The sequence below is a fragment of the Emys orbicularis genome, chromosome 18, assembly GCF_028017835.1.
Source record: "Emys orbicularis isolate rEmyOrb1 chromosome 18, rEmyOrb1.hap1, whole genome shotgun sequence".
NCBI lineage: Eukaryota > Metazoa > Chordata > Testudines > Emydidae > Emys > Emys orbicularis.
In genome coordinates, this window is record NC_088700.1 from 24,204,413 (window position 1) to 24,491,634 (window position 287,222).

Genomic DNA, 287,222 nt, shown 5'->3' on the forward strand with positions numbered 1-287,222 from the left:
GTATGCAAAAGCTAATCTGCTTGTACTATCTAACTGGGTGAGACACTGCTGGAGTCATTTGTGGGGGGAGGGATAGCTCAGTGGTTTGAGCATTGGCCTGCTAAACCCAGGGTTGTGAGTTCAGTTCTTCAGGGGGCCATTTGGGGCATAAAAGTTTGTCAGGGCAGGATGGAACAGCTCTGGGGTCCTGAGCTGGGGGGTATTTGGGCTGTAGCCTCTATTGTGGGTTCCTGAGTAGCTGGCCAGAGCCTGCATGTAACTGCAGCTGGGTGTGGTTCCTGCCTGGGGGAAGGAGCACTTGGGAATTCCTCCCTGTGGGGTTCCCTCAAGCCCTTTCACCCCCCTCCAGGGAAGAGCTGAGAAGAAAACAAAGGAAATTAGCTGTGGCTACCAGCTAATCAAACAACATGCACAACCCTCTTAGGACACCAAAAATCCAATCCTGTTCTTAAAAAAGGTAACTTTTATTACAAACAAAAAGGGAAAAAATACATCTGGAACATAGGCTTTTTGCTAGATCTTAAAAGAAACCATTACAAAATTTAAGCACCCAAAACAGCTTTCTTGGGGGTTCAGCTTAAAGGTTACAAGCAAACAAAAGCATCAGGGGTTAGCACAGAGGAGTCCACAAGACTTAAAAAATAAACAGAAATAAACCTGATCACGTCTAGCTAAACATTCTGATCTACTTACACATGTGGAGTTCAGACAAGTAGTTCTAGGCATGATCTGATGATTTATGATCCTACCTGGCTTAGCTGCTTATAGCATGGCTGCTCTGTCCCTCCAGCCCAGAGAACAACCGACAAAGGGAAAGTTTCTTTCCCCATTTAAAAAAGTTCTACCTTCCCATTGGCTCTTTTGGTCAGGTGCCCACTTTTATTTCTTTACCTGGGGGACTTTTTAACCCTTTACAGGTAAAGCAAGTAAAGAACGGCTACCAAGAGGGATTTTACAGCTAACTGGCTGGCTGGGTGTCCATCAAAGGGAGCTATCCCCCCACTTTATTTATCACAGGACCAGAGTGCCTTCTTCACAGCCTGATATTACACTGCTCTGATATCATTTAAATGGAATGTGAGGATGTGACTTTCTGCTTCTTGGATCATGGGCAAAACGCCTTCTTCCCCAGGTGGCAGGTTAACATGGGCGGCACGTGAACTGCTGGCTGGGGCAGGCTAGCCCTCAGCCCCTCCCCTTCCACCCGAGGCCCCGCCCCTTCCACATGCCCTGGAACCCAGAGCCCCCCAGCCATGGCCGCTGGCCCCCACCCCAGGCTGGCTAGTGCCTGCAGCCCTTCCAGCCCCAGAGTGCCGGGAGGGAGAGCGTGCAGCGCCGCCTCTGCAGCCCTTCCAGCCCCAGAGTGATGGGAGGGAGAGCGTGCAGCGCCGCCTCTGCAGCCCTTCCAGCCCCAGAGTGCCGGGAGGGAGAGCGTGCAGCGCCGCCTCTGCAGCCCTTCCAGCCCCAGAGTGCCGGGAGGGAGAGCGTGCAGCGCCGCCTCTGCAGCCCTTCCAGCCCCAGAGTGCCGGGAGGGAGAGCGTGCAGCGCCGCCTCTGCAGCCCTTCCAGCCCCAGAGTTCCGGGAGGGAGAGCGTGCAGCGCCGCCTCTGCAGCCCTTCCAGCCCCAGAGTGCCGGGAGGGAGAGCGTGCAGCGCCGCCTCTGCAGCCCTTCCAGCCCCAGAGTGCCGGGAGGGAGAGCGTGCAGCGCCGCCTCTGCAGCCCTTCCAGCCCCAGAGTGCCGGGAGGGAGAGCGTGCAGCGCCGCCTCTGCAGCCCTTCCAGCCCCAGAGTGCCGGGAGGGAGAGCGTGCAGTGCCGCCTCTGCAGCCTCCCCCCCCCAGCCCTGGAGCACCAGGAGGGAGAGTGCGTGGTGCTGCTGTGGCCTCCCAGCTCCGCGAAGGTGGGCAGTGTGGTCCCAGCCCCTGAAGCCCAGCCGCACCACCGAAGCGGGGCCCTGGGGGTGGAATGGGGGGTCACAGCCTCCCCCAGCCTCCCCTACCCGCTGCCCATGGAGATGAACTCACAGAGATGCGCCTCTGAACCCTGGGTCCACACTGACCAAGGACAAGCTCTGTGCGTGGGGTGGGGTGGGGTGAGGGAGCAGCAAGCGGTACGGTGTTGGGTGTAGAACTCAAGCACATGAGGCAGAAGACACTGCCCCATGCACTCTGGGGTGGGTGTCCTGTTCACAGGTTTATGTTTCTGAATCATGCTTGTGATATTTTCCCTAATTAATGTCAGGTGACTTCCCTCCTCTCATTAAGTTTCCTTTCTACACTCAGACTCTGCTTGCGAGTGGGGAAGTATTGCCTCTCAGAGGTGCCCAGGGGTGGGGGCTCGAGCCAGTTCTGTGTTGTATTGTTGAAAGGAACCACTAGATATTGAACCTGGCCCTGGTTGCTGCCGACTACACCTGGCAGAAGGGTTACATGGGCAAATCCTACTCCAAGGAGTCAAGGCGGGGAAGTCCTAGCACCATATCCCTCTAACCCCTGAGGCTCCTCCTGCCAGCGCTCAGCACCCAGGAGGAATCTGGGGAGCGGCGTTTGCCACACTGAGATCCCAGGGACTGGGGTCAGTTCAGCTGCTCACTGCTAGCTATCCGATTGGGCCAAAGCCTCAGCCCTGACCAGGGGTGAAAGTAAGTTACCGGTACGCCGGAGTCCTGGGCAGGGGCGGGGCCTCAACCGGAAGAGGCAGGGCCTTTAAATCACCCCCGGAACTCCCACCTGCAGAGGCAGCTGGGAGCCCCGGGACTCAGGAGAGATTTAAAGGGCCCGGGGCTCTGGCTGCCGCTACCGCGGCAGAGCTCCGGGCCCTTTAAATCTCCAACGGAGCCCTGCCGCCACTACCCTAGGGCTCCAGCAGCCGGGCTCGGGCGGTGATTTAAAGGGCCCTGGACTCCAGCCGCTGCAGGGAGCCCCGGGCCCTTTAAATCGCCAGCCTGGGGAAGCTGGTTCTGTTCGGCATGACATACTGGCTTACTTTCACCTCTGGCCCTGTCTCAAAGGCAGTGCTGTGGGACTCTGCTGGCTCGGGGTCTGCCCTGATCAGCACATACAGCAGGTGTAGAATGTGCCCTCGCCATTTGGTGGCACTTACCTCCACTCTGCCTCCCTTGGATGTGGGTAAATGACGGCAAAGGCTGCAGATCATTAGAGCCTCAGGCCCATTCTGCCTCTGTCTTCCCCTGGGGTTTTACGTCCTGTCGGAAATGATTGTGTGGCACTGCTGAGCACTTTGAACAGCTGCAGTGGGAAGGACTCGGTATGTATGGAATCCAGAACAGAAAATATTTACTGCAAACCACTTTTTGCAACATTCCCTGATTTACAACCTGTTGAACATTCATTTGAATGACCCAATCACTGTTTTATTTCTAGTGCAGGGCAGCATTGAGCAGCGGCCCCAGGAGCATTCCAGAGGGCTTCGTACCCAACCTGCAGCTGGCCAAAGTACCAAAAGACTTGTCAACATTTCTCTGGACATTTTGGCAGAACCGTGGCCATTTTTGAAAGTGTCTAACTGGTAGCAGCAAAAAGGAACCATCTGGCCGGGCGTTTGCAGAGGGGCTTGGGGTTTTTCAGGAGGAGCTAAACAGCCTCGTAAACCACTACCATGGCCACATCAACCAACCCCCAAGTTCCAGTCTCCTCAGCCCCTCTTCCTGGGGTCCCTCAGACCCTCAGTCCCCCCACTTCACCACAGCCCACGCAAAGGGAGCGCATCACTTCTAGCCCTGCTCACCTCCCAGCCCTTTACCACCTCTGTCTGGGGCTCGCTGTGGGGCGGCTCCTTGTCCCAGCTGCCGTGGTTCTGCCTGGCTCTCGGCGCTGACTGGACCCTCTTTTGGGGGCACTGCAGTGCGGCCCAGCAGCTCCTGCAGCCTTCCCCTTTTACCAGGGATTTCCCTGCCTCAAGCACCTTCCCCCCCCACCCTGAATGCCCCAGGCCTCCTTCCTCAGGGCCCCCTGCTGGGGCTCAGCCTCATGCCCACAGAGGGTGTTTCTGTTTGTAATTCAGAGTGCTCTCCCCCCTCCCTAGGGCTCCCCAGGAGCCTTGTCCACCCTCCGCAGCCCCCCCCCCCCCCGGCTTTCCCAGTCCTGCCTTTTGGGCACGCTGCCCCAGCCTCTCCACCTGCCTCCTGGCTCAGGATCCTCTGGGGCTGGCTCAGGTTTTCTCAGCTGTTCGCTCTAGAGCGGGACCTCCCAGCACCTGCTCACTGGGTCTCCTGTCTCTGCCCCTCCGCAGCTGGCTTTGACACCCTGCCAGGTGCCACCCACTGGGCCAGGTGGGCTCAGGTGCCTCCTCACCCTGGTGAGCCAGTGCAGGGTTCAAACCACCCATCACAGCCTGTTAAAGGGAACTCACAAGCGCATCAAGGCCCCAGGCATTGGGCCCCCGTGGTCTTGCCTTTGGGGCCCTCTCTGCCATTTGATCTCCCAGCCCCCATTGCTGGACCCCATGGCGAGCACCAGCCTCTTTGGCTGGGATCTCACCCGCTGCTGCGAGATGCTGGCCAAGGCATGATGGGGCGCAGCAGAGGGTGACCCTAGGGCTGGGCTGGCTTAGGGCACTGTGGGGTGAGGCGATGGGGGGCTGTCTCTGGGTCAGAGGCAGGAATGTTTTTCTCTGAAGCCTGTTGGTTGGTGCCAGGAGCAGCCTGAGGCCAACAGCTCCACGAGGGCAGTGAGAGGTGGCAAAGGAGCAGCTCCCTTCAGACCATCACCAGCAGGTATGCCAGGGCCTCTGCGGGCTGGAGGGGGGGGGGGGGGCTGAGGAGAAGTGACCTGGGCATGGGGGTGAAGGGGAGAGATGGGAGAGGAGGGGCTGGACATGGCTTTGGCTGGGCTGAGGGGGAGCAGGGGGAGGGGCTGGAGAGGCAGTGGCTGCTGGAGTCCAGAGGCCAGCTGGGCCAAGGGGGGGAGGTCCCTTTGAAGGTCTCAGTGTAGCTACAGCACAGGCACTCAGATATCTCAGGGACGGGCACCATGGGAGCAGCATAGCTTGGCAAATTGGTTTTAGGAGAAGCTCCAGGGCTGAAAAAAATGTGGGTTGGGATTAAGGCGCAGCAGCAAAGTTGCCTGGGCGTGTGGGGCGACAGGGTGGGATGGGGTGGGGGGGATCCTGGGAGTCAGGACTGAGGGGCACCAGCAGAGCTGGGAGTGTGGGGAGCCCAGGGCTGGGATAGTGACAAAGAGTCCTGTGGCACCTTATAGACTAACAGACGTATTGGAGCATGAGCTTTCATGGGTGAATACCCACTTCGTCAGATGTGAGGTTGATGGATTTCCACTCCATACAGCTAAATGCAGTGCCTTGCATGGTGTCAAGTATGAGAGGGGTAGCCGTGTTAGTCTGGAAGGGCTGGGATAGTGGGGGCTGTGGGTCGGGACCGAGGGGCACCAACAGAGCTGAGGGAAGCTCAGGGCTGGGATAGTGGGGGCTGGGGTCGGGACCAAGGGGCACCAACAGAGCTGAGGGAAGCTCAGGGCTGGGATAGTGGGGGCTGGGGTCGGGACTGAGGGGCACCAGCAGAGCTGGGAGGGGGGAGCCCAGGGCTGGGATAGTGGGGCTGCGGGTTGGGACGGAGGGGCACCGACAGAGCTGGGGGGAGCCCAGGGCTGGGATAGTGGGGGCTGTGGGTCAGGACTGAGGGGCACCGGCAGAGCTGGGAGTGTGGGGAGCCCAGGGCTGGGATAGTGGGGGCTGTGGGTCAGGACTGAGGGGCACCGACAGAGCTGAGGGACGCTCAGGGCTGGGATAGTGGGGGCTGTGGGTCAGGACTGAGGGGCACCGGCAGAGCTGGGAGTGTGGGGAGCCCAGGGCTGGGATAGTGGGGGCTGTGGGTCGGGACCGAGGGGCACCGACAGAGCTGAGGGATGCTCAGGGCTGGGATAGTGGGGGCTGCGGGTTGGGACGGAGGGGCACCGTCAGAGCTGGGAGTGTGGGGAGCTCAGGGCTGGGATAGTGGGGGCCGTGGGTCAGGACTGAGTGGCACCGGCAGAGCTGGGAGAGTGGGGAGCTCAGGGCTGGGATAGTGGGGCTGCGGGTCGGGACTGAGGGGCACTGGCAGAGCTGGGAGTGTGGGGAGCTCAGGGCTGGGATAGTGGGGCTGTGGGTCGGGACCGAGGGGCACCGACAGAGCTGAGGGACGCTCAGGGCTGGGATAGTGGGGGCTGCGGGTCAGGACTGAGGGGCACCGGCAGAGCTGGGAGTGTGGGGAGCTCAGGGCTGGGATAGTGGGGGCCGTGGGTCAGGACTGAGGGGCACCGGCAGAGCTGGGAGTGTGGGGAGCTCAGGGCTGGGATAGTGGGGCTGCAGGTCGGGACTGAGGGGCACTGGCAGAGCTGGGAGTTGTTTTGCTGCAGAAGGCTCAGAAATGAATCTCTCCCATGCCATGTTACCCCCCTCCCCAGCTCAGACTCCGCAGGAGCTCCTGGCAGGGGTTTCAGTTGCGCCAAGGCCTCGTCACACAGGCTGTGCCATCTCCCCACAGGACGTCGTGTGGGGGCGGGGGAGGCCGTGGGGCAGAGCCGCTCCCACCAGCCTCATCTGCTTTGATCTCCAACCAAACAGCACGCGTCTCATTTTCCTGGGGGATGACTCAGCCTGGTTGCCATGGTGAGCACTCGGGGGCTGCAGTGATAATGCTGGGGCTCTGGAGCACGGCCACCCCAATGGGCTCTCACCACCCCACATTGGCCAGGGCCATGGATGGGGGGACCCCCAGGCCATGCCCCAGCCGAGCAAGGGCGGACATGGGCAGAGAGCCAGGGTGCCAGCCGCTCGCTGGGTGCAGGAAACAACCCCATCAGTATCGCAGCATCCCCGGAGGGCCCGGAGCCTCTCAGCAACTCAGGGGGCTCCAACCGGCCACCTGGGTCAGCTCCTGCATTGAGATAGGGACGCCTTGTTTCAAGGCTGGCCCCAGGCAGGAGGCAGAGCCGGGAACGCTCCTGGGGCAGAGGGCAATGCAAGCAGCACCTGTCGCCCAGGGGAAGGGAGCACTAAAGGGAGCAAGGCTCAGGCAGCCCCAAGGCGGCGATGCTGGGGCCCTGGAGATCTGGTGCAGGGCATCTCTGCAGGGCAGTGCTCTTGCCACTGGCCCGGCTGCCTTGCCGTGAGCCACAGCCCCGTCTAATAGCAGCGCTCTGCTGACACCCATGCTGCCCACTCTGCCTGGCACTCACCACTCTGCCCCCTCCCTGAGCAGCAGGTGGGCTGGTCTGTCTGTCCAGGATCTCTCAGGGTGACAGCTTTCATCCAGCTAGCGCCAAAGCTGCTCTGCCTGCTATCGCGGGTACCTCTGCCGTGCTGCAGTCCCTTGGGGCAGTCGCGTGGTGCTGATTACTGTGGCATTCACCCACACTGACCCTGGCACTGGCTCCCTTCGTCCCACTGTTGTCTCCAAACCAGCTGGGTTCTAGTGTTCCTGGGTCAGGCTGGGCTCGGGCCTGGGGACTCAGGAGAGAGACCTGGAGAAGGGGCAGCTCTAGAGAGAGTGAGGTGTTCCCAGGCAGCGATGTGCTGGGGAGGCCAGGCAGACAGTGCCAAGGGGGCGAGGCCCAGTGCGGGGCGGCTGAGGTCCTGCAGGAGCAGGTCAGCAGCCATCGGGGGGGATTTTGCAGCGAATCGCCAAGGCACTTGCTTCCCCCTGCAGAAGAGAGGGGCCAAGATGCTGCAGGACGGAGCTCTGAGCCCCCTTGGGGCCCTACACAGGGCTGAGGGTGCAGGCTTGGCTCGTTCACTGCCAAGACTTCTTGCAGGAGTCCCATCTGAGCTGATTGTGTGTCAGGGAGCATGGCCTAGTAGTTAAAGCACAGGATCTGCAGACTCTGCCAGGGACTTGGGGGTGACCCGGGGTGCTGGAATAGAGTCCCAGCAGGGGGCGCTAGGGTAGGGTTACATCTAGGTAGTGTTTGGTGAGAAAACAGCATGTGTGTGTGTGTGTGGGGGGGGGGGGGCTGGGAGGACAAGACCCTGGGTGGCGCACTGTCTGGGCTCTCACTCCTTTCATACTGACCTGGGCCAAGTCATGTTGTGCTCTGTTCCTCAGTTCCCCAGCAGTGACAATGGGGCTAATGCTATTCACAGCGCTGCTGAAGGCAGGGGTACGACCTAGGCACCACGTGCTGGGTGTGAGCTCTGGCACCAAGCTGGTGCGGCGTTCTGAGATTCCAGCCCCTAAGGCTCATAGGTTACAAAACTCCCAGCACACCGAGGGGAGCCCTTATTTGTCTGGTTAACGTTTCCTGTTGTGTTGGTGACACGAGCTTACATCTGGTCCCTGCCTCCCCCCAGCCTCGTGGGGGACTGGAGAACATGAGAACCAGGGGTCACCCAATGATATAGGCAGCAGGTTTAAAACAAAGAAAAGGCAGTATTTCGTCACACAAAGCTCAGTCAACCTGTGGAACTCATTGCCAGGGGATGTTGTGAAGGCCAAAAGTATAACTGGGTTCAAAAAAGAACTAGGTAAGTTAATGGAGGAGAGGTCCATCAGTGGCTATTAGCCAGATGGGCAGGAATGCAACCCCATGCCTGAGTGACCCAGGCCTCTGATTGCCAGATGCTGGGACTGGACGACAGGGGTTGGATCACTCGATAATTACCCTGTTTTCTTCATCCAGCATTGGTCACTGTCGGAAGAAGACAGCACACTGGGCTAGATGGACCATTGGTCTGACCCAGTCTGGCCGTTCTTATGTTCTCATGTCCTGTTTGCAATTTTCCTGGTGTCTCTTTAAAAACCCTTCTGTACCAGGCAGGGTTAACCCTGCAACGGCTTCCTCTGCCCAGTGTGGGGCTGCACGTTAACTAACAGCTGAGGGCTCAAGCAGCATATTCTTATCGCCCCTGGAGAGACAGAGGTTTAAGGCCAAATCATCTGGTCTGGTGATTCCTGGATCACTTTAGTATCGAATCAACAAATGCCAAACTGAGGCCCCTCCTTGACTGTGAGAACTTCACCAGCAGCCAAGCCTCGGCAGCTCCGTTTATTACCCAGGAATCAGGGGATTTACATAGGCATTGTTGGCGGCAAAGTGCCTAAAGGGGACAAGGACACTGTCAGGTTGATTTCAATTCCCAAAGGGAAGGGTTTGTAATAACTAGGAGCTTGAGTGTCCTCTGATCTCGGTGTAAATCAGGAGTGACTCCACTGGTGTCCCAGGAGTTGAACCAGTGTAAATCTGGGGTGAGGGAGAATCAGGATCTCCCTCACCAAAGGCTCTTACGTAAATTAAGTTGTCATGGGATAAGAGGGAAGATCCTTTCATGGATTGGTAACTGGTTAAAAGACAGGGAACAAAGGGTAGGAATAAATGGTAAATTTTCAGAATGCAGAGGGGTAACTAGTGGTGTTCCCCAAGGATCAGTCCTAGGACCAATCCTATTCAATTTACCAGTATTCATAAATGATCTGGAGAAAGGGGTAAACAGTGAAGTGGCAAAGTTTGCAGATGATACTAAACTGCTCAAGATAGTTAAGACCAAAGCAGACTGTGAAGAACTTCAAAAAGATCTCACAAAACTAAGTGACTGGGCACCCCTCATCCCCTCCTGCACCCCAACCCCCTACCCCAGCCCTGAGCTCCCTCCTGCACCCCAACTCCCTACCCTAGGCTCAGCCTGGAGCCCCTCCTGCACCCCAACCCCCTGCCCCAGCCTGGTGAAAGAAAGTGACTGAGGGAGGGGGGGGGGGCTTCAGAGAAGGGGCGGGGCCCTGGGGAAGGGGCGGGGCAGTGGTTCGGGGAAAGGGTGTTTGGGTTTGTGTGATTAGACAGTTGGCTCAGGCCAGGCTGTGCAAGAGGCAGATCCCAGCTTTGGCTAACTGCTCAGGGGCAGCAGGTCGGGGGGCTGACTCCCCCCCACAGCCCATCCCCTATGTGTGTAGGCCAGGCCCCAGCACCATGTGGGGCTGGCAGGTACATGAGCCCAGGGCACCCCTGCTGCCCAGTCCCAGCGTCTCCCTGCCAGATCCAGCACAGGCAGCTCCAGGCTTCCCCAGGGCCGCTCCAGCTCCACTGCAGGCAGCGCTGGGCTCCCCCAGTACATGCTGGGGAGGAGACGTCTGGGGGCCACATCCCCCTCCCAAGAGTTCACACGCTGCCTTGTTCTCTCCTCTTCTCAGCACTTGCGCCTGGGACACTCCCTCCCCTTCCCGCTAGGGACTGGGCCCAGCACGTCTCTGCAAGGCCAGGGCCCCACAGCTAGCGGCGTCTCCGTCTCTGGCTCACGGGCTCCGGGGCTGTTTCACTGCTGTGTAGACGTTCGGGCTTGGGCATGGGGGAGAGCCAGTGTCAGGCTGCTGCCACAATGCAGAACTGGGGTCCAGGGAAGCTCGAAGGGCCCAGCACCATGTGGCTGTGGCACCAGGGCCGGCCAAGCTCCGGTTCCCCTGAGAAGGGAGCAGGGCTGGTGTGGGGCTGGCAGGTGAAAGGAGGTTAACAGGGGCTGGGGAGGAGCCACAGGTAGGTGGGGGAGGGGGCTGGACAGACCCAGTTCCATTCCCCAGCCAGGGCATTGGGTTTGGGGAGCCCCATCGAGGCCAGGCCTGGCCCAAGCCCCCAGCGTTCCTGCCCCCTCCAGCAACGCAGACCCCCAAGAGCCAGCCAAAAATCCATCTTTTTCCAAGGTAACGGCTGGAGTGGGGGAGCCAGCCACATGGAGCAGCGCGGGGGGAGCACACAGCTGGCTGCTCAGCCTGCTTCCACAGCCCACCCCCCGAGTCCCTCACCTCTCTGCCATGGCTTCCCCTGCTCCTCCCTCGCACTGACAGCCAGGGAGTCACCCAGTGTGCAAGCTATTGCCCAGCGCCCCCCTCCCCCCCGGCTCTGACGTCAGCCATTTGTACAGCTCTCCTCGCTGGACGGGGCTGGGCTCCTGAGAACGGGCAGTGGGGCCACTGGCACCATTCACTGACACTAACAGCCGCTTCCACATCTCTGTGCGTGTGCGGGGGGGCTCCTGGCAGAGCTGTCGGGGTTGAAGGTCAGGCCCTGAGGAGCTTGCGCTAAGTTTGCAGAGCTGAGCTAGACACATTTGGAACAGACTCGCTCCTCCTCTTCCCTGGCCCCTGCATGTTCACACCTACCAGCGGTTCCTGCCGTACCAGCTGGTAACAATAACTCCTGCCCCTCAACGGCACTTTTCATCCAGAGATTTCAAGGTGCAGCACAGGGATGGGTTGGTATCATCATCCTCATTGTACAGGTGGGGAAACGGAAGTGCAGAGAGGGGACAGGCCTCCCCCTGGCTCTCACACGACTTTCGAGGCCAAGCACAGTGAAGAAATCAGACCTTCTGCCACCCTCCCTGCTGCTGCGGCCATTGGGGGGGGGCGTAGTTGCTATCCAGGCCTTCCTAAACACCGTACCACTGTACATGTCCTGCCCTCGGGTGTGACCTCACCACCCTGCCCACCTCACTTCACCCCTCAGACATCTGCAGGGGAGCATGTAGGACAGCACCTGCCAGGCACCCTGCAGGACAGGCACTGAGGGTGCTGCAGAATCAGAAGGTGGGATGACAGGAGCTGTCCCAGACACATAGGCATGCGCATGGGGTGTGCTGGGTGTGCCCAGGCACACCCTAATGCAGGGGTGGGCAAATGGCTCCACTTCCCAGCGCAGCAAGCCGCCGGCCCCTCCCCCACCTTCCTCCCTTCCCTGGAGCCATGCTGCCGCGTGCGCAGCACTCTGGGGGCCGGGGCTGTGCACTCCTACGGGGCAGTTTTTGGCTCCACGGGGAGGCAGACATGCTCCCCCCTCCCCTGGAGCCATGCCGCCGCATGCAGCGCTCTGGGGGCTGGGGCTGCGCGCTCCTGCGAGGCAGTGTTTGGCTCCGCAGGGAGGCTAGGAGCCTCATCTCATGGTAAGGGATCCGGGGCCAGGGGGGTTGGATAAAGGGTGGGGGCAGTCAGGGGACAGGGTGGGTTGAATAGGGGGTGGGATCCTGGGGGCTGGTGGTGGTTAGGGGTGGGGGGTCTCTGGAGGGGGCAGTCAGGGAGCAGGGGGGATTGGATGGGGCATGGGAGTCCCGGGGTCTCTCAGGGGGCAGGGGGTGGATAGGGGGCAGGGCAGTCAGGGGACAGGGAGCAAGGAGGGTCCTGGGGGGCAGTTAGTGGGGGGGGGTGTTTGGAGGGGGTGGTCAGGGGACAAGGAGCTGGGGGGGGGTTGGATGAGTCAGTTAGGGGGGTGGGGTAGCTCAGTAGTTTGAGCATTGGCCTGCTAAACCCAGGATTGTGAGTTCAATCCTTGAGTGGGCCACTTGGGGATCTGGGGCAAAATCAGTACTTGGTCCTGCTAGTGAAGGCAGGGGCCTGGACTCGATGACCTTTCAGGGTCCCTTCCAGTTCTAGGAGATAGGTATATCTCCATTTATTATATAAAAGGAGTTCGGGGGGGGGGCTGTCAGGAGGCAGGGGTGTGGAGAGGGGTTGGGGCAGGCAGGGAGCGGGGGGGTTGTATGGGTCAGGAGTTCTGGGGGTCCTGTCAGGGGGTGGGGAGCAGTTGAATAGGCGTGGGAGTCCCGGGGGTCTGTCTGGGGGCGGGGGTGTGGATAAGGGTCGGGGCAGTCAGGGGACAGGGCGCGGGGTGGGAGGGGGTCGTCTCTGGAGGGTGCAGTCACGGAGCAGAGCGGGTTGGATGGGGCATGGGAGTCCCGGGGTCTCTCAGGGGGCAGGGGGTGGATAGGGGTCAGGGCAGTCAGGGGACAGGGAGCAAGGAGGGTCTTGGGGGGGCAGTTAGGGTGGGGAGTCTCTGGAGGGGGGGTCAGGGGACAAGGAGCTGGGGGGGTTGGATGAGTCAGGAGTTCTGGGGGGGCTGTCAGGAGGCAGGGGTGTGGAGAGGGGTTGGGGGAGGCAGGGAGCGGGGGGGTTGTATGGGTCAGGAGTTCTGGGGGGTCCTGTCAGGGGGTGGGGAGCGGTTGTATAGGCATGGGAGTCCCGGGGGCCTGTCAGGGGGCGGGGGTGTGGATAAGGGTCGGGGCAGTCAGGGGACAGGTAGGGGGTAGAGTCTTAGGGGGGCAGTCAGGGGACAAGGAGCAGGGAGGCTTAGGTAGGGGGTGGAGTCCTGGGGGGCAGTTAGGGGCAGGGGTCCCAGGAGGGGGTAGTCGGGGGGACAAGGAGCAGAGGGGGATGGGGGGAAGTCAGAGGGCGGGAAGTAGGAGGGAGTGGATGGGGGCGGGGCTAGGGCGGGGCTCCCTGGGTGCACACCCTAATGAAATGGGCTGCACAGCCTATGCAGACACCAGAGCTGCGTGGAAGTGGGGCAGGCTCCCACACGGACAATCTCTTTCCCAGTCTGGGGGACTTTGGCTGGGACCCTTTGTTTGTCCTTCTGCAGGCTCAGGTACTGTCCAGCCACGGCTCCACAGCTCCATGCGCAGCAGTGAATGCAAAAAGAACACGGCCAATGCAAGTCAGTACAGTGTCATTCAAATCAGCCAGGAAGGGGGCTCAAAATCCATGGAAAGGGGAGTCTTGGCTGATTTGAATGACGCTGTACTGGGGCAGAAGTCACCAGTATGGGCTGATGGACAGGGAACCAGACTGGAGAGCCAGAGATCTCATCTGTCTTCCTAGCTTCACTAGCGCCTCCCCTCACTGAGGCTTGTTTGCCACCTGTAAATGGGATAATGAAAGTGACCTGCCTTTGTAGGCTGCTCGGAGACGAGGGAGGCAGAGAAGCTCCGTGAGAAGCAGCGCTCTCACTTCAGCCTCTATGGTACATCAGGAAAAGACAAAACACCTTGAGCCCCACACCCAGCCTGCGCTCTGCTCCCATCGCGCGCCCGCCCATGGAAGCGTTTGCATTTGCCAAGAATAGAACAGCTGAGGTTTGCCTGCACACTGCCAGCCCCTACCTCCCCCCTGCCCTTCCAGGCACTGCCTAGGAAAGCCAGAGTCCATTGTCTGCACCCAGGGGTGAGCTTTGGCCCGGATGTTAGGCAAAGCACCCTGCCTGTGCTCTTGTATCTCCCAGAACACACACATGTCAGTTAGTGATAGCTGCTTGGCAGCGGAAGATAGAGGTGAGCAGCCAGGAGCTAGGGCCTCGCTGATCCATTGGAAGCTCTAGCTGGAACTTTGACACTGCTGTTGTGTGGTCAGAGACAGGGTGGGGGTGAGAGATGTGAAGGGTCCAAACAACTTCCAGCCTCCCAGAGAGTCGTCAGTTACAGCTTTGGGCAAAGGTTCAGCGGGATCTTATTCCATCTCAAGCAGTTCTCTGCCCTACTGGGCAAGAGCTGCTGGAGTGTGAGACCTCCCAACCTCCTCTCCACCCCAAAACTCTCACACCCTGACAGAGATCAAACCACTCAGCTAGGGTCCAGGTTGAGTTACATGTAAATCAATGTCCTGTGCTGAACAGTTCCTGAGGCTGGAGGGTAAATTCCTTTTAATAGCCAGCAGGCTCCCTCTGGTGGCTTAGAGAAATTTCACATTGCAGCAGATGTGTGAACAGAGCCTCTAATCATCTCTAGGCTCCATTTCTGTACCAGGCATAATCAACGTGAGGCAAATCTGCAGAGCCCGGGAGAGCCACCATGATATAAATGCTTTTCTGGCCTCTAATGCGCTGCTCCTGCCATCTGGAATAGCTTTCCCTGCATCTCCACAGAATGAAACGGAGGCTCTTGCTGTCTCCGCGGGACTAGCCTTATGCCAGAATGGTTTGTTTTTCACACAATGGTTCCATAACGTACACCATACTGCCTGCTCTTTGATATTTCAGTCAATAAACTGTGGATTGTAGCTTTTATAAGCAGACTATAAGACAAAGTCAGTGTGACAGACTATACCTGTATGTTCATCAATTTTACAAAACTATGATAAATTTGTACAAATTATGCCTTGTGAGATATCATTTGAAAACATAATTAACTGATCATTATTGTCCTGGTAAAATATGTATGGCAACACTGTCTGTAAAGTTATAAGATTCTACTGTATGATGTTACTAAGGCATATTCCAAATCTGGGAAAATATCCCAAACCAGTTCCTCAGAGACAAAAGGCAAACAGACACCTCAGCCAGGTGTCACAAACTCAACTGGACAATCACCTGGGTAAGTGGCCATTATTTGGCAGGAAGAGGGGTGTGGATGAGAAATTTACATCTTGGCAAACAGACTTGGTGTTGCCTAACCCCAGCTGGAGAGGATTCTCAAAGAAGAGAAATGCTATAAGAAGGGAGAACAAAGGTCACAAATCACCTCTCCCCCCTCATCTCTACTCACGGCCTCAACAACGTTTGAAAGACAAAGACAGTATAACTGAACTGGGGGAGGGGTCCTGGCTGAAAGACCCAGCCAGACTGCTGAGGTATGTGGTGAGAGAAACCTTTGCTTTGAATTCACTTAGCTTGTTAAGTTAGGTATTAATTTGCATTTTACCTTTTATTTCTTCATAACCAAGTCTGACTTTTATGCCTCATTACTTGTAATCACTTAAAATCTATCTTTCTGTAGTAAATAAAGTTCTGTTATTGTTTTATCTAGACCAGTGTGTGTTCGGAAAACTTCATTTGGGATAACAGGGTTTGTGCAGGTCATTTTCTATTAATGAAATGATGGACTTTCTATGAGCTTGTGCTGCACAGAAGGAAAGAGCTGGGCAGTACAAGATGCACATTTCTAGGGACAGGTCTGGGCCTGGGAATTTGCTGGTATCCCTCTGCAATACAATTCAGGAGTGGCTGGCTAAAAGCACTCGTATCATTCAGCGGGGAGTGATTTTGCACGCTAGAGGCTGTCTGAGAACAGGGCAGGAGTGGCTGTTCTCACAGCCAGGCAGTGCAAAAGGCCCCCCAGGTTGGAGGGTTGAGAGGACACAGCTATTCAACCATCCAGATTGTACCCTGGGGAGTGTAAGCCAGGTTTCATTGTAACCCATGTGGGTGACCAATTGTGAATGCTTTGGGCAAGGCCAGGCTCCCATATGGCACCAAGCACTCTGCATCTAAGTGAAAGTAGGGCCGTGATGCCACTTTCCCAGGTTAGCCAAGACCCCAGAAGCCCTTGCTTGTAGCTAGAGCTGGGGGAAGTTTTTCAGACAAATAGTTTATTCAGTGAAAAATGCAGTTTTGATCAACCTGAAACTGTTCCCTAATAGGACACAAGTAGTTTTGGCCCTTTACAAACTGGGGGGAGATGGAGGAGGGGCTGCTGCCCCTTTTATAACTTCAGCCTAGTGGTCAGGGCTCTCATGCGGCACGTGGGAGACCCACCCTGGCTGCCCTGCTCTACAACAGACGCAAAAGGGACTTTTTTAATTCACAAAAAATTCCCACACCCATTTCCCCCCCCAAAACTGCTGCCAGACTGAAAACCCAACGAATGCCCAGCACTGGTCAGCGCTTGGCAGCTCCCCGCCCTAGAGCCCAGGCAGTACCAGTAGCCTAAGCTTTAAACAACCGAACAGGGAGTGAAGCACCTGAAATTAACCCAGTATTACCCCCTACAGTCACCCCTCCCCCCCCACAACAGATCTCCCACTTGAAAGATGAATCGTTTGAAATGGCAGCCAAGCGCATTTGAGCTTTCCTGTCATTTGACATCAGTCTGGATTAGTGGTTCTTGGTCTGTGGGCCACTTGGGGCCCAATCAACACACAGCTGCAGCCCATGTGACATCCTCAAGGCCATGCGGGTAGTATAGATATTGTGTGGATAAGGCCCACATAACACAGAGAGCTGCATCTGCAGCCCATGATGGTAAACAGGTTGAGAACCACTGGTCTGGACCATGAAGTGATGGAGTTGCTATGACTGTTTAAAGGCATTAGCAGTTCGGCTGTAAGAAGGGGTTATTCCTCTTTGCTCAAGAGCCTCCATGGAGGCTGGCTGAAATGGATGCATTAAACATAGATTAAGCATCTACTGTGTCACATACATAGGGCCCTTCATTTTCAGTTTTTATTTTAACTGTTCCCAGGAATTTATCAGTGTTTATTACCACAACAACAAAAACAGGTGAAAATCAGGGCAAAAATATGAATATTTTTTCTGGGTAAATATTGTAGTTTATTTTGGTGGACAGAAAGACAGGGGGGAAAGTATTCAGGAGCTTAATGCTTTGAATTCTGTTAATCAATGAGATTTGCTGAAGAACTAAAACAGAACTCAAAACACAATGCTGCCACCTCTGAGTTTAAGAAAACAATACATCTCTAATCCCCAAATAAAACTTTTCATTTGAATGAACACTTTACTGTTGTAGACTTAGAACTATTAGCCTATAAATAGTTACATTTAATAATTGGGTCACACCATTTGCAGTGCATACACTCAACTTCATCTTTTTCTCATGTTTTTGTTTTTTTTAAACTTTTGTTCTGAAATGTATTCTGATACAGGTTTTCGTTTTCTTCCCATCTTAGTGTATCATCATTAAACCATTATCTAACAGTTTGAAATGTGTACGTGGTGGGCGTGAGATTCATCAGTACGTTCAGATGTGCACACACTTCAGAGCTTGTGTGCGTGCCGGTTTGTTTAGTGTATGTAGCTTCTAGATTAATACAGAGCCTTACAGCTTTGCATATCCACATAGACGAGCTGGCATCAGATCAGAAAAGTCACTTCTGAAATGCTGCTGCCAGCTTACAAAGGCTTGGCTACTGCAGAATTTCTCCATGTTCCCAGTGAGTGGTCAGTTTCAGGCTCCAATGGGCACTCTGGCATCACAATACAGTAAGAGAAGGTTACTCACCTTGTGCAGTAACTGAGGCTCTTCGAGATGTGCCCCTGTGGGTGCTGCACTTTAGGTGTCTGTGCGGTATGGTAGCAGTGTCTGCATGAGTCACAAATGTGCAGCAGGCGTCTCACGGTGCCATTGGTACCGCTTCTAATGTGCGCACGACCTGAGCCCACCAGTTCCTTCTCTACCGCAGAGGCCCCACTGCGAGCTCCAAAGTAGAGGGGAGGAGGGTGGGGAGTGGAGCACCCACAGGGACACCCATCTTGAAGAACCTCAGTTACTGCACAAAGTGAGTAACCTTCTCTTCTTCTTCAAGTGATGTCCCTGTGGGTGCTCTTTAGGTGACTGTAGAGCAGTGCCCCTCAGAAGGCAGGAGGGACTTTGGATTCGCTTGAGTCATTGAGGTGAGTCCAGTTAGGCCCACTATGGCATCGGCCCTGGAGTTGTGAGCAATTGCATAGTGCTTAGTGAATGTGTGGACAGAGGCCCAAGTGGCGCCTTACAAATCTCTAGTATTGGAACATTATATGTTCCTCACTATCGAGGTTGAAACAGATTGAGTAGAATGCGCTCTGATGTGCGCAGGACGGTCTGTACTCCAAATGCAAGAGCAATTCTGAATGTATGTGGAGATCCATTTAGATAATCTCTGAGTGGATATTGCGTCTCCTTTCGAACGCTCGGTAGTAGAGACAAAAAGTCTAGGGGATTTCCGGAAAGGTTTGGTCCTTTCAAGGTAAAACACTAGCACACGCCTAACGTCCAACGTGTGCAGGACAGCTTTTGTTGGAGTACTGTGAGACTTAGGATAGAATGTAGGAAGATGGATTGTTTGGTTCATGTAAAAGGCTGATGTTACTTCGGTAGGAATTTTGGGTATGGAAGTAGCGTGACCTTGTCTTTAAGGAATATTGTGTAGAGAAGATCAGCCAGGAGTGCCCCTATCTCACTCACCTGTCTGGCAGAAGTAATAGTGACCAGAAAGGATAAATGTAGCAGGGAGCAGGTGGCTAAGGGTTTGAATGGAAATGCCTCACCAGATCACACCACCAGATTGAGGTCCCAGGCAGGGGTAGGTTGGCGAACTTCTGGGTAGATGTTCTGGAGACCGGTGAGGAAGCGTTTAGTGATTGGGTGTGCAAAGATCGAGGTCCCATCGATTTCATGATGGAAGGCAGTAATGGCCACCAGATGGACTTTGACTGAGCTCGTTGCTAAACCCGAACGTTTCTACTCCAGCAGGTATTCCAGCACTAATGGTCGTGGTGCTGTAGGGGCTGTCAAGTGTTTTTCTTGACACCAGGAGGAGAACTCCTTCCATTTTTGGAGGTAAGTATTATGCGTGGTCACCTTTATGCTGTTTAGTAACACGTTTAACTTGTTCTAAGCAGGCTAGTTCATCATAATGGAACCATGTAGGAGCCACGCTTGTAGGTGGAGTCAGCGGCGGCTCCAGGCACCAGCGCACCAAGCGCGTGCCTGGGGCGGCAAGCCGCGGGGGGCGCCCTGCCGGTCCCTGCGAGGGCGACAGTCAGGCAGCCTTCGGCGGCATGCCTGCGGGAGGTCTGCCGGTCCCGCGGATTCGGCGGCGGGTATGCCAAAACCACAGGAGCGGCAGACCTCCCGCAGGCGCGCCACCGAAGGCAGCCTGCCTGCCGTGCTTGGGGTGGCAAAAAAGCTAGAGCCGCCCCTGGGTGGAGTAGCTCCAGATTTGGGTGAAGGGTTTGACCGTTGTGCTGCGACAGTAGGTCCGGACAATGAGGGAGAGCTTGAGGGGCACATGTCACCATGCGCATCAGGTAAGGGTACCATGCTTGTCTGGGCCATGTCAGGACTATGGGGATAACCTTGGCCATGTCTGTTCGTATCTTGTGTATCACATGTGATATCAGTGGAATCAGTGGGAATGCATACATGAGTTGTGCATCCCATTTGATGAGAAAGGCGTTCCCCAGTGATCGGGGTCCCATTGCCACTCTCAAGCAGAACATTGCACATTTGCGGGTTGTTGGTGATACAAACAAGTCAATGAGGGGAGTGCCCCACTGGTGTAAAATGGATCTCAAAACTCCCCCCTTCATCTCGCATTCGTGGTCTTGGGAGAAGTACCCACTGAGCGTGTCCGCCATTGCATTCGGACAGCAGGGCATATAGGAGGTCGAAATGTATATGGTGTGTTGTATGCACTGTGACAGTCTGTACCTTGGGGGAGCGCCCTGGAACCCCCATATTCCTCATTTATACACAATTGTGATCTTGCATAGAAAGCAGGCCATGTAAGGCATCAGGGAAAAGGTTATGATCTGCTGAAAGTCATTTCTCTATCCAAACATGTGTATCATTAATGCATATGAAGTTATGAGAATTGTGTAGTATGATTGTCACTAAGGCATGCTGTAAATTAGGGAATCAGCCAGATATTAGCTCCCTAGAAACAACAGCAAGGAAAGTAACCAATGCCCAGGCGGGGTGTGAAACAACCATCAACAGCCATTGTCCAGCAAGGGAGCTACAATGCAATGACTCACCTGCGTGAGGCCACACCAGGGGAATTGCTCAACCTTGTCTGGGGACTCAGCAATGCCCCCCAGACATGCCTAGACTTGTATTCTCCAAGCACATGGGCTAAGGGTATAAAGCAGAACACAGGGGGGGCCAGGATTGGCCTTTCTCCTGACCCCACCTATGCTGCAAGCAACAAGGACACTGAGAAGCAGGCCCGGGCAGAACAGTCAGTTCCCCAGGGCAGAACAGTCACTGGGCCCCCTAGAAAGGGATGGCTGAGGTTTGAGTCTTGCAGGGCAGGCTGGAGCTGGACCACGTGCGGTGGCTGGTGAACACATGCACCAGCCACGGCCGTGGTACCCCTGACATTCGGGCGGTGCTGTGCCTGCGCTGGCTGGTGCCCAGCGAGCTGCCGGCTACACTGCTGGACACATTCTGCCAGCATGGCCAGGGCTTCCACATGCCCACCCGGCTGCCTTCGCTGCTGCCAGTACCACCCCGCATAGGCGCTAACTCCATGGGTGCTCTGGGGCTGGAGTGCCCAGAGGAAAAAAATTGTGCTGAGCACCCACCAGCAGCCCCCCTACCAGAACCTCCCCCTCCCCCCAGTGCCTCCTGCTCACTGTCTGGCCCTTCCGATCAGTATCTCCCCCTCCCTCCCAGCATCTACCGCCTGCTGTAGTTCAGCTGTTTCATGACGTCTGGAGGTACTGGCGGGGAGCGGGAGAGGAGCGAGGACGCAGTGTGCTTGGGGGAGGGGGCAGAACTGGGCGGGGACGGAGAGGGAAGAGGCTGAGCAGGGCCTTGGGGGAAGGGGTGGAGTGGGGACGGGGCCTGGGCAAAGCCAGGGGGGGAGCATTCCCCGGCAGATTAGAAACTCAGCACTGACCCCGTGCATGCCCCGGGCGAGTTAAAAGGGCCCGGGGCTCCTGGCCGCAGCCACCACTCCCGCTTAATCCCTTAAAATCTCTTTTGTAGTCAATACATTTGTTTAACTGTTTATCTTTACCAAACACTTCAGGCAAACTCACAGGTAATCTGCTCAGGTTTACGAAGGCTGGTGTACGTCCACTTTCCATTGATGAAGTAGTGAACCAATTAATAAATCTGCACTGCTCATCTCAAGCAGTGCAAGACGGTATATTCCTGAGGTACAAGGCTGGGAGCTGGGGGGATTTGGCTGGTGCCTTTCTCTGTGTGATTCATAAGTGACTCTGGGAGCATTCATGCAATCTAGGTGGGTGTGGGTCTCCACCTGCAGTTGTGCTGAGAGATAACAGCACCTGGAGGGGTTTGCTGCTGGTCACTAGCAAGACATTGTGAGAGACAGCCCAGGCTGGAAAGATTTAAGGCGGCACAGCGGTCCCACAGTCCCAGGCTGCACACTGGGGATCTCCTCACATGCACCAGTTCTCCATAGCTTCATGGCTTCGGTACATAGCGAGTGTGAACGAGCGCCTCCTTGGTGGTTGATGTAAAACATGCATGCAATGTTGTCAATCATAATGCGAATGGATTTGTTCTTTGTATGAGATAGGAAATGCCTGCAGGCATTGCGGACTGCACGTAGCTCTAGTAGACTGATGTGTAACTGAGTCTCCACAGGAGACCATTTGACTTGAACCGTGTTGATGCATATGGGCACCCCATCCTATCAGCGAGGCATCTGTGGTGATCACAATTGATGGGGCTTCCTGTTGGAATGGGATGCCCATACAAACATTTTCAGGTCTTGTTCACCAGTGTAGAGTCCAGGACAATGGGTGGTACTTGAGTCATTTGTGTAGGCTGTGCTTGCTGGGTATGTATACTCGTGCTTAACCAGCCCTGGTGGTAGCACATACATATTCTTGCGTGTCACACCACGAACATTGTGGCTGCCATGTGCCTAACAGTACAAGCCAGTATTTGAGGGCTGACTCAGACCTCTGAGATAAGTTTTGTCAGAGTTGTGAATCTGGTCGAGATGTGCCCCAATGAAGACCAGCCGTTGGACTGGGATTAAAGTGATAGTGGTTTGGACTGTGTCCATTGTTTCTTGTTGAGTTGGTCCTTTGAGAAGGCAATTGTCTAGGTAAGGGAAGATCATTATTCCCTGTTTGCGTAAATGTGCTACAACTACCGCTAGGATTTTGGAGAAAACTCTTGGAACAGTAGCTAGGCCGAATGGTAGGACTCTGTACTGAAAGTGTTCGTGTCCTACTGTGAATCGCAGGTGTTTTCTGTGAGCAGGATGAATGGTGAGATGGAAAAAAGCATCTTGGAGGTCGAGGGCTGGAAGTATCGTGCCCAGTGTGACCATTTTGAACTTTTGGAAGCGTACAAACTTGTTGAGTTTCCTGAGGTCCAAGATAGGTCTCCATCCCCTATTCTTCTTCTGGGTCAAGAAATAATGGGAGTAAAATCCCTTCCTCCTGTATTGTGAAGGCACTTGTTCCATGGCACCTACTTGTAGATGATCAATTTTTTGCCGTAACAGGTGCTCATGAGAAGGGCCTCTGTAAAGGGACGGGGAGGAGGGTAGGGTAGGTGGTCAGAAGGTGAAGGGGATGATATATCCCGAACAGATTATTTCTAAAACCCATTGGTCCAATGTAATTGAGGCCCAGATGTGATAGAATGGGTGAAGGCGATGACCAAAACATGGGAATGGATTGGGAATAGGCACTGCCTGGTGGGCAGAGGCGTAGCGAGCGCCCTCCGTACCCTCCGACCGGAGGGGGCCCCGCAAGGAAGGGGGCCCCTAAAAGTGGCAAAATAAATACCGCATTCCAGTTTCTGCATTGTAAGGGGCCCCGCCCAGACATATGTTCGGAGGGGGCCACCGTTCGGAGGGGGCCACGTTCTTTGTTGCTATGGCCCTGCTGGTGGGGGAGGCAATTTATATTGCCTCTATATAAATCCATGGTACATCGTGAATACTGCATACAGATGTGGTCGCCCCATCTCAAAAAAGATATATTGGAATTGGAAAAGGTTCAGAAAAGGGCAACAAAAATGATTAGGGGGATGGAACAACTTCCATATGAGGACAAAAACAACAAGGAGTCTGGTGGCACCTTAAAGACTAACAGATTTATTTGGGCATAAGCTTTCGTGGGTAAAAACCTCACTTCTTCAGATGTGAGGAGAGATTAATAAGACTGGGACTTTTCAGCCTGGAAAAGAGAAGACTAAAGGGGGGATATGATAGAGGTCCATAAAATCATGACTGGTGTGGAGAAAGAAAATAAGTAGGTGCTATTTACTCCTCCTCATAACACAAGAACTAGGGGGTCACCAAATGAAATTAATAGGAAGCAGGTTTAAAATAAACAACAGGAAGTATTTCTTCACACAACGCACAGTCAACCTGTGGAACTCATTGCCAGAGGATGTTGTGAAGGCCAAGAGACTATAAGAGGGTTCAAAAATGAACTAGATAAATTCATGGAGGATAGGTCCATCAACGGCTATTATCCAGGATGGTCAGGGATGGTGTCCCTAACCTCTGTTTGCCAGAAGCTGGGAATGAACGACAGGGATTGGATCACTTGATGATTACCTGTTCATTCACTCTGGGGCGCTTGGCATTGGCCACTGTCGGAAGACAGGATATTGGGCTAGATGGACCTTTGGTCTGACCCAGTATGGCTGTTCTTATGAGGTCATTCAGACCCTCAACCAAATCTTCAAAATTGTGGTTTAGGAGAAGCCGATTGGGAAGTTGGTGCTTGGGATTGGGGTGCTCTCCGACGCTGTGAGTGTTGCAGTTGATTATCGTAAGACCATTGTTGCTGTCGATTGTTGGAGGAGTCTCTGGGTCTCTGATAAGGTTGGTACCTTCTTCTCTTTGTAGGCAGGGGTATAAATCCCCAGAATGCGCAGAGTGGCCTGAGAGTCCTTCATTAAGTGGAGCACCTCGTCAATTTTATTCAAAAACAACTTTTCTCGATCAAAAGGTAGGTCTTCTACTTTCGTTTGTAGTTCTCTAGGGATGCCCGAGGCCTGCAACCAGGATGCCCGGGGCATCCCTACAGCTGTGGTTCTGGCTGCCATGTCCGCAATGTCTAGGGACACTTGGAGGGCTGCTCTGGCTATGAGTTGACCCTCATTTTCTCCTTGGGGAGCTCTGCTGTGAACGAACTAAGTTTCCCATAGTTATCGTAATCGTATTTTGCCAACAAGGTGGAATAGTTGGCAACTCTGAATAAACTTTGTGCCTGAACAGGTTGAACCTCTTGTGTTCTTTATCCTGTGGTGTCAATCTATACTGGGTTTGCTTGCTGCATTGGTTAGCGGCATCGACTACCAAGGAGCTGGGAGGCGGATGGGCAAAGAGGAAGCCTGCCCTTTTTGCAGGGACATAATACTTTCTTTCTGCCCTTTTGCACATTGGGGGAATTGAGGCCGGTGTCTGCCAGACTGTTTCCGCTGGTTCCAAGAGGGCATCATTGACGGGAAGAGTTATCTTGGAGGCAGATGATGATTGTAATATCTGTACCAACGTGTGCTGGTTCATCTGCGCTTCCTTCAACGGGATATCTTGGCTTTGGGCAACCCGTTCAAACAGTTCCTGGAACTGTTTGAAATTGTCTGCCGAAGTAGGCAGTGGTGGCATAATCGCCTCATCTGGGGAAGAGGAAGAATTGTGTGCAGGAGACGTAGCCTCCTGGTCTGTGCCAATTTCCATGTCATCCCCAACTTCCTGAGCCTCTGTGGGCTGCGGGGTGAGAGACGCTGGATGGGACCGTAGTTTGCCTCTATGAGCTGTGGTGGCCTGAAGTGTGGACCGCAGTAAGTTGCCCAGCGTTCCCAGTGTGCCCATTGTATGGGGAAGGCCACTGGAGGGTACATCCATGGGGGTCCGCACCACGGTTGAGCTGTCTGGTGGTATCATGGCCCCATATGGCTCCAAGGTGGTCGGTGTGCTTTCAGTGAGGAATGGTGCCGTGAGAAGGTGCTTTGTTCCTGCATCTCATCACTGTCTTTGCTAGAAAAATGTGCCATATCACGAGAGCTGTTGGGATCTCCTCCATAACCTGTAGGGGAGCCCTCGGTACCGAGTACCAGGGAGTGCGGTGCCAACGATATCATCAAGTCTCTGTTGCAGCAGAGACTGTGTCGGTGCCGATGCCTGGACCGTCAGTGCCGTGGGGTCTGCTCTCGCCGGCGCCGACTGATGCTGTGAATGTTTGGTGGGTGTGGTCTTGGTTTTCTCCCCTGGTGCCGACTGCACTGTTGGTGCCGGGGGCAGAGGCATGATACCGGAGGAGAAACTTGGTGGCAAGTCCCTTATGGGTGAACTCGGTGCCATGGAGGAGGCATGTCTTTGTCTGTGCCGCGACTCCGTCTCCTTTGCTCAGGCCTTGGCGATGCTGGAGGTCCCCGGAGCATCGTAGCTGCTCACCTGAGCATATGTCGGCATCGGGGGTAGCGACCTAGCAGGAGACTGCTGATGTTTTTGCAGTGCTCTCTGGGGAGAACTCTAAGCCCTCTTTGGTCTTTTAGAAGGTACGTCTCCTTTTTCAGTTGGAGGAGTGCCCGGAGAGGCAGTCTACTTGCCCAATTCGGGTTGTAGGGATTTTTCCATTAAATCATTTTTAGCCAGAGAACCTGGTCATGTCAGGCTCTGGCTTTCAAATTGCTACAATGGGCACATTTTGGGGGGATATGCGCCTCCCCCAGACAGCGTACGCACAATGAGCGTCAGTCTGAAACAGGCAGAGCTTTGCGGCAGGAGCAGCAGCATTTGAAGCCTAGGGAGCCAGGCACCGTAACAGCTAACCGTCCCTGCGGGAGGTAGCTAAAGAAACTAAACCATTCCCCCCCCAATAAAACTAACACTAACTATAACTTTCGAACTAACAAGCTATTTAAAATATTTTTCTAACTGTTTTAGGGAAGAGTGCCAACACTGCCTCAGAGGTCCGTCTTCAGCCAAGGATGGTTAAGAAGGAACTGGAGGGCTCGGGTTGTGTGCGCACTAGAAGTGGCACCAATTGCACTGCAAGACGCCTACTGTGCACGCGTGACCCGTGCAGACACTAATACCGTAAATCGCCAATCGATGGCACCGGGACACACCCACACCTAAAGTGGAGCACCCACAGGGGCAGCACTCGAAGATCTTTGGGTGGCAAGAGGAAGGAGCCCATTATAACAGGCTACCACTGCATCGTCTCCCCCAGACTGGGATCCCTGGTGGCTTTGGTGGGAGGTGTGTCCATTAGAAACTGCACCCAACAAAGCGTTATTTTTCAGAGGGGCTGCATGGATCTACCTTCTGCTTCCTCAGATCCTTCCTGTGAACTCCTTCTGCCACAAACCTTTTCTACACGAATGTTCACATTGATCTCTCCATACCCTCCTGTGCTTGACTTGTCCTGCCTGTGTTGAGTTCTTCAGCAAGACCTCATCATGTTATATACAGTGCCACATCAATTTAAGATGCTCCCCCACTACTAGTGCAGTTGCTTGGTAACTAGCATTGCATAATGATAACTAAGCACTACTCACGGGTTTTGGCATAACCCTCTAGTCTTTCATCCTCCCACCAGGGACAGCTAAGGACATGCAGCATTACAGCTCCCCTCTACCAGGGAACAAGAGGAAAAAAGGAACCATGGCACAGTCCACCCCTTCTCTTCCGCCAGAGAAGACGGCAAAGAGCATTGAAATGGGAGAAGGAAGTGCCACGCTGGATGGCAGCACCTCTCCTTCAGGGGGAGGAGGGCAGAATGGGAGAAGAGAATTACTAGGGAGGGTGTGATAAATAAACCCTCTTGGTAGCTGTTCTTTACTTGCTTTACCTGTAAAGGGTTAAAAAGTCCCCCAGGTAAAGAAATAAAAGTGGGCACCTGACCAAAAGAGCCAATGGGAAGGTAGAACTTTTTAAAATTGGGAAAGAAACTTTCCCTTTGTGGGTTGTTCTCTGGGCTGGAGGGACAGAGCAGCCATGCTATAAGCAGCTAAGCCAGGTAGGATCATAAATCATCAGATCATGCCTAGAACTACTTGTCTGAACTCCACATGTGTAAGTAGATCAGAATGTTTAGCTAGACGTGATCAGGGTTATTTCTTTTATTTCTTATTGGCTTGTGGACTCCTCTGTGCTAAACCCAGATGCTTTTGTTTGCTTGTAACCTGTAAGCTGAACCCCTAAGAAAGCTATTTTGGGTGCTTGATTTTTGGAGTTGCTCTTTTAAAATCTAGCAAAAGCCTAAGTTCCAGATGTATTTTCTTTCTTTTTTGTTTGTAATAAAATTTACCTTTTTTAAGAACAGGATTGGATTTTTGGTGTCCTAAGAGGGTTGTGCATGTTGTTTGATTAGCTGGTAGCCACAGCTAATTTCCTTTGTTTTCTTTCTCATCTCCTCCCTGGAGGTGGGGGTGTGTGTGTGAAAGAGCTGGAGGGTACCCACAGGGAGGAATTCCCAAGTGCTCCTTCCTGGGTTCCAAGGGTGGTGGTTATTATTTTTTGGCTGCATTTGGGTGGTGGCAGCGTTTACCAAGCCAAGGTCAGAGAGAAGCTGTGACCTTGGGAGTTTAATACAATCCTGGAGTGGCCAGTATTAATTTTTAAAATCCTTGCAGGCCCCACTTCTGCACTCGGAGTGGCAGAGTGGGGAATCAGCCTTGACAGAGGGGCTTGCCTCTCTCACTTTCTCCCACCTATCAGCAGATGGAGGATGCAGCTTTACCTGGCGACCCTAGGAGGGAAGGAGGCATTCTTGGATGAGAAAAGATCTAGAACTTTATGAGCAAGTATGGAGAGCACCATGATTGTTGCTTTCTGCTCCTCAGGAATGGAAATCTGATCCCCCACTCCCAGGACTCTCAGCGCAGAGAAACTTGTCCTGCTTGGGACGCTGGTACTTGGTTCACCCATAAGCAAGGAAGCAGAGTGATGTACCCTCTTGCAACAGCAGATGATTACCAAACCTTCCTGAGAAGATACATAGAACTTCAGCACCCTTAGCGCCCAGAGGCCATCACCCCAGCCCACGGGGGAAAAAAAGGGCATGGGACAGGATGGTGGATATGGAATTGGGTGTTCACCTTCTGGATGACTGCTGATGAGAGATGGAATGTCATCTCTGGGAAGAGCTGAAGACAGAGACAGAGTCGGGGCCTGGGAGATAAAGTGAGAACAATTCTTACATCTGTCTGGCAGATGTCACTGCAGCTAAAATTGCCACCTTAAACAAAGACATCTTGAAGGCTCAAAGGGGGTGTAGGAATGTGAGTGTATGGACAGAATTAGAGACTGTTCTATACAACTGAGAAAAGGATTTGGCCCATGGTCAGCCTGACTCAGTTACGATGCTCTCCCTGGGACTGTGGAAGGATGCAGTGATGGCCGTGCATGTGGAAAGACCCTGTGAAATCAGCAGAGATTACGGTTTTAATCTCCTCTCAACAGAGTTAAATGCAAAAATCTTGTCAACATGATCACATCAAGTCAGAAGTCAGGCACTGAAATTAAGGTTTCCATGGTAACCTTGGCTCCCCCCAGGCTGGACATATGGAGTATTCTGATTTAGTAGTTATGCTGAGAAATTTACACCTTAACCTACCCAGAGCCAGAATCTGCACTCTGGCTGCACTATTCCAGTTTGGTTTTGATGCGAGGTGCACAGAGGTAAGTGGGCAAAATTGGGTCCTGTATGTACAGTGCAGGCAAGAGTTCAGTCTTTGAGAACATTTTCTGTTTTTCTTAGCTTTGAGTTTTACAATTGTAACCGTCATTACAATGACCTGGGGAGCCCAGGCTCTCTGGTGGAGAGATTCAGTTCAGGTGGAGGAGGATACAAGGTACAGGAAAACTGGATTTATCTTGGTAAAGAAAGAAAATTAAAGCAAGTCACTAAAAATGTTTTCCTGGCACCCTCCCCTTCCCCTTTTACCTTAAACGCTTAAGGGTTGTATCTACTCACATAGCTTTAACCCCTGTGCTGAAGACTCATTGATCTACCTCTCCACTTCTGACCTATCTCCCTCCATCTAGGCATGTCTCTCTGATATACCACATTGGGTAACTTGCCATCAACTTCAACTAACATGATCCAAACTGAGCTCCATGTCTAACCTCTTCAGAGCAGGGACTATTTTAGAGTGTGTTTGTAAGGCCAGCAGCACAATGGGCCCTCAATCCCGACTGGGCTTTTGGGGGCTAGTGTAATACAAACAACAAACATCACTTGAATGGAGACCTCGTGAAAACAACTCAAAGATGAAACCTTATTGCAAGTTCAAGAAAATTAGCATCCCAGTGGTACAGTCCAACCTTCAGCTGCTAATAGGATTCCATGTCTGACCATGCTTTAGAGTGCACGTTTGCTCTCCTATTTTATCTATCACCATTCATTCCAGAGTGCTTTATAAGTTCCACAGGAATCACTTCCTCTCCTATGGAGCAAAGAGAAGAGTGAGGGGGGATTTGATCGCAGCCTTCAAATACCTGCAGGGGAGTTCCAAAGAGGATGGAACTAGGCTGTTCTCAGTGGTGGCAGATGACAAAACAAGGAGCAATGTTCTCAAGTTGCAGTGGTGGAGGTCTAGGTTGGATATTAGGAAAAACTATTTCACTAGGAGGGTGGTGAAGCACTGGAATGGGTTCCCTAGGGAGGTGGTGGAATCTCCATCCTTAGAGGTTATTAAGGCCCAGCTTGACAAAGTCCTGGCTGAGATGATTTAGTTGGGGTTGTGTGTCAGTGTGTGGGAGAGTCAGGGCCCTGCAACCCCACTTCCTGCTTTTCACCGTGACTCTCAGCCAGTAAAGCAGAAGGTTTATTAGACAACAGGAACACAGTCCCAAACAGAGCTTGTAGGTACAACCAGGACCCCTCACTCAAGTCCCCAGGGGGGTAAGGAGCTTATCCCTCAGCTTTGGGGTTCCCTCTGTTTCCCTAGCCAGCTCAAAACTAAAACCCCTCCAGCAGTCTCCTCCAGCCACCGCCCCCGGCTCCTCCCCCAGCCTTTGTCCAGTTTCCCAGGCAAAAGGTGTGACCTGGCCCCAACCCCCCTCCTGGGCTCAGAGGTTACATGCTCAGATATCCTCACTCTGGTTTCCCATCAACAATGTAGACAGTCTCAATAAAACTCCCATGCAACATTCCCAGGTCAATCTGCCCCACTCCCTACTCCGTCACAGGTTGGTCCTGCTTTGAACTGGGGGTTAGATTAGATGACCTCCTGAGGTCTCTTCCAACCCTAACCTTCTATGATTCTATGAAATGCAGCAATCTTCTCAGAAGACGCTCATGTAGCGAAAGAACAAATGGTTCTAGTGGATTTTTTGATTAGGAAGCTATGGCAGGTGGGAACAAAGCACCTCAGCTCTTGCTTATATAGGACTTTATGACCAGATGCCATAATATCTATTCTGTACTATTTGATGGTATGCCTATGCAGTAATGCAAGTTACTCAGTGGAGACCAAGGTCTGATCTTAGTGTGTCAAACTCCACGCGGTTTCCGAATGGTAACAGGGAGGGCGGGGGAAGTGTTGAGTGAGGTTTTATGATGCGCGAGTCCATCAGCAGCAAGTAACAGGTGGATAATGCCTCCAGAATGCCCGCTGTTCTGCTTGGAAAATTTGCCTTTTAAATTGACACACTACAAAACTATAGTGCTACCATATATCTTAACAACAAATAGATCTACAGCTCCTAGAAGTAGCTGCTTCTACCAGCCATGATTTGGCTGGTTGTGTTACCAGCCATCCAAAAACCAAGCGGATTGCCACCGCCTGAAACACAAAAACAAAGCTAGAGTAAATGAGCTTCTGCAGAAGCTTCCGCACTAACACGAACGGCTTCTTCAGGCTTCGTCTAATCCAAAGGCTGCATACTGGAGGTGCTGCCTATAAACCTGCAGAGACGAATGTTCAAAGAGAAAGCCAAGTCCACAGATTAACTGCTTCCGACAGGGATAACCCTGTACGTCCAGGGCTGCTAGCTGGGGCAGGTCCTAGGTGCATACTCAAAGAACTGGGGGCGGAGGATTTAATTCAGTCACAGGCTAGCGAGTGTCGTCCGGACAACATGGGCCACTGCACCTTGTTAGAGTGGAACAATCCTGTCAGCAATACAGCTTCTCGGTGGGGGTTCCCCAGCTGGCCTCCCAACACAGGCGCCTGGCGCACTAGACTGCAGCGGGGAGGGCCACGTTCACGCTACTCCTGAGGCTGAATTCACCATAACAGAAGGTGCTCAGCATTGATCCTCATCTTCCCCGTGAGAGAGAACGAGCATCCCCTCCCTACAGGGGGAGAACTGAGACAAGAACTGAACCCCAATCTCAGATCCCAGCCCAGTTCATTAACCACAAGGCCAGCTTTCCTCAAAGCTGCTTCAAAGGGGTGTGTGCACATATGAGAGAGAGTGCGAGTGTGTGTGTGTGTGTGTGGTTGCAGGGGCTGGGGGGAGTCTCTATAGCCCCTTTGCTCTTTAGAGGAATGTTTAGGAAAGCAATGACTACCACTATTGTTCCGTGTTCCAGCCATTCCAGTGCTGACTGTGTTTTGGGCTGAGAAATCCACGCCCTCAGGAACATACAAGGGACCATGTCAGTCAAATTTGGGCCAATGATTGGGTTTGGGAAAATCTCAAAAATCCCCCCCCAAAATAAAATAAAAATAAAATTTGACAGAGCCCAGTAGAATGTTTTGATGAGATTTACAGAGATGGTGCAGCCTTGTGCTAGCTGGAAAGTGAAACCATCTAGGAAGTAACTGTTCTCAGTGGTGACAGATGACAGAACAAGGAGCAATGGTCTCAAGTTGCAGTGGGGGAGGTCTAGGTTGGATATTAGGAAACACTATTTCACTAGGAGGGTGGTGAAGCACTGGAATGCGTTACCTAGGGAGGTGGTGGAATCTCCTTCCTTGGAGGTTTTTAAGGCCCGGCTTGACAAAGCCCTGGCTGGGATGATTTAGTTGGGAATTGGTCCTGCTTTGAGCAGGGGGTTGGACTAGATGACCTCCTGAGGTCCCTTCCAACCCTGATATTCTATGATTCTATAAACAGGAACAAAACCAATGACTATTGTTACTGGCCCAGGTGACACAAATGTAATACTTGAACAAACCATAGAAGGGAGAACAATTCAGATTATTTAAAGTTTTCAACTTGAACAATCTTCTTCCGGTGTTTACTAAACACACAAGGAATTTTTTTTTTTAAGCTGTGGTTTGTCCCTGACAGGGTCCCTTTAAGGAAACAGCTGCTAAGTCATCAGGCAGGTTTGAGAGCACTCGCCTCTTGTGCACCTGTCCTGGACGGTCATGCAGTCTCCTGAGTTCAAGCAAGTGTTGCAATGGTTAAGCTGTGTACATAAGAAAGGTGCCGAGGCAGTTGTGTACAATAGAGAGCTTTATAGTCAGAATGGAGTGCACTAGGTTTTCCAATGCAAAATGGAACATGATCCAAAATCTTTACAGAGCAGAAGCACTTTCAAAAACACTTGGCCAGCTGTAGCACAAATGTCTTGTTTCCTTTTTGGAGCAGAGGCTGCAAACTGGTTTGCAATCTGGTATTCCTCCCTAGTGTGTGAAGTTTGAAATGTCCCATGCAAATTCTCCAAAGTGTCACATGAAACAAAACGCTTTGACCAGGCAACTGCTAATGGAAAATGTACCTGAAATGATACTCCGCTCATGCAGCAAGACCCCAGTTTGTTGTATATAGAAAGTTACAAGTGCATTTCTCAGGGAAAAAATGGAGCAACGGTCTATAGTTCAAGGCAACTCTGAAGTGGAGGATGGATCCGAAGCAGTATCCCACTGATTGGGGAAGTGGAAGGAAACCCGAGTTTGAATTTCATCTAGTTTCCTTCAGACAGTCCACCTTTCACAACTAAAAAGATAAAAACAACCCACACGCAATAGGGTATTTAATAAATGCACAAAAATGTGAATGGGTTTCCCAGGGCTGAGCCTCAGAGGGAATACAACACAATAGGGTACTGAGTATTAACAAGTATCAGAGGGGTAGCGGTGTTAGTCTGCATCCACAAAAACAACGAGGAGTCCAGTGGCACCTTAAAGACTAACAGATTTATTTGGGCATAAGCTTTCGTAGGTAAAAAACCCACTTCTTCAAATGCAACTGAACAAGTGGGATTTTTACCCACGAAAGCTTATGCCCAATAGATCTGTTAGTCTTTAAGGTGCCACCAGACTCCTCATTGTTTTTGAATATTAACAGACCCTTTAAAGATGTGTGTGTGGGGGGGAGAGGGGGCACTCACCAAGACAGTGGAAGGCATGAATGGCAGGGCAAAGGTGTCAATAGCCATCCATGACCTATGCTGCTGAGCATACACTGATCCATGGTTCTTTGATATCAGAGCCAAAATTAAAAGGCTTCCAAAGCTCATGTGACAAGAGGAGGTTCTGCACTCTACTCTGGGCAAGGAAGTGCCCTGCACTAACTGCTAGGTGGCTTAGTAAACCTGGCTTTCAGTGTCTGCAGAAGTTCAGGGACACTCTCCCCTGTCCAAGTGGTTTCCCCATTCGGTGCAGAGGCAGCCTTTGTTTTACAGCATGCCCTGAGAAGCGAACGCCTTGCCATGCTAACGCATTGCTGTAAATTCTCTTGAAATTCTGTTATCTCCATTTCCATTCGGCAGTCATGTCCCTGAGAGGTGGCTGTAGGGCTGAATTGCTAGTGTATTCAAATTCAAGGCCGGGGTGTCAAGGGGTGTTTAAGGGAAAGTGTCAATTTAGTTTCTTTTCTAAAAGATAACTTTGCATTGTCTTCCCAACTGCACAGCGGCTTACATGTAGTGCTAGAGACAATGGGGCCATGGGAATCAATGAGGCTACATGGATTCCAAAAACAGCACCCCTGAGAGTTAATTATGCTGCTGTGCAGAAATATCCCCAAATTATACTCACTCTTATTTCAGGCCCTGCAGCTGCTTCATTAAGAGCTGTACAAGACGATATTTTGCTAATTTAAAGCCTGTCGATTGCCTTATGGGGCAAAGGCCAATAACACCTTTCTCATTAAAAAAATAGGAAGGATAAAAAGTTAAAGACTTGATTATTCACAAGGTGACAGCACGATGCATTCAGATGGCATGTTTTGCTGCATTCATTTATTTATTAAAACAGGAATTTCAGGGGTGCAGCAGTGGAATATGGTGGGGGTGGGAGCAGGTCCACTCACCTTTCCCTCCCCACACCATGCCAACTACCAGATTGGAACTCTCTGGAAAAAGGAAAGAGGGCTAGACATTGGTAGGGGGAAATGATAACTCATTGCCACGATACCATACCGTGACCTTTAACCTTTAAACCTTCCTCAAGTATACCACGGCTGTGTTTTCCTTCCACACAATGACTGCACCAGAACAGCACACACAGATATAAAGCTTTTTTGTTCCACCATCTCTGTTTCGATAGTACTTATGGCAGACAGCCAAAGCTTTACACATCTGTACCCGTCCTGGTGTGGCTCGTATGGAGAGTTGGTGGCAGCCACCAATGGAGTCCGCTGATTGTACACATAGCAGGCCTACAGCTCCTCGTAGTCCCCGCCCCCTTGCTGCTTGCTGGCGCTGGCTCCTCCTCCCAGAAAGGCCTCCAGTTCATCTATCTCATTGTTTTTCTCCTTGCTTCTTTTTTTCTTTTTCTTCTTCTCATCTTTGCTCTCCTCCTTCTCCTTGCACTTCTTGTGTTTGCTTTTCTTCTTCATAGACTTCTCTTCTTCCTGCAAGATGAGAAGGCAATTAAGAAAGCTTTTTTCTAATGGCACCAGTAACCCATCATGCATCATCCCAAAAGTGGGACCCTAGGGAGGAAGCCTACCTATTGTGGGAATTTTATATGGAAGGAATAAAGTCCAATATCTAGGAGGGATGGGTTAGTGATGTCGGAACCATCTGCTATTATAGACTGGGAGCATGTGAAGCAATGTTTGGTTTACACTAGCCGTCCTGTCAGATAAGGATGGCTAGTCAGAATGCCAACAAGTTTAGCGAGAGAAAGTGGGTGTGGTAATATCTTTTATTAGACCAACTTCCATTGGTGAGAGAGACAAGCTTTTGAGCTACACAGAGCTGGGAAAGTTTAGAACTGATGCACCTCGTTGAAGAACAAATCTGCTGATGATCTCTGGTTAGCTCTTAAGATTTATTCTTTCTTGGACACTGCTGAATTGAGAGAGAATGGTGTTGCTAGATAGCACATATGCTGTCTGTTCTATATGCATGCTCTGTACGATCAAATCCTGTACTACATTACATCTCTGATTTTAACTTCTAAACTTACATTTTATAAGTTTCCTTGTTAGCTGGAAAGTGGCTAATAGCCTGGAGACTTGGGGACTGCAGATCTCCTTACCTCTCCGGGGTTGGAATATGGAAGAGAAACCAGTCACTAACAGAGCCAGCCACAATTCCCTGTAGCATGCCAGCCCCCCTCTGGCTGACGGGCAGAGAACATATGCTGGTGGAGTCTACACTGGGGAATGAAGCTGTACCTCACCTCTTTGCTCTTCTTTTTCATCTTCTTTTTCTCCTTGGAAGGATGTTTCTCTTTATCTGTTCAAACAAAAAACCCAAAAAGTTGTTTTCTCTAGCAAAATTAAATGGCTAATGATGCATTTTCCACAAAAAAGCCCTGCTCTCCTGCTGCTAAGGAGGACACTGTATATGGTGCATTAGAGCTGAATGGAGGGGAGATCCTGATTCACAACACCAAACTGCATGGCACTGAGAAACTAGGTTCTTGCCCAGGAATCATGCTTTAGCATGATGTTAGCTACAAATGTGGGGCTGTTCTTTACAATTATAAAGCTATGTCCATTACTAATTCAAATATCATTGACATGTACTTGTTGACTGGGGTCACCTAAATGGAACCTCAACAGATCCGATCACTACATTCCTCCTGGAAAAGCCTGAGCAAACAGATAAACCCTACCCACCTGGCCTACAGGTCAGAAACTCACAGTTAAATTCCCTAGTAATAGGGCAGCTGCTGAGAACATACTGCCTCCAGCCCTTCAGTTCAACTCTAGGGTCTGTTGACAGAAGCATCCCAGCTGATCTTGACTACCACAATAGGGCACAAGAAGATGAAGGCAGCTAGCCAGCTGAGTTCACCAGTGAAGGAAGGCAGGTGCAACACTCGGAGTCTAGACACCCAGGGGGAAAACAGGGGGTTTGAACCCCCAAAGAATAAGCAACTGAATCAACTGACTTATAGAAAATAATACTGTATATCTGGGTGGCCAAACTTACTGACCTGCCGAGCAGCATACAACAATCTTCAGAAGTTTGAGAGCCAGGGGACACCTCGGGAGGTGCCTGCCAGGCCTCGGGGTTTCAGCCCTGCTCCTGCTGAAGCCCCAAGCCCTGGCAGGAGCGCCCTGTGGGGCTAAAGCCTTGAGTCCTCCCTTCCCACTACGCAGAAGCTCCTATCCCACCACCTTGCTGAAAGGTAGCGGTCCCAAGCTCCCACCACCAAGTCTGATAGGTGGAGAATGGAGGGGGGGGGGGGCGGGCTCCACAAGCCGCACTTTAACTGTAAGAGCCAGTTTGGCCACCCCTGCTGTATACAAAGTGTATTGAGTAAGATCTTATGAAAGCTGATGACACACTGATCAATATCACTGTGAAATGTCAATATTAACACGATATGAGGCATTATGGATAATATGCTTTAAAGTCTGCGACCAAACCAAGGGAGAAACAGCTTCTCTTCCTGACAGGTGGGAAGGCAGCTGTCTCCCTGTCTCTAATGTAAATTAAGCATTGTGGAACCAAAACAATGGAAACCCTATTTACATACAAGTCAACAGGGGGATGGAAAGTCAGTAAGATGAGAAAAACAGCAGAGGCCATCCCAACTCCTGGGGACAAATCAATGCGTTTTGGGAAATAGAAGGAAAGGCAAAATGCCATTTTGTTATCCATCACTTGGAGGACAAAGTGGACAGCACCCTCTAGTTCTGTGAACACTCAGGGGCTGGAGATGCTGGTGGTGTGATGTAAGTAAGAAAGCTGCTTAGGCAAAGATTGTAGCTTGCTAAAGTTACGTCTTAGGGTACATCTTCACTACCCACCGTATCGGCGGGTAGCAATCGATTTATCCGGGATCGATATATTGCGTCTCGTTAAGACGCGATATATCGATCCCCGAACGCGCTCACTGTCGACTCCGGAACTCCACCAAAGCGAGCGGCGGTAGCGCAGGCGACGGGGGAGCCGCGGCCATCAATCCCGCGCCGTCTGGACCCCAGGTAATTCGATCCAAGATACTTCGACTTCAGCTACGCTATTCACGTATCTTCCACTGCGTATCTTGGATCGATCCCCCCCCCGCTAGTGTAGACCAGCCCAAAGACACTAGAAAGTGGGTTATTTTTGTTTTGTTTGTATCCAGACCTGTCTCTTCCCTTGCTTAGTATCACTTCAATCTCTGTTCTTTATTATTAAACTTATTCTGAGTTTTACTATAAACCATCTCAGTGCTCTGTATTAAAGTGAGGAGTGGGTCCTCAGCTAGTCTCTTTACAAGCAGCAGACTTGGTAATTTCTGGAAGTGTCCAGTAACAGACTGGACACTGCAGGGAGACGTCTCTGGGGAACTCGGGTTTCACTGAATGTTACCTGCAACGCAAAGGTTAGGTTGGCGGGATCTCAAAGAATTTGCTGGTGAGGCAGACAGTGGTGTGGCAGGGAGCAGACACACAGTTCAAGCTCCAGCATAGCTCTCTCTTGCTCAGGCAGAGAGGTAACAGTGGCTTATGTTTCCGGGCTCCCTGAGGAGAGTCACAGTAGGGCTGTGTGATTCTCTCCCCACACTTTCCTTAACTTACAAATACTCTACAAGGCAGAACCCACAATGGGAGGAAAACTGTGCATTGCCAACGCCACTGCTAGCTCTTCCTCTGCCTGCCCTTGGGGTCCTCTCCCACCAGACTGGCATCCTGAACCTGGAGACTTCCACCCAGGCCCTGGTCTTGACTTGCTTGGAATGCAGCCTGCAAGCCCCTGCTGACGAAAGCCAGGCAGCAGGAACCAGCTGGTGTTAGGCGTGTCTGGCGGTGAAATCTATCAGGAAGCAGGGAAGAGACCTGAAGGAGGTAGCGGCTCATCTGCATAGCATCAGGGAGCACCAGGACTTCATCGACAGGATACTCATGGAAACATCTGGGATAGAGGATGCTCGCCAACTACCAACGACAACAGTGGCACCAAAGGAGGACTGTCTGCTCGCCCCCTTGGGCAGTAGGTTGTGTTCCACCCCTCCCATCCATTAAGAGCAAGAACTAGTATACTGTACTTGCAATAGGAGGTGAGGAGCAGACCCCAATGGCTGAAGAGGACCCACCTGCTCCCAAGACTGGGAGGTTCATGGCCACTGCACCTAATAGGAGGATGTGTAGGGTGCTGGTGGTCAGAGACTTCCTTCTGAGGGGGATAAAGGCATCCACCTGTCAACCTGACGATGTCCCCGCATGCATGTTGCCTGAGGTGTTATGGAAAGGTTGCCGAGGTGCATCCATCCCTCTGGATACTAATGAAACTGCCAGGTGTGACCCTGAGCAGATCAGCAGTGACTACAGGTCTCTTGGAGCAAGGGTGAAGCGGTTGGGGGAGAGGGGGCATAGGTTGTATTCTCATCCATCCTCCCAATTGAGGGTAAGGACATGTCCATCCTGCAGATGGATATATGGCTGCACAGATGGTGTTGACAGTAAAGCTTCAACCTCCTTGATTATGGGATGCTGTTCCAGGAAGGAGGTATTCTGGGAAGACATGGGGTCTATCTGACGAAGAAGGGAAAGAGCATCTCTGGGGGGGCGGGGGCGCAGGGAAAGAGACATTAAAAATTACAATAGGGTCATAGAAGCAACAAGAGGAAATTAGTGGGAGAATACACTCAACATCTTGGATGTCTATACACAAGTGCAAGGAGTATGGTGAATACACAGGAAGAACTGCAAGTATTAGTACATAATTAAGTCATAATTTAGCACCATAGAGACTTGGTGGGATAAAGCTCGTGACTGGAATATTGGTATAGAGGAGTACACTTGTTCAGGAAAGACAGGCAGGATAAAAAGGGAAGAGGTGAATCAAGAATACACACACTTGTTCTGAGGTCCGGAAGGTGGTGATAGGCAGATCAGTTAAAAGTCTCAGGGTAAAGATAAAAGGGTGAAAAAATAGGGTTGATGTCATGGCAAGGATTGTTATAGACCACCAACTCAGGAAGAGGCATTTCTAGAACAAATATTGGAAATATGCAAAACACAAGACCTGGTAGTAATGACGGACTTTAACTACCTTGCATATCTGTTGGAAAAGTAATACAGCAATAGGTAAAATATGAAGTAAGTTATTGAAATGTGTTGGGAACAGTTTTTTTGTTTCAGAGAGTGGAGGAAATAAACATGGGGTTTTATTCTGACAAACAGGAAGGAATTGGTTGTGAATCTGAAAGCTGAAGGCTTTTTTTGTTTTGGGTGAAAGTGATCACGAAATGATGATTTCACAAGTCTAAGGAAAGGAAGGAGTGAGAGCAGCAGAATAATAAAGGACAATGGATTTCAAAAAAAGAGAAGGTTACGCACCTTGTGCAGTAACTGAGGTTCTTCGAGATGTGCCCCTTGGTGGGTGCTCCTCTTCAGGTGTCGGTGGGTCCCGGCGCTGCTGATCGGAGATTTTCGGTAGCAGTGCCTGGTTGGGATGCGCGTGTGCGGTAGCTGTCTTGCAGTGCCGTTGGCACTTCATCTAGTGCTTCCGTGTCCCGACCTCCTCAGTTCCATCTTTACCATAGAGTCCTTATTGCGAACTCCAAAGTAGAGGGGAGGAGGGTGGGGAGTGGAGCACCCACAGGGACACACATCTTGAAGAACCTCAGTTACTGCACAAAATGAGTAACCTTCTCTTCTTCTGCAAGTGATGTCCCTGTGGGTGCTCCACTTCAGGTGAATGTAGGGCAGTGCCCTCATGAGGATGGAAGGGACTTTGGAGTGGAGTTCGTTGCTGAGGCTAGTACAGTGAGGCCTAGTGGTGTGTCTGAGCTTGAACCGAGAGTAATTGCATAGTGGTTCATGAATGTGTGTTCAGAAGCCCAGGTGGCCGCTGTGCAGATGTCTAGAATGGGAACATTATCCACCTCCATAGCATTCCTGCACAAAGCTCTTGTTGCATGGGTTCCGATGCCTGGAGGGGCTTCAGTGTGTAGTGAATAGCACATATGATACAGCTGGATATCCATTTAGATAATCTTTGCGTCGATATGGCAGAGCCCTTCAATTGTTCTGTGGTTGACATAAAGAGTTGAGGTGATTTTGAAAAGGGCTTCGTCCTGTCCAGATAAAACACCAAGGCAAGGTGCACATCCAATTTGTTCAGGACCGCCTCTTGAGCGTTGGTGTGTGGTTTTTAATGGAATGTAGGTAAATCATCCCAGCCAGGGCTTTGTCAAGCCTAACTGTAAAAACGTCTAAGGAAGGAGATTCCACCACCTCCCTAGGGAACCCATTCCAGTGCTTCACCACCCTCCTAGTGAAAAAGTTTTTCCTAATATCCAACCTAAACCTCCCCCACTGCAACTTAAGACCTTACTCCTTGTTCTGTCATCTGCTACCACTGAGAACAGTCTAGATTCATCCTCTTTGGAACCCCCTTTCAGGTAGTTGAAAGCAGCTATCAAATCCCCCCTCATTCTTCTCTTCTGCAGACTAAACAAGCCCAGTTCCCTCAGCTTCTCCTCATAAGTCATGTGCTCCAGACCCCTAATAATTTCTGTTGCCCTCCGCTGGACTCTTTCCAATCCAGATGAGGCCTCACCAATGTCGAATAGAGGGGAATGATCATGTCCCTCGATCTGCTGGCAATACCCCTACTTATACAGCCCAAAATGCCGTTAGCCTTCTTGGCAACAAGGGCACACTGTTGACTCATATCCAGCTTCTCGTCCACTGTAACCCCTAGGTCCTTTTCTGCAGAACTGCTGCCTAGCCATTCAGTCCCTAGTCTGTAGCAGTGCATGGGATTCTTCCGTCCTAAGTACAGGACTCTGCACTTATCCTTGTTGAATCTCATCAGATTTCTTTTGGCCCAATCCTCTAATTTGTCTAGGTCCCTCTGTATCCTATCTACCACTTCTCCCAGTTTAGTGCCATCTGCAAACTTGCTGAGGGTGCAATCCATGCCATCCTCCAGATCATTAATGAAGGTTGAACAAAACCAGCCCCAGGACCGACCCTTGGGGCACTCCGCTTGATACCGGCTGCCAACTAGACACGGAGCCATTGATCACTACCCCTTGAGCCTGACGATTTGGCCAGCTTTCTATCCACCTTATAGTCCATTCATCCAGCCCATACTTCTTTAACTTGCTGGCAAGAATATTGTGGGAGACCGTATCAAAAGCTTTGCTAAAGTCAAGGAATAACATGTCCACTGCTTTCCCCTCATCCACAGACCCAGTTATCTCATCATAGAAGGCAATTAGGTTAGTCAGGCATGACTTGCCCTTGGTGAATCCATGCTGACTGTTCCTGATCACTTTCTTCTCCTTTAAGTGCTTCAGAATGGATTCCTTGAGGACCTGCTCCATGATTTTTCCAGGGACTGAGGTGAGGCTGACTGGCCTGTAGTTCCCCGGTACCTCCTTCTTCCCTTTTTTAAAGATGGGCACTACATTAGCTTTTTTCCAGTCATCCGGGACCTCCCCCGATTGCCATTAGTTTTCAAAGGTAATGGCCAATGGTCCGTCAAGACCCGTATCGTTTTGCCTCGTATAATAGGGACGAAATGTAGGCACATGTTGCGGACTGCAGGTAATTCAAGCAGGTTGATGTGTAAGTGTGTTTCCACGGGGGACTACTTGCCTTGGATTGTATATTGGTTTAGGTGAGCTTCCCATCCAATCAGTGAGACATCTGTTGTGATTTGCATGGATGGCAGGTCCTGTTGAAACGGGATGCCTGAGCAAACTTTTATTGGGTTTGTCCACCCTCGTAGTGAATGTGGAGCCTTTTGTGTAGGCTGTGCTTTTGTGGAATATCTACCAAGTTCAGCCATCCTTGAAGGCAGCGCAGGTGTAGTCTGGCGTGTTTTACAATGAAACGGTGGCCGCCATATATCCCAGGAATTGTAGGCAGGGGCGTGCAAACATCCACGGGCTATCTGAGGCCACCGATATGAAGGAGGTCATCGCTGTGAATCAAAGCATCAGCAGCGATACTTTGGCCTCCACTGAGTCCAGGTGCGCTCCTATGAAGTCCAATTGTTGTACTGGAGTTAGGGTAGATTTCTTTTTGTTGATTTGTGGCCCTAGGGAGTGAAAAAGAGATGGTCTGTCGAGTGATGTATAATGTTTCAGTCTGGGTAGAGCCTTTGAATAGGCAATCATCTAAGTATGGGAATATCGGTATTCCCCAGCTGCGCAAGTGAGTAGCTACCATCACTAGGGTTTTGGTAAAGACTCGTGGGGCCCTCGACAGTCCGAATGGTAGTACTCTGTATTGGAAGTCATCTTATCCCACTGTGAATCGTAGGAATCGTCTGTGAGCAGGATAGATGGTAATGTGAAAATAAACACCTTGCTGATTAAGGGCTGAGAACCAGTCCCCCTCTTCCAGCGCAGGGATGGTAGAATTCAGTGTGACCATTTTGAATCTGTGGGTACGCACAAATGTATTGAGTTTTTCCTTTTGAGTCAGGAAATAATGGGAATAAAATCCCTTCCCTCTGTGTTGTGTTGGAACTTTTTCCACGGCCCTTAACTGTAGAAGGTGATATACTTTTTGTCTCAACAGGTGCTCGTGAGAAGGATCCCTGAATGAGGAGCACAGGGAAGGGGGATGGGTAGGTGGGATGGCGGTAAAGGGGATGGTATAACCCCTTCGGATGATCTCCAAAACCCAGTGGTCCATGGTGACAGTGGACACGTATGGTAAAATGGTCGAAGCCGATGACCAACGATTTGGGTTGCTTGTTCTTGTGGCGCCGGTCATCACGGGAGGTCGGTCAGACCCTTGACCAACGCTTCAAAATTGTATCTTGTTTGGTGATAACTATTGTTTAAAAAGTTGACTGGTTAACCAATTAAAGGGAGAGGGGCTGGGGCTGCTCCCGTCAGCGGGCACAAGGCCTGGGGCTGCTCCTGGGGTCGACCCGCCGGCATGGCCTGGGGCTCTGGTCAATAGGGGCTGTGGGCCGGGGTCGGCTGGTGCGACCCATGGCTCCGGCCAGGACTGCGACTGGGGTGGGTTGGCTGGCCGGCTGCCGTGGCCCGCGGGGCTGCGGTCGGTTGGCCGGCGCAGCTGGGGCTGTGCTGACTCACTCGGCCTCAGGGTTAATGGTTAAGCTGGGTTAACCGGTAAGACTAATACTATTTTACATCCCTACTGGCTAGGCAGTAATACCGCTGAAAAGGAACTGGGAGTTCTAATGGATAGCAAATTGAATGAGTCAACAATGTGATGCAGTTGTGAAAAAGGCTAATATTCTGGAGTGTATTAACAGCAGTATTGTATGTAAGACACAGGAGGTAACTGAGCTGCACTTGGCACTGGCACGGCCTTATCTGTAGTACAGTGTCCCATTCTGGGTGCCACACCTTAGGAAAGATGTTGATAAATTGGAAAGAGTCCAGAGGAGAGCAACAGATACTGACCTATTAGGAAAGGTTAAAAAACATGGGCACTTTTAGTGTTGAGAAAAGACGACTCGGGGTGACCTGATAATCTTCAAATACGTTAAGGGCTGTTTTAAAGCGGATGGTGATTTATTTGTTCTCCATGTCCACTGAAGGTAGGTAGGACAAGAAGTAATGGGCTTAATCTACAACCAGGGAGATTTAGGTTAGATATTAGGAAAAAAGCTTTCTGACTATAAGTGTAGTTAAACTCTGGAACAGGTTTCCAAGGGAGGCTGTGGAATCCCATCACTGGAGGTTTTTAAGAAAAGGTTGAACAAACTCCTGTCAGGGATGGTCTGATCCCATCTCAATGCAGGGGGCTGGACTTGATGACTTTGAGGTTTCTTCTAGCCCTACATTTCTATGATAAGTAGTAAAGCAGTCTCTAAGCTAGCCAGGACCCAAAACACTTATGGTTTTAGTTAGCGAAAGCTACACCTTGAATTGCACCTGGAAATGACTTGGAAACCAGCGCAGACTTCAAAAATTAACAAGTCTTCTGCATCTATCACTGCCAAGGAGGCCAATCCTGCATTAGCTGAAGCTCCTGAGTGGTTGTCAAGGGCAGTTCATGTAAAGTGTATCTGTGGTAATCTGGCCAACACAAAGGTCTGGATAATAGCGTCAAGACCTGCATTAAGGAGGGAAGGGAAGATCACAACCTTCTGCTAAATACTCTTTGCTTAGGAAAACTAACGCCAGGAGGACCCATACATTTCGAGCTTACTCTCTAACAACAAGGACTGACACCAATCCTGCTGCACCTTCTAGCTCTTCCGCCATACTTGCCAACATCCCTCCCATCTGCTCTGTGCAAAGCTTCAGCTAACTTACTCTTATCCACCAGTTCAAGGACTAGACACTGGGGAAGCAGCTAAACTGCACAGTTTGGGTCTGACTGAAAAGACATGCCTGTCTATTGATGGCACCACAGTCCAAACCATTTCATTCTCTGCCCTTCTGGCATCATGGATTCATTGAGCAGAAGGGCTGACAGAATGGATCCCATGTGAACACCCTTGGGACAGATAAGCAATTACCTAACCCCACTATTTGGGGTGGGGTTTCAGAGGAGAGAACAGAGTCACTGAAGTGCAATTCTGCCCACTCAAGTCACTTACACCTCAGTTCAATACTGAAAGTTGCTGACACCTGGCCTCTTCCATCATTATCAGTAACCTATCAGACCCAACACAACAGGGCAGCGTAGGTTATGGGAAATCAAACAGTTAAAAGCAAGGCAAAATTACATGTGAGTTATTGATAGAGCTTGGATAGGCTTTGACATCTTAGTCATAATTTTAGAACAACTAATCAATGTCAAATCCCTTCTACACCTCTTACAGCTCCCCCGCACCCCTCAATCATGAAGAGTCTTTAACGTCCCATAATTCCAGGTTACTTCCCAGGCAGATGAATAGGAAGCAGTCATGTGGTAACGCCAATCCATCCATAGAAACCTCTCTGCATAAGCTATGGTTGGCTCTTGGGATGGGGAGGACCCACAATAATAGACTCAGATTCTTAAGCATGCAAAGCTGGACAGGAAATCTCAAGAAAAGGCTCTCAAGAAGTGCCCCTACTTCTAGCAGGGCAGGAAAAAGCACAGTAGTCTCTCCCAAGGCATCAGCAAGTGCTCTCCCAGCTGAGGTTAGTCAGGGCAGGCATGGGAGAAAGTGAAAGAAAGTTAATTATGCTTTGGCAGAGCTCATTAAATGCTCACACAGGGCATTAGGTGAAGTTGGGAGTGTTTTACTTAATGCAAAATTGATTTGCTTAACGTTGGACCTATTCAGTGCAGTGAAAAACCCAGCAGGACAATCACAGTCAGGAGTGGCTCAGACATATGACCTACTTTTACCTTCTTCACTGCTCTCTTTGGGGCCTGTTTCTTCCAAACCCAAGCCAAAGAGATCAGAGTCATTTTTCAGCTTGAAGGAGTGGACTGTAGGCTTCATGGGCTGTGGAGGCTTTGCTAACGAGGTGTCTTCATCGGAGATGTCAGAGGGGTCTTCTCGGACTGGGAATTCACCCTAGAGAATGAAAGTAGACACATCATGGACCCAATCTCAGCTACCAAGGAGTCTAAACTGATTGCTCAAGCAAAAGCCCCATCTCCCCTCTACTTAGGATACATTTCTGCTCTCTAAAGGGGAGCTGGGGGGTGCTATTTTCAAGAAACTGCCACAGTTTTATCCAAAAGGCAGTTCTACCTATTTTATGCCACGATGGAAGTGCCTAGACAGCACTGGAACTGTAGCTCTGGTGTGAAATGCCCTGTGGTGCTTAACATTTGTACTCAAAAGGCCAGCCTCTTGGCGCTGTGGAGTTAAACATGAGCCCCAGATGCATCAGGCTTACCAACTGCACTAACGGGCACTGCCATCCTGGAAAACCTTCAAATACAATGAACTCAAACCTATATTGTGCCCTGGCAGAGTCACAGAGGGGAATCCATGCCATCCTGGGGTCAAAAGGCAGTACGCACCTAGGGGAATCATTTCATGGGGCTGGAGCAAACTCCTCTGTTCAAGGAAAGAGGGAGCTGCATCTCCCATGATACAGAGGCTAAAAGCTGGGAAATTGCAGGGGGCAGGTAAAGCCTCAGAAGGCTCCTCTCACCCTGCAAGAGGGGAAAAGGAGACAGCTGTGCCCCGATCCTGGAGCACAGACATCTCACCATGTTTGCCACTTGACACTTAAGGAATTAACTTCGTTCCTTTACAATATTCTTAGCACTAGTCCAAACGTGATCTGCCTCTTTTGCTGAGCTGCCTTTCCGGCTCTGTATGCAGCCCTCCCCGTTAGTGGAGGGGGCACAGCTTCCTTCACTGCTCAACCTGGCCAACACATTGTGCACTGAAGAAGAGTTTTTCTATGGAGGGATATCTCCCTGACGCTGCTACAACGCAGCACTTCCCAGCAAATCCTGCTGTTTAATCAGGTACAAGGAGTCATAACCTTGCTCAGAAAGCCACTGTTTTTACAGTGAAATGCTTGGAACGGCGAGCATTGGCCACGCTAAGAGAACGGAGTGTTACTGAATGAGGCCAGTATGATACATGGCCAAGGTCTGGACAAACTAGGACAGTGACTCTCCCCACACAACCATGGCGCAAGGTGAACACATCAAACCAACTCTACAGGAGCCCTCTACAGTTACTGGCTCAGTATACAGTCCTTTGTCGGCAAGCATAGGGGCTTCTTTACACAGTCAATCATGGCTAGTTGTTTCTGTACAGATGGGCCTAATGGTTCTACTGTGGACTATCTAAGGCAGGAACATCCAGAATTTGCTCAGGTAAAGGCCACAACAGCGAACTGTAGGATCTCAAAGAATTCACTGAATTCCCTCATCTTTAATATGGAGGAAGGCCCGGAGGAGAAGCCAGGTCCTCTCTGATCTAGGCAGCCTTTTGCAGGTTGCATCTATATTAAAGTTGAGCAGCTGCAGCCTATCTTGTGAATGTCGTGGATATGCTATGGATACCCCAACTTCAGCTATATGTTGGACTGCCCCTCTATAAAGGCATTTGGGGCTTCAATAGGCTTTGCCAAGCAAAGGAAGGTTTCAACACAACTTCACCATGGCTTTTCAATTCTTGGGTTGAAGACAGGGAACTGTGCACACACATTCACTCTCCCTCCCTCCCCTTTCCCCATTCTCTCCCCGTCAAGCTTTAGTACACTAAGCTCCAGATGAAAAATCCTCAGCATTTGGGTTTCATACATTCCAAGCGGCTGCTTGAGCTCAGAGGTTATCTGCAGTTACTGAGAATAATCTAAATTAGGGCTGTCAATTAATCACAGTTAACTCTCACGATTAACCCCAAAAAATTAACTGCAATTAAAAAAATTAATCGCGATTAATCGCACTGTTAAACAATAGATTTAAATTTAAATTTATTACATATTTTGGATGTTTTTCTACATTTTCAAATATATTGATTTCTATTACAAACACAGAATACAAAGTGTACACTGCTCACTTTATATTATAATTTTTATTACAAATATTTGCACTGTAAAAATGATAAATAAAAAATAGTATTTTTCAATTCACCTCATACAAGTACTGTAGTGCAATCTCTATCGTGAAAGTGTAACTTACAAATGTAGATTTTTTTGTTTTGTTACATAACTGCATTCAAAAACAAAACAATGTAAAACTTTAGAGTCTACAAGTCCACTCAGTCCTACTTCTTGTTCATCCAATTGCTAAGACAAACAAGTTTGTTTGCATTTACAGTAGATACTGCTGACTGCTTCTTATTTACAATGTCACCTGAAAGTGAGAATAGGCATTTGCATGGCACTTTTGTACCTGACATTGCAAGGTATTTACGTGTCAGATATGCTAAACATTCATATGCCCCTTCATGCTTTGGCCACCATTCCAGAGGACATGCTTCCATGCTGACGATGCTCGTTAAAAAAATAATGTGTTAATTAAATTTGTGACTGAACTCCTTGGGGGAGAACTGTATGTCTCCTGTTCGGTTTTACCTGCATTCCGCCATATACTTCATGTTATAGCAGTCTCGGATGATGACCCAGCACATGTTGTTCATTTTAAGAACACTTTCACAGCAGATTTGACAAAATGCAAAGAAGGTACCAATGTGAGATTTCTAAAGATAGCTACAGCACTCAACCCAAGGTTTAAGAATCTAAAGTGCCTTCCAAAATCTGAGAGGGACGAGGTGTGGAGAATGCTTTCAGATGTCTTAAAAGAGCAACACTCCAATACAGAAACTATAGAACCCGAACCACCAAAAAAGAAAAATCAACCTTCTGCTGGTGGCATCTGACTCAGATGATGAAAATGAACATATGTCGATCCGCACTGCTTTGGATCGTTATCGAGCAGAACCCATCATCAGCATGGACGCATATATTCTGGAATGGTGGTTGAAGCATGAAGGGACATATGAATCTTTTGCGCATCTGGCACGTAAATACCTTGCGATGCCTGCTACAACACTGCCATGCAAATGCCTATTCTCACTTTCAGGTGACATTGTAAACAAGATGTGGGCAGCGTTATCTCCTGCAAATTGTAACAAACTTGTTTATCTGAGAGATTGGCTGAAGTAGGACTGAGTGGACTTGTAGATTCTAAAGTTTTACATTGTTTTATTTTTGAATGCAGTTATTTTTTGTACACAAATCTACATTTGTAAGTTCAACTTTCATTATAAAGAGACTGCACTACAGTACTTGTATGAGGAACTGAAATATACTCTATTTCTTTTGTTTTTTACATTGCTACTATTTGTAATCGAAAATATGAAGTGAGCACTGTAAACTTTGTATTCTGTATTGTAATTGAAATAAAAATATTTGAAAATATAGAAAACATCCAAAAATATTTAAATAAATGGTGTTCTATTATTGTTTAACGGTGTGATTAATCGCGATTAATTTTTTTACTTGCTTGACAGCCCTAATCTGTATACTTAAAAATGCAACGGAGACGTGCTACCGTTCAGCTTCAACAAGGAGAAGCAGCTTAGTGGCCTGTGTTTGAACAATAATGCTCTTCAGATTGTTTAACTCTTATCTTGCAGCTGCTGCTCTTGGGATACTGGAAGATCAGACAAGAGTTCTCATCACTCCATTGCTGCTTCTAGGCTGAGCTAGAAAGCAGTGACACATGCATGTTATTTACCACTTTCTTCCTTTGGCTATCAGACTCCTCGCTTTCAAAGTCCGGGTCATCCATCACAAATGAGAGCAGCTGGGTGGCTATCGGTCCCTCCTGATCACTGTCAGACTCCTCAGGCATTTCTTCTTTGCTCCCCTTCAGTTTGGAAGCTGAGCCCTTGTTCTGGGAAGTGGTCCTTTGTGCCTGGACTGATGCTGTATCTGTAGGAGCAGCAGCTCCAGTGGCTGGCAGATCTGTGGGGAGCTTTGTGCTGCTGTGTTTCTCAAATCCAGAATGCGGAGGCAAGCTGCCTTGAGGCTTCTGGTCAGGTGCTTTGGTGGAAGCTGCTTCCTTTTGTGGTTTCATTGAATTTTTGGAAGACCTTTAAAAAAGGAAAAGTTGTCAGCTACAACTCTAACAACAATGAAAGGGTGAGCTTGGAGCCCTCCCATCACATCCCAGCTGTGCAGGGGCTGTGGGCCCACTCAGTCGCAAGGAGCCGGGTGTGGGGGAAACAGAGGGAACTGTCTGCCTTGTATCCATCAGGAGGGGTCCCACCACACAATTAAGCTGCCCCAATGGGCTGTTTCAGAGGGTTGGACCGTTGGAGTAAGGAAGATGTTGGAATCTGCCAGACTCCAGCAGGGGCCCTGGAAAGTTAATGTCTGACTAACATTTTTCTCCATTACAATTGAGGCCTCCCTGATCATACAGAAAGGGGGAAGCAAAACTAGTTGATCTTGTTAGAAACCGTGTTCATATAGACGAATATTTCCTTGTTCAGATCCTCTAAAGAGGCAGCACTGGCCAGGAGAGAGGAACGTGGATTAAAAGCAGGGGATTTATACAGTCACAGTCTTAGCAAGTTGGAACCCATGGCTTTGGTCCTATGAGCTCATTCCAAACCACTTCTCCTGCATGCTCTTTCACCAGGACTAACTGTGAGCCCTTGGGAGATTGGAGGTATCTTAACACACATGCGTTATCTTTCTTATGACACTCAGATAGTGACAGTGTTCAAGGAAAACCAAGAGGCTCCACCTCTTTCCTATACTCTTCCATGTCTACTCTCCTCATCTCTCACATTGCACAAGTGAAGCAAAATGACTAATGGTAACTAACCAGTTAGGTGAACCTATTCTAGGGGATTTCTCTAATCTACACCTACGCAGTGATGAGGCTCTATAGGTTTTATACATAGCACTCAGACCCTGGAAATCTTTCTGGCAGTAAGCCAAATGCTGAAAGATAGCCCAGACGTCCCTGAGGACACAAATACTTGAGATCAATGCATTTGCTTGTGGGCCAAGCCCTGTTGCATTATTTATGACGGCACACCTCACATTCCATGCAATTTACACCATATTCTGTAGGCTCCATTCTCCAGCAAGAGCAGCAATGCCATTCCCCCTATGCCAAAGTGCTGCTTGTTTTGGTGCGCAGAGAGGGCATCACAAGCACCCTCCATGCCCTACGCAGTGAGGCTTGAGACCCACCCACACCCACTATGAAAAAGTGCTCAACGGCTTACCCAACTCCTCTTGTTCAAATTTGGGAAGAAGGCTGGGCCGCTCCCTCATCAAGAGGGGCTCACACTCTGTGGAGTGTGATATGACAAATCAAGTTAGCCCTTTGGCTGCATTTGTGTGTTACAATTTCATCCAAACTGAAAAATCTGGATGGGGATTAATAATACTACTATGCACTTCCATAGCACCTTCCATCAGAGAATCTGTAGTTTGTGAACAGTTGCAAAGTTGGTGAGGACAGATAACCCCATTTTACAGCTAGGAAAACAGGCTCAGTGAGATTAAGTGAGCTGCTTAAGGTCACAGCGAGACAGTGGCAGGACTGAAAAAAGCCCTACATCTCCCAACTCCCAGTTCCATACTTTAGCTAGTAGACTATACTCCTTCATACCATTGTGTCTCGTAGTCCATGTCAATGTCTTCATCAGCCACGATGGTGACCACAGCATCCTCCATTTCCGCCTCCTCCTCACTTGACAAAGTGATATTTTTGCTTGGTACAAGTTCTGCTGCCAATGAGGGTTTGCTGGGCACTTTGTCATCTAGATCCAGATCATCTTGGAAACCGGCTACCATAGGATTCCCTCCGAGAGCCTCTCCATCACTGCAAGATACAGAAGTGTTAAACAGAGCCCCTCAGGGCGCATTCAGATGCGAACACTCCTACTTCTAGAATGCAAATGCAGCACTGGTGTTCCAGACTAATGCAACTTGAGTTCTAGGATCTCTTCCCTATCTTAATGAGGGCCATCTGTGGTTAATCCGGGTCAGCTGAAGTTACCAGTGTCCTATTTGACTGTGCACTCCCTGACCTGCCATGGAGCTCAGGCAGTGCCTGATCACCAGAGCCAAGGGCCTGGCACAGTCCAAGTTCCACAATGGATTATAACCCCGGAGAGGAGGGGCATCAAGTAGTGGTTAGTACATCCAAGATCTGAGGCGAGGCCTCACAGCTGCAGAGCATCTTTCTGCCTCAGTGAGGACTTTATGGGAACATTTCCAGTACACTGTGCACGGTATTAGTCAATTAAAAACCAATAGGAATTGCATGCCTTAATCCCCATGTCCTGGGATTCAAAAATATCCCATATTGACACAGTGGCAGGAAGATAACACAGAGGAGCCAAGTGCTGAAGGTATTTCTTTTCTATAGTGCTCCCTGAAGTAGGCAGCTACCCAGACACCATAACAATGCTTAACATTCCCCAAATTAACCTAACCTAAGGACACATTTTAGAGTGTGAGAGCCCTTAAGGCTCCCTCGACTGAGCAGGATTATGCCTTCTGAGACATCTTGATCGGGAGTTTCACTGCAGAATTATAACCTGGGAATTCTTGGCTTGATTTCCCAAGGACCTGCCATATTAATGCTTTCCTTGAGATTTGCTCACGTCAGGAATATAGATTGTTTTCACAATTCAGACTCAGGAGGCTTTGCACTACCTTTCCTTATCCTGCCTGCTTTCTCTATTAAGTACTTTTTATTCAGAGAAGATCATTTGCTTCTTGATAAATGGATGTATTATGTTGGTGTCCAACACACACAGAGCATTCACCTTCCTTTTAATGACCTGTTAAGGATTACACAAACTCATCTCATTTACTTCCAAATACACAAAATGACATTCATGGCACGTGATGTTAACACTTTAGAGGGTTAAAGGAAGGAGCTGGGACTGACTAATCGCCCCTCAAGCTTCAGACCTGGTTTTCTAGTAGGTGTCTATCATCACTCTGACTCCCTCCGGCCAATGCCCAGCATGACGCTGACCAGCTGTGGATGGTGGAAGCTGCCACACGTTTGCTAAAGGAACAGGATGGTCAAAGGACTTTAATTGATTCCATGTCAACTCGCCCAGCCATTTTTGACAGGCTATCGTTCCCAAGTGGATGTTCTAAGGAATTTGTATCTTTACCAACCGAGTGTATGTGATGGAGAGAGCTCATTTCAAATTTGACACTGCAGTAAGTGTTGATTTCAACTGAACATTTGCGTAGATCATCATGCCACGTTCAGGTTTTACATGCAATCCCCTTGGGGATTCCTCTGCCTCCCTTCTGGAGTGCTAAAGAGACCCTCTGCTTTCAAAACACTGCAGCCACCAATGCTCCAGCTGAGGCAGCCTGCCCAGGACTCCCTTTAGAGCTCAACACTGCTGCTGCCACAATGAACCAAAAAGGTGTTGGCTGCTGAGCATTAGGGACATGCTATCCCCCCAGGCTGAGTGGGTTGCCACTGCAGCCCTCACCAGACTCATGAACGAGAGACTGGAATTGGCTCCTAAACCCTCATCTCCCATATAACAGGGCACAGCCTCACCCCAGGCTAGCCCCATAAAAAACTAACTAAAACATGGCACTGGGGTTGGGGGGAGGGGGATTTAAAAAGAGGTTTCTGGGGATTAAAAAGAATGTGAGTGGACTTCCCCTTGAAATGTATCAAAAAGAAAATGGAAATGTCCTCAAAATGATGCTGCGGGTGGCTTTATTTTAAAATGCTATTGGTGGTGTGACATGCTCTAGAAACCTCACTCTAGATTACAGTACTGTCTTGAATATATAGCAGTAGCTTAATTAATGCAACTCTAGCTATTACCTGCTGTTAGTGCAATTATCCTCCCACCAATCAGCACACACACTAGACTTAGGCACGGCTCTTTAAAATGTCCTCAGTCTGGATAGAAAGAAGGTGTACGTACACACAGATGAACGAAGTGGCTCATCTCCACATGCAGCGTATATGTAAAGACACTGACTGCCTCCATCCCTAGCTTCTACACAAATCACCTAGCTGCAGCTTAACAGCAAGACACCAGGAAAAACACGGCTGCAATACAAACAAGGTCTGACAATGCCAAATTAGTATCCCCTTGGGCACTGACTCTCCAGTTGGAAGGAACTCACAGAGAATGCAAAAATAAGCACACTGCACCAGTCTCAACAGCCCGCCAAACCTGCATTAATCCTGAGCTACTGGGCACCTAGCACCAAAGAGGTAAGTGATTGAAGGTAAACCCTGCTGACATTACGCCAAAGAACATGCTAGGCGAGGTCCCTCATACTGAGGCTCGTGGCGTATAGGGGCAAACTCCATTTCAAATCCTGAGTGTACTGCTTTCAGTTCAGAAGAAACGGCTCAGCCTTAGCTCGTTCTCTAATGTACCTTCCCCTACAGAGAGTGAACACACTCCTCCTGCCACTTTCATTTAGGAGCTAGAGAAACAGAGGGGAAGGAACTAAAATCAAGTTCAGCAAGGAAGCTGGAGGGAATTTGTGCTGTGGGAGAGGGGTGGTGTGAGCACGCGCCAGGGGAGCCCCAGAGTGTGAAGGAAACCCTGTCCTCAATTCCCCGCACTTGCACTCTCAGCACAGCTGGGTGACACTACTGAAGCATCTGTCCATGAAGGTGTATGTATGTATGTGTGTGGAGGGGAGGGGGCAGTGAGGGGACAACAGACAAGTTCAGAGTTATGCAGATTTAAGGATATGGAAAGATAACTAGATGGTTAGTAAAGATAAAAGTCTAGTGAGGTGGTGAAAACAGATCCACAGGTTCACACAGAACTCACCTTTCTAATCCTGTATCCTATCCATAGGCATAACCTAGCTACTTCCGGCAAGGCCAGGAACAGAGAAGAAATGGGGACGTCTATTCTGAGTCTGATAAGCTTCTTTAATACCCTTCAAATACACCTTAGCATAGTGCATCAGACTAAGGGTAAGCCAGGCAAGCCCTGTGGCCAGGAAATAGGAAATATAACTATCTCAATGAGCTGCTCAAGGAACATATATTTCAAGAGTTCTCCTTGTACACTGCAGGACAGAAACAGGCCTTAAAAAACCACCACCAACAAAAATGGAGCTTGGGACACACAACCCCATAAATCTTCAAAGACTTGTGCTGGTTGTTAGCCATGTGATGCCAATTGACTTTAAATAGGAATTACATAGCTCAGAGGTTCTCAGCCTGTGGTCTGTGAACCACCCATGGGCATCCCATGGTGCTGTCTCACTTCCAGCAGCTAGGCCACATTTCAAGACTGATAAAGTACACACATATATTGCTCAATATTACTTTCCACGTCAGAAATTGGTGCAGGAGCCAAAGGGATATTATGGGATCACAAGTGGGTGGAAGGGGGTCCACAAAGCATAATCAAGATATGGTCAACACTGAAATCATTGGAGAATCCCTGATAGCAAAAACCATGTAGCATCCTAATGCCAGTTTGATGTTGCTGCTATAGCGCAGAAAGAAAACAGGTCAAGGCAAAGCAAGAGTGTTCTTCTGAATGAAGTCACCACACTAGTAAGTCTCATGAAGGGCACAATTACAAGAGATTCTACTCCACTGTATCTAGGATGGGCATCTAAAGCTATGTCTACACTAGCACTTTTGTCAGTAAAAAAATGGTTACCTACCTCCTTGTAACTGTTGTTCTTTGAGATGTCCATTCCAAATAGGTGTATGCACGCTGTGTGCAGAGTCACCGGAAGGTTTTTCCCCTAGTGGTACCCATCAGGTTGGCCTGAGCGCCCCCTGGAGTTGCGCCTTCAAGGCGCCGCATATAGGGCCCTGCCGATCCACTGCCTCTGCAGTTCCTTCTTGCTGGAGGCTCCATTCGAGGGGAAGGTGGATGGGTCTTGGAATGGATATGAGCAACACATCTCAAAGAACAATAGTTATGAGAAGCTAGGTAACCGTTTTTGCTTCTTCTAGTGCTTGCTCATGTCAATCCCAAGTAGGTGACTCCCAAGCAGACCATTGCAGGAGGGGTCAGAGCTCACGGGTCAGGGTTCACTGACTGAAGCACTGCTCTGCCCAAAACTGCGTCGTCCCTGGCATGCTGGATGATGGCATAATGCGAAGTGAACGTGTGGATCGACAACCAGGTCGCTGCCCTGCAAATCTCCTGTATAGGGACTTGTGCCAGGAATTTGGCCAAGGAGGCCTGCACCCTTGTAGAATGTGCTGTTAGCGTCAGGGCTGGCACTTTCGCCAGGTCATAACAAGTCTGAATGCAGGACATCATCCACAATGAAATTCTTTGGGACGATACTGGGAGGCCCTTCATCCTGTTTGCTATAGCGAATAGCTGGTTAGACTTCCAGAATGGTTTTGTCCTTTCAATATAGAAGGCCAGAGCCTGCCTCACGTCCAGGGAATGGAGTCTTTGTTCCCTGCTGTTGGCATATGGCTTAGGGCAAAACGCTGGGAGGAAGATGTCCTGACCTGTGTGAAACTGAGATATCACCTTTGGCAGGAAGGCTGGATGAGGCTGCGACTGGACCTTGTCCTTATAGAAGACTGGGTATGGAGGTTCAGATGTCAAGGCTTTGATCCCAGACACCCTCCTGGCTGAAGTTATTGCCACCAAGAATGCTACTTTCCACGAGAGGTAGAGGGCTCAAAGGGAGGTCCCATTAACCTGGAGAGCACCAGGTTAAGATCCCATGCTGGTATTGGATGGCTGACTGTAGGGTATAACCTGTCTAGGCCCTTGAGAAAACGACCTACCATTGGGCTAGCGAAGACCAAATCGACCATCCACCCCCTTGGGTAGAATGCCAAGATAGCTGCTAGGTGAAGCTTTACAGATGACACCGTCAGATCTGACTGCTTCAAGTGCAGTAGATAGTCTAAGATGAAGGGTATTAATGCTTGAGTCGGAGACGTGCCCCTTTGCGTCATCCAGATCGAAAATCTCTTCCACTTAGCTAAGTAAGTAGCTCTAGTGGATGGCTTCTGGCTGCCAAGGAGGACCTCTCTGACAGGTTCAGAGCATGCGAACGACTCCATGGGGTTTAGTCATGAAGCTTCCACGCTGTGAGGTGGAGAGACTTGAGGTTGAGGTGCTGGAGGTGACCATGGTCTTGGGTGATTGGAGTGGCTGACAGTTCCAAGAGTGATGTGTACCAGTGTTGGCGAGGTCAGGCAGGTGCTATTAGAATGACGGACGCCCTGTACCTTCTGAACTTGAGCAGGGCCTTCTGAACGAGCGGAAAGGGTGGGAACGCATAGAACAGACGGTCCTTCCCAAGGAGGAGAAACACATCCGTGGTCAAGCCCGGGCTGTGATTCAGGAAGGAGCAAAACTGCTGATATTTCCTGTTCATTTTCGTCATGAACAGGTCCACCTGGGGAACTCCCCATCGTTGGAAGATGCTGTTCATGATGTCCGGGCAGATGGACCACTCGTGGCCATGGAATGATCTGCTGAGATGGTCCGTCAGCTCGTTCTGGGATCCCGGAAGATAAGACGCCCCTAGATGTATTGAGAGAGCTATGCAGAGTTCTGTTTGGGACCAGAGGCCTTGCGTCCTGAGCTAAGTTCCCTCTAAGCCGCGCAGCAGCCTTGCAAGGGCTGTGCAGGTGCTCAGGGCTATGGCAGGGAGAGGCGCCTCCAGGGCCGCCCAGAGGATGCAGGGGGCCTGGGGCAAAGCAATTTCGGGAGCCCCTTCCATAAAAAAAAGTTGCAATACTATAGAATACTATATTCTTGTGGGGGGCCCTGCGAGGCCCGGGGCAAATTGCCCCACTTGCCCCCCGACTCTGGGCGCCTCACCCGCAGCCCCAACCTGCCGCAGCAACTCCGGGGCTGGGGCCGCAGGAGAGGTGCCTCTCCCCGCCGCAGCAACTCCGGGGCTGGGGCCGCAGGAGAGGTGCCTCTCCCCGCCGCAGCAACTCCGGGGCTGGGGCCGCAGGAGAGGTGCCTCTCCCCGCCGCGGCGGCTTTGGGGCTGGGGCCGCAGGAGAGGAGCCTCTCCCCGCCGCGGCGGCTTTGGGGCTGGGGCCGCAGGAGAGGAGCCTCTCCCCACCGCGGCGGCTTTGGGGCTGGGGCCGCAGGAGAGGAGCCTCTCCCCACCGCGGCGGCTTTGGGGCTGGGGCCGCAGGAGAGGAGCCTCTCCCCACCGCGGCGGCTTTGGGGCTGGGGCCGCAGGAGAGGAGCCTCTCCCCACCGCGGCGGCTTTGGGGCTGGGGCCGCAGGAGAGGAGCCTCTCCCCACCGCGGCGGCTTTGGGGCTGGGGCCGCAGGAGAGGAGCCTCTCCCCACCGCGGCGGCTTTGGGGCTGGGGCCGCAGGAGAGGAGCCTCTCCCCACCGCGGCGGCTTTGGGGCTGGGGCCGCAGGAGAGGAGCCTCTCCCCACCGCGGCGGCTTTGGGGCTGGGGCCGCAGGAGAGGAGCCTCTCCCCACCGCGGCAGTTGCGGGGCTGGGGCCGCAGGAGAGGAGCCTCTCCCCACCGCGGCAGTTGCGGGGCTGGGGCCGCAGGAGAGGAGCCTCTCCCCACCGCGGCAGTTGCGGGGCTGGGGCCGCAGGAGAGGAGCCTCTCCCCACCGCGGCAGTTGCGGGGCTGGGGCCGCAGGAGAGGAGCCTCTCCCCACCGCGGCAGTTGCGGGGCTGGGGCCGCAGGAGAGGAGCCTCTCCCCACCGCGGCAGTTGCGGGGCTGGGGCCGCAGGAGAGGAGCCTCTCCCCACCGCGGCAGTTGCGGGGCTGGGGCCGCAGGAGAGGAGCCTCTCCCCACCGCGGCAGTTGCGGGGCTGGGGCCGCAGGAGAGGAGCCTCTCCCCGCTGCTGTGGCTTTGGGGCTGGGGCCGCAGGAGAGGAGCCTCTCCCCACCGCGGCAGTTCCGGGGCTGGGGCCGCAGGAGAGGTGCCTCTCCCCGCTGCTGTGGCTTTGGGGCTGGGTTTGTATTTTGCATTGCAGCCCTTCACTCTCTCTAGCAACTCAAAGCAAAGCTCAGCTGCAGCCAGAGTTCCTACTGTTCCCATTTCACTGAGTTTTGAATGGACAGTTTCCTCACAGAACCCAGCAAGCAGCCCCAGGTTCACACAAAAGGGTCACAACAAACCCTTTCAGCCAAGCTGGCCTGAGCTTGAGGTTTGTAACAAAACTTAGATCCAGGTGAGTCGTGTGCAGTTTGGCCTTTGCTGTGAATTTCCTCCCCCAGCACATCAGTTTTGTGGTCTCATGTTATTTACCAGTGTCAAAATGGTATTATGGGCACTGACACTTCTTATAGCTGATGAAAATTTTAACAGCTTTCTTACCTAGGGAGTGAAATCTTGCTGAAATTTCACTGGCATAAATCCAGTGTAACTCCATTAATATCCATGGTGTAACTGAATGCTGAATTTGGCCCATAGTCTGTTATTCAGCTATTGTCCCTGCCCAGTGCCTTATTGCCCGGTGCCAGGCCGGTCCCGGTGCCAGCCATGCTGTTGGTATCTAGACGGGGCTCTGCGCCGGGCTCTGAAACCGTCTCGGTGCCTCGTGGTGGGAGACAGTTCAGGGGTGGAGGAGGGGCATGCTCTTCTGAAATTACCGACTGTGAGCCCGTGGAATAGGTACCCTGGGCCTGATGGTATGCCCATGGCATGGGCCCCTGCCACTGCGCCAGCCCCGGTACCAAAGGGGAGGCACAATCTGTCTCCTGTCTACAGCAGCGCTGTTCCAGCCGGTACCGGCTGTGTCTTGAGTAATAGGACTCTGCCTCTGAGTCCGATGACTGTGACGCCGAGCAGTGTCAGTCCCAGCTGCTCTCACTGTGGGCGAGCGCCCTCTATTGTTCTTCTTCTTTGGCACCGATGAGTGTGAGCAGTGCCGAGTTGCTGCCACGGGACTTCGGCGCCGGGAAATGATGGTGCCGAGGGTCTCTAGGCATAAAGTCCTTCCTCAGTGCCACAGCTTCTCTACCGGAGGCCGGCGTGCTCCGCACGGAGGTGCTGGATGCCATGTCCTGCTGGCCCAGAGCCAGTTGGGGATGGAGAACTGCCTCCATGAGGAGCTGCTTGAGCCTGAAGTCCCTTCCCTTTTTAGTTCTAGGGCAGAACCCTTTGCAGATCCTGCAATGATATGTTTGATGTGCTTCCCCAGGCACTTTAGGCAGGAGTCATGGGGATTGCCCTTTGGCACCCTTGGGATCAAGGCATGCCCCGAACGCCAAGAGGGGAACGAACTGGATTTGGGGGAACCCCTACACACTAACTAGCTAACTACAACTAATACTATTTAAATATTTACAGGTTGAAGATACAGAAATCACTAGAGGAAACGCTTGCTGAAGCAAGAGACACTCAGCTCCAACAACCATCACTGGTGGTAAGATAGAACTGAGGAGGCAGTGGGTCAGCAAGGACCTATATGCAGTGACTCGAAGGCGTGTCTCCAGGGTGCACCCAGGCCGACCCGATGGTTACCGCTAGGGGAAAAACCTTCTGATGACTGTGCACGTGGCGCGCACACACCTACTTGGAATTGACATGAGCAAGCACTTGAAGAAGAACTTATGTGAAAAAAACGCCCTCCTGACCGACGTAAGTTACACCAACAGAAGCACTGGTGTGGACAGCGCTATGTCGGTGGGAGATGCTCTCCCGCCAACATAGCTACCACTGCTTGTTGGGGATGGTTTAATTATGTCGATGGGAGAGCTCTCTCGTGTCAGCATAAAGTGGCTACATGGGAGATCTTACAGCAATGCAACTGCATCGGTACAGCTGTGCCACTGTAAGGTCTCTAGAGTAGACATGGAATGGTGGCCGAAGCATGAAGGGGCATACAAATGTTTAGCATATCTGGCACATAAGTACCTTGCAGTGCCAGCTACAGAAGTGCCATGTGAATGCCTGTTCTCACTTTCAGGTGACATTGTAAATAAGAAGCGGGCAGCATTATCTCCTGTAAATGTAAACAAACTTGTTTGTCTGAGGAATTGGCTGAACAAGAAGTAGGACTGAGTGGACTTGTCGGCTCTAAAGTTTTACATTGTTTTGGAGTGCAGTTACGTTACCAAAAAAAAAAAAAAAAAATCGACATCTGTAAGTTGCACTTTCAGGATAAAGAGAATGCACTACAGCACTTGCATGAGGTGAATTGAAAAATACTATTTCTTTTATCATTCTACAGTGCAAACATTTATAATAAAAAATAATATAAAGTGAGAACTGTACACTTTGTATTCTATGTTATAATTAAAATCAATATATTTGAAAATGTAGAAAAACATCCAAAAATATTTAATACATTTCAATTGGTATTCTATTGTTTACCAGTGCGATTAAAGCTGTGATTAATCACGATTACTTTTTTTGAGTTAATTGCGTGAGTTAACTGCGATCAATCAACAGCCCTATTTGCAATACACACTGTCAAGCGAGAATCTCAGTTGAAGTCGTACAGTGATGCAGCCTTTCAGTTTTGGAAGCACGATCAAAGCCAGAAAAAAAAAAAAAAGGCTAAACTGGTGGCACCACAGCTTTCTGGCATTCAAAGGGTATCAGGAAGAACAATGCTTTGGCAATGACAAACTCATCCTGCTAATGCAGTAAATGGGATTCTTCAAGCATCTGCTGCCAGGGCAATTTACAGAAGAGCAGCAGCCAGAGCCAACAGAGGACAATAGTAGGAGAGGCTAGAAAGCAATCAGGGAGAAGTGGGGGGAGGGGATTTGGAAATTATATAATTCACTCTCAGCCACTGCTTCCATCATCTGCTCTGGACGACAGTAAACTCCTGTGTGAAGTTCAAGGTAGTGGTTCTAAGTGGCTTTGGGCCTAGCTAATGGGAGAGAGACCCACCCTCTCTTCCTGTGAGCGATACTATAATTCTGGCTAGCAGACGTGCTCGAGTTGGCAGCCTCTCCAATTTAACAGGGATAGTGTTGCTAGCAGGGCATGCCGCAAGCCGTTTGATTTCTTGGGTGTTCAGGAAAGGAAGAGAAAGCATCACCTCAGACACTACCATTACTGGGATACATACACACCCTTGGGGGTTGCACTGTGTAGCACACTGTGTGTATTAAGTCCATAAGGGCCTAGAGCTAAAGGAAAATGCTGAGGAGTCACACAAGTTCCCTCAGTCACCCAGACTGCACTTCCAAATGCTATTTCTATCCCGCGCCTCTTCCCCCACCCCCAGTTCCTTTCCTCCTTACCTGTCACTTTCATTGTGGTCCTTAGTCCTAGTTATCCCCTTGTCTCTCTGAGAGATCGTATCTTCCAGAAAGCTGTGGTCCAGGCTGTCATCGGGAATAAAGTCCTCCACACTCTGCACTTTTGCAGGGACTTCACTGGGGGGAATAGTAGCAGCATCTGTAGATGGAACAGTGATCAGGTAACACACAACAGAACAGTTTGGCATAAATGATGCCCAGCTGGTGTGGCAGAGAATTTACTCCCCTAAGCATCTCAAACCCAATGCTTCTCTAGCATGCGGAGGGCCACTTGTGTGTGCAGACATGTAGCTAACAGCCACAACAGTCTTGGACATTTGCTGTGTAGCAGAAGGAATGCAACAGGCCATTCAGATCAAACCACTGCTTCGCAAGAAGGTAGCCGTGAGTTGCCTTTTGCCTACTGCTGGTTTAGCATGTACCAAGCTCAACTTATCTTTTCCTCTGTAAAACTCACCTATGCCACTAGAACCTACAGAGTGCTGCCAGCTAATAACAGGGGTTGTGATTACAGCCAGGACTGGCTTTTTACACCTATGAACGGTGCACAAAGCTAGTCCACCTTAAAACTTCCTGTTACTATTCCCTTGTCTTTCACCTGGCTTTTTCACACACATGTGATCGTGTCATATAAACTGTAAACCTTTCGGGGCAAGGACTGTCACTTACTCTAGCTTTGAGGCCTCCAACAGGTCAATGCCCCTAGGTGTTACATAAAATAAAAGTTGCTTTAATAGGTCTTATTTGTAGAGCAATCTTTACTCTTCTCCTAGGTTAATCTTCATCCCAGATTCTTAAGAAACACAAAGAAAAGCAGTTCTCAAACAGACTTAGGAAAACATGAAAAGTGTGACTATTTGCACTTTTGTTTGCAGCATCCTTTAAGATGAACAATGACTTTTCCCTGATTGCCCTAGTGCAAGTTTTCCTAACAGAGCAGCACCTAACATGGCTTTTTGTTCACTTCCTTGCTTGGGTAACAGCATCATCAACATCAGGGAATAACTTTTTTTTTTTTTTTTTTTTTTTTTTAATTACTGCTGCAGAATTTGTATGTGTAGCTCAAACTTTCTTTTGCAGATCTTATAAAAACACACTGGCTTTCTGAAAGTTACTCTGACAAAGCAATGGATAGAAGAAAGGTTATCGCACTGGGGTTGGACTGTGTCCATTTTTCTTAGTGAAGCCATTGCCTCTCTGCATTCAGTTCTACGTGATTTTGTTTCCAGTGTAAACTGTGAAACAGACTGGCCACATCTTGACGTCCATTTGCATTTTCACTTTTTTGTTTCTTTGGACAAAGCATAAAGAGACCTGCAGATCAGGAGTTTCCAACTTTCCTCCCTTTTCCCTATGTCCTGCTTCCAGGGAACTGGCCCAGGTAAGAAGAGTTATAAAACTGCAATTGGTGGGTTTTGTCACAACTGATCATAGATCCAGGAGCTAGGACATCATGTAGAGAAGAGGTGGGCAAACTACGGCCCGCGGGACCGTCCTGCCCAGCCCCTGAGCTCCCATCCGGGGAGGCTAGCCCCCGGCCTCTCCCCTGCTGTCCCATCCCCCCGCAGCAACGTGGCTGGCTCCGCCCGGGCGGCGGGGCTGTGAGCTTCTGCCACTCTGAGCGGCATGGTAAGGGGGCAGGAGTGGGGGGTCGCGAGGGGCAGTTAGGGGACAGGGAGCAGTTGGATGGGGTGGAGGTTCGGGAGGAGGGGGCAGTCAGGGGATGGAGACCAGGGGGGTTGGATAGGTGTGGGAGTCCCGGGGAATCTGTCAGGAGCCGGGGGTGTGGATAGGGGGCGGGGCAGTCAGGGGACAGGGAGCAGGGGGAGTTGAATAGGGGGTGGGGTTCCAGGGGGGCGGTTGGGGCGGGGACCCTGGGAGGGGGCGGTCCGGGGACAAGGAGCAGGGGGGTTTGATGGGTCGGGAGTTCTGAGGGGGGTAGTCAGGGGGCGGGAAGTGGGAGGGGGCGGATAGGGGGCAGGGGCCAGGCTGTCTGGGGAGGCACAGTCTTCCCTACCCGGCCCTCCATACAGTTTTGCAACCCCGATGTGGCCCTCAGGCCAAAAAGTTTGCCCACCCCTGATGTGGAGAATTAAAACTGAACTTGAGAGTGCATTTTGAGCACCTCCCCTTTCTGTGGGTGTCTTGATAGCTTTCTGAACTCCTTAGAGTGACAGTTTGAAGGAGGAGGTTATTTAGCAAAGGGTGACTCATACCCGTCATGCTAATAATCGCTAGGCGGGGCAGCTCCAGTCAGCTTTGTAAGTGAAGTGAATGTGATGGGCAAATTAAGGTCTAGCTCAGTAGATGAAAGTAATGAACAGCCCTGGATGCCTCTGCACTGGTTCCCCATTCCCGGCCAATGGGAGCTGCTGGGGGCGGTGCCTGAAGTAACAGCCACACACCCCTGCGCCCCTCCTCCCCCAGGTTCCATCCGCTTCCCGGAGTGGCGGGGCGTGGCGGGGCGTGGCGGGGCGGGGAGCCTGCCCTGCCCCCAGTGCACGTCGAGCCAGAGCCCACCCCCCGAACCTCTCCTGCAGCCGAACCCCCTGCCCTGAGCTCCCTGCCGCACCCTTCCTGCACCCCGACCTGCTGCCGCACCCCACACCCCTCCTGCACCCTGACCCCCTGCCCTCAGCCCCCTGCTGCACCCTGCACCCCAACCCCCTGCCCTGAACCCCCCGCCGCACCCCGACCCCCTGCCCTGAGCCCCCTGCCCTGAATCCCCCCTGCACCTCAACCCCCTGCCCTGAATCCCCCGCCGCACCCCTCCTGCACCCCGACCCCCTGTACCCTGAGCCCCCTGCTGCACCCTGACCCCCTGCCCTTAATCCCCCGCCGCATCCCGCACCCCTCCTGCACCCCAACCCCCCTGCTGCACCCTGACCCCCTGCCCTGAACCCCCCGCTGCATCCCACACCCCTCCTGCACCCCAACCCCCTTCCCTGAGCCCCCTGCTGCACCCTGACCCCCTGCCGCACCCCTCACCCCTCCTGCACCCCACACCCCAACTCCCTGCCCTGAGCCCCTGCCACACCCCACACCCCTCCTGCACCCCCTGGGGGCAGGGAGGGGGCGGAGTTGGGGTGGGGATTTCAGGGAAGGGGTGGAGTGGGGGCGGGGCCAAGGGAGGCGGGGGGAGGTGTCAGTAAATGCGGCCCTCGGGCCAATGTCCTAGTCCTCATGTGACCCTCGTGGTCATTTGAGTTTGAGACCCCCGGGCTAGCATGAGCACTGCTGGAGGTACAAGGCAAATCAAGCAAGGCAGCTGGAAGAAAAGAACGAAGCAACGGCACTACTCTTTGGATTTATACTGAACAAATATACGCCTTGCACTGCTAAGACACGAGGGCTGCCTGCTCTGCCTCCAACAGGGAACAGGAGGGGTACAGCAAAGAAATAGGGACAGCAGGGAAGTGCAATATTGTAAGTATGCCCATGCACCCACTACCAGACAGCAAAATCCAGATTCTCTCTGCATCAGCACCTACCTGGCGGGGGAGGAGACGTCTCTGGTGCCGGAGAAGTTCCAAAGAGGCGGGAGATAATGCTGCGCTTTTGCAGTGGGACTACAACAGGCATTGTTGGGGAGGCTGTAGCTGGGGACGATGTGTGTGGTAGCTGAGCCTCTAGTGGAGGCACTGGTGACAAGGAGGATGGAGGCTCAGGGGACGTTGCGTTGGCAGGCGGCTGCTGAGGTGGTGGTGGTGGCTGGGGGGTACCAGGACTGGAACTATCTGACGTGCAGCTGGGAGGTACGATAGGTGACTGGGAGCCAGAGGAAGGACTCTGTCCATTAGTTGCCATTGGGGACGCGTGTCCTCGACTTCGGGCTTCCATCATTTCAAGGAAGCTGCAGGAAAGAATGGATTGCAGACATAAGGACTGGAACAGCACACTCCAGGGAACCTCTCATTAACAACACTGTTTCTCTGGCTGCAGCCCAGGACTAGGAGCCAGGAGAACAGGGTTCCAGGCCCAGTGCTGCCAATGACTTCCTGGGCAACCTTAGACAAGTCACTTCACCTCTCTGAGCCTAGCTCACCCCAAATGCAAACCTAGCACACAATGGGGACCGAAGGTTAATCAGTGTTTGAGAAAGTGCAATGAGCTCCTTGGACGGAAGGCACCAAGATACGCAAAGGGTTAGTATCTACAGGTCATCATTCCATGTTTGTACAGTAAGTTCTCTGGCACACGTTTCCGGGAGGAAGCCCTACACAGCAACTCAACAGTCACGTCACTCTCAGACAGTGGTTCCCAACCTTTTCTCTGCTGCAGCGCACCTTGATACCTTTAATTATTTGAGGCACACCCCATATTATCTTCAGATGAGCTCAGGAATATTCCAATCCAAAACAAGGCTAGTAGGGTTAAAATCAAAACAACCATGGTGGCTAACATTAGATCGCAATCTGTCTTTTGTGCCAGAATTGTCAACAGTGGAAACTAACATTAAAGCTAAATCTAAGAACTCTGGACAAAAGCATGCTCAGTGGAGAAAGTGACACGCACTTGAGATTATTATTTTGGGATGACGAGCAATTAATAATTAATCATTTCTTCTCAGTCCCAAAATAGTCTTCCCAAGGGTGTGTAACTTTCTTTGCTGTTTTTAAATGCAATATAATTAAGTTCCACTCACAGTATCGCCAAACTCAAGAGATCAAAAAATAAATGAGTCAGACCCCAACACATCTGGAGATTGTAAATAACCACATGTTTTGGGGGCCAAAGAGATATTGTTTTTTCAGTCTGTCTAACAATTGGTGAACTGCTCCTGCCCCTCCCCAGAGAGAGTGTTAGTGCTGCCCATGTTCCCAAATATATTGGGTACAAGGATTTTGGCCCCTGCTGCAGAAGTTCTCACCCCCACATCTACCCATCCCCCACCCAGCAATGAATCCTGCCCCCCAACTTCCAAATCAATCCTGTGCCTCTAGTATCCAAATCAGTTCTCCAGCCCCCATCAGTTCTGTACTCACTTTCCTCCAGTCCAGCCCCCATCTCACCCCAATTCTGCCCCACCCCCAGTTCTGCCTCCCCAGCTCCCCCACCTCACAAATAGCTCCCTAGCCCCCAGTTCAGCTCCTCCAACCTCACCTCTGCTTCTCCTGAAGGAGAAGAGGAAGGTGACCAGGAACAGTCAACATAGATTCACCAAGGGCAAGTTATGCCTGACCAACCTGATTGCCTTCTATGATGAGATAACTGGCTCGGTGGATATGGGGAAAGCAGGGAGCCCTGGCCAGAGGCACCATTTATGGAGAACAAGGGGGGCACCTCCCTCCCCCAACTTTCACACTGGAGGTCTGCTTGCGGCGCACACCCCAGCCCCAGACAGAGCTCTTACCTGCAGCGCCAAACAGGCAGGTCCCCTCCTCCAGGAGCAGGGTTTCTACAGCTGTGACTCCCATGGTCAATTTCCTCCGCTGTGCTAGGGCCTTTCGGGGTGGGGCAGTCCAGGAAGGGGTCAGTCAGGCAGGGAGGGGGAAGTACAGGGTCCCCAGTGATGGTGGTGGGGAAACAGAGGGAGCACAGGGCCCCCCAGTGGCGGGGGGAGGGGGGGAAGGTTGTTGGAGCCTGAGGGTCCAGTGGGGTGGGAAAGGGAAGTCAGTCTCCAGGGGAAAGGAGAGGTGAGGGCATAAGGCTGTGCCCTCAGGGAGGGGGAACAGTCCCTGTGGCAAGGGTAGTGAAGGAGGGGGAGCTGAAGAAGAGTGGGAAGCTAGAAGCAGCTAAGTGGGTCTTGTGGTCTCTTTGTCCTGAGAGAAGCTGGGAGCACCTTCACCTCCCCCTGGGAAGAGACTGGGGACAGAGTCCACTAAGCTAATGTAGTCTCTGAACTGACAATCGGCTCTGTATCTTCCTCCCCATCTCTCCTACTAGTGTAATTTATACCTTGATCCTGCAATGAGAATCCATGTGGGCACAGGGGTCTGCCCACCTACAGTTCACGCCTTCAGCAGGTCTGTAATGTGAAAAGTGCACTGACATGCTTTGTGTGCATCATCTTTTGTAGGAAGAACTAAGAATTTTAACTACAGTTTTGTTTGATAGTAATTAAAATAAGCAATTTAAAATGACATTCTACTTTACTTTTATTTTGCTGTTTGGTCTTTTATAATGTAATTTTAATGAAAATCCAGGATTATAACTGAAATGCAGGGTATTGGTTACCAACTATTTGTAATTTAACTTTCATGTGTTTCGGAAATGCTGAATAATTATTGTGACTTTTTTCTGTACTGTAGTTTAAATGAATTATTACTCAAAGTTCTGTATCAATATGCCTAGTACGGAATCTGTCAAAAAACATTTCTTGAATCTTTGTTGTTGTCTGTATTGTTACAGACATACTTGCTGACAGGTATTTTGAAATAAATTATCAAAATAATTGAAACTGGCATGATCATATTGTGTTATTTTGACAAAAATATACAGAATTTTAAAATACTGTGAGCAGAATTTTTCATTTTTTGGCACGGAATTCCCCCAGGAGTAAAGATCAGTGATTCTGGGGATAGCTTGAAGACTAGTGTTGGGGCTGCGTCAGAGGCAAAGGCTGGGATAATGCCAGCTCTACACTCTTTTACAGCCTCGGACAATGAGAGTCTCTGGAATGGTTAAGCAGCGCACATCTGGTCTGCAAAAGCACCTGGAACACCAACAAAGCACTATGAGCAACAGCAATGAAAACATCTGAGAGCCAACAGGTGACTGGCTGCACACACCTCAGGAAAGTTGGAAGCTTCCATGAAACACTTAGACTACTGTTGTACTACTGGAGGATCTAAGATGTTACAAGCATCATATAGAGCAGGGGTTCTCACAACAAAATTTTTGGCGGCCTCAGAGTGCGGCCACCAACTCTTGCTGGGGGTTGCTCTCACCATTTTTCCTAAAATACGTAATTAACTTCAGGAAAAACAAAAATATGCACATATACGTGCCCAAATCATTGTAATTTATTTATGTAGGATTTTTTTTGCAGACTCAATATTAAAAATAATGTACAGTTGTCTATTTTTTACTGGACCTAAACAGAATAGAAACACAAATAAGGTGCTTTGCATGTTCTTGTCTTTTCTTCTTTTTGTTTCTTTTGCTTTTTTTTAAGACTTGCTAGAGAGTACGTCTGTTGTGAAAAGTGATATTAACAAACATACAAATATCACTTTTCACAGCAGACTTACTCAGTCCTGGCAAGCCTGGGGACAAATTAAGCCCTGGATGGGGAGGTGGGTACAGAGACAATGGGGGCACTGGGGGAGGCAGCGAGGGCCATGGTGATGGAGGAAGGGGGTGAGATTGGGGCCAGAGCCCGCCACCGCGCGGCCAGGGAACGGAGGCTGAAGCCTGCCGCCCACCACCCAAGGGCTGAACCCCGACCCCACCGACCCCGGGAAGGTGAGGAACTCACTGGCTGCTTGCTCCTCCAGCTTGTGTGTCTCCAGAGGGGGGCAGGGCCCAACCAAGACTGAAAGCTCCCCCTCCCCCTCATCACAGCCCAGGCAGCTGTGGCCACAAGAAAAGCCTCTTGTGGCCACATGCAGCCACGCTGGCCGCATTTGAGAAACGCTGAAGAGAAACTAGAGAGTCATTTCAGGATCCAGAAGATTAGAATCAATTAGAACTTTAAAAAGATGAGATGCCAGAGGAAGAATAGGACACTGTTTATGTTACTTGGGTATTTGAAGCCCTATTTGTATTTTGTACGGTCAAAGCTGCCCATCTTGGAATTAGTCGGCTTCATTCTGGGCAGGAGGCCAACTACAGAGGGACACCAGAGAGGAGGGATTGAAATTACCATCTGTTTCTGTTGCATGAACACAAGAATTTTAAAAGCAGCAGAGAAAGTGAGATGGCATTAAATATAATGAGACTCACTTTTGTTGGTACCCTAACTATAAAGGGGATCGACTCAAGTGCAAGGTTATGTTTCATATATACATATATGTTCATATATATAGGCTGAAGTCTTTCCACTGTACAAAGGGTATATGCATAAGAAGATACGGTCAGTTATTTTCAGCGCACAGATGTGAAACACACTGTATGAACAAAGTTAATGGGACTTGTCCTCCTCGCTCACTTAGGTGCTACTGAATATCCCACCCTATGAACTTAAGCTTATGAACTGAATGGTGCCTGGTCCTCCCCAGTCCTACTTGGCACAGGTGCTCCCATTCAAAAGCAAGTGTGAAGCTGAGATCCATGCAGTGCTTGAAAGCTGGGCAGGGTCCCACATTAGTCTTACAAGCACTGCACAGACTGGTTGTGCTGAGCTTTCAAGTTGTGTCATCAGCCCCCAGGATCTGAGACGTGCAGTATATCCTTGGGACAATGACATGGATTTGTCTGGGGAGAAGAGTGGCAACAGGAAGGTCAATATGCGCAGAAGGTGTTTCCTGTCATCATGCTGGTCAGAAAAAGCTCTCCATGCCAGAGTTCTGATGTTGACAACTTTCCATACCAGAGTGTAGCACTAGACTGTCAACACCAGCTTCCAGAGTGGAGACACCCAACAAGGCATTTCTTTTCCTTACTTTTAAGAAACTACACTATGAACGATTGTGTCTCTACAGCTTTATACGTGCTCTTTGTAGATGTGTAAACCTGTCTGTTTCAGAGCTACAGGGAGCCAAAAAACCCATCACTCCTCTTTTGTTTTGCTTGCAACATCACCACAACACTCTTGCCTCTCTTCTCACTCATGAGTAAAGCAGCCATCCTGAAATTATGCTCATAAAACCCTAATATCAAACTATCCAAAACTGAAGTAAAGACAAGACATCTTAGAGGGAATACAAACTAGGATTTGAAGTACATTTGCTCTATTTGAGATTTGACTTTGGCAGGGGAGAGCTGCTCTCTAGTACATATCATCCTTGTGCTCCTTCCTGTGTTCCTCTTCTGTATTTCAATCCTTCCATTCTGGCCTGGATAAAAATGTCCATACTGTCCAACAAAAAGCTGGCCCTGACTAATTCACTGTGAGTTAGACCTGATCAAAAGAGGGGGCTTTTCTGCAACTTTAAAGAGGAATGGGCTCTGCAGGGAACAGAAATGCAACAGGAGTCGCCAACAGAGCAAGCAACAAGTGGAAAAGAAAGGCCTATTAACAGCCTGCTCCTAAACCTCCAGGATTTGTGTTTATTTACAACTGAATAGGAGAACACAGTCTGAGGTCTTTCTGCTCTTTGGCTCTAACATAGTGTGATCTGTTTTTCAAACAGATTTTTCATGTGAGAAGTGCTTTTTTTAATTGTTAAAAAGGAGAATCATATTAATATGCAATGTAGCATGAATCCTATGACAACACTCTACAGTCCCATCATTTAGCTTATTTGCATTAAGATTCTTTACTTTAAATTGAATGCAGGGCTGCTGAAAGGCACTGGATTGAGATCTCAGAGACCCCTCCACTCCAGGCACCCAATTCCTATTGACTGCAAGTTAGCTGGGAGTTTGGTGCCTGTCTTTGACGATATCCCCCAAGTGTCTGAAGTTCTCCAGTTTATCCATAGAACAGGTACAGCAAAGGCAATGGCCCCTCCTATATACATCAACCCTGACTGACAGTATCAGCATCAAGGTATTGGAGGGGAGTTCAGCCACCAGGTCAGTTGTGATTTTTTTTTTTAAATGCAGATCTGTCCACCACTAGGAATTGGACTGAGACCCCTCACTCCTCTGCCCCCCAAGTTTCACACATGCCACCAATAATCTCATGGTAATAACTTTTGATTCATACCAACCTGGATCAAGAAATACGAAGATTTATTTTTGGGGCGAGGGCAGAGGGAGTTACATTGCTTTCCCAATGGGCAACAGCCAACTTAATCAGCTTATGTAGTTTAGAGAATTTATTTTGGGTTGCTGTTAAAGATGATCTAGGAATGGACAAACGTTTCCCTACAGAACTTTGAGACTGGCACTCAGCAGCATACTCTTAGCAAAATTCTGAGCTACAGTCTATGCATAAGGAAAGGAAAGGACAGGACTCCCTCAATCACGAGCAGAGCTACTAGCACTGAGAGTTTGTGTCTATGAAAATAAAATGAGAATGCCTCATTAAGAGATTGCTGGGGCCTTATCTACAGGCTTCACTTCATCTTGTGCCCTCTACGGAAGACAGCCCTTGGCTGAATGGGTTAACCCAAGTGTATGGATCACAGCTACATAGCAGTTTTGATACGTACGCAGAGGGATAACTCCATCTAATGGGAGCCTTGGAAACAGGTCCTTAATTGTAGAAGTCTTTGCAATAATTTTAGGAAATTTTAATCTGAAGTTCAACTGCTGAGGATACATTCTGAAATAAAGTCTTTTTTTCAAAGCCTGGTTAACAGACTGCTCAAGAACTCTTAAACACTAGAAGTATGCAGGGTGTGTATGTAGGTGTGTGTTCACTCCCTGTCAGCTATCTTTCCCCCAAAAGAGCTGACTATGGTTTGTCAAAGGGGGACATGTTAAGACCAAGCAATGGTTTTTTTGTTTTTTTGTTTGTTTTTTGCAAAACACTGAGATCTGATCTTTTTCTTGTGGCCTTTCACTACAAACATAGCTTTTTCCAGTGTTGGGCACGTGATATGGCCCGGTCTGTAGCCCTAACAAGATCTTTCATGGTTCTTGGTTCCTCCAGAGGCCAGCAGAATAACAGACGTTCCATGGTTTGTGTTTCACTGCAGTCTTGTGTATGGGTCATTGGAATAGCCCGCACTTCCACATATTGACTTTTGACCTGCCAACTCTTGTTCGAAGGTGATTTAAACACCTCCACCTTGACCAATCCTTTTCTGTGCTTGCGGGAAGGCATTCAGCAACATCGATGTACTCTGATGTCCTTCTCGAGTATTTCCAGCCATGTGCGTCACACTTCCAGTCATGTACCTGTCAGTGATTTTCTAAGTGGTTCTGATGTAGCTAGGAAACTTTTTCTCAATTTCAGGCAGCTAACTCCTGCAGTGTGATCATGTAGCAGATGTTTGGTATCTTTGATCCATCACAATTGTTCATTTTGCTCGTGACCGCTCTCCTAATACCTAGTGGAGCAATTCCAGCAAACACAAAGGCTGTTCAGGTTTGTTGGTTTTAGGACATCCAGTGATGTAGCAGCAGCTGTCATTCAGCACAGAGTTCAGCTTCTTTGCATGACCTAATCTGTCCCACAGCAGATGTGTATTTGGCTGTCAAATAACAAAATGAAAGTGCGGTGCCTGTCAGTGTTGCTGACTTGTTGAATTTGCAAGCTTCTTGAGTATGTTGTTCTAGGTGCTAATTTTGCCTTTTCTCTTCTCCATGTATGCCTTGAAAGAAAATGCGGCACGCGAGCTGATTTTCAGTGGCACTCACACTGCCCCTGGCCACCAGTCCGGGGGGCACTGCATTTTAATTTAATTTTAAAATGAAGCTTCTTAAACATTTAAAAAACCTTATTTACTTTACGTACAAAAATAATTTAGTTGTATATTATAGACTTTAGAAAGAGACCTTCTAAAAACATTAAAATGTATTACTGGCACGTGAAACCTTAAATTAGAGTGAATAAATGAAGACTCGGCACACCACTTCTGAAAGGTTGCCGACCCCTGGTCTAGCATCACTCCAAGGTAGACAGGATTCTAGCAGTGGGCAAGCAATACCCCATTCCAGATGAGTTGTCTTCATGATTCGAATGATAGAAAAAGACTCACTTGCATTTTGGCTGGGTTGGGGAACAATTAGTTCTTGCTGTAATAGACTGAGAGCCCCCGAGAGTGCCAATGTTAACATAGCTTCGATTTTTTATTTTCTTTTATTTTAAGAATATCAGGGTTGGAAAGGACCTCAGGAGATCATCTAGTCCAGGCCTACACAACTCGTAAAGCGGCGAGGGCCATATTACTCCAAAGAAAATAGCCGAGGGCCGAAACCCCCCGGCCGTACTGAAACGCCCCCCCCCCCCCCGCCACCCAGCCCCGCCGAACCCCATCTCCCCCCCCCCCCCAGCGCCGCCCAGCCCCCGTGTAAGCAAGCAGGACTCACCCCGGCGGCGCCTCCTGCTGGTCTTCTCGGGAATTAGCTCATCCAGCCGTTGGAGGGTCCGGGGGCATTAGCTGCCTTCCCCGCGGAGCCTCTGGCTCCCCGGCCCGCTGGAGCGCAGCCGAGCGGGAGAGGTGCGGGGCTCCCCGGCAGCGGCGGGGAAGTTTATCGGTTTGGGGGACCCTGACCGGCTCCTCGCCCCTGTACGCCGGCCGCCCCGCCTGGGACAAGTCTCTCCCCGGCAGCCCCTCTCCGCCGCGTGTCTCTGATGGGTGGCCCACACCCCCGGGCCGCGCCGCCCACCCGGGCCCTGCCCACTCCGCGCTGCCCCCGGACGCACCGTGCTGCCCCGTGGGCTGCAGGGCTGGAGCAGCCGCCGCGCTGCACTGCAGCGCTCCCGGCCCCGGCCGGCCATGGCCCGTGTGCCCAGGCTGCTGCACAGGGGCATCTCCTCCCCAGGCCCGGCTCGGGATCCAATGGGGCAGTGAGGGGGCGGGGCGGGGCGGGGCGGGGCTGGGGGCAGGGATTTGGGGAGAGATCCAATGGGGGAAGGAGGAGGCGGAGTGGGGCGGGGGGGGGGGGTGAGAGCCCCTCCGGGCTCCGCCTGTGCGCCGGAGCAGAGGGCAAAATTGTTTGTTTGTCCAGTGTCCCGACTGAACATCGTTCAGGACGCGGGACAAACAAGCAAATATCAGGACAGTCCCGATAATATCAGGACGTCTGGTCATCCTAGCGCCGCGTCCAGGAGCAGCCCTGGACAGCGCTGCAGCGGCGCTGCTCCAGAGAGGCCTGAGCTCCTCCCGCTCAGAGCCGTGTGGTAAGAGGGCGGGGCTGCGAGCTGCAGCCGAGCAGCGGGAGCTCACGTCCCGCTGGAGCCAGGCCGCTGCAGCGCTGTCCAGGGCCGCTCCTGGACGCGGCGCGCTGAGGCTCTGGGAGGCGGGGGTTAGCAGCATGGTAAGGCTCTCTGAGCTGGGCATCCCCCCCCAGCCCTGACCCCCAGCTCCGAGCACAGCCCCTGTGAGCTGAGCAGCCCCCGACCCCATCCCCCAGCAGCCCTGACCCCCAGCTCCGAGCACAGCCCCTCTGAGCCGGACACCCCCTGACCCCAGCCCCCCCCCAGCCCTGACCCCTAGCTCCGAGCCCAGCCCCTCTGAGCTAAGCACCCCCCGACCCCATCCCCCAGCAGCTCTGACCCCCAGCTCCGAGCACAGCCCCTCTGAGCCGGACACCCCCTGAACCCAGCCCCCCCCCCGGCCCTGACCCCTAGCTCCGAGCCCAGCCCCTCTGAGCTAAGCACCCCCCGACCCCATCCCCCAGCAGCCCTGACCCCCAGCTCCGAGCACAGCCCCTCTGAGCCAGACAGCCCCCCCCAACCCCATCCCCCCGCAGCCCTGACCCCTAGCTCTGAGCCCAGCCCCTCTGAGCTGGACATCCCCCTGACCCGGACATCCCCCTGACCCCAGCCCCCGTGAGCTGCGGCTAGAGCCCAGGCCGGATGCCTCCCCCCTCGCTCGGACTTACCAGGTCTGCCTCGTGCCCAGCCAGCGCTTCCCGCCTCAGCAGCCCCGGAAGTGACGCTGGACGCCAGGCAGGAGGCGCGGGAGATGGCCACGCGCAGGGCCGGCTCTGGCTTTTTTGCCGCCCCAGGCAAAAAAGCCTCCAGCGGCCCCCCCCCATGGGGGGGGCGGAGCCCGGGGGGGAAGGGCGGCCGGAGCCCGGGGGGGAGGGTGGCCGGAGCCCCGGCGGGGGCTCCGCTCTCCCCCCGGCGGCCGGGGGCAGGGCGGCCGGAGCCCTGGGAGGAGGGCGGCGAGCCCCGGCGGGGGCTCGGCTCTCCCCCCGCCCCCCCCTGGCGGCCAGAGCGCCGGGGGCAGGGCGGCGAGCCCCGGCTGGGGCTCGGCTCTCCCCCCGGCGGCCAGAGCGCCGGGGGCAGGGCGGCGAGCCCCGGCTGGGGCTCGGCTCTCCCCCCGGCGGCCAGAGCGCCGGGGGCAGGGCGGCGAGCCCCGGCTGGGGCTCGGCTCTCCCCCCGGCGGCCAGAGCGCCGGGGGCAGGGCGGCGAGAGGGCGGCGAGCCCCGGCCGGGGCTCGGCTCTCCCCCCCCCCCCCGCGGCCAGAGCGCCGGGGGCAGGGCGGCGAGAGGGCGGCGAGCCCCGGCGAGCCCCCCGGCGGCCAGAGCGCCGGGGGCAGGGCGGCGAGCCCCGGCTGGGGCTCGGCTCTCCCCCCGGCGGCCAGAGCGCCGGGGGCAGGGCGGCGAGAGGGCGGCGAGCCCCGGCCGGGGCTCGGCTCTCCCCCCCCCCCGCGGCCAGAGCGCCGGGGGCAGGGCGGCGGGAGGGCAGCGAGCCCCGGCCGGGGCTCGGCTCTCCCCCCCCCCCGCGGCCAGAGCGCCGGGGGCAGGGCGGCGAGAGGGCGGCGAGCCCCGGCGAGCCCCCCGGCGGCCAGAGCGCAGGGCGGCGAGCCCCAGCAGGGGCTCGCCGCTCTCCCCCCGGCAGCCGGGGGGAGGGCGCGGGGGGAGGGCGGCCAGAGCGCCGGGGGGAGGGCGGTGAGCCCGGCTGTGGTCCCGCTCTCCCCGGCGGCCCGAGCGCCGCGCCGCCCCCCTCCAGGTGCCGCCCCAAGCACCAGCTTGGTTGCCTGGTGCCTGGAGCCGGCCCTGGCGACGCGTGTGCAGGGGGGGGGCTGACCTCACAGCCCGCGGTGGGGGGCAGTTTCCGAGTTCACCCCCTGCCCGGGGGGCCGACCTCACAGCCCCGCGCACCGCGCTCTGACTGCCCTGACAGTCAGAAGCGCGGCTACCGGGTTCGCCCCCTGCCGGCGGGGGGGGAGGGGGGGCGACCTCAGCCCCGCGCGCCGCGCTCTGACTGCCCTGACAGTCAGAAGCGCGGGGCAGGGGGCGAACCCGGCAGCCGCGCTTCTGACTGTCAGGGCAGTCACAGCGCGGCGCGCGGGGCTGAGGTCGCCCCCCCCCCCCGCGCGCCGCGCTCTGACTACCCTGACAGTCAGAAGCGCGGCTGCCGGGTTCGCCCCCTGCCGGGGGGGGGGGGGGGGGGGGGGGTCAGAGCGTGGCGCGCGGGGCTGTGAGGTCGGGCCCCCCGGGCAGGGGGTGAACCCGGAAACCGCCCCCCACCGCTTGCCCGCGGGCCGCATGTTGTGCAGGCCTGATCTAGTCCAACCCCCTGCTCAAAGCAAGACTAATCCCCAGACAGATTTTTACCCCAGTTCCCTAAATGGCCCCCTCAAGGATTGAACTCACAACCCTGGGTTTAGCAGGCCAATGCTCAAACCACTGAGCTATCCCTGAGAGGGATCTTTGGCTTGGGCAGCGATGCATAGCAAAAATGGGGGGGGGGGGGGGGGGGGAAGAATGTAAATACATCAGGAGCAGGAAGCCTGCTAAACAACCAGTGCGGCCACTGGACGATCGAGATGCTAAAGGAGCACTCAAGGATGATCAGGCCATTGCAGAGAAACTAAATGAATTCTTTGCATCAGTCTTCACGACTGAGGATGTGAGGGAGATTCCCAAACCTGAGCCATTCTTTTTATGTGACAGATCTGAGGAATTGTCCCAGATTGAGGTGTCAGAGGAGGTTTTGGAACAAACTGATAAATTAAACAGTAGTAAGTCACCAGTACCAGATGGTATTCACCCAAGAATTCTGAAGGAACTCAAATGTGAAATTGCAGAACTACTACCTGGGGTTTGTAATCTATCATTTAAATCAGCCTCTGTACCAAATGACTGGAGGATAGCTAATGTGACGCCAATTTTTAAAAAGGGCTCCAGAGGTGATCCTGACTTCAGTACCGGGCAAACTGGTTGAAACTATAGTAAAGAACAAAATTGTCAGACACATAGAGGAACATAATTTGTTGTGGAAGAGTCAACACATCTTTTGTATAGGGAAATCATGCCTCACCAATCTACTAGAATTCTTTGAGGTGGTCAACAAGCATATGGACAAGGAGGATCCAGTGGATATAGTGTACTTTTATTTTCAGAAAGCCTTTGACAAGGTCCCTCACCAAACGCTCTTAAACAAAATAATCTGTTATGGGATAAGAGGGAAGATCCTCTCATAGATCAGTAACTGATTAAAAGATAAGAAACAAAGGGTATGAATAAATGGTCAGTTTTCAGAATGGAGAGAGGTAAATAGTAGTGTTCCCCATGGGTCTGTACTAGGACCAGTACTATTCAACATATTCAAACGATCTGAAAAAAAGGGGTAAACAGTGAGGTGGCAAAATTTGCAGATGATACAAAACTACTCAAGATAGTTAAGTCCAAAGCAGACTGCGAAGAGCTACAAAGTGATCTCACAAAACTGGGTGACTAGGCAACAAAATGGCAGATGAAATTCAATGTTGATAAATACAAAGTAATGCACATTGGAAAACCAAATCCCAACTATATGTATAAAATGATGGGGTGTAATTTACCTGTTACCACTCAAGAAAGATCATGGAGTCATTGTGGATAGGTCTCTGAAAACATCCACTCAATGTGCAGCAGCAGTAAAGTGAACAGAATGTTGGGAATCATTAAGAAAGGGACAGCTAAGACATAAAATATCATATTGCCTTTATATAAATCCATGGTACACCCACACCTTGAATACTGCGTGCAGATGTGGTTGCCCCATCTCAAAAAAAGATGTATTGGAATCAGAAAAGGCACAGAAAAGGGCAAAAAAATTGATTAGGGGGATGGAACCACTTCTGCATAAGGAGAGATTAGTAAGATTGGGACTTTTCAGCTGGACTAAAGGGGGGAAAATGATAGATGTCTATAAAATCAGTCCCTGGAAAAATCATGGAGCAGGTCCTCAAGGAATCAATTCTGAAGCACTTAGAGGAGAGGAAAGTGATCAGGAACAGTCAGCATGGATTCACCAAGGGCAAGTCATGCCTGACTAACATAATTGCCTTCTATGAGGAGATAACGGTCTGTGGATGACGGGAAAGCAGTGGATGTGTTATTCCTTGACTTTAGCAAAGCTTTTGATACAGTCTCCCACAGTATTCTTGCCAGCAAGTTAAAGTATGGGCTGGATGAATGGACTATAAGGTGGATAGAAAGCTGGCTAGATCGTCAGGCTCAACGGGTAGTGATCAATGGCTGCATGTCTAGTTGGCAGACGGTTTCAAACGGAGTGCCCCAAGGGTCGGTCCTGGGGCCGGTTTCGTTCAATATCTTCATTAATGATCTGGAGGATGGCGTGGACTGCACTCTCAGCAAGTTTGCAGATGACACTAAACTGGGAGGAGTGGTAGATACGCTGGAGGGTAGGGATAGGATACAGAGGGACCTAGATAAATTAGAAGATTGAACCTCATCAGGTTTCTTTTGGCCCAACAAGGACAAGTGCAGAGTCCTACACTTAGGATGGAAGAATCCCATTCATTGTTACAGACTAGGGACCGAATGGCTAGGAAGCAGTTCTGCAGAAAAGGACCTAGGGGTACAGTGGACGAGAAGCTGGATATGAGTCAACAGTGTGCCCTTGTTACCAAGAAGGCTAACGGCATTTTGGGCTGTGTAAGTAGGGGCATTGCCAGCAGATCGAGGGACATGATCATTCCCCTCTATTCGACATTGGTGAGGGCTAATCTGGAGTACTGTGTCCAGTTTTGAGCCCCACACTACAAGAAGGATATGGAAAAATTGGAAAGAGTCCAGCGGAGGGCAACAAAAATGATTAGGGGGCTGGAGCACATGTCTTATGAGGAGAGGCTGAGGAAACTGGGATTGTTTAGTCTGCAGAAGAGAAGAATGAGGGGGAATTTGATAGCTGCTTTCAACTACCTGAAAGGGGGTTCCAAAGAGGATGGATCTAGACTCTTCTCAGTGGTACCAGATGACAGAACAAGGAGTAATGGTCTCAAGTTTCAGTGGGGGAGGTTTAGGTTGGATATTAGGAAAAACTTTTTCACTAGTGAAGCACTGGAATGGGTTACCTAGGGAGGTGGTGGAATCTCCTTCCTTAGAGGTTTTTAAGGTCAGGCTTGACAAAGCCCTGGCTGGGATGATTTAGTTGGGAATTGGTCCTGCTTTGAGCAGGGGGTTGGACTAGATGACCTCCTGAGGTCCCTTCCAACCCTGATATTCTACGAATCATGATGGGTGTGGAAAAAGTAAATAAGGAAGTGTTATTTACTCCTTCTCTTAACACAAGAACTAGGGGTCACCAAATGAAATTAATAGGCAACAGGTTTAAAACAAATGCACAGTCAACCTGTGGAACTCTTTTCCAGAGGATGTTGTGAAGGCCAAGATCATAACAGGGTGCAAAAAAGAACTAGATAAATTCATGGAGGATAGGTCCATCAATGGCTATTAGCCAGGATGGGCAGGGATGGTGTCCCTAGCCTCTGTTTGCCAGAAGCTGGGAATGGGGGACAGGGATGGATCACTTGATTTCCTGTTCTGTTCATTCTCTGGGGCACCTGGCATTGGCCACTGTCGGAAGACAGGATACTGGAGTAGATGGACCTTTGGTCTGACCCAGTATGGCCATTCTTCTGTTGACATAGAGAAAACCTCTTATGCTGAAATCGATCATTGATCATTCGTGTGGATACTGAATGGTATTGGCAAGAGTGCACTCCCTTGCAGTTGGCCATTTCTCTGTTGCCACCATCAGATCTACCTCCTGCATAGTTGGATGTAAAAACATCAGTTCTCTAATAGTGATTGTATCAGCTCTATGGGGTGGTGATCTTTTATCATGTTGAATATTTTAGTGAGAAGCCTTCAGTGATTCACTGTGTCATGCAACTGATAGAGCGACAAACACTGTACCCGTTACCGTACCCTTTTCAAATCCATCTTTGATGTATTGAATGATGTTCAGCAGCACTTGACTGGTGCCTGACATGCCAAGGCAGAATCCATCTTGCTCTGGGATTAGGTGCTTTTCAATGCGTGGTGATAGGTGGTTTAAGATAAAATGTTCACACAGTTTGTAGAGGTGACATAGTGGAAATATAGGCCTGAATTTCTTTGGCTTCACTGAGTCCTTCGCCAGCTTCCAAAGTGCCATAACACGTTTGTTGCCAGATCTTGGGTACTTTGTGGCTGAGCACGTGTTAAATAACTTCAGTAACCAGGTCTTTGTTGCTGGTATGCAGTGTTTGATTTGCCCAGTGAGAATGTCATCAAGTCTGGTGGCTGTGTCATTTTTGAGGGTGTTAATTCTGGAGGTTAATTCAGTCACTGTGTACTGTGCCCCAAAATTATGAATCTCCTGGTCTCCATCTACTGATGAAAAGTGCTATATAAAAGAGCTAGGAATTATTATTATAGTCCCCATAACTTTGTGTTGGGAGGAGAAGGGGGTTACCACAAAAATCATTCTAAGAATTCCATAGATGGAGTATTTGTATTTATCACCAGAGAAGCTAACTCTATACAGGCCTAATTCAAGCCATTTGGATTTTCCCCTCTCTTTTAAAATTAAATTCTGTCCCCTGTGAGAACAGCTGGGTGAATGCAGCATAAAAGTAGTCAAGCATTACTTTAATGCCAACATCAGATTTGATGGGATGGTGTTTGCAACCCCTCTTTGCTTTCTGCAAATGCTCATATGAGCAAACTCTTCACGGAAAGAGAAATGGGATGTGAAATTTCTTCCGAATATGTTTCTGATTGCCATCTTGAAAGTTTTTGATGTTTGAGTCATCCAATGAGGAAGCAGACATTCCATGTTTCTTAGCTGGCTAAATCACAATGCAAATAGCAAATTCTCAATGTCTCAGAAAATAGTCCACAAGCACCCCATAGGCTGAAATATGGGCAGATAAATTGAATAATTCAAAATTAACAGATTCAGAATACAGGTTTCAGAGGGGTAGCTGTGTTAGTCTGTATCAGCAAAAACGAGGAGTCCTTGTGGCACCTTAGAGACTAACTAATTTATTTGGACATAAGCTTTCATGGGCTAAAACCCACTTCATCGGATGCATGGAGTGGAAAATACAGTAGGCAGGTATAAATACACAGCACATGAAAAGATGGGAGTAGCCTTACCAAGTGGGGGGTCAGTGCTAATGAGCCAATACAATTAAGGTGGAAGTGGCCTATTCTCAACAGTTGACAAGAAGGGGTGAATATCAAGGGAGGGAAAATAACTTTTGTAGTGCTAATGAGGCCAATGCAACCAAGGTGGCCCATTTCAAACAGTTGACAAGAAGATGTGAGTAGCAGCAGAGGGAAATTAGTTTTTGTAGTGACCCAGCCACTCCCAGTCTTTATTCAAACCTAATTTGATGGTGTCCAGTTTGCAAATTAATTCCAGTTCTGCAGTTTCGCGTTGGAGTCTGTTTTTGAAGTTTTTTTGTTGAAGAATTGCCACTTTTAAGTCTGTTATTGAGTGTCCGGGGAGATTGAAGTGTTCTCCTACTGGCTTTTGAATGTTATAATTCTTCATGTCTGATTTGTGTCCATTTATTCTTTCGCGTAGAGACTGTCCAGTCTGGCCAATAGGGGTATTGCTGGCACATGATGGCATATCGTCTTTTCAAGGATAATTTAGGAACAGAAAAAGTGGCCAGACCCAACCCTGATAGTACTGGGAAGTGTAAAGTCAGGACGCAATCAAGGGGTGGAGTGGTGGGGAGTAGGTGTAACAACAGACAGAAAAGAGACTAAGAACAGGACAGAAGGAGACATGCAAATCCATATTTATCAGGTAAGTCAAAGCCATTCGTTGTCTAGGGCAGTGGTTCTCAACCAGTGGTCCGGGGCCTCCTGGGGGGCCACAAGCAGGTTTCAGGGGGCCCACCAAGCAGGGCCAGCATTAGACTTGTTGGGACCCAGTGTAGAAAGCTGAAGACCCACCACCTGGGGCTGAAACCCAGGGCCCTGAGCCCTGTCACCCGGGGCTGAAGCCAAAGCCTAAGCAACTTAGCTTCGTGGGATCCCCTGTGGTGTGTGGCCCTGGGCAATTGCCCTGCTTGCTACCCCCAATGCTTTCCCTGGCTTTTATATGCAAAAAGACAATTGCTGTGGAAGAGGTGGGCCTCTTGAATTTTTATAGCATGTTAGGGGATGGCCTCAGAAAGAAAAAAGGTTGAGAACTCCTAGTCTAGGGGATAAACTACATAAGCTGAATATGTCTGTTGTATGCCACCTTGTGTTTTCTTTGCTAACTGCACTTTGGAGCAATAGCTACATCACTGTCATGAGCAGGGCTCATTTGTTTTGTCCCCAGTCACGTCAAGTACATCAATACAAACAGACAAAAATTGGTTACTTAGTGCTGTTTGGGCCCATGTGCACTTCAAAAGAGACACTTTCAGTTTTCTTGATCCCGTAGCTTTTACCCACCACATGGGGGATAAAAAAAATCAACTGGGATGTGGCCATTTATTGTGACCAAATACTGCTCCCCCTGCAGCTGATATGCTGATTGACTCTTTACAGACAATGACACCTATGCACCCACAGCATCTATACTGTGGAAGTAGAACAGTGAAAGGAAGTCAACTCAGTGCTATACAACTGCGCAGATACATTAACAGTAACATAACCCCTGCATCAATTTCAATATGTGGCAGCATCTCTCAAGGAACAGCGTTAGTCATGCCAAATTCAATAGCCAGCCAATTTTCACTGTCAGCTTTCAGCTTAAAGAACCTTGTAGAAATTCATGCACCTACTGCATTCAAGTTACCAGCATGATATGTCACCATCTGCCAAGGGTCAGCTGCACTGTGCCATCTCTGGTTATTTTAACAAGCCAGCCATGGACAATACACCAAGAGTCCACTTTTAACAAAACAGATTAGTGGAAATGTGCCAAACGTGATAATCCCACAGCAAGAGGAGATCTACTGAATGAGATTCTGTAAGGATCCCTAGGAGCCACATCATTGAGCAGTACTGACCAGTTCAGTTTTCCCGCCTTACAAATGCATGTGATCACATGCAGGGGAAGTTAGGAACTATACACAGCAAAAATTAGCTATTCTTGAAAGAATTTTATTATAAAATGGTTTAGAATGGAGCACAATCTGATTGGCCAAGAGTCCCTGCCATGCAAAACTGGTCATATTTATCTGATAGAGAACTCAGGATAAATTACTCCAGCTCCCGATACCATACAGAGAGTAAGCAGCTCCTGAGAGCATGTTAACAGAAATCAGCCTGTGGGGCTCCATGCAGTCGTTTTAGGAGAAGTTTATGTCCCTAGGTTTGAAGGTACTGGGGCTCTTCCTGTACCACCACCACATGGACCACTGATGCAACAAGAGATTTAGCACCAGGGCTCTCAGTGTCCCAGCTAAAGCACAGAGAAAGCCCAGACAAATCCGAAAATATTGCTGCACTTTTATTAGTGGGGAAGAAGCATTCAGGCAAGGGCTGCCATGTTGTTTGCACTTTGGGATCGGTGGCTCAGCATCTCTAACCAGCAGCAATCAGGGACATTTTCAAAACCCTGATTTAAAAGAAAGAGCATTTTCCCAAAGCAAAGGGTGCTGGGCTAAATCCTGCTTCCAGCACATAGGTGAAAATCTAGAGTACCTGAAGTCAAAGAATCATAGAAGATTAGGGTTGGAAGGGACCTCAGGAGGTCATCTAGTCCAACCCCCAGTTCAAAGCAGGACCAACCCCCAACTAAATCATCCCAGCCAGGGCTTTGTCAAGCCAGGCCTTAAAAACCTCTAAGGATGGAGATTCGACCACCTCCCTAGGGAACCAATTCCAGTGCTTCACCACCCTCCTAGTGAAATAGTGTTTCCTAATATCCAACCTAGACTTCTCCCACTGCAACTTGAGACCATTGCTCCTTGTTCTGTCATTTGCCACCACTGAGAACAGCCGAGCTCCATCCTCTTTGGAACCCCCCTTCAGGTAGTTGAAGGCTGCTATCAAATGACCCCTCACTTGTCTCTTCTGCAGACTAAACAAGCCCAGTTCCCTCAGCCTCTCCTCATAAGTCATGTGCCCCAGCCCCCTGATCATTTTCGTTGTCCTCCGCTGGACTCTCTCCAATTTGTCCACATCCCTTCTGTAGTGTGGGGCCCAAAACTGGACGCAATACTCCAGATGTGGCCCACCAATGCCGAATAGAGGGGAATAATCACTTCCCTTGATCTGCTGGCAATGCTCCTACTAATGCAGCTCAATATGCCGTTAGCCTTCTTAGCAACAAGGGCACACTGCTGACTCATATCCACTTCCCATCGCTTTTGCGAACAGGGGCTGCTAACAGGGAGTTTCGCAAGGGAGTTCTCCAGGTGAAGGAGGAGCAAATACAGGACCCTTGGGGTAAGTGACTATCTGTAGTGTGTGTTTGTTTGTGTTTGGGGGTTACTTGTTGTGTGCTGAGCTTGTGTTTGTCAGTCTGTTTGTTTGTTTGGTCGTTTGAAGGACAGTGTGCTGTGGCTGGCAGTTGGAAGCTGTGAGCTTCAAAGGAAGGTCTGAAGGCTAGAAGCCTCTGGTAATTGGCTGAGCCTTAATCAGTGGGCGGGGCATTCACCCAGGCCAGGGCTTTATAAAGCAGCGCACAAGCGACCAGGGAGCTTTTCCAAACAGGGGCTGCTAACAGGGAGTTTCGCAAGGGAGTTTGGAAGGGGAGCAGGAAGGGAGCGCGGGTCCCTTGCCGGTTCTATCTTATACCCTTTATTCCCCTTAAAACCTATAGCCCAAACTACATTCAAAACTTCTTGCTTTAAACAACCCCTTCATTAACTAGGAGACAATGCAGGCAGAAGCCCAGCTGCAGAGTGGGGGCTATCCAGTTTATTGTACTGAGTGTAGCATGTATGATTACCTGCCCCGTGGGCGGGTGGCATATGTGTGCATTCGGTGCAAGGAGCTCCTGGCCCTCAGAGACCACGTACGGACTCTGGAGGCCAGGGTGGCGGAACTGGAGGAGCTGAGAGAGGCAGAGAGGTATGTTGATGAGGCTTTCCGGGACACTGTAGAATTGTCCCACCTCCGGTCAGACAGCCCCTGCGCTGTTGAGGAGGATGAAAGGCCCAGGCAAGCAGAGCAGTCAACGGGAGCAGAGGGAAACCTTCCCATAGTTGGGACCCTCCTTCCAGATGGTGCTGGGGTTGCCTCTCGCACTGAGGTTACCTCTCCGGGGGAGGGAACTCCAGTTGCTAGGAAAAGGCAGGTATTAGTATTGGGGGATTCGATCATTAGAAAAGTAGATAGCTGGGTTTGTGATGACCGGGAGAACCGTATGGTGACTTGCCTGCCTGGTGCGAAGGTTGCGGATCTCTCGAGGCATCTAGGCAGACTTATGTGTAGTGCTGGGGAGGAGCTGGTGGTCATGGTACATGTAGGTACCAATGACATAGGGAAGGGTAGGAGAGATGTCCTGGAGGCCAAATTTAGGCTGCTAGGGAAGAGACTGAAATCCAGGACCTCTATGGTGGCATTCTCAGAAATGCTCCCAGTTCCACACGCAGGGCCAGGTAGGCAGGCAGAGCTTCAGAGTCTCAATGCGTGGATGAGACGATGGTGTAGAGAGGAGGGGTTTACATTCATTAGGAACTGGGGAAACTTCTGGAATGGGGGGAGCCTATACAGGAAGGATGGGCTCCACCTAAACCAAAGTGGCACCAGACTGCTGGCACTAAACATTAAAAAGGTTGTAGAGCAGTTTTTAAATTAGGAGATGAGGGAAAGCCGACTGCTGCAGAGGAGCATGTGGATCGGACAGAGACTTCTCTTAGGGGAGAGTCTATTGATAGAGAATCTCCAGGTTCTAGTCAGGAGCAGAGGAGGGAGGAGGATAATGTAAGGGCCAGATCAGACGAGAAACATTCACATAAAAAAGAATGACAGGTTTCAGAGTAGCAGCCGTGTTAGTCTGTATCCTCAAAAATAACAGGAGTACTTGTGGCACCTTAGAGACTAACAAATTTATTAGAGCATAAGCTTTCGTGGGCTACAACCCACTTCTTCGGATGCATATAGAGTGAAACATATATTGAGGAGATATATATACACACATACAGAGAGCATGAACAGGTGGGAGTTGTCTTGGTAAGACAACTCCCACCTGTTCATGCTCTCTGTATGTGTGTATATATATATATATATATATATCTCCTCAATATATGTTTCACTCTATATGCATCCGAAGAAGTGGGTTGTAGCCCACGAAAGCTTATGCTCTAATAAATTTGTTAGTCTCTAAGGTGCCACAAGTACTCCTGTTATTTATAAAAAAGAATCTGATACATCAGAAAAGGGCAGACAAATAAACAGTGACAAGTTTTTAAAGTGCTTGTACACAAATGCTAGAAGTCTAAATAATAAGATGGGTGAACTAGAGTGCCTTGTGATAAAGGAGGATATTGATATAATAGGCATCACAGAAACCTGGTGGACTCAGAGCAATCAATGGGACACAATCATTCCGGGGTACAAAATATATCGGAAGGACAGAACAGGTTGTGTGTGGGGGGGAGTGGCACTATATGTGAAAGAAAATGTACAATCAAATGAAGTAAAAATCTTAAGAAAATCCGCATGTTCCATAGAATCTCTATGGATAGAAATTTCATGCTCTAATAAGAATCTAACATTAGGGATCTATTATCAACCACCTGACCAGGACGGTGATAGTGATGATGAAATGCTAAGGGAAATTAGAGAGGCTATCAAAATTAAGAACTCAGTAATAGTGGGGGATTTCAATTATCCCCATATTGACTGGGAACATTTCACTTCAGGACGAAATGCAGAGATAAAATGTCTCGATACTTTAAATGACTGCTTCATGGAGCAGCTGGTACGGGAACCCACAAGGGGAGAGGCAACTCTAGATTTAGTCCTGAGTGGAGCGCAGGAGCTGGTCCAAGAGGTAACTATAGCAGGACCGCTTGGAAATAGTGACCATAATACAATACCATTCAACATCCCTGTGGTGGGAAGAACATCTCAACAGCCCAACACTGTGGCATTTAATTTCAAAAGGGGGAACTATGCAAAAATGAGGGGGTTAGTTAAACAGAAGTTAAAAGGTACAGTGACTAAAGTGAAATCCCTGCAAGCTGCATGGGTGCTTTTTAAATACACCATAATAGAGGCCCAACTTCAATGTATACCCCAAATTAAGAAACACAGTAAAAGAACTAAAAAAGAGCCACTGTGGCTTAACAACCATGTAAAAGAAGCAGTGAGAGATAAAAAGACTTCCTTTAAAAAGTGGAAGTCAAATCCTAGTGAGGCAAATAGAAAGGAGCATAAACGCTGCCAAATTAAGTGCAACAATGTAATAAGAAAAGCCAAAGAGGAGTTTGAAGAACGGCTAGCCAAAAACTCCAAAGGTAATAACAAAATGTTTTTTAAGTACATCAGAAGCAGGAAGCCTGCTAAACAACCAGTGGGGCCCCTTGATGATCGAGATACAAAAGGAGCGCTTAAAGACGATAAAGTCATTGCGGAGAAACTAAATGGATTCTTTGCTTCAGTCTTCACGGCTGAGGATGTTAGGGAGATTCCCAAACCTGAGCTGGCTTTTGTAGGTGACAAATCTGAGGAACTGTCACGGATTGAAGTGTCACGAGAGGAGATTTTGGAATTAATTGATAAACTTAACATTAACAAGTCACCGGGACCAGATGGCATTCACCCAAGAGTTCTGAAAGAACTCAAATGTGAAGTTGCGGAACTGTTAACGAAGATTTGTAACCTGTCCTTTAAATCAGCTTCTGTACCCAATGACTGGAAGTTAGCTAATGTAACGCCAATATTTAAAAAGGGCTCTAGAGGTGATCCCAGCAATTACAGACCGGTAAGTCTAACGTCTGTACCGGGCAAATTAGTCGAAACAATAGTTAAGAATAAAATTGTCCGACACATAGAAAAACAAACTGTTGAGCAATAGTCAACATGGTTTCTGTAAAGGGAAATCGTGTCTTACTAATCTATTAGAATTCTTTGAAGGGGTCAACAAACATGTGGACAAGAGGGATCCAGTGGACATAGTGTACTTAGATTTCCAGAAAGCCTTTGACAAGGTCCCTCACCAAAGGCTCTTATGTAAATTAAGCTGCCATGGGATAAAAGGGAAGGTCCTTTCATGGATTGAGAACTGGTTAAAAGACAGGGAACAAAGGGTAGGAATTAATGGTAAATTCTCAGAATGGAGAGGGGTAACTAGTGGTGTTCCCCAAGGGTCAGTCCTCGGACCGATCCTATTCAACTTATTCATAAATGATCTGGAGAAAGGGGTAAACAGTGAGGTGGCAAAGTTTGCAGATGATACTAAACTGCTCAAGATAGTTAAGACCAAAGCAGACTGTGAAGAACTTCAAAAAGATCTCACAAAACTAAGTGATTGGGCAACAAAATGGCAAATGAAATTTAATGTGGAGAAATGTAAAGTAATGCACATTGGAAAAAATAACCCCAACTATACATACAATATGATGGGGGCTAATTTAGCTACAACAAGTCAGGAAAAAGATCTTGGAGTCATCGTGGATAGTTCTCTGAAAATGTCCACGCAGTGTGCAGAGGCGGTCAAAAAAGCAAACCGGATGTTAGGAATCATTAAAAAGGGGATCGAGAATAAGACGGAGAATATATTATTGCCCTTATATAAATCGATGGTACGCCCTCATCGCCAATACTGCGTACAGATGTGGTCTCCTCATCTCAAAAAAGATATACTGGCACTAGAAAAGGTTCAGAAAAGGGCAACTAAAATGATTAAGGGTTTGGAACGGGTCCCATATGAGGAGAGATTAAAGAGGCTAGGACTTTTCAGCTTGGAAAAGAGGAGACTAAGGGGGGATATGATAGAGGTATATAAAATCATGAGTGATGTGAAGAAAGTGGATAAGGAAAAGTTATTTACTTATTCCCATAATACAAGAACTAGGGGTCATCAAATGAAATTAATAAGCAGCAGGTTTAAAACAAAAGGAAGTTCTTCTTCACGCAGCGCACAGTCAACTTGTGGAACTCCTTACCTGAGGAGGTTGTGAAGGCTAGGACTATAACAGAGTTTAAAAGAGAACTGGATAAATTCATGGTGGTTAAGTCCATTAATGGCTATTAGCCAGGACGGGTAAGGAATGGTGTCCCTAGCCTCTGTCTGTCAGAGGGTGGAGATGGATGGCAGGAGAGAGATCACTTGATCATTGCCTGTTAGGTTCACTCCCTCTGGGGCACCTGGCATTGGCCACTGTCGGTAGACAGGATACTGGGCTAGATGGACCTTTGGTCTGACACAGTACGGCCTTTCTTATGTTCTTATGTAATCTCCAGGTCCTTTTCTGCAGAACTGCTGCTTAGCCAGTCGGTTCCCAGCCTGTAGCGGTGCATGGGATTCTTTCGTCCTAAGTGCAGGACTCGGCACTTGTCCTTGTTGAACCTCATCAGATTTCTTTTGGCCCAATCCTCCAGTTTGTCTAGGTCACTCCGGACCCTATCCCTACCCTCCAGTGTCTCTTCCTCTCCCCCCACCTTAGTGTCATCTGCAAACTTGCTGAGGGTGCAATCCATCCCATCATCCAAATCTTTAATAAAGATGCTGAACAAAACTGGCCCCAGGACCAACCCCTGGGATACTCCGTTTGATACCAGCTGCCAACTAGACATTGAGCCGTTGATCACCACCCATTGATCCCGACAATCTAGCCAGCTTTCTCTCCACCTTATAGTCCATTCATCCAATCCATACTTTTTTAACTTGTTAGCAAGAATACTGTGGGAGACCATATCAAAAGCTTTGCTAAAGTCAAGATCTATCACGTCCACTGCTTTCCCCATATCCACAGAGCCAGTTATCTCCTCATAGAAGGCAATCAGGTTGGTCCAGGCATTACTTGCCCTTGGTGAATCCATGTTGACTGTTCCCGAGCACCTCCAAGTGCTTCAAAATGGTTTCCTTGAGAACCTGCTCCTTGATTTTTCCAGGGACTGAGGTGAGGCTGTAGTTCCCCGGGTTCTCCTTCTTTCCTTTTTTAAAGATGGGCACTATATTTGCCCTTTTCCAATTGTCCGGTACCTCTCCGGATCGCCACGAGTTTTCAAAGATAATGGCCAATGGCTCTGCAATCACATCAGCCAATTCCCTCAGCATCTTTGGATGCATTAGATCTGGACCCATGGACTTGTGCATGCCCAGCTTTTCTAAATAGTCCTTAACCTGTTCTTTCACCACTGAGGGCTGCTCACCTCCTCCCCATACTGCGCTGACTAGGACAGCAGTGTGGGAACTGACCTTCTCTGTGAAGACCGAGGCAAAAAAAAAAAAAAAAAGCTTTGAATACTTAAGCTTTTTCCACATCATCTGTCGCTAGGTTGCCTCCCCCATTCATTAAGGCTCCTACACTTTCCCTGACCTTTTTCTTGTTGCTAACATACCTGTAGAAACCCTTCTTGTTACCCTTCACTGGGTAACTGGGGTTACTCTGGATTTATACCCATATCAATGAGGGCAGAGTTTGGCTAGCTACATATAAAATTTGATTACTTGCTAATCCAGAATCATAGTAAGAGCTGAGGGGTGAAAATATTATCTGCTATCTGTTTTTATTCACATAAGGAACTACCAAAAAAACCCTGCTGAGCAGTCCCAATTATTGGTTAAAACATTTCAAAGTCACGTTAAGTATAATTACACAGGCAAGGGTAGTCAGTCAGTCACCTGCAGCGTGGGCCCTTCTTGGCTGTTGAGAGGCAGCACTGTCTCATCAGCACGGCACCCCATACCACCCGAGTGCAGTTATTCTACCTGGCCAGGCAGCATTACTGATTACAAACGTTCAGGATACCGAGCAAAGAAAGAACCTCTATTTTCAGTGGCTGCCAACTGTTTGGAAAAGGGAATGGTAAAGCTGTTGATACACAGACTGAGTGGTTGTCTAGATTCATGGAGTTTCTGCAAGTGTCTGTGGCTTCTACTGAAGTGTTTTTTCAACTTCCTACCACAAGAGATTAGAAGATTGTAAACAAAACTGGCAGCTCTTTGGGGCAAGGATCATCTTTTTCTTCTGTCTGTACAGCACCCAATACAATGGGAACCTGGTCTGTGGCCAAGGCTTTTAGGTGCTACCACAACACAAATAATTAATAATAATCTTCAGTGAAAGGCAATATCCCTACAGCTCCTGTTGCCATGACACCAGAGTACTCTCTCTAGCCCTGGAAGCACACCAGTTCTAAAATACAGCAGGATGCTTGCTCCCTCTAGACGGACACCAGGCATGGACAGAGTACACAGACCCAAAAAAATCACAGGGAAGGAACTGGTAGCGCAGACACCACAAATGAGTCCTTTGAGCATGGACAATACTATAGCTTCTGCCCAGAAGAAAACAATATTTGTGGTGGCTAAGTGGGTCTCATTCAGCATCACTGGTTTTTCCTACAGCGATAGGAATGCAGTATTTGGGAAATAATACTGTTTTATATGTATATGGTTGCCTTTTAGTTAAGTGACTCAAGGTGCTTTACAAACAAAAACAAAAACCACTGACCAAGGTTATGGAACTTAAAGCTTGATTCTATTTTGAAAAGCAACTGTAAAATGGCATGGTGGAGGGTAGTTATGGTTTCCATGATTACCAAATAAATCTGCTTGTTTTACAAGAGATTTTTTCTGACTACCAGTGCTTCAAATTCATTCCAGAACCTGAAAGCCAAGCTGTGTTCTGTCTGGCTTGCACATTACCACAATAAATACCCTGCAATTGGAAGTTTTGAACACAACTGTTGATACATCCAAGTTTGAACAGAATCCAACTCATTCCCCAGAGCTGTACTGGCTCTACAAGGCTAACAAGAGTAGAAACTCACTCCAAGCAGGGAATTAAGTGGATATGACACTGAATACACAGGACGCACACTCTGAAATAGGATCACATTTTAATAAGCTTCTAGAACTTCTGAAGAGATCAACAAAAAATATCCTAGTGTCTCAAAGACTAAATGAGAGCAAAAGTGATTAGCCAGAAGACACGTACAACAAGACTACAGCCAAAAGAATGTGACCCTGTTTCCCTGCTGAAGCACTAGAGTGCACTAGAGAGCATTCCCTTCCACCATTAGAGGCTGTGACATACTCCTCTATAATCCTTGTAGCATGTGCCTCATTAGCGCTCTGCCATTTCATTGTACCCAGCTCCACCTCCATTTCTCTCCCCTCCCATAAGTCACATGTCTGAAGGGAATCCAAAGAACAAACTTTGCATTGGAGAATCTCCTATTTTACATGAGAAATGAAATATCCAAACAAATACTAAATGATATCCATTGGACCTCCCATGGTTGATGTAAAGTGTAGTGCTGCCCAACAGACAAGAGTTACATAGATTCCAGCAAAAAGGTTAGAAAGGAGGGCTCAATGACATACATTTCGTAGTTTTGGTCCTCTGTCTCCTGCTGCACTGAGAGCTCTTCCAACGTTGCGTCAATATCTAGCTGATTCGTCTCCAGCTGCCGTAGCAATGTCTCCCTCTGAAGAAAGGAAAATGAAAGAGAAGTCTGAGCAGAAAAGGTCACTGTAGGAGTTATCTGGGAGCTTGCCAGTACAGCGAGATCTTGTATCAGCACTAATGTCATCACTCTACCCACCATAATGAATTAAACAGCAGCTCGGGCCCCCGGCAAGGTGTTCAACTTAAATAAAGGAATACAATGGAAAGCAGAGGGGCAGAAACAAGGTGTTCATTCTGGAAGTCAGCATCCTCTGTTGCAAGGATGAGTGTGTGGCACGAACAGCGCAGTGCGTAGGAAAGTGCTGTTCACAAAGAAGCACTGGAATAGGCTACAGAGCAATAATATAAGAATTTCAAATCAAGGATTGCTTATAAGTCCCTTTGTGAAAGAATATACAAAATGATGCACCTCCGTGCTATCACTACTTTGCACCAACACTGTTTGTAGCTTCTCTGGATACAGGAACGCTCCATTATCACCATGAGGCAGTGTTCAGCTGGTGCAGTGAGTGAGTCACACATTTCCTTTCTAATGGGACTTAAGTTAGTCATCCAGCTGGATGAATATAAAAGAACGATGCTCCTATTAGTGTACAGATGCACTGTACTGACACCAAGGAATTCATTTGCCTTTACAGCAGACATAATGGCTGCTTAAGAGAAGGCTCATTTCTAAGCCATCCCAGCACCTATCTACCTGGCCTTTCTTCTTTATAGTCAGGGCCCTATGTATTCTGCAGCCAAGCAATTTGCCACAGAACTGTGATTTAGAATCAAACCTCGGATTTTAGAAAGCTATGTTTCTAGTCAACATGGTTGTGAAAATAACCCTGTAGGCACAAACTGAATGTAAACCAGTGTGGCCAACTCTTGAAATTTTAATTAGGAGAGTCACAATATTTGATGTTTTATTTACAGTCGTACCCCTCTCCCCCTCCCAGAATCAAATTATTTAAGAATTTCAGCTTTCATTAAAAAAAAAATAAAAAAATTAAAAAAAAAAAAAAGTGTCTAGCCCTCAGGGTTGCAGAGGAGAGATTGAAACTATGACCTCAAGAACCAGAGGGCAAAGAAAAAAGAACCCAACATTTATGTATGTAAAATTCTTATGATTTTTAAGCCAGTCATGAATTTCGAAACCTGGTTCATGTGTTCCCAACATTTGGGGGTGGCAATATGAGATAAACCAATGCAGTGTTGTCTTCCTGAATGCGGACAGCCTGAGGCCATGTCTAAACTAGCAAGCTTACAGCAGCACAGCTGAATGGATGCAGCTGCGCTACCGTGAGATTGCTCGTGCAGCCGCTCGGTGCCAGCAGGAGAGAGCTCTCCCGTCGACATAAGAAAACCACCTCCACGAGCAGCGGTAGCTATGTTGGCGGGAGAAGCTCTCCCGGGGACACAGCCTATGCACGCTACCACTTATGCCGGCGAAACTTATGTTGCTCAGGGGGATGTTTTTTCACACCCCTGAGCGACATAAGTTATACCAACAAAAGTGGTCGTGTAGCTATGGCCTGAGACAATGGCTCGGAGGGGTGAACAGCCCTACTTAACCCAGTGGTTTCTTAACTCTGAAACAGAAAGACAACGCTTTAAAATGTCACATTAACTATTTCACTGCTGATTTCTTAGAAGAAACATCTCGCTAATGTACTTGGTGAACAATCCCAGACTGCCGCTGCAGAGGTTAAGTCTCAACTGTCCCATACTCAGATGCTAAAACCTTCAGCTTCTGACTCCATACCATACCACACCACCAGCAGCCTGCTTGCCTTGCCTCACAAACAAAATCAACCAAAAGCACACTACACTGGGCTAGGTTTTGATAGTGACTGTTCAAACGTGGGCTTCATCCATAGCTTTCTGATGTAGTCAGGCCTCTTGGGGAGGCTCATGCAACAACTACACAGATTTATGATGACATAGTAAGAACCAGGAAATTCAATGTCTGGAGTGGCACCATCCACATCTCCCATAGGCTAGGGACCAAGAGATGCAGGAAGTGGCCATCTGTGCCTGAGCACAAACATGTCCTGATTATTATTTGTATCATGGCAGTGCCCCTTTTGATGAGGGCCCACATGTGCCAGGGACTATAGGTATACAATTCCTACCCCAACGAGCTTACAGTCAATTTGAAACATGAGAAAAGGGGGAGAGGGAGAAAGATGTCCCAAGTTTGACCCTGAACTGTGAAGTCTTGTTTTAATAATTCCCTAACCTTCAACATTCCTTCAAGTCGTCTGCTATGAGAACGAACTTGAGGTTTATTTTTTTAATAATCCATGGGTTATTTTTACTTCACATATTAGAACAGGGGTGGGGAATGTTGCATCTCTAATAGCCTAAAATGCAAGCGAGTGTAGTCTACAGACCAAAATCCTAGTGAGAAGGCAAACATTTTGTGAACAGAATGAAATTTGGTCAGCCAGCACACATGCTGTTGTTGCACACAGACACACACACACTAAACCATGATGTTGGTTTTTGGAGCGAACAGTCAGTCATGTGTAGACTTAAAAACCAAACTCAGTGTTCTACAGAACAAGCCAAGCAACTAGTCCATCCTAGAATTTTTCAGTCTAAACCTCAAACTTATTTTAAGACTAAATTACTCATTAGAACTGAAATGAGTTGCATCTGAAGAAGTGAGGTTTTTACCCACGAAAGCTTATGCCCAAATAAATCTGTTAGTCTTTAAGGTGCCACCAGACTCCTTGTTGTTTTTGTAGATACAGACTAACACGGCTACCCCTTGATACTCATTAGAACTGAGTTAACTGAGCTCTAGATAATGCTTTGACCGAATGCCACCTTCAGTGCTCCAGTGGAAAAGGCAATTAGATGAACTGTCTATGCACAGAATAGTCTCTTTACATGGACTGTTCTGGAGGGATGGCTGAACCTCCGACATTCACACACCAACAGTGCCTGTCAGGAATACTTGGGGGACTGAACTGCTTTCTGGAGTTAATCAGTCCAGCTCATGGCAGGCAGCTGATAAATAAGTGAGGAGGCTGCTGGAGGGGACTTGCTTTATATTCAGAGTATGAGTTTCATCCTCCGCTCTCTTGATACAAGATTCATGAGTAAGATGAAGACAGGGAAGCGCAATTTAAGACTAAGCCACACCACTACATACCAGACTGGAAGAACACTAGCCCTGTGAGAGAGAGAGCAACCTGGGATCTGAGCTACAATTAACTAATCCACCAAGAGCTGTGGGATGTTGTTTAGGTACATGAAGAAACTAGTCACTATCAGGCAGAATGGCTGACTAAACTGTATTTGCCTTTTGCACCTGAGAGATTTCCTCTCCTTTACCCTTACTTTGTAAGGCAGAGAAAGGGCAGTTAGGTTTTTTTTGGAGACTTTGAGTCTCTATGAAAGCAAGAACAGCATCACCGTGGGCTAGGTCTAGTGCACACTCATCACACACGGTTCTCCAACATGCTGCACTTCCTCTCTCTAGCGACCCCAAAGGGCCCACTCCTGCTCCCACTGAATCCAATAGCAAGATTCCCATTAGTACAGCAGGAGAAGACAGAGACTCGGAGTGACTGAGCCACATAATTTAGTGGTTTGTTTTGGAACGATTCCAACCTTTCCCAAGAGACCTGGTTACAAATACAGGTGACACAGGAAAAAACGGTTACTCACCTTCTCGTAACTGTTGTTCTTCGAGATGTGTTCTTCATGTCCATTCCAAGCAGGTGTGTGCGCGCCGCGTGCACGCCAGCCGGAAGATTTTACTATAGCAGCGTCCGTAGGGTTGGCTTCGGTGCCCCCTGGAGTGGCGCCCTCATGGCACTGTATATAGGGGCTGGCCAACCCTCCACCCCCTCAGTTCCTTCTTGCCGACACTCCGAGGGGTAGGAGGGCGGGTACTGGAATGGACATGAACAACACATCTCGAAGAACAACAGTTACGAGAAGGTGAGTAACAGTTTTTTCTTCGAGTGATTGTTCATGTCCATTCCAAGCAGGTGACTCACAAGCCTGAACCTACGCGGTGGGGTCGGAGGTCACTGCAGACTGGAGTACTGCGCGGCCAAAGGCAGCATCATCTCTGGCCTGGTGCGTGATGGCATAGTGCGCTGTAAAGGTGTGGATTGAGGACCAGGTGGCAGCTCTACAAATTTCCTGCATTGGGCCAGGAACGCAGCGGAAGAGGCCTGCGCTCTTGTGGAGTGGGCCGTGATAGGCGGGGCTAGTATACTGGCCCGACTGTAGCACTCCCGGACGCAGGTTCTGATCCAAGCCAAGATTCGCTGTGACGAGACCGGGAGCCCTTTCATCCTGTCGGCCAGGGTGACAAAAAGTTGGGTTGATTTCCTGAAGGATCTTGTCCTTTCGATATAGAACGCGAGAGCCCTGCGAACGTCCAGGGAATGCAGCCTACGCTCCTTCGCAGAGGAGTGCGGTTTCGGATAAAACACCGGGAGAAAAATGTCTTGACCCATGTGAAATGGGGAAAACCGCCTTAGGGAGGAACGCTGGGTGCGGCCTGAGTTGGACCGTGTCCTTGTGGAAGACGGTGTATGGAGGTTCAGATGTCAGAGCTCTGAGTTCCGACACTCTCCGGGCTGATGTGATAGCCACCAAGAACGCGACCTTATATGAAAGATATAACAGCGAGCACGAAGCCAGCGGCTTGAAGGGGGGGCCTGCGAGGACGGATAGGACTAAATTGAGGTCCCAAGCAGGGACGGGTTGACGAATGTGCGGGAACAACCTGTCAAGGCCCTTGAGGAACGACCAACGAGTGGGTTTGCAAACACTGAGGTACCCCCCGCTCCAGGGTGGAACGCCGAGATGGCAGCAAGGTGTACTCGAACCGAAGAGTCAGTCAGTCCCAGGTGTCAGATATAGTAAATAGTCCAGGATAAGAGGGATCGGGGCGAGCAAGGGAGCATGACCCCGTTGCGTGGCCCAAAGCGAGAAGCGCTTCCACTTGGCCAAGTACGTGGTCCTTGTTGAAGGCTTCCTGCTGCCAAGAAGGACCTGCCTGACCTGATGAGAGCCTTGCATCTCCACGGGGTTTAGCCATGGAGCATCCAGGCTGTAAGGTGGAGTGACTCCAGGTTCGGGTGAAGGAGGCGACCGCGATCCTGTGTGATCAAGTCCAGTAGTAGGGGCAACCTGAGGGGCACCCGCATAGACATGTGCAGGAGCAACGTGTACCAGTGCTGGCGCAGCCACGCCGGCGCTATCAGGATGAGCCGAGCGTGATCTCTGCAGGCCTTGAGGATTACTCTGTGAACCATGGGAATCGGGGGAAAGGCGTAAAATAGCCCGTCTGCCCAAGAGAAGAGAAAGGCGTCTGTTAGAGACCCCGGACTGCGTCCCATGAGGGAGCAGAATTGATGACACTTCCTGTTCTCGCTGGAGGCAAACAGGTCCACCTGGGGATGACCCCAGAGCCGGAAAATTGAGAGTACTATATCCCAGCGGATAGACCACTCGTGACCCTGGAACGAGCGGCTGAGGGCATCCGCAAGCCCATTGTGCGTCCCCGGGAGGTAGGACGCTGTCAGGTGAATTACGTTCTGTACACAAAAGTCCCATAATGCGAGGGCCTCCCGGCACAGGGGAGAGGAGCGAGCACCACCCTGCTTGTTGATATAGAACATCGTTGGAGTGTTGTCCGTGAGGACAGAAATGCAACTGCCTGCCAGCTGGGATTTGAAGGCTATGCATGCAAGGCGCACCACTCGTAATTCCCTGACATTGATGTGCAACGAAAGGTCCTCTCGTGACCAAAGGCCTTGGGTTCTGAGGCCACCCAGATGTGCACCCCATCCCAGAGCCGATGCGTCCGTTACCAGGGATAGGCAGGGCTCGGGGTCGAGGAAAGGCACACCCACGCAGACCTCCCGCAGGTCGAGCCACCATTGAAGGGAATCCAACACCGGCCGAGGTAACGTCACCACTGATTCTAGGGAGTCCCTGACCGGCCAACCAGGACTGGAGTGGGCGCAGTCTGAGTCTGGCGTGTCTCACCACGTAGGTACATGCCGCCATGTGCCATAGTAATTTGAGGCAGTTTCTTGCTGTGGTGGTCGGGTAACGTTGGAGGCCGAGAATAATGTTGGACATAGTCTGGAATCTGGCCTCTGGGAGATATGCTCTGGTGTGTGTCGAGTCCAGAACTGCCCCTATGAATTCTGGCGTGTGTCGAGTCTAGAACTGCCCCTATGAATTCGATTTTTTGGGTTGGAGATAGTGTGGACTTGGCCTCGTTGAGTAAGAGGCTGAGCTTGAGGAAGGTCTGCCTGGTGAAGACCACCTGAGCCTCCACCTGCGCCTTGGTCCTGCCCTTGATGAGCCAATCGTCCAGGTAGGGAAACACCTGAATCCCCTGCCTGCGCAGGAAGGCTGCCACGACTGCCATGCACTTCGTGAAGACCCTTGGGGCTGCTGACAGACCAAAGGGCAGAACCGTAAATTGTAGATGGGCATTGCCCACGACAAACCTGAGGTAACGCCTGTGCTGAGGGATTATCGCAATGTGAAAGTATGCGTCCTTTAAGTCGAGGGCGGCATACCAGTCTCCTGGATCCATGGAAGGAATGATGGAGGACAGGGAGACCATGTGGAACTTGAGCTTCTTTACAAACTTGTTGACACACCGCAAGTCCAGAATAGGTCTGAGGCCCCCTTTCGCTTTCGGTATTAGGAAATAGCGAGAATAGAAGCCCCTGCCCCATGGCTCCTGAGGAACCTCCTCTACTGCCTCTGTTGCGAGGAGGGACTGAACTTCTTGAAGTAGAAGTTGCTCATGAGAGGGGTCCCTGAAGAGGGACGGGGAGGGGGGCTGGTGGGGCGGGAGGGAGGAGAACTGGATAGAATATCCCCTCTCTACCGTGCAAAGCACCCAAGTGTCCGATGTGATCCGGGCCCACGCACGATAGAAGGGGGACAGACGTGACGAGAAGGTAAGGTTGGACGGATCCAGGGTTCTGACTGGGAGGTCGTCCTCGACCAAGCCATCAAAATGGTGGTCTAGGCCCCTGTGTAGGCCTTGCCGAAGGGCTGCTGTTGTTGCCTCCTTCTGCCCGTCCTTGCCCTTCTGCACAAGGCATCCCCTCGATTTTGAGGCTGGTACGGCCGTGGGGCCTGTGGTGGCCTGAACTGCCTATGCTGGGTGACCGGGGTGTGTAGGCCTAATGAACGGAGGGTGGTCCGTGAATCCTTTAGGCTATGAAGCCTCTTATCTGTCTTCTCCGAGAAGAGCGTGGGCCCTTCGAAGGGGAGGTCTTGGATCGTTTGTTGGACCTCATGTGGGAGGATGGAAACTTTAAGCCAGGCTCCGCGCCTCATGACCAGACCAGTCGCCAACGTGCGTGAGGCTGAATCGGCCGCGTCCAAGGCTGCCTGGAGGGAAGCCCGGGTAATCAATCTTCCCTCTTCAACCAGGGCTGAAAACTCAGTTCGCAACTCCTGTGGAAGGAGGTCCGCGAACCTAGACAAAGCCGAGCACGTGTTCTGTCCATACCGGCTCACTATGGCCTGCTGATTGGCAATGCGCAACTGCAGGCCCCCTGTCGAATATACCTTGCGCCCGAACAGGTCCAACTTTTTGGCCTCTCTATTTTTGTGGGTAGCTCCCTGGAACCCCTGGCGCTCCCTCTGGTTGGCCGCATCTACCACTAGGGAGTCTAGGGGAGGGTGTGTATAAAGATGTTCATAGCCCTTGGATGGAACAAAATATCGCCTCTCAGTCCTTTTAGCCGTAGGGGCCAATGAGGCTGGAGTTTGCCACAAGGTGCGGGTTGTGTCCGTAATGGTCTTTATGAGAGGTAGGGCTACCCTGGATGGGCCCGACGGGGTGAGGATGTCCTCCACCGGATTTGTATCCACCTCGATCTCCTCAGTCTGGATCGAGAGGCTCTGGGCTGCTCGAGTAAGCAGCTGTTGGAGGATCCTATTGTCCTCTAGGGCCGGTGCCGCTGAAGTTCCCGCTACTGCCTCATCCGGAGATGAGGAGGAAGAGATCCCCTGAAGAGGGCCTTCATCTACCCCCTCTCCCTCTATGAGGGCCTGCGGCACACGGTACTCAGGCTGCGCGGCCGGTGCGGACTCAGGATGCGGCACCGCGGCCGGTACCAGGGTCGATACCGAGCGACGAGGCGTGCTGGACGGTGCCTGCGGCGTTGGGAGCAAGGTCCCAGTCGGTGCCATTGTCTGGCTAGGCGGTGCCGTGTCCCTTTGTGGCACACTCCTGTCAGACGGCAGTGCCGGTGGTGGTGGTGGCGGCATTAGCGGTAGGACCGCCGACGTCGAAGAGACAGATGCGGCTCGTGAGTGGGGTCCATACGCCTGACCCACTGACTGGTGGTAGGCCCATGGCGTCCAGAACGGCCACTGGGGGGGGCGGTTGCCACTGCTGCTGCCACTGCGGCGGGTACGGTTGGGTACTCGTACGCGAGGACGAACGCCTGCTCCTCGATCTGTTAGAGTGGTACGAGTCCGCCTCCGAGTCCGAGGTCTCTGAGTACGAGGACATAGGAGGCGCGGTACCCACTGTCGCCGTGGACCGGTGCTGCCGGACCGGAGAAGGTGCTGTCTGCACCGGTGCCACTAGAGTGGCGCGGCGCGGGGAGCGCGGCGAGAGCATTGCCGGTTTGCCCCTAGATTGAAACTGGGGTCGAGCGGTAGCCGGAGGTTCTCTGCACCGGTGCGGCGACACCGGCACCGGGAGGCTCAAGAGGTCTGAGGCGGCCTCGAACGCCTCCAGTGTCTATGGGAGGCGCACTTCTTCCATAATATCCGGGGATCTAGGCCTGTCCGGACTCGACCGTACCCTCTCTGGGGCGGGAGTCAACGGGATGGCTGAATGGGTCTGCGGCGCAGACTGTCCCGTAGCACTTGTGGACGGCGCCAGCACCTTAGAGTCCCGGTGGGGGGAATGTTCCCTCACAGGCCTCTTCTTTTTAACCGGCACTAGCGATGGGGAACGGTGTCTCATCGAGGCTGATTTCTTGTGCGCCGATTCTCTCCGGTGCCGGGGTTTGGGGGCCTTGGCCTCACGACTTATCGCCGGTGCCGGGGCACTGCGCACCGAGGATGAAGTGCTGGGTGTCGTCTCGGTAGGCCCGGGATCTGATTGTGGCCGCAGAGCCGCCTCCATTAGGAGGACTTTAAGTCTCTGCTCTCTATCTTTGAGAATCCTGGGGCGAAAAGCCCTGCAGATACTGCACCTATCTCTTTGGTGGCTCTCCCCTAGGCACCTTAAGCACGAAGAGTGCGGGTCACTCTTCGGCATGAATTTCCCACAGTCCCTGCAGAGTTTGGACCCTGGGGACCCGGGCATGCCCCAGTGGGGCAACGAAAACTTGGGGAAAACCCCCCCAACTACTATCTAACTAAGCTAACACTAAACAACAACCTAACTATTTACAACGACGACGGAACACTGCCACAATTGCTGAAGAGCAAGCGAAGTTCCAGCTAGCCATCACCGGCGGTAAGAAGGAACTGAGGGGGTGGAGGGTCGGCTGGCCCCTATATACAGCGCCATGAGGGCGCCACTCCAGGGGGCGCCGAAGCCAACCCTACGGACGCTGCTATAGCAAAATCTTCCGGCTGGCATGCACGCGGCGCGCACACACATGCTTGGAATGGACATGAACAATCACTCGAAGAAGAAACACTCACTGTGTGGTCTCTGAGCTTTGGGACAGGAAGTGCTGCATTCAAAACCGTGGATATGTTTGTGAGAGGTAGCTGGAGCGCATGTCAGTGGCCTGACAGATTCTGACAAGCACTGAGAAACAAATTCAGGGCCGAAGGAAGTGAAATTCCAAGTACCTTCGTAACGTGGCATCAACTGGAGTCTGTCCATCTTAGCCTTTTAATGACAGGGAGAGGTCAAAGCTGATCAGCTGCAAGCTTTTAGTGCAGGATCCAAACATATCTGCATACATTTTTACCTAACAATGATGTAAGTGTGCATGCCAATCAAAGTCCTGCCTCTAGCCCTTGTGACAGAGCAGGATCCTGCTTGAATCCTCTCCCACCCTCAGTGTGAACCTAACAGCTCAGGCAAAGAGTCTAGAATAGCTGGTAAAACATTAACTTGTTTCACCTCTTCATACATAACTCTGGATTTGTGTCTCAGGTATTGCTGCAGCCAACTGCACCCAGCACCACGCTCAGTGAACTGTACTGGATGACTTCTCTAGTGAACAGAGGAGACTGGGAATGCAAGTAGGTCATCTCAAGCACATCACCCATCTGAGCAATGGCCACTCAATCTTAGCCCCACAGGGACTCTGACTAAATCACATTCTTTGAGCTTTCATATAATCAGACATTAATTGCCTCTTGGGTCGGTTCAGTTATTTTATTACACTGGATTGTTTAAAGATTGTTATTAAGGAGCCATATTTGCTTTAATTCTCAGTTACATAAATCATGAACATCAAGTTTGTTTTTTCTCAGCATATGTAAATGAAAGGTCCCTTAAGATCCCCTCTCACTAAAGCAGCTGTTAAGCACAGACAAAGCTATGAAAAACTTGAGCACTTTCTGGTAATGCCTCCATTTAAGACAATCATTCCACATATAGACAGGGAAGAGTATCGTTATGAACTGTGATCAGAAGCCCAGTGAGGCTGGCAGAAAGCCCGTGCTGGTGTTCCAGATCTACCTGAGGAGAAAGGGGAGACCTGTAAGAGTGCATCTCCAGCAGTAACGTTGGAACAGGTTATTCTGCGTGGTTTTTGGCAGGATGGCACTTTATTGTAGAAACTGAGGCTACAAACCCCAAATATCTGTACCACCAGACTGTAGCTTTAGGGATTTGGACATTCTCTGAGTGCAGAGATAAGTGCAAGTGTCAGATTTATACAGCTTCTCCTTGGAGAATTTACTATCTAGCTGGATTTCACTGTGTTTTTATACCAAGGTCTCTCTTTCTTTGCTGTGTTTGCTTTACAGACCACTGAATTGATGACAGACATTAACTGAGCTTTAGTCAGTCTGGACGAGCATTTGAGCTATGTTTGTTCTTCTAGATACACATATATGTACACAAAATGTGTTCTTTAAAGTGAATGTAGTGCTGATGAAAGATGCTAGAGTGTGATCTGAAGTCTTCTGACCATGGAGAGGGTACAGCAGATAATCAGGACACTTCATGCATCCCATAAGCCATTCAGTTCACTGGTGGATATTTTCTTAATTGAGTTTTAATTAATTGGCCACATTTAAGAAAAGTTTGTATATTAGCAAAAATACATGTGTGTGTGTGTGTAACAGTTTAGATACCATTTTGACTTGGTGGCCCATTAACACTGCAATGTACAGATTTATTCCTGCACATCCTGTTCATTGCATGGTACTGACCCTTGGAACCTTTATACATTGATAAGAGTATGCTTAGGTAAATAAGGAAGAGCATGCACTTCACCAGCAGTGACACGTTGCAATCATGGGAAACAAAATGCCCAGTCACTTTTGTTAACAACACTCTCCTGAAAGCAACAATCTGTCCAGGCTCCTTTAACAACTGAAAAGCAGAACATCACAGGAAAAGGATCCCCACATGAGTTCCTTGGAAAGGGTAGTTCTCCCCACCCACTCTGCACCATGTAAATCCCGGACTCTTACCTGCAGTTGCAAGAATGGGATGTTGAAGAATTTGTGCAGGTACTTGAGGCCAAAACTGTTCTTCATGGAAGATTCAGCATATCGAAAATAAGACGAGCCAGGAGGTCTGTTCCAAATCAGATGAGCAGAGAAAAGAAAATTACACCGAGACCGACTGACTACACACACAGCAGAGGCACGTGCTGACTTCTATCCCATAAGCAATCCTCATCTCCCAGGCAAATCTTCAACCCCAAGACTTAGGCTGACAGTTCATCCTGCTAGGGGGCTCATTATTTTGTTTACAGCTCATAAGGAGCCAAATTAACTCTTTCCCCCTTTAGAAGGCTGGTGGGGAAAGGCTTGCGTGCAGCTGTTGTTGTGCTATAGTGTCATGCAACTGACAGTCTGAACTGCTCTGCTGGGACACTAGGCCAATGGTTTACTGAACCGAGTATTTCACAGCTGTACAAGTGCATTTCTTACAGCACGTTATTTCTAATACTATAAACGGACCTAAATGAAGCCATTAAAAACCTCAGCACTGGGTATTAAAGTTACATTAGTTCACCTTGGATAATGGTGTGTAGAACATGAATAAACGTGGCTGTAAAAGAACTGGTGCGAAGCCATTCTTTGTGATGGATTCCATTTCTACATGTCTGATGTAGGCAGGAGTGAGTGAGTGAGAGACTTTGCAAGAAAACCTGTTACACACAAAAGCTTTTGTAAAATCCACTCTCAGAAGGAGAAAGGCAGGATGAGGTGGATTGATCGATTCCTGCCCAACAAGGGCAATAGCTATAATTAAAGCGAGAGCTCGTGGCCAGATTCAAAGAAATGCCAGAGTAGAGGCTTGGCAGGCAGTTGAGAGACACGGCCTGGAAGGGATCAGGATCTGTATGTAGTCTTGCAGTGGGGAGGCTCAATCTCGAGGGTGCGGGAGAGAGGGAGAAAAAGCTAGTGGCACTATGCTGGTTTCGGAGCATGGGTGCTCATGGAACAGTTGTGTGGGGGGAAGTAACATACAAAATCTTTCAGCAAGAAAAAAGACAGCCCCAAAGGAAGGGCTGAAGTACAATTCCATTTGGATAGAGCTGTTCTGAAAGGCCTGCACCACAGGGACTCTCACTGCTATTCACTGGCTCTGGGAACTGAGAATCCCCCCCCACCAGTGCAGGCCTTTTAGGTTCGGTAAGAACACCACAGAGTGAGAAAAAAGCCCAGTATAAAGCGACAATATACAGGGATATCAAACCCAACCGGATGAGAAGGGGTTTGGATGATCAGGGAAGGGAGCAATTCAATGGCACACGCATGTCTGGAAGATAACAGCAATGCTGTTAATGGGGGCTGGATTGCATGGAAAAGAAGGGGTGGGGTGCTGCTCTCCCAGAAAGCCAGTATGGTGCCAGCCCTGTTTACCTGTTCAGATTATCAATGAACGCCCGCATGTCATCTGGCAGGATGACCCTGTGCTCTCCCATATCGCGGTAATTCCCAAGCACACACACTGGAACATGGGTGGGCACTTTAGGAAGCTCCCTCAATATGTAGTTAAATGTCCTTTACCAAATAAAAGGTGAAACAAATAATTAGTGTGAACACACTTGATGGGTTAGTTGTACTCTACGCAATATTATTACATTTACAGCTTACATGCACACAATGGAAACTAGCATACATAGTCAGAAAAGTTGCAAAGCAAACAGAAAAATCCAAAATACAAATCTCACATGTGAGTTTCCTCTGAGGCCCACCTACAGACAACACTGAGACACATTCTGAGGTAATAAATATTGTTATTTCACAGAGATTCATTCAGAAGCAAACAGTCCAACTACCTCAGGCCTGTACCTTGAGCAGGGACCCATATAAAACATTATAGGAGAAGGTTACACTGCACTGTTGTGTGAGGATAGGGAGAATATTCTCCTCACCCCTGTTGGTGATTGGGATTATGCCCTTATTTTCATCAAAGCTAGTACAAGTTACTCCAGGGGGAATTCTGCACCACTGTGCACAGGAAGAAAACATGTCCCCACTGCCGATTTCTTTGCTTCCCTGCAGAAAGTGACAGGGAATCTGCGCTGGGATGGGGGTGGGTCTGGGAATGCCCATGGGTGTAGTTTGGAGGGGCATTGCCCCCAAAACAGAGGCGAGGTGCCACTGCCTGCCCCTGCCTTAATTTCTGCGAGCGCAGAGCTGCCTGGATGCTGCCTCCTGACTCCTAGTGCCGGTTGTGCTCGCCTTCTGAGTCTTGGGATCCATCCTGTTTTCTGTACAATAGTGAGTGCCCCTGGTGGGGAAGGTCAAGGGGGGGGGGGCATGGTGAGGCTGGAGGAAAGAGGCAGTGGGAAAGGAAGGGGGTTAAGATAGGGGAGAGGGTGGGGTAGGGGGCAGTTGAGAAGGGGGATAGGATGGGGAAGCAGGGTGGGGGGGAAGTGGGAGCCCAGTATGCGGCATCCCCTCAGCAGCAGCTGCAGTTGGGGCTCCCCTATTAAGTAGGTACATTGAACCCCCACCCAATAGTGTACACACTGCCCCTGGACTACCCTGATGAGCCCCCTAGACACCCACCCTACTGAGCCCTAACCAGCTGCACCCCAACCCCACCTCCCTCACATCCAGACCACCCCCTGCTGAGTCCCAACCTCCTTTCACCTGGACCGCCCTGCAAAGTCCCATTGCCCCTGCAGCTGGAACCCCCGTGAATTCAGATCCCCCCACTGAGCCACCCAAACCCAGACTCCCCACCACAGAACCCTCTTCCCCACACCTGGATCCCCCACACTAAGCCCCTCTACACTTGGATCCTGCTAGGCTGAGCCTGCCTGCCCACCAACACCTGGTGCGCCTGATGCAGAAAAGGCAGAACCCTGGGGTGTTTCTGGGGGCAGGCTTGGCCCTTGCACTGTGTCATAGTCAGGTGCAGCTTCACCGCCGAGTCCCTGTTTGGGGGTGGGGGGGGCTGCAGGATGATCTCCCACCTCAGTGCAACCAGAGGCCTGTGCTCCTCACTGCTAGGCTGGAGCCTCCACATTTATTTATTGACAAATAAAATTTGCAGAATTTTAAAATATTGTACTCAGAATTTTTAATTTTTTGGTGCAGAATACCCTCAGGAATAGGAAGTGCAATTCTTATACATAGAATCAGCAAGTTTTCTAAGCTATTTGCCTTGACAATTCTCTGTGGTAGTGAGTTCCACAGGTTATATGCTACATACAGAAATATTTCCTTTGATCCACTTCAGGTTTATCATTTTAACGGAGGGCCCCTCCTTGTCTTGTCCTACTAAGGAAATTGTGTTTAAGTATCCCTGTCTTGCAGACATACAAGCCAGTACACGCTGTACCAATACAGAGAGTCTAAAGTTGCATGATCTATATCACAGTGTCTAGACAGGCTGATCTATTATACTGATGAGTAAGATGGCTTTAGTGCCCGTCCTTCATTTATTTTGAAGTGCTGGAGTGCAGAAGTCTGCCAAGAGCTCTAATGAAATTAAAGAGCATACCAAACCACACTGCATCTGGAGGTGAGGCCTACAGAAGAGAGTTCCAGCAATGGGTAACCCTATCCCATTAGGGCTTCATGTATTACTGCCCGTAGGGGTTCATGGCACCTTTTCAGCCAAAGGACAGCAATTCTCCCTTGTAAGCTGAAGGCGCCAGTGGTAGTAGTTTGGGCCAATGTCCCTGACACACCAGGACTACTCTATTTGTTTTCCTCTTCCCCAGTTCCTGCCACCCCTGCACTCCTCACTTTCACCTTCCCTTCCCATCCCCGCTTCCATGTTTCCTCTCCCTTAGCAGAGGGGATAAAAAGAGCCCAACAAATGAAGCCCCAAGCTGTGTCCACAGAGCACTTACAAACACACATTTCCCTATTCCCTTTGGGCTCTCTTCCCTGTTCCCAGCTTGCACCTCTCCCATTAGATATTATGCCTACACTTGAGACTGGAAGCTCTTTGGAGCAGGCACTTTGTCATCTACCTTTGGAGGTGCTCAGCACCCTCTGGGTGCTGGATGAATAACATCTGCAAAAGGCATTTTCTAATTGTTTCCCTCAATCTGCTGCACAGTGGGGATTACAGATCAGTGGACATGGAGGGAGACAGCTAGTTTAGAACAGATCTGAATTGTGTTTTACAGGGGAATCGATTAAAAACAGGCCAGAAAATAAAGCAAAATTATTTTAGGTGCCAGGAACCTGTTTCAGCTCATTGGACTATTATGTGTATAGAAATCACAGGATCTAAAGATCATTTGTTTTGATTAAACAAGCAAGACTCAAGCTGCCTATATCACTGCTCCTCTCTTACCACTGCTTGGTGATGTCGAACATCATCACTACTCCATTGCAGTTTTTATACACATCAAGAAACTCCGCATCCAGAGCCATCTCTGACTCTGCCTGGAAACAAAGACACAAACCGTAAATTCTCCAGCTCTTACTGCTTCAGACTGTAAGAAAAACAATCAGTATAATGAAGAGTCCCAAAGTTTCCAACGGGAGCATTTCCACACAAAAGAGCACCACTGGATTTTACATCACTTGAACAAGGCTTCTCAAACAGTTCACTGCTTACACCGCCTGAGTGAGCAGGATCTGAGAGCTGCCAGCATTCTGTGAAAAGCCAAGTGTTTGATTAAAGAGAGCAGGAGTATTTTAGCACTTGCAGTCTCATTCTCCTCTTCAGCTCATCACCCAGGATCCCCTCTTGACAAGCTGATTCCATAGACAGCGACAGGTACAATAGGCAAAACATATCTAGAGTAAAGCAACTCCCTTTCTTTGTTCCTTTCCAAACCTGAATGTTTGCTGTGCTGTGCACTGCCGATCTGCATAGCCATAGAGTGTCTTCTGCTGCACCCAGGGCCGGCTCCAGCATTTCTGCTGCCCCAAGCAAAATAAAAAAATAATAATAATAAAAAAAAAAAAAAGCCGCGATCGCAATCGCGATCGGTGGCGGCAATTGAAAAAAGAAAAAAAAAAAAAAAAGCCGCGATTGGCGGCGGCAGTTCAGCGGCAGGTCCCTCACTCCTAGAGGGAGTGAGGGACCTGCCGCCCCCGAATTGCCGCAGGTGCCGCCCCCTCCCTTGTCCGCCCCAAGCACCTGCTTGTTAAGCTGGTGCCTGGAGCCGGCCCTGGCTGCACCTCCCTCCCCTCTGTAGTGATACTGGCATTTTCTAGCAGCAGTATGGATTTTTATCAATAGTACATTTTACCGCATTAAGACTGTTTTCAAAATTCAGTATTTGCAGTCCTAATTGCAAATGTGCAGGGTCCCATTACAGTCTTGTACCTACAGCATGGCTACATTTTAAGGTAAAATTACCCTCCATTCTAATTGCACAGCAGCTGTAGGATTTGCTTTCATACATAGCTTCACACTTGGAATGTGGGCTTAGAATTGATGACTGAGCATTTCATGGGAGAAACACCTGAATCAGAGGGAGTCTCTAGCTATGTGCTAGCAGGGAAGTCACTAGATTGGGAACGAATTAACCCCTTCTGTAGACCAACCATATTGGCCCACTGATTTCAACAGAATGGTTAAAGAGCACAAAGTGGGATACTTCTCATTCACTGGGCCCTGCAGGGCACCATCACATGACCAAGAACAACGAAGTACTTAAAGAATTACAAGAGAATAAGTGAGCAGAGACTTCAAACCACCCTTTCCTGAAAGGGGAACACAATGGGATTTTTGTTAAAGAAGCTCTGTAAGTGCACCTAGGGTCAAAATGCTGTCTGGGGAGGCAGGCATCACATGTTCTGTCTTCATGTGTATACATGTCGTGCACAACAGCAATGCTGCTGTGAAGAGGGCATACGCTCCCTTCAGTTTTCTCCCATTACAATATTTGACAGTAATACTTCCCTTTCCACCTGCAGATTTCAAAATGCTTAAAAAAGGTGAGTGATCGTTTTCCCCATTGTACAGTAACTCCTCACTTAACGTTGTAGTTATGTTCCTGAAAAATGCGACTTTAAGTGAAACGATGTTAAGCGAATCCAATTTCCCCATAAGAATTAATGTAAATGGGGGGGGGGGGGGTGGTGTTAGGTTCCAGGGCAGCTTCCCCTACTCTGCAAGCACCAGGGGTTGGGGGGCTCAACCCTCAGCCCGCCCACTCCACCCTTTCCCCCAAGCCCCCACCCTTGACCCGCCTCTTCTCCCCCCTCCCCTTCTTCCCCCTTTACTTCGCACACTGCACCCTGGCTCCTCCTCCCCCCTCCCTCCCCTCCTTTCTAAACGCCGCAAGCCAGATGATTGCCGCGTTCGGGAGGCAGGGGAGGGAGGGGGAAGGCGTGCCGAGTCCTCGCTCCTCCCCCCTCCCTTCTGCCCGGGGAAAATCAGCTGGCTTGCTGCGTTCGGGAGGCAGGGGGAGCCTGCGCACCGAGTCCTCGCTCCTCCCTCCTGCCTCCAAAACGCTGCAAGCCAGCTGATTGCCACGGGCAGGAGGCGGGGGGAGGAGGGGGAAGGCGTTGATCCACGGGGTCTGCCGGTGGGCAGGAGGCGCTGGGGGAAGGGGAAGGGGCGTAGGGAGGCTGCCAGCTGTGGAGAAAGCAGGCAGCCAAACAACGTAAGAGTGGAGCATTGCACAACTTTAAATGAGTATTGATCAGCAACAGAACAACGTTAAGCGGGACGACTTTAAGTGAGGAGTTACTGTACAGATGATCAGCTAAGGCATCACGTTAAGTGATTTGCCTCAGATCACACAGTGAGTCAATGACGAACCCTGGAAAGGAACCTTGGTCTCCCTGTGCTGGTTCTATCTCCCTTTTGTCATCATAACCCAACAGATACAATGCCACGCAGTGAACAATGGAGGAATTTCACCCCAAAGGGAGGGTGGAAACTGCCAGAATTGCTGCAGTGGGTCAGACTCTCAGTGCAATGCACTGGAAGAAAAAACATGCTGGGGCAGCCCAGCGCCTCAGACTGGGAGCACGTTGTGGCCGACAGGCCAGCTGGATCCCCCTGAATGCAGATACGAGTGCAAACTACATCCGAATTTTTACACAAGAGATTGACAGCTGACAACATGCAATCACTTAACAAGAACAACAGGGAGACATATTTGCATCTCAAAGGTGGCTCACCTCCTGAGGGTCGTTCTCCAGTTTCAAACCATCTCCACGTTTTTTGCATTTTCCTTAGAAAGGAGAGAGTTATGGAAGAAATACATTAAATTAGGTAGAGCATTCCCCAGTTGACACTTGACCTTGGTGTCACCAAGAGATCTGTGGATTTGCAGACTGAGCCAGATATGGGAACTGAACTCTACAATGCCTGGTAAGAAGCTATCAACTCTAGTCTCTCTGGCTGGGGCAATGGTCCTCAAGAGTTAGGTCAACCCAGCTACGTGGCTTGGGGGTGTGAAAAAATCCATCCCCAAGCAACATAGTTAAGGCAACCTAACCCCCAGTGTAGACAGCATTAAGTCAAGGGGAGAATTCTTCTGTTGACCTAGCTACCACCTCTTGGGGAGGTGACAGGAAAACCCTTCCCATCGGTGAAGTGAGTGTCTACACGGCGGCACTAAGCTGCACAGCTGCAGCACTTCTAGTGAAGACATAGCCTCAGTAGACTGTGTGTGTTTGATGGTGATTTCCCAGTGGCAGGTTTGTCCTTGGACAGGATACGGTGTTTTGCATCCTACGTTTAAAGCAGACCCACTTCTTTCTTTAAGCTTGGTACAGGGGGAGTCAGCCAGCCAGCCTTGAGGGGAAATACTATCAAGTCTGTTTAACATGAAGGTCAATAGAAGGAAAGCCTACTGCAGCCCTCCTGGCAAACAACCAAAAATGAGTATAAGAACAAAGTCTGGGGCCTGCTCTCTGTAAAGAAAGAAAAGAGGCTCTGACTGTTCCACCTTTTGTTCCTGCTAGCACTGGAGAAGCACAGTGCAACAATACCTGACAACTGAATTGCACAATATAGCCAACTTCAAAAAGGCAAAGATTTCAGCATGCAACCTTCCCAGGAAAGACTATGAGAGCTCAGTGCTGTTGCACAAACCTGAAGCAAACAGTATTATGAATGCTTTAAATGTGGTTTTAGAGAATCCATTAGGTGCTTTGGTTTGAACTGCTGTAAGTGAATTTAACAACCAAAATAATTAGGGGCAAATGAGACAGACTCCTGAGGAAAGACGAAAAAAGCTAAAACCATGCAACTTGCCTAAACCCTAAAGGAGGATTGTGGTGGGGAGAGGGAGAAGGAGAAACACCCCACAAGTATGTGAAGGGAAGGCCGGGAAGAGACTGCGCAAAGGGAATCTTATGGCAATTTATAAGATGCACCAATCCAAAGGTCTGAACACACACTAGAAGTATGCACAATAAATGTAAGTGATAGGGCAGGAAAAGCTTAACAATAAGGCCTGGTCTACACTACAGAATTAAGTTGACACAGGGACAGCCCATGGTGGCTGTGGGGTGGGAGGGTGGCTGCAGCGGTGAGCCCCATGGCAGCGGGTAGGGTGGGGGGTTCCAGTGATGAGCCCCACAGGGGGGAAAGGGCCTGCAGGGGTGAGCCCTGCGGCGGGGCTGACAGCCCCCACACTGCCCCACTTAAGTTGTTGCAACCATTCCTAGTGAGGACATGCATCACCTGCAGAAGGAGGGTACTGCAGACATGAAAAACCACAGTAATTACTGTGGTGGCTGTACGGCAACCTAACTTGGGTCGATATAATTCTGTAGTGTAGACAAAGCCTAAGATCCATTGGGCTGTGGAATCATTTCACAAGAGAAGGGAAGACACAGCACTCAACACATTTTAGAATTCGACTGGATTAAAAAAAAAAAAAAAAAAAAAAAAAAAAAAACACACTACAAAATGTACTACAGACGCCCCCCGGGTTACACAAACCTGACTTAAGCAAATCCGCACTTACAGAAAAAGTTCCGTAAGCTAGAAATAGGTTTTTTTGTTTTTGGTGTAATAGTCAGGTATACGTTTCCGACTTATGCAAATTTTGAGTTCCGCAAGGCATTCCGGAACGGAACGCTTGCGTAAGTCGGGGAGAGTCTGTACCAAAAACCAGTCCTCCAGTACATTGGCCAAAGGCTAATCTAGATGAGCCAAACAGTCTTCTTATTGAGGAAGGTCACAGAAGTTAGAGAGTACTGCTAAAATACAGTTTTTGTATAAAAAAAAAAAACCCTCAGCCTCTTTCTGTCTTAGATAATATACAAACATCCTTATAGGAATTCATCCCTTTTCACCCACTCAATATTCACGTTAAAAAAAAACCTGTTAAAACTGTTGCACGTATCCTGAGAGGAATGTGAACATTAGGGCTTGTCTACACATGGACACTATTGCAAAATTAGCCAGTGTGTGAATTTAAAACACAAAAGCTATTCTATACTGGCTCCTAGCATGGACACTTTTATTCTGCACTAAGACTGCTTTTGCGTGGTTGAGCTTAATCTAGCTATTCTAGGTATTTCCCCATGTAGAAAAGCTCTTACAGGAACTCTCAGAAACCAGGAAATGCTCAGTTAAGAAACTGCTTCATACACTTTAACTCTGCCCCATAGGGATGACAGCACCTTGCTGTATTCATAGAATCATAGAATATCAGGGTTGGAAGGGACCTCAGGAGGTCATCTAGTCCAACCCCCTGCTCAAAGCAGGACCAATTCCCAACTAAATCATCCCAGCCAGGGCTTTGTCAAGCCGGGCCTTAAAAACCTCCAAGGAAGAAGACTCCACCACCTCCCTAGGTAACGCATTCCAGTGCTTCACCACCCTCCTAGTGAAATAGTGTTTCCTAATATCCAACCTAGACCTCCCCCACTGCAACTTGAGACCATTGCTCCTTGTTCTGTCATCTGCCACCACTGAGAACAGCCGAGTTCCATCCTCTTTGGAACCCCCCTTCAGGTAGTTGAAGGCTGCTATCAAATCCCCCCTCATTCTTCTCTTCTGGAGATTAAACAATCCCAGGTCCCTCAGCCTCTCCTCATAAGTCATGCGCTCCAGACCCCTAATCATTTTTGTTGCCCTCCGCTGGACTCTTTCCAATTTTTCCACATCCTTCTTGTAGTGTGGGGCCCAAAACTGGACACAGTACTCCAGATGATGCCTCACCAATGTCGAATAAAGGGGAACGATCACGTCCCTCGATCTGCTGGCAATGCCCCTACTTATACAGCCCAAAATGCCGTTAGCCTTCTTGGCAACAAGAGCACACTGTTGACTCATATCCAGCTTCTCGTCCACTGTGACCCCTAGGTCCTTTTCTGCAGAACTGCTACCTAGCCATTCGGTCCCTAGTCTGTAGCTGTGCATGGGATTCTTCCGTCCTAAGTGCAGGACTCTGCACTTGTCCTTGTTGAACCTCATCAGGTTTCTTTTGGCCCAATCCTCTAATTTGTCTAGGTCCCTCTGTATCCAATCCCTACCCTCTAGTGTATCTACCACGCCTCCTAGTTTAGTGTCATCGGCAAACTTGCTGAGAGTGCAGTCCACACCATCCTCCAGATCATTAATAAAGATATTAAACAAAACCGGCCCCAGGACCGACCCTTGGGGCACTCCGCTTTAAACTGGCTGCCAACTAGACATGGAGCCATTGATCACTACCCGTTGAGCCCGACGATCTAGCCAGCTTTCTATCCACCTTACAGTCCATTCATCCAGCCCATACTTCTTTAACTTGGCAGCAAGAATACTGTGGGAGACCGTATCAAAAGCTTTGCTAAAGTCAAGGAATAACACATCCACTGCTTTCCCCTCATCCACAGAGCCAGTTATCTCATCATAGAAGGCAATTAGGTTAGTCAGGCACGACTTCCCCTTGGTGAATCCATGCTGACTGTTCCTGATCACTTTCCTCTCCTCTAAGTGTTTCATAATTGATTCCTTGAGGACCTGCTCCACGATTTTTCCAGGGACTGAGGTGAGGCTGACTGGCCTGTAGTTCCCCGGATCCTCCTTCTTCCCTTTTTTAAAGATGGGCACTACATTAGCCTTTTTCCAGTCATCCGGGACCTCCCCCGATCGCCATGAGTTTTCAAAAATAATGGCTAATGGCTCTGCAGTCTCATCCGCCAACTCCTTTAGCACCCTCGGATGCAGCGCATCCGGCCCCATGGACTTGTGCACGTCCAGTTTTTCTAAATAGTCCCGAACCACTTCTTTCTCCACAGAGGGCTGGTCACCTTCTCCCCATATTGTGCTGCCCAGTGCAGCAGTCTGGGAGCTGACCTTGTTGGTGAAGACAGAGGCAAAAAAATCATTGAGTACATTAGCTTTTTCCACATCCTCGGTCACTAAGTTGCCTCCCTCATTCAGTAAGGGGCCCACACTTTCCTTGACTTTCTTCTTGTTGCTAACATACCTGAAGAAACCCTTCTTGTTACTCTTAACATCTCTTGCTAGCTGCAACTCCGAGTGTGATTTGGCCTTCCTGATTTCACTCCTGCATGCCTGAGCAGTATTTTTATACTCCTCCCTGGTCATTTGTCCAATCTTCCACTTCTTAAACGCAAAAAAGAAGCTTACAAGATCAGCAAGGATTTCACTGTTTAGCCAAGCTGGTCACCTGCCATATTTACTATTCTTTCTACACATCGGGATGGTTTGTTCCTGCAACCGCAATAAGGATTCTTTAAAATACAGCCAGCTCTCCTGGACCCCTTTGCCCTTCATGTTATTCTCCCAGGGGATCCTGCCCATCTGTTCCCTGAGGGAGTCAAAGTCTGCTTTTCTGAAGTCCAGGGTCCGTTTTCTGCTGCTCTCCTTTCTTCCTTGTGTCAGGATCCTGAACTCGACCATCTCATGGTCACTGCCTCCCAGGTTCCCATCCACTTTTGCTTCCCCTACTAATTCTTCCCGGTTTGTGAGCAGCAGGTCAAGAAAAGCTCTGCCCCCCTAGTTGGTTCCTCCAGCACTTGCACCAGGAAATTGTCCCCTACACTTTCCAAAAACTTCCTGGATTGTCTGTGCACCGCTGTATTGCTCTCCCAGCAGATATCAGGGTGATTAAAGTCTCCCATGAGAACCAGGGCCTGCGATCTAGCAACTTCTGCTAGTTGCCAGAAGAAAGCCTCGTCCACCTCATCCCCCTGGTCTGGTGGTCTATAGCAGACTCCGACCACGACATCACCCTTGTTGCTCACACTTCTCAACTTTATCCAGAGACTCTCAGGTTTTTCTGCAGTTTCGTACTGGAGCTCTGAGCAGTCATACTCCTCTCTTACATACAACGCAACTCCCCCACCTTTTCTGCCCTGCCTGTCCTTCCTGAAAAGTTTATATCCATCCATGATAGTACTCCAGTCATGTGAGTTATCCCACCAAGTCTCTGTTATTCCAATCGCATCATAGTTCCCTGACTGTGCCAGGACTTCCAGTTCTCCCTGCTTGTTTCCCAGGCTTCTTGCATTTGTGTATAGGCACTTAAGATAACTCACTGATCATCCCTCTTTCTCAGTATGAGACAGGAGTCCTCCCCTCTTGCGCTCTCCTGCTTGTGCTTCCTCCCAGGATCCCATTTCCCCACTTACCTCAGGGCTCTGGTCTCCTTCCCCCGGTGAACCTAGTTTAAAGCCCTCCTCACTAGGTTAGCCAGCCTGCTGGCGAAGATGCTCTTCCCTCTCTTCGTTAGGTGGAGCCCGTCCCTGCCCAGCACTCCTCCTTCTTGGAACACCATCCCATGGTCGAAGAATCCAAAGCCTTCTCTCCGACACCACCTGCGTTGTTCTTTTGGGTGTGGGGAACATATGCCTCAACTGCAGGAATCAAATGGCATGGAATCCTCCAATGCATTGTTAGTGTCTATTTCCAATTGTGCAGCTCAAAACTAAGAGGCAGGTTTATGTATCCAATGTGACGCAAAAGCAATTAGCTCCCATATCAAAGCTGCTATGCAGGCCATGTTAAGGGTCCCATAGGACTGTATTTAAAGGAGTCATTTGGCATTGTGCGGTGTACTGAGAGAAGGGCATTTTTTGCTAGCTGTGATGTTCCTAGCTCCCACTGCCCAAGGGTTAAACCAGCATTACCCCATGTGACAAAGTTCTTCCTCTGCCTTGGTGGGTTCTGCGCTTTCTGGCGGATTTGCTCGCCTCAGAGGTTTTCGGCAGTCCTCAGTTTGGCTCCTTTTGTTAATGGCACAAACCCGTCGTTCTCTCGGCTAACCTCATCACTGGCCAGCATGGGGAAAAGGAGGAGAACAGTCTCTGCTGGCCCACCTAATGGGTCGGGGGACAGGCCAGAGACCTTCTCCTCTGGTGGGACCCACAGTCCAGATCAACTCCTCTTGTATCAAATAGGGAGTTCATAGAATCATAGAATATCAGGGTTGGAAGGGACCTCAGGAGGTCATCTAGTCCAACCCCCTGCTCAAAGCAGGGGCAATTCCCAACTAAATCATCCCAGCCAGGGCTTTGTCAAGCCTGACCTTAAAAACCTCTAAGGAAGGAGATTCCACCACCTCCTTAGGTAACCCATTCCAGTGCTTCACCACCCTCCTAGTGAAAAAGTTTTTCCTAATATCCAACCTAAACCTCCCCAACTGCAACTTGAGACCATTACTCCTTGTTCTGTCATCAGGTACCACTGAGAACAGTCTTGATCCATCCTCTTTGAAACCCCCTTTCAGGTAGTTGAAAGCAGCTATCAAATCCCCCCTCATTCTTCTCTTCTGCAGACTAAACAATCCCAGTTCCCTCAGCCTCTCCTCATAAGTCATGTGTTCCAGCCCCCTAATCATTTTTCAGGGGGTAGCCGTGTTAGTCTGTATCTACAAAAACAACAAGGAGTCTGGTGGCACCTTAAAGACTAACAGATTTATTTGGCCATAAGCTTTCGTGGGTAAAAACCTCACTTCTTCGGATGCATAGAGTGAAAGTTACAGATGCAGGCATTATATACTGACACATGGAGAGCAGGGAGTTACTTCACAAGTGGAGAACCAGTGTTGACAGGGCCAATTCAATCAGGGTGGATGTAGTCCACTCCCAATAATAGAGGAGGAGGTGTCAATTCCAGGAGAGGAAAAGCTGCTTCTGTAATGAGCCAGCCACTCCCAGTCCCTATTCAAGCCCAGATTAATGGTGTTAAATTTGCAAATGAATTTTAGTTCTGCTGTTTCTCTTTGAAGTCTGTTTCTGAAGTTTTTTTGTTCAATGATAGTGACTTTTAAATCTGTAATAGAATGACCCCCATACAGCCCCCAGCTAAAACCTCTCCAGCGCATTATCCACGATCTACAACCTATCCTGGAAAATGATCCCTCACTCTCACAGACCTTGGGAGGCAGGCCAGTCCTCGCTTACAGACAACCCCCCAACCTGAAGCAAATACTCACCAGCAACTACACACCACACCACAGAAACACCAACCCAGGAACCAATCCCTGTAGAAAACCTCGTTGCCTACTCTGTCCCCATATCTACTCTGGCGACACCATCAGAGGACCCAACCACATCAGCCACACCATCAAGGGCTCATTCACCTGCACATCCACTAATGTTATATATGCCATCATGTGCCAGAAATGCCCCTCTGCCATGTACATTGGCCAAACCGGACAGTCCCTCCGCAAAAGAATAAACGGACACAAATCGGACATCAGGAATGGTAACATACATAAGCCAGTAAGTGAACACTTCAATCTCCCTGGTCATTCTATTACAGATTTAAAAGTCACTATCATTGAACAAAAGAACTTCAGAAACAGACTTCAAAGAGAAACAGCAGAACTAAAATTCATTTGATTCGCGGGAAGCAGGGGAGGGGGAGGAGCAGGGGGGCGGAGCGTTCAGGGGAGGGGGCAGAGTTGGGGCAGGGCTGGGGGCGGGGCAGGGGCGGGGTGGAGTTGGGGCGGGGCCAGAATGTCCTTTTTTAAAATTAAAATATGGTAACCCTACTTGAATAGAGACTGGGAATGCTGAGTCATTACACAGATTGAATCTATTTCCCCATGTTAAGTATCCTCACCTCTTGTCAACTGTCTGAAATGGGCCATCTTGATTATCACTATAAAAGTTTTTTTCCTCCTGCTGATAATTGCTCATCTTAATTAATTAGCCTCTTAGAGTTGATATGGCTACTTCCACATTTTCATGTTCTGTGTGTATATATATATATATATCTCCTTACTATATGTTCCATTCTATGCATCTGAAGAAGTGGGCTGTAGCCCACGAAAGCTTATGCTCAAATAAATTTGTTAATCTCCAAGGTGCCACAAGTACTCCTGTTCTTTTTGTTCCAGATATTCATGACCAAAAAGGGTTAATGGAATTATAGAAGAACTGCAGAATCTAACATTGAAATTCCTTACTGCAATCTACAGATCAGTCTATCCTCAACAGAACCTATTCTGACAGTTTCAATGCTCCTGCTACTCATTTCTGTTGATTGAAAAAGCCTCCGATGCCAGCCCCACAGCAAAGAAATGAAATGCTTTTATAACCATTTTATTTTCAGTATTTAATCCATCTGAAAAATACAGAATGAATGCTTGTAAAATACGCTTTTTTGGCAGACGTGGACGTAAAACAAATCGGGACAACAGAAAATGTGTTTAATCTTCTCTTTGTTGAGGTCGAGGACAAAATAGAGCAGTTACCCAATAAATGCTCTCCTCAGAGGATTTAACAACATGATAGTGCTTCTCCTGTGAAATCGGAGGAAAGGAAGTCTGCAGTTCAGGAATTCTTCCATGAAACAGTCTGGCCCATCAAAAACTGCTCAGCAGGTTCACTAGAAAATATTAATCCATAAGTGTTCACACTCAAAATGGCATTCCCATGATGAGCAGTCCTTATGGAATTCCAGTATTGGACTACTGAAATAATTTCTGTTGCTATTGACTGGTTATAAAAGGGTTAACCCAAAACAGCAACGGAGGTATGGTTATTCATTAGAAAGCTTCAGTTTGATTCCTATGGCTCCAATGCTGCCGCAAACCATAGACAGCAGAATGGTGGTCAACCACGCTTCCCAGCTGGTAGCTATCAAGAAATTAATGTTAGCTTTAAAAAAAAGTTTGGGGCACTTTCTGAACAATTTAATTGGTGTTGCATGACATTCACTCCTCACAGTATCAGACCTCAACTATGCCAGGGTCAAAGGGAGCTGCAGTGGCTTCCAAGCCCGATACTCTACAGCAGAGTGTTTGGGTAGATGTTATTTCAACTCCATTTCGTGAAACGTCTTCCACTCTCCTCCAAGATACTCGTGTCCCTAGGTCCTTCTCTGTTTTGTTTTGGTTTTTTTAAACTTTAAAAATGTCAGGAATGTCAATTCTGCTCTTCACCCAGCTTTGCTGGAGGTCTTCCCGGATGACTCGGGTGTGGATTGGGAGCTCTCACAACTCAGCTGAAGCTATGAAGGCATCCCCCACCCACCACTACTGTGTTAAAGAAGATTTTAGACATGGAAGTGACTCTCAGTCAAACTCACAATCAGGTTTCCCTTGTATGATTTCTCCAGTGTCATAATCCCACCTCTTCTCCACTCTCTTTTTCTGGCAGACTGTATACACAAGATCTGAATCTCTAATGTTAAAGTATAAAACCAAGAAAGTTCAAACACCCACCTGTCCTACTCACACATTTCCATTCTCACCCTGGACAGTCCGTGCGTAGCTTTAACTTGACCACGTTTACAGTTACATGGTCATGTTTTCATGATGGATATTTGGTTGGTGTGGCTTTCACAGATTTCACTGTGCACAATTCTGTATGTAGCTTTGTGCAATGTGAGAGATGCAAGGGCAACTGATTTAGATTAGCTATAGTTCTAAGTGTGGTAATTTGTCAAGATGACGACACTGAAATGTGCATGTATGAACACAAACATATTGTGAATACTGCTGGAATTAATGCTGCACGTTGGTTGTTTAAGATAACAACAAAGATGTGTGTAGCAGTGATGTTCAGGCTGAGAAGGCAAATGAGGAATGAAAGCCAGGTGAGTGACCCAACTGCTTATTCCCTTTCTTTTTATGGTTTACAGTGGTGGGCCGTACCATCTGCCAACTTTCAATCGAACGCCAAGGACTTTTATGTGGGAATTTCCCCAGTTTTTTCCATTAAAATATTAATACATATTCTTCACATGAGTAGCTATCAATATTGAAACATTTTATCTGCCCTTTTCAGAGTCCCAATATTTACTATGCTTCTTCCTCTTCCTGGACCCTGTAGAGCTGGGTTTCGGTCAGCTACTTGACACCCTTATGAATATCCAAATAGTATAGACTTAGTGGAGCTCTGCTGCACATGCTGTTCCTGGGTTGCTCTGTGTTGGAGACAGAAATTCTCCATTTTCAGGGACATCAGTAGTTCTTAACCAGTGTACATGTACCTCTGGGGTACATCAACTCATCTAGATAGCTCCCTAATTTTACAACAGGCTATATAAAAATCACTCGTTAAGTCAGTACAAACTAAAATTTCATACGACTTGTTTATACTGCTCTGTATACTATAATGCAAGTACAATATTTATATTCCAATTTATTTATTTTTATAATTATATGGTAAAAATGAGAAAGTAAGCAAATTTTTTCAGCAATAGTGTGCTGTGACACTTTTGTATTTTTATGTCTGATTTTGTAAGCAAGTAGTTTTTAAGTGAGGTAACGTGGGGGTACGCAAGACAAATAAACTCCTGAAAGGGGTACAGTAGTCTGGGAAGGTTGAGAGCCATTGGTTTACATTACTCTGGGAGGCATAGATTAATACTGTTTTGAAACAAGTTGTTACCTGTCCCTACCATTACCATAAAAGGGATGACTTAGGAACTAGTAATGAATGGCAGGAGTTACAAAATAGGTGACTATAGCTCTTGAAAACATCTGGACTCCAGTAGCTGCCTTGCGTTCAGATTTGCACCAGTTCTACACCTCACCCAAAGCTGAGAGAGGAGTCAGGACTGCACGGACTGTACTGCTACAGTGGTAGGCAAAACACTGCCTAGTGAAATGAAGCTGCAGCAAGTTCTCACAACCACCACACTGCTACCACCAGAGATTTCTACTCTCTAACCTCAGTAAAATAATTACAAAGCGACTTTTCTTAGGATTTAGTTTAGCAAAACTTCCAAAATCTTACACACACGTTACACACACCCTGGCAGCACTACATAGCAGATAAAAAGGTATCAAGCTGCTCTACAAGACCAAATTTGAACCATGTGTCCACTCGTGCATCTTTTCGTAGAACTGGCTAAGTCACCACCAGTTTACTGTGAAGAGAGAAATCAAAGTACTCAATGTTTATGCATTTGACCAGATCAGATTTGTTAATAATGTTAGTCTTCTGTTTGATTTTCCCCTTGAAAGCAGACAGACTTTTTCAGGGGTGGGGGTGCAAGTCATAATTTTAGGTGGGAATCAACATACAACTTCGAAATTCCACATTCAGAGTGTACGAGTTGGTGGAATTTTCAAAGGCAGTCTTGTAAATGCAGCACACTGCACAACTCTGAGTATGCACATTACATAGGATCCTCTAGGAGAGGGTAAAGCAAGGATCAGACCCCATCAGCATTCAACTGCAACAGCACTGGAGGTTTTGCTAATAAATGGCTATGGTCTAGACTAGTGTCACTCTCACCCAAAGCATCATGCAGGAGGATTTTTTGGCCTGAGTGCAAAGGAAGAAACATTAAATGAGATCATATTAAAGGATGAAACAGTGAGATATGAACAATTCCTTAACGGCTAGTTTGCATTTTTCTTGAGGTGCGTTTATCACAGAATTGCACTACTGTCAGAGTTGGATTGCATTACACTGCACTAACTAAGTCCATGAACCTGTAACCACATAAAAAACTTGAGTTTGTTTATTCTATAAACAGGGATTCTAACAGAATGACATTTCCCCCCTCTGGGAATGGGGTGGAAGAGGACAGACCCTTTACATTTCAGGCACACTCCACCCCCAGAAGTCAGTGTGACTGAACTGTTATTAACTTCTGCAAATGCCAGGTTTGTCTTAGCCTGTTTTGCCACCAGGATGACAAATCTTTGGAGTTTAAAGTGCAGCTCTGCTCTGAGAAGTAACTCAGAAATAAAACAAAAATACTGGCATCACAGGGTCACATGTTCACGGTCTCAATTACTTCATACCAGATTTGTCTATCGGTAAGTAAAAAAGATGGACCTCCTGGATGCCAGCCCTGCACGCTTAGGGTAAGTTTTGAAAGTCAAGCTGTAACCCTGACCCAACTGAGCTCTAATAAAGAGTAGGTTAGAGTGCCCGAGTGGCACACTTCTGTATACTTTGAGATAAAAGACAGTGCTCCTGGAATTTAATTCCTAGTTCTGTTGAGGGTACGAAAGCCCGAACAGATTCCAGCTGAGTCTCCCAAGGCTCTAAAGGTTCTGCAGGAATGGAAACAGGCGTACGATGATAAAAATGTAAATTTTCATCACTAGTCAGCAGATCTGACCCAGATCACCTATAGGATTACATAAAGGGGCAGATCTGCAGAGTGCTATATTTACAAAGTCACTTTTCTAACCATTACCACACTTTTAAAAGGATACATGTCCAAGTCATTTTCCCAAATCAAACGTAACTTCAGTTCATGCAAAAGAATGTGCTGTTAATATACCTCTACCCCTATATAACGCGACCCGATATAACACGAATTTGGATATAATGCGGTAAAGCAGTGCTCCGGGGGGGGGGGGGGGGGGGCGCCTGCGCACTCCGGTGGATCAAAGCAAGTTCGATATAACGCGGTTTCACCTATAACGCGGTAAGATTTTTTGGCTCCTGAGGACAGCGTTATATCGACGTGGAGGTGTAGTTACATATGAATTCCATTCATTTCTGCCAACAGCTTCCAACTGTATTTGGTACAGCTTTTGGCTTCCTAAGAACTAGCAATATACAGTTCTCTTTCTGATATGCTATCATGTTTTAAAAGCTACATTGTGTCATCACATGCAAATACTCAGCTCCCCGAAGACTTTGTTCAGAAATGTATATATTTTTAAACACATGCCGATTGTTTTCCCAGTAAGCATGTTACAAAAAGGTTTTAGATTAGCACACAGAAAATGCAATCATTTAAGTGGATCTAAGTAATTCACTTAAAAAAAAAAAAAACCACCACTATTTTGCACAGCGAAACTATCCTTTTAACAAGATTATTCCTTCAAAAAGACAGTTCAATGGGTACTACTATAAACAGAATGAACTAGTGGCCTAAAAAACGGAGAGGAAATGAAGTTTACCAAACACACTAGGTCCATTTTTGAATGAATGAAACCAACTTGGTGAGAGAAGTTCAGGCTTCTTGCAACTGCTTCTAAATTATTTGTTCACCCTGGAGTTAAGATGGCAAATCTGAACCATCTGAGCCTCTCTGGTAAGAGGGGAGAATTCCCAGCCTTGGCAGGTTACTTCCGGAAATTAACACAAACATTTCTACCAAAGGAAGGAAAGCAAATCGTTTCTAAATTTCACAAATTCTTCTAATTTCAGTTTTAAAAAAGGAACTAAGTAGCATTAGAAAGGAAACAGTATGTCTTTACCTTTGTCAACTACGTCCCAGACTTCAACCTTTACGATATCATCAGTGGCTAGAAAGGAGAATTTGGGGGTGGGGGAAAAAAGGCAAATATGTTACAAAGCAAAGAAAAACAGAATATCTAAGTGCAAATAAAAAAGTCTTAAAAACCCCACAGCATTCCCTCTCTGATGTACTTCAAATGCTGCTCTCTTTAAAGAGCCCCTTGAAAATTCCTGGTAATAGAAGTGAGATTTATGGACAACTTTTTAATTAAGTTGCAAATTTGGAACACATTACATCATGAGCTCTTCAAAATTCCATTTGGATTATTTTTTGTATCATACTAGAAGTTAATTAAAAGCTGAAAACAAAGATCTTTGTGACAGAAAACTTCAGAGTAGAGGTATTCTAAGGGACATGAACTTTACTAATATTTTTAAAACCCTCACACAAATGCACTAAGCAGGAATTGAAACATATATCATCGAACAGGTCACACACACAAGGTCTGTTCCTGTGCGAATTCCAAGTCACATTAGCTTACTCTGACAAAAAATAAGATTTTTACTCCTGAAAGCACTACAGAGCCTACAGCTATAGGAGAGTAACCTGGATTTGTCTGACTCAGATTTATTAACTAAATTCCAACTGCAGAAACTTTATTACTGATGATGCATGAGCCAGAAACAGCTCAGCTTCATAGTGCAGGGTAAGCAGTTGCAGTCAGAAAGCCATATTTTTACTCAATCTGAGTAAGTGATTTGATACCATAAGTAACACAGACTCCCACAATGCCTTTGTTAGAGAGTTTCTTTTCAGAGAAGTGTCACACTAGGGACTGAAAGAACAATTTGTATTGGCAACACCTACAAGCAAACAGCGACTGAGCAAAGATTGAGCAATTGAGCACAATGGCCCAAGTAAAAAAAAAAAAATTCCCCTATCACACTGTGATTGAATTTAACCAACTATTACTTTCAATCCAGGAAACCATGCACTGTTGGTTTAGCTAACAAGTGTGAAAATCCTGTAAGAAGAGTAACCAGTACAAATAGAAGAGGTTTCTTTGAACTTATGCATGATTGCACCTGATCTTTGGCTAAGTCTGGTTCTGCAAAGCAATTCCTGCTCTGCATCCAATTTTCCAGCTTGACTGATTGAGGCAAGTGACTTGCCCAAAGTGAGAGTGCCACAGGCCTCGCTGGACTAAAAAACACAATCTGAGTTCTGAGCCTTTTGCTTCAGCCAACTAGACGACACAGTGCTTTGTCTCTATCGCAGTACATTTCTAAAGTCATCCATTCATAAGGCCAGATTTTGCCACCCTTGCTCATACTGAGTAGTATCTTACTCCACAACTAGTTCCACTAAAATCAACAGGGCTACTTTCAGAGTACTACTCACTGTGGCTACATCTACATTACATACCACTTCATAGAATCATAGAATATCAGGGTTGGAAGGGACCTCAGGAGGTCATCTAGTCCAACCCCCTGCTCAAAGCAGGACCAATTCCCAACTAAATCATCCCAGCCAGGGCTTTGTCAAGCCGGGCCTTAAAAACCTCCAAGGAAGGAGATTCCACCACCTCCCTAGGTAACGCATTCCAGTGCTTCACCACCATCCTAGTGAAATAGTGTTTCCTAATATCCAACCTAGACCTCCCCCACTGCAACTTGGGACCATTGCTCCTTGTTCTGTCATCTGCCACCACTGAGAAGAGCTCCATCCTCTTTGGAACCCCCCTTCAGGTAGTTGAAAGCAGCTATCAAATCCCCCCTCATTCTTCTCTTCTGGAGACTAAACAATCCCAGTTCCCTCAGCCTCTCCTCTAGGGTTACCATATTTCAGCAAGCAAAAAAGAGAATGGGAGGAGTCCTGCCCTAGCCCCGCCCCTGTCCTGCCCTAGCCCTGCCCCATCCTGCCCTAGCCCCGCCCCTGCCCCTCCCTCTTTCCCCCCTCAGAACCCCCAACCCTCCCCCCGCTCCTTGTCCCCTGACTGCCCCCTCCTGGGACCCCTGCCCCTAACTGCCCCCCAGGACTCCACCCCCTACCTAAGCCTCCCTGCCTCTTGTCCCCTGACTGCCCCCTCCTGAGACCCTCCCCCCATCCTAACTGGCCCCCTAGGACTCTACCCCCTACCTGTACCCTGACTGCCCCAACCCTTATCCACACCCCCACCCCCAGACAGACCCCTGGGACTCCCACGCCCCATCCAACCACTCTCCACCCCCTGACAGCCCCCCCCCCCCAGAACTACCGACCCATCTAAACCCTTCTGCTCCCTGTCCCCTGACTGCTCCGATCCCTCTCCCCACCCCTGCCACCTGACAGCCCCCCCCAGAACTCCCAAACACCCCCCCCCGCTCCTTGTCCCCTGACTGCCCCCTCCTGGGACCCCTGCTCCTAACTGCCCTCCAGAACCCCACCCCCTACCTAAGCCTCTCTGTTCCTTGTCCCCTAAGACCCCCCCAAATACCCCCCAGCACCCTACCCCCTACCTGTACCCTGACTGCCCAAAACCTTATCCACACCCCCACCCCCAGAAAGCCCCCCCCCGAACTCCCGACCCCCCCCCCCGTCTCTTGACTGCCCCCTCCAGAACCTCCCTGTCCCTTCTCCGACCCCCTGGCCCCCTTGTTGTTGGCCTTCGCCTACTCTCTCTGTGAGCTTGCTCAGGAACGGCCTGAGCCGCTCGTCCCGGCACGCTGGGGAGCGGGGGAGAAGCTCCAGACTGCCGGAGGCAATCTGCGAATGCAGGGAGGGGAGGGAGCTCTGCTGCAGGGGGGAGGAGGAGGGACTCTCTCTCTGGCTGTCGGAGCCCCATGTAAGTGGCACCATCCGGCCGGCTGCCCTGTTAGCCGCGCGCGCTCTGCATGGGGGGGAGGGGGGGCGCGCGGGGGGAAGTCCGGACATTTACAAATTCCCCCCGGACGCTATTTTTAGCTCAAAAAGCCGGACATGTCCGGGGGAATCCGGACGAATGGTAACCCTACTCTCCTCATAAGTCATGTGCTCCAGACCCCTAAACATTTTTGTTGCCCTCCGCTGGACTCTCTCCAATTTTTCCACATCCTTCTTGTACTGTGGGGCCCAAAACTGGACACAGTACTCCAGATGAGGCCTCACCAATGTCGAATAAAGGGGAACGATCACGTTCCTCGATCTGCTGGCAATGACCCTACTTATACAGCCCAAAATGCCGTTAGCCTTCTTGGCAACAAGAGCACACTGTTGACTCATATCCAGCTTCTCGTCCACTGTGACCCCTAGGTCCTTTTCTGCAGAACTGCTACCTAGCCATTCGGTCCCTAGTCTGTAGCAGTGCATAGGATTCTTCAGTCCTAAGTGCAGGACTCTGCACTTGTCCTTGTTGAACTTCATCAGGTTTTTTTTGGCCCAATCCTTTAATTTGTCTAGGCCCCTCTGTATCCGATCCCTACCCTCCAGTGTATCTACCACGCCTCCCAATTTAGTGTCATCTGCAAACTTGCTGAGAGTGCAGTCCACACCATCCTCCAGATCATTAATAAAGATATTAAACAAAACCGGCCCCAGGACCTACGTCCAGTTTTTCTAAATAGTCCCGAACCACTTCTTTCTCCACAGAGGGCTGGTCACCTTCTCCCCATACTGTGCTGCCCAGTGCAGCAGTCTGGGAGCTGACCTTGTTCGTGAAGACAGAGGCAAAAAAAGCATTGAGTACATTAGGTTTTTCCACATCCTTGGTCACTAGGTTGCCTCCCTCATTCAGTAAGGGGCCCACACTTTCCTTGACTTTCTTCTTGTTGCTAACATACCTGAAGAAACCCTTCTTGTTACTCTTAACATCTCTTGCTAGCTGCAACTCCAAGTGCGATTTGGCCTTCCTGATTTCACTCCTGCATGCCTGAGCAATATTTTTATACTCCTCCCTGGTCATTTGTCCAATCTTCCACTTCTTGTAAGCTTCTTTTTTGCGTTTAAGATCAGCAAGGATTTCGCTGTTTAGCCAAGCTGGTCGCCTGCCATATTTACTATTCTTTCTACACATCGGGATGGTTTGTTCCTGCAACTGCAATAAGGATTCTTTAAAATACAGCCAGCTCTCCTGGACCCCTTTGCCCTTCATGTTATTCTCCCAGGGGATCCTGCCCATCTGTTCCCTGAGGGAGTCAAAGTCTGATTTTCTGAAGTCCAGGGTCCATATTCTGCTGCTCTCTTTTCTTCCTTGTGTCAGGATCCTGAACTCGACCATCTCATGGTCACTGCCTCCCAGGTTCCCATCCACTTTTGCTTCCCCTACTAATTCTTCCCTGTTTGTGAGCAGCAGGTCAAGAAAAGCTCTGCCCCTAGTTGGTTCCTCCAGCACTTGCACCAGGAAATTGTCCCCAACACTTTCCAAAAACTTCCTGGATTGTCTGTGCACCGCTGTATTGCTCTCCCAGCAGATATCAGGGTGGTGATTAAAGGTGCCCATGAGAACCAGGGCCTGCGATTTAGCAACTTCTGCTAGTTGCCGAAAGAAAGCCTCGTCCACCTCATCCCCCTGGTCTGGTGGTCTATAGCAGACTCCGACCACGACATCACCCTTGTTGCTCACACTTCTCAAGTTTATCCAGAGACTCTCAGGTTTTTCTGCAGTTTCATACCGGAGCTCTGAGCAGTCATACTCCTCTCTTACATACAACCCAACTCCCCCCACCTTTTCTGCCCTGCCTGTCCTTCCTGAACAGTTTATATCCATCCATGACAGTACTCCAGTCATGTGAGTTATCCCACCAAGTCTCTGTTATTCCAATCGCATCATAGTTCCCTGACTGTGCCAGGACTTCCAGTTCTCCCTGCTTGTTTCCCAGGCTTCTTGCATTTGTGTATAGGCACGTAAGGTAACTCATCGATCGTCCCGCTTTCTCAGTATGAGACAGGAGTCCTCCCCTCTTGCGCTCTCCTGCTCGTGCTTCCTCCCAGGATCCCATTTCCCCACTTACCTCAGGGCTTTGGTCTCCTTCCCCCGGTGAACCTAGTTTAAAGCCCTCCTCACTAGGTTTATCAGCCTGCTTGCAAAGATGCTCTTCCCTCTCTTTGTTAGGTGGAGCCCGTCTCTGCCTAGCACTCCTCCTTCTTGGAGCACCATCCCATGGTCGAAGAACCCAAAGCCTTCTCTCCGACACCACCTGCGTAGCCATTCGTTGACTTCCACGATTCGACGGTCTCTACCCAGGCCTTTTCCTTGCACAGGGAGGATGGACGAGACCACCACTTGCGCCTCAAACTCCTTTATCCTTCTTCCCAGAGCCACGTAGTCTGCAGTGATCCACTCAAGGTCATTCTTGGCAGTATCATTGGTGCCCACGTGGAGAAGCAGGAAGGTAGCTTGTAAGGTATTCAGCTATATGCTGCCATGAAAAACAAGCTACGTCCATACTGCAGTGTGTAGCTACACATGTCAATGAAAGGATTTGGAAGGGGGGAAGCAGTGGGGAAAGGTTCCCCCCGTCAGAGCTTTTCCCTATTGCTGGAGTCCTTGCAAGGAAATAACCTTGCAGACACAAAACAAATGTAGATTGTACGTACAGCACTGTCTTCTTGAGCCTGCAGACAGAGCTAGTGTCTCTGGTCCTGATATAGCTAAGCAGCATGAGAGTGAAATTAATGAGACTGATCAGTTTTAGTACCAGAACCCTGGGTCTGGATACAATTGTGTCAATTTCATACTCCTGCAGAAGGCTGTGGAGACAATGGAGTGATTCAGGACTTGGCTACACTTGCGAGTTAGTGGGCATTAAAGGAGCCCTGGCCACACTAGCTCACTCCCCGTCCACACTGGCAAGGCACGTAGAGCGCTCTGACTCCACGGCTACAGCCCTGCTGGTTCTCCACCTCGGCGAGTGGAATAACGTTTGGTGCATCCCTGCTGGAGCGCCACAGCGCCAGTGTGCACGACCTGTCCTGTTAATGCTCTCTGATCAGCCTCCAGAAGTGTCCCACAATGCCTGTTCTAGCCACTCTGGTCATCACTTTGAACTCTACTGCCCTGCCCTCAGGTGACCAACCGTCAGACCCGCCCTTTAAATTCTCTGGGAATTTTGAAAATCCCCTTCCTGTTTGCTCAGCAAGGCGTAGAGTGCTCTCAGCGAATCTTTCCAGGTGACCATGCCTCCACGCGTCAGGCGATCCCCAGTATGGAGCAATGGCGAGGTGCTGGACCTCATCAGTGTTTGCGGGGAGGAAACTGTCCAGTCCCAGCTGCGCTCCAGCCGTAGGAATTACAATACCTTCGGGCAGATATCAAGGGACATGATGGAAAAGGGCCATGACCAGGACGCAGTGCAGGATTAAAGTGAAGGAGCTGCGGAATGCCTACCGCAAAGCCCGCGAGACAAACAACCGCTCCGGTGCTGCCCCCGAGACCTGCCGTTTCTACAAAGAGCTGGACGCGATACTTGGGGGCGACCCCACCTCCACTCCAAGTACCACCATGGACACTTCAGAGCCCAGTTCAACAAGGCAGGAGGAGAAGGAGGAGCAAAGCGGGAGCGAATGTGCTCAGACAGAGGAAGGCACCCCAGAATCCCTAGATGCATGCAGCCAGGAGCTGTTCTCAAGCCAGGAGGAAGGTAGCCAGTTGCGGCGGCCAGTGCTTGGGGAAGGACAAACACCAGAGGAGGTTCCCAGTAAGCGGCTTTTATTTTGGGAAGGAAGTTATTCAGTGCAGGCTCTTGGGGCGAGGAGGATTAGGGCTGCATGCATGCCTAGATAGGGCGCCGATGAGCTCTCACATATCGTGATAATTGGCCTCGGTGATCTCTTCAAAGGTCTCATCCAGAACTTGGGCAATGCGCTTGCGCAGGTTTCTCGGGAGAGCCACTGTGATCCTTGTCCCAGTAAGGCTAATTTGTCCACGCCACTGTGCCGTGAGGGGTGGGGGGGACCATTACGGCACACAGGCAAGCTGCATATGGGCCAGGGCAGAAGCCGCATTGCAGTAGAAGACCCTCCCTTGCTTCCCAGGTCACCCTCAGGAGAGATATCTTCAAGGACAAACTCCTGTGGAAAATGTGGGGACAGTGTTCAATAGGGGCCACCTGCTGCTGTTGGCTCTCCCCATGGCACAGAAACCCAGAGGACAGTACAGCCGTGAAACAATCAGTCACACTTGACCCTGTGCTTACTCACCATTTGGGGGCTCCTGTGGGTTTATATGTGCTCGCTTTGGGACGGGCAAATTATGCTATTGTGTAGACTGTGCTTGCCCTTAAGTACGGGGGAATCATTGCTCTGTCTGGTGTGAACAATGCTGCCTCTGTTAAGTGTTGCATTTTGCTTTTACAGATGCAACCTTGAGATCTCAGCCATCTGTGTTATCACCGGCTGAAAGATTCCAAAGAATCAGAAAGAGGCCACGTAGAAGCAAGGAAGACATGTTGCATGAAGTAATGCAGCATTGGAGTAATGAAAATCAAAAAGTGCATGGGGAGAGTGAAAGGAGGAGCCGCCAGCAGAATGAGGAGCGCAGGCAGAAAAGCACGGAGCGGCTGATAAGCATAATGGAGCACCAAGCAGACTCTATCCAGGCGCTCGTAGCCATGCAGGCGGAGCACTACCGCGCCTGCCCTCCCCGCAGACCTTGTCCCAAAACTGTTTCCCATGTGCCCCCATTTCACCTCCAACCCACTTTCCCCAACATCAGGGTTCTTACCGCCACCAGCTGCCCTCTGTAGCTTCACCACCCAGGCCTGAAAACTACGACCCTTACCCACTGCACTCAACCCCCATCAACATGCAGTATAGCCATCTTGAAGTGCAGCACTCACTGCACAGCACTCCAGACAGGACACAAGCAAATCTGTGATTGTACTGTTCCCCACGCCATCCCCTTGCCCTTTCTGTTTCCCAAGCAGTTGTTTCTCTTTTCAATAAATGGATTTTTTGGCTTTGAAAATATTCTTTATTATTGCATAAAGTAAAAGATGCAGTGCCTGTTTCTTTCCTGGGCTAAGGTAAGTCAGCGTAGCAAACACAGATTCCTACTAACATTGGAACCACTGCATTTCACTCCCGTGCAGGGCACCAGACATTACTGGTGGCTTTCAGCCTCAAATAGCTCCCTCAAGGCATCCCTGATCCTTGCAGCCCCGCGCTGGGCCCCTCTAATAGCCCATCTCTCTGGCTGTTCAAATTCAGCCTCCAGGTGTTGAACGTCCGAGTTCCATGCCTGAGTGAATCGTTCACCCTTCCCTTCACAAATGTTATGGAGGGTACAGCACGCGGATATAACCGCAGGGATGCTGTCATCAGCCAAGTCCAGCTTCCCACACAGAGAGCGCCAGCGGCCCTTTAAACGGCCAAAAGCACACTCCACAGTCACTCTGCACCGGCTTAGCCTGTTGTTGAACCGCTCCTTGCTGCTGTCAAGACTCCCTGTGTAGGGTTTCATAAGCCACGGCATTAAAGGGATAGGCAGGGTCTCCAAGGATCACAACGGGCATTTCGACTTCCCCTACGGTGATCTTCTGGTCTGGAGAAAAAAGTCCCGGCTTGCAGCTTCCTGAACAGGCCAGTTTTCCTAAAGATGCGTCCATCATGCGCCTTTCCGGGCCAGCCTGCGTTAATGTCAATGAAACGCCCATGGTGATCCACAAGTGCTTGGAGAACCATACAGAAATAGCCCTTCCGATTAACGTACTCAGAGGCTAGGTGGGCTGGTGCCAGAATAAGAAAATGCGTGCCATCTATTGCCCCTCCGCAGTTAGGGAAACCCATTTGTGCAAAGCCATCCACAATGTCCCGCACGTTATCCAGAGTCACGGTTCTTCTGGGCAGGATGCGATTAATGGCTCTGCAAACTTGCATCAACACGATTCCAATGGTCGACTTTCCCACTCCAAACTGGTTAGCAACCGAGTTGCCAGCTTCCAGACTGCAATAGCCACCCGCCTCTCTACTGTCAGGGCAGCTCTCAATCTCGTGTCCTTGCGCTGCAGGGTGGGGGCGAGCTCTTCACACAGTCCCATGAAAGTGGCTATTCTCATCCAAAAGTTCTGCAGCCACTGCTCGTCATCCCAGACTTGCAGCATACTCCTCAGCAGTTCGGGCTCCATTCCCACAGACCGAAAGGGAAGACAGAGCGTGCAGTACAAAAAATGTTGAAAGATGGCGCCAAATGTGGACGGAAGCACAGGGAATGTTGGGATGCGAACCGATGCATCATGGGGCGTTGGGACAGGATCCAGAATGCCCCACCCCCTCCGCCCCCTTCCCACAAGCCACAGCGCCAGAATGGAAAGAGGTGCTCTGTGGGATAGCTGCCAATAATGCACCGCTCCCAATGCCGCTGCAAGCAGGGCCAACTTTAGGCCGATTCCCCCGAATCGGGCCCCGTGCTTAAGAGGGCCCCGCGCCCAGTGGTGAGCTGGAGCCGGTTCCCAAGCTCCGGCACCTGTCCGCCCCACCCCCGGCCCTCCCCTGAACGCTCCCCGCCCCCCCTTCTCCCCCTCCCCTGCTTCCCGCAAATCAGATGTTCGCATGGGAAGCCTGGGAGGCTTCAGAAACAAGCGGCGGCTTCGCAAGGTAAGCTGGGGCGGGGGGGGGGGGGGGGAGGCGTGAGGAGAGCTTCAGGGAGGTGCAGCGCGGCCCAGTCCGGCCCTGGCTGGGCGGCGTGGCTCCGGCCCCGACTCTGGCCGGGCGGCTCCGGCTCCACCCCCGGCCGGGCGGCGGATCCGGCTCTGGCTCCGGTTCCAGCCGGGCAGCGCGGCGGCCCGGGCCCCAGCCCCGGCAGCACGGCGGCACAGCGCGGCTCCAGCTCCGGCCCCAGCCGGCGTGGCGGCTCTGGCCCCGGTCCCGAGCGGCGCGGCGGCGGTAAGCGGCATGGTAAGAGACCGGGGCCGGGGTGGGTTGGATAAGGCAGGGGCAGGGAGTCCTGGGGACAGGTAGCGGGTGGGGGGGGGGGTTGGATCGGGCAGAGGTTCTGGGGGGGGCGGTCAGGGGATGGAAAAGGGGGGGTTGGGTAGGCGTGGGAGTTCCAGGGGTCTGTCGGGGTGGTGGTGGATGGGGTCGGGGCAGTCAGGGGACAGGGCGAATTGGGTAGGGGGTGGGGTCTTCGGAAGGAGTGGCTAGGGGACAAGGAGCGGGGGGGGGTTGATGGGTTGCGGTTTCTGAGGGGGGCAGTCGGGGGCAGGACATGGGTGGGGGTCGGATGGGGGGGTGGATGTACTCACCGGGCGGTTCCCTACCGGGTCTTCGGCGGCGGGTCCTTCAGTGCCGCGGAAGATCCGGAGCGCCGCCGGGTGAGTCATCCCTGCCGGGGCCCCATCGAAACTATTCGAATCGGGCCCCGCACTTCCTAAAGCCGGCCCTGGCTGCAAGTGCCGCAAATGCGGCCACGCCAGTGTGCAAGCAGCTGTCAGTGTGGAAAGACTGCAACGCTTTCCCCACTTTCTCCGAAGGTGGGTTTAACTCACAGCGCTCTACATCGGCAAGTGTAGCCATGCCCTCAGAGAAAGGCAAAACACCAGACTTGCACACAGTTAAGAGCAACATAGCACAAATCTGTCTCCAAACACACACTTACAGCAGCCAGAAGGCTGCGAGGAGAGGCAGAGTAATAGAGACACCCTCTGCCCCATGCAGCAGCCAAGATACTTTGCCAGAGAGGTAAAGTTAGTGAGACCCTCCGCCCTCTCAACTGGCAAGAGGCTCTGGGAGGGGAGAGTGAGGAAGCTCCTCTTCCCTTCCAGCAGCTAGAGGGAACTGAGCTTCACATTTATAAAGACAACTAGTAGCCAGAGACTAAATACAAGATGGAGCCCCCCAGCCCCAGCAGGATCCAGGTACAATTCCCAGTGCCCTCCCTCCTGCTTCTCATTAGCTGGAGTATCAGTGGGGCTGGACTTCTCACCAAGACCCTGCCCTGCACTAAGGAGCCCTACTCTTATCATGTACATATCTGCTGCTAATGACAGGGCATGGATCACTTGATGATAACCTGTCTGTTCATTCCCTTTGGGGCACCTGCCATTGGCCACTGTCAGAAGACAGGATACTGGGCTTGATGGACCTTTGGTCTGACCCAGTATGGCCCTTCTTATGAGGTTAAGTCACCTAGTAGATGTATCATTAATTGCTCAAGCCTTGCTCAAAGTCAACAGTAACCCTTCCAGTTAGCTTAAGAGCAAGCCAACTGGCCTAGAAAGGAGAGAAACATTAAACATTAAATTATTTTTGATGGGGCCTTAGAAGCAGTAGAGAGAATAGCATGGCATATAGAAGCAAGTGGGAAATGGGTAAGTATTTGCGATACAAACGATCCAAGGGGAAATGATTTTCATAAGTACTTACTGGATTACATGTTATTTTCCTATGCTAAAAGTGAACAGTTATACCAATTGTTACACCCAACACAGTCTAGTTTTTAAATCAGCCATTGCATTCCTGACTATATCATGAACATACAAGCAGATGATTAGCTTTTAGTGCCACTGGGTTAGCTTTATGACACAGAAGACATTATGGGCAGCATTCCACCTAAATTGCTTCTGAAGGCAAGTATCTGAACAATAGTGTCAGATCACAGGTTAATCCAAATCACAGATTGTGAAACTAATAGCCCCGTATTTCAAGCCTAACCATAGCATGGCTCAAACCTACTCAAATATCTCTGTTCAAGAAATTACTTAGCATAGCATTCTGCAGCCATTTCCACACTAAAGGCATTGTTTACTCCCAAAGAAAGGGTAGTGGGAAAGTCAGTAAGGCCTCTGATTACAAAGAATAACCCATTTGCTGGTTGATTTCATCATGAAGGACTCCCTGTCTATGAGAGAGACAGACTCACTCCTATACCCCTAGGCAAACTACTTCACATGCTTAGGATTGTAAAACTTAGGCTTTGTGTTCACTACCCGCCGATCCGGCGGGTAGCAATCGGTCTATCGGGGATCGACTTACCGCGATAGTGAAGACGCGATAAAATCGATCCCTGATCGCTCTGCCGTCGACTCCGGAAATCCACCACGGCAAGAGGCGGCAGCGGAGTCGGCGGCAGCGGTCGACTTTCCCCCGTCCTCACAGCCAGGTAAGCCGACCTAAAATACGCAACTTCAGCTACGGTATTCACGTAGCTGAAGTTGCGTATCTTAGGTCGGACCCCCGCTGTAGTGTAGACCTAGCCTTAGAAAGCACAGTGGCTGTTACCCTATGCATTTATGAATAATCAAGCTTCTTAAACAAAGATCATGCAATATTTACTAGTATTACATTTGGGCTTTCTTGTGGCACTGTCCAGAGCAGAATGAAACTGATGAGGATCATGTAATCATAATTGTACATTGGAATCCAGAAAGTCAATTGCTTAAACTCCTAACTCCCTTAATAAAACCCAACCCAACCAAAACAAAAACCAGAAACTCATGACTAAGGGCAGTCTACACTGGCAGAGTTACAACGCCGCTCAGAGAGCACTGAAGGGAAACTGCTGTTGTGTGTTCGCAAAGTCAGCTGCCTGCACAATAGCATGTTCGCACTTGCAGCAGTATTCGGAGCAGTGCAGTCAGGTCAGCTATCCCACAGAGCACCTCTTTCTCTTCTGCTGCTAAGGGCTTGTCTTCACTACCCGCCCGGATCGGCGGGTAGAAATTGATCTCTCGGGGATTGATTTATCGCGTCTCGTCGGGACGCAATAATCGATCACCAAATCGACGCGCGTACTCCACCAGCCCAGGTAGGAGTAAGCGCCGTCAACGGGGGAGCCACAGCAGTTGATTTGCAGCCGTCCTCACAGCGGGGTAAGTCGGATCAGTTACGTCGAATTCAGCTACGCTATTCGCGTAGCTGAATTTGCGTAGCTGAAATTGATCCCTCCCCATAGTGTAGACGGAGCCTAAGACTTGTGGGGAGGCGTAGGGGGTTGCAGGGCATCCTGGGTCCTGTGCCAGAGCCCTGTGGTGCATTACTTCTCATCTCAGCAATCCCTGTGCTTCTGTCTGCATTTGGTGCCATCTTTCAACGGTTTGTGTACTGTGCGCCCTGCCTCTTCGGGCTGCAGGAATGGATCCCGATCTGTTGACCAGTATGCTGCTCGCTCTGACCAACACGTCACGAGTGGCAGTAGAGTTATTCCTTAAACTACAAAAGCAAGAGGAATGAGACCTTGATCTCACCACACATAGTAGCTACAACACAAGATTGCCTGTGGCATTCACAGAGGCGCTGACCACAGTGGAACACTAATCTGAGTGACACTAAACGGGGAGGAGTGGTAGATACGCTGGAGGGTAGGGATAGGATACAGAGGGACCTAGACAAATTAGAGGATTGGGCCAAAGGAAATCTGATGAGGTTCAACAAGGACAAGTGCAGAGTCCTGCACTTAGGACGGAAGAATCCCATGCACTGCTACAGACTAGGGACCGAATGGCTAGGCAGCAGTTCTGCAGAAAAGGACCTAGAGGTTACAGTGGACGAGAAGCGGGATATGAGTCGACAGTGTGCCCTTGTTGCCAAGGCGGCTAACGGCATTTTGGGCTGTATAAGTAGGGGCATTGCCAGCAGATCGAGGGACGTGATCATTCGCCTCTATTCAACATTGGTGAGGCCTCATCTGGAGTACTGTGTCCAGTTTTGGGCCCCACACTACAAGAAGGATGTGGAAAAATTGGAAAATGTGTAGTGGAGGGCAAGAAAAATGATTAGGGGGCTGGAGCACATGTCTTATGAGGAGAGGCTGAGGGAACTGGGATTGTTTAGTCTGCAGAAGAGAAGAATGAGGGGGGATTTGATAGCTGCTTTCAACTACCTGAAAGGGGGTTCCAAAGAGGATGGATCTAGACTGTTCTCAGTGGTACCAGATGAGAGAACAAGGAGTAATGATCTCAAGTTGCAGTGGGGGAGGTTTAGGTTGGACATTAGGAAAAACCTTTTCACTAGGAGGGTGGTGAAGCACTGGAATGGGTTACCTAGGAAAGTGGTGGAATCTCCTTCCTTAGAGGTTTTTAAGGTCAGGCTTGACAAAGCCCTGGCTGGGATTATTTAGTTGGGGATTGATCCTGCTTTGAGCAGAGAGTTGGACTAGATGACCTCCTGAGGTCCCTTCCAACCCTGATATTCTATGAACGCTGCTTTTGGGCTCGGGAAACAAGTACTGAGTGTGGGATCATATTGTGATGCACGTCTAGGATGACGAGCAGTGGCTGCAAAACTTTCAGATGAGGAAAGCCACATTCATGGGACTGTGTGATGAGCTCGCCCCAGCCCTGGGCATGGACATGGACATGAGAATGAGAGCTGCCCTGCTATTGGAGAAGCGTGTGGCAATTGCACGCTAATCCTAGCTGGAAGCTAGCTAAACCAGACTGCTAACGATTGGTCGCTAACCAGTTCGGAGTGGGAAACTCATGTTGACAAAAGTCTGCAGGGCCATTAATCGCATCCTGCTCCGAGACACCGTGACTCTGGGCAACGTGCGTGATATTGTGGATGGCTTTGCATAAATGGGCTTCCCTAACTGCAAAGGGGCGATAGATGGCACGCATATTCCAATTCAGGCACCAGACCACCTAGCCACCGAGTACATTAATTGCAAGAGGTATTTCTCAATGGTTCTCCAGGCACTTGTGGATCACTGTGGGCGTTTCACAGACATGAATACAGGCTGGTCCAGAAAGGGGCATGACGCATGCATCTTTTGGAACACTGGCCTGTTCAGGAAGCTGCAAGCAGGGACTCTCTTCCCAGACCAGAAGATCACCATAGGGGAAGTCGAAATGCCCACTGTGATCCTGGGAGACTCTGCCTACCCCTTAATGCCGTGGCTTATGAAACCATACACAGGGCAACTGACAGCAGCAAGGAGTGGTTCAACAACAGGCTGAGCAAGTGCAGAAGGACTGTTAAGTGGGCTTTTGGCCGTTTAAAAGCCCGCTGGCGCTGCCTCTATGGGAAGCTGGACCTGGCCGATGAAAATATTCGTATGCTTATAGCCGCGTGCGGTACGCTCCTTAATATTTGTGAAAGGAAGGGTGAAAGCTTCACTCAGGGCTGGACCGCAGAGGCTCGGCACCTGGAGACTGAGTTTGAACAGCCAGAGACCAGGGCTATTAGAGGGGTGCAGCGTTGGGCTATAAGGATTAGGGACACCTTGAGGCAGCAATTTGAAGCTGAAAGCCACTAATATCTGTTGCTATGCTCGGAAGTGCAGTGCTTGTAATGCTAGGAGGTGACTGGTGCAGACGATGCAATATGGGGGTTTAACATAATTGTATGTTGCTTTGCAGGGCTCTTTTTGCTTTCAATTAATAGAATAAAGATTGCTTTCAAACCAAAACAATTCTTTTATTAAAAAACAACAACTGGCTGAGAGTGTCAAACCAAAAAAAACAAACCAACCAAAATAAACCATCAGCAGTGAGGGGAGGGGGGAAGGGAAGGTCCCCAGGAGGAGGAGGGGTCCCGGGATGCTAAAGATTTTGTATGTCCAGGGATCATATCCACCCTTCTCCTTTGGAGTACAATGCAGCGGGTACTGTACTTCAGCAGGGCCAAACTGCAGTGATATAGGTGTTGAGTGCAGTGGGAGTCCGCAGTGCTGGACTGTGAAGGGGGAGGAGTGGAATGCAGCGGGTACAGACTGGAGCCAGGAGGTTGATAAGAGTGTGTTGGCAGTGTTTGGGGGGGGGGGGGCATGAGAAAGAGTTTAGTGACAGTCGCTGCAGGGAAGGGGGCGGGCACGGAGCTGCTCGGTTTGAAGAGCTAGTATCCTCTGGAGTGTGTCTGCTTGGCGCTCCATAACGTTTAAGAGTGCTCCGTGGCTTCATTCCGGTGTGCCGCGTTCTCCTTTCGCTCCCTCTTCTCACTGTTCCGCCACTCCTTCCATTCCTGTTTCGCAGTGGTGGAGTGCATCATAACATCACGCAGAAAGTCCTCCTTAGTTCTCCTTGGCTGCTTTCTAATTCTGAGCAGCCGTTCAGCTGCCGATAACAAAGAGGGAGGCTGGGCTCCCAAGGTCATCTCTGTGAAGTTTAAACGCAACATTTTACAGAAGCAGTATTGTTTGCAACACAGATAACACTGTTTCAGTGCTTTAAAACACAGCCAGTACTCACACACCTGTCAGTAACTGGCTGACCCGAGGCAAGCACACATGAGCCACAAGACCCCCCCAAAATGGTGAATAGCCACAGGGGAGGGTAAATCACTCTTCCTGGACCCTGCTGTACACTGGGCACACGCCTTTTGGGGAGAGCCAGCACTGTAGGGGTGGGCCTGATAATCATTCCTGTCCCCATACTTTCCACAGGATGTGATCATTACAGAAGATATCTCGCTGCTGAGGGTGAGCAGGGAATCAAGGGAGGGTCTTCTCCAAGACTGCAGCTTCCACCCCAGTCCCTACGCGGCTCGCCTATGTGCAGCAATGGTCCCCCCCATGACGGCACAGTGGCACGGGAAAGTTACCGTTAATGGGGCAAGAAACAAAGCAGCTCTGCCGAAGAACCTGCGGCGGTGGATTGCCCAATATCTCCGTGAGAGTTTCCTGGAGATTTGAGGGAGAGTCCCGTGAAGTGAGGGAGTCAATTAACAGCCTGTTCCGCCGCTCAGACTAGGCGTGCGGTGGGAGACAAGCCTGTTTTCTGCAACCCTCCTGCCCTCCTACCCCCAACAACTTGCTTCAGCAATTCCCAAAATCAAATCCACTTACCAGGGGCCTCCTCTCCTGTTTGCGCTTTGCCAACATCTGACAGCTGTGCCTGGCTAGCCTCCTCTGGAGTAGAAAAGAGCTCCTGGTTGCATGCATCTCTGGCCTCCGAGTCATCCTCTGGGTCCCCACCTGTCCACACCCTGATCCAAGATCTCCTCCTCCTGGCTTGGATCCACTTTCAACTGGCACGTGAGCCACCGAAGTATGCACAGTGGTCTTCGCAGTGGAGATGGGGTCGCTGCAGAGTATCGCGTCCAGCTTTTTATAGAGCCGGCAGCTCGTGGGCACAACACTGCAGCAGCGGTTTGCCTCCTGTGTCTTGTGGTAGGTGTTCCGCAGGTCCTTCACTTTGACCCTGCACTGCAATGTGTCCCGGTCATGGCCCCTTTCTGTCATGCATTGTGAAATCTGTCCATAGGTATCATAATTCCTACGGCTGGAGCGCAGTTGGGACTGGACAGCCTCCTCTCCCCAAATGCTGATGAGGTCCAACCTCTCTGGCACCACAGAGCAGTAGCCCCGGCACAGAAAGCTGTACGCCTCTCGTTGGGGTCGTTTTCTTTACAGCGCTACAACTGCGCAGTTTCTGCGCACTAAGTGGCTTGGCAGTGTGTACACCTCAGGAGTTACAGCGCAGAAAGCTGCTTTACTGTGCAGAAACTTGCCAGTGTAGACAGGGCCTAAAGCTTACCAAATTCCACAGACAGGAGACCAGTGGATCAGAGAAACAGGCTGGTTCATTCTCAGAAGAAAAAATCCACATCCCTCTAATAAAATGAATTCTTTGCCAGCACTCTGAGATTTCAGAATAATTACAAAGAGCTGACAAGTTGTATATTCCATCTCTTCATTTAAAATCTTAATACCAAGCAACCTAAGGATCCCAGAATATTCGATTGAAATTTAATTAGTCTTGGGAAATGGCTGACGGTCTATCTCAGTATCGTTATTCAAACAGCAGAAGTGTGGCACAGGCAAAATAAATTGTAGTCTTCCCCCTAACAGAAGAAGTCAGCCAGCAAGACAGTAATTAGGTCTGGGCTGACTTCTCAAAATGCCCACGTCTTGTCTATCATCAGTGGGAAGTTTTTCACAGGAGGAAACATCTATGATGTTTGTTAAAAGCTGTGAGGGTGTTTTTTTTTTTTTTTTTTTACAGCACTGAGTAATTTTTAATAAGATCAGCAAGTGAAATTCTTTCCCATTAATTGTCTAACAGTACAAAACTATTATTTTCTTTAAAGTGAAACAAACTGACAGCAAGAGACAGAACGTCAGCTCTGTAATCTCTCAAGTGTCCATCAGACTCCCCTCTTCCCCCACATATTTCACCTTGAGGAAAGCCCTCCACCTTGCAATACACATGGCTGTCATTTCCAAACACCAAATTCTGTTATGACAGAGCATTACACTAACTTTGGCCTTACGCAAAAATTGCCTTCAGTTACTGGATTACCAACAAAACCAGCCTGCTAAATGGGCTGCCTCTACACTGGAAAAAATGGAACCTGGGATCCAACAAGTACAGATGCAATCTAATGTTTGGAAACAGCATAAACTGCCTGACTTCCCTCTACTTACGGAGCACAGTTTTCAAACATTTTTGTGCATGTAATTTGACTGCCTAATTAGTGCCACTGCGTGCACAAAGCAAGTAATTGGTGCTGTAAGTTTGAGGTCTTATTTAAAAAAAAAAAAAAAGAACCTGTTTCCATTGCTGTATTTATGAATAGTACATATTATAATAGTACAATAGTATGCTTAGAGTAAAGGCTGAAAAAAAAATAATCACACACTGTTTACCTATAACATGGAAAAATACTGCTTCTACAGATGCAGCCACCATTTGAATGTTAATTGCCTTTAGGTTTGCCCACTACCATGGAAAAAAGAACTTCCCGGTTTCTTATTTTGATCTCTTATAGCTCTGCTGGTAAAATAGTGTGGCGCATACCCCAACCAATTTTCAACGTTTTTCTTGTACCCCACAGTCAGACTGACATTCCAAGAGGCCAGAGAGGGAAGAGAGCTGAGTGACAGGTCTCGGCCTGACACAAGGAAGGAACAGCAGAGCCTTCACGCACTGCAGAGGCTGCAGGACCCTGTCTAAGTTGCGCAGCAGAGGAAGTGCCTTATGCCAGCTGATGCAGGATAAACAGGAAGCTGGTGCTCCCAAAGGAAAGGTGCATATGGGTGTGATAGAGTCACAGGTCTGATGCTCTGGAACTGCTCTTTATGAAGACAGACGGGACTCGGGGTAACGGGACTCCCCTCAGGGCACGCTGTCCAGGGCAAGGAGCCCCCCCTTCTGAGTCCCCAACAGCAGACTGCCCAGGTTCCAGCGACCCCTCCCCCCAGAGCCCTGCCACTTGATCCGCTCCACACAGCTTCGTTACGGTCCCGCCGGGCAGAGACGACGCATACCTGCTGATAATGGGGGGGGGCCCCACAATTTAAAGGTTTGGCCATCCCCAGAACAGCTTGAGTCACACACCCCACCCCCAAACCAGGCCTTCCCCTTACCCTCAATCTCCCCTTCCGGAAAGCAGTGGCCCCTCCCTGCAGCTCCCAGCTGTTGCGCCTGGCTCTCCCCATGCGCAGCTCACCAGCCCAGCCGCACAATGTGACCGAGTGGGGCTGGCAAAACTGGGAACCGCAGTCTGCCCGTGCTGGCGCACTGTGAGCTGGGGAGCCAGGCTCTGCCAGGCTCTGCCAGGTTCAGTGGCCCCTAGCAGAGGCCAGCAGCTCTACAGCGCCAATTTTGCAGGAAAAAATGAAATTCTGTGCAGAGCATTAATTTTGTGAAAATTTTGCATTGCACGGTGGTGCAGAATTCCCCCAGGAGTAACAGCTGGGAAGACCAAACCTTTTAAATTCTAGTCAGAGTAGATCAGCCAAAGCCATTGGCAGAGAGGAAGTGGTAGAAGGCAGCCACAGAATCTGTTTAGTAATGGGAAAAATCTACTTATGCCCTTGCAGACCCAATTATTTAATATGCTATTTAGCTCCAAGGGTGTGATTTTGGGGTGCAACTCTGGGAGGTACAGCAGAAAACCCACAGTCTGGAATTGGGAGGGTGCAGCTAAAGGGGCTTTAAACCACCTCTGACCCGCCCATAATAGCTTCGAATTGGGAGGGTGCATAGCAGCCCTCAGTAAAAGTTGGCTGCCTAAGTTATTGCAGCCCAAGCAGAGCTACCTACAAGTCACAATGCAACCCAGAACTGTGGGCGTTGCAGTGTGCCAGGGTGCACTAGGTCCGGAGGTTCCCTGCTGGAGGCTTTGTGGCCCTGCAACACCCTGCCTCAGAATAGAGCAGAGGGAAGTCCTCCAGGCAACCTAGAGTGGCTGCAGAGAGGGGCCAATCAGGGGGCAGATGGAGCAGCCAATCCGGGGCCAGAAGAGCCCTACATAAGACAAGCAGCAGAGCAGAGAAGTTCAGCTGCTGCATGGAACTTGACGAGGGAGGACTGGGTGCCTGGCTGGCTAGATGAGCAGCAGGCCATGGACAACTCACTGCAGAGAGCTCACCAAGCAGAACTGAGCCCAGGGAAGGCTGCTAAAGACCGGATGCCTGGCTGGCTAGAGTAGCAGCAGGACCATGAACAGGTCAGTGCAGGCAGGCTGAGCCCAGGGGACTGAGCCCAGAACCAGGCGAGGGTACAGAGATCATAGACTCATAGGACTGGAAGGGACCTCGAGAGGTTATCTAGTCCAGTCCCCTGCACTTATGACAGGACTATATTATCTAGACCATTCCTGACAGCTATTTGTGTAACCTGCTCTTAAAAATCTCCAATGATGGAGATCCCACAACCTCCCTAGACAATTTATTCTAGTGCTTAACTACCCTGACAGTTAGGAAGTTGTTCCTAATGTCCAACCTAAACCTCCCTTGCTTCAATTTAAGCCCATTGCTTCTTGTCCTATCCTCACAGGTTAAGAGCAACAATTTTTCTCCCTCCTCCTTGTAACCTTTTATGTACTTGAAAACTGTTATGTCCGCTCTCTGTCTTCTCTTTTCCAGACTAAACAAACACAGTTTTTTCAATCTTCCCTCATAGGTCATGTTTTCTAGACCTTTAATCATTCTTGTTGCTCTTCTCTGGACTTTCTCCAATTTGTCCCACATCTTTCCTGAAATGTGGTGCCCAGAACTGGACACCTTACTCCAGTTGAGGCCTAATCAGCGTGGAGTAGAGCGGAAGAATTACTTCTCATGTCTTACAACACTCCTGCTAATACATCCCAGAATGATGTTCGCTTCTTTTGAGACAGCGTCACACTGCTGTCTCATTTTTAGCTTGTGGTCCACTATGACCCCCAGATCCCTTTCCACAGTACTCCTTCCTAGGCAGTCATTTCCCATTTTGTATGTGAACTGATTGTTCCTTCCTAAATGGATTGCATTTGTCCTTATTGAATTTCATCCTATTTACTTCAGACCATTTCTCCAGTTTGTCCAGATCATTTTGAATTTTAATCCCATCCTCCAAAGCACTTGCAACCCCTCCCACTTGGTATCGTCTGCAAACTTTGTAAGTGTACTAGGCCATTATCTAAATCACTGATGAATATATTGAACAGAACCAGACCCAGAACTGATCCCTGTGGGACCCCACTCGTTATGCCCTTCCAGCATGACTGTGAATCACTGATAACTACTCTCTGGGAACTGTTTTGCAACCAGTTATGCACCCACTAGCTCCATCTAGGTTGCATTTCCCTAGTTTGTGAGAAGTTCGTTCAAGACAGTATCAAAAGCTTTACTAATAACAGGAGTACTTGTGGCACCTTAGAGACTAACAAATTTATTAGAGCATAAGCTTTCGTGGGCTACAACCCACTTCTTCGGATGCATATAGAGTGAACCATATATTGAGGAGATATATATACACACACATACAGAGAGCATGAACAGGTGGGAGTTGTCTTACCAACTCTGAGAGGCCAATTAAGTAAGAGGAAAAAAACTTTTGAAGTGATAATCAAGATGGCTCAGTACAGACAGTTTGATAAGAAGCAAGTGTGAAAATACTTACAAGGGGAGATAGATTCAATGTTTGTAATGGCTCAGCCATTCCCAATCCCTATTTAGCCCTGAGTTGATTGTGTCTAGTTTGCATATCAATTCCAGCTCAGCAGTCTCTCGTTGGAGTCTGTTTTTGAAGTTTTTCTGTTTTAAGATAGCCACCCGCAGGTCTGTCAAAGAATGGCCAGACAGGTTAAAGTGTTCTCCCACTGGTTTTTGAGTATTATGATTCCTGATGTCAGATTTGTGTCCATTAATTCTTTTGCGTAGAGACTGTCCGGTTTGGCCAATGTACATGGCAGAGGGGCATTGCTGGCACATGATGGCAGTATTGTAAGTATTTTCACACTTGCTTCTTATCAAACTGTCTGTACTGAGCCATCTTGATTATCACTTCAAAAGTTTTTTTCCTCTTACTTAATTGGCCTCTCAGAGTTGGTAAGACAACTCCCACCTGTTCATGCTCTCTGTATGTGTGTGTATATATATCTCCTCAATATATGGTTCACTCTATATGCATCCGAAGAAGTGGGTTGTAGCCCACGAAAGCTTATGCTCTAATAAATTTGTTAGTCTCTAAGGTGCCACAAGTACTCCTGTTATTTTTGCGGATACAGACTAACACGGCTGCTACTCTAAAAGCTTTACTGAAGTCTAGATATATCCCGTCTACCACTTCCCCCCATCCACAAGGTTTGTTACCCTGTCAAAGAAAGCTATCAGGTTGGTTTGACACAATTTGTTCTTGACAAATCCATGCTCACTGTTACTTATCACCTTATTATCTTCTAGATGTTTGCAAACTGATTGCTTAATTATTTGCTCCATTATCTTTCTGGGTACAGAAGATAAGCTCACTGGTCTATAATTCCCCGGGTTGTCCTTATTTCCCTTTTTATAGGTGCCATTTTCCAGTCAACTGGAATCTCTCCCATCTTCCATGATTATTCAAAGATAATCGCCAATGGCTCGGATATCTCCTCAGTCAGCTCCTTAAGTATTCTACGATGCATTTCATCATGCCCTGGTGACTTGAAGACATCTAACTTGTCTAAGTAATTTTTAACTTGTTCTTTTCCTATTTTAGCCTCTGATCCTACCTCGTTTTTACTAACATTCATTATGTTAGATGGCCAATCACCACCAACCTTTTTGGTGAAAACCAAAACAAAAGTCATTAAGCACCTCTACCATTTCCACATTTTCTGTTATTATTTCTCCCCTCCCCCCACCATACTGAGTAACAGGTCTACCCTGTCTTTGGTCTTCCTCTTGCTTCAAAAGTATTTGTAGAATATTTTCTTATTACCCTTTATGTCTCTAGCTAGTTTGATCTAGTCAGAGAAGGGCACTGCTGGTCTGGTTGCAGACTGAGCCCAGGGAGGGCTGCTGAAAAGGACACCAGCTGAAGGTACTTAGATGGGCCCCGGCTGGGTGACTGACGAAGGCAGTGCCTTGGGGAAGACACCTTAGAGCTATGGCCCCATACCAGGGCAGAGAAAGAACTTGGACTGTATACCCCAAAAGGGGGGGACAGCATGTGTGGCTTGGCCAGAGGGCTCAGCTGCCGAAGACCAGCTGAGAGAACCAGCAGCTGGGGGGTGCTTGCAAGAGGCAGGCGCCACCCTGATGTAAAACCAAAACAGGCTCACACCTAACCGAGAGAAAGGGCGCCTGTGAAAAGACTGGTTTCAGAGTAGCAGCCGTGTTAGTCTGTATCCGCAAAAAGAACAGGAGTACTTATGGCACCTTAGAGACTAACAAATTTGTTAAATAAATGTGTTAGTCTCTAAGGTGCCACAAGTACTCCTGTTCTTTTTGTGACAAGACTGTTTGCAGGCACAACTGGCCAGAAAAAAGGAGGCACACATGAGGCAGGTGCTGACGCCATTACAGGCATGCACCATGGCCCTGCTCCCTCAGCCTACCCCCTCCTGCCTCCTATGATTGATCTTAAGAAGAGGGTCTCCTAAAATAATCGGCTGCTGTCTTATGCAGTTTCTACATCAGCAGCATTCTGCCCACGCTGTAAAAATCCCAGGGCCAGTTCCTTTATGCTGCCATAGCAGGAAGAAGACTTCTACCCCAGCTCTGCAACTCAAGCAAGTGTCTTATAGAACATCATTGACAAGATACAGTAATTCTGTTTTTCAATACCTTGTACTTGTATTAATATCTCCACCTAAGATTATTAGAACTACAAGCATTTTAAAAATCTAATTCACTTTTCACCATGTCCAGTATGGATTTACACTCCAATTGCAGAGTGAGACTAGACTGCTCCATTTCACCTGCTGGTATTAAATGTACTAACACAGTACTGTTGTACTTCAGTAGCCAACCCTCCAGGGACAAATTTCACTAATAAAATCCGTTTTCATTGAAACAGCAAGAAAATACAATGAGCATTTCAATTCATATTCACGTTTTGTTAAATTTCTTCCTGTGATTTTAACTACTGAGGACATCTGTTTAAATGGTTGGTAACGTAATTACTGAGTGAAAGGATTAAAAAACAGGATTATTTGAATAATCAAGTAAGAGTGATGAGTACCCATTTTAAATCTAAACTGGATAAAGCTGAAAGAGACAGCGGAGGCTACAGAGGAATTCCTGCCCCCACGGCACAAACTGTTCCTTCCCCCAGGCACCCTTCATTCCCTCTCCCTTCTTACTTTTATAGTTCCAGTGGATGCTGGTGACTTGGATCTCCTGAGTAGGAATATATTCCTCAACAAACTTCTTCCCCTGGAGTCGGTGCCAGAGTGTGGTTTTCCCTGTGTTCCTGTCCCCTCGGATTACAATTTTCACTGGGGGGAGAAGAGCAAGTACAAAAATAAAGTTGATTAAAACAAATCTTGGGAATGCTTGGAAAAGTGTTACTATTTTGAAAGTGTTATTCTGATGTAATTAGATCTTTCATGTTACACATGCAGGGTATTTCATTACAAGATATGAGCAACAGTCAGTCATTCAAATTCCTGCTTACTCAGCTGCATAGTTTAGTTCAGCAGGAAGAACCAACTTCAAGATCAAGCCACTTATCCTTGCCCTTGGGGCCTTGCACAACTTCCTTCAGTCTATGCCTCTGCTCTCATTTCTCCCTAGTTCCCATCCTACTGCCTTCCCCGCTCACCACCCTGGGTAACCTTAACCCCTGCTCACGTTTCAACAAGTTCTTCCACACTTACCTTTGAGCTTGCATCCCCCTCCTCCTACCCATGTGCCAAATGCCCTCCTGTAGCGTTCAAGTTTTCCTTAAATAATTTTCTTATCCTCAAGAAAATAATGATCTCCTGAAGCTATCTGCACCACTTTGAAATTGGCTGGTCAGCTTGGATATCTGAATTGCCCTGTCTGAGGGCTTGCCTACTTGAGAAGGTTGCACCAGTTTAAATTAGGGTATGTCTACACTACGGGATTAATCCGAATTTATATAATTCGAATTTGGGAAACAGATTGTATAAAGTCGAATGTATGCGGCCACACTAAGCACATTAATTCGGCGGTGTGCGTCCATGTACCGGGGCTAGCGTCGATTTCTGGAGCGTTGCACTGTGGGTAGCTATCCCATAGCTATCCCATAGTTCCCGCTGTCTCCTCCGCCCATTGGAATTCTGGGTTGAGATCCCAATGCCTGATGGGGCCAAAAACATTGTCGTGGGTGGTTCTGGGTATATCCTCCCCCCTCTCCAGGAAAGCAACGGCAGACAACCCTTTCGCGCCTTTTTCCTGGGTGAACAGTGCAGACGCCATACCACGGCAAGCATGGAGCCCGCTCAGCTCAAGACAGCAGTCATGAACATTGTAAATACCTCGCGCCTTATCGTGCAGTTTATGCTGAACCAGAACCTGCAAAACCAGGCGGCGAGGAGCAGGCTACGGCAGCGCGGCGGCGAGAGTGATGAGGATATGGACATGGAATTCTATTGAACCGCGGGACCCGATGCTTTGGAGATCATGCTGTTAATGGGGCAGGTTATAGCCGTGGAACGCCGATTCTGGGCCCGGGAAACAAGCACAGACTGGTGGGACCGCATAGTGTTGCGGGTGTGGGACGATTCCCAGTGGCTGCGAAACTTTCGCATGCGTAAGGGCACATTCTTGGAACTTTGTGACTTGCTTTCCCCTGCCCCGAAGCGCCAGAATACCAAGATGAGAGCAGCCCTCACAGTTGAGAATCGAGTGGCGATAGCCCTGTGGAAGCTTGCAACGCCAGACAGCTACCGGTCAGTCGGGAATCAATTTGGAGTGGGCAAATCTACTGTGGGGGCTGCTGTGATGCAAGTAGCCAAAGCAATCACTGAGGTGCTGCTACGAAAGCTAGTGACTCAGGGAGATGTGCAGGTCATAGTGGATGGCTTTGCTGCAATGGGATTCCCTAACTGTGGTGGGGCGATAGATGGAACCCACATCCCTATCTTGGCACCGGAGCACCAGGGTACCCAGTACATAAACCGCAAGGGTTACTTTTCAATGGTGCTGCAAGCACTTGTGGATCACAAGGGACGTTTCACCAACATCAACGTGGGCTGGCCGGGAAGGGTTCATGATGCTCGCGTTTTCAGGAACACTACTCTGTTTAAAGGGCTGCAGCAAGGGACTTACTTCCCGGACCAGAAAATAACCGTTGGGGATGTTGAAATGCCAATAGTTATTCTTGGGGACCCAGCCTACCCCTTAATGCCATGGCTCATGAAGCCATACACAGGCAGCCTGGACAGGAGTCAGGAGCTGTTCAACTACAGGCTGAGCAAGTGCAGAATGGTGGTAGAATGTGCATTTGGCCATTTAAAAGGTCGCTGGCGATCGCTACTGACTCGCTCAGACCTCAGCCAAACCAATCTCCCCATTGTTATTTCTGCTTGCTGTGTGCTCCACAATCTCTGTGAAAGTAAGGGGGAGACCTTTATGGCAGGGTGGGAGGCTGAGGCAAATCGCCTGGCTGCTGATTACGCGCAGCCAGACACCAGGGCGATTAGAAGAGCACACCAGGAAGTGCTGTGCATCAGAGAGCTTTGAAAACCAGTTTCATGACTGGCCAGGCTACAGTGTGAAATTTCTGTTTGTTTCTCCTTCATGAAAACCCGCTCCCTTTATTGACTCGTATTCTCTGTAAGGAACCCACCCTCCCCGTTCCCCCAGCTTGCTTTCAAAAGAAATAAAGTCACTATCGTTTAAAAATCATGTATTCTTTATTAAGTGATTATAAACATAGGGAGAGAACCAACAAGGTAATCTGAGTGAGGTTTGGGAGGAGGATAGGAGGGAAGTAAAAGGCCACTGAAAAAATTCAATATAATGACAGCCTTTTGGTTGGGCTGTCCACTGGGGTGGAGTGGGAGGGTGCACGGAGCCTCCCCCCCCCGCGTTCTTACACGTCTGGGTGAGGAGGATATGGAACATGGTGAGGGGGGAGGGAGGTTATACAGCGGCTGCAGCGGCAGTCTGTTATCCTGCTGCCGTTCCTGAAGCTCCACCAGATGCCGGAGCATGTCCGTTTGATCACGCAGCAGCCCCAGCGTTGCAGCCTGCCACCTCTCATCTCGAGCGTCCCTCATGACCTCACGTTCACTGGCATCTTTCCTAAATTTAGATACCGTGTCCTTCCACTCATTCAAATGAGCTCTTTCATTGCGGGTGCATTCCATTATTTCCGTGAACATGTCGTCTCGCATCCTCTTTTTACGCCGCCTTATCTGAGATAGCCTTCGGGACGGAGGAGGGAGGCTTGAAAAATTTGCAGCTGCTGGAGGGAGGGTTGAAAAAAAGGAGAGAAGTTTTTAAAATGATACATTTTACAGAACAATGCTTATACTCTTTCACGGTGAACAACACTATTCACATTACATAGCACATGTGATTTCAGTACAAGGTCGCATTTTCCATCTTAATATTGAGTGCCTGTGGCTTTGGTGTTAGAGATCACAGATGCAGGTCCGGGCAACAGAATTCAGCTTGCATGCAGCCATGGTAAGCCATTGTCTTTCGGCTTCTGCGCCCTCCTTTCCCACATACCAAGCAAAGCCTGTTGACTGCTGCGGTTTTCCTGTTAACCTTCAGCAGCAGAAAACTACCCCCCTCCCCCATCCAATTCTCTGGGATGATCGCTTTATCCCTCCCCCCACCGCGTGGCAGGTATCAGGGAAGATCCCTGCAGAAACCAAACTAACCCCCCCGCCACCCCCTCCCGCCATGAATTATCTGGGATGATCTCTGTACCCCTCCCCCCACCGCGTGGCTGGTAACAGGGAAGATCCCTGCTAGCCAAACGCGAAAAGCTCACGGCCAATTCCCCCCACCCTGCGCTTGGCTAACTGCAGGGAAGGATTTCTTTTCAGCCACAGGCAAACAGCCCAGTAGGAACGGCCACCTCTGTCCCCTTAAGTTCCCGTATTTCAACCAGGTTACCATGAGCGATATCACTCTATCTCGCTGTGTAATCCTCAGGAAAGAACGGATGTTGCTTGAATGCCAGCAAACATCGGGACCATACGCTGCCAGGCTTTGTCATGCAATGATACCAGATTACTTGCTGCAAGCATGGCGTGGTCAAGTGTCCTACCATGGAGGATGGAATAAGGCTGCACTGCCCAGAAACCTTGTGGCAAGGCTTTTGGAGTACCTCCAGGAGAGCTTCATGGAGATGTCCCTGGAGGATTTCCGCTCCATCCCCAGACACGTTAACAGACTTTTCCAGTAGCTGTACTGGCCGCGAATGCATCCCAAGTCCTCAGGGCAAAGTAATCATTAAAAAACGCTTGCTTTTAAAACAAGTTTTATATTTTAAAAGGTAAACTCACCTGAGGTCCCTTCCATGGGGTCATGGTCTTGGATACTGGCTTGGGAGGGTTGGGAGGGTACTTCAGTCAGGCTGAGAAAAAGTTCCTGGCTGTTGGGGAGAACGGAGTGCTGGGTGCTCTCTGCAAGCTCGTCCTCCTCCTCCTCCTCTTCCCCATCCGCAGAATCCTCAGGTGTAGCTGATGAGATTATCCCCATCCTGGAATCCACGGTCACAGGTGGGGTAGTGGTGGCGGCCCCCCCTAGAATTGCATGGAGCTCGGCGTAGAAGCGGCATGTCCGCAGCTCTGACCCGGAGCGACCGTTTGCCTCCTTTGTTTTTTGATAGGCTTGTCTGAGCTCCTTGACTTTCACGCGGCACTGATCTGAGTCCCTATTGTGGCCTCTCTCCATCATGCCCTTGGAGATTTTTTCAAAAGTTTTGGCATTTCGTCTTTTCGAACGAAGTTCTGCTAGCACTGAATCCTCTCCCCATATAGCGATCAGATCCAGTACCTCCCGTACGGTCCATGCTGGTGCTCTTTTTCGATTATCGGCCTGCATGGTTACCTGTGCTGATGAGCTGAGCTCTCTGTGGTCACCTGTGCTCTCCACGCTGGGCAAACAGGAAATGAAATTCAAATGTTCGTGGGGCTTTTCCTGTCTACCTGGCCAGTGCATGCGAGTTCAGATTGCTGTCCAGAGCGGTCACAATGGTGCACTCTGGGACAGCTCCCGGAGGCCAATGCCATCGAATTGCGGCCACACTAACCCTAATTCGAAATGACAATATCGATTTTGGCGCTACTCCGCTCGTCGGGGAGGAGTACAGAAATTGATTTTAAGAGCCCTTTATTTCGAAATAAATGGCTTCGTTGTGTGGACGGGTGCAGGGTTAATTCGATTTAACGCTGCTAAATCCAAATTAAAGTCATAGTGTAGACCAGGCCACAAAGATGTGAATTTAAACTGATAGAATTACATTGGTGCAAATGGCTGTGTGGACACTCTTTGGTTTAAAGCATCGCCTATTTTAATCTAACAAATTGTTTAGGAACAGGTTTAAGCTAAAAACAAGCATGGGCCCACAGAGATTTGCACTGGTTTAACTATATCCCTGTAAACACCAATTTAAATTAAAACAGTGCATCTTATTTCTGTAGTGGAGCCCTCTCTCACCTAGGGCATATCTACACAGGAAAAGTTACAGCGCCGCTCAGAGAGCGCCGAAGGGAAACTACTGTTGTGTTTTCACACTGTCAGCTGCCTGCACAATAGCGTGTTCACACTTGCGGCTGTATTCGGAGCAGTGCACTCAGGGCAGCTATCCCGCAGAGCACCTCTTTCTCTTCTGCTGCTAAGTCTTGTGGGAAGGCGTAGGGCGTCATGGGGCATTCTGGGTCCTGTCCCAATGACCCGTGATGCATTGCTTCACATCCCAGCAATCCCTGTGCTTCCATCCACATTTGGCACCATCTTTCAACGGTTTGAGTACTGTGCGCCCTACATCTTCGAGCTGCAGGAATGGATCCCAATGTGTTGACCAGAATGCTGCTCGCTCTGACCAACACGTCACGAGTGGCAGTGGAGTTATTCTTTAAACTACAAAGGCAAGAGGAGTGAGACATTAATCTCGCCACGCATAATAGCTATGACACTAGATTGCCACAGTGGAACGCCACTTTTGGGCTCGGGAAGTAAGCACTGAGTGGTGGGATCACATTGTGATGCATGTCTGGGATGACGAGCAGTGGCTGCAGAACTTTCGGATGAGTAAAGCCACATTTATGGGACTGTGTGATGAGCTCACCCAAGCCCTGCGGCGCAAGGACACGAGAATGAGAGCTGCCCTGCCGTTGGAGAAGCGCATAGCGATTGCAATGTGGAAGCTAGCTACTCCAGACTACTAACCGATCGGTTGCTAACCAGTTCGGAGTGGGAAATTGGACCATTGGACTTGTGTTGACGAACAGGGCCATTAATCGCATCCTACTCTGAAAGACCGAGATTCTGGGCAACGTGTGACATTGTGGATGGCTTTGCACAAATGGGCTTCCCTAACTGCAGATGGCACGCACATTCCAATTCTGGCACCAGACCACCTAGCCATCGAGTACATTAATCACAAGGGGTATTTCTCAATGGTTCTCCAGGCACTTGTGGATCACTGTGGGCGTTTCACAGACATTAATACAGGCTGGTCCGGAAAGGGGCATGACGCATGCTTCTTTTGGAACACTGGCCTGTTCAGGAAGCTGCAAGCAGGGACTTTCTTCCTGAACCAGAAGACCACCATAGGGGAAGTCGAAATGCCCATTGTGATCCTGGGAGACCCTGCCTACCCCTTAATGCCGTGGCTTATGAAACCATACACAGGGCAACTTGACAGCAGCAAGGAGTGGTTCAACAGGCTGAGCAAGTGCAGAAGGACTGTTAAGTGGGCTTTTGGCCGTTTAAAAGCCCGCTGGCGCTGCCTCTATGGGAAGCTGGACCTGGCCAATGAAAATATTCCTATGCTTATAGCCACGTGTGGTACGCTCCATAATATTTGTGAAGGGAAGGGTGAAAGCTTCACTCAGGGCTGGACCGCAGAGGCTCAGCACCTGGAGGCTGAATTTGAACAGCCAGAGACCAGGGCTATTAGAGGGGTGCAGCATAGGACCATAAGGATTAGGGATGCCTTGAGGCAGCAATTTGAAGCTGAAAGCCACTAATATTTGTTGCTATGCTCAGGAGTGCAGTGCTTGTAATGCTAGGAGGTGACTGGTGTAAACGATGCAAAATGTGGGTTTAACATAATTGTACGTTGCTTTGCAGGGCTCTTTTTGCTTTCAGTTAATAGAATAAAGATTGCTTTCAAACCAACAATTCTTTTATTAAAAACAACAACCGGAGGAGAGTCAAACGAAAAAATACATCAGCAGGGAGGGGGATGGGGGAAGGGAAGGTCCCAGGAGGAGGAGGGGCACCGGGACGGATAGAGATTTGTGTATGTCCAGGGATCATATCCAACCTTCTCCTTTGGAGTACAATGCAGCAGGTTCTGTACTTCAGCAGGGCCAAACTGCAGAGGAATGGGTGTTGAGTGCAGTGGGTAGTGGGAGTCCACAGTGCTGAACTGTGAGGAGGGAGGAGTGGAATGCTGCAGGTGGAGACTGGAGCCAGGAGATTGATAAATGTGTGTTGGCAGTGTCTGGGGAGCGCATGGGAAAGAGTTTTGCGACAGCGGCTGCAGGGGAGGGCAGGCACAGAGCTGCTCAGTTTAAGAGCTAGTACCGCCTGAAGCATGTCTGTCCTGCCACTCCTTCAGTTCCTCGGCAGCAGAATGCATCATAACATCACACAGAAAGTCCTTAGTTCTTCTTGGCCGCTTTCTAATTCTGTGCAGCCGTTCAGCCGCCAACAACAAAGAGGGAGGCTGGGATCCCAAGGTCATCTTTGTGAAGTTTAAACGCAACATTTTTACAGAAGCAGTATTGTTTGCAACACAGACAACAACGATTCAGTGCTTTAAAAACACAGCCAGTACTCTCACCCCTGTCACTAACTGGCTAACCGCAGGCAAGCACACATGAGCCACCAAAATGGTGAGTAACCACATGGACAGGGTAAATCACTCTTCCTGGACCCTGTTGTACACTGGGCATGTGGCTCTTGGGGAGAGCCAGCACTGGGGCGGGGGTGAGGGGGGGGGAAGAGGAAGGCTGATAATCATTCCTGTCCCCACACTTTCCAGAAGATGTGATCATTATGGAAGATGTCTCGCTGCTGAGGGTGAGCAGGGAATCAAGAGAGGGTCTTCTCCAAGACTGCAGCTTCCACCCTGGTCCCTACGCGGCTCGCCTGTGGGCAGCAATGGTCCCCCCCCCGTGACGGCAGTGGCACGGGAAAGTTACCATTAATGGGGCAAGAAACAAAGCAGCTCTGCCGAAGAACCTGTGGCAGTGGATTGCCCATTATCTCCATGAGAGTTTCCTGGAGATCTCCGAGGGAGAGTCCCGTGAAGTGAGGGAGCCAATCAACAGCCTGTTCTGCCGCTCAGACTAGGCATGCAGTGGGATACAAGCCAGTTTTCTGCAACCCTCCTGCCCCCAACAACTCGCTTCAGTGATTCCCAAAAATCACATCCACTTACCGGGGCCTCCTCTCCTGTTTGCGCTTCACCAATCTCCAACAGCTGTGCCTGGCTAGCCTCCTCCAGGGTAGAAAAGAGCTCCTGGCTGCATGCATCTCTGGCCTCCGAGTCATCCTCTGCCTCTGGGTCCCGCTTCACATCCTCATCCAAGATTTCCTCCTCCTGGCTTCATCCACTCTCGACTGGCACACAACCCAACGAAGTATCCACAGTGGCCTTCACAGTGGATGTGGGGTCCCCGCCGAGTAGAACTGGCAGCTCGTGGACGCAGCACTGGAGCAGCGGTTTGCCTCCTGTGTCTTGTGGTAGGTGTTCCGCAGCTCCTTCATTTTGACTCTGCACTGCAATGTGTCCCGGTCATGGCCCCTTTCTGTCATGCATCGTGAAATCTGTCCATAGGTATCATAATTCTGGAGCGCAGTTGGGACTGGACAGCCTTCTCTCCCCAAATGCTAATGAGGTCCAGCAGTTCGGCATTGCTCCAAGCAGATCGCCTGGTGCCGGTTGGTCACTTGAAGGCAGGGCAGTAGAGTTCAAACCGATGACCAGAGAGGCGAGAACAGGCATTGTGGGACACCTCACAGAGGCCAATCGCTGCACTGTAATCACCACAGTGTCTACACTGGCACCACAGAGCAGTAGCCCCGGCGCAGAAAGCTCGTTGGGGTGGTTTTGTTTTTTTACAGCGCTACAATTGCTCAGTTTATGTGCACTAAGTGGCTTGGCAGTGCGTACACCTCGGGAATTACAACGCAGAAAGCTGCAGATTGAGAGACTACATTCATTCATTTTTTTTTTTCCTCTCTCCCTCCCTCTCCATACATATACGGAAAGCCATTCAATCAAGGAACCTAACTGCGTGTTGAGACAAAAACCACATACTCTAAGAAGTGTCCAAAATATCATGCTGAAAAGCTAATAATATAAATGGGATTCGCCACAGTTTCATCCAGCACATGACCTTAACAACTCAAAGATAAGCAATGTATTCGGTGTTATTTCTAGAAGCCTGTTATCACCTTCAGAATGTGCAGAAAGAATAGCAAATATGGCAGGCGACCAGCTTGTCTTAACAGAGAAATCTTCAGTGAGCTTAAACACAAAAAGGAAGCTTACAAAAAGTGGAAACTTGGACAGATGACTAGGGAGGAGTATAAAAATATTGCTCGAGCATGCAGGGGTGTAATCAGGAAGGCCAAAGCCCAATTGGAGTTGCAGCTAGCAAGGGATGTGAAGGGTAACAAGGGTTTCTACAGGTATATTAGCAACAAGAATGTGGTCAGGGAAAGTGTGGGACCCTTACTGAATGGGGGAGGCAACCTAGTGACAGATGATGTGGAAAAAGCTGAAGTACTCAATGCTTTTTTTGCCTCGGTCTTCACAGACAAGGTCAGCTCCCACACTGCTGCACTGGGCAGCACAGTATGGGGAGGAGGTAAGCAACCCTCAGTGGTGAAAGAACAGGTTAAGGACTATTTAGAAAAGCTGGACATGTACTAGTCCATGGGGCCAGATGTAATGCATCCGAGGGTGCTGAGGAGTTGGCTGATATGATTGCAGAGCCATTGGCCATGATCTTTGAAAACTCATGGCAATCAGGGGAGATCCCGAACAACTGGAAAAAGGCAAACATAGTGCCCATCTTTAAAAAGGGGAAGAAGGAGAATCCGAGGAACTATAGTCCAGTCAGCCTCACCTCAGGCCCTGGAAAAATCACGGAGCAGTTCCTCAAGGAATCCATTTTGAAGCACTTGGAGGAGAGGAAGGTGATCAGGAACAATCAACATGGATTCACCAAGGGCAAGTCATGCCTGACCAACCTGATTGCCTTCTATGATGAGATAACTGGCTCTGTGAATATGGGGAAAGCAGTGGACGCGATATACCTTGAATTTAGCAAAGCTTTTGATATGGTCTCCCACAGTATTCTTGCCAGCAAGTTAAAAAAAAGTATGGATTGGATGAATGGACTATAAGGTGGATAGAAAGCTGGCTAGATCGTCGGGCTCAACGGGTAGTGATCAACAACTCAATGTCTAGTTGGGAGCCAGTATCAAGTGGAGTGCCCCAGGGGTCAGTCCTGGGGCTGGTTTTGTTCAACATCTTCATTAATGATCTGAATGATGGGATGGATTGCACCCTCAGCAAGTTCGCGGATGATACTAAGCTGGGGGGAGAGGTAGATACACTGGAGGGTAGGGATAGGGTCCAGAGTGACCTAGACAAATTGGAAGATTGGGCCAAAAGAAATCTGAGGACAGAAGAATCCCATGCACTGCTACAGGCTGGGGACCGACTGGCTAAGCGGCAGTTCTGCAGAAAAAGACCTGGGGATTACAGTGGATGGGAAGCTGGGTATGAGTCATCAGTGTGCGCTTGTTGCCTAGCAGGCTAATGGCATATTGGGCTGCATTCGTAGGAACACTGCCAGCAGATCGAGGGAAGTGATTGTTCCCCTCTATTCGGCACTGGTGAGGCCTCATCTGGAGTATTGTGTCCAGTTTTGGGGCCCCCCCCACTACAGAAACGATGTGGACAAATTGGAGAGTTCAGCGGAGGGCAAAGAAAATGATCAGTGGGCTGGGGCACATGACTTATGAGGAGAGACTGAGGGAACTGGGCTTATTTAGTCTGCAAAAGAGAAGAGGGGGGTGATTTCATAGCAGCCTTCAACTACCTGAAGGGGGATTCCAAAGAGGATGGAACTAGGCTGTTCTCAGTGGTGGCAGATGACAGAACAAGGAGCAATGGTCTCAAGTTGCCATGGGGGAGGTCTAGGTTGGATAGTAGGAAAAACTATTTCACTAGGAGGGTGGTGAAGCACTGGAATGGATTACCTAGGGAGGTGGTGGAATCGCCATCCTTAAAGGTTTTTATGGCCCAGCTTGACAAGCCTTGGCTGGGATGATTTAGTTTGGGTTGGTCCTGCTTTGAGCAGGGGGTTTGGACTAGATGACCTCCTGAGGTCTCTTCCAACCACAATCTTCTATGATTCAGCATCAGGGTCTTGTTCTTTTAGACATTGGTCAAATTTTCTAAGTTTGATCATCTGGTCAGATTATATCAGAAATCATTAGATGAAATCCTGGCCACACTGAAGTCAATGGGAGTTTTGCCACTGACTTCGATGGGGCCAGGATTTCACACATCACTTTGAGACACAGGAAATGGACTGCTCTAAAGTGATTTCTCACCCCTGAAACTGGAACACGTGATTAGCATTAAATTCTGCATCCCTTTGCCAAAGTAGCCTAACAACAAAAGTCAGCCCTTCGTCCCATGTTCATACTGTAACTAAAACGAAGATACAAGTGGAGGACTGCTATTGCTTGGTTTCAAGAGGTCTGTACAATGCACTTACCATATATACTCGTTCATTAGCCCGTTCGTTTATAAGCCGACCCCCCAAGATGGTTAGGTAAAAATAGCAAAAACTGTATGACCCTTTCATAAGCCGACCCTATATTTCAGGGGTTGGCAAACTTTGGCTCCCGGCCAGTCAGGGTAAGCCGCTGGCGGGTCGAGACGTTTTGTTTACTTGGAGCGTCTGCAGGCACGGAGCCCCTCAGCTCCCAGTGTCCGCGGTTTGCCGTTCCCTGCTATATTTTAAAAGCTGGCATCATAAGAAACACTCAAGTTTTGCTAGAATTATTTTAATATAATCTAACGAAAAACCTGTTATAATAACTGAACAAACGTATTCACCTTCAAAATTACAGTCAATATTTAAAATCAGTAAATGGATATTTAAAACAAGTAACTTAGAACAATATGAGACTTTAAAAAGTCTTAAAATCCTTCAAAGTCTGAATCAGTCTCTGATTCAAACAGAGAATTAAACTCTGCTTCCGTCACAGCTGCACCTGCATTGTCATTGTAGATGTCGGCAGTGTTGTCTTCAGAGCCAGATTCCTTATCATCAGCCTCTGTTGTGTCATCATCAAATATGGCATCATCTTCTGACCCGTTGAGTGCATTGCTGATGCAGCATTTCCTAAATGATTTTTCTACCATTTCCGACGGAATGGACACCCATGCATCTTTGATCCACTGGGAGACTCTATTGATTTCGGGCTTCATAAGATTCCTGCCTTTTGTCAACTTCGCCATGCCTGAGCACATCCATTCAGACCACACTTTGCGTAGCCTGTCTTTAAAGGGTTTGTTCAGGCAGATATCAAGTGGTTGTAGAACTGAAGTTAAGCCTCCAGGTATTACAGCCAAAGTAGTGTTCATATTTTTGGCCACATTTTTCATCCATCTTGTGTGCCCTGAACATGTCCCAAACGAGCATAGCAGGTTTCTTGAAAAGTGCTCCTGGTCTCTTATTCCACACTTTTTCCAGCCATTCAACAGTCCCACTTTCATCCATCCATCCCTTTTCATGTGCACGTACGATGACACCAGCAGGAAATTTCATGTTTTTAGGCAAGGTTTTTCTTTTAAAAATAACAGGAGGGAGCTTTGATCCATTTGCCAAACATGATAAAACCACCGTAAAATGGATTATTTCATGGCCAGTGGTTTTAATTAAAACTGTTTTTTCATCAACACCGGTTACCGTTCTGTTGCTCGGGAGATCAAATGTCATTGGTGTTTCGTCCATATTTCCTATTTGTGACAGTTCAAATGCATATTCCTTTCGATATTTTATAACAAACCTTTGGAAAGATTCGTTTTTTCTTCCAGATCTCTAAGCAGCTTTTGCGCTATCTTTGTTCGCTGTCTTCTGCATATTCAACAACTTTAAGTTTGAACGCTGCATGATAAGAAGACCTTTTTCTTTTGATTTCACCGTTGTTCATTTGAAATACTAGTATGAAAATAGATTATTATTGTAGTTATAGATTTTTGTAGGACTTTATATAAGAATGTCACCTGCTTTATATAGGAATGTCAAATTATTATTATTCTTTGTTTATTTCAAAGCAGCCCTGTAGATTGGCATGTCTGTAGGGATAACAGGCTATTTCAATTTTATTAGAGATTCCATCAATTCTGCACGTTATATTTTCATATTGGCTTGAGACTTGAGGTCCATTTCAAGCCGATCTAGTCCACTAAACGAAGCCTTTGCAACTTTAAAAGGCTGCAGTATTGACATCAATAAATGGGTCGGCAAACTTTGGCTACCGGCCTGTCAGGGTAAGCTGCAGGCAGGACGTTTTGTTTACCTGGAGCGTCTGTAGGCATGGAGCCCCTCAGCTCCCTCAGTTCATTGGCTGGGAAGGGCGAACCAAGGATACAGGGAGCTGAGGGGCTCCATGCCTGCAGACGCTCCAGGTAAACCAAACGACAATGTATTAGAAATTCAATTCAATGATTCCATAGATTTAAAATCATCAAATTTTGGGGTAGACCCGTTTATAAGCCAACCCCCGCTCTTTGATGCATCACTTTTTTACCAAAAATATTTGGCTTGTGAACGAGTATATACAGTAAATATTTTAAGTAATGTACAATATATAAGCAGCCATTAAAAATGTTAGTTGTTGATAGTTGCTCTTATTTTTGGACTATTTGCTGAGTGGTACTAATGTTTATATAATACATAACTTTAAGAGACCAAAAATAAGGTTAAAATAATATGTAGTACTTATGGTGTTTTGTACCTATAGATGTGACAGAATCCTTCAAGAGGTAGGTAAGCATTATCTCCATTTTCAGATGGAGAAATACATACAGAAAGGTGTAAAAAGCAACAGAGGGTCCTGTGGCACCTTTAAGACTAACAGAAGTATTGGGAGCATAAGCTTTCGTGGGTAAGAACCTCACTTCTTCAGATGCAAGTGAAGAAGTGAGGTTCTTACCCACGAAAGCTTATGCTCCCAATACTTCTGTTAGTCTTAAAGGTGCCACAGGACCCTCTGTTGCTTTTTACAGATTCAGACTAACACGGCTCCCCCTCTGATACAGAAAGGTGAATACTTACTTAAAAAAAATGAACCTATTTTCCTTAAATCATGCAGCAAGTCAGCAGTCGGGCTGGAATAGGAGCCCAGGTCTGCTGTCTCAGAGCTACGCCAGGATCAGACTGCCTCCCCTGGAGAGTCCTTTAAAAATCTATGTCCATTATTAAATTACAGCTTAGGTTATTAAAAGGAAATGAGACTTAGAAGTCAGATGCATCTTTCACCATTTATGCTGTTCACGCATTCCTCAGTTTGAAAAAGGTAATTACATTGGTCGGTTTAATTGCTTATAATTTGTATCAATTTCTGCTTCTCTTGAACTATACTGCTGGGTTTGGGTTAACTCTTCAGCTGTGTGTTAAAACAGAAAAAGTTTAGTTCCAAAGGCTTAGAAGTCAGGTCTGCTGAACCATTTTAAACAACACATAAAAACCTACATTTGAAACCTCCACTAAGTTGAGGAGGACCCCTTTTTGTTAACCAGCAAATGCAAGATATTTTAAGGTAAGGGCAACCACTCCATTCCTATCTCTTTTGTGGTTCCTACTGCTTGTAACAGTAGGGGAGGGATCACTGAAAAACTGCCCTGTTCTATTCATTCCCTCTAAAGTACCTGGCCTTGGCTACTGTCAGAAGACAGGATACTGGGCTAGATGGACTATTGGTCTGACCCAGTATGGTCATTCTTATGCTATGCAACTTGTGTCAAGACACTCAAAATAACCACTCAAGTAACAATAGGGTGAATTTAACACTGCCTTTGTTTGTTTTTTAATTACAGTCACACCCTCCTTGTTATAGGGTAGGTTTTTAAAATTTAATATGCCAAGGCTACTCTCTTACTTCATTTATCATATGCCAAACACTCTTGCCACTGCTGCATATACGTAACTCCGATAAGGTCCTGGATATCATTAAAAAAGAATGACATACAGCATCACCAGTAACTCAACACTCACTACAAGCCCACTCATGATTACCTGATTGTCCCCGGCCAACAGCCCTTTGGATACTCCTAAATTTGAAATGAGGAGCATCAATAAGGTACACATAGGTATTACCACTTATGATAACGGTAGGCTTGCAGCTTTAATTTGATAGTAAATAGTGGTTTAAATTAAAGCAACACCCACAGGTTTGTGTAACCAACATCAGAAGTTATTTGTGGGGGACAGAAAAATGCGAGGAAAGAAAGTAACAAGTCATTTAGTATATAGTACACTTTTTATCCACATAATTAACATCCTCTACAAAAGGTGGATAGATTCCACTCATTATTAAAGATAGAGAAACTGAGGAAGAGGCAATGGCCCAAGGCCACAGATTGAGTCTGTGGCTAACTACAATTAGACATCAGGAGTTCCTGACTCTCAACTCTGTCCTTGCTCCTCCAGAATGTTAAACTGAGGTGTGTTCATAGTTGCTACAATACAGCAAATAATAATCTATAACAATAAAGAAAATCAGGTTTTAAAACTTCATAAAAGGATACAATATATCCATGAGAACATTTTTCTACTTTCAAGGGGAGAAAAGCAGAAGACTGGTAGAATATTTGATTTTCCAGAACCACTGGCCTCAATATTTCCTACTAGTGGGTGATTTTTAGGCAGTGTCTACACACGTGTTTGTCAGTATTATACTGATTTATGTCCAAAGCCATCTGAAAGGAACACACAGACTTCCTTCTGTTTTGTGACATGCCTGCTCTGTCAAACAGTTTGAGAAAGGTAGCACAGCGGGCTCCCATCTCCAGGCAAGAAAGAGAATATGACAGCTGGATCTTTCAAACTACCTCACATCTTTTGCTCTGATCAGTTACCATCAGTGGGTAGTTTCAAGGGAATCCTCAGACATATAATCCCAGAAAGGCCGTCAGCCACATTCATTCATTTCTTCCTCTCCCAGCCTATCACCACCTTATGTAAACTTTCAGTTTGTAGTTTGGCAGTGCTTATAGCTTATTTTCTTCTCGGATACTAAAAAGCCAAGTATGGTGGTATGTCCACAAGGCACAGTGGGGATGAGGAGTACGTGAAAACACACATATATTAAGATACAAGTATGAAAATATATTTTGAAATATGATTCTCCATTGAATACTAGTGGCGGCTGCTATTAGGCCTTGCCCTTTTCCGAAATCATACCCTACAAGCAGGCCAACCTCTTCGCTTCTGTTTGAAAGGTCTATATTATTTGGCAGGGACTGGATGGGGTTCCCTCAACAAAGTGCTTCAATGCATTTTTTCCTATAACTGATGCCAGCTGTCCAGAATTCATTAGCATAACACTCAGCACTTAATATAGTTAAACTATCCACCTGAGGGTTTTCTTCCACTTCTTCTTTTCTTAAATATACTACACAGATACAGAAACTGGCACAAAGAGGTGAAATGACTCACCCAAAACCACACAAATCCGTATCAGAGCCAGATTTAGAAGGTAGGAATTCCTGGCTGCCAGTCCATTAGCTATAGCTCTTACAAGCAATCCTTCAACAAGTCAGTGTATGAGCTAAATAAACGTGTGGTAAGGAAACAGATTTCAGTTTCATGTTTTGCATGGATCATCAAAAAAGTGAGTGACCATTTTTGTAACAGCCATGACAGCGAACCCTAAATTTGGATTTGTGCAAATGTAGGGAAAAAGGGGGTTAAAGGTATGACATTTATTTGTATACAATGGCTATGAAAAGCATTTTCATTTTTCCCCTTGAATTTCATTTTTTTTTTTTAAACTTACAAAGGAGTATTGGTGAAATACAGTAAGAGCTACAGCCTTGTCTTCCCCACAGTGACACCCTTTCTGCCGGACATCCCTCACTATCCCATATCCAACTCATGATATAACTAAGGCTAAGATTGTGTCATGGTTGTTTTTAGTAAAAGTCACGGACATGTCACGGGCAATAAACAAAAATTCATGGAAGCCGTGACCTGTCTGACTTTTACTGCTGCAGCTCCATGGTGGCTGGGAGCTGTGGGGTTCCCCCTCTGCCCACCGCAGCTGGAAGCTGCAGGGGGAGCTCCCCTCCGCCCATGGTGGCTGGGAGCTGCAGGGTGACCATATTGCCCAAAGAGAAAACGGATCACCCTCCCCAGCCCCCCACCCCACACGAGGCTGTTGCCGGAATCCTGAGACCCCCCTCAGGAGTCTGTCACCTGTCACTGGAACCCTGCAAGGGGCCCCCGTCGCCTGTCACTGGAACCCTGCCAGGGCCCCGCTGGCTGCCAGCTCCAGAGTCCTGCAGCCCCTGAGGCTGAAGCACAGAATGTCTGGAAGTCACAGGTAGCCTTAGTTATAACTCCTCATGCCAAGACCTGTCCAACCTCGAAGGGTCACACATGCATGGCATTCAAAAATAAATACACCATGCGTGTCTTAGTGGACCACCTCCAAAACCCTTTCACAAGCTGGCCTGTCTCTTCTGTAAATATTATATAACAGCAACACTGAGAGAAGAGTTACTATGGCAATTGGAAAGCTTCCCCCAAGGCAGTGACAGAATGCTGTTTTTAATATTGATGATAGAACTGAAGCTATCAGAACACAAGTCAAGTCAAGGCACCAAACAAAACCCTTCCACAGGTTTTTAGCAATGTGACAAAGTTAAAATGGATGTACTTGCTAAGGAATCAAAATGGGACTATGCTTGGTGGCTTTAGTGTTTGCATTTTTGACCCAGCTGTATTAATATTAAAAATAGATATAGCTCCACACAATTTCTACACATTCTAAATTACACACTATTCTTAGTATACTTAAGAGATATGAACCAAATGCTTCCTCTAGTATAACAAAGAAACACACATACACACCCTCAAAAGCACTGCTGACCAGCCTTTCTACATTTCTAACGCTAGCCTCACTACACAGCTGACATCAGCTGCACACACATGCATAGAAAACTATTCAAGTCCAACATTTACAAATCAGACACATTATTCCACACTGCTGATCTCCTCTCAAGCCTTCTGCACTCTGACTTCACTACCTACACAGATCCATACAGATGAGCTGTATCCATCCATACTCACTGTGCTGGTGTGTGTCTATTTTCAGAGCTATCACCTGATGTCAGCGTTTCCCAAAAGTGGGTCTCAACCCACCACTGGGTCATGGGAAGGGTTAGGTGGGCTGCAGGCCTGATGTGGAGAGGAAGAGACTGGAGAGGGAGCCTGCATAGTGGTGGCTCCTGTCCCACAAGGCTGGGCCCAGCTCCCTACTCTAGGCATTGGAGACCGAGCCTGTTCCACTCTCACCCCCACAGCAGCAGTCCCTGTCCCATGGGGCTGGACCTGGCTCTCTGCTCCAGGCATTGTGACCTGCTGCACTGCATTGCAGCACCACTCAGGTTTGGCCCTTTCACTAACCTTTACCATGGCAAAATTCCACAATATTCACTTAATAACAAACAGCCATTAACACCTGATGGGAAAGTACTATTTTCCTGGGATGTAGCAAAGGCCATCCAAATATCGGGGGGGGGGGGGGAGGAGGAGAGGAATAATTTTCCTAGCATCTTAATGGACTAATCTTGGGAAATGGTGTGCTCCTATAACTGTCAATGAAATCGGCAGAGGTGTGGGGGATGTAGGCATTCAGAACCACCCAGCCCCTAAAACAGGAAGTTTTCAAAACAAGCATTAAAGATTTGAGTTTTCTGTCTTTCAACTAGAGGTCTCTCTCCCTTTCCTATCACTCCATCTCCCACATACAGTGGAACTATTTAATGCCACAAACTGTTCCGGGGACAGTTTGTGAGAGCAACAGCACACAAAACAAAGGGCTAGTATCATATGGTTACAGTTTCATTCCTCTACACACAACAGCAGGAATGATACAGCGCTCAGGGCATGGACGTTTGCAGCCCGAGAGGTTATTCCCCACGCTTGTATTTCTGCACCCCGAAACTTTCAAGCGCCTACTCACTGTTATACTGGACTCCCTTGGCAAACCTCCTCTGCAGAGCCTGGTTCATAGACTGCAGCCCTGCGGGGATGTTCTTATCGCGGACGGGAGCCTGGTCCGAGCCCACGAGTTTCTTCAGGGCCGAGAACATCTTCCTCGTCCCCCGCCTTCCCAGGGGCACGACCCTCTCCCAGCGCGTAGGGAACGCGCCGCCCGGCGGAGCTCAGCAGCAGCCCCGGGCAGGGCAGCGCACGGGCGGGGGCCGGTTTAGGCGGCCATCGGGGGTGCTGACGAGCCTAAGCAGACACAGCGCTGTGCCCCAGGGGGAGGAACGCGCCCCGGCGGCACTCCCAGAGCCTGCCCCCCTGCGGGGCTGCCCCCGCACAGACCGAGCGGGCGGGGAGGTTAACGCGGCATCGCCCGGGCCCGGGGCAGAGAGCGGCGTGTCCGGGTCTCGACGCTGCCTAGGCTCCTGTGGGTCGGGCTCAGCCCCGCCAGGCCCTCGCAAGTGCCGCCGGCCGCTGAGGTGAGAGATACCGCTCAACCCCCCGCGCCGCCGCCATCTTGGTCCTTTCGCTTTAAGGAGAGAGGGACGCACGCAGAAAGCGCAGCTACGGAACCGCGCGCGGGACAAGAGAGTGAAACTCACTCACACCTGCTCCCGAGCCCGCCCCGCCCACTCAGCCTTGTCCCGACTCAGCACCCCGCCCCTCCCCGCCATCCTGCCCTGCTCTGCCCACTCAGCCCCGCCCCCGCCGCGTGGCTCGGCCCCATTCCCCAGGTGGTAGCGGCGCCCGGGGGCTGGGCTCGGGCTCGCGCAGGGCGAGGGGGCCGGGCATGAGGGCCGAGGCCCCTGGAGGTGCAGGCGCTCAGCCCTGGGATTACCACCCCTGGCCAGTATCTGACTGGCCTGCCTGGTGTTTTTTATGGATTTTCCAGTTGTCAGAAAAATAAGTGAATCTACTGGGGGTTTTTTAAAGTGGGTCTAAAGATTTGCAATATTATCCCAGTACATTGGGCTAGCTCATGCTAAAAGTTTGTGTCCAGCTAACGATGCTGCAGTGTTCCCACTTCCACAGTTTAAGTGACAACAGCTCAAAACTGTCGCAAACACAGCAGCTGTCTGCCCACGAGGACGCCAGTGCACTGCTTGGCTGTGTGAGAGAGGGCTTGAGTCACATGCAGTGTTATCAGTCTTATCTCTCTGGGTTCTCTCTCTAGATACTATAACTGGCTGTTGAAAGGAGCAGGGTTGCGGAATTCCCTTGTGGGTGGGAGTTGGGGTTGCGGTGGGCTTGCCTTGTGGAGGGGGCTTTTTTTTTTTTTTTGCATTTCAAAGGTGAGCACCTGACAGGATTGGGCCCTCACCAGCCTGGCCGTGGTGCCCTACGACAGCTTCTCATGGCGCTGAGTGGGCCTGGGCAGCACGAGGCCAGCCTAGGAAAGTGAAGTGCTTTATTGAGTCTGAAATAAAGTTGCTTTTGGTGTGATATGGTGGCACTGGACCTTAGGCGCCTTTCCGGCCTCCTCGCTGCTTCTTCTTGGCAGCCTTGGTCATGGTTTCAATCAGGCGCACACCCTGCTTTTTGATCTCGTCCCGGTTGGGCACGTAGCTGTGGTCAATGTCAGCAAAATCAAAGGCATCTGCAAAAGAACGCAAGACCAAAGCAGATTGTGAAGAACTTCAAAAAGATCTCACAAAACTAAATGATTGGGCAACAAAATGGCAAATGAAATTTAATGTGGATAAATGTAAAGTAATGCACATTGGAAAAAATAACCCCAACTATACATACAACATGATGGGGGCTAATTTAGCTACAACGAGTCAGGAAAAAGATCTTGGCGTCATCGTGGATAGTTCTCTAAAGATGTCCACGCAGTGTGCAGAGGCGGTCAAAAAAGCAAACAGGATGTTAGGAATCATTAAAAAGGGGATAGAGAATAAGACTGAGAATATATTATTGCCCTTATATAAATCCATGGTTCGCCCACATCTCGAATACTGTGTACAGATGTGGTCTCCTCACCTGAAAAAAGATATTCTAGCACTAGAAAAGGTTCAGAAAAGAGCAACTAAAATGATTAAGGGTTTAGAGAGGGTCCCATATGAGGAAAGATTAAAGAGGCTAGGACTCTTCAGTTTGGAAAAGAGAAGACTAAGGGGGGACATGATAGAGGTATATAAAATCATGAGTGATGTTGAGAAAGTGGATAAGGAAAAGTTATTTACTTATTCCCATAATACAAGAACTAGGGGTCACCAAAAGAAATTAATAGGCAGCAGGTTTAAAACAAATAAAAGGAAGTTCTTCTTCACGCAGCGCACAGTCAACTTGTGGAACTCCTTACCTGAGGAGGTTGTGAAGGCTAGGACTATAACAATGTTTAAAAGGGGACTGGATAAATTCATGGTGGCTAAGTCCATAAATGGCTATTAGCCAGGATGGGTAAGAATGGTGTCCCTAGCCTCTGTTCGTCAGAGGATGGAGATGGATGGCAGGAGAGAGATCACTTGATCATTGCCTGTTAGGTTCACTCCCTCTGGGGCACCTGGCATTGGCCACTGTCGGTAGACAGATACTGGGCTAGATGGACCTTTGGTCTGACCCAGTACGGCCTTTCTTATGTTCTTATGTAAGAACAAAGCCGAGTGAAGCAGGCTGGGAAAGCACGTGGCACTGGAGCTGCTGCTGCTTTTCAGCTGTAACACCTGGGGGCTAAATCCCCAGCAGAGGTCACTAGTATTAGGGCTTATAGCATCTTTGTAGGCCTCAAGCCGGCAGTGGGCAGCACAGTCACATCTGCTTGAAGAAATCTGGTGCTATCCAGCAGAGTGCAGTTGCCAGTACATTCATTGCAAGCTACATTCCCATTCCCAGTGCCTCAGACTCTGAGTTGTCAGGACTCAGATCACTAAAATAATTGCAGTGTTGCTATTTCTCACTTCATATGATGTTTTCTATAACGCTCCAGCTCCTGGAGCCATGTGAATCTCAGCTTTCATTTAAAAGAAACCTAAGTTTCTAGCTGTAGTAGTTGCAGAATAAAGCTAAAAAAACTTGAGGTTCCAACAGCAGAAGGTGAATAAACAGACCTCAACATGAATTAGTCTTTAAAATTGCATGAGACATGATTGGAATGTTGGTGTGGATGGGTACAGCTTGCTCAGGAAGGATAGACGGGGGGAAAGGGAGGAGGTGTTGCCTTATATATTAAAAATGTACACACTTGGACTGAGGTAGAGATGGACATAGGAGATGGAAGTGTTGAGAGTCTCTGGGTTAGGCTAAAAGGGGTAAAAAACAAGGGTGATGTCATGCTAGGAGTCTACTACAGGCCACCTAACCAGGTGGAAGAGGTGGATGAGGCTTTTTTTAAACAACTAACAAAATCATCCAAAGCCCAAGATTTGGTGGTGATGGGGGACTTCAACTATCCGGATATATGTTGGGAAAATAACACAGCGGGGCACAGACTATCCAACAAATTCTTGGACTGCATTGCAGACAACTTTTTATTTCAGAAGGTTGAAAAAGCTACTAGGGGGGAAGCTGTTCTAGACTTGATTTTAACAAATAGGGAGGAACTCGTTGAGAATTTGAAAGTAGAAGGCAGCTTGGGTGAAAGTGATCATGAAATCATAGAGTTTGCAATTCTAAGGAAGGGTAGAAGGGAGAACAGCAAAATAGAGACAATGGATTTCAGGAAGGCAGATTTTGGTAAGCTCAGAGAGCTGATAGGTAAGGTCCCATGGGAATCAAGACTGAGGGGAAAAACAACTGAGGAGAGTTGGCAGTTTTTCAAAGGGACACTATTAAGGGCCCAAAAGCAAGCTATTCCACTGGAAATATAGAAAGATAATATTCCACTTAGGAAAGATAGAAAATGTGGCAAAAGACCACCTTGGCTTAACCACGAGATCTTGCATGATCTAAAAAATAAAAAGGAGTCATATAAAAAAAGGAAACTAGGACAGATTACAAAGGATGAATATAGGCAAACAACACAGGAATGCAGGGGCAAGATTAGAAAGGCAAAGGCACAAAATGAGCTCAAACTAGCTATGGGAATAAAGGGAAACAAGAAGACTTTTTATCAATACATTAGAAGCAAGAGGAAAACCAAAGACAGGGTAGGCCCACTGCTTAGTGAAGAGGGAGAAACAGTAACAGGAAACTTGGAAATGGCAGAGATGCTTAATGACTTCTTTGTTTCGGTCTTCACCGAGAAGTCTGAAGGAATGCCTAACATAGTGAATGCTAATGGGAAGGGGGTAGGTTTAGCAGATAAAATAAAAAAAGAACAAGTTAAAAATCACTTAGAAAAGTTAGATGCCTGCAAATCACCAGGGCCTGATGAAATGCATCCTAGAATACTCAAGGAGCTAATAGAGGAGGTATCTGAGCCTGTAGCTATTATCTTTGGAAAATCATGGGAGAGATTCCAGAAGACTGGAAAAGGGCAAATATAGTGCCCATCTATAAAAAGGGAAATAAAAACAAGCCAGGAAACTACAGACCAGTTAGTTTAACTTCTGTGCCAGGGAAGATAATGGAGCAAGTAATTAAGGAAATCATCTGCAAACACTTGGAAGGTGGTAAGGTGATAGGGAACAGCCAGCATGGATTTGTAAAGAACAAATCATGTCAAACCAATCTGATAGCTTTCTTTGCTAGGATAACGAGTCTTGTGGATAAGGGAGAAGCTGTGGATGTGGTATACCTAGACTTTAGTAAGGCATTTGATACGGTCTCGCATGATATTCTTATCGATAAACTAGGCAAATACAATTTAGATGGGGCTACTATAAGGTGGGTGCATGACTGGCTGGATAACCGTACTCAGAGAGTTGTTATTAATGGTTCCCAATCCTGCTGGAAAGGCATAACGAGTGGGGTTCCGCAGGGGTCTGTTTTGGGACCGGCTCTGTTCAATATCTTCATCAACGACTTAGATATTGGCATAGAAAGTACGCTTATGAAGTTTGCGGATGATACCAAACTGGGAGGGATTGCAAGTGCTTTGGAGGACAGGGTCATAATTCAAAATGATCTGGACAAATTGGAGAAATGGTCTGAGTTAAACAGGATGAAGTTTAACAAAGACAAATGCAAAGTGCTCCACTTAGGAAGAAAAAATCAGTTTCACACATACAGAATGGGAAGAGACTGTCTAGCAAGGAGTACGGCAGAAAGGGATCTAGGGTTTATAGTGGACCACAAGCTAAATATGAGTCAACAGTGTGATGCTGTTGCAAAAAAAGCAAACATGATTCTGGGATGTATTAACATGTGTGTTGTGAGCAAGACACGAGAAGTCATTCTTCCGCTCTACTCTGCTCTGGTTAGGCCTCAGCTGGAGTATTGTGTCCAGTTCTGGGCACCGCATTTCAAGAAAGATGTGGAGAAATTGGAAAGGGTCCAGAGAAGAGCAACAAGAATGATTAAAGGTCTTGAGAACATGACCTATGAAGGAAGGCTGAAAGAATTGGGTTTGTTTAGTTTGGAAAAGAGAAGACTGAGAGGGGACATGATAGCAGTTTTCAGGTATCTAAAAGGGTGTCATAAGGAGGAGGGAGAAAACTTGTTCACCTTAGCCTCTAAGGATAGAACAAGAAGCAATGGGCTTAAACTGCAGCAAGGGTGGTCTAGGTTGGACATTAGGAAAAAGTTCCTAACTGTCAGGGTGGTTAAACACTGGAATAAATTGCCTAGGGAGGTTGTGGAATCTCCATCTCTGGAGATATTTAAGAGTAGGTTAGATAAATGTCTATCAGGGATGGTCTAGACAGTATTTGGTCCTGCCATGCGGGCAGGGGACTGGACTCAATGACCTCTCGAGGTCCCTTCCAGTCCTAGAATCTATGAATCTATGAGGTTTAAGCCAATCTGATGCCTTTGGAAGCCTGACTCCTCGTTTTTGATGGCGAGGATGTACATAGATAAAAGGTGAGAGATATTTACCCTTGACTGGAGGTTGCTGATGGAGGGTTCAGAGGAGTAGCCCATAAGATTTGTCCATTTCTTACTCTCCTACCATCCTGAAATCCCCTAGACTGTAGTGAGAACCCTTGGCCTTAAAGGGAGGGATGTGGTTCCTCACACACAAACTCTGTGAGCCACAGGAGTGACTGGCAACTGCAGATTTCTAGACCAGCACCAATTTTGTGTTAGCCAATGGGGGTCCATGTCTGATCCTTCAGTGGAATGCAGTTGATGGGACCCTGAAGTTACAGAGGATGGAGAGGCTGTTGCGAATGTTGCTGAAAGCTTTCCCCAGCAGCTGGCTGAGATCTCCATTCTAACTACAGGTCCTCAGTGCTCTCCCAATTCCAAGATCTTCATACCTCTAACAGCATCTTCTTCATCCTCAAAAGAAATCTTCAGGTTCTGACGCTCATTCCTTGTACTTTCCTCCAGGAAATTCCTAACTTTCACATAGGTCTGTAAAAAAACACTTCAGGTTAAATATTGCATAGGTGGGGAGGGGGGCAATGGACACAGGGTATGTCTACATTTCCAGCAGAAGAAGACGAGGTAATTTTCCAGCTCAAGGAGACATACCCATGTGAGCTCTGATCAAGCTAGCATGCTAAACATGGAGCATAGCCGCGGAGGTGCAAGCAGTGGGTGAGGCTAGCCACTGGAGTACAAGCCCATCCAAGGCATGAGGCATGTACTCAGTGTGACTAGCTTTAGCCTATAGCCCAGGATGGTCAGCTAACCTGGGTGTAAAGCACCACTAAACTCTGGAGGCTGCTGGGATCACAATGGGATCACATGGCTGGGACACGGAGTCTCTGGTTGCTAGATATTGCTTCTTGAGTTCCCTGATTTGCACTATTTTTACTGCACAGTGCTCAGATGCTGCTTGGCAGAGACTTATACACACATGAAACAAGTGAAAGATGAGGGCAGCTGCAATGTGCCTGGGAGCTCCTGGCAAGTTACCAGTGCAGCCCCTTTGGCTGGGCAAAGTTTGGGTATCTCCAGCCCATCAGCACGACTGTGTTCTGGGACCTCCTCCAGGCTTTAGAGAGAGGAGACCTGCTGCCTGTGGACTTCAGTAGCAATGCAGCTGTCCTGCTGCCTGGGCCCAGCCTCTCAGGGGAAGGACCCCAAGCCTGCCAGGGACGAATAGCACACCTCATTGTTCTCCTCCCTGCTGAAGTTGTAGGATGGAAGGTGGGTCATGACCTTTGTCAAGTGCAGCAGCTTTGTCTCACAGAACTGCAGCTTGTCGTAAGTGTCACTGGTGTCCACGCGAATGTCACCCTAGGGGCAAGGAGACAAAGTGATATAGATGATGCCACCTCCAGAGATTCCTTCCAGGGCCAGTGTCTGGGGTGCAAGTGGGAACAAACACCCAGGAGGTTCAGGATGGGATGAGAGGCCTCGGCAATTGGGGAATTGCCTGTCCAGGCTGAGTGCTGGGCAGAGGGACATTTATAAAGTGCCTTTCCCCACATGGCTGCAGCCCCACCGACTGGGATGTGTTTAGCATCCGAAAAGCATGTTGGATTTGTGCCCAAACAATGAGACTGGGGCATTCGCCACCCAGCTCCAGCCACACACTGAGCTCGGCCACTCAGCTTCAGCACTAGGCTCTGCTGAGATCCTGAACCTCCCATGACCTTTGGCCTCTCCTGTTCATTCCGAGGGGAAATGAAAGCTTGTTCTGCCATGGTTGCGTACAGTGAGAGTCCATGGCCATGCAGAGGCTGCAGTGCCTTCTCTGTCTGCAACTGCCACATTACTGAACTCCAGAACCCCAGCCTCAGAGAAAGCAAAGGAGGCCTGGAGCCCTCCTGCTGCAGAGAAACCGTTGGGATATATCTATCTATCTATCTATCGGTTCTTTGCCTTTGTTTACTAGGCCTTCTACCCACACAATTCCAAAGACATATATATTAGGGCTGTTGATTAATCGCAGTTAACTCACGCGATTAACTCAAAAAAATTAATCACGATTAAAAAAATTAATCACGATTAATTGCAGTTTTAATCACACAAACAATAGAATACTAATTGAAATTTATTAAATATTTTGGATGTTTTTCTACATTTTCATATATATTGTATTTTGTGTTGTAATTGAAATCAAAGTGTATATTATTTTTTATTACAAATATTTGCCCTGTAAAAATGATAAACAAAAGAAATAGTATTTTTCAATTCACCTCATACGAGTACTGTTGTGCAATCTCTTTGTCCTGAGAGTGCAACTTACAAATGTAGGTTTTTTTTGTTACATAACTGCACACAAAAACAAAACAATGTAAAACTTCAGAGCCTACAAGTCCACTCAGTACTACTTCTTGTTCAGCCAATCGCTAAGACTAACAAGTTTGTTTACTTTTACGGGAGATAATGCTGCCCACTTCTTATCTACAATGTCACCAGAAAGTGAGAATAGGCACTTGCATGGGACTTTTGTAGCTGGCATTGCAAGGTATTTATGTGCCAGATATGCTAAACAATCATATGCCCCTTCATGTTTTAGCCACCATTCCAGAGGATATGCTTCCATGCTGCTGACGCTTGTTAAAAAAATAATGCGTTAATTACATTTGTGACTGAACTCCTTGGGGGAGAATTGTATGTCCCCTGCTCTGTTTTACCTGCATTCTGCCATATATTTCATGTTATAGCAGTCTCTGATGAAGGGACACGTGAATCTTTAGCGCATCTGGCACGTAAATATCTTGTGATTCTGGCTACAACAGTGCCATGAGAATGCCTGTTCTCACTTTCAGGTGACATTGTAAACAAGAAGCGGGCAGCATTATCTCCTGCAAATATAAATAACATGTTTGTCTGAGCGATTGGCTGAACAAGAAGTAGGACTGAGTGGACTTGCAGGCTCTAAAATTTTACATTGTTTTATTTTTAATGCATTTTTTTTACATAATTCTACATTTGTAAGTTCAACTTTTGTGATAAAGAGATTGCACTACAGTACTTGTATTAGGTGAATTGAAAAATACTATTTATTTTATTTTTATACAGTGCAAATACTTGTAGTCAAAAATAAATATAAAGTGCGCACTGTACTTTGTATTCTGTGTTGTAATTGAAATCAATCTATTTGAAAATGTAGAAAACACCCACAAATATTTAAATAAATGGTATTCTTTTATTGTTTAACAGTGTGATTAATCTCATGATTAATCGCGATTAATTTTTTTAATCGCTTGACAGCTCTAATATATATATATATATATATATATATATATATATACACACACACACACACTAGGCCTTCTACCCATACAATTCCAAAGATATATATATAGATGATATAGATATAAATATACCGTATATACTCGATCATAAGCCCGTTCATTTATAAGCCGACAGCCCCCCCAAGATGGATAAGTAAAAATGGAAATTTTTTATGACCCATTCATAAGCCGACCCTATAATTCAGGGGTCGGCAAACTTTGGCTCCCGGGCTATCAGAATAAGCCACTGGTGGGCCGAGATGGTTTGTTTACCTCGAGCGTCCGCAGGCACGGAGGTAAACCTAAGTAAGCAAAGTGTCCCGGCCCGCTCGCAGCATGCTCCGGCGCCCGGGCTGCGCAGCCACAGCCTGCTCTGGGGGGTGGGGCCGAGCGGCACGGCCGCAGCCTGCCAGCCCCGGAGCTGCAGCTGCTTCGGAGGCTGGGGGAGAGCAGCGTGGCCAGAAGCGGAGAGACTCTGGCCCCGCCTCTTCCCTTCTGGCTCTGCTGGCTGTGCTGCCTCTCCTTGCCCCCTCTGTTGGAGGGAGGGGCGGTGTCCCACCTCTCCCTCTCTATACCCGTTCATAAGCCGAGCCCCTTCTCTGGTGCTTCCCTTTTTTACTAAAAAAATTCGGCTTATGAACGAGTATATACAGTATCTTTGGAATTGTGTGGGTAGAAGGCCTAGTAAACAAAGGCAAAGAAACGAGGACGCGACGGAATGGACTATAAATGGTGCCTATGATTTCTGCAAATCAGAGTCGTTTATTGATCCAGAGTCCCATGTGGATATAGATGTGGTTTTTGCTGGCTCCCCGCATCTTATGATCTTATGATCAGAAGGAACCTCAACTGGCCATCGGGACCATTCTGACCTTTGGACTCTAGTATAGTATGTTTGGGGTGTGAATGTGGAGTGAGTAAGGTTTGTTTTATAATCAATAAAGAGCATTTAGAGTATTATATACCAATGCTGCGTCCAGTATCTGCCTGCTCCCCATTCCGTAGGGAGACCTTTATTGCGGGTCTAAAAATACCCTTCAAAATATGACCCAGACATAAACTGATGCAGGGAGGTCTGCCTGAGTCTGCAGCCAGCCAGCATGAAGCAGGAGCTCTGAGCAGAGTGAACTGCCCCATTAATCTTTAGGAGGGGAATTTCTATTTGAGTGGCGGGGAAGAGAGCCCTTTTAGGTGATGTCTGCATTGCTTGCATACCCATTCTCTCATCGAGCTAGTACACATACAAATAGCTACGTAGCAGTGGCTGACCCAATGCCAGGTGCTTCAGAGGGAATGAACTGCACAGGCAGGCAATCATCAAGTGATCCATCCCCTGCCATCCAATCCAAGCTTCTGGCTGTCAGAGGCTAGGGACACCCAGATTGGGGCGCCAGAACAGGGGAGGCCAAGAGGCCATAGTCCGTCCACTTTTTGCCATGGCCCTGGTCCCCTGCCCCTTCTCTTCTCCATGAGCCCCCATCCCCCGGCCAGCTGAAACCCAGCCCGGGTAAGAGTGTCCAGGGAGCCTGGGCAGCTGTGGGGAGCTGCGGACCATCCATCTACCCGGGGTGGGGAGGCCCGAGTGCAGCTTCTGGCCTGTGTCCCAGCCCCCCACTCCAGGCAGATGGAGGCTCTGCAGCTCCCCACAGCGGCACAGACGGCTCTTACCGTGACCCAGCTGCAGCTCTTTGGCCCCCAGGGCCCCACCGTCAGGCCAGGCCTGAAGCCGGAGTCGGGTTGGGGTAAGAGCTGCATGGGCAGCTGTGCCCCCCCACACACACACACTTTTAGGAAGAATCTGTCAACCCTGCACCCAGAGCATGGGGTTGCATCCCTGACCATCCTGGCTATTAGCCACTGATGGACCTCTCCCCCCTGAACTTGGCTAATTCTTTTTTGAACCCTGCTATAGTTCTAGCCTTTGGAAATGGAAAGAGCATGCAGCTGCTGTGTCTGAGCGTGTGATGGGGTCTACAGGCCCCACACTGAACCAGGTCTGGGAGCAGAGCAATGCTGGGCTAGGCAGGTGCAGGGCACATTCCCAGTGGAGGAACACTGGTAGCCCAGAAAAGCGGGGGAGACACAGGGGCGGGCACACCAAGCTGATGCTGAGAGCTGTACCAGGAGTGGCAACAGCTTTGTGAAGGCTGCTGTAGCAGCATGGAGAGCGAGCATGCAATACACTGCCCACGACTGAGGGAGAGAACCGCTTCTCTGTGGGAATGACAAGGTGGCGATGATGATGTAGTGGGTTTGGGGGTGAGCTTAGTTACATGATGCTGAAGAGGTAGGAGCAGAGAGCCCTCTCCTGCCCAGCCCAGCTCCGCACGGTGACAGGAAGGGCAGGAGGGAGGGGATTTAGGGCACATACATGGCCAGGCACAGTGATCCCGCACAGGCGAATTAGGAGGTTGTCAACGCCATTTTCAAAGCTGAGCAGAAGCTCCTGATTCTTCAGCATTTGGCTGTGCACTTGGTGTAGCCGGACCTCTTCCGCCTCCAAATTCTTCTTCAGTTCTTCCGCCAGTTTCCTAGAGCTAGAGGATGCACACACACGCACACACACACATGCACATACACACACACACGCACATACACACACACACACATGCACATACACACATGCACATACACCCACACACATACACACACGTAAACACACACGCACACGCGTATACACATACACACGCACACACACAGGGCCAAGGGAGGCTGTTATTCATTCGGATTATACTTATGGAGCCCCATCCACACAGCATCTGGATGCTCTTTACGTGGCTTAGATAAGCGCTATCAGACACTATACAGGAGCACACACACCGCAAATCCTGCCCCACAGCAATGTTAAAGGGCAGGCATGGAGGAAATCTAACCAGTGGGCACCTTGCCCGGGATTCTGGAGCCTACAGCTGGTGGCAGCCTGGGCTGTGAAGTGCATCTTACACGGCCTGGCTTTCATGTGTTTCCAGGAGGGGCAAATTCTGGAAGTGAAGGCCTGCTGCTGAGAATGCCCTGCTCCCTCCAAGAGGGACCTTGGTTCTGCACAGCTATGTGCAGTAGCACTTGTGGGTCTCGGACACATACCAAAATCCTTTGCCCCAGATGCCATGTCATTGCTTTTGAAGCACTGATGCATACAGTGCATAGGATTCCAGGGGAATTAAAGATGTGCCCTGCAGAAATGCAGAGGACCAAGTGAATTGGTGGGGGGAAGGGAGAAGGCTGTGAGGATTTAGAAGAATCATAGAATATCAGGGTTGGAAGGGACCTCAGGAGGTCATCTAGTCCAACCCCCTGCTCAAAGGAGGACCAATTCCCAACTACATCATCCCAGCCAGGGCTTTGTCAAGCCGGGCCTTAAAAACCTCTAAGGAAGGAGATTCCACCACCTCCCTAGGTAACGCATTCCAGTGCTTCACCACCCTCCTAGTGAAATAGTGTTTCCTAATATCCAACCTAGACCTCCCCCACTGCAACTTGAGACCATTACTCCTTGTTCTGTCATCTGGTACCACTGAGAACAGTCTAGATCCATCCTCTTTGGAACCCCCCTTCAGGTAGTTGAAAGCAGCTATCAAATCCCCCCTCATTCTTCTCTTCTGGAGACTAAACAATCCCAGTTCCCTCAGCCTCTCCTCATAAGTCATGTGCTCCAGACCCCTAATCATTTTTGTTGCCCTCCGCTGGACTCTCTCCAATTTTTCCACATCCTTCTTGTAGTGTGGGGCCCAAAACTGGACACAGTACTCCAGATGAGGCCTCACCAATGTCGAATAGAGGGGAACGATCACGTCCCTCAATCTGCTGGCAATGCCCCTACTTATACAGCCCAAAATGCCGTTAGCCTTCTTGGCAACAAGGGCACACTGTTGCCTCATATCCAGCTTCTCGTCCACTGTAACCCCTAGGTCCTTTTCTGCAGAACTGCTTCCTAGCCATTCGGTCCTTAGTCTGTAGCAGTGCATGGGATTCTTCCGTCCTAAGTGCAGGACTCTGCACTTGTCCTTGTTGAACCTCATCAGGTTTCTTTTAGCCCAATCCTCTAATTTGTCTAAGTCCCTCTGTATCCTATCCCTACCCTCAAGCGTATCTACCACTCCTCCCAGTTTAGTGTCAATTTAGAGGACATCAGATCCCATCCTCACACCCAGAGCACCAGTAGATATGGGGCTGGCACCAACCATGGTAGAAAATGTACTCTATGAGCCTGAATTGCAACATGGGGGAGGGATAGCTCAGTGGTTTAAGCATTGGCCTGTTAAACCCAGGGTTATGAGCTCAATCCTTGAGGGAGCCATTTAGGGAACTGGGGTAAAAAAACAAAACAAAAAAAACTGTCTGGGGATTTGTCCTGCTTTGAGCAGGGGGTTGGACTAGATGACCTCCTAATGTCCCTTCCAACCCTGATATTCTCTGATGTGCCCTCCTGTCAGAAGCTAAGTCATCAGGGTGAAGACGCAGGAGCAGATGATGGCAGCACAGAGCCCAGCCATCAATGTGCAGGGGTAAATATGTACCTTATGGAACTTGGGGTCTGGTGGAATTTCAGCTCAGCACGTTCCAGTTCCAGCTCCTTCAGCTTGGCCTCCAGCTCCTCACGCTTCTGCTCACACTCCACTATCTGCTGTTGCAGGTTCTCCCCAGTCTTCTGCTGGGCCAGGAACCTCCCTGCGATGTCCTGGCCAGGAGGGAGGAGGAGGAGGCATCAAAACAAAATGCATCAGACCTTGAAGAATACAGGACCTATGAGATCAAATTAGAGGATTGGGCCAAAAAAAACCTGATGAAGTTCAACAAGGACAAGTGCAGAGTCCTGCACTTAGGATGGAAGAATCCCATGCACAGCTACAGACTAGGGACCGAATGGCTAGGTAGCAGTTCTGCAGAAAAGGACCTAAGGGTCACAGTGGATGAGAAGCTGGATATGAGACAACAGTGTGCCCTTGTTGCCAAGAAGGCTAACGGCATTTTGGGCTGTATAAGTAGGGGCATTGCCAGCAGATCGAGGAACGTGATTGTTCCCCTTTATTCAACATTGGTGAGGCCTCATCTGGAGTACTGTGTCCAGTTTTGGGCCCCACAGTACAAGAAGGATGTGGAAAAATTGGAGAGAGTCCAGCGGAGGGCAACAAAAATGTTTAGGGGTCTGGAGCACATGACTTATGAGGAGAGGCTGAGGGAACTGGGATTGTTTAGTCTCCAGAAGAGAAGAGTGAGGGGGGATTTGATAGCTGCTTTCAACTACCTGAGGGGGGGTTCCAAAGAGGATGGAGCTTGGCTGTTCTCAGTGGTGGCAGATGACAGAACAAGGAGCAATGGTCTCAAGTTGCAGTGGGGGAGGTCTAGGTTGGATATTAGGAAACACTATTTCACTAGGAGGGTGGTGAAGCACTGGAATGCTTTACCTAGGGAGGTGGTGGAATCTCCTTCCTTGGAGGTTTTTAAGGTCAGGCTTGACAAAGCCCTGGCTGCGATGATTTAGTTGGGAATTGGTCCTGCTTTGAGCAGGGGGTTGGACTAGATGACCTCCTGAGGTCCCTTCCAACCCTGATATTCTATGATTCTATGATTCTATGATCCCAGCTCCACTTTCGGAGTGCAGCGGCTTATGCCAGCCATGCGGGCCACACCCTGGAGCATGTGAGATCAGCACTGCCCAGTTACAGGGATATTATCACTATTTTGGGGGCTCATTGGAGGGACTCCTCAGTAGGAGCAGTGCAGCAACAGGCTGTGGCCTTGGGGTCCCACATTAGACCCCAGCAAAGCCCCTTAGATGTTGCAGGTGGCTTCTTAGCCCTTGTCTAAGGCCATCCCTGCCTACTGGGGCCTGGCATCAGTGGGCCAGATCCGGAGCACTGGACTCATTCCTCAGTCCTTAATCAGGCAACAGTTCCAATTCAGAGCTGAGTCAGGAGCTCGGATCTGACTCTCTGATGCCTCTTTTCCCTTGGCGCACGTCCCAAGGGTCTCGTCCCCTCACGACACAGTGTCTGCTGCTTCCTTAGCTCTGCAAATCAAACTGCTCTGGTAAGTTGGAGCAAACGGGGAAGGAAAGGAGCAGCACACTGTCCAGCCACTCTGTGCCAAGGCAGAAGGGGGCTCAGACAGCAGCTCCCAGCACACAGGATGCCCTGAGAGAGTCGCCAGGATGCTCTCAGCAGTCAGGGCTGTTGAGAGAGACAAGCACTCAGCTCTGGGCGAGTCTGCTCAGGCTTCTGAGGATACCACTCCCTAGACGCTTCAGAGGATCAACACGGGCATACACCTAGTCACCCTGGTATGAATATTACATCTCCTTAGCAGTGGCACACCCATGCTCTTAGCTGATCCCTGGCCTGGCAGCCAGGACAGGACAAGGGCATGGCATGGGGGAAGCTATCCACACCCCGGGATGCTGGAACAATTGGTAGAGTGGAGGTGCTGAGACCCATTGACCCAAAGGGTAAACCCCGTATATGATGGAAACCGCTTCAAGCCAGGGGGTGCAGCAGCAACCCCTGCACCCCTAGTTCCAGCACCTATGTCCACACAGGACAGGAGCTTTTGGCCTCCAGGGCTGACAATCTGGCATTACCTCCCTAGAAGCAAAGCCCCCAAGCCACGTAGCCCTGAGTGCCTTACCCAGAGGTGTGAGCACTGCACTGCACACTTTATCTTGTCTACCTCAGACGTCACTTGGGCCTGATGCTCAATCTGGGCTTTGGAGGCCTCCAGCCTTGCACCTAGGCGTGGGGAGGAAGCAGCAGAGAGAAGACCAGAGTTATATCCCCCAGTCTGGGGCAGGCTTGGTGGCCAGAGGAGGGGGTGGAACAGGGCAGGTGGGCAGGGGGTCACGCAATGACATCCGAACGACGGCCAGCGGTTGGATCAGCAGGAATGAAGAGTCTATGGGCAAGGTATAAAATAACAACTGAGTTCAGATAAGAGCTAGAGAGACATTCCCTAAAACCTCCCAGAACTCCCCCACACAAATCTACAGCAACATGGCCAGGGACAACTCACTTGACCAATGAAACACTAGGTTAAGCATTCGAATACAAAGACAGGCTCTCATTAGCTAATCATGTCCTGCTCCTAGCAAGGTCTGTCTCCTACATTAATGCCACCCTTGAGCCAGGTCCCTCTGTCCGTCCCCATGCAGGGCCAAAGAAGAAAAACCCTTCCTGGTATGCAGGGGCCCAGAGGCAGCTCCCCGAGTTGTATTGACAACCGTGTCAAAAGGACCGAGTATCACTATTAAATTTGTACGGGGTTTCCTGGTTCTGCTTGTAGGCTAGCTAGGCTAAGGGGGCTCTGTGCAAGGGAAGTGTGCAATCTGGCCCTTGAGCGGCCAGTCTGCAGCCAGCCAGCCTAGAGTGAGGTGGAGTAAGTTGTGTCTCTTTGCTGTAGGGAGCAGCCTGCTTTGTCTCTCTCTGGTTTTGGTTCTTGTGTGTTATTGTTCTGGAATCTAAGAAATAAAGTTGTTTCACGTTACAACTTCCAGCAAGAATATTTATGTTTTTTATCTAACTTCTCTGTGTGTGTTCCATGAACATAACACTGCCCACATAGTGGTGCCCCACCAAGAGGCTTAAGTGGTGCAGGGAGCCTTGGGTTGGGCTGAATTTTACCCAGGCTTGGGGTCAGTGCTGTCCCCATTAACCTCAACAAGAGCAGGATGAGGTCGCATGGGAGCAGATGTCTCCCACCCGGAGCTACCAGTGACGAATACTCATTGAGTGTGTTCTCTGGGAAAAGACCCCAGGCAGAAGAGAAATAGCCACTCCCAGAAACCAGGATTGTCCATGTCTCCAAGCTGGATATTCATACTCCACTGCCTGATACCCTGCCTCAGGCAGTGGCCAACACCTATTTTCAGTGGACTTAGGATGCTGCCTGAGCCTTCAGCAGGCTACACCCTGGAGCAGCTCCCGGAGTTACGAACGCTACACCCTGGAGCAGCTCCCGGAGTTACGAATGCTACACCCTGGAGCAGCTCCCGGAGTTACGAATGCTGCACCTTGGAGCAGCTCCTGGAGTTACGAATGCTACACCCTGGAGCAGCTCCTGGAGTTACAAATGCTGCACCTTGGAGCAACTCCCGGTGTTACGAATGCTACACCCTGGAGCAGCTCCTGGAGTTACGAACGCTGCACCCTGGAGCAGCTCCTGGAGTTACGAACGCTGCACCCTGGAGCAGCTCCTGGAGTTACGAACGCTGCACCCTGGAGCAGCTCCTGGAGTTACGAACTCTAACCCCTCAGGGTACTGGGCTCCAGTCCCTCCTCTCCATCAGCATGTGCACAGCAGAGGAAGCTTCCAGTAGCGGGCCTGGCCAAAATGCAACCTCACCTTTCAGCGACTCATGCAATATCAGGACTGGGAAATCCACATTGAGCTCTCGCCTGGCCTGCTGCAAGGGAATTAGAAGCAACCCAATGAGTCATAGAAAAGCATGGGAGGAAATGAGGCACCTGGACCACACCAAGCCAAACTGGCCTCAGGGCAGAGCCAACCCAAGAGGTAATGATCCAGATATGTAGCTTCTCTCAGCCAGGGGGATCCCAAAGCACTTTATACACAGGGGCCAGGTTCTGGCTAGATTAGGTGCTTATCTGGCCCCCATCACCACAATATCTGGCTGCCTCCCAATCTCTAATGTCTTTATCCTGTGCGGCAGTGCAGTTGTATTATGCCCATTGTACAGATGGGGAGCGGAGGCCCAGGGACTTGCCTAAGGTCACCCAGGGCATCTGTGGAGGAGCAGGCAGGTGAATGCAGGTCTTACAAGTCCTAGATCAGCACCTGAACCACTGGACGATCCTTCCCATCTGTGTAACTCCAGAGTAAGTCCACTGACGCCTCCCGGCCTGAGGCCCCGGGCCATGTACCTTGCATTGTTGCTGACACCAGGGAAGAGAAACTGTAAAACGCCACGGTTGTGTTTCACGCCCACTCTGCCAAGGTGTCAGCCATGACACAACTGTAGGGTCACAGGGATCAGGCCCAGCACACGTGGTCATCACTCATTGAGCCAATGCTGTCATGTGGCCACCTCTGGGGTGGGATATAGCACCCATCCTGCATCAGCGACCTCCTACTGCTTTCTGGCTAAGGAGAGAAGGACAATTTTTCCAAGTGACCCTGAAGGTGGAGCCTTAAGTAGGTGAATGTCATTACCCAAGCTGGGGCCTGGCCGGCACTGGGGATAACAACTCATTTCTTGTATGAGGAAGCGGATGGTCCTGCAGTTATAGTACAGCGCTAGGACTCCTGGGTCCTAGTCCCAGCTCTGCCACAGGCTCATTTTGTGACCTGGCAGAAGTCACTGCCCCTCTGCCTCAGTTTCCACACCTGTAAAGTGGGGATAATAGTACTGATCTACCTCACGGGAAGTTGAGAGGCTTCATTCTTTCTGTTTGAAGACCCATGGCTGGAAGGAGTGATGGGGGCAAAGGATGATTGTAACCAAGAGCCAGGCCTTGGGTTTCTGGCTCATCCAAAGAGCACCATTTCCAGCAGTAGCCCTCCTGACTTAAAGGAGAGAATCGCCTAGGACAGGTCCATCTGCAGTGGCTGGAGTCAGGGCAAGGGCTACATCACCAACACTGCTCCTCATGGAGATCACTCTCCCACCCAAGCACTGGCTGTGCTTAGCTCCTGGGAGCCAAAGAGACCCCAGCCCAAGGCTGCACTTCACATTGGATTCCATAAGTCAAGCCACAGGAGCTGATGATCACTGGACAGCTGCAGCTCACCCCACAAGCATCCCGTGCTAGGGGCTGTCAGGGTCGAGAAGGCTGTCAACATTCCCCTGCTGGGGCGAACTTCCCATTCATGATCCCCAAGCCAGGCACACAGTGTGAACTCACTCGCCCTTCTGCATCCATAGTTCACGTGGACTCACCACTCTCCTGTGCCGCTCGCTCGCATCCTTGACCCGGATCCTGTCAATCTGCTTCTTTTGGAAGTTTAGGGAATTCTCCCTGAACCTTCTCTCTGCAATGAACTCGGTTTCCATATTGGTCATGTCCGTCTGGAGTGTGGCACAGCCAGGGAAGGGAATAACAATCATCACATCAATAAAGCCCCTTCCATGCCAAAGTACTGCACAAGCTGCATCCCCACAGCACTGCTGCAATGCAGCCACCTCTGGGGCAGAGCGTGGCAGACAACTGGCCCATAGCGCACTGCACAGCGCGGGGGTATTTTTGGCCAAGGATGCCTCGGCAAGCCCCCACATCCTATGAAATGTGCCCTGGGATCTCTAGTGCCTGTGCAGAGCAGGCAGGGCCTCAGCTTTTAAGGTCTTTTCCAAAAGACTCTCCACAAAATAAACTGCCTGGAACGCTGGAGCAGCCAGGGTTTGAACCTGTCTGGGTATTTCATACCTACTGCTTTCAGCAAGCTATCCCCAGCACCCAGGTGTGGGGCAGGAGGAGCCTGGTGGGCACTGGAATCCCCAGTTCTGCTCTTTATGGCAAGAAAATTAACCAGAGAAGGGGCCTAAGTCATCTCTGGAAAGGTCACTGCATGCAACAGACGCTGCAGCCCTTGAGCCAGGACCTCTCCCAACATGCCCAGTACCTGATTCCCAAGCAGAGTTCTCACCTTGGCTTCTTCTGTCGCTTTGGTGGCATCCACAGCCATCAGTCTCATGCCCTTCAGCTCCACCTGGTAGACTTCTACCATGTGCTGAAGGACGTCCAGCTGCAAAGGGAGCTGGGCTAATTCCTAGGGCACAGAGACACAGACAGCAATTCTCACCACCTATAGGACATGCTGGTGCAGTACAACCCTGTGCCCCCACCCTCCCCAGTGAGATGCAGCATAATGGAGAATGGGGGAACCACCTCTGGAATCAACAAGGAACTCAACAGCAAAAATCCTGGGCCAGATTCTCTCCTGCACAATACAGGTACGGGGCAGGGGCATTGGATGCTAAGGGACCATAGGCCAACTAAGAACAACTGTAGGGGAGCAAAGTTTCACCCCATCCAATTCTGCCTCCCCCCACTCCCATTACGTCTCCTCTCTCTCCTGACACAGCCCCTATGTTGGTGGGCCAGAGCCGGCTCCAAAGAAATTCCCAACTGGCCAGATCATACTCCACCTAGTACCACTCATGTCATGGGTGTAGAGAACAGGGGCTTGGGTGCTTTTAGCTCCCCAAAATGTAGGGATTACATTAATAATTCAAGGAGGCACAGAGTTTGGAACCAGAGCTCGTTTAGCTCACAAATTTAGTCATGGCACAAAACTGCTCACAAAAACATAAAACAGGAATAAAAAGAACAATTTACAAATGTGAAAAAGTTGCAAACAATGATCTTTGCCCTGCGTTGCTTGCAATGAATTCTTCTGCAACATCTGTAAGTTATCAACTTTGTCCTAGTGTACATGTAAACAATCACACACCAGCTGAGCTGTGATTGTCCCATTGTGGATCAAAGCCATGGTTTAATACGCTGAAGAATGCGGAAACTACCTTCACTTACACTGTTGGTTGCTGTTCCATCAAAATCAGGTATATCAACTTCACCACTTTGGAAAACAGCCAATGTTTGGTTTGGCAGAGCAAGCTGAGATATTATGAACAGCTTTCACTGATCTTTCTGTAAGCTGACAGTTGACTTGAAATAGATGAGGCTGAGTAACCAGTTGATCATGGTTGAAATCGGAACCATACACCTGTAGCACATCTTGAAATTGCATTCCTGTTACATTTTGTGTTGTTATGAGCATATTATTTTTAATAATTTGTAGCCTCTCTGTTCAAATCTTGATTGAACACTAGACATTGTAAAATAAATTACAGTACTTTGAAGTAGATGTACTAATCAAATTCCTTTGCTGTATTTGGGTAGCTGAGTTCACCTGTTCCTATTTGCATTTCCTTAGGAACTTTTCTTTCTTGGAAGCTCATGCCTTCTATCTTCAATTTCAAACTTCTCTGGCAGATTTGCTCCTAGAGTAAGTTGTAGTTTTCATCCGATTGGATGGAATGAAGTGAATTCAGTGTCATTTTCATATGAGATTGACCTATTGCTGAAACGTCTGACCCTTGCAGAATATGACACATTGTCTACTGTTTTTAGGACTTCTCAACCTAGCTCAATACTGTGACGTTCCCCTCTGGTGTTATCTGGACCAGTGATCTGCTAGGTCACTCCAATCCTTGACTCTGGGAACCAGCCTTACCCTGCTCTGCTGTGAGAACCCCCACTCCTGGGCTGTTCACACACAGCCTCTAGCATGTAAGCTGCTCCCAGCTACTTGCAAGTGAATGACACTGGCCAATATCTCCTCTCCAAGACACAACCCTAGGAACCTCCGTCTTGCAGGGTCCAGTTATGCCCTCTGGATGCTGCAAGTTTATATGAGTTCATCAATTTAACAAAGAAATTGATCTGTACCAGGCTTGTTCTCCCAAGGGGAGTCTCTGATACACTTCAAACTGAACGCACTGCTTCAGGTAGAATAAACCAACACATTTATTAACTACAAAAAGAGAGATTTTAAGTGACTATAAGTCAAAGCACAACAAGTCAGATTTGCTCAAATGAAATAAAAGCAAAACACCTTCTAAACTGATCTTAACACTTTCAGTGCCCTTACAAACGTAGATGCTTCTCACCACAGGCTGGCTGATTGCTCTTCAGAAAGGCTCTCCCCTTTGATCAGCGCTTCAGTCGCTTGATGGTGGTGTCTGTAGATGTAGGTGGAAGAGAGAGCGAGCATGGCAAATGTCTTTCCCTTTTGTCATGGTCTTTCTTCCCTCTTGGCTTTGCCTCCTCTCCTTGAGAGTCAGGTGAGCATTACCTTATCGCAGTCCCAAACTGGCCAAAGGAAAGGGGGTGACTCACTCGAAGTCCAAAAGATTCTTTTGTTGCTGCCTAGGCCAGCGTCCTTTGTTCCTGTGAGGCTGGGCTGGGTTTGTCCCATACCTGCCCTGATGAGGTGTGAACTGCCTCTCTGCTCTTGGAGAGTTTTTTCCTGGGTTTATTTTAAGACTTGAAGACACATTTTCAGCCTCATAACTATATACATGAAATTATAATTTATGACATTACTGTAACATTACTATAACAACAATGCTCAGTGCATCATGAGCCTTCTGAAGACACCCGACACGACAAACTTTGCATTGGATACCACACAATTATTTTACAAGGACGAACATGGGGGTGCTGGGTGTTCCCCCAACGTACAGAATGTCACAAATACCAAGAGGAAGTTTAACTTTTCCTTTTAAATTCTGAGCTCTAATTTCAGGATCTTTCATTGCATCCTTTGCAACCTCTCAAGTTGCCCACAGTGAAAGGTAGCTTTCAAATGAAGCCAACGCTTCTGCACAGAGAGTCCATTGCTGGATGGAGGACACAGATGTTTGGTGGTGTACTGAACACTTCATATTTTATGTCCTGAAGTACAGTATCTTGTTTGGGTGAGTTTTTTACTTCATTCTGTAATTTCGTAAATGGTTTCAAGAGTATCTTGCAGGATAGGATTGTGACAGACATTGCAACCCCATGCAGTAGCTTTGGGGACCATTGTATTAAACTTATGAATGGTTTCTATATGATTGTGTTCTTCTCCAGGGGAGGGTTACCACAGTGCCTCCAGGAACTAAAAACAGAGGGGGTGGTTACTCCTGGGAATTGGAAACAACCCCAGAGAAGCACCACCCTGGGGTGGTTTGCATATACTGGCTCAAGCTGGGTTTTCCACAGATTAGAAAATGAAGAAAGGGCTTTCAGTATAAAAGGATGAGCTTGAACTGATCCAGGGCCTTCTCTCCAATCCGGCAAATGGATGTGAACTTTTGTCCAAGGGGCCCCAATCCTGCTGAAGAGTTGGGAGGGCCTTGACCTTGGCCCCATAAGACTGAGGGTGACTCCTGGTATGTTTAGTGGGTGTTTACATCTGTTTATTGTTTTTATACGTTTTCTCTGTGATGCTTTTACCTCAAGAATAAAGGTGCTTGGCTAGAAAGAGCTGGGTTATAGCTTGTAAGTGTTGGCAATACACTGGTCATCGCCTTCAGAGACAAAGCAAAGCACAGGCACTGGCCTGCAGGCAGACTGGCTTGCTGGGGATATCACAGTGTAAGGCAGGGAGCTGTGCAGCATTAAACCCCACCCCCAGGCAGAAGGGAGTGGGACAAAGGACCCTGCCCAGAGACAGGTGATGGCTGGAAGCCTGAAACTTTAAGTGCATGCCCTCAAGGGGGAATATAGGTGCAGTTACTCCTGAAACTGCAACAAGTATTATTTTTAATAGCATCCTGACATGCTCGTGATTCCTCCTGTTGCAATCTGGTTGCTGCACCTGATACAATCTGCCATATTAATGGCACCATCACAGCATTGTCCATGACAGTTGTTGATCCTCAGATTTAGGCACAATAATACCTTTAATAACTGATATCATTACCTCTGTCAATGTGGAGGCCACATTGTACAATCCAGTGAACTCTTCATGCAGTCAGCTCATCACCCACATATTGTAGGCGTAAAACCACTTGCTCTTTGTTGGAGAAATCTGTTGTTTCATCCATCATCACTGTATACCACTGCGCAGAAACCCTCTCAGAAATCTCCCTCCCCACTTTAAGAGCCACCATGTCCATTATCTCATTTTGAATAACTTGGCTTGGGAATTTGTCTTAACTCTTTTTCAGCCCCTTTGAAATACCAGGATCACATTTGTCTGCAAGCAAAGCAGCTGAATACAACTGCAGTTGAACTCTCCAGGTAAGGCCCATTTTCAGCTTGTTCAGTATAATGGTCTTCCAGTGCAAGTCCCTGTCTGGCAAGATACCACGTATGACTGAGTATTTCCATTAGGATCTTCCTGTTTTATTCTTTCTTCTGAGAGTACTGAAAACTTAGCATGAGTCCGACATTCTCGGGGGTCTTTTGAAGAACATCAACCATTGAGCCACTGAAAACCATGAAACCAGGATGAGCAGAGAGAACAGCCTTTTTCCCCAAAGGGATCTGCAGGGAAAGACTTATGTCGTGGCTGATAAGGTGTCTCAGAAATGCTAACGGGCATTTGGTTTCTGTTACAGACGACAGAGACAGCTTAGTTTTACAACCAGCAGGGACTGATCCACTCGTTGGTTGGAAGCATCATTTCCTCCTGTTGAAAGTGATTTCATTTCAGCCTTGAAAATATCCTTGAATATATTTCAGCCTTGAATATATTTGTTTCTGTACTTCATGCAGTCACTGCTCATAGGATTGCAGAATTGAAACACATACACACAATCTCTCCTGGTACATTGAAACATTTAGCTGGCCTCTTAGTTTCAGAGTCACTGTGTACTTTAGAGATCCATCCAGAAGGAGGCAGAAGGAACAAAGGGAACAGCCTACAACTGATCTGTTGGTTACTGAATATAAGGGGACTGTTGGTCCCTTACTAAAACTCCTGGGGTTTTTTGGTTGGCTAGCTCCCAATACCAAAAGGAAAAGGGGAAGGGTCGATGGGAAATCAGGACCCTGAGACTGACAGTCCCCAGGAGCAATGGGGAGAGCCCAACGCTCCAGGTCAGCCTGATTGACAAGGTGGGCAGGCGAATGAGGGAGTTGGGAGACCGGGGGGTCCTGTTTTCTGGGTGAGCTGAAATTGCCTGGGTCAGACAGAGTGGGGCTGAGCTAAGGAGAGAGCAGGAGCCTGAGCTGAGCTAGGGAGCAGAGTCTTGGCAGCCAGAGAGAACCAGAGAAGCAGCCCAGGGTGCAGGTCAGAGCTGGGAGCAGAGCCACAGAAGCAGCCCAGAGAGCAGACCTGTGCTGGGAGCAGAGCTGCAGCAACCAGGGCCAGAGGGGCTAGAGGAGCAGCCCAGGAAGCTGAAGGCAGAGCAGCAGCGGCAGCCAGGCTGTGGCACAGTGGAGCTGGAGTTGGGGCTGGAGCCGGGGGCGGTGAGCAGATGGGAAGAGTGATGGGGGACCCTGGGCAGGGGGCCCAGCACAGGGAGATGCCCCAGCCAAGAGACCTTGCAGGCCAGACTTGGGGGGGATTGTAACCCCAACGGGGGGCTGACGCTGGGAAGAAGGGCCCTGCCACCTAGAGCCTGAGAGCGTGTGGCCACCGCCACAGCAAGTGTCCGACCCGCAGCGTCTCTGCAGCACAGCCAGGGCCTGGGCAGGGGCCTGGGCCGTGGGAGGGACAGACTGTGAACTGCCCGGACGTGCCAGAGACGCTGGTTGTGATGTCCCCGGGCCGCAGAGCGGGGTGATGGGTTTTCCTTTCACCTTCCCCATTTTTTCCTGATTTTTTTCCTTAGTTACTGTTTAATAAATTGTATTTGTTTGAACTGTATGGAATGATCAGTGGGTCACTGAAGCATCCAGTGCAGAGAGAGTCCCCCAGAGTGGGGACACCCTAGCCCCTGCCCTAAGTGACCACGACAAGGTTTGGGGTCGAGCCCCCCAGGAATCCTGAGCCCAGCCTTGTCGGGGTTACAAGGACTCTGCCACACAGGAGAGTGGAAGGGGAGCCCTCGAGGTCAGGCAGGGCTCTGGGTAAAGGGAGTGGGAGCGAGGACTCAGATCCTTTCGCCAGCCCATGTCACCGGGGGCGTGTGTAAGCCAGGAAAGTTCCCCACACGCGGGACCCTCCCCCGCTTACACGTAGCAGGCTTCACTCAGGAGCCAGTCGAGCTAGTGGCCAGTCTGCAGGCAGCCTCTCCGAGCCTGGAGGCAGCTCTTCCAAGCACTCTGGGGGCCCAGCAGGCAACCCACCGTTTGTCACCTGCCACCCAGGAGCCCAGGGGAAGAGAGAAGGAAGCACAGGAGGACATGGCCCTTCCCTGTCCCCCAGGTCCGGCCCAGGGCCCAAGGAGAGAGAGGCAAGGGGTGACTCAGTCTCCCCTGGGCCGCTTCCTACCTTCCCCGTTTCCCTTCAGTTTGGGGCATGGCTCCAGCCTTATGTCTAAACAGTCTCACTAGTTGAGGTGTGTGTGTGTGGGGGGGGGGGCTTCCCACTCACCCACAAAGTCCAGGTGTCCCCCCTTAGTCACAGGAAGGGGATCCCAGGTGAGTCTGACTCCCAGTCCCCAGTCCTTCCCTGATCCATTGCTCTGCTCAGTGGCTACAGCCTGTCTGCCATCATGCAGCCAATCTTTCCTCCATGCACGCTCCCCCCTCCCTCCCGCCAGACTGCCAGGGCTCCATGCCCAGCAGCTATGGGGGGCAAGGCCTTCTTGGTCCAATACTGCTCCCCCACTCCGCTGCCCTTAGTGGGGGGCTGTCTTGCGCTGTGAAGCCACTTTTCCGTTCTCTTTACGTGGTCCTTGGGTGCCTCAGCCAGCGACTCTGACAAGAAGAGGGCAGCTGGAGCCCTTTGCCCCTCAGCATGATAGCACTGGGCCAGAGGCTGCACAAGGACAGGCGAAGGATCCTAGCGCTTAGACGTCTGGCCTGGCCTCCCCATCCCTTTGGGAAAAGAGCACATGCAACTCAGCACAGGGCAGGAAAAAGAGAAGAGCCAGTCAGGTGGCTCTGGAAGCCAGCCCCAGACGAATGGACACTGGCTGGACCTGTCTGAGGTCTCCTTCATGAGAGAGCATCTGGATTCTGAAGTCCTTGTGCACCGAAGAAGAGAGAAGAGAGCTGCAGGAAGAGGGGGAGAAGCACAGATGAGGGTCTCACCCAGGCACTCAGAATTCCCCCTCATAAGAAGAAGAGGTCCTGCTTGCTGAGCCATTTCCCAGCCAGGGAAGAAAGGAGCCAGAGCCTGGCACAGGAGAAACCTTCCCCATCCCTGATGACCAAGAGCCAGCTAATACCAAGGGACATGACGCAACACTCAGAGTCCCCCCTGGACTCAAGAGAACAGACAGCGTTATTGGTGCACTGTGCCTACTACAATAATTACATCCAGGGGCGGCTCTATGTATTTTGCCGCCCCAAGCATGGCAGTCAAGCAGCTTTCGGCGGCGCGCTTGCGGGAGGTCCGCTGGTCCCGCGGCTTTGGCATACCCGCCGCCGAATTGCCACCGAAGCCGCGGGACCGGCGGCCCTCCCGCAGGCATGCCGCCGAAGGCTCCCTGACTGCCGCCCCCACAGCGACCAGCAGGCCGCCCCCTGTGGCTTGCCGCCCCAGGCACGCGCTTGGTGCGCTGGTGCCTGGAGCCGCCCCTGATTACATCATGTCAGAATGAGAATCTGCAGCTGTTATTTGATTATTTTTTCATTCTAACCCCCTTCCCCTCCCCCTCCAAATAAATAAGCTGTCTCTACCCCTGCAGATAGTGGAAAGAGGCAGAACTGGAGCTGAGACTCTGGATCTTCAAAATACAGCTGTGTTTTCCAAACAGCTCCATACAGCATGTTTTGTTGTCTTCTCCTTGCAGCGTTACCCCCTGCAATGCTGCACACCATCTGCTTCTGGTTTCTCAATGCCCGACTGCAAATCACACCCTCAACAGCCCATGCTTTGCAATAACATACAGTACAGCAGAGGTTCTCAAACTGTGGTCCATGGACCACCAGTGGTTCACGAGCTCCATTCGGGTGGAGTTCCCTGTAAGGTGTGCGCCTGGGCGGCTGCACATGACAGAATGAAGGGCCACCCACCTAATTAGTGGAGCCGTGCAGGCGTAAGCTGAGGTGATGGCCTTGGGGGGAATAGAGGGGAGGGGGCAGTGGGGTGAGAAGAGGGGGTGGGGGGAATATGGGACGGGCAGTTCTGCGATGGCCAGAGAAAGGCGACTTTCCCCAGCTTCAGGGCTGCGGCTGCCAGGGAGAGACGGCCCTTCTTCTCAGCCCCAGCTCTGTGGCTGCTGTGGCTGGGGAGAGACCCCCCTCCTTCCCAGCCCTGGCTCGGGAGCTCCCCGCCCAGCTTACCTCCGCCCCTGCTCTGCCTCCTCCCCTGAGTGCGCCACGTGCCCGCTTTTTCCCCCTAGCTCCCAACGCTTGCACCGCAAAACAGCTGTTTCCCACGGCTGCGGAGGAGGGGGAACGTGGTGTGCTCGGGGAAGAGGCGGGGCCGAGGCGGGGATTTGGGGAAGGGGTCCAATAGGGGCAGGGAGGGGGCGGAGTTGGGGCGGGGACTTTGGGGAAGGGGTTGGAATGGGGGCGGGGCAGGGATGGGGAAAGGGTGGAGTCGGGGCGGGGGTGGGGGGCGCGAGCACCCACCGGCGCCGGGGAAAGTTGGTGCCTATGTTCCCAGCCCCAGCTTTGGGGCTGCTGCGGCGGGGGGAGAGAAGGAGAGACACCCCCCCCTCCTTCCCAGCCCCAGCTCAGGGGCTGCCGCGGCGGGGGAGAGAGGGCACATCCCTTGCATTAGAAAGGTAAGACTACTGATATTAAAATATGAGTTATGTGCTTTTATTTGTAGAACAAAAAAAGTTAATTATTAAGAGTTTTTTATATATATATAGTTAGCTAACAGTACAAACAACATTTGGAAAGATCATTAAGTAGTCCACCAAGACCCTCAGCAATGTTCAAGTGGGCCACACACAAAAAAGTTTGAGAACAACTGTGCTACAGATTCCTCGCCACATCACTGCATGGACTCCACACTGCAGATTCCTCACTGAGCACTGCATGAACTGCACACTGCAGATTCCTCTCCCCAGCACTGCACTGAATTCACACTGCAGATTCCTCACTGCATAACTGCATGGATTGCACACTGCAAATTCCTCTCTACACCACTGTGTGGACTGTTCTCAGCACACTGAATCTCAGAGATGCCTGCATTTATCAACACGAACTGGTAACGTGCATTGCTTGGATTTTTTAACAAGACAATGTTTACACCAACATTCAGCATCAGTGGCTTCCCAGGACATGAATGTCTGATTGCCTTTTAGACCAAAAATGTCTTTCCCAAGATGAGCCTATTATGATCTGCTGACTTCACGATGTTCCCCAATTCTAACGCTCTCAATCCAGAAGGAAAACACATCAGCAGGTTTGCGGCTATTCCAAACACACTCCAATCATGTTACTTAGGGTTATCATATTTCCACAATCAAAAAAAGAGGACACTGGGGGGGGAGCCCTGCCCTAGCCCCGCCCCTGCCCCATCCACTCCCTCCCACTTCCCACCCCCTGACTGCCCCCCTCAGAACCCCAACCCCCCCTGCTTCTTGTCCCCTGACTGCCCCCTGCTGAGAACCCCCCACCCTAACTGCCCCCCTAGGACACTACCTGTCCCCTGACTGCCCCAACCCTTATCCACTCGCATCGGTGGCAGGGTTGTAGAAATTTTGGTGGTGCCCAGAACCCCCCCCACCTGCCTAAGGCTCTGGGAGGGGGGTTGGGTGGGGGGAGGAGGTCTGGGGTGCAGGTCCTGGGCTGGGGGTTAGGGTGCAGGAGGGGTGCAGGGTGCAGGCTCTGGGATAGAGTTTGGGTGCTGGGTGCAGGCTCCGGGCTGGGGCAGGGGGTGGGTGTGCAGGAGGGGGTGAGGGGCGCAGGCTCTGGGATGGAGTTTGGGGGTGGGAGGCGGTGCAAAGGGAGGGGGTGCAGGCTTTGGGAGGGAGTTTGAGGGTGGGGGGTGGGAAGGGGGAGGGGTTTGGGAGGGAGTTTGGGGATAGGAGGGGATAGGAGGGGATGCAGGGGTGAGGGCTGTGGGTCAGAGGATGAAGGGTTCATGATGCAGGAGGGGGCTCAGGGATGGAGCAGAGGATTAGGGTGTGGGGGGATGAGGGCTCTGGCTGGGGCTGGAGATGAGGGGTTCATGATGCAGGAGGAGGCTCAGGGCTGGGGCAGAGGATTAGGGTGCGGGAGGATGAGGGCTGAGGGGTTTGGGGCATTGGAGAGGCTCAGGGCTAGGGTGGAAGGGCAGGGTAAGGGCAGCCTGTCTTCCCATTAGTGGATGGGGGACGCTAGGACCCGGGGGCAGCAGACAGCAGTTGCTGCTGGCTCTGGCAGTACAAGCAGGCAAGGGAGAGGCAGGCAGGCAGGGAGGGGGGGACCCACGGGGGGGATGCGCGGAGGGGGGGTGGCAGGTGGAGGCCGGGGACCCATCCAACACTCCCCCGCTCCCTGACTGCCCCCCCCCGGACTCCCCTTACCATTCTGGCTCCACGTGTAGGCAAAACACGCTGCCCGGTGGGTCGGTTTGGGTGTTACCCAGGGCTGCAGACAGAGGGAGGGGGGAGCAGGGGAGGGCTCTGGCTGCTGGAGGCCAATGGGAGCGGCTCAATCGGCCCAGCCGCCCAATCAGCAGCCGCACTCTGCATGGACGGGAGAGAGGGAGACGAGGGAGAAAAAACCCTGGACATTTTAACCTTGTTACCGATTCCTCCCGGACGGCTATTTAGAGACGCCTAAGCCGGACATGTCCGGGGAAATACGGACGGATGGTAACCCTAATGTTACTGTATAGCTTGTGCCCTACTGTGGAGACATGTAAGGACTTCTCCAAAGAGATAGGTTTGCCACCCATCCGGTTTTCACCTAGACAATCCGGGCTTTAGCTTGCCATTTGACAGGCCCTGATGTCTGGGTTTTTTGATCTGTGAAAAAGGTGGCAACCCTAAGTGGAAGGAAGGAGGCAGCGCTGCAGCAGCAGCCGCCACCACCTCATGTGGCTCGTGGAGGCACATGGTGCTCAGGGGCGGGAGCGAAGAGGGGCAGGGCCTTGGGGGGAAGAGGCAGGGCATGCTCAGGGGCGGGAGCGAAGAGGGGCAGGGCCTTGGGGGGAAGAGGCAGGGCAGGAGGCGGGGCCTTGCATGTCTGGTTACCAGCCAGTAGAAAGGTGGCAACCCTCCAAAGAGGGCCAGCATGGGGCTTGGAAAGGGAAGCCATCTCACATATCTGGGCCTGTAAATCCCAGAGCCAGCTCCCAGGGATAAGGCTGTGTCCAGGAGACAGGAGCTGGTCTTGGTGAGATGATTCCAGGCAGAGACTGGCTTGAGCCAAGACTCTGGATCCAAACACCCAGGAGCTGTGGGGAAGTTGCAGTTTACAGCTGAACACTATGACTGGTTTATCTCTAGCCCCAGAGCAGACCCAGCACAACAAGATCATTAGTGCAATCAGCTTCTGTTAAACACCTGGCACCTGTTTTCCAGATGGACACGGGGTTGCCTTAAGTGATCTCCTCTGGCCAATGCCTGGAACTGCTCCTTTATGCTACTCCATGGTCCACGAGGTGGGTTCTAGTCCCATCCCACAACATTTTTGCTCTAAATTAATGAATTAGAGCCTGATCCTGCCCACACCAGTGGCAAAGGGTTGGGCCCTAAGCTGGCATTATACTCCTCTTTGGGGCATACGGTAGCCTGGGGAGATCATACGGGGGGAGGAGGCTCACATCCTTCAGGAAATCCACCATCTTCAGATACAGATAATAAATCTTTTCGCCAGTCCTGATTTTCATCAGCATTTTCTCTATGTTATTCTCCAGCTGACGAATCACCTGCAACAGAGAAGGATCTTGTGTTGCTTTGCTGGGCTGCCTGGGACATGAGAATGCTCCTGGGGACCAGATGGGGCCGACTCAGAGCCCCGGGGCTGGCTGGCTAGGGCTCCAGAGCCCTCAGGAACGGGGAGGGCCAATTAGTTTGGTGCTCCAGTAGCTTTATATTCATTTAAAATCTCTTTTTGACACAGCCCCGGGGTAGGATAGGATTCTTCCAAGTTGCATTGCCCTTAGCCATGGATTTGAAGCCCAGCATCCTCCCCATGACAGGCCACTGACTGTGTGAGCTCCTTTCTTCTGGCGAGTACAGGGGACGGGAGGGACGCTGATAATGGATTCCAGCTAGGGGTGGCGGTGGGAAGGCCATGTGCTGCTGGTGTACAGAGCAGGGCAGCCAGTCTGGGAACTCCTGGGTCCATGAGCCCAGGAAATGGGGTTTCAGGGTTTCAGACCTGCCTCTCATCTGCTCTCTTTGCTGCTCCTGCCCAGTAGCTTTAGTAGTTTGGTTTCTACTGGGCCCAGGTTCTCTTCCGCTGCACATCTTTGGGTACTAGGGGTGCAGTGGAAGGAGTGGGGTCAGTCTCGGCAGGCAGGGAAGGTCTGGGATCACTCTGCGGCCACCCCTCTGGCTGAACTAGAATTGAAGATGGACTCCTCAGGGGGTTCCTCATCCAGGCCTCTACAGCTGGAACAAGGTCCCTGTGATGTGGGGCCTTCAGGGTGCAGAAGTGCAAGTGAGCACACAGGTGCATGTATGGGCCGAGTATGCACAGGCAGGAGTGTGCTTGCCTGGGAAGGACATGGGGACTGTCCAGAGTGAACCCTCCTCCAAAACAAGCCACATCTTGGGCTGGTTCCAGAGATGCCCAGGCCCCTGCAGCTCCAGCTGAAGTCAGTTGGACCAGCAAGTTCTCAGCCCTTGCCAGGACCTGGCCCATTGCTATGACCACAGATTTCTGGCATGCACAGTCTTCTGCTGGAGCTGAGCCCTTGTCACCTGCAGCTGTATCTGGCCCTGTCTGTCTGCTCCTTCCATGTCTGCCAGGTGTTGCAGCTTTCTCTGCAGCCCCTCCAGCATCCCGCCCCGCCTCTTCACCTCGTACAGCAGCACATTGTGCACGTTCATCCTGTCAAAGATGGAGTTTTGCAGCTTCTCTCGGGCAGCCTGAAAGAGACACAGTGGCACTGGGTGGGCTCACCCACAAGCAGCCTGCAGAGGGTTTGGCCCCAAGTGAGCTTCTGAACCACTTCACCCTCAGCCAGCCCAAAGGCAGCCTTGCGATAGGCAGAGCCCCAAGGGAGGAGAGCCAGGGATGAGGTGATGGCCAGGATAGTTGCTGATTGTGCATGGTAGGTGCCCAGATACCACAGTGACAGGCAGCAGAATAACCCCTAAGATAGATGTCAGACAGAGCCTCGAGCTGGAGTCCTGTGGGGTGCAGGCTGGGAGATCTGGGCTCTGGGGTGTGAGTTTGGCCCAGTGTAAAGAGTGGGACCTGTCACTGGAGTCCATGCAAGCTGTGCTGACACACCATGCAGGGGCTCTTTGCAAAATGCAGATCTGGGTCTGAAAGTCATAGAATATCAGGGTTGGAAGGGACTTCATGAGGTCATCTAGTCCAACCCCCTGCTCAAAGCAGGACCAATCCCCAACTATTTTTTTTGCCCCAGATCCCTAAATGGCCCCCTCAAGGATTGAGCTCACAACCCCAAGTTTAGCAGGCCAATGCGCAAACCACTGAGCTATCCCTTCCCCATAAAGTCAATAAAAGAGTCTGGTGCTCTAATCCCACGAAAGCCTGGAAATCAGTAGCACATGCCTGTGCCCACAGAGCCCCCTCCTTTCCCTGGTGCTGCTCCTGCCGAAGGACAACAGGGCCACTGCAGCTGGAAGCAACCCCTGATCTGCCAGCAGCGAGGGGCCAGCTGAGCTGATGCTGTAGCCCCTGCTGCTCCCATATTAACCTCTGGCATGTCCTGAATCCAGCAGGAAGGGAAGGTCCCTAGCTAGGGTGGAGCCAGCACTGGGGCAGTTCTTCACAGTGACGAGCCTTCGAACTGCTAGTCGCTGTGTGACTGGCAGGAACACATTGTAACTGAGGGGAGCCACATGAACCTTCTCTGGGGTCTCTGCTGCACACTGCCACTGTTCAGATCTTCTCTGTGACAACAGCACAGACCCTCCTGCTCCAGAAACAAAGGCCCTGCCAGCGGAGCTAGAGGAGAATCTCCAGTAACTGTTAGCAGTATAGGATCTGTGGCAGACAGCCGAGCAGTTCTGATTCCATCCAGCACAGGGTGGTGGGACACACATGCGTGTGCACACGCACACTCCCCAGCTCACTACAGTACAGACCCCCGGAGCAGAGGTTTGCTGACGTATCACGGAGAGGGGCAATTTCCTTTATGGCCTCCTCCCTCCCTCCCACACCCGTTTTCTCTGCTCTGTCGCTGGGCAGTAAATGCCAGAGATTGGGTGTGTGCTTTGCCAATTACCTCCACGGTGCTCCTGGCTAAATGCATCTTCAAGTGCTTTTGATCCCAGCATGCCTGGGAAATCGTCACCTGGTCGTACTGTGGGCAGGAGAGAAGCAGAGAGAAACTTGGGATCAAAGTTCTACTACTAATTATCTGTGAGTGCATCTGCACACAGTAATTGGTAATGCATTATTCCCAGTCAAGGGCTGACCACCTCCCAGCCCCCAGCTACCAGAGCATCCTCATCTGCCGATGGCTGAAAGCAAGGCAGGGTGAAGCGAAGGTGTCTGCACATTTTGGGGGCCTCCATTTTTGGATTCCCTTCCTGAGCCATCTAGAACCTGCCTTGCAGAAGGGCTGAACTTCCACGCCCCCGGCTGACTAGCGTGGGTGCTCTCAGCATTCAAAGCCTCTGGTCCATGAGGAAACAGCCCTGCCCCACGGAGCTCAAACTGCACTGCAGAGCCAGTGGGAGAAGCTGAGACCCTGGGAGCACACAAGGGTCACTGCTGGGGGAGGTCGGCATGGGGGCAGGGGGCCTGGAAGGCAGCACAAGGGTGATGGGGAGAAGGATCCAAAGGGGGCAAGGAGGGAGGCAAGCAGGAGGAGAGCTGGGCTGGGCCTCCCTGGGAGGAGCAGCCTGCCTCTGCTGGGGGGCACAGTGGGGGCAGTGCCCGGAGCTGGGGAAGTGAGTGACATGGGCAGAATGGGGGTTAATAGCAGCCCTGGCTGGGCAGCGAGGCAGCTGAGGGAGTCCAGGGGAGAGATGCCCAAGGCTGGGAGCAGGGTTTGGGGGGGATGGAGAGCAGAGGGGCAGGCTGGGATGGGCAGGGGGCCCTAGGGGCTGCAAAGCTGGGCGGTGGGGCAGGAGAGCAGGGACCGAGGGGGCAGAAGGGGATCCAGGCAGCTGTACCAGTCCTGAATGGTATTTCCCTTGGTCTCCTGCTGGCCCTGGGGGCGGCAGGTGAATCCCCTCAGACCTACAGGGCATGGTGGTGGGTGCTGGGGCTCAGGGATTGTGCACACCCTGATGGCTCTCCGGGTTAGGCTTAGCAAGCTTGCCCCTTGGCGTGAGGGCAGAGCCAGGCGCTAGCAGCAGGGCCGGCTCCAGGGTTTTGGCTGCCCCAAGCAGCCAAACAAAAAAAACCAAAACAAAACAAAAAAAAGCGCCGCGATCGCGATCTGCGGCGGCAATTCGGCGGGAGGTCCTTCGCTCCGAGCGGGAGCGAGGGACCGTCCGCCGAATTGCCGCCGAACAGCTGGACGTGCCGCCCCTCTCCGAAGTGGCCGCCCCAAGCACCTGCTTGGTAAGCTGGTGCCTGGAGCCGGCCCTGGCTAGCAGAGCAATGCCCTGGCAGGGGCACGGGTACCTTCTGAGCCACGCCCAGGGTGCACATCTCGTCATGCACATTCCCGCGCAGGAAGCTGATGAGCCCTTTGTTCTGAGTGAGCTTCTCCTCCGTCGAATGCGCAAAAAGCTTCTTCCCTTGCTCTAGAGGTAAACTGGGGATTTCAGTCAAAGGGCAGAACCAGGTCCCTCCCCGTGATGCGCCAGGCTCTGACAGGGCAGGCCTGGCACTGCATGCTCTGCTGCGAGTGGGTGGAACTCACCATCACATCATTGGTGCCCGTGGCGCGTCACTGAGATGACCAGCTGAGGATCTGGCTCCACATTTACCCCCCACCCCTTCTGGATATGATAATTCTATGGAAACATCTTGGGATTTCCATTGTAGAGGCCAAATTCTGCATCCCCAGCCAGCCACACGTTACTGCTGCAGAAGCCAGACAGCCCTGTGCACCCACAGTCTGACCTGTGGCAGCCCCCGCCCAGACCTTGGGCAGGTGACTCCCACTCTGGGGTGCCCCTCGATAGCTCCTGTCACCGAGGGCTGGCACAGCAGCCTCTCTGGGGGGTTTTGCAGGACCCAGACCTCCCTCTGCCCAGGGGATTTCTGGCATGTGTCCATAAGTGCCAGGCAGCCAGGATTTGGACCCATATTTCTAAAGGCTCACAATGCCCATCAGGCATCATTGAGGGCTGTTGGTCACTAGACCTCCATGCCCACCCCCCTCTCCCAGCCCATCAATATCAGTGGGGTTTCCTTCTCCCCCATCTCATCTGAGCCCTCTCCGAAGCCTGCTGCAAACCCAGCTACAATCTCATCGGCCCTGCTGCCTAGGATTGCACTTGGCTTCTGGGTCCCGGCAGCTCAGGGGGCTCAGGAAGGCTTTCACTCCAGCCTGTCAGAGCCCGGCCAAGAGAGAGAGCATCACCTTGCAGTGAAATGATGGCACGCAGCTCCCGGATCTGCTGCTTGATATCCCTCTTCCTCTGGAACTTCATGGTGGCAGAACGAGGCAGAGAGTATCCTGTCAGGCACTCAGACTTTGGGTCCCTGCCTGGAGACACTTCTAGCCCTCTCCTCTCACCAGCCGCTGAGCAGGAGAGAGATCTGCCTTTTCTATTGTCCTTGCCCTGTGACATCAGGAGGATCTTTATGACTCAGTCATGCATCAGTGGGTTCTCAGTGGTGGCAGTTGGGTGTGTGTGTTCTCTCTGCGTGCTGTCCCAGCCCTGCACAGGTAGCTGGCCCAGAAGACCTCGATAGCACTACCTACAAAGACCACACACTTGGTTCGGTGGCAAGGGCCCTTGCCCAGGTTTATTGTCGACCAAGCATGTTCCTAGCACCGTGGGTCCCTGGTTACAGGTACACTAGCACATGTATGTCTATGACAATGGACCAGCTCAGCCAGCAGCGGGACTTTCTGCAGCCCCCTCAGCTGGACACAGGTGCCCCTCCAGCGACTTCTCCTTCCATACATCAATACAAACAAGTTCATCCATCAGCCTGTCCTCCCATCCTTGTCTTACTTGGGGGTCGTGTGTACCTGTGCCAGCTCCCAGGATTGTGCTTATATCGCACCTCTGTGCTGGGGTGGACCTGAGCTTTCCTTCTGGAATGTGTTTATATGAATACCCAGGGCCTAGGACTTCCTGGGAGTGGCTGTGTTTCAGCAACGCTAGCTATGCCTTTGCCAAGTTCATGTGCAGGACAGTGAACTTCTAAGCAAGTGTCTGCTTTATGATGATTAGCAATCCCTCGATTAGAGGATGATCTATACCACAGATTTGTATATGGGTCCTGAGATGACTCAGGAGTCTGATCCTGGAACCGCAAATCCACCCGCAGTAGGTACAAACATTTTGTGGGAGGCCAGCGGCCTGCTGGGAGAAAGTTCTTTCTTTTTCCTTCCTCTTCTCTCTTTTCAGCTTCGAGGGCAAGGCGCTTCTACGCGAAGCGGGCCACTGCCTGATGGAGGATATGGCGCCATTGGGGTCGGTTGGTGGCTTGATCTTCCCAGGTTGTGATGTCCACATCAGTTTTCTTAAGATACGTTTTCAGTGTGTCTTTGTAGCATTTCCTCTGACCACCATGGGTGAGCTGAGAGTAGAGGACTTGTTTTGGGAGGCGAGAGTCTGGCATCCGCACACAATGTCCAGCCCAGCCAAGTTGGTGCTTGAGGATCATTGCTTCAATGCTGGTGACATTGGCTTCAGTGAAGGATGCTGGTGTTAGTGTGGTGATCTTGCCATTTGATGCAAAGGATCTTCCGGAGGCATCGTTAGTGATACCTCTCCAGCAGGGCAAGCTCCAGGCACCAGCAGAGCAAGCATATGCCTGGGGCGGCACATGCTAAGAGGCGGCATTCCGTCCATTCTTGGGTCCGGTCAGCTTTTTTTTTTTTTTGCGCTTCCGCAGTTTGGGCGGCGGCAGTCCGAGCAGTTTTTTGTTTTGTTTTTTGCTTGGGGCAGCAAAAATGGTAGAGCCGGCCCTGTTCTCCAGACTCTTGCCATGCTGTCATATGGTCACCCAGGTTTCGCATCCATCGAGGAGCGTAGGAACAACAATTGTCTTATAGACCTGGATCTTGGTGTCCTGCCGTAGGTCATGGTCCGTGAAAACGCGTCGGAGCAATTTCCCAAAGGAAGCACTTGCGCACTGGATCCTTTGCTGGATCTCACTCTTGATTTTTGCATTTTGAGAAAGTTGGCTACAGAGGTAGCAAAAGTGCTCAACTGTCTCCAAAGTCTGACCTTCAATGGTGATTTGTGGTGGGTCATGTGCAGGCCTGAAGCAGGTTGATAGAGCACTTTAGTCTTCCCAATATTGAGTGAGACTGGCTTCACTTGAAGTCTAAAGTCTTCAGGATGTTGGGATATCTATCTATCTATCTATCTATCTATCTACATTGTGATTCATATATCCATGTAATATGTTATGTTATTCATTGAGGCCTGGTATGAATGACGCGTGCTTGACATGAATGTATGCGTTGCAAGTTAGCAACCGAAACAAGGACTTAAGGTCCAGGACTATTAGAACTCTTTGTACAAAAACAATCTTATGTTCTGAGAAAAATACGGAAAACCATCAGAAAAGGAAATAACACCAGCTGTACTGATATAAAATTGTATAAGAAATAGAGCAAATGGCACGCCTTGGATCATGGCAGCCTGCCCAGGATTGTCTCTTTGGAAGTGTGTGGGTAGAAGGCCTAGTAAACAAAGGCAAAGAACCGAGGACGCGACGGAATGGACTATATGATTTCTGCAAATCAGAGTCATTTATTGATCCAGAGTCCCATGTGGATACAGATGTGGTTTTCGCCAGCTCCCCGTATCTTATGATCTTATCCTGACGGAAGGAAGCTCGACTGGCCATCAGGATCATTCTGACCTTTGTACTCTGGTATAGTATGTTTGGGGTGTGACTGTGGAGTGAGTAAGGTTTGTTTTGTAATCAATAAAGAATATTTAGAGTATTATATACTAATACTGCGTCCAGTATCTGCCTGCTCCCCATCCCGTAGGGAGACCTCTATTGCGGGTCTAACAAGAGCGTCCATTACTGATCTTCAATATGCTGATGATTGTGTCAGCCTCGTGTACACTGAGAATGACCTTCAGTCCATACTGGATTTTCTTGCAAAAGCTTACTGAAGCCTAAGACTCTCACTCAATATTGAGAGGACTAAAGCTTTATGATAGGGCCCAACTGGCTCACAGCCTGGCTTTTGCTGCGTTTGGTTCAGGCCTCAGGTCCTGCACCAGGACCAGTGCTCCAGGCTCTCTCTGTATGCCCCTCAGCAGTTTCTGCTGTCTCAGCACCACCTGCCTGTCATCAGAACTCCCTACCTCCAGAGGCGAGCATGGCAATGACAGGCTGGTAGCCTAACGTCAGTCCCAGGCAATTGGCTGAAGCTATAGAGAAGAACAGAATTCTAGGACACATAAATGAACATGATTTGTTGGGGAAGAGTTAACATGGCTTCTGTAAAGGGAAATCACGCCTCACCAATCTATTAGAATTCTCTGAGAGGGTCAACAGGCATGTAGACAAGGGTGACCCAAGTGGATATAGTGTATTTGGACTTTCAGAAAGACTTTGACAAGGTCCCTCACCAGAGGCTCTTAAGCAAAGTAAGCACTCAAGGGATAAGAGGGAAAGTCCTCTGCTGGATCAGTAACTGGTTAAAAGATAGGAAATAAGGGTAGGAATAAATGGTTAGTTTTCAGAATGGAGAGAAGTAAATAGCAGGGTCCCCCAAGGGTTTGTACTAGGCCCCATGGTGTTCAACATATTCATAAATTATCTGGAAAAATGGGTAAACAGTGAAGTGGCAAAATTTGCAGATGATACTAAATTGCTCAAGATAGTTAGGTCCAAAGCAAACTGTGAAGAGTTACAAAGGGATCTCACAAAGCTGGGTGACTGGACAAGAAAATGGCAAATGAAATTCAATATTGATAAATGCAAAGTAATACATATTGGAGAACATAATCACAACTATACATACAAAATGATGGGGTCTAAATTAACTGCTACCACTCAAGAAAGAGACCTTGGAGTCATTGTGGATAGTTCTCTGAAAACATCCACTCAGTGAGCAGTGTCTGTGAAAAAAGATAACAGAATGTTAGGAACTATTAGGAAAGGGACAGTTAGTAAGACAAAAAATATCATAATGCCACTATATAAATGCATGGTACGCCCACACCTTGAATACTGCATGCAGTACTGGTCGTCCCATCTCAAAAAAGATATACTGGAATTGGAAAAGGTTCAGAAAGGGGCAACAAAAATGATTAGGGGTATGGAACGGCTGCCATATGAGGAGAGATTAATAAGACTGGGACTTTTCAGCTTGGAAAAGAGACGGTTAAGTGGGGATATGATAGAGGTCTATAAAATCATGACCGGTGTGGAGAAAGTGAATAGGGAAGTGTTATTTACTCCTTCACATAACACAAGAACTAGGGGTCACCAAAGGAAATTAATGCACAGCGGGTTTAAAACAAACACAAGGAAGTATTTTTTCACACAGCGCACAGTCACCCTGTGGAACTTGGTGCCAGGGGATGTTGTGAAGGCCAAAAGTATAAGTGGGTTCAAAAAAGAACTAGGTAAGTTCATGGGGATAGGTCCATCAACGGCTATTAGCCAGAATGGTCAGGGGCACAACCCCATGCTCTGAGTGTCCCTAGCCTCTGTTTGCCAGAAGCTGGGAATGGACAACAGGGGATGTCACTCAATGATTGCCTGCTCTATTCAGTCCCTCTGAAGCACCTGGCCCTGGCCACTGTCGGAAGACAGGATATTGAATTAGATGGACCTTTGGTCTGACCCAGCATGGCTGTTCTTATGTTCTTATCCCTGTCCCCCCAGGAAGCCCCTGCCTGTCCTCGTCCAGATTCTTTCATCTCCCGGAGCCTTTTTCCTACTACAAACAGCAAACCTTCCTAAGCTTCTAGTGTATAACGCAGTGCACTGGCACTAGTCCTGGTTCTGCCACTGACTTACTGTGTGCCTCAGTTTCCCCCGCTGTACAATGGGAGCATGATACCACCCTCCTGTGTAAAGCCCTTTGAGATGTATGGATGAAAAGCCCTGGAGAAGAGCTAGGTGGTATTATTACTCTGTTACCTGCTGCAGGTTTCCCTGCACACCAGTGAGAAGTGGGGAGTGCGATATGTTCACAACACACGACTCTCAGCAGCTGTGATGCTGCTCATGCCCTCTGGTGTAAATCGCAAGCAGCAGAATACTGGCAGACGGCAAAGGGCCCGTACAGATTTGGTCTCTGATTCTGGGAGAAGGGCCCTGTCACATTCTGTCTTGTCTGGCTCAGCGAGCAGCTCCGCTCCCTCAGAGTTAGCCCATCCTATGCACTCCTTTGATCTCTCCACCTCTTGCTTGGAGGCTTTGTGCATGCCCTTGGAACAGCCCCCAAACCCCGATGCGCCAAGCTCCTTTCCTCTACTGCTTTGATGGGGCCATCCTCCCCAGAGCTCCTCTCCAGAAACACTTATCCTGCTGAGCTGCCTTGCACTGGTGCCATTGGCCTGCACCTTGAATCTGCAGTGCAGTGTCGCTACAGGCCTCTGAACTGCTGTGTGCCCTGCCAGTGTCCTGCAAATAAAGAGGCCTCCAGCTTTCTAATTCTGCAGACGAGAGAGAGATCATCATCTCACTGTCTCACTGCTTGGGGAGCCACAGGTTTCCTTCTGCAGCCCCCTGGAAGGACTCATCCAGCCAATCTGAAAAGACCAGGAAATGGGCCAAACTCCAAAGCTCCATATGATGGGGGTCTGGATAAAACAGCAGCCAGCACCAAATCATCCCATCATGTAATTTTGCAAAATCAGAGAGATGAGATTTTGGGGGGAAGAGGCAGGACAGGTGGTTTGGAGGCTGATGCGTAGGACTGGAGATTGGGACCATTTCTATTCCCACTTCTGCCGCTGACTCACTCTGTGACCTTGGGAAAATAATTCCATTGCTCTGTGCCTCTGTTTCCCCATTTTTGAGATGGGAAGAATACTTCCCACTCTCACAAGAGGGTGGCAGGCTAACTCCATCCTTTCTACAGCTGTTTGAGACTCTCCCGTGGAAAGAGCTTCAGAAATATTAGTATTGGGTTAAAAACAACCTCAGTCCGAATCATCCCAGTTTGCCAGTGACAGAGACAGCCCCGAACCAAACCTCTTATCTGCCCTCCTGTCCCTCCGTCCACAAACCTGGATGGTTCTTATGCAAGGGAACCTGCCTCCAAAGCAACTCTGGGTTGGCTTTGGAAAAAATAGAACGGCTGCCACAGCCCTTTAAAACGCTCTCTGCTCCTGTTGGAGGAGCATCTGGCTCATGTTGCTCTGGGGCTGGGGGCACACAACCCGCTCCCTCATGGCTGCAGGGTTTTATCAGAGACTCTTTAGCAGGAGTCTGCAGGGTGACCCAGGCCCCCCAGAGCGGGGGGTGGGGCAGGGCTCAGCTGGAATGAAATGCCCCAACAGGGACAGGAGCCAGCTGCTAGAGAGCAGGGAGCCCTTGAGTCACGTGTGCTCCCCTTTGGGATGAATCCAGGGCCAAGGGGCGAGAGCATCGCTGAGAAACCTGTTGCTTCGTTAGTTGGTTTCAGGCTGTGGTAAGCCCTTTGGTCTTTCCCATCTGGCCCAGCTCCCTGCATTCAGCTGGCAGGATATTGACCCTGCGCTGTGCCCAGGTTTGCTGTACCTGTCTCGCTGCTTTCATACTCAGGACTTCCTTTCGCATGTGCAGGGAGAGCCTCTGGGGGCAAGCCGGGGAGAAGTACTATTCATCTGCAGAACTGACACTCAGATTGCCCCAGTTTGCCCATTACAGAGGCACTTGTTTCCACATTCACCCTCCCCACACTTCCACTCCCACTGAACTTCGACGGCTTGGAGCCCAGATCCAAACCCAACTGGGGTTGGTTTGGAAAAACCAAATGGCATCTCCTGTGGTCCTGCACGGAGAGCTGAACAGTAAGGAAATGTAAGGTGAACAGCTGGGCAATCCCCTGTAAGCTGTTATAGAGTGGCCTGGTCTCCAGGGACGTGGTGGGAGCCCCATGGCTAGTGTCACTTACCGTGAGATCCAGCAAAGCCTGGCAGACTAGACTGGAGGGGACAAGCCTGCCTGGTAAGAGGGCAGAATTACCTGTGAGCTCACAGGGCTTGCCCCAGCTCCAAAGCTCGTCTTCACCACAACAACTACTTTGAGTGTCATTTCCGCCCCATGGCGCCAGGATGTGGCTGCTGCTTTCTCCAACTGAGCATCTCCTCATTCAGTTTAATTTGAATCAGGTGAATTAGTTCGGCTGCAGTTTGCGGGGACGAGCCCTGGCTCCCGGCTGTCACTGATCTCCTGGGACCTCGAGTCTGCAGCTCGACGGCTTCGTCTGAGAAAAGCCGGGTGGGAAATGAAAGCCATGGGGTTGCTGCAGATAATTCCCCAAGCTTTAATTTCCCACCATGCCTGTCTCAGGTCTGGTCTACACTACGAATTTAGGTCGACTTTAGCATCGTTAAATCGAATTAAGCCTGGACACGTCCACACGACGAAGCCCTTTTTTTCGACTTAAAGGGCCCTTTAAACCGGTTTCTTTACTCCACCTCCGACGAGGGGATTAGCGCTAAAATCGGCCTTTGCGGGTCGGATTTGGGGTAGTGTGGACGGAATTCGACGTTATTGGCCTCCGGGAGCTATCCCACAGTGCTTCATTGTGACCGCTCTGGACAGCACTCTCAACTCAGATGCACTGACCAGGTAGACAGGAAAAGCCCCGCAAACTTTTGAATTTCATTTCCTGTTTGCCCAGCGTGGAGAGCACAGGTAACCACGCAGAGCTCATCAGCACAGGTAACCATGATGGAGTCCCAGGATCGCAAAAGAGCTCCATCATGGACCGAACGGGAGGTACGGGATCTGCTCACCATATGGGGAGATGAATCAGTGCTAGCTGAACTCCGTAGCAGTAAACGAAATGGCAAAATATTAGAAAAGGTCTCAAAGGCCATAACAGGGATGCACAGCAGTGCCGCGTGAAAATTAAGGAGCTAAGGCAAGCCTACCACAAAGCCAGAGAGGCAAACGGAAGGTCCGGGGCAGAGCCACAAACATGCCGCTTCTACGTGGAGCTGCATGCGATGCTAGGGGGTGCAGCCACCACTACCCCAACCGTGTGCTTTGACTCCATCAATGGAGAAACATGCAACAGGGAAGCGGGTTCGGGGTACGAGGAAGATGATGATGAAGACAATGAAGATAACTCACAGCAAGGAAGTGGAGAAACCGGTTTCCCCAACAGCCAGGATATGTTTATCACCCTGGACCTGGAACCAGTAACCCCTGAACTCACCCAAGGCGTGCTTCCAGACCCTGAGGGCGCACAAGGGACCTCTGGTGAGTGTACCTTTGTAAATATTACACATGGCTTAAAAGCAAGCGTGTTTAATGATTAATTTGCCCTGGCACTCGCAGCCAGTACAGCTACTGGAAAAGTCTGTTAACGTGTATGGGGATGGAGCGGAAATCCTCCAGGGACATCTCCAGAAAGCTCTCCTTCATGTACTCCCAAAGCCTTTGCAAAAGGTTTCTGGGGAGGGCTGCCTTATCCCGTCCGCCATGGTAGGACACTTTACCATGCCAGGCCAGTAGCACGTAGTCTGGAATCATTGCATAACAAAGCATGGCAGCGTATGGTCCCGCTGTTTGCTGGCACTGCGTGAGTGATCTCTCACACCAAACCGGCAGGCTCTCAATATAAGAGGAAAAATGCGACTTTGTAACGAAAGCACATGTGCTGTGTAATGTGAACAGCAAAATTTAACGTGAAAGAGTGTACCCATTGTTCTCTAAAATGTGTCCTTTTTAACCACCTCTCCCTTCTCCTCCACCAGCTGCAAATGTTTCTCCTTCACAGAGACTAGTGAAGATTAGAAGGAGAAAACGGCGGACTTGGGATGATATGTTCTCGGAGCTCCAGATGTCCTCCCACGCTGACAGAGCACAGCAGAATGCGTGGAGGCAGTCAATGTCAGAGTGCAAAAAAGCACAATATGAACGAGAGGAGAGGTGGCAGGCTGAATCGCGGGCTGAAGAGAGCAAGTGGCAGGCTGAAGATGATAGGTGGCATCAGCTTGCTGACAGAAGGCAAGAGTCGATGCTCCAGCTGCTGGAGCATCAAACTGATATGCTCCAGCGTATGGTTGAGCTGCAGGAAAGGCAGCAGGAGCAGAGACCGCCACTACAGCCCCTGTGTAACCAACAGCCCTCCTCCCCAAGTCCCATTGCCTCCTCACCCAGACGCCCAAGAACACGGTGGGGGGGCCTCCGGCCACCCAGTCACTCCACCCCAGATGATTGCCCGAGCAACGGAAGGCTGGCCTTCAATAAGTGTTAAAGTTTTAAAGTTTTAAACTGCAGTGTGTCCTTTTCCTTCCCTCCTCCCCCACCCATCCCGGGCTACCTTGGCAATTATCCTCCTAGTTGTGTGATGAATTAATAAAGAATGCATGAATGTGAAGTAACAATGACTTTATTGCCTCTGCAAGTGGTGCTCGAAGGGGGGAGGGGAGGGTGGGGTGGTTAGTTTACTGGGAAGTAGAGTGAACCGGGGGGGGGGGGGCAGAGGGTTCATCAAGGAGAAACAAACAGAAGTTTCAAACCGTAGCCTGGCCAGTCACAAAACTCGTTTTCAAAGCTTCTCTGATGCGCACCGCGCCCTGCTGTACTCTTCTAACCGCCCTGGTGTCTGGCTGCGCGTAATCAGCAGCCAGGCGATTTGCCTCAGCCTCCGACCCTGCCATAAAGGTCTCCCCCTTACTTTCACAGAGATTGTGGAGCACACAGCAAGCAGAAATAACAATGGGGAGATTGGTTTGGCTGAGGTCTGAGCGAGTCAGTAGCGATCGCCAGCGACCTTTTAAACGTCCAAATGCACATTCCACCACCATTCGGCACTTGCTCAGCCTATAGTTGAACAGGTCCTGACTACTGTCCAGGCTGCCTGTGTACGGCTTCATGAGCCATGGCATTAAGGGGTAGGCTGGGTCCCCAAGGATAACGATAGGCATTTCAACATCCCCAACGGTTATTTTCTGGTCCGGGAAGAAAGTCCCTTCCTCCAGCTTTCGAAACAGACCAGAGTGCCTGAAGACGCGAGCATCATGTACCTTTCCCGGCCATCCCACGTTGATGTTGGTGAAACGTCCCTTGTGATCCACCAGGGCTTGCAGCAGCATTGAAAAGTACCCCTTGCGGTTTATGTACTCGGTGGCTTGGTGCTCCGGTGCCAAGATAGAGATATGTGTTCCGTCTATCGCCCCACCACAGTTTGGGAATCCCATTGCAGCAAAGCCATCCACTATGACCTGCACGTTTCCCAGAGTCACTACCCTTGATATTGCCCTGGCAACTTGGATCACAGCAGCCCCCACAGTAGATTTGCCCACTCCAAATTGATTCCCGACTGACCGGTAGCTATCTGGCGTTGCAAGCTTCCACAGGGCTATCGCCACTCGCTTCTCAACTGTGAGGGCTGCTCTCATCCTGGTATTCTGGCGCTTCAGGGCAGGGGAAAGCAAGTCACAAAGTTCCATGAAAGTGCCCTTACGCATGCAAAAGTTTCGCAGCCACTGAGAATCATCCCACACCTGCAACACGATGCGGTCCCACCAGTCTGTGCTTGTTTCCCGGGCCCAGAATCGGCATTCCACGCCATGAACCTGCCCCAGGAACACCATGATTTGCACATTGCTGGGGCCTGTACTTTGTGAGAGGTCTATGTCCATGTCAATTTCCTCATCACTCTCATCGCCGCGCTGCAATCGCCTCCTCGCCTGGTCCTGGTTTTGCTTTGGCATGTTCTGGCTCTGCATATACTCCAGGACAATGCGCGTGGTGTTCATAGTGCTCATAATTGCCGCGGTGATCTGAGCGGTCTCCATGATCCCAGTGCTATGGCGTCTGGGCTGAAAAAAGGCACGAAACTAGTGTCTGACGGAGGGCGGGAGGGTGACAACATGGCTTACAGGTACAGGGAATTAAAATCAACAAAGGTGGTTATGCATCAGGGAGAAACACAAACAACTGTCACACAGAATGGCCCCCCCAAAGATTGAACTCAAAACCCTGGGTTTAGCAGGCCGTTGATTTCACGGAGGGAGGGGGAAGCAAATGAATACAGAACAAATCTGGTCCATCTATTTTTACATCTTAAGCTGGCAGCAGACGGTGCAGCATGACTGATAGCCATCGGCATCTTCTGGGTGCTTGGCAGAAAATGCTGTATTATGACTGCTAGCCATCATCGTCAAGATGGTTCAATAGGACTGCCGGGTCTCCAGGAGACAAAATGAAGAATCAGATGCCCAGAGTGGAAAGTTTGGTTCAGTATTTCTTAGAGGAATCTGCTGAAGAAGTTTCCCGGGTGCCTCTGATTGAACTCACTGAGGAATATGACGATGACGGCTACCAGTCATACTGCACCGTCTACTGCCAAAAGGCAAGGAGCTGCTGCTGTGTAGCAATGCAGTACCACGTCTGCCGGCACCCAGATGACATATGGTGACAGTGAGCTGAGCTGAGCTGAGCGGGCTCCATGCTTGCCATGGTATGTTGTCTGCACAGGTAACCCAGGTAAAAAGGCGCGAATCGATTGTCTGCCGTTGCTCTGATGGAGGGGGAGGGGCCTGATGACATGTACCCAGAACCCCCCGCGACACTGTTTTTGCATCATCAGGCATTGGGATCTCAACCCAGAATTCCAATGGGCGGCGGAGACTGTGGGAACTGTGGGATAGCTACCCACAGTGCAACGCTCCGGAAGTCGACGCTAGCCTCGGTACAGTGGACGCGGTCCGCCGACTTAATGCACGTAGAGCATTTTATGTGGGGACACACACAATCGACTGTATAAAACCGATATCTATAAAACCGGCTTCTATAAATTCGACCTAATTTCGTAGTGTAGACATACCCTTAGATGAAGCACTAGAACTGTCACTTTGACTGACAGGAAACAGCTGTGCCCAGTATCCAACATACCACAGTGACACCTCCTCCCATGAGTGCTCTCCGCCTGGCAGTGGCTGTGGTCCCACTGTGCAATGTACATCCGTCTGCTGGTGAAAGGCACTGGCTTGACAGGCCTGGAGAAGGACCCTCAGGTCCCGAGACAAGGGCCCTGTGAATGGTAACAACCTGCTGCTGGGGAGGCAAAGGACGGAAAGACGGAGGAGATTGTGGCTAGCATGAAACCAGAAAGGAGGCCTGCCGTGATAGCTCTGCTCTCTCTGCTGGGAGATGATTAGCACACGGCCCAGCAGGCTGCTTGCTGAAAAGAACAGACCCCATTTAATGTGAGGAAGGAGCACTTCACCCTGGCACACCTCCTGCTTTCTGGGTCTCTGGAGCTAGATCGCTACCCAGCACGCTTAAACTGATTCAACTGTGTCCACACACACTTCTGCCACTCAGTCCCCAACACCCTGCCCTTGGGTATGGACCCCCACCGCATACCTCAGCTACCCCCTTGGTCCAGACCCGCCCTCCCCTCCCCCTCCTGGGGGGGCTTTTGCTCAGTAGATTCTCAGCTTTCCTTCGTACAGATGAGAGGATTCTTGTGGTTATAACCTTGATAAGGTGAACCATGTGCAAGGCCTGTCTGTGTGTGCACAGCCCCTGTGCAATAGCTCTGTGGTGTCATCTGCCCTGTGCAGAGTCCTGTGGACTCTGGGATTCGTCAGTGTACAAGGGTTTGCTGGGGCTCGACCCCCTCCAGGGCGGCGGGGAGCCACTCCGGCTCCCTACACACAGTTGATGTTCGGGGGAATTAGTCTGGCCGTGGGGGTCTTCCTCGGCAGCCCTTGCGGTACTGGAACAAGCACCGTAAGCCCAGGCCCTGGGTCAGGGCGGGGCAGTACAGAGTCAGGCGCTCAGGCCCTCAGGCAGGGCTGAACAACAACAGTAGGCCCAAGCCTCCACAGGCCTGGGAGAGGGGGAGACTGCCACCCACGAGTTGGGTGGCGGGGGGCGGGGGACGCAGGCCCTCCCACTCCACTGCGCCCAGCCTGGGGCCCTAGCAGCGGCAGAAGACCCACCACAGGGAGGGGACCCCACCAGCCAAACGCAGTTGGGGGGCAGGATAAGTCCAAGGTGGGGAGGTAGATGCGCCCACAAGCGCTTGTGTAGCTCAGTTCTTGCCGCTCACTGCTGCAGACAAACAGTCCCGGATGGTAAACGGAGTGGGGGGAGCAAACAGCCCCATCGAGGGGCAAAGAACAGGTTCAGGTGGTACGTGGGGCGGTGGAGGGGGCGGCGGTGGCAGAGGGGGAGCAGATGGACGAGGGGGAGGGCTCCGCGCCCCACCCCCTCGCTCCCTTCAACAGCAACTGGAGTCACCACCACCCCAGGAGCAGAGATGTTCAAAGTCACTCAATTCTCAGTTCTTAAACAACCCCCTCCACAATATCCCTCAACAGGAACCCGGTCTCTTCTCACTCCTCGACGGTGGCAGCAGCTCCAACACGGCAGCAGCAGCAAGCAGCAGTCAGCCGGCCAGGCAGGCAGGCAGGAGGGACCCCTAGATGGTCGTGGGGCCCGTGCTTCTCCCTCCAGAGGCGGGGGCGGGGGGCAGGCCAGCAAGGGCCCCCCCCCTCACTCACTCAGCAGCAGAGGTAGTCCAGGGAGGGAGGGAGACTCCGACCAGCAGCAGCTCAGGAAGGAAGGGAGGGAGACTCCAGCCAGCGGCAGCTCAGGAAGGAAGGGAGGGAGACTCCAGCCAGCGGCAGCTCAGGGAGGGAGGGAGACTCCAGCCAGCAGGAACCCAAGAAGGGAGGGAGGGAGGGAGACTCCAGCCAGCAGCAGCCCAGGAGAAGAGGAGGAGGAGGGAGAGCTCCAGCCACAGCGGACTGATCCCTCCCTGTAGTGAGCCATATTGGTTAACTGGGAGGTGGGCGGGCTCACCCGCCCACTTCTAAAGGCCCCTCCCCCAGCCTAGCGAGAGGGACCACTGGACCCAGGAACCAAGTAATCTCTTGGGACAACTAATGAGAAAACAGGGAGTGAGGTGACGGTTAAAGGTTCAAAATCAGGGTGCCGGATGGGGACACCGAGCAGAGAACTCCGGACAGCGCCCACTGCTCCTCAAAGGTGGCAAAGGAGCCAGCGGACGCTGCGTAGTGGAACTCTGCCCAGAGACGTGAGACTAGGGAGGTACGGAAATAGGCCCCACAGTCGCAGAACACCCCCTCGTCCAACAGCCTCTCCCTGGTATTGTAGATGGTGAGTTTGGCTAAAGCCAGGAAGAGGTTGACGAGGAGGTCTCGCGACTTGGTGGGGCCACGAATGGGGTGTGCATAAATGAACAGGTGTGGGGAAAAGTGCAGCCAGAACCTCAACAAGAGGTTCTGGAGGAGCCGGAACAGGGGCTGCAACCTGGCGCACTCGAGGTAGGCGTGCGCCAGGGTCTCCCTCACGCCGCAGAATGGACAGGCCTCGGGAACAGGGGTGAACCGCGCCAGGTACATGCCCGTGCTCACGGCTCCGTGAAGGAGCCGCCAACCAATGTCCCCGGCGGGCCTTGGGACTAGAGTAGAATAAAGGCTGGCCCACTGGGGCTCCTCACCCTCCACAGGCATTAGATAGTCCCGCCATTTGGTGTCGTGGCGGGACGCGAGGGTGAGGAGATGCAACGTGTGGAGCACGAGCATCTACAGGTGGTCCCTGGGCGCGGTTCGAAACCGGGGGGGCTCGCGGAACAGGGGCCCGATAAAAAGGTCCGGAGGGCCCGGAGTGAGGGGTGGGCGGGGAGCGCCCTCTCGCAGGGCCCGCCACAGGAAGCTGAGAGAAGGGGGCGACAAGGCAGCGCTCACCTCCTGGAGTACACGCAGAGGGGTCGCAAGGGTGGAGAGCCCCATGCGCCGGCCAAGCGCGTGGGGATCCACCCAGTCCCCCCTGGTGTAGTCCAGGAGGTCTCCGACCCTGGTGGTTTCTGCCAGGACCAACCTCCGGCTCACCGAGGGACACTCCGCCACCTGCACCCGGAGATCGGGGTTGTGCAGCAGGGGCTCCGCGAGGAGGTCCGCGCCCTCGGTGGCCACAATGGACCTGGTCGCCGAAAAAAGCTTCCAGGTCCGGAGGAGGTCCTGGTAGAAGACCGGCAGCTCCGAGAGGTCTCGCGGAAGACCTCTCGGGTGAAGAAAAAGGAGCTGCCGGTCGTATCGGAGCCCTCGGAGACGGCGGAGGAAGGCGTGCGCTAACGTGCTCCATGCCGGACTACCCGCACGATAAAGGAGCCTCTGCAGGGCCTGGAGGCGGAAGACATGGACCTGGCTACGAAGGCAGACCAGGCCCTGTCCTCTCTCCTCCAGGGGAAGACTCAGAACCCCTGCAGAGACCCAGTGCAGTCCCGGCCAGAAAAACTCCAGGGCCGTCCTCTGGAGCCTGGCCAGGAACCCCGGGGCCGGGCTCAGGGTGTTGAGCCGGTGCCAGAGCATGGACAGGACGAGCTGGTTCAGCACCAGCGCCCTCCCTCACAGGGAGAGACACCGGAGCAGTCCTGTCCATCTCCGCAGCTGCTCACCCACCCTGACCTCCAAATCCTGCCAGTTCTCCGGCGGAGACGGATGCGTGGCGGAAAGGTAAACGCCGAGATAGAGCAGCGGACCCGCGCTCCACCGGATGGCTTGAAGCGTGGGTGGGAGGGAGCTTGCCTGCCACCCGTCCCCGACCACCAGGCCAGAGCTCTTGACCCAGTTGACCCGGGCGGAGGAGGCCGCCGAGTAAACGGCCTGGCAGGCCTCCACCCGCACCAGGTCGCCCGGGTCCTGGACCACGAGGAGCACGTCGTCGGCGTACGCCGACAGGACCAGCCGCAACTCCGGCTCCCGAAACGCCAACCCCACCAACCTCTGACGGAGGCGGCAGAGGAAGGGCTCGATCGCCAGAGCGTACAGCTGGCCCGAGAGGGGGCACCCCTGCCGTACTCCCCGCCCGAAGCTGACCGGCTCGGTCAGGGTCCAGTTGAGCCTGACCAGACACTCCGCCTCAGCGTACAGCACCTGGAGAAAACCCACAAACTGGGGCCCGAAGCCAAACGCCCGCAGAGTGCCCAGGAGATACCCGTGGTCCATCCTGTCGAACGCCTTCTCCTGGTCCAGGGACAGGAGGGCGAACGACAGACCATCCCTACGCCCCAGCTCCAATAGGTCCCGGACCAAGTACAGGTTATTAAAGATGCTCCGGCCTGGGACGGTGTAGGTCTGGTCGGGATGGACCACGTCCGCCAGCACGGACCCCAGCAGCAGCGAAATGGCCTTCGCTACGACCTTATAGTCCGTGCTGCGGAGCGAGATGGGACGCCAGTTCCGTAAATCGCGGAGGTCCCCCTTCTTCGGCAACAGGGCGAGCACGGCTCGCCTGCACGAGAGAGGGAGGACCCCGCTTTGCAAGGACTCGGCCCAGACGGTGACAAGGTCTGGGCCGAGGACGTCCCAGAACACACGGTAGAACTCCACGGTCAGCCCGTCCATGCCCGGAGATTTGTTGGTGGGCATGAGCCGGAGGGCTTCCGAGAACTCGGCCAGAGAGAGAGGCAGCTCCAGCCGGTCTCGGTCGCCCGCGCTGACCGTCGGGAGCTCGGTCCAGAGCACCCTGCGGGCCTCGGCTTCGGTCGGATCCGGGGAGAAAAGAGCAGCGTAGAAGGCCCTGGCCCTTCCACGCATCTCTACCGTATCCGTGAGGGGGGCGCCGTCCTCCGCCAGGAGGCAGGTGACATGCTTTTTGGCCCCCCTCTTTTTCTCCAGGGCGTAGAAGACGCGGGAGCCGTGATCCATCTCCTGAAGGAGACGGATGCGGGATCGAACGAACGCGCCCCGGGCCCGGTGGTCTTCCAGGGCCCGGAGCTCCTCCCGCTTCTCCCGGTACGCCGCGCACAGGGGTGGATCCTCGGGGCCGGAGGCCAGACGCCTCTCTAGCTCTAAGACCTCCCGCTCCAACTGCCCTATCAACGCATCCTTCCGCCGGCTGGCGCCCCGGGTGTAGTCTCGGCAGAAGAGCCGCGCGCGGACCTTCCCCACGTCCCACCACCGCCGTGCCGAGGGAAAGGTGCGCCGCTGCCCCCGCCAGGCCAGCCAGAACTCCCGGAAGGCCGCCACGAAGCCCACGTCCTCCAGCAAACTATTATTAAAATGCCAATAGGCCGGCCCCGGCCTCTCAGAACTGAGAGAGGCCTTCACGGTCACCAGATGGTGATCCGTGAACGGGGCCGGCCGGACGCCGGAGGCGTGGGCCCGGGCCAGAGGAAAGCGTGACAGATAGATCCGGTCCAACCGGGAGTGGCGCGACCGGTCGTCCTCCACCCGGACATAGGTGAAGGTGGTGTCGTCGTCCGGGTGGTGGTCGCGCCAGACGTCCACCAGGGAGTGATGGTCCACGATCTCCCTGAGGACGCCCGCGGCTGCCTGGGAAGTCTCAAGCCCTGAGCGGTCCCGGTCCTCGAGGGTGGTGTTGAAGTCCCCGCCCAGGACCAGGCACTCGTGAGGATCCAGAGTGCCGAGGAAGGCCGCCGCCCGCCGATAGAAAGCCACTCGTTCCAGCCCCGTGTTCGGGGCATAGACGTTGACTAAGTTGAGAAGCAGCCCCTCCACACGGGCCCGGACGTGCAGCAGGCGGCCCGGCACGACCTCGGCGACCCCCAGCACCTCGGGCCGTAGCTCGGGGGAGAACAGGGTGGCCACCCCAGCCAAATGGGCGCTGAGGTGGCTAAAATAAACCCCGTCCCCCCACTCCAGCCGCCAGCTAGCCTCGACGGCTGGAGCCGTGTGGGTCTCCTGCAGGAAGATCACAGAGTACCCCCCCTCCCGAAGGAAGGAGAGCACCTGGCTCCTGCGGAGACCCACCCTACAGCCCCGGGTGTTTAATGATGCGAATACAGTGACAGTCATATTGAGGGCTGGGGCAGATCCTCACGGGCGGGGGGGATCGACGGCCTCCAGCGGGCCCCTCAAGATCCCGGTCTCCACCCCAAAGGTCAGGAGGGAGTCGCGGAACTTGCGGGCCCGCCGATAGGCCGCGATGTCCCGCCATCCGGTCCCTCTCCCCTCCCCCAAAAGCGCCTTCACGGCCCGGAGGACAAGATGGAAGTCCCCCCAGCGCTGAAGGGCGAGCTGCACCTTGCCCTTTGAGCCGCGGGTGTCCGATAGAAAGAGGCGCAGCTCATCCTTCAGCGCAGGGGGGGAGGCAGCAGCCAAGGCGCCGCCATCGTCCTCCAGTGGGGCCCCTGAAAGGTCCTCGCGGCCCACGGAGACGGGCAAACAAGGGGCCGAGCTCCGGCGCCGCTGCGCCGGGCAGCCCGTCCCCATCCCCGGCAAAGGAGAGGGCGGCGGAGGGAACAATGCAGCCCCTACAGTGGCGGGAAGGGGAGACACGAACACCGCCCCCTGAGGGTCGTCTGCAGATAACGGGAATGCGACAACCCCGGGGGCGGCAGTGGAACTGGAGGTGGAAGGGAGAAGGACAGGTGACACCTTAGGGACAGGATCAGGGGCAGGGGCAGGGACAGGATCAGGGACAGGGTTCAAGACGGGAACTGGGACTGGGGCAGGAGAGGGGACAGGATCAGGGACAGGGGCAGGGATGGGAACGGGCTCCCCATCTCCCGCTGCCAAACCGCTAGGGTGCGGCACCTCTCGATCAAGGTCTTGGGTTGAGGGAACGGAGGCAGCAGGGACAGAGGAAGCCTCAGGGGCAGGAACGGGGGAAGGGGTGGGAGTAGGGGCAGGAACCGGCCGCTCAACATCGGCCGTCGCCCCAAGGGGCTCGGCGGCTGTGCACGAGGTGGTATTCGCGGCCGGGCTGACGGGCAGGGCCAAGGGTTCCCCAAGGACCAAATCAGGGGCGGCAGAGTGGGGCGAGGGACAGGAAACAGGAGGGGGGGGCGGAATCAAGCCGCCGCCCAGATCGAGGCCCGCTGGCGGAGGGTCGTCCTCCCCCTGGGTGACCGGGGTCAGACCCAGGGCCTCGATCTCATCGAATATGGAGGCAAACGCGGTCCCCTCGGCCCCAGCAACCTCCCCACCAGTCACGGAGACAACAACCGCCCCGGCATCGGCGGCGGGGGGCACAGGCGGAATAAGGGCCGGGAGAACCGCCACCGGAGCCTCCTCAGGCGGGGGCTCAACAAGGGGGGCAAGAGTTTCTCCGTCCACTGCCACGGCGTCCATGGCCGGCACCTCCTGCTGGGCACCGTCCAGGGGCGCCGTAGAAGAGCTAACAACCTCAGCCCCCACAGCATCTTTCGGGGGGCCTGCTCTCCCTCCTCATCCGAGGGGAGGGAGCGAGCCCGCGACCTGCGGGCGCCGCGCTTCCCCCGGACGGTCACCCAGCCCTCCGAGGTGGAAGTGGAGGTGGAGGGCCGGTCAGCAGGGGCAGGGCCAGAGGGCAAGGACGATGGTTTCGGGACTCCTGGCAGCAAGGGCGGGACAGCAGGGGGAAGGGAAACCTCCCCCTGGGGCGGGCCCTCTCCCGCGGCTGGCAGATGCCTCCCCGCCCTCTCCTCCACGGGCCCCGCCGAACTAGACTCGATGGAGGCGAGGCCCGCCCGCTCGGCCGTCCCCGCGGCCCGAGCGGGAGTCACGGCAGGAGGAGGAGGGGTGGCGGCAACAGCGGTAGCCGAGCCGCCAGGGTCGCCGGCAATGACAGGGCCGGCACCCTCCCGGGCCTCGGGGGTCCCGGATGCCCCTCCGGGCCGGGCCAGGGGACAGTCCTTCCGGACGTGCCCCTTCGCCCGGCAGAGGAAGCACCGGGCCTCCCCCGTCGAATAATGGACCCGGTAATGGGCCCCCTGGTAGGGCACCAGGAAGGACCCCTCGAGCGCCACTCCGTCACGCGCCGCCGGCGGTAGCTGGAGCTGGACCTGCCGGCGGAAGGACAGGATGTGACGGAGGGCGGGATCCTTACAGCCCAGCGAGAGAGGGCTGAGAATGGAGATGGGCTTCCCCAGGATGGAGAGGGCAGGCAACAGGGCAGCGTTGGGGAGGTAGGGCGGGACGGAGGTCAAGACCACCTGGACTCCCAAGTCCTCCAGGGATTCCAAGGGGACAAACACGCCCCCCACCGCCAGGCCCCTTTCCACCGCCTCCTGCGTGGCGGCCTCCGACGCCAGGAAGAACACTGCCTTCCCGTACATTTTGGAGGCTGCCACAATGGCCATGGGCCCCACCACCCTCGCCAACGCCCGCACGTAGGTCTCGATGTGGGGCAAGGCAGGCACCAGGTGGCAGCGGACGCCGTGCCTCCTGGTCAGCGAGGGGAAGGGGCCTCGGCCACCAGGGATGGGTCCGGAGGCGGAGGTCGGGGCGGATGGTGCGGCGGCACGCGAAGGGGCAGCGGCCACCTGGGCGTACGCTTTGGGGGCCTGAGATGGAGCGCCCCCAGAGCTGGTGGGAGAGGGAGGGGCCGCGGCAGGTGTCGGGGCCGCGGCAGGGAGGGCAGCCCCACCCGCAGGAGGTTTGGCTGTACGGGCGGGGCCCTTGCCCTTCTTTTTTCCCTGGCCCTTCCTGCCGGTGGAAGGGGCAGCCGTGGCAGCGGCGGAGTTTAGGCCAGGGGCAACCAAGGGGTCAGCCACTGGGGCGGGCGGGGGTAACGGGGAAACCTTGGGGTCAGCAGAGGCAGGGGCAGGGGTGGGGGCGGGGGGAGGGGTTGAAGCAGGGGCAGGAGCAGAGGGAGGAACAGGGTCCTCTGCCATGATGGCCTTATATGGGGGGGAGGTAACAGGCAGCCGCTCCTCCCTGCTAGGCAAAATGCAGGGGAGGAGGGTCCAGCAGGAGGGGCGGGGTGAGATGGGGAATATGGGGAAGGGGCTAACCACTCCTCCCTGGTAGGCTGCGGTAAGGGAAGGAGGGCGCCCCGAGGGTGGATGGAGGGGGAACAAGGAAAAAGCAACCGCTCCTCCCCGCTAGGCTGCAGGCTGGGGAGGAGGGCGCCAACGGCAAGGCACACAGGGGCGGAAAGGGGATAAAGGTGCTAGAAAGGGATGCCGGCTCCTCCGGCTGCACTGGGGAAGGGGGGGGACTACAACATCAGTGGAAAGGCAGTGAACAGTGCAAGGGGGGTAACCGAAAAGGGACACAAGCGCTCATGGGGGGAGCGTGGGCGCACAGGCAAAATATACCAAACTGGGGGGGGGGGCAAGGGGCAGCAAAAGGAAAAACCAAGGGGGCAGGCAAAGTCCAGGGGGGAAAACTACAAGGGCAAGGGCGGGGCAGGCAACCTAACCAAAGCTAAAGTTTGGGGCGGGGCAAGTAACAAATGCTGAAGGGCTAGGGCGGGGCAAACAAACAAACTAACAGGGAGGCTCAAAGCAGGCAACGAGCGGGGCAGGGGAAGGCCAACTAACACAGGGGGACCACAGGGAGGGGACCCCACCAGCCAAACGCAGCTGGGGGGCAGGATAAGTCCAAGGTGGGGAGATAGGTGCGCCCACGGCGCTCGTGTAACTCAGTCTTTGCTGCTCACTGCTGCAAACAAACACAGTCCCAGGTGGTAGAAACAGGGCGGGGGGAGCAAACAGCCCCGTCGAGGGGCGAAGAGCAGATCCAGACAGTACGTGGGGTGGTGGAGGGGGCGGCGGTGGGGGCGGTGGCAGAGGGGGAGCAGATGGACGAGGGGGAGGGCTCCGCGCCCCACCCCCTCGCTCCCTTCAACAGCAACTGGAGTCACCACCACCCCAGGAGCAGAGATGTTCAAAGTCACTCAATTCTCAGTTCTTAAACAACCCCCTCCACAATATCCCTCAACAGGAACCCGGTCTCTTCTCACTCCTCGACGGTGGTAGCAGCTCCAACACAGCAGCAAGCAGCAGTCAGCCGGCCAGGCAGGCAGGAGGGACCCCTAGATAGTGTTGGGGCCCGTGCTTCTCCCTCCAGAGGCGGGGGGGCAGGCCGGCAAGGGCCCCCCCCCCTCACTCACTCACCCAGCAGCAGAGGTAGTCCAGGGAGGGAGGAAGACTCCAACCAGCAGCAGCTCAGGGAGGGGGTAGGAGCTCCAGCCAGCAGCAGCCCAGGAGAAGAGGAGGAGGAGGGAGAGCTCCAGCCACAGCGGACTGATCCCTCCCTGTAGAGGGTCGAGCCCATCCGGAGGCCGGAGTGGGCGGAGCTAGGGAGCTCTGAGCCCGCCCCTCAGAGGGTCAGGCGGCGACCCGAAAGTATAAAGGCTCGCCCTCAGAGCTCAGTAAGGCCCCAGCCGCTGGATAGGCCAGACGCCTCCAACCTAGCTTGTGGCTGGGAAACCCTCACAACTGGGAAACCCCCAAGCTGCAGGCCAGGACTGGCTTGACTTGCCCTGCGCCCGCTACCCAGAGGAGCTGCCGGACTTGCCCTGCGCCCGCTACCCAGAGGAGCTGCCGGACCTGCCCTGCACCCGCTACCCAGAGGAGCTGCCGGACCTGCCCTGCACCCGCTACCCGGAGGAGTTGCCAGGCCTGCCGATTGAACCCATAGTGCTGATCCCCCCCAGAGGATAACACCAGGACCCAGGTACGACCCGAGGGGGAGTCTGGAAGTAGCCCGGGGGCAGCCGACCCTAGTTTGGCTGCAGCACTGCCAGAGCCCATGTCAGTGTGTTGCAGCCAGGATCCCTCCGATGAGGAGGGAGAGCAGGCCCCCCGAAAGATGCTGCGGGGGGCTGAGGTTGTTAGCTCCTCTACCGCGCCCCCGGACGGTGTCCAGCAGGAGGTGCCGGCCATGGACACCGTGGCAGTGGATGGAGAAACTTCTGTCCCCCTTGTCGAGCCCCCTCCCCCTCAGGAGGCTCTGGTGGCGATTCCCTCGGCCCTTATTCCGCCTGTGCCCCCCGCCGCCGCCGCCGTTGTTACCGGGGCGGTTGTTGTCGTCTCTGTGACTGACGGGGAGGTTGCCGGGGCCGAGGGGACCGAGTTCACCTCCATCTTTGATGAGATCGAGGCCCTGGGTCTGACCCCACTCACCCAGGGGGAGGACGACCCTCCATCAGCGGGCCTCGATCTGGGCGGCGGCTTGGTTCCGCCGCCCCCTCCTGCTTCCTGTCCCTCGCCCCACTCTGCCGCCCCCGACCTTGTCCTTGGGGAACCCTTGGCCCTACCCGTCAGCCCGGCCGCAAATACCACCTCGTGCGAGGCCGCCGAGCCCCTCGGGGCAACGGCCGACGTTGAGCGGCCGGTTCCTGACCCTGATCCTGCCCTTTCTCCCCTTCCTATCCCCGAAGCTTCCTCTCTCCCTGCTGCCTCCGTCCCCTCGACTCACGACCCTGGTCGAGAGGAGCCGCACCCTAGCGGCTCGGTTGGCGGAGATCCAGAGCCCGTTCCCGTCCCTGCCCCTGTCCCTGATCCTGTCCCCTCTCCTGCCCCAGTCCCTGCTTCGAGCCCTGTCCCTGATCCCGCTCTTGCCCCCGATCCTGCCCCTGAGGTGTCACCTGTCTCTCTCCCTTCCACCTCCAGTTCAACTGCCGCCCCCGGGGTTGTCACGTTTCCATTACCTGTAGACAACCCTCAGGGGGCGGTTTTCGTGTCCCCCCTTCCCGTCACTGTAGGGGCTGCATTATTCCCTCCGCCGCCCTCTCCTTTGCCGGGGATGGGGACAGGCTGCCCGGCGCAGCAGCGCCGGAGCTCGGCCCCTTGTTTGCCCGTCTCCGTGGGCCGCGAGGACCTTTCAGGGGCCCCACCAGAGGACGACGGCGGCGACTTGGCCGCTGCCTCCCCCCCTGCGCTGAGGGATGAGCTGCACCTCTTTCTATCGGACACCCGCGGCTCAAAGGGCAAGGTGCAGCTCGCCCTTCAGCGCTGGGGGGATTTCCATCGTGTCCTCCGGGCCGTGAAGGCGCTTTTGGGGGAGGGGAGAGGGACCGGGCGACGGGACATCGCGGCCTATCAGCGGGCCCGCAAGTTCCGCGACTCCCTCTTGACCTTCGGGGTCGAGACCGGGCTCTTGCGGGGCTCTCTGGAGGCTGTCGATCCCCCTGCCCGTGAGGATCCGCTCCAGCCCTCGCTATGACTGTCACCATCTTTGCATCATTAAACACCCGGGGCTGTAGGGTGGGTCTCCGCAGGAGCCAGGTGCTCTCCTTCCTTCGGGAGGGGGGGTACTCTGTGATCTTCCTGCAGGAGACCCACACGGCTCCAGCCGTCGAGGCTAGCTGGCGGCTGGAGTGGGGGGACGGGGTTTATTTTAGCCACCTCAGCGCCCATTCGGCTGGGGTGGCCACCCTGTTCCCCCCCGAGCTACGGCCCGAGGTGCTGGGGGTCGCCGAGGTCGTGCCGGGCCGCCTGCTGCACGTCCGGGCCCGTGTCGAGGGGCTGCTTTTAAACCTAGTCAACGTCTACGCCCCGAACACGGGCCCGGAACGAGTGCCTTTTTACCGGCAGGCGGCGGCCTTCCTCGGCACTCTGGATCCTCACGAGTGCCTGGTCCTAGGCGGGGACTTCAACACCACCCTCGAGGACCGGGACCGCTCAGGGCTCGAGACTTCCCAGGCAGCTGCGGGCATCCTCAGGGAGATCGTGGACCATCACCATCGTGCCGGGCCGCCTGCTGCACGTCCGGGCCCGTGGTCTGCCTTCGTAGCCAGGTCCATGTCTTCCGCCTCCAGGCCCTGCAGAGGCTCCTTTATGGTGCAGGTAGTCCGGCGTGAAGCACGTTAGCGCACGCCTTCCTCCGCCGTCTCCGAGGGCTCCGATACGACCGGCAGCTCCTTTTTCTTCACCCAAGAGGTCTTCCGCGAGACCTCTCGGAGCTGCCGGTCTTCTACCAGGACCTCCTCCGGACCTGGAAGCTTTTTTCGGCGACCAGGTCCATTGTGGCCACCGAGGGCGCGGACCTCCTCGCGGAGCCCCTGCTGCACAACCCCGATCTCCGGGTGCAGGTGGCGGAGTCTCCCTCGGTGAGCCGGCGGTTGGTCCTGGCAGAAACCACCAGGGTCGGAGACCTCCTGGACTACGCCAGGGGGGACTGGGTGGATCCCCGCGCGCTTGGCCGGCGCATGGGGCTCTCCACCCTTGCGACCCCTCACCCCGGGCCCTCCGGACCTTTTTATCGGGCCCCTGTTCCGCGAGCCCCCCCGGTTTTTAACCGCGCCCAGGGACCACCTGTACATGCTCGTGCTCCACACGTTGCATCTCCTCACCCTCGCGTCCCGCCCCGACACCAAATGGCGGGACTATCTAATGCCTGTGGAGGGTGAGGAGCCCTGGTGGGCCAGCCTTCATTCCACCTTAGTCCCAAGGCCCGCCGGGGACATTGGTTGGCGGCTCCTTCACGGAGCCGTGAGCACGGGCGTGTACCTGGCGCGGTTCACCCCTATTCCCGAGGCCTGCCCATTCTGCGGCGTGAGGGAGACCCTGGCGCACGCCTACCTCGAGTGCGCCAGGTTGCAGCCCCTGTTCCGGCTCCTCCAGAACCTCTTGTTGAGGTTCTGGCTGCACTTTTCCCCACACCTGTTCATTTACGCTCACCCTATCCGTGGCCCCACTAAGTCGCGAGACCTCCTCGTCAACCTCCTCCTGGCTTTAGCCAAACTCACCATCTACAATACCAGGGAGAGGCTGTTGGACGAGGGGGTGTCCTGCGACTGTGGGGCCTATTTCCGTACCTCCCTAGTCTCACGTCTCTGGGCAGAGTTCCACTACGCAGCGTCCGCTGGCTCCTTTGCCACCTTTGAGGAGCAGTGGGCGCTGTCCGGGGTTCTCTGCTCGGTGTCCCCATCCGGCACCCTGATTTTGAACCTTTAACCGTCACCTCACTCCCTGTTTTCTCATTAGTTGTCCCAAGAGATTACTTGGTTCCTGGGTCCAGTGGTCCCTCTCGCTAGGCTGGGGGAGGGGCCTTTAGAAGTGGGCGGGTGAGCCCGCCCACCTCCCAGTTAACCAATAAGGCCTCACTACAGGGAGGGATCAGTCTGCTGTGGCTGGAGCTCTCCCTTCTCCTCTTCCCCTGGGCTGCTGCTGGCTGGAGTCTCCCTCCCTTCTTGGACTGCTGCTGGTCGGAGTCTCCATCCCTCCCTGGACTACCTCTGCTGCTGAGTGAGTGAGTGAGTGAGTGGGGGGGGGCCCTTGCCGGACTGCCCCCCCTGCCTCTGGAGGGAGAGGCACGGGCCCCAACACCATCTAGGGGTCCCTCCTGCCTGCCTGGCCGGCTGCTTGCTGCTCGCTGCTGTGTTGGAGATGCTGCCACCGTCGAGGAGTGAGAAGAGACCGGGTTCCTGTTGAGGGATATTGTGGAGGGGGTTTGTTTAAGAACTGAGAATTGAGTGACTTTGACCATCTCTGCTCCTGGGGTGGTGGTGACTCCAGTTGCTGTTGAAGGGAGCGAGGGGGTGGGGCGCGGAGCCCTCCCCCTCGTCCATCTGCTCCCCCTCTGCCACCGCCCCCACCGCCGCCCCCTCCACCGCCCCACGTACCACCTGGACCTGCTCTTCGCCCCTCGACGGGGCTGTTTGCTCCCCTGGCTCCGTTTACCATCCGGGACTGTTTGTCTGCAGCAGTGAGCGGCAAGGACTGAGTTACACAAGCTCCTGTGGGCGCATCTACCTTCCCACCTTGGACTTATCCTGCCCCCCAGCTGCGTTTGGCTGGTGGGGTCCCCTCCCTGTGGTCCCCCTGTGTTAGTTGGCCCTCCCCTGTCCCACCTGTTACCTGCTTTGAGCCTCTCTGTTAGTTTGCCTGCCCCGCCCTAGCCCTTCAGCATTTGTTACTTGCCCCGCCCCAAACTTTAGCTTTGGTTAGGTTGCCTGCCCCGCCCTTGCCCTTGTAGTTTCCCTCCCTGGACTTTGCCTGCCCCCTTGGTTTTTCCTTTTGCTTCCCCTTGCCCCATCCCTCCCCCCCCCCCCAGTTTGGTGTGTTTTGCCTGTGCGCCCATGCTCCCCCCCCGTAGGCGCTTGTGCCCCTTTTCAGTTGCCCCCCTCGCACTGTTCACAGCCTTCCCATTGATATTGTAGTCCCTCCCCCCTCAGTGCAGCAGGAGGAGCCGGTATCCCTCTCTAGCACCTGTGCCCCCCTTTTTGTCCCTGTGTGCCCCACCGTTGGTGCCCTCCTCCCCAGCCTGCAGCCTAGCGGGGAGGAGCGGTTGCTTTTTCCTGGTTCTCCTGCCACCCACCCCAGGGGCACCCTCCTTCCCTTACCGCAGCCTAACAGGGAGGAGTGGTTAGCCCCTTCCCCATCTCCCCCCGCCCCTCCTGCTGGACCCTCCTCCCCTGCGTCTTGCCTGGCGGGGAGGAGTAGTTGCCTGTCACCCCCCCCCCCCAGTATTAGGGCCTCTCTGAGCCATCATGGCAGAGGACCCTGCCCCTGTCCCTGCCTCTGCTTCGACCCCTTTGTGACGATGCGGTTCTGGCGGAACCCAACTGAGAGTGCCAACTCAGGACAAATTGCTCAAACAGGGCAGTTACAGCCCAAGGCTGGGGTTTTTTCCACCTCTAAGGCAAACCAAACCAGCCAGACTAAGAGGACTTCGGTCTCACCCCACTGGCTAACCGCAAGTCTCACAAGCAATCTCCTTAGACACTCCAGTTTCCCAGTATTACCACCAGTGCCACTCGTTATGGGGACAAATGGTTATGAAAACCAAGACCCCAGTAAAAGAAAAAGGTTCTCCTGATCCCAAAGGACCAAGCCCCAGACCCAGGTCAAAATATAAATCAGATCTTACCCACAAATCACGCTGTTGCCAATCCTTTAGAATCTAAAATCTAAAGGTTTATTCATAAAAGGAAAAAGATAGAGATGAGAGTTAGAATTGGTTAAATGGAATCAATTACATACAGTAATGGCAAAATTCTTGGTTCAGGCTTGCAGCAGCGATAGAATAAACTGCAGGTTCCAATCAAGTCTCTGGAATACATCCCCCGCTGGGATGGGTCCTCAGTCCTTTGTTCAAAGCTTCAGCTTGTAGCAAAGTTCCTCCAGAGGTGTGAAGCAGGATTGAAGACCAAATGGAGATGAGGCATCAGCCTTATATAGTCTTTTCCAGGTGTAAGAACACCTCTTTGTTCTTACTGTGGAAAATTACAGCAAAATGGAGTCTGGAGTCACATGGGCCAGTCCCTGCATACTTTGCTGAGTCTCAAGGCATATTTGCCTTTTCTCAATGAGTCCATTGTATAGCTGATGGTTCCTAATGGGCCATTAGGCAGAGCTAACACCAGCTTGTCTGGGATGTCACCCAGAAGCATAGCATAAGTTTGCAATACAGACAGTATAGAGCCAATATTCATAACTTCAACTATAACACTGATACACACATATAGACAGCATAATTATAACCAGTAATCCATAACCTTGTCTTAGACACCCCATTTGACCCCCTTTATACAAGATTTGGGTGCCACTACAGGACCCTGGTTGCAACAATGATCTATATGGTCCCAGATTATATCAATAACGTCACACCCCCAACGCAAAATTGATGCAGGAAGGGATGACACAAACATCACTGACTGCATCCCAAGAGCTCCCCATCCTTGGGTCTGTCTCACTACAGCTAGTATTGGGTTAGAAGTTATACCAGTGTATAACAGAAATGGTTTATCAAAGTCATGTTCAATAACATGATTGAACCTCTTTACAAACTCAAGGTAAAACTTAGTTAGAACAATAGTGGATTGGATCTGCTCTTGCAGCATGGTTCCTGAATGTCTCATGTGATTTCGCCACGAGCTAAAGAAAACAGCTACTTTATTCATACAAGCTCTGGCAAATATTTGGAACCCAATTAACATCAAGTTAATGTAGATATTAAGGTTGTTTACAGCACAGGAATCTTGGCCTTTAGCCATGAAAGCAATATGGTAGTGTGCCTCGGTTTCCCTTTTTATACAGCACATTAGGTCTGGAATGTCTTTTCCCCTGTGAAAAGTTCCAATACTGTTTACAGGCATTAACTGTGAAACACCAGTATAACAAGGCCTTTTAACATAAAGTGTGTTCTCATGTATTCCTTTTAACCTGTTCAATGGATTTTCCAAAAGATTAGGCACATTGTACATTTTTACAGTTTGTGGTAATAGCAACACATTTGTTACAAAAATTACCATTAGCAATAATAACAAATTCATTGCAAGTGTCCATTTACAATCATGTTTGTCATGGCACACCTTTGGCTTAATACCATTGGAGTTTGGGCAATTTAGGGTTAACCTGTGGCTTCCCTTTGCAAAATTTAGTTTTCTCTTTCCTCCTTGTCCTGCAGGATCAAACCCTGATTTTTCTTGCTTAACAGAATTCACTGGCTGATGGGGTGGGCTCTCTGTGCTAACAGCTATTAGCAAGTCCTTCCTCTCCCAGCCAGGCAAGTAATTTGCATTACCACAGACAGGAGCCAGTCCACCAGTTTTCATATCCTTAACTGCTATCATTTCCAAGGCTGGACTCTGTCTTAAAGAGATACCACACAAATCCAAAGAGTCTGAGGGTGAGAGTTTGCTTGATCTCCCCTGCATCCTCAAGCATTCGGCCATAAAACTGTTCTGCTCTGAAACACCAGTAACCAAATCTGTCCTCAGACCCTGAAGCACAGACTGCTCACTTAACGAATTAGCATGGAGACAGTCCTGTCCCAACACCATTGTCTTCCCAACAAGATGGCCACACACAGCCACTTGGTTATAGGGCTGCTTAACTTTCTTAACAGCTCTTACTCCATCTGAGACCTTTTTAAAGCTACCCACACTGGATCTTTCAAAAGGAAAGTCAAGGGATCCATTCACAACAGAAAATTTCTGGCTGTTAGGAACTGAAACTTCCTTGATTAAATCACTCTCACACCCTTCAGTTGCAGTGAACTGCTTGCACAGATTACCATGAGGATTCCTTTCCCCAGGAGCTTTTCTAAGCAGCAAATCACCCCTCACAGAAATTTTGCCCTTACCCTCTTCACCTAGGGCTTGCTCTAAAGGAACACTTTCCTGAGCAACAACAGACTCTGTCTGGGTCTTACTTACATTTAGGATCACCTTTGGCCCATCAGGCAGATTTCTACACAATCCCCTTTCAGGCAAACCCATAGACTCATTAGATGAAAGGTCAGAAGCATTCTCCTTTCCTTTGCCACACACAAGCTTAGGAATTTTGTCCTTTTTGCTACAAGTTGTTAAACTGTCCGTAGGTACCACAACCAAATTACCTTTCTGCTCTCCTTGTGCCCTGGCTAGGGTATCACCCTGATTAGACAGAGTTGTTACCCCGTTCTCCAACCACATATGAGCAACAGGCAAGATACAAGCACCAGAATTGTCTGGTCTCTGGGATTTTGCTAAGACACTAACTGGATGCAACCTAGTTACAGTGCCATTCTCCCCAGCAGACACAAACTTAGGACCATTCCCTTCCTAGGCTTTAGTTGAATCCAGAACCAAATCTGAGACAACTGAATTACTCTCAACCATCACAGGCTGAAAGGCACTTTCTGTCTGCTCCACAGACAAAAAAGAGTTGGAGACACATTTTCCTTTACTAGACACACAGTTTGGGATTTCATTTCCCTTGTCCCAGCACACCGGGCTGTTCACAGACAACTGCTTGGAGACTGGGGTAGCTTCCTCCATAGGCAAGTCAATACCCCTGACAGACACAGGCACATTTCCTTCACTGTCACTATTCTTCACACAGGAAACAGGTAAGGTATGGGGACACTCATCTTCCACTCTCCTTGCCTTCCCAAACTGCTGACTAGATAAAGCCATCAGCTCACAAGACTGCCTAGGCTCATCCAAAATCTCCTCTCCCTTTGCTTGATCTAATTCCAGATTTACTTTTGAGACATTAGATAGACATTTAGAAACTTCATTCACAGCCAAACAGCTACTTTCCAAAGACAAACTTTTGGAGAAACCCTCCATAGGCACAACCTTAGGATCAATCCTCTCCTGTGCCTGGTTTGTGTTAACTTGACTGACCATAGCTTTAATATCATTTCCAATCATAATATCCTTAGGGAGTGTGTCTTTTACTCCCACAACCATGGTGCTCTCAAATCCCTTCCATTTCAGGTGGATTTTAGCCAAAGGCACCCTGACAAAATACTCAGAAAAGGCTACAACAGTCACATCTTCACCTGGCCAATAATCTTCCTTCCTGACAAGACTTGCTTTAACCAAAGTGATATCTGCTGCGGTGTCCCTCCATGCCATACACCTTACTCCATTCACTTCTGCACTGCTAATAAACTCTGCATTATTTCCCCCATATTTAGCTTTAATGTGAGTTTTAAGGTCAAATTCTTCAGTGACCACAGAAACAGCATTTGCACACAGGGCACCAATGCTGGGCTCTGTGTAGCTTGCCTGTGAGTTTATAACAACAGGGTTAGCATTTGCCGTGGCATGTGGGGTTGCTGGTTTTGGGCTGCCCTTCAGTGTTGGGCAGTCTGGTCTCATGTGGCCCAGCATACCACAGTGATAGCATGTAACCTGTTCCGTCCTGGGATGTGAGTTCCTACCCTCCAGGCCCCCTTGAACTCCTTTAGAAGAGTCAGGTTTACTTTTAAATCCTTCCCTCCTCTTGAACTGGGGAGAATGGTGATTAGTTTTCCCCGGGGTTTTACACCCTTCTCGAGCCCTGTTTTGGGTATGGGCATCCGCAATCTCTGCTGCCCGTAGGACTGACTCAGGGTCCCTATCACACACAGCTGCTCTCACATTGTCAGGCACAATGTTTAAGAACTGTTCCAAAGTTATTAAATCCAGCAGTTTTTCAAAACTCCCATGCGCCTTGGCTCCCATAACCCACTTTTTAACAAAACCCATCAGCTTATGAGCACATTCTACAAAAGTACAGTCATTAGACATTTTAAACTTTCTAAACTTAACTCTGTAAGATTCAGGAGTAACCTTGAACCGCCTTAACACAGAATCCTTAAACCGCTCATAATCCAAGGCTTCTTGTTCCCCCAATTCATTAAATACCTCCCTGGCTTTTCCAGTCAGTCTGGTCAGCAGGACAGGCATTCGCTGACCCTCGGGGATCTGGTACAGATTGCAGAGGCGTTCAAAGGTAGACAAAAACTCCTCTATATCCTCAGTATCGTTGTAAATGGGACACATCCTTTCCCAGTTTTTCTCATGGCGGGGGGGAAGTGGAGTACCAGGTGGGGATGACTTTCTCCGCTCTTCCATTACTTGGAGCTGAAGTCTGGCCGTCTCCTGTTCAGCAGCGAGCAGCTCTAGACGCCCCTTACGAGCTCTCTCTTCTCGCTCATCAGCCTCTTTCTCCCTCTCAGCAGCCTCTTTCTCTCTCTCTCTTTCTAATTCTGCTATTTTTTGCTTCTCCAGCAATCGAAGATCTGCTAGTTTCTGTTCATGCTCAAATTGCAGTTTACTTGTCACCTTTTGCATCCTAATTTTTTCTGCATCTTCTGTAGCCTCAGGTAAGGGCTGTGCTCTTGCCCCCTGATCACTGGCTATTAACAGATTTCTCAGTTCTTGATTTGTAGCTTTCTTTCTAAAGCTTATCCTCTTTTCTGAACACAAATTTTCCAGGGCTTTTTTGCCAAGTCCCTCATATGCTTTTTGCTCAGCCATTGCAGCAGCTCTTTAACCAACAAAACTCTCAATCCCAAAATTCAAATGTGGATAGCGTGGGGTTCTGACCCAAAGCTTAATTGACCTGGTTCTGTGGATCCTAGCACGACTACGCCACTGTGACGATGCGGTTCTGGCGGAACCCAACTGAGAGTGCCAACTCAGGACAAATTGCTCAAACAGGGCAGTTACAGGGTTTTTTCCACCTCTAAGGCAAACCAAACCAGCCAGACTAAGAGGACTTCGGTCTCACCCCACTGGCTAACCGCAAGTCTCACAAGCAATCTCCTTAGACACTCCAGTTTCCCAGTATTACCACCAGTGCCACTCGTTATGGGGACAAATGGTTATGAAAACCAAGACCCCAGTAAAAGAAAAAGGTTCTCCTGATCCCAAAGGACCAAGCCCCAGACCCAGGTCAATATATAAATCAGATCTTACCCACAAATCACGCTGTTGCCAATCCTTTAGAATCTAAAATCTAAAGGTTTATTCATAAAAGGAAAAAGATAGAGATGAGAGTTAGAATTGGTTAAATGGAATCAATTACATACAGTAATGGCAAAATTCTTGGTTCAGGCTTGCAGCAGCGATAGAATAAACTGCAGGTTCCAATCAAGTCTCTGGAATACATCCCCCGCTGGGATGGGTCCTCAGTCCTTTGTTCAAAGCTTCAGCTTGTAGCAAAGTTCCTCCAGAGGTGTGAAGCAGGATTGAAGACCAAATGGAGATGAGGCTGTGACGTTATTGATATAATCTGGGACCATATAGATCATTGTTGCAACCAAGGTCCTGTAGTGGCACCCAAATCTTGTATAAAGGGGGTCAAATGGGATGTCTAAGACAAGGTTATGGATTACTGGTTATAATTATGCTGTCTATATGTGTGTATCAGTGTTATAGTTGAAGTTATGAATATTGGCTCTATACTGTCTGTGTTGCAAACTTATGCTATGCTTCTGGGTGACATCCCAGACAAGCTGGTGTTAGCTCTGCCTAGCCTGCTTGATGGCCCATTAAGAACCATCAGCTATACAATGGACTCATTGAGAAAAGGCAAATATGCCTGGAGACTCAGCAAAGTATGCAGGGACTGGCCCATGTGACTCCAGACTCCATTTTGCTGTAAATTTCCACAGTAAGAACAAAGAGGTGTTCTTACACCTGGAAAAGACTATATAAGGCTGATGCCTCGTCTCCATCTGGCCTTCAATCCTGCTTCTTACCTCTGGAGGAACTTTGCTACAAGCTGAAGCTTTGAACAAAGGACTGAGGACCCATCCCAGCGGGGGATGTACTCCAGAGACTTGATTGGAACCTGCAGTTTATTCTATCGCTGCTGCAAGCCTGAACCAAGAACTTTGCCATTACTGTATGTAATTGATTCCATTTAACCAATTCTAACTCCCATCCCGATCTTTTTCCTTTTATGATTAAACCTTTAGATTTTAGATTCTAAAGGATTGGCAACAGCGTGATTTGTGGGTAAGATCTGATTTGTGTATTGACCTGGGTCTGGGGCTTGGTCCTTTGGGATCAGGAGAACCTTTTTCTTTTACTGGGGTCTTGGTTTTCATAACCATTTGTCCCCATAACGAGTGGCACTGGTGGTAATCTGGGAAACTGGAGTGTCCAAGGAGATTGCTTATGAGACTTGCGGTTAGCCAGTGGGGCGAGACCGAAGTCCTCTTAGTCTGGTTGGTTTGGATTGCCTTAGAGGTGGGAAAACCCCAGCCTTGGGCTGTAACTGCCCTGTTTGAGCAATTTGTCCTGAGTTGGCACTCTCAGTTGGGTTCCGCCAGAACCGCATTGTCACAGAGGCATCAGCCTTATATAGTCTTTTCCAGGTGTAAGAACACCTCTTTGTTCTTACTGTGGAAAATTACAGCAAAATGGAGTCTGGAGTCACATGGGCCAGTCCCTGCATACTTTGCTGAGTCTCAAGGCATATTTGCCTTTTCTCAATGAGTCCATTGTATAGCTGATGGTTCCTAATGGGCCATCAAGCAGGCTAGGCAGAACTAACACCAACTTGTCTGGGATGTCACCCAGAAGCATAGCATAAGTTTGCAATACAGACAGTATAGAGCCAATATTCATAACTTCAACTATAACACTGATACACACATATAGACAGCATAATTATAACCAGTAATCCATAACCTTGTCTTAGACACCCCATTTGACCCCCTTTATACAAGATTTGGGTGCCACTACAGGACCTTGGTTGCAACAATGATCTATATGGTCCCAGATTATATCAATAACGTCACACCCTTCCCCCGCCCCTGCCTCTACTCCTGCCTCTGCTCCGACCTCTGCCCCTGCCCCTGCTTTGACCCCTTATCCCGCCACTGCCTTTGCCCCTGCCCCTGTTTCGACCCCTGCCTCTGCTCCTGCTCCTGCCCCTGCCTCTGCTGACCCCGTGGTTTCCCCGTTAGCCCCGCCCGCCCCAGTGGCTGACCCCTCGGCTACCCCTGGCCAAGACTCCGCCGCTGCCACGGCTGGCCCCTCCACCGGCAGGAGGCCCATCAGCAGACAGGGTAAGTGCTGCGCTGCCAGGGCTGGGGCTATCGGCACCTTCAGTGTGGCTGGGCTGTCCTCAGGGATGTGTCAGAGCTCCAGCGGGCAGAGAGCACGTTACAAACCTGACGCCGCGGATCACCATGGCCAAGCGATGAATGGAAGGGGCTGAGCCAACCTTCAAAGCACCATGCCAGCATGTCCCAGGAATGGTTTCCTAGGAGAGGAAATTCTCCCCTCCCCTCTCTGCGCAGCATCCCCCTGCCCCACGGCGGGAGTCTCTTACTCTCTCCATCTTGTCTCCGTGTAGAGATACAATGGCCCTCAGCTCTTCCTCTGCGGCTTTAAATCGCTCCAGGGTGGGTGTTGTCAGACCCTTCACGGCTCTCATCAGCAGGGCTTGGAGCTGGGCTGAGGAAAGCTGCTCCCCGGGGGTCTGCAATGAACAGGGACAAAGCCTGTTGGGACTGAGTATTTCCATTGGGCAGCTGCCCTGGAATAGTCTGTCCCCGCGGGAGGCTGGCAGGGCCTAGTGAGCATGGAGACTCCGGCTGAGCCCTTTCCTTAAAAAGCCTCAACAGGTGCCGAGGTTTGAATCCTCACCTGTAAGATCCAGTTTGACTTTTTCTGTATTCTCCTGCAGCTTCACCTCCTCTGACTCCACCTGGGTCTCAGCTGCTTTCTTCTTCAGGGACAAGTGCGTCCACCTTCTTGGTGAGGAAACTGTTCTCTCCTCATCGCTATCTGCCATCGAGGTGTCAGATTGGCTACAGACACAGAGTCTTTTCATGCCTGATAGGATGGTCCATGAGCATTTGCTTCTCTGGGGCTTCTCTGGCAAGGCCTGTTCTTGCTGGCTGAGGACAGAGCATGCCTCAATTGCTGCAGGTTGGACGAACACTTTGTGCACGTAGATCTCTCTCTGCAACCTAGAGGCGAGTCTTTGGAAAAAGGAACGAAGCCTGGAGTAGAAAGAAGGAGGAAATGGGTTTTTCTGTCATTCTCTAAAGGAAGGGAATTAGTTTGCCCAGGATTCACAGATCCAAGAGACTGGTCTTTTGAAGCCATCTGCTCCTCTAATAGCCAGCACTGGTTCATACAACCAAGAACATAAGCAACACAAGACCGCCCAGACTGGGTCAAACCAAAGGTCCATCTAGCCCAGTATCCTGTCTTCCGACAGTAGCCAGTGCCCCAGAGGGAATGAACAGGGAATCATCAAGTGATCCATTCCTGTTGCTCATTTCCGGCTCCTCGCAAACAGAGGTTAGGGACACCATCCCTACCCATCCAGGCTAATAGCCATTAATAGACCTCTCCTGCATAAATTTATCGAGGTCATTTTTGAAATCTGTTATAGTCTTGGCCTTCACAACATCCTCCGGCAAAGAGTTCCACTGGTTAACTGTGCGTTGTTTGAAAAAATACTTCCTTTTGTTTGTGTGAAACCTGCTGCTTATTAACAAAGACTTCAAAGGGGGCACTAGGATGTGAACCAAGGACCACTCGATCTGCAGTCAAACACTCTACCTCTGAACTCTACCCCCAGCTGAAGGTGAAGACACATGGGACCATGGTGAAACAGGAATTCTTCTGGGGACGTTCTAGGGCCTGAGTTATGCAGGGGGTCAGACTAGATGATCAGGGCTGGCCTTAGAGCCTTTGAAACTATGAATTTATGAACCTAAAGTTGTCTGTAACTGCTAGTGTGAAGGTTGCTGCTCCTCTCCAAGAGGAGATGCTTTGTCTGAGGTTTCCTTGGGGAGAGGCACCAGGATCCCTGTTCCCTCTTTCTCATAACCTTCCTTGGACAGAGCACATCACAGGTTCCTCCCCTTTTGTTCTCTAACAGGAAACCTCCATCCACCAGATCTGTAATTCCTCCCATCCTCGCACAGTCGCTGGCTACATTTCCTAGCCTGACTCTCACCCCATGGATCTCACGCCTCCTCTGCCATTGGGCAGACATTGAAACAACAAAGGTCAGTTTCTATTTTCTTTGGCCATTGCCTGAGTCTAGTTGCAAAACTGCTTTATTATTAACCCCACTCCTTTGTGCACAGAATGTTGGGACTCTGGGAACAGATAGGGCCAAGCTGAAAACCAATAAACCTCTGTTCCCAGAGAACCCAGGAAAAGGAACCAAAGATTGTCATCGAGAAGGTTTGAGGGTCTGGAAGGATGGATTAGCAGCTGCAAATATGTTGACTTATTCTCAGCTATTTCAATATCTGGATTTTAGTAGCGTGGGGAAAATAACCAGTAAACTTTAAATGTAGAATTTCCCATACTGTTTATAACATCCAGTCAGAAGTTGGGCCACCAACAGAATAACACAGAAATCACACCGAGACCCATGACAAATGTAGGCTACAGTTTATTTAAACCCCGTTCCTGGAAAGGAATTGCAGGGGGGAATTTACATATCTATTGTATATAGCCCAATGGGGGCATAGACTTCAAAACTCTCTACAAATTCTACTATCTCCATGAGATTATTTCTGAGAGAACTGCCAAGATGACAGCCAGGGGATGGGAGTGGAGCTGTATCACTTTCAATAGCTTAAGATTTCTTTCTTCTGCATTATTTGATCTCATTTATGTGTGTTTCAGTCATGTAAATTCTGAGATAGATATTGTCTCAATACACATACATTAGCCAATCATTACATGAGACAAAAGGTTTAGATTCACAACTTGAAGGCAAGGAGTGTATTGAGGCAACTCCAAGGGAAATACTATTTATGGAGATATCAATCTAAATTCTACACGAGTTTTATCATCTTCCCTTTAGGTTCTATCCATGGAAATTCACCCATACTCGTCTGCTGAAAGATCAAATAATGAAAATCTGCCTCCAGAGAACGTGGAAGGCTGACGCAGAAGGGGAACTGAAAGATGCCCACATTCAAATCAAAACGGAACGTTGAGAACTGACTGTTGCAACGCTGGCCCCACCAGTCCCTAGGACAGGGGTGGCCAACCTGAGCCTGAGAAGGAGCCAGAATTTACCAATGAACATTGCCAAAGAGCCACAGGAATATGTCAGCAGCCCCCCATCCACTAACCCCCTCCAGTCCCCAGCACCTCCCACCCACCGCCAATCACCGCCTCCCACTCCCTCCCCACTCCTCCCACCCGCCACAATCAGCTGTTTTGCAGTGCGCAGGAGACTCTGGTGAGGAGGGGGGAGGAGCGAGGGCATGGCAGGCTCGGGGGAAGGGGCAGGGGCCTTGGGTGAAGGGGTGGGGTGGTGGCAGGACCTGGGGCAGAGCAGGGGGTTGAGCAGTGAGCACCCCACAGCATATTGGAAAGTTAGCATCTGTAGCTCCAGCCTCGGAGTCAGCGCCTATGCACGGAGCCGCAAAGTAACCTCTGAAGAACCGCATGTGGCTCCGGAGGCACAGGTTGGCCACCCCTGCCCTAGGAAAAGGAGACACCAACCTGTCATGTGCGATCTGATGAGCAGGAAAAGAATCTGGGAGCCTAGAGCACCCACAAAGAAAAATTAGTGGGTGTTTAGCACCCACTGGCAGCCAAGCTCTGCCCTGCCCGCAGTGCATCTCGCCCGCCGGCGGCCCCACTGAGCAACTCCTCCCGCTCCCTCCCAGCACTTCCTGCCCACTGCAAAACAGCTCTTTCATGGAATTCAGGATGCTCCGGGAGGGTAGGGGAGGAGCGGGGACATGGCATACTTGGGGGAGGGGGTGGGATAGAAGCGGGACGGGGGTGGAGCAGGGGCAAGAAGAGAGGGGGCCGGGGGTTAGAGGAAGGGGTTGATTTGGGGGTGTGGCCGGGGCAGAGCAGGGGTGGGAAAAGGTGGGGTGGAGCTTTGGGGAAGGGGTGGAGTGGGGGCGGGGCCTGGGGCAGAGCGGGAGTTGAGCACCCACTGGCCAGAGGGGAAGTCGGTGCCTACTGAGGGGATGGACAAAGGACTGATAGAATCATAGAATATCAGGGTTGGAAGGGACCTCAGGAGGTATCTAGTCCAACCTCCTGCTCATGGCAGGACCAATCCCCAACTAAATCATCCCAGCCAGGGCTTTGTCAAGCCTGACCTTAAAAACCTCTAAGGATGGATATTCCACCACCTCCCTAGGGAACCCAGTCCAGTGCTTCACCACCCTCCTAGTGAAATAGTGTTTCCTAATATCCAACCTAGACCTTCCCCACTGCAACTTGAGATCATTGCTCCTTGTTCTGTCATCTGCCACCACTGAGAACAGCCGAGCTCCATCCTCTTTGGAACCCCCCTTTCAGGTAGTTGAAAGCAGCTATCAAATCCCCCCTCACTCTTCTCTTCTGTAGACTAAATAAGCCCAGTTCCCTCAGCCAATCCTCATACGTCATATGCCCCAGCCCCCTAATCATTTTCCTTCCCCTCCGCTGGACTCTCTCCAATTTGTCCACATCCTTTCTGTAGTGAGGGGCCCCAAACTGGACACAATACTCCAGGTGTGGCCTCACCAGTGCCGAATAGAGGGGAATGATCACCTCCCTCGATCTGCTGGCAATGCTCCTACTAATGCAGCCCAATATGCCGTTAGCCTTCTTGGCAACAAGGGCACACTGCTGACTCAAATCCAGCTTCTTGTGCATTGTAATCCTCAGGTCCCTTTCTGCAGAACTGCTGCTTAGCCAGTCAGTCCCCAGCCTGTAGCGGGGCATGGGATTCTTCCGTCCAAAATGCAGGACTCTGCACTTGTTCTTGTTGAACCTCATCAGATTTTTTTTGGCCCAATCCCAATTTGTGTAGGTCATTCTGGACCCTATCCCTACCCTCCAGGGTATCTACCTCTCCCCCCAGCTTAGTGTCATCTGCGAACTTGCTGAGGGTGCAATCCATCCCATCCTCCAGATCATTAATGAAGATGTTGAATAAAACCAGCCCCAGGACTGACCCATGGGAAAGCGGGGGAGGGAGTGGAGGAGAGGAGGCACACGGTGAGCGGAAGGGACCCCACAGAGTGGGGGTGTAGTGCAGGAGAGGGGGAACTCAGCCAGGCAGCGGTGGGCGATGGGGGCTGGGAGAAGGGGCTAAGCAGATACAGGAAGAGATGGAGCACAGGAGGGGCCACCGGGGCCCAGGCATCCGGGGCCTGGTCGGCGGCTGTGCCAGGGGAGGCTTAGCCTCCCCGCCTATTATACCCACGGCCTGTGCTTCCTCCGAGAGATCTCCAGTGTCAATGTTCCCCGGAGCTCGCCTTCCCTGACAGGCCTGAGCAACCAGAGCTTGTAACTAGACCACTCACAGCCTCCCCGCGGGGAGCGTATGGACACCAACAGGCTGGAGACAAGTGATGGCAGAAATCACTGGGGACTCGGGGAGCTGAGGAGGGGGCCACACCCCACAGGAGCTGAATTTCTGACTCGGGGCTGAGTAGTGCAGGTTGGATGCGCAGCACAGCTGTGAGGCTGTCTGCTGCGATCGATCCCCCGGGGGTCGATTTAGTGGGGGTCTAGTGAAGACCCACTAAATCGACAGTGGAGCGCTCTCCGGGCGACTCTGGGACTACACCGGGAACGCCAGGAGTAAGGTAAGTCTCCCGTCGGCCCAGCACAGAGTAGACACAGCAGTAAGTCGACCTAAGCTACGTCGAATCCAGCTGTGTTATTCACGTAGCTGGAGCAGCAGCGTCACTTAGGACGACTTACTGCGGTAGGATAGACACTGCCTGAGGCCTGAGTTTCCACTGCAGTCTGGATGCTCAAACACCGGATTGGCAACACAAGTCACCAAGCCCAGGCCACACAGAGACAGGCTCAGTGTGCAGTGTGGACACCCCCTCACACAAGCCCAGGATTGTCAGATGAGGAAATCATTCCTTTCGTTTGACTTGCTGTCAGAGGAGCCCAGTGATATTGGAGCTCCCCAAGCGTCAGTGACAAAGGCAGCACTCCAGCCACTGAGCTCTAGGGCTCCCTGCTGAAAGAATCGCTTCATGAGGGACTGGTCAAAGAGAGGTGCTGGTCTTTGGCCAAGGGCAGGGAGTCCCACCCTCAAATATAGACCATTTCCCTCGTTGTCTGGCCGTGCTGGGGCAGGAGCAATAACACGGCCTCCTGCATTTGCTATTGCAGAGAGTGGTTTCTGACGGTCTCCTCAAACACAGGGTGCGAAACAGGCCTCAGACCTGACTGGGTGTAAACAAGAACTACGCAGCTAGACTGAGCCAGCTGAGAATTCAGATGTGCCCCTTGCCTAGAGCGATGGACTGACCTGTGAGGGGACCTGAGCTCCCAATGTTTAACTGGCACTCGTTCAGCATCTTTCCTCCGAGTGCCGTCACTGTAGGTTAAATACTCCAGCACCGGACTCCCTGCCAGCTCTGGGCCCCACAAGCTTTCCTTGTGACTGGATTCTGTACAGCAGGGGGGCAGGGAACCAGCAGGTGCATGTGACTCCTTGGTGAGGTTTTGCGTGCAAGGTGTGTGTGTGAATCTTTGTGTGTCAGAAGCAATGAGTGTGGCACTCTCACTGAACCGACAGAGGGCCACGGTGGTTGGAGCGAGACAGCAGAAGAATAAAGGGGCAACGATGGGCATAACAATGATGATTGTGTTGTGTTTCATTCCTTAGAGCTGGTGCCACCGCCCATCCCTTTAGCCTTGTAGTTTACCAAGGGTAAAACTCACCATCTGTTCAGATACAAGGGAGTGTTTGTGTTCATTTCCGCTAGCTACGCAGGGGTTTGATATTGCTGCTTTCAATCCTCCAGCTCTGCCGGGATAAGGAACAATTCAGGCCGTCACTGAACTGAAGGAGGGAGATGATTTTCTGACAGGGAGGGACGCCTCCTCTTCAAGGTGTTTGGCAGGCAGCCTCCTTCCCAGCTCTGTCCTGACAACAGCCAGTTGAAAAGGGACCCTCCCCAGCCCTCCTCAGCCTGGTGAAAATGAGCCAGTGAGTGAGCGTGGGGGAGAGCAAGCAACGGAGGGAGAAGGAGTGAGCGGGTCGGGACCTCGGCGAAGGGGCGGGACATGGGTGGTCAGTTTTGTTGGGTCAGAAAGTTGGCAACCCTAGATCCAGGGGAATCATCCACTATGATTCTCTTCTCAGTGAATTATCACTTCACATTGTTTGCTCAGACCAGCCTCCCCGGCCCACTCACTGCTGTGCGGGGCTGTAAGTGTGTCCATTGCTGGACAGCAGGAATTCCTGCCCATTTCCCTTCCGGCTGGAGCAGGATTGGAGTGTGTTTGTGTTAATGACATTGCTGTAGATTGTTGTTCGTTCCCCATCTTGACAATTCAGACAGTCCCTTTCCCATTTAGATCTCCATCATATCGTTCCAATAGCAGGGGTCCGGTTTTCTCTGGGGCACTGACATGTTTCAGGGGGTTGGTGAGTGAACTCAGCCTTGCATTCCGTCCTTGATGAGGCGGAGCAAGGGTGGTCAGTTTTGTTGGGTCAGAAAGTTGGCAACCCTAGATCCAGGGGAAACAAACACCCAACGAGGCTGGCCAGGGGCAGGACATCAGCTTGGAGGGGAGGGGTGGGGGTGGCAGTGACATCACAAAGGCCTGTTGCAGGAACTCGGCCTATTGGGCAAAGGTGGTGGGGAAGGGGTGACCTCACAGAGAGACCCTGACATCAGCCGGGCAGGACAGAGGTGCAGGGCCAGGCCAGTCTCTGAGACCCCCCCGGCTTTGCTGCCACAAGTCTCCTTCGCGAGGTCTCTCCTCGAGGACTGAGAGAGAATTAGGATTCACGGATGTGAGCATGAGGAGGAACCTCTGTGGAGTTTTCTCCTTTCCTACCACTGATTGTGCCAGAAAACAAACTTCCCTTTTCCAAGGTAAGAGGCCCAGAGAGGTTTGGAACCTGTTCAGTCTGATCCCCCTGGTGCAGGCAGCATTCTAGGCCCAGAAAACACTGGCTTAAGGTGGCCAAATTTGATTTCCTGCCTAGGACTTTGACGCTTGAAATCCCTGGGGACATTGGGGTTTATCCTTTTTGGTTTCCCTTTTCCTCTCTCCTCCCTCCCTTCTCCTCTTCTCTTGCTTCTTTTTCCCCTTTCCCCAGCTTCCCTCCCTCTACCAAGGAGGGGTGTGTGTGGAGTGTGGATGGGGTGGGGGGTGCTCTCATTGCAGGAGGTCCTCACAAAGAGGTGGGGGTGGATCTGAGAGAGATCCCCTCTGATGGTGACCTGAGCCGTTCTTTGGGACATCTGGTGAGACCTCTCCGCCTCCCGCCCCTCAGAGTCTCAGTGCTGATTGGCCAAGCAGGGGGCTATCAACAGCGAGGAGACTCAGGTCCTTTTGGTCTCTTTTCAAATCAGGCAAATAAGTCACAACCAATCCAATGTATGGGATTAATCTTGCTGCTTCTCTCCATTAATTATCTCTTAGCAGTTCATGATTTCCTCTAATGGTCTAGGTCTTCTAAAATACTTGCTGAATAATTACTATGAACCACAGTTGGTCTGTAGCTCACTTGAGAGCACTTTATTCTGATCAGTCACTGTATGAAATTCAAGATGTGACAGATAGGTTGAAAGTCAGGAGCAGTGTTTCCTCTAATTTTTTGAGTCCCCATGTGCGGAATGAATTCTGTTGTGTGCACCAATATGGAGGTGAGGTGTGACACATCACCTGTATATTGGTGCACATTACAAAATTCCTTCTGCACCTGGAAGGTGTGTGGCAGGGGTGAGGCTGAAGGGTTCGGAGTGTGGGAGGGGACTTGGGGGGGGCAAGGGTTGGGGTGCAGGGGGGTGAGGGCTCTGGCTGGGGGTGCGGGCTCTGGGGTGGGGTTGGGAATGAGAGGCTTAGGGCTAGGGCAGAGGGTTGTGGTGCTGGGGTGTGAGGGCTCCAGCTGGGGGTGTGGGCTCTGGGATGGGGATGGGGATAAGGGGCTCAGGGCTGGAACAGAGGGTTGGGGTGCAGGGGGGTGAGGCCTCTGGCTGGGGGTGTGGGCTCTGGGGTGGGGATGGGGATAAGGGGCTCAGCGCTATGGCCGAGGGTTGGGGTGCAGGGGGGTGAGGGCTCCGGATGGGGTTGTGGGCTCTGGGGTGGAGCTGGGAATGAGGGGTTTGGGGAGCAGATTGCCCCAGGGAGAGAGGACCCCCCCCCAGCCCTCTCTCCCCACAGCAGCCCAGGTCCAGATGAGAGGGCACCTGTCTCCTAGCCGCAGCAGCTCTGGTGTGGCTGGGCTGGGGGAGGGGACAGGATGTATTTTTCCTAAGTCAAAAGGGGGAAGGGACGGAGTTATGCTTCAGTTTTTACCTCATAAACTTAAGTCCTGTCTAACCTACAAGATGCTATGGGAATAAGACTCCATGTCATGTGGTGACATCACAAGAGCAGAGGGTGTGAGAACTGCAGCAACCGAGAGGGCAGGGGATTTAGAGTCAGATTGCTTCAAATGGTGCATTCGTCGGCTGACATTTAACAGCAACGCTTAGCTAACAGAATGGAGAAAGGAATTCTCTGCTAAAGATTCAACCTGCCCCTTTGGCCAACTCCACCCCTTCCCTGAACAGAGTGTGCTCAGAACAACACCCCCCCCCCCCCCCCGCACACACACACACAAGCCCACAGCTGGGCACCCAGTACAAAGCAAGGGAGGGGGTTGCTTGGCTTGTTTTACTTTTTACTTTGCAGAAGGTTTTTTTAAAAGCATTTTCTGCTCCTGTTCCCCATGGTGAGGAAGCAGATGGTTGTGGGAAAGGGAACTTGAGAGCGGTGGAGCAGGGGCAATAGGGGAAGCTGGGGGAGGCTGAAGGGGGAGATGGGGGAAGGGGACATTTGGGGGGAGGCTAAAGGGGGCAATGGGTTGAAGGAGGCTGGGGCAGAGTGGCAGTTGGGGGGGCTGCTCATCCCCATGGGAGGGGAGGAGGAAGAGGAGCTGCCCTTGTATCAGAAGCTGTTTCCTATTAGAACTTGCAACTTCACTGATCCTGAGCAGGGTCCTGTGGTCAAAGGGGAACTAGATGGGTTCATGGAGGCCAGGTCCATCAATGGCTGTTAGCCGGGATGGGCAGGGATGGTGTCCCTAACCTCTGTCTGTCAGAAGCTGGGAATGGGGGACAGGGGATGGGTCACTGGATGATTCCTGTCTGTTCGTTCCCTCTGGGGCACCTGGCACTGGCCGCTGTCAGCAGACAGGACACTGGGCTAGATGGACCTTTGGTCTGACCCAGTCTGACCGTTCTTATCTTCTAATGTTCTTCTCACATGCTCAGTAACATCTGCAAGTTGCTGCCCTCACGCTCCATCAGAATCTGCTCCCTGCAATCAAAGGCAGGGAAAATCCCCCTGAAGGGGGGAAATTGGAGGGGAGGGATGGGCAGAGGGACAAAACTGGGACAGGATCAGGGGTTCAGACTGGGGTGGGGCTGCCCTGCCAGGTAGGTGCAGAAGGGAAAACCCCCAGATAGAGGGAGGCAGAGGGGATAAAAGTTACCACGGATGGGGGGAGCCGTCAGCAGCAGTTCCAAACTAGGGTGTGGTGGAGGGTAGAAGGACTTGTGTTCCTCACTGGATGGTCCAGCTCAGCACCCGCTCCCCAGGGCTGTGGGTGGCCCAGTGCCCAGCTCTGCTCTAGCTGAAATGGTGACTGAGCTGCCAAGTGTTGTCAGATGCTACCGGTGTGGTGCTCTGCTTTCTCCTGTGTTGATATCACTCGGCTGCATGCGTGTATTCCCTCTTTGTGCTGCCCCAGCTCTGCGCAGATAGCTGACCCAGCAAACCCGAAGAGAACCCCCAATAACCACAGAGTCTAGTAAGATGCAAAGTCACTTCGACTAGGTTTATTGCGATCTCGGACACAATGGCAGTTCCCCGTAGATTACTTAGTCTACCGGGCATACTACGAGAAAGTGCCTCTTGGCAAGGACCCGGCTCAGTGGCGGGACTTTCCACTGCCCCCGTGGCCGGACAAAGACACCACCCCAGGGATACATTCTTATACATGGGTACAAACAAGTTACACATCACTCCTGACGTATTGAGGTGCAACCCCTCCACGTAGCAAGGTACAACCTCCCTACGTAGTAAGGTGCCGCCTCGCACCTTGTACCTGTTGGTTCAATCAAAACAACTCTATCCATCATTTTACCCTTTTGCCCCTGTCATTGGGATGGGTCGGCCTGTTCCATGTTATCTGTGGAATGTTTCGGTATAGTGTGTCTTGGTACCATGTTTATACTGTAACTATGCTAAGTGGATATATATTTATGCAACATCAGCCCTTTCCTTGCCAGCTTCTGTGAGCAGGGCCTGCCTCTTGCTTAACTTTGCTTTATGTTAGCAAAGTCTTGACCATTACTTTAGTTCAGGCCTCAGGCCTCATACTGAGCCTTTATCAGGGCCTTCACTTACTACACCAAGGGAGACTTGATCCAGGGAAATAGTTTAAACCTCCCCCCTCCCCCCATCATAAAACAAACTGATGATCATCAGTTCATCACTTCACCACTGAACTGCCCAGTGCCTGGCTTGGAGATGGGGGCAGGAGGAGAGAGACAAGAGTGAGATTTCAGCATCTCCAGGTAGGTCCCACGGCTCCAGTAGCCCCAACAAACACTGTGGGGTTTTAATTCATAGCTGTTGTCGGTCTTGGGGAGACCTTGGTGCACCAGCAGGGGAGGGTGTCTGACGGGGTTGGTGGTCTGGCTCGGGGTGGGGGGGGTGGCACAGCTGGGAGGTGGAGGGGTCTGTGTGGTGTGGGAGGGTAGGGGATGGATCGGTGCTGTGGGAGAGGAGAGGGGGGTTGTTGGCAGGGGGCGATTGGGTTGTACGGATGGGGCCTGGGTCTGGGAGGGGCCTGTGGGAGGGAGAGGCTATAGGGGACTTGGATCGGGGGCTTGGGTCAATGGCATGGCTGTGGCTGTTGGGCTGGGAGGTAGTGAAGGGCAGCAGCATGGCTGCCCCCAGGGGGACACAGCATGGCTGTGGGGGGCTGTGGGGGGCTGTGGGGGGAGGGGCTGTCGGGTGGCACAGCTGGGTGGGGTGGCTGCACCCTGGCTTGGGGCGAGGAGGACAGTCGGTGGGGGATTGTGGAGTGGTGGGCCACACTGGGGCCTGGGGGCTTGTGGGGGGAAGCCCCATGGGGCTGTGGGCGGGGTAGTGGGGTGGCACCAGACCACGGTTGTTGGTCGGCCTTGGGGCATCTCTGGCTGTGTGCACCAGCGGGGGACGGGGGGTCTGTCACCCACTAGGCGTAAGTTGTGGCATAGACTGATCTAGTGACATTTTGTATCTTCATTTTTATTTAAAAATACAGATCAATCCCCTCGGCCCGGCGCCTTTGAAATCCCTGGGCCCCTGGGCATGGACCCCTTGGCCCCACGTCCCTGCTGGGGGCCGGGGGTGACGCCACAAGACATGAATAAGAGCCAGACCCCCCAGCCAGACCCAGGGACTCCAGCTCGCCAGGGCCCAGGAGGCGCCGGGCGGAGCGAGCCGGGGCCCAGCCCAGCAGCAGGAGTGAATTGCGGGCTCTGCCTTGCCAGCCCCCCGGGCCTCGGCTGCTGCCGCTGGGGCTCCCCGAGCCCTGGCGCGGGCGGGGGAGGGACATTCCCGCTGCCTCCCCCCCCCCGAGACTCTCCCCGGGCAGAGACCCTGGCCCGGCCCCCCTGACTGGGACCCCGAGCCCCCCCGGCAGTGCCCCACGTGGGGAGAAGGGGAGACCTGCCCCCCGCAGGGAGCTGCTCCCGGTGCAGCCTGTGCGGGGCGGGGGGCCCAGGCTGCTCCCATCGGGGCGAGCTGCGAGTCCCGGCCTCGGGCAGAGGGAAGCGGCTGCAGCGCCCAGGGTTTGCAGGGGGTGGGGGCGGGGCAGCGACATGTGGGGAGCCGGGGGGAGGGGGAAGGGTTGTGGGAGGGGGCAGGAATTGGGGAACAGGGATGCAGGAGGGGGGTGACCAGGGATGTGGGAGGGGGCAGGAAGGGGGAGGGGGAAGGGTGATGTGGGAGGGGGCGGGAGAGGAGTGACGGGGGATGTGGGAGGGGGCAGGAATTGGGGAACAGGGATGTGGGAGGGGGGTGAGCAGGGATGTGGGAGGGGGCAGGAGGGGGAAGGGGAATGTGGTAGGGGGCGGGAGGGGGGTGACCGGGGATGTGGGAGGGGGCAGGAATTGGGGAACAGGGATGCAGGGGGCGGGAGGGGGATGACCGGGGATCTGGGAGGGGGCAGAAATTGGGGAACAGGGATGTGGGAGGGGGAGGGAGGGGGGTGACCGGGGATCTGGGAGGGGGCAGGAATTGGGGAACAGGGATGTGGGAGGGGGCGGGAGGGGGGTGACCGGGGATGTGGGAGGGGGTAGGAATTGGGGAACAGGGATGTGGTAGGGGGGTGACCAGGGATCTGGGAGGGGGCAGGAGGGGGAAGGGGAATGTGGTAGGGGGCGAGAGGGGGGTGACCGGGGATCTGGGAGGGGGCAGGAATTGGGGAACAGGGATGTGGTAGGGGGGTGACCAGGGATGTGGGAGGGGGCAGGAAGGGGGAGGGGGAAGGGTGATGTGGGAGGGGGCGGGAGAGGAGTGACGGGGGATGTGGGAGGGGGCAGGAATTGGGGAACAGGGATGTGGGAGGGGGGTGACCAGGGATCTGGGAGGGGGCAGGAATTGGGGAACAGGGATGTGCGAGGGGGGTGAGCAGGGATGTGGGAGGGGGAGGGACGGGGTGACTGGGGATGTGGGAGGGGGTAGGAATTGGGGAACAGGGATGTAGGAGGGGGGTGACCAGGGATCTGGGAGAGGGCAGGAATTGGGGAACAGGGATGCAGGGGGCGGGAGGGGGCCGGGGGATGTGGGGCGCTGGAGGGAGGCTGGGGGAACACACAGGTATCGGGGCAGGGGGAGAATTCTGGGGCTCAGGGGAGCAGAGCTGGACTAGAGGGAAACTCTGAGTGTCCGATAAAGGGAAGAAAAGGGGGGATGTGGGGGAGGGGCTGTGGGGGGGCTCCAGGGAGACTATGGAGCAAGCAGAGACTGGCTGGGGAGGGCAGAGCCAGAGGGCAGGAGGAGGGAGGGGGATGGGCAGAGATACAATGGCAGCTCCCCCAGCCCATGGGGTAGGAGATTGGGAGGGGCTGCCCCGCCCAGCAGCCACTGGGAATCTTTTTCCCTAGACATGGTCAAACCAGGGATATCAAAGGTGAACCAGGAAGTACTGGGTTTACTGGTTTGCTTACCGGTTAACCGGACCTTGCCAGTTAACCCCGCCGACCGGCCAGCCCCCCTGGGCCAGAGGAGTCCCAGCCGCAGTGGGCTGGGGGGTGTGGGGCAGCCCCATGCCGGTGGGCAGGCAGGATCCCGGACAGAGCCACGCTGGAATGGCTCCAGCCCTGTCTGCGGCAGCCATGGCGGCCTGGAGCAGACCCTGCCGTACCTGGTCGGTGGGACCCCAGCCCCGGCTGCCCTGTGCCGGCCCGCTGGAGAGACCTGAGGTAAAACGGTTAACGAGTTAAATGATATAATTCTAACCGGTTAATCGTTTTAACCAATATTTACATCCCTAGGTCAAATAATCATGGGGGGGGGCATCAGACTTCCCGCTAAGGGCTCAGAATTTGCAAATATCCCCCCACCCCCTATGCGCGCACACGCCCCCTGCTCCTAATTTACTCTTTGTTTGGTTAAGACAGTCTCATTAATTGGGGATCTTACTCCTGGATGATAAATGTTTGGGGCTGACAGGACTGAACAGGGTCCCTCTCCGATTTCTGTGTCAACCAGAGTCACCGCTAGCAACAGCAGGAAGGGAGTTCACCTCCCAGTTGTTTTGGTTTGATTCTGGTTCAGTTCCATTCAATACGTTTGGTTTCATTTCTGGTTCAAGGCCACTGAAAGAAACAAAAATAGAAGTTCAGTTACTGGTTTAAATCCTATTTCAAACTTAGTGGAGGTAAATCCAGCTGCAATTCAATATTGGAAACTGTTTGGATTTTTGATTATTTATTTATTTGGTAACTTTAACTTTACATGAGTTTCCCTAGTGTTTTTGTGTTGTCAAATATACATGATTATTTTTTCCTAAACAGTCTGTTTGAGAAACCTAAAAAACCATATTTAAACATTTGCTTTGTCATACAGGACCTCTGCAGTGAAAGGACACATTGGAGGCCCGGAAATTGTCTTTTGATGCTCACTTGTGTTATGGAACTGCCAGTATGAATTTTGCTAGTTGATTTAGCGTGGGCGTGACATTTTTCAGCTGTTCCCAGTAGTTCAATATGTTTTCTTTCTTATGGAGACGTGGCCCATCTGTGAATGAATCAGGAATTGGCCCAATCCTTTTTTGAGCTTTCCATCATCCAGATATCGCTTCCTTTTTAGAGATTTCACAAGCGTTCAGAAGACATTCCAATTCATCTTTCAGTTTCAGACGTGTCTGACATTGATTCTCTGACATCATTATTTCTGACTCAAGCATTTCCATCTTCATCCACTTTTTGGTGTCATGAAATTTTGCCTTGACTTTGTCCTCTGCTGACAGTGGGGGTTGATGTCTAGGATCAAGATATATGTGTGAGAGAAACAGATCTCTCTGGGGTAGGGGTGGGTATCAGACAGTGCCGCGGAGGGGGCTGGCGGGAGGCTTCAGTGGGGAAGGGAGTTTGGAGCTTGAACCCTGCCTCAAGTGGGGCAACTGGAGGGAGGAGCTGCCCCAGGGGTGGGGATGATGGGAGGAGGCATGTCAAGGGGAGAGGTTTGGGGAGCCGTTACCTTTGCCCTTGGACTTGAAGAATTATTATGAACTTCAGGGCCCAGGGAGCATCCAACCACTTCTCTCCCCAGGGGTATCTCAGAGATGGATCATCTACCTCTGGGCCTCCTTCTGCCTCCCATGGTGTGCAGGCAGCTCCCAAGGTTTCCCTCTCCCTCCCTGCTCTTTTGGGCTGGCCCCCTTCTCTTCTCATTGTTCTGGGGCCATCACTAGCCCGCTACTCTGTTGTCTTCTCTTCAAATGAAAATAAGATCTCTGTAGGTTATTATTATTTTTTTTATATAATGAGCTTTAAAAATGCTGAATCTTTCTTTTAACTGGTAACACACACACACACCGCCCTTTTTTTTTGGTTCAGTTCTGGTTCAGTCGGTAAAACAAATGCATGGGTGAGATTCGGTTCTGGTTCATGTACGAAATCCCGGGTTGAACTGGGTCTCCGGTTCCGCTATGGGTCCAGAGGGGCAAATGAGATCAGCATCAGCCTGACTGTCTCTGGGGGCTGCGGGGGCAGCGCAGGGAGGCTCGGTCATTAGCTGCCCCCAGCAGAGGCTCTGGTCATTGCTCAGGCCGAGGAGTCGGTGTCCCTCTCTCTGAGCTCAGGATACTGGAGGCCTGGAGCTCGCAGGGCTTCCTGGGGCAGAGGCTGCTGCCTCTGCTGGGATCTGGGGGCCTGGGCTGAGGAGCTGCTGCTGCCGAGTGGGGTCTGTGCTGGGACAGACCATCACTATGATCCCAGACCAGCTGTGCCCAGCCAAGGGGGGACTTTCTCCTGGGTCTGCAACTATCCCCCTGGGGCAGCCCTGGGCTCTGCTGGTATCAGCTCCTGAGCCAGAGACTGCAGGTGATACGAGAGATCTGGGGTAAGTGCTGGGCCCAGGCAGGAAAGTGACTCTGCAAAAATGGCTCCTGCTCGCCCCATCCCTGCCCCGAGTGTCTGCGCGGCGCAGAGCTGCTGCCCCAGTGCCCCCAGGCTCACGCCCGTTAGCAGTGGCTGTAGCTATTGGCGAGGAAACGCCCATGGGAATGCAGGACAGTGACCGGCTCTTCGTGCAGGAGCAAGAGGGGAGAGACTGGACGGGGCAGCTGGAGCAATCAGTGGGGACAGAGGTTCCGGGCACCCAGCCTTGCCCAGCTCCATTCCCTGCAGCCCCCCGGGGCAGTGACTTTCCTGGGAGAGGGGAGGGGCAGAGAGAGGAAAAGCCAGTTCCTGCCTCTGCCTGGTCCCTGCGCTGCTGAGGGAATGGGCTGTTCTGGGGACAGTGTCGGGGGATCCCCCAAAGTGGCTCCTTTGATTCTGCTCTTTTCTGGCGTTTGGCTCAGAGACTCTGTTCCTGGGAGAGTGTAATAGCGTCTGGTAGGTTTAGTCCTGGGGGAGAGGTCGGGTCTGTGCTGTAATAATGTCACTGAGGCTTCTCCCAGCATGGCAGAGTCTAGAGTGTCTGTCTACAGGGACAGAGCCTGGGGGAATCGGGGTGTGAAATGGACTAACACTCATTCAGAAATCTCCCGAATTTCCCTTCTCGCCCTGACAGGCTGCAGAATAACGACCCCGTTTTGCTCCAGACCGTCCCATCTTCCTAGGGGCTGGGGAAGGGAAATGGCTGTGGTGGATCCAGCTCAGGTAGGGGATTTTGGGGGAGCTGCTGGGGAGGGTTGTTGTAGAGGGGGAGGGTCAGGAAACACTCAGGCTGAGGTTTGGGGGGACAGGGACTGATAAACCTGCTGGGACATGCTCAGCCTATGGCCTGGTTTATGAACAGACCCATTGGGAGCGTGTGAACATTCCCCCATTTCTGAAACTGGAAACACCCCCCTGGACAGGGCTGGGAAAACAGAGCAGAGCACTGGAGCCTGAACCCCCTAGGCAGAGACTGCAGTGAATACAAAGGGGAGGTGCTGGGATTCCTGTCCCTGTTCTCTGCCCAGAGCTCTGCCTCCCACATCACCCTGTGCCTAGTAGGTGGGTGGGAAATGAGAAGACCCTGCCCTCCTCTGTCTGCTGGGAGGGACAAGGAGCGCTACAGGCTGAGCTAGCCAGGCTTGTTGAAAGCCTTTACACCTCCCCCACAAGGGCAAGGAGGCAGGCAGGCAAAAGAGAGGCCAAAAAAAAGTGTCCCAGGTATCCTTCCTCTTTTTCTCCACGGCCACTGCCTACCAGCATGATTCCTTTTCCTCGACCTCCCTCCTGTGCCGTGGGGCCACTAAATCGCACCTATACAGCCAGCTGCATCCCAATCCCCCATGCTGAAGCCTCCCTGCCAAAGTCCTGCACCTGGCGCCACATCTCGCTGGGAACTCAACTTCTTGTGCCCAGAGAGTCTCTGCCCCTCAGTAGATGACCCGAGAAACAGTGTCCATCCACCTTTTCTAAAGAAGGCTTTGGAGAGGCTTTTCCCCTGTGGCCTAAGGGTGAAGGCAGCTGACTTTAGATCAGGCAATTGAGGGTTCAAGTCCCTTCATGGTTGTGCTTGCTTAGTTTTCCCTTTGTGCAGAAATTCCTGCTTTCTTCAGGCCTGGAACCTCTTCTTGGCCGCTCAGGCCCATGCTCTGGTTTCAGCTAGAGCCCCAGGACGGAATTGGGGCGTAGGGCATCCCAAAGGCTAGAGCGTGAGCCTTAGTTGCTTCCAGGCTAGCCTTTGCCATTCCTGACTTGCCAAAGAAAATGGGCGGATGCCCAGGCTAGTGTGCAGAGCAGTTTCCCTCTTCCAAATGTGTGCCTGTCCCTCTGCTTGAGGGTGCTGCTAAATAGCACCTTTGGAGCCCGGCTGTTTCTCTGCTTCTCACCAGCTGGGGAAAAGCCTCTTGGGGGAAAATCTCCTGCCCCAATGTGAAATGAGCAACCTTGGAGCGGGAATGGTAAGAGGCCCCAGCAGCGGGGCTGGCCCTGCTCTCCTACCGTCTTCTGATGTTGGCCACAGAGCATCAGCAGCTGCCCCCCATGCTGGTCTGCGGATGGCCTTTCAGTGGGTGTCTGGTGTGCCAGGGAGCAGGCTGGCTGGTGTCTTTGTGGCTGTCTGCAGCTCACGCGCAGGCACGGTCCTCCCCTCCTCTTGCCCCACCCTCGGTTGCTCTGTGGCTTTTAAGCCTTCCCTTGGAGCTGTCAGCACCAGCCGCCTCTGCTCTAGGAGCCCAGAGGAGGAAAGTGTGCTGGGCTCCAGCCTGGGGCTCTTCCTCCCTCCTGCCTATCAACCCTGGGCCTGGGCCTCCTTTCGTTACGCGCCATGTGGGCAAGAGTCAAAGCGCAGCAGCAAGTGCAAGGGCCAAGCTTGTGGGCATCTGGTGAAGCTGCGAGAATCGCAACCCTCAGGACTGCAGCATCTCTAGCCAGGGTGTCAAGTTCTAGGGCCCGGCCCATTGCGGCCATTCCGTCAAACCAGCCAGAGCGAGGACCTGGCACCAGTGGGCGCTAGTCACCCGGCAGGAGGGGAAAGACTTGCTCTTGCACAACTCCATAGAAGGAAGCAGAGCTCCCAGGGCTTGGCCACAAGCCAACAGGGTACCCGGTGGTCCCATGGAGAGTTGAAGTGAGATGGTAGGAGTCAGACTCCTGCATGCTGACCATTACACCAGGGGAGGGTGGGGAGCAGCTGTGTCCGGTGCAGGGCATTTGGAGTCCGGGGGCTGCGGCAGGGACGGTGGTGTCTGGGCTGCTGCTGCTCCCAGCCAGGTCTGTACTGGGGAGAGAGCTGCATTAATTAATATGGAAATATACCTATCTCACAGAGCTGGAAGGGACCTTGAAAGGTCATCGAGTCCAGTCCCCTGCCTTCACAGCAGGACCAAGTACCGTTCCTGACAGATTTTTGCCCCAGATCCCTAAATGGCCCCCTCAAGGATTGAACTCATAACCCTGTGTTATGCAGGGGGTCAGACTAGATGATCAGGGCTGGCCTTAGAGCCTTTGAAACTATGAATTTATGAACCTAAAGATGGCTGTAACTACTAGTGTGAAGGTTGCTGCTCCTCTCCAAGAGGAGATGCTTTGTCTGAGGTTTCCTTGGGGAGAGGCACCAGGATCCCTGTTCCCTCTTTCTCATAACCTTCCTTGGACAGAGCACATCACAGGTTCTCCCCTTTTGTTCTCTAACAGGAAACCTCCATCCACCAGATCTGTAATTCCTCCCATCCTCGCACAGTCGCTGGCTACATTTCCTAGCCTGACTCTCACCCCATGGATCTCACGCCTCCTCTGCCATTGGGCAGACATGGAAACAGCAAAGGTCAATTTCTATTTTCTTTGGTCATTGCCTGGGTCTAGTTGCAAAACTGCTTCATTATTAACCCCACTCCTTTGTGCACAGAATGTTGGGACTCTGGGAACAGATGGGGCCAAGCTGAAAACCAATAAACCTCTGTTCCCAGAGAACCCAGGAAAAGGAACAAAAGATTGTCATTGAGAAGGTTTGAGGGTCTGGAAGGATGGATTTGCAGCTGCAAATATGTTGACTTATTCTCAACTATTTCAATATCTGGAATTTATTAGCATGGGGAAAATAATCAGTAAACTTTAAATGAAGAATTTCCCATACTATTTATAACATCAAGTCAGAAGTTGGGCCACCAACACAATAACAAAGAAATCACACCAAGACCCATGACCAATGTAGGCTACAGTTTATTTAAACCCCTTTCCTGGAAAGGAATTGTAGGGGGGAATTTACACATCTATTGTATATAGCCCAATGGGGGTATAGTAGAATTTGTAGAGAGTTTTGAAGTCTATCTGCATGAGATTATTTCTGAGAGAACTGCCAAGATGACAGCCAGGGGATGGGAGTGGAGCTGTATCACTTTCAATAGCTTAAGATTTCTTTCTTCTGCATTATTTGATCTCATTTATGTGTGTTTCAATCATGTAAACAGATAGATATTGTCTCAATACACATACATTAGCCAATCATTACATGAGACAAAAGGTTTAGATTCACAACTTGAAGGCAAGGAGTGAATTAGAACATAACATAACATAAGAACGGCCGTACCGGGTCAGACCAAAGGTCCATCTAGTCCAGTATCCTGTCTACCGACAGTGGCCAATGCCAGGTGCCCCAGAGGGAGTGAACCTAACAGGCAACGATCAAGTGATCTCTCTCCTGCCATCCATCTCCACCCTCTGACAAACAGAGGCTAGGGACACCATTCCTTACCCATCCTGGCTAATAGCCATTAATGGACTTAACCACCATGAATTGATCCAGTTCTCTTTTAAACGCTGTTATAGTCCTAGCCTTCACAACCTCCTCAAGTAAGGAGTTCCACAAGTTGACTGTGCGCTGTGTGAAGAAGAATTTCCTTTTATTTGTTTTAAACCTGCTGCCTATTAATTTCATTTGGTGACTCCTAGTTCTTGTATTATGGAAATAAGTAAATAACTTTTCCTTATCCACTTTCTCCACATCACTCATGATTTTATATACCTCTATCATATCCCCCCTTAGTCTCCTCTTTTCCAAGCTGAAGAGTCTTTAATCTCTCCTCATATGGGACCCGTTCCAAACCCCTAATCATTTTAGTTGCCCTTCTCTGAACCTTTTCCAGTGCCAGTATATCTTTTTTGAGATGAGGAGACCACATCTGTACACAGTATTCGAGATGTGGGCGTACCATCGATTTATGTAAGGGCAATAATATATTATCCGTCTTATTCTCTATCCCCTTTTTAATGATTCCTAACATCCTGCTTGCTTTTTTGACCGCTTCTGCACACTGCGTGGACATCTTCAAAGAACTATCCACAATGACTCCAAGATCTTTTTCCTGACTTGTTGTAGCTAAATTAGCCCCCATCATATTGTATGTATAGTTGGGGTTATTTTTTCCAATGTGCATTACTTTAGGGGCAACTCCAAGGGAAATACTATTTATGGAGATATCAATCTAAATTTTACAGGAGTTTTGTTATCTTCCCTTTAGGTTCTATCCATGGAAATTCACCCATACTCGTCTGCTGAAAGATAAAATAATGGAAATCTGCCTCCAGAGAACGTGGAAGGCTGACGCAGAAGGGGAACTGAAAGATGCCCACATTCAAATCAAAACGGGATGTTGAGAACTGACTGTTGCAACGCTGGCCCCCACCAGTCCCTAGGACAGGGGTGGCCAACCTGAGCCTGAGAAGGAGCCAGAATTTACCAATGAACATTGCCAAAGAGCCACAGGAATATGTCAGCAGCCCCCCATCCACTACCCCCCTCCAGCCCCAAGCACCTCCCGCCCACCAGCAGCCCCACCAATCAGCGCCTGGGAATCTGGGAATTACCTTCTGTAAAAACTCATCTTCTTTCGAAAACGTGTGGAAATAGCTGATTCAAGAAGTTGTTGACAGATGGATAGTACGCGTCTATCAGCAGCTCCTTGGGTCACCAGCCGCTGTCAACCAAGCCAGTTGGCAGACTGAAGGCAGGGCAAGAATGCTGAAGCAGAACATTCTTTGCTGTTGGGATACGTGACATCACAATAAACTTATACAGAAACACACCTGGACACCCACCCAGAGAGACACGCACCCACAGAACCTAGTAACATTTACAACATTGAGAGATGCACCCAAAATCTCTAGGAATTTTGATTTGGGGGAGGGGATCATAGGTGCTGACTGCATGGGTGCTCCAGGGCTGGAGCACCCACGGGGAAAAATTAGCGGATACTTAGCACCCACTGGCAGCCAAGCTCTACCTTCCCCCCAGCCCATCTCCCGCTAACCAACTCCGCCCCCTCCCTCCCAGGGCCTTCTGCCTGCCACAACAAACAGCTGTTTGGCTGCATTCAGGACGCTCCCAGTGGGTGGGGGAGGAGCAAAGCCGTAACTCACCCAGAGACGTGATTTTGTTAAAAGATTCAGAGGCCCAGAAACACGTTGAAAATGTTCGAAGGCCCTGTGGGAAGGAGCAGAGCATTGGGCCTGTGGGATCGATACGATGACTCAGTGGAAGCTCTTTGGGGCAGGGAGAGCTTTGTGTGGCTGGGCAGTGCCTAGCAGAATGGGGCCCCGGGCTCAGACTGACGGCTGTGCAGCCAGTGGCAGTACAAACAAATAACAAGGGGGGGGGGGGGAACAAAGCGACATCTAATCGTTGGGATTTTACACAAAGACCTTTCAGAAGAGCCCCAGACGGTGTCTGAGCTGGCTCGGATGAGGCAGCAAGGGGCAGCGCAGCCTGAGCCAGTGAAACTGCCAATCCCCCAGGGAGCAGTGGAAGCAGGTCCAAGCCGTAGCAAAGAGCGGTTCCTGCCGGGAGACGGGAAGCAGGCAGATTGCAGCTCTGTGGGACAGAGAGTGTCTGTTTGTTCTGTATGTGGATGGCACCTGGCACAATGGGGCTGGTCCCTGAGTGGGGCCTATACCCAATGCTAATAAAAGAAGGGGATTTGTTGGATTACGGGCGAGCTCTGAATCCCCTGAGTGCACAGGTGGCAGGTGACGGGGCAAGCCCTGGACAGACGGGATCTGCCCAGCCAGGGCAGCATGTGCAGGACGGGGAAGGGGAAAGGCCATTGGGAGTGTTTCCGCAGAAGCAAAGAAATTGGGGAACCAGCCCAACCATGGTGGAGTGAGGCTGTTCCCTGGGCTAGATCTCCACAGACAGCAGTCATGGGCAGGCTGGGTGGGATGGTCTGGATTCACTTTGGATTGGCTCCAGTGTAAATGAGACGAGAATTGTCCCAGAAGGGCCCAGGTACAAGAGTAACAGACACTGTAGGTTTAGCCTGTGAATAAAAAAAATTAGGTGCATTATAAAACAGTAAAATAATCCCCCTGCTCCCCTTCTCCTGATGGGTGACCCCAAGTCTGACCTTGTACCTGTCCATGGGGCATCATCACTGAATGGGGGAGCTGTTAACGAGGCACCACAGGGATTGGCTGTAGCCCCCTCACTATTCAACTTTGTAATTAACCATCTGGAAGTAAATATAAAATCACTGTTGATAAAGTCTGTGGCTAGCACAGCTTGGAGGAGTGGTAAATAATGCTAATGACGGGGAGTTGTACAGATCAGCCTGGATGGTTTGGTAAACTGGGATTAGTAAAACAAATGCAGTTTAATACAGCCAAAAGCCAGGCCCTATAGCTGGGAACGGAGGCTGGTGGCCACACCTAGAGCCTAGGGAACCGTAGCCTGGAAAGCGGGGACTATGAAAAGGATTTAGGGTCATAGAGGACAAACAGCTGAACCTGAACTTCTGTGAGCTGCTTTCAGGTTAAGCCTGCAGCTTTGGGCAAGTAATTCAGACCCTGGGTCTGTGTTGGAGCAGACGGGCGTGTCTGGCTCAACAAGACAGGGTTCTGGGGTCCCGAGCTGCCAGGGCAGGAAAGCAGGGGCAGAAGTAGTCTTGGCACATCGGTTGGCAGCTCCCAAGGGGCTTTCTGTGATCCAACCCGTCACAAGGGACAAAACACTCCAATCCCTCCTGGTGGGAGGAGCCAGGTTTGCTCTTCAAATTCTGTCCTTGGTAAATGTCCAGGTCTGGGAATGTCCCACAACAGCATTTCTAATGGGAATCTGGCTGCAGAACAATTCAACTGCTGACAGCTCCTATGCAGGAGGGGTGGGAATTCAGTCTCTGTGTTCTGTCAGTGCAGCTAGAGCAATAGGAAAAACCTCACCAGTCACTGTAGCAACTGTCTACTCCAAAGTACTACAGGAGCATTTTAAATGTAGACAGCCTGAGAGTGAGACCAGATCTACCTCCAGTTGACACTAGGGATGCGCCAGCACTGAGACTACAGCAATGACAACAGTTCAATGCTTCCAGAGTTGGCAGGATTCAAACCTATGGGGGAAAGCCCCAAGGGATTTCTAGTCCAGCACCTTAACCCCTCAGCCACAACTATCTGATGGCCACTAGATTCCCTACACTATGATTCTCTTCTCAGTGAATTATCACTTCGCATTGTTTGCTCAGACCAGCCTCCCCGGCCCACTCACTGCTGTGCGGGGCTGTAAGTGTGTCCATTGCTGGACAGCAGGAATTCCTGCCCATTTCCCTTCCGGCTGGAGCAGGATTGGAGTGTGTTTGTGTTAATGACATTGCTGTAGATTGTTGTTCGTTCCCCATCTTGACAATTCAGACAGTCCCTTTCCCATTCAGATCTCCAGCATCTTGTTCCAATAGCAGGGGTCCAGTTTTCTCTGGGGCACTGACACGTTTCAGGGGGTTGGTGAGTGAACTCAGCCTTGCATTCCGTCCTTGATGGGGCGGGACAAGGGTGGTCAGTTTTGTTGGGTCAGAAAGTTGGCAACCCTAGATCCAGGGGAAACAAACACCCAACGAGGCTGGCCAGGGGCAGGACATCAGCTTGGAGGGGAGGGGTGGGGGTGGCAGTGACATCACAAAGGCCTGTTGCAGGAACTCGGCCTATTGGGCAAAGCTGGTGGGGAGGGGGTGACCTCACAGAGAGACCCTGACATCAGCCGGGCAGGACAGAGGTGCTGGGCCAGGCCAGTCTCTGACACCCCCTGCCCCCCCCCCCGGCTTTGCTGCCGCAAGTCTCCTTCGCGAGGTCTCTCCTCGAGGACTGAGAGAGAATTAGGATTCACGGATGTGAGCATGAGGAGGAACCTCTGTGGAGTTTTCTCCTTTCCTACCACTGATTGTGCCAAAAACAATCTTCCCTTTTCCAAGGTAAGAGAGGTTTGGAACCTGTTCAGTCTGATCCCCCTGGTGCAGGCAGCATTCTAGGCCCAGAAAACACTGGCTTAAGGTGGCCAAATTTGATTTCCTGCCTAGGACTTTGACGCTTAGAATCCCTGGGGACATTGGGGTTTATCCTTTTTGGTTTCCCTTTTCCTCTCTCCTCCCTCCTTTCTTCTCTTCTCTTGCTTCTTTTTCCCCTTTCCCCGGCTTCCCTCCCTCTACCAAGGAGGGGTGTGTGTGGGGTGTGTGTGGGGTGGGGGGTGCTCTCATTGCGGGAGGTCCTCACAAAGAGATAGGGCTGGATCTGAGAGTGATCCCCTCTGATGGTGACCTGGGCCGTCCTTTGGGACATCTGGTGAGACCTCTCAGCCTCCCGCCCCTCAGAGTCTCAATGCTGATTGGCCAAGCACGGGGGTATCGCCAGCGAGGAGACTCAGGTCCTTTTGGTCTCTTTTCAAATCAGGCAAATAAGTCACAACCAATCCAATGTATGGGATTAATCGTGCTGCTTCTCTCCATTAATTGTCTCTTAGCAGGTCAGGATTTCCTCTAGTGGTCGAGGTCATAAGAACATAAGAACATAAGAACATAAGAAAGGCCGTACTGGGTCAGACCAAAGGTCCATCTAGCCCAGTATCTGTCTACCGACAGTGGCCAATGCCAGGTGCCCCAGAGGGAGTGAACCTAACAGGCAATGATCAAGTGATCTCTCTCCTGCCATCCATCTCCATCCTCTGACGAACAGAGGCTAGGGACACCATTCTTACCCATCCTGGCTAATAGCCATTTATGGACTTAGCCACCATGAATTTATCCAGTCCCCTTTTAAACATTGTTATAGTCCTAGCCTTCACAACCTCCTCAGGTAAGGAGTTCCACAAGTTCACTGTGCGCTGCGTGAAGAAGAACTTCCTTTGATTTGTTTTAAACCTTCTGCCTATTAATTTCATTTGGTGACCCCTAGTTCTTGTATTATGGGAATAAGTAAATAACTTTTCCTTATCCACTTTCTCAACATCACTCATGATTTTATATACCTCTATCATGTCCCCCCTTAGTCTTCTCTTTTCCAAACTGAAGAGTCCTAGCCTCTTTAATCTTTCCTCATATGGGACCCTCTCTAAACCCTTAATCATTTTAGTTGCTCTTTTCTGAACCTTTTCTAGTGCTAGAATATCTTTTTTGAGGTGAGGAGACCACATCTGTACACAGTAGACCACATCTGTACACAGGTCTTCTAAAATACTGGCTGAATAATTACTAGGAACCACTGTTGGTCTATAGCTCACTTGAGAGCACTTTATTCTGATCAGTCACTGTATGAAATTCAAGATGTCTCAGATAGGTTGAAAGTCAGGAGCAGTGTTTCCTCACATTTTTTATGTCCGTGTGCGGAATGAATTTTGTGATGTGCACCAATATGTGCAATTTTGTTATGTGACACATCACCTGTGTATTGCTGCACATCACAAAATTCATTCTGCACATGGACGGTGTGTGGCAGGGGTGAGGCTGAAGGGTTCAGAGTGTGGGAGGGGGCTGAAGTGGGGCAGAGGTTTGGGGTGTGGGCTCTGGGGTGGGGCTGGGAATGAGGGGCTCAGGGCTAGGGTAGAGGGTTGGGGTGCAGGGGGGTGAGGGGTCCAGCTGGGGGTGCGGGCTCTGGGGTGGGGCTGGGAATGAGGGGCTTAGGGCTAGGGCAGAGGGTTAGGGTGCAGAGGGGTGAGGGCTCTGGCTGGGGGTGTGAGCTCTGGGATGGGGCTGGGAATGAGGGGTTTGGGGAGCAGGTTGCCCCAGGGAGAGAGGACTCCCCCCAGCCCTCTCTCACCACAGCAGCTCAGGGCCAGGTGAGAGAGCACCTGTCTCCTGGCCGCAGCAGCTCTGGTGGGGCTGGGCTGGGGCTGGGGGAGGGGACAGGATTTATTTTTCCTAAGTCAAAACGGGGAAGGGAAGGAGTTATGCTTCAGTTTTTACCTTATAAACTTTGGTCCTGTCTAATATATAAGACGCTATGGGAATAAGACACCATGTCATGTGGTGACATCACAAGAGCAGAGGGTGTGAGAACCGCAGCAACCGAGAGGGCAGGGGATTTAGAGTCAGATTGCTTCAAATGCTGCATTCGTCGGCTGGCATTTAACAGCAACGCTTAGCTAACAGAATGGAGAAAGGAATTCTCTGCTAAAGATTCAACCTGCCCCTTTGGCCAACTCCACCCCTTCCCTGAACAGAGTGTGCTCAGAACAACACTCCCCCCCCCCCCACACACACACATACACAAGCCCACAGCTGGGCACCCAGCACAAAGCAAGGGAGGGGGTTGTTTGGCTTGTTTTATTTTTACTTTGCAAAAGGTTTTTTCAAAAGCATTTTCTACCCCTGTTTCCTATGGTAAGGAAGCAAATGGTTGTGGGGAAAGGAACCTGAGAGTGGTGGAGCTAGGGCAGTGGGGGGAAGTTGCCGGAGGCTGAAGAGGGCAACGGGGGGCTGAAGGTGACCAGGTGCGGGGAAGGGAACAGTTTGGGGAGGCTGAACAGGGCGATGGGGGGCAGTTGGAGGAGGCTGAAGGGGAAGATGGGGGAAGGGGACATTTGGGGGGAGGCTGAAGGGGGCAATGGGTTGAAGGAGGCTGGGGCAGAGTGGCAGTTGTGGGGGCTGCTCATCCCCATGGGAGGGGAGGAGGAAGAGGAGCTGCCCTTGTATCAGAAGCTGTTTCCTATTAGAACTTGCAACTTCACTGTTCCTGAGCAGGGTCCTGTGATCAAAGGGGAACTAGATGGGTTCATGGAGGACAGGTCCATCAATGGCTGTTAGCCGGGATGGGCAGGGATGTGTCCCTAACCTCTGTCTGTCAGAAGCTGGGAATTGGGCAACAGGAGATGGGTCACTGGATGATTCCTGTCTGTTCATTCCCTCTGGGGCACCTGGCACTGGCCACTGTTGGCAGACAGGACACTGGGCTAGATGGACCTTTGGTCTGACCCAGTCTGGCCGTCCTTATCTTCTAATGTACTTCTCACATGCTCAGTAACATCTGCAAGTTGCTGCCCTCACGTGCCATCAGAATCTGCTCCCTGCAATCAAAGGCAGGGAATATCCCCCTGAAGGGGAGAAATCGGAGGGGAGGGATGGGCAGAGGGACAAAACTGGGACAAGCTCAGGGGTTCAGACTGGGGTGGGGGGCGGCCTGCCCTGCCAGGTAGGTGCAGAAGGGAAAACCCCCAGATAGAGGGAGGCAGAGGGGAGAAAAGTTACCACGGATGGGGGGAGCCGTCAGCAGCAGTTCCAAACTAGGGTGTGGTGGAGGGTAGAAGGACTTGTGTTCCTCACTGGATGGTCCATCTCAGCACCCCCTCCCCAGGGCTGTGGTGTTAAAGGCCCCGGGTGGCCCAGTGCCGAGGTACCGCAGCTCTGCTCTAGCTGAAATGGTGACTGAGCTGCCGAAGGAGACCTGATTCAGGGAAATAGTTTACACCCTCCCCCCACCCCCCTGGGCTCTGCTGGCATCAGCTCCTGAGCCAGAGACTGCAGGTGATACGAGAGATCTGGGGTAAGTGCTCGGCCCAGGCTGGAAAGTGACTCTGCAGAAATGGCTCCTGCTCGCCCCATCCCTGCCCCAGAGTTTCTGCGCGGCTCAGAGCTGCTGCCCAACACACCCAGGCTCACCCCGTTAGCAGTGGCTGTAGCTATTGGCGAGGAAACGCCAACGGGAATGCAGGACAGTGACCAGCTCTTCGTGCAGGAGGGAGAGGGGAGAGACTGGACGGGGCAGCTGGAGCAATCAGTGGGGAGGGAGGTTCTGGGCACCCAGCCTTGCCCAGCTCCATTCCCTGCAGCCCCCCGGGGCAGTGACTTTCCTGGGAGAGAGGAGGGGCAGAGAGACGAAAAGCCAGTTCCTGCCTCTGCCTGGTCCCTGCGCTGCTGAGGGAATGGGCTGTTCTGGGGACAGTGTCGGGGGATCCCCCAAAGTGGCTCCTTTGATTCAGCTCTTTTCTGGCGTTTGGCTCAGAGACTCTGTTCCTGGGAGAGTGTAATAGCGTCTGGTGGGTTTAGTCCTGGGGGAGAGGTCGGGTCTGTGCTGTAATAGCGTCACTGAGGCTTCTCCCAGCATGGCAGAGTCTAGAGTGTCTGTCTGCAAGGACAGAGCCTGGGGGAATCGGGGTGTGAAATGGACTAACACTCATTCAGAAACCTCCTGAATTTCCCTTCTCACCCTGACAGGCTGCAGAATAACGACCCCGTTTTGCTCCAGACCGTCCCATCTTCCTAGGGGCCGGGGAAGGGAAATGGCTGTGGTGGATCCAGCTCAGGTAGGAGATTTTGGGGGAGCTGCTGGGGAGGGTTGTTGTAGAGGGGGAGGGTCATGAAATCATAGAGTTCACAGTTCTAAGGAAGGGTAGAAGGGAGTACAGCAAAATAGAGACAATGGATTTCAGGAAGGCGGATTTTGGTAAGCTCAGAGAGCTGATAGGTAAGGTCCCATGGGAATCAAGACTGAGGGGAAAAACAACTGAGGAGAGTTGGCAGTTTTTCAAAGGGACACTATTAAGGGCCCAAAAGCAAGCTATTCCGCTGAGTAGGAAAGATAGGAAATGTGGCAAAAGACCTCCTTGGCTTAACCACGAGATCTTGCATGATCTAAAAAATAAAAGGAATCATATAAAAAATGGAAACTAGGACAGATTACAAAGGATAAATATAGGCAAACAACACAGGAATGCAGGGGCAAGATTAGAAAGGCAAAGGCACAAAATGAGCTCAAACTGGCTACGGGAATAAAGGGAAACAAGAAGCCTTTTTATCAATACTGTCGGAGAAAAACACAGTTCTCACTCTTTGGTTGGGTACAGCAAAATCAGATACTTTATTCTCTCTCTATCAATTGCATAGAGGGAGAGAGTGCACTAGGACACAGGGTCTCCCCCTCCTAGGCAGGTCTCTCCCAGGTAAACAATTACAGCAAGCATTTATACCTTTGGTTACAGACAATAATGAGCAACAGCTGCATTTTGTTTATATACAGGTCATCCTGATATCTTATTTTCCTCACTTGTTTAGACTCTAGTCTACATACAATATTATCTACACAAGGTCGCAACAACTTCTCACACAGTTCTTTCCCACTCGCTTCACACAATCCTCGCTTCTACAAATCTCGCGTTATTCGGGTTACAGTTAGCCTAACTCTTGCTAACAAACTGTCAAGCATTGCAATCCCCTTCCTGTCCGTTCTTTCTCTGCTTCCACAATACATTAGAAGCAAGAGGAAGACCAAGGACAGGGTAGGCCCACTGCTCAGTGAGGAGGGAGAAACAGTAACAGGAAACTTGGAAATGGCAGAGATGCTTAATGACTTCTTTGTTTTGGTCTTCACCGAGAAGTCTGAAGGAATGACTAACATAGTGAATGCTAATGGGAAGGGGGTAGGTTTAGAAGATAAAATAAAAAAAAGAACAAGTTAAAAATCACTTAGAAAAGTTAGATGCCTGCAAGTCACCAGGGCCTGATGAAATGCATCCTAGAATACTCAAGGAGCTAATAGAGGAGGTATCTGAGCCTCTAGCTATCATCTTTGGAAAATCATGGGAGACAGGAGAGATTCCAGAGGACTGGAAAAGGGCAAATATAGTGCCCATCTATAAAAAGGGAAATAAAAACAAGCCAGGAAACTACAGACCAGTTAGTTTAACTTCTGTGCCAGGGAAGATAATGGAGCAAGTAATCAAGGAAATCATCTGCAAACACTTGGAAGGTGGTAAGGTGATAGGGAATAGCCAGCATGGATTTGTAAAGAACAAATCACGTCAAACCAATCTGATAGCTTTCTTTGCTAGGATAACGAGTCTTGTGGATAAGGGAGAAGCGGTGGATGTGGTATACCTAGACTTCAGTAAGGCATTTGATAGGGTCTCGCATGATATTCTTATCGATAAACTAGGCAAATACAACTTAGATGGGGCTACTATAAGGTGGGTGCATAACTGGCTGGATAACAGTACTCAGAGAGTAGTTATTAATGGTTCCCAATCCTGCTGGAAAGGTATAACAAGTGGGGTTCCGCAGGGGTCTGTTTTGGGACCGGCTCTGTTCAATATCTTCATCAACGACTTAGATATTGGCATAGAAAGTATGCTTATTAAATTTGCAGATGATACCAAACTGGGAGGGATTGCAACTGCTTTGGAGGATAGGGTCATAGTTCAAAATGATCTGGACAAATTGGAGAAATGGTCTGAGGTAAACAGGATGAAGTTTAACAAAGACAAATGCAAAGTGCTCCACTTGGGAAGGAACAATCAGTTTCACACATACAGAATGGGAAGAGACTGTCTAGGAAGGAGTACGGCAGAAAGGGATCTAGGCGTTATAGTGGACCACAAGCTAAATATGAGTCAACAGTGTGATGCTGTTGCAAAAAAAGCAAACATGATTCTGGGATGCATTAACAGGTGTGTTGTGAGCAAGACATGAGAAGTCATTCTTGCGCTCTACTCTGCGCTGGTTAGGCCTCAACTGGAGTATTGTGTCCAGTTCTGGGCACCATATTTCAAGGAAGATGTGGAGAAATTGGAGAGGGTCCAGCATGGTCTAGACAGTATTTGGTCCTGCCATGAGGGCAGGGGACTGGACTCAATGACCTCTCAAGGTCCCTTCCTGTCCTAGAATCTATGAATCTATGAAGGAGGCAACAACCTGTCATGTGTGATCTAAGGAGCAGGAAAAGAATCTGGGAATTACCTTTTGTAAAATCTCATCTTCTTTCGAAAACCTGTGGAAATAGCTGATTCAAGAAGTTGTTGACAGATGGATAGTACGCGTCTATCAGCTCCTGGGTTCACTAGCCATTGTCAACCAAGCAAGTTGGCAGACTGAAGGCAGGGCAAGAATGCTGAACCAGAACGGTCTTTGCTCTTGTCACACATGACATCACAATAAACTTATGCATACACACACACACACACATAGACATTCAGACAGAGGCTGGTACCATTAGCAACACTGAGAGACTCGGCCAAAATCTGTAGGAATTTTGATTTCTGGGAGGGGCTGCACAAAGGACTGATACTTTGCATGTACAGAATATATCACATTGTACCTGGGGAGTCACAAAGTAGTTTACAAACTTGAATTCAAGGAGCCTGACAGCTGCCCTGAGCAGGACCAGGTGATGGTGGGGCTGTACTGAGGGGTTTGCGAGCTGCAGCGGGACGAGCTGGACTGGGTTTCGCTCTGGTGCAGCAGGTGAGAGGGTCTGGGGGCCAGTGCATTGGGGGAGGGGCTGTCACCCCAGTGGCCGAAGCCCGGAGCACTGACCTCCGCACCCCTCTTGTGGCTGAATTCCAGAGCCCCAACCTCCCTCCCTGCCCTCCTGTGGATGAGGCGCAGAGCCCAGAGCCCCCACTCCCCTCCACCTCTCCAGCGGCTGAAGCTTGGAGCCCTGATCTCCCCCCCATGGCAGCCGAAGACCAGGTCTCTTCCCTTCATCTCTCTTGGTGGCTTGAGCTTGGACCACAAGCCCGGAGTCCTCCCTCCCCCCCTCCGCCCTGGGTGCTAGAGCCCGGATCCTGGAGTCTCTACCCAGTTGTGGGAGACCAGAGCCCCAAACCCAGAGCTCCCCCTCCATCGATCAAGCCTGGAGCCCTGAGCCCATCCCCACCCCCGGGAGTTGTTTCGGAAGATGGTACACGCCTATGTAGGGCCCTATGAAATCTCTTATTATTGGGGATTTTCCAATTTAGTATTTTCTGAGTTTTGTCCTTTCCATTTCTTAAAAATTAATTCCGTCTTTATGGTTTTTGTGTTAATCACAATTGTTTGATACACTGACCACAGTTACGTAGCTTTACTATAAATGCACACAAATGTTCAGAAATGGCTTGCAAGGGGAGAAACTGATTTTACTAAAAGAATCCTACAATTTAAACAAAACTTCCTGCAGATGCCCAGAGTACGGTAAAAGTGACATTTTTAACTCACCTTTTAAAGTAGCTGTCAGTAACACGACCAGCTGACGTTGCTGAACAGTGACACTACAGTCCACAGCAGTATGTGTGTGCATGGGGGAGGGAGGTTGTGGGGGGAGTGGAGTGTGTGTGTGTGTGTTGGGGGAGAGTATGTATGGGTGTGTTGAGGAGTGTGAGTGTGGAAGTTTATGGGGCACAGTGGAGGTGAGTGTGTGGGGGTGGGGGAGCGGAAGTTTGTGGGGGCAGTGGAGGTGAGTGTGTGGGTGGAAGTTTGTGGGGGCAGTGGAGGTGAGTGTGTGGGTGGAAATTTGTGGAGCAAGAGTGGGGGTGGGTGGAAGTTTGTGGGGGCAGTGGAGGTGAGTGTGTGGGTGGGGGGAAGTTTGTGGGGGCAGTGGAGGTGAGTGTGTGGGGGTGGGGGGCGGAATTTTGTGGGGGCAGTGGAGGTGAGTGTGAGTTGAGGGTATGTGTGGGTGGAAGTTTGTGGGGGCAGTGGAGGTGAGTGTGTGGGTGGGGGTGGGTAGAAGTTTGTGGGGGCAGTGGAGGTGAGTGTGTCGGTGGGGGTCGGGGTGGTTGGAAGTTTGTGGGGGCAGTGGAGGTGAGTATGTGGATGGGGGTGGGTGGAAGTTTGTGGGGGAAGTGGAGCTGAGTCCGTGGGCTGGGGTGGGTGGAAGTTTGTGGGGGCAGTGGAGGTGAGGGTGGGGGTGGGTGGAAGTTTGTGGGGGCAGTGGAGGTGAGTGTGTGGGTGAGGGTGGGTGGAAGTTTGTGGGCGCAATGGAGGTGAGTGTGACTGTGTGTGTTGGGGCAGTCAGGAGGCCGGGGGACGGGCACCCCGTTCTGCCCCGCCCCCAGCCCCGCCCCTGCTCCAGCCCCGCCCCACTCTGCCCAGGCCCCTGGTCCAGTCCGAGCCCCGCCCCGCTCTGCCCCGGCCTCGCCCCCACTCCAGCCCCGTCCCCAGCCCCGCCCCGATCTTACCTGGCCCCGCCCCCTGCCCCGTCCCGTGCCCCGCCCCTGTCTCGCCTAGCTCTGCTCCTGCCCCGCCTCCAGTCCTGTCCCTGCTCCAACCCCGCCGCCAGCCCCGCCCCGCTCGGCCCCCGCCCCTAGTCCCCCCCTGCTCCGCCACCAGCCCTCCCTGCTCTGCTCTGCCCCGCCCCTGCCCCGCCCCGACTCGCTCTGCCCCTGCCCCGCCCCAGCCCCGCCTCCCCCGGGGCTGGGCCTCTGCCCTGATCGCTCTGCCCCAGCCGCCACATGCCCCGCCCACTGCGACCTCCTTTCGCCTCCCTAGCGCCGCCGCCCATGAAACTCCTCTACCCAGGCCGAGGCCGGAAGCGGAAGTGAGTGCGGAGCTCAAGACGCCATTAGGAGAAAGTCAGAGGCACCGTTGCGCGCTGCTTCTTCCAGCCCCGGTGCATTGTGGGATTCCTCCTCCCTCCGAGCGAGTATCTCCTGTTCCACCCACCCCCACCTTCACCTCCACTGTCCCCACAAACTTCCACCCCCACCCTCACCTCCACTGTCCCCACAAACTTCCACCCACGCCCACCCCACCCACACACTGACCTCCACTGCCCCCACAAACTTCCACCCACGCACACCCTCACACACACACCTCCACTGCGCCCCATAAACTTCCACCCAGACACTCCTCCCCCACTCCCCAACACACCCATACATACTCTCCCCCAACACACACACACACACACACACCCCACTCCCCCCACAACCTCCCTCCCCCATGCACACACACACTGCTGTGGACTGTAGTGTCACTGTTCAGCAATGTCAGTTGGTTGTGTTACTGACGGCTACTTTAAAAGGTGAGTTAAAAATGTCACTTTTACCGTACACTGAGCATCTGCAGGAAGTTTTGTTTAAATTGTAGGATTCTTTTAGTAAAATCAGTTTCTCCCCTTGCAAGCCATTTCTGAACATTTGTGTGCATTCATAGTAAAGCTACTTAACTGTGGTCAGTGTATCAGACAATTGTGATTAACACAAAAACCATAAAGACGGAATTAATTTTTAACAAATGGAAAGGACAAAACTCAGAAAATACTAAATTGGAAAATCCCCAATAATAAGAGATTTCATAGGGCCCTACATAGGTGTGTACCATCTTCCGAAACAACTCCCGGGGGTGGGGATGGGCTCAGGGCTCCAGGCTTGATCGATGGAGGGGGAGCTCTGGGTTTGGGGCTCTGGTCTCCCACAACTGGGTAGAGACTCCAGGATCCGGGCTATAGCACCCAGGGCGGAGGGAGGACTCCGGGCTTGTGGTCCAAGCTCAAGCCACCAAGAGAGATGAAGGGAAGAGACCTGGTCTTCGGCTGCCATGGGGGGGAGATCAGGGCTCCAAGCTTCAGCCGCTGGAGAGGTGGAGGGGAGTGGGGGCTCTGGGCTCTGCGCCTCATCCACAGGAGGGCAGGGAGGGAGGTTGGGGCTCTGGACTTCAGCCACAAGAGGGGTGCGGGGGTCAGTGCTCCGGGCTTCGGCCACTGGGGTGACAGCCCCTCCGCCAATGCACTGGCCCCCAGACCCTCTCACCTGCTCCACCAGAGCAAAACCCAGTCCAGCTCGTCCCGCTGCAGCTCGCAGACCCCTCAGTACAGCCCCACCTTCACCTGGTCCTGCTCAGGGCAGCTGTCAGACTCCTTGAATTCAAGTTTGTAAACTACTTTGTGACTCCCCAGGTACAATGTGATATATTCTGTACATGCAAAGTATCAGTCCTTTGTGCAGCCCCTCCCAGAAATCAAAATTCCTACAGATTTTGGCCGAGTCTCTCAGTGTTGCTAATGGTACCAGCCTCTGTCTGAATGTCTATGTGTGTGTGTGTATGCATAAGTTTATTGTGATGTCATGTGTGACAATAGCAAAGACCGTTCTGGTTCAGCATTCTTGCCCTGCCTTCAGTCTGCCAACTTGCTTGGTTGACCACGGCTAGTGAACCCAGGAGCTGATAGACGCGTACTATCCATCTGTCAACAACTGCTTGAATCAGCTATTTCCACAGGTTTTCGAAAGAAGATGAGATTTTTCAAAAGGTAATTCCCAGATTCTTTTCCTGCTCCTTAGATCACAAATGACAGGTTGTTGCCTCCTTCATAGATTCATAGATTCTAGGACAGGAAGGGACCTCGAGAGGTCATTGAGTCCAGTCCCCTGCCCTCATGGCAGGACCAAATACTGTCTAGACCATGCTGGACCCTCTCCAATTCCTCCACATCTTCCTTGAAATATGGTGCCCAGAACTGGACACAATACTCCAGTTGAGGCCTAACCAGCGCAGAGCAGAGCGCAAGAATGACTTCTCATGTCTTGCTCACAACACACCTGTTAATGCATCCCAGAATCATATTTGCTTTTTTTGCAACAGCATCACACTGTTGACTCACATTTAGCTTGTGGTCCACTATAACGCCTAGATCCCTTTCTGCCGTACTCCTTCCTAGACAGTCTCTTCCCATTCTGTATGTGTGAAACTGATTGTTCCTTCCCAAGTGGAGCACTTTGCATTTGTCTTTGTTAAACTTCATCCTGTTTACCTCAGACCATTTCTCCAATTTGTCCAGATCATTTTGAACTATGACCCTATCCTCCAAAGCAGTTGCAATCCCTCCCAGTTTGGTATCATCTGCAAATTTAATAAGCATACTTTCTATGCCAATATCTAAGTCGTTGATGAAGATATTGAACAGAGCCGGTCCCAAAACAGACCCCTGCGGAACCCCACTTGTTATACCTTTCCAGCAGGATTGGGAACCATTAATAACTACTCTCTGAGTACTGTTATCCAGCCAGTTATGCACCCACCTTATAGTAGCCCCATCTAAGTTGTATTTGCCTAGTTTATCGATAAGAATATCATGCGAGACCCTATCAAATGCCTTACTGAAGTCTAGGTATACCACATCCACCGCTTCTCCCTTATCCACAAGACTCGTTATCCTAGCAAAGAAAGCTATCAGATTGGTTTGACATGATTTGTTCTTTACAAATCCATGCTGGCTATTCCCTATCACCTTACCACCTTCCAAGTGTTTGCAGATGATTTCCTTGATTACTTGCTCCATTATCTTCCCTGGCACAGAAGTTAAACTAACTGGTCTGTAGTTTCCTGGCTTGTTTTTATTTCCCTTTTTATAGATGGGCACTATATTTGCCCTTTTCCAGTCCTCTGGAATCTCTCCTGTCTCCCATGATTTTCCAAAGATAATAGCTAGAGGCTCAGATACCTCCTCTACTAGCTCCTTGAGTATTCTAGGATGCATTTCATCAGGCCCTGGTGACTTGCAGGCATCTAACTTTTCTAAGTGATTTTTAACTTGTTCTTTTTTTATTTTATCTTCTAAACCTACCCCCTTCCCATTAGCATTCACTATGTTAGTCATTCCTTCAGACTTCTCGGTGAAGACCAAAACAAAGAAGTCATTAAGCATCTCTGCCATTTCCAAGTTTCCTGTTACTGTTTCTCCCTCCTCACTGAGCAGTGGGCCTACCCTGTCCTTGGTCTTCCTCTTGCTTCTAATGTATTGTGGAAGCAGAGAAAGAACGGACAGGAAGGGGATTGCAATGCATGACAGTTTGTTAGCAAGAGTTAGGCTAACTGTAACCCTAATAACGCGAGATTTGTAGAAGCGAGGATTGTGTGAGGCGAGTGGGAAAGAACTGTGTGAGAAGTTGTTGCGACCTTGTGTAGATAATATTGTATGTTGACTAGAGTCTAAACAAGTGAGGAAAATAAGATATCAGGATGACCTATGTATAAACAAAATGCAGCTGTTGCTCATTATTGTCTGTAACCAAAGGTATAAATGCTTGCTGTAATTGTTTACCTGGGAGAGACCTGCCTAGGAGGGGGAGACCCTGTGTCCTAGTGCACTCTCACCCTCTATGCAATTGATAGAGAGAGAATAAAGTATCTGATTTTGCTGTAGCCAACCAAAGAGTGAGAACTGTGTTTTTCTCCGACAGTATTGATAAAAAGGCTTCTTGTTTCCCTTTATTCCCGTAGCCACTTTGAGCTCATTTTGTGCCTTTGCCTTTCTAATCTTGCCCCTGCATTCCTGTGTTGTTTGCCTATATTTATCCTTTGTAATCTGTCCTAGTTTCCATTTTTTATATGATTCCTTTTATTTTTTAGATCATGCAAGATCTCGTGGTTAAGCCAAGGAGGTCTTTTGCCACATTTCCTATCTTTCCTACTCAGCGGAATAGCTTGCTCTCAGGCCCTTAATATTGTCCCTTTGAAAAACTGCCAACTCTCCTCAGTTGTTTTTCCCCTCAGTTTTGATTCCCCTGAGACCTTACCTATCAGCTCTCTGAGCTTACCAAAATCCGCCTTCCTGAAATCCATTGTCTCTATTTTGCTGTACTCCCTTCTACCCTTCCTTAGAACTGTGAACTCTATGATTTCATGACCCTCCCCCTCTACAACAACCCTCCCCAGCACCTCCCCCAAATTCCCCTACCTGAGCTGGATCCACCACAGCCATTTCCCTTCCCCGGCCCCTAGGAAGATGGGACGGTCTGGAGCAAAACGGGGTCGTTATTCTGCAGCCTGTCAGGGTGAGAAGGGAAATTCGGGAGGTTTCTGAATGAGTGTTAGTCCATTTCACACCCCGATTCCCCCAGGCTCTGTCTGACAGACACTCTAGACTCTGCCATGCTGGGAGAAGCCTCAGTGATGCTATTACAGCACAGACCCGACCTCTCCCCTGGGACTAAACCCACTAGACGCTATTACACTATCCCAGGAAAAGAGTCTCTGAGCCAAACGCCAGAAAAGAGCAGAATCAAAGGAGCCACTTTGGGGGATCCCCCGACACAGTCCCCAGAACAGCCCATTCCCTCAGCAGCGCAGGGACCAGGCAGAGGCAGGAACTGGCTTTTCGTCTCTCTGCCCCTCCTCTCTCCCAGGAAAGTCACTGCCCCGGGGGGCTGCAGGGAATGGAGCTGGGCAAGGCTGGGTGCCCGGAACCTCCCTCCCCACTGATTGCTCCAGCTGCCCCGCCCAGTCTCTCCCCTCTCCCTCCTGCACGAAGAGCCGGTCACTGTCCTGCATTCCCGTGGGCGTTTCCTCGCCAATAGCTACAGCCACTGCTAACGGGGTGAGCCTGGGGGCGCTGGGGAGCAGCTCTGAGCCGCGCAGAAACTCTGGGGCAGGGATGGGGCGAGCAGGAGCCATTTCTGCAGAGTCACTTTCCAGCCTGGGCCCAGCACTTACCCCAGATCTCTCGTATCACCTGCAGTCTCTGGCTCAGGAGCTGATACCAGCAGAGCCCAGGGGGGTGGGGGAGACGGTGTAAACTATTTCCCTGAATCAAGTCTCCTTCGGAAGCTCAGTCACCATTTCAGCTAGAGCAGAGCTGCGGTACCTGGGCACTGGGCCACCCGGGGCCTTTAACACCACAGCTCTGGGGAGGGGGTGCTGAGCTGGACCATCCAGTGAGGAACACAAGTCCTTCTACCCTCCACCACACCCTAGTTTGGAACTGCTGCTGATGGCTCCCCCCATCCGTGGCAACTTTTATCCCCTCTGCCTCCCTCTATCTGGGGGTTTTCCCTTCTGCACCTACCTGGCAGGGCAGGCCGCCCCCCACCCCAGTCTGAACCCCTGAGCTTGTCCCAGTTTTGTCCCTCTGCCCATCCCTCCCCTCCGATTTCTCCGCTTCAGGGGGATATTCCCTGCCTTTGATTGCAGGGAGCAGATTCTGATGGCGCGTGAGGGCAGAAACTTGCAGATGTTATTGAGCATGTGAGAAGAACATTAGAAGATAAGGACGGCCAGACTGGGTCAGACCAAAGGTCCATCTAGCCCAGTGTCCTGTCTGCCAACAGTGGCCAGTGCCAGGTGCCCCAGAGGGAATGAACAGACAGGAATCATCCAGTGACCCATCTCCTGTTGCCCAATTCCCAGCTTCTGACAGACAGAGGCTAGGGACACATCCCTGCCCATCCCGCCTAACAGCCATTGATGGACCTGTCCTCCATGAACCCATCTAGTTCCCCTTTGATCACAGGACCCTGCTCAGGAACAGTGAAGTTGCAAGTTCTAATAGGAAACAGCTTCTGATACAAGGGCAGCTCCTCTTCCTCCTCCCCTCCCATGGGGATGAGCAGCCCCCACAACTGCCACTCTGCCCCAGCCTCCTTCAACCCATTGCCCCCTTCAGCCTCCCCCCAAATGTCCCCTTCCCCCATCTTCCCCTTCAGCCTCCTCCAACTGCCCCCCATCGCCCTGTTCAGCCTCCCCAAACTGTTCCCTTCCCCTCACCGCACCTGGTCACCTTCAGCCCCCCGTTGCCCTCTTCAGCCTCCGGCAACTTCCCCCCCACTGCCCTGGCTCCACCACTCTCAGGTTCCCTTCCCCCCAACCATCTGCTTCCTTACCATGTGTAAGAGGGGTAGAAAATGCTTTTGAAAAAACCTTTTGCCAAGTAAAAATAAAACAAGCCAAACAACCCCCTCCCTTGCTTTGTGCTGGGTGCCCAGCTGTGGGCTTGTGTGTGTGTATGTGTGTGGGGGGGGAGTGTTGTTCTGAGCACACTCTGTTCAGGGAAGGGGTGGAGTTGGCCAAAGGGGCAGGTTGAATCTTTAGCAGAGAATTCCTTTCTCCCTTCTGTTAGCTAAGCGTTGCTGTTAAATGCCAGCCGACGAATGCAGCATTTGAAGCAATCTGACTCTAAATCCCCTGCCCTCTCGGTTGCTGCAGTTCTCACACCCTCTGCTCTTGTGATGTCACCACATGACATGGTGTCTTATTCCCATAGCGTCTTATATATTAGACAGGACCAAAGTTTATAAGGTAAAAACTGAAGCATAACTCCTTCCCTTCCCCGTTTTGACTTAGGAAAAATAAATCCTGTCCCCTCCCCCAGCTCCAGCCCCAGCCCCACCAGAGATGCTGCGGCCAGGAGACAGGTGCTCTCTCACCTGGCCCTGAGCTGCTGTGGTGAGAGAGGGCTGGGAGGAGTCCTCTCTCCCTCGGGCAACCTGCTCCCCCTCATTCCCAGCCCTACCGCAGAGCCCACACCCCCAGCCAGAGCCCTCACCCCCTGCACCCCAACCCTCTGCCCTAGCCCTGAGCCCCTCATTCCCAGCCCCACCCCAGAGCCCACACCCCAACCCCTCTCCCCCACTTCAGCCCCCTCCCACACTCTGAACCCTTCAGCCTCACCCCTGCCACACACCGTCCATGTGCAGAAGGAATTTTGTGATGTGCAGCAATATACAGGTGATGTGTCACATAACAAAATTGCACATATTGGTGCACATCACAAAATTCATTCCGCACACGGACATAAAAAATGTGAGGAAACACTGCTCCTGACTTTCAACCTATCTGAGACATCTTGAATTTCATACAGTGACTGATCAGAATAAAGTGCTCTCAAGTGAGCTACAGACCAACAGTGGTTCATAGGAATTATTCAGCAAGTATTTTAGAAGACCTAGACCATTAGAGGAAATCCTGACCTGCTAAGAGACAATTAATGGAGAGAAGCAGCAAGATTAATCCCATACATTGGATTGGTTGTGACTTATTTGCCTGATTTGAAAAGAGGCCAAAAGGACCTGAGTCTCCTCGCTGGCGATAGCCCCCTGCTCGGCCAATCAGCACTGAGACTCTGAGGGGCGGGAGGCTGAGAGGTCTCACCAGATGTCCCAAAGGACGGCCCAGGTCACCATCAGAGAGGATCACTCTCAGATCCAGCCTCACCTCTTTGTGAGGACCTCCCGCAATGAGAGCACCCCCCACCCCATCCACACTCCACACACACACCCCTTCTTGGTAGAGGGAGGGAAGCCGTGGAAAGGGGAAAAAGAAGCAAGAGAAGAGGAGAAAGGAGGGAGGAAAGAGGAAAAGGGAAACCAAAAAGGATAAACCCCAATGTCCCCAGGGATTCTAAGCGTCAAAGTCCTAGGCAGGAAATCAAATTTGGCCACCTTAAGCCAGTGTTTTCTGGGCCTAGAATGCTGCCTGCACCAGGGGGATCAGACTGAACAGGTTCCAAACCTCTCTGGGCCTCTTACCTTGGAAAAGGGAAGTTTGTTTTCGGCACAATCAGTGGTAGGAAAGGAGAAAACTCCACAGAGGTTCCTCCCCATGCTCACATCCGTGAATCCTAATTCTCTCTCAGTCCTCGAGGAGAGGCCTCGCGAAGGAGACTTGTGGCAGCAAAGCCGGGGGGGTGTCAGAGTCTGGCCTGGCCCTGCACTTCTGTCCTGCCCGGCTGATGTCAGGGTCTCTCTGTGAGGTCACCCCCTCCCCACCACCTTTGCCCAATAGGCCGAGTTCCTGCAACAGGCCTTTGTGATGTCACTGCCACCCCCACCCCTCCCCTCCAAGCTGATGTCCTGCCCCTGGCCAGCCTCGTTGGGTGTTTGTTTCCCCTGGATCTAGGGTTGCCAACTTTCTGACCCAACAAAACTGACCACCCTTGTCCCGCCCCATCAAGGACGGAATGCAAGGCTGAGTTCACTCACCAACCCCCTGAAACGTGTCAGTGCCCCAGAGAAAACTGGACCCCTGCTATTGGAACAAGATGCTGGAGATCTGAATGGGAAAGGGACTGTCTGAATTGTCAAGATGGGGAACGAACAACAATCTACAGCAATGTCATTAACACAAACACACTCCAATCCTGCTCCAGCCGGAAGGGAAATGGGCAGGAATTCCTGCTGTCCAGCAATGGACACACTTACAGCCCCGCACAGCAGTGAGTGGGCCGGGGAGGCTGGTCTGAGGAAACAATGCGAAGTGATAATTCACTGAGAAGAGAATCATAGTGGATGATTCCCCTGGATCTAGGGTTGCCAACTTTCTGACCCAACAAAACTGACCACCCATGTCCCGCCCCTTCACCGAGGTCCCGACCCGCTCACTCCTTCTCCCTCCGTCGCTTGCTCTCCCCCACGCTCACTCACTGGCTCATTTTCACCAGGCTGAGGAGGGCTGGGGAGGGTCCCTTTTCAACTGGCTGTTGTCAGGACAGAGCTGGGAAGGAGGCTGCCTGCCAAACACCTTGAAGAGGAGGCGTCCCTCCCTGTCAGAAAATCATCTCCCTCCTTCAGTTCAGTGACGGCCTGAATTGTTCCTTATCCCGGCAGAGCTGGAGGATTGAAAGCAGCAACATCAACCCCCTGCGTAGCTAGCGGAAATGAACACAAACACTCCCTTGTATCTGAACAGATGGTGAGTTTTACCCTTGGTAAACTACAAGGCTAAAGGGATGGGCGGTGGCACCAGCTCTAAGGAATGAAACACAACACAATCATCATCGTTATGCCCATCATTGCCCCTTTATTCTTCTGCTGTCTCGCTCCAACCACCGTGGCCCTCTGTCGGTTCAGTGAGAGTGCCACACTCATTGCTTCTGACACACAAAGATTCACACACACACCTTGCACGCAAAACCTCACCAAGGAGTCACATGCACCTGCTGGTTCCCTGCACCCCTGCTGTACAGAATCCAGTCACAAGGAAAGCTTGTGGGGCCCAGAGCTGGCAGGGAGTCCGGTGCTGGAGTATTTAACCTACAGTGATGGCACTCGGAGGTGATGCTGAACGAGTGCCAGTGAAACATTGGGAGCTCAGGTTCCAGTACCCTCACAGGTCAGTCCATCGCTCTAGGCAAGGGGCACATCTGACTTCTCAGCTGGCTCAGTCTAGCTGCGTAGTTCTTGTTTACACCCAGTCAGGTCTGAGGCCTGTTTCGCACCCTGTGTTTGAGGAGACCGTCAGAAACCACTCTCTGCAATAGCAAATGCAGGAGGCCGTGTTATTGCTCCTGCCCCAGCACAGACAGACAACGAGGGAAATGGTCTATATTTGAGGGTGGGACTCCCTGCCCTTGGCCAAAGACCAGCACCTCTCTTTGACCTGTCCCTCAGGAAGCGTTTCTTTCAGCAGGGAGCCCTAGAGCTCAGTGGCTGGAGTGCTGCCTTTGTCACTGACGCTTGGGGAGCTCCAATATCACTGGGCTCCTCTGCCAGCAAGTCAAACGAAAGGAATGATTTCCTCATGTGACAATCCTGGGCTTGTGTGAGGGGGTGTCCACACTGCACACTGAGCCTGTCTCTGTGTGGCCTGGGCTTAGTGACTTGTGTTGCCAATCCGGTGTTTGAGCATCCAGACTGCAGTGGAAACTCAGGCCTCAGGCAGTGTCTATCCTACCGCAGTAAGTCGTCCTAAGTGACGCTGCTCCAGCTACGTGAATAACACAGCTGGATTCGACGTAGCTTAGGTCGACTTACTGCTGTGTCTACTCTGTGCTGGGCCGACGGGAGACTTACCTTACTCCTGGCGTTCCCGGTGTAGTCCCAGAGTCTCCCGGAGAGCGCTCCACTGTCGATTTAGTGGGTCTTCACTAGACCCCCACTAAATCGACCCCCGGGGGATCGATCGCAGCAGACAGCCTCACAGCTGTGCTGCGCATCCAACCTGCACTACTCAGCCCCGAGTCAGAAATTCAGCTCCTGTGGGGTGTGGCCCCCTCCTCAGCTCCCCGAGTCCCCAGTGATTTCTGCCATCACTTGTCTCCAGCCTGTTTGTGTCCATACGCTCCCCGCGGGGAGGCTGTGAGTGGTCTAGTTACAAGCTCTGGTTGCTCAGGCCTGTCAGGGAAGGCGAGCTCCGGGGAACATTGACACTGGAGATCTCTCGGAGGAAGCACAGGCCGTGGGTATAATAGGCGGGGAGGCTAAGCCTCCCCTGGCACAGCCGCCGACCAGGCCCCGGATGCCTGGGCCCCGGTGGCCCCTCCTGTGCTCCATCTCTTCCTGTATCTGCTTAGCCCCTTCTCCCAGCCCCCATCGCCCACCGCTGCCTGGCTGAGTTCCCCCTCTCCTGCACTACACCCCCGCTCTGTGGGGTCCCTTCCGCTCACCGTGTGCCTCCTCTCCTCCACTCCCTCCCCCGCTTTCCCATGGGTCAGTCCTGGGGCTGGTTTTATTCAACATCTTCATTAATGATCTGGATGATGGGATGGATTGCACCCTCAGCAAGTTCGCAGATGACACTAAGCTGGGGGGAGAGGTAGATACCCTGGAGGGTAGGGATAGGGTCCAGAGTGACCTACACAAATTGGGATTGGGCCAAAAAAAATCTGATGAGGTTCAACAAGAACAAGTGCAGAGTCCTGCATTTTGGACGGAAGAATCCCATGCCCCGCTACAGGCTGGGGACTGACTGGCTAAGCAGCAGTTCTGCAGAAAGGGACCTGAGGATTACAATGCACAAGAAGCTGGATTTGAGTCAGCAGTGTGCCCTTGTTGCCAAGAAGGCTAACGGCATATTGGGCTGCATTAGTAGGAGCATTGCCAGCAGATCGAGGGAGGTGATCATTCCCCTCTATTCGGCACTGGTGAGGCCACACCTGGAGTATTGTGTCCAGTTTGGGGCCCCTCACTACAGAAAGGATGTGGACAAATTGGAGAGAGTCCAGCGGAGGGGAAGGAAAATGATTAGGGGGCTGGGGCATATGACGTATGAGGATTGGCTGAGGGAACTGGGCTTATTTAGTCTACAGAAGAGAAGAGTGAGGGGGGATTTGATAGCTGCTTTCAACTACCTGAAAGGGGGGTTCCAAAGAGGATGGAGCTCGGCTGTTCTCAGTGGTGGCAGATGACAGAACAAGGATCAATGGTCTCAAGTTGCAGTGGGGGAGATCTAGGTTGGATATTAGGAAACACTATTTCACTAGGAGGGTGGTGAAGCACTGGACTGGGTTCCCTAGGGAGGTGGTGGAATCTCCATCCTTAGAGGTTTTTAAGGTCAGGCTTGACAAAGCCCTGGCTGGGATGATTTAGTTGGGGATTGGTCCTGCCATGAGCAGGGGGTTGGACTAGATACCTCCTGAGGTCCCTTCCAACCCTCATATTCTATGATTCTATCAGTCCTTTGTCCATCCCCTCAGTAGGCACCGACTTCCCCTCTGGCCAGTGGGTGCTCAACTCCCGCTCTGCCCCAGGCCCCGCCCCCACTCCACCCCTTCCCCAAAGCTCCGCCCCACCTTTTCCCGCCCCTGCTCTGCCCCGGCCGCACCCCCAAATCAACCCCTTCCTCTAACCCCCGGCCCCCTCTCTTCTTGCCCCTGCTCCACCCCCGTCCCGCTTCTATCCCACCCCCTCCCCCAAGTATGCCATGTCCCCACTCCTCCCCTACCCTCCCGGAGCATCCTGAATTCCATGAAAGAGCTGTTTTGCAGTGGGCAGGAAGTGCTGGGAGGGAGCGGGAGGAGTTGCTCAGTGGGGCCGCCGGTGGGCAAGATGCACTGCGAGCAGGGCCGAGCTTGGCTGCCAGTGGGTGCTAAACACCCACTAATTTTTCCTTGTGGGTGCTCTAGGCTCCCAGATTCTTTTCCTGCTCATTAGATCGCACATGACAGGCTGGTGTCTCCTTTTCCTAGGGCAGGGGTGGCCAACCTGTGCCTCCGGAGCCACATGCGGTTCTTCAGAGGTTACTTTGCGGCTCCGTGCATAGGCACTGACTCCGAGGCTGGAGCTACAGATGCTAACTTTCCAATATGCTGTGGGGTGCTCACTGCTCAACCCCCTGCTCTGCCCCAGGTCCTGCCACCACCCCACCCCTTCACCCAAGGCCCCTGACCCTTCCCCCGAGCCTGCCATGCCCTCGCTCCTCCCCCCTCCTCACCAGAGCCTCCTGCGCACTGCAAAACAGCTGATTGTGGCGGGTGGGAGGAGTGGGGAGGGAGTGGGAGGCGGTGATTGGCGGGGCTGGCGGTGGGCGGGAGGTGCTGGGGGCTGGAGGGGGTTAGTGGATGGGGGGCTGCTGACATATTCCTGTGGCTCTTTGGCAATGTTCATTGGTAAATTCTGGCTCCTTCTCAGGCTCAGGTTGGCCACCCCTGTCCTAGGGACTGGTGGGGCCAGCGTTGCAACAGTCAGTTCTCAACGTTCCGTTTTGATTTGAATGTGGGCATCTTTCAGTTCCCC

At 51.0% G+C, this 287,222-nt stretch overlaps 2 protein-coding genes across 2 annotated transcripts; both read right to left on the reverse strand.

Moving 5' to 3' along the window:
• Positions 1–32,549: 32,549 nt before the first annotated feature.
• RABL6 (RAB, member RAS oncogene family like 6) lies at positions 32,550–169,145 on the reverse strand. The gene is made up of 15 exons (XM_065418713.1): positions 169,005–169,145; positions 149,921–150,055; positions 125,562–125,609; positions 112,144–112,196; positions 109,352–109,443; positions 106,450–106,590; positions 105,046–105,151; positions 93,342–93,445; positions 65,485–65,846; positions 61,976–62,132; positions 51,434–51,646; positions 49,538–49,895; positions 45,728–45,899; positions 35,683–35,738; positions 32,550–34,906 (listed from the first exon to the last, which is right to left on the reverse strand). The coding sequence occupies exons 1-15, from the start codon at positions 169,132–169,134 to the stop codon at positions 34,712–34,714; spliced, it is 2,322 nt and encodes a 773-aa protein (XP_065274785.1). The 5' UTR covers positions 169,135–169,145; the 3' UTR covers positions 32,550–34,711.
• A 1,345-nt stretch (positions 169,146–170,490) lies between these two features.
• CCDC183 (coiled-coil domain containing 183) lies at positions 170,491–205,405 on the reverse strand. Its single transcript, XM_065418969.1, has 14 exons — positions 205,336–205,405; positions 204,429–204,550; positions 203,077–203,154; positions 201,578–201,745; positions 200,473–200,577; positions 188,803–188,925; positions 188,099–188,227; positions 186,544–186,604; positions 184,834–184,934; positions 182,727–182,887; positions 180,581–180,746; positions 176,132–176,260; positions 175,333–175,429; positions 170,491–170,627 (listed from the first exon to the last, which is right to left on the reverse strand). The coding sequence occupies exons 1-14, from the start codon at positions 205,403–205,405 to the stop codon at positions 170,491–170,493; spliced, it is 1,647 nt and encodes a 548-aa protein (XP_065275041.1).
• Positions 205,406–287,222: the final 81,817 nt, after the last annotated feature.

Bases quoted from the DNA above. Each gene is read 5' to 3' on its own strand.
- CCDC183 (XM_065418969.1), bottom strand. From the start codon at position 205,405: ATGAAGTTCCAGAGGAAGAGGGATATCAAGCAGCAGATCCGGGAGCTG. The intron at 203,155-204,428 runs GTACCCGTGCCC...TCCTGCCCACAG, and splicing joins CCCTGGGCGTGGCTCAGAAG to TACGACCAGGTGACGATTTC. The intron at 201,746-203,076 runs GTAATTGGCAAA...TGTCTCTTTCAG, and splicing joins TAGCCAGGAGCACCGTGGAG to GCTGCCCGAGAGAAGCTGCA.
- RABL6 (XM_065418713.1), bottom strand. From the start codon at position 169,134: ATGTTCTCGGCCCTGAAGAAACTCGTGGGCTCGGACCAGGCTCCCGTC. The intron at 109,444-112,143 runs GTGAGCCACCTT...CTTTGTTTCCAG, and splicing joins TGGAGAACGACCCTCAGGAG to GCAGAGTCAGAGATGGCTCT. The intron at 93,446-105,045 runs GTAAGAGTCCGG...TCCTTTCTTCAG, and splicing joins TCCCATTCTTGCAACTGCAG to AGGGAGACATTGCTACGGCA.